General features: G+C 38.1%; 2 protein-coding genes, 1 non-coding gene and 1 pseudogene across 3 annotated transcripts; 2 read left to right on the top strand and 2 right to left on the bottom strand.

The window, feature by feature from the left end:
• Positions 1-12,773: 12,773 nt before the first annotated feature.
• LOC102967852 lies at positions 12,774-13,352 on the top strand (annotated as a pseudogene).
• A 28,945-nt stretch (positions 13,353-42,297) lies between these two features.
• On the bottom strand, positions 42,298-73,438 carry SERPINI2 (serpin family I member 2). The gene is made up of 8 exons (XM_007077056.1): positions 73,192-73,438; positions 67,730-67,960; positions 66,127-66,321; positions 65,856-66,048; positions 54,264-54,361; positions 50,304-50,390; positions 47,008-47,097; positions 42,298-42,374 (listed from the first exon to the last, which is right to left on the bottom strand). The coding sequence occupies exons 1-8, from the start codon at positions 73,436-73,438 to the stop codon at positions 42,298-42,300; spliced, it is 1,218 nt and encodes a 405-aa protein (XP_007077118.1).
• An 8,272-nt stretch (positions 73,439-81,710) lies between these two features.
• On the bottom strand, positions 81,711-220,719 carry WDR49 (WD repeat domain 49). The gene is made up of 20 exons (XM_042956900.1): positions 220,591-220,719; positions 220,028-220,261; positions 199,102-199,542; positions 193,431-193,607; positions 192,425-192,599; positions 181,019-181,186; positions 177,918-178,066; positions 160,979-161,212; positions 140,237-140,401; positions 136,471-136,592; positions 129,864-129,890; positions 125,103-125,233; positions 122,642-122,740; positions 120,854-121,018; positions 118,663-118,850; positions 117,666-117,863; positions 112,870-113,051; positions 103,801-103,910; positions 101,611-101,757; positions 81,711-81,931 (listed from the first exon to the last, which is right to left on the bottom strand). Exons 2-20 carry the CDS (start codon positions 220,187-220,189, stop codon positions 81,801-81,803), a joined length of 3,171 nt encoding a protein of 1,056 aa, XP_042812834.1. The 5' UTR covers positions 220,190-220,261; positions 220,591-220,719; the 3' UTR covers positions 81,711-81,800.
• On the top strand, positions 89,843-89,950 carry LOC122230792. Its single transcript, XR_006207877.1, has one exon. It is a non-coding gene; the product is annotated as a U6 spliceosomal RNA (small nuclear RNA).
• Positions 220,720-241,698: the final 20,979 nt, after the last annotated feature.

Genomic DNA, 241,698 nt, shown 5'->3' with positions numbered 1-241,698 from the left:
TCCATTACATGTATCTTGCACCTCCATAGCACTTGGAAATTCTGTTCTTTTTTTTTTTTTTCAGATTTTACCCCTTTGTTTTTCAATTTTAGGTTTCTTTTGAGATATCCCCATGCTCAGAGATTCTTTCCACAGCCATATGCAGTCCAGTAATAATCCCATCAAAGGCATCCTTCATTTCTGCTACAGTATATCTGATTCCTAGCATTTCCTTTTGGTTCTTTCTTAGAATATGTATCTCTCTGCTTACATTGCCCATCTGTTCTTGCATGATGTCTACTTTATCCATTAAAGCCTTTAGTGTATTAACCATAGTTATTTCAAATTCTCAAGCTGATCATGCCAAAACATGCCTGCCATATCTGAGTCTGGTTCTGATACTTGCTTTGTCTCTTAGAACTATGTTTCATTTCGTTTTGTTTTTGCCTTTTAGTATCTTTTTTCTTACAGCTGGACACAGTGTACTAGGTAAAAGGAATTGCTGTAATGCCTTTAGTAATGTGGTAGAAAGTGTGGAAGGAGAGGAAACAATCAAGTCCTATAATTGTTTCAGTCCTTTGTTGAGCCTGTGCCTCTGGACTTTGACTTCTCATATGTTTCTCAGTTGTTTTGCTTCCCATTTAAGGGGGACAGGATGGCTAAAGCCAGCTAAAGTTGGGCATTTCCCTTCACCCCCATCAGTTAGGTTTTAATAAAATGCCATCAGGTTAGACTTTGGTTAAACAATTTCTCCTGCAGGTAGGCTTTCTTTAAAAAAACCACACATTTATTTATTGATTTTGAGAGAGAGAGAGAGAGAGAGAGAGAAAATATGTGCATACAAGCAGGGGAGGGGCAGAGAAAGAGAGGGAGAGAAAGAATCCCAAGCAGGCTCCACACTGTCAGCACAGAGCGTGATGCTGGGCTCAATCTTACAAGCCATGAGATCATGACCTGAGCTGAAATCAAGACCTGAGCTGAGTGGAAATCAAGAGTCAGATGCTTAACTAACTGAGACACCCTGGTGCAACCCCTGTGGGTAGACCTTCTTTAGAACAGAATGTTTTGATGTATTTGAAGAAAAAAATTCCCCTCCCCCTACTGGAAGCATGAGGGCATGTTCATCCAATATTCTCTGTGAGAACCTGGTAGAATTTCAGAAGGCAAAGCTCACAAAAGTGTGGCATCCTTCCAATAAGTGCATCTCTCTGGAGTTTTTAACTCTGAGTTAAACTGCACCTCCAGGAATTCCTCAATCACAGTTCAAGTTCCTCTACCCTGGCACTGGTTCCCAAGTTTCTGTTCCAGCAAGCTGTGGTTCTCTGTATTTGCCTATAGGTGTCTACAATTTAGAGGCAGTGGTTTTCCCGGTGAGCATACTTTTCTTACAGATCTAAGGAGCATTGCTGAGTTTTCAGTCTGTTCAACTTTTCACTTGTTAGGAATGAATGGTGATTCCAAAGCTTCTTAGAGGCCCGATCAGAAACTGGAATCCTCTTTGTCTTTTCGATAATTGATATGTCTAAATCATATCTTCAATTTACATGTACTCCTAGTGAGTTTAAGCATTTCTAATGGCCATTTGTATTTCTATTTCTGAGAACTGTTTCTTTTCAACATGATTAATTTTTAATTGTTACCATTTGGTTTCTACTGCAAATAAGGCTATCTTTTCTTTTACCCAACTTTATTGGGGCATATATAATATACCTACAATAAATTATACACATTTTAAGTTTACAGGTCAATGAATTTTGACAAATGTATCTGCCTGTATAACTACCAATAAACTCAAGATATGGAAAATATATATCATTTCAAAACAGTTCCTATTTGCCTCTTTGCAGTGAATACTCCCAGAAAACCATTAACCTTTTTGCTACTATGCAAGTAGGATGGAATAATTTTTCCTGTTCTAGGATTCAGTATAAATGTAAACATGCAGTTTGTACTTTTTTGTGTAAAGCTTCTGTCACTCGGCCTAATGTTTCTGAAATTTTTTCATGTTGTGGTGTGTATCAGCAGTTTATTCCCTTTTGTTGCTGAGAACTATTCTATTGAATAGATATACCACAATTTGTTTATATATTCATCTTTTAATGGACATTTCATTCTGTCTAATTTTTGTCTCTTATGGATAAAGCTGCTATAAATGTTTGTGTACAAGTATGAGATTTCCATCTGCCATCACTTCTTTTATGAGCATGATCTGGAAATTACATGGGTGGCTTCGGTCTTTATCCCATAAAACAGGGCTTAGTCATGTGACCATATGTGACTGCAAAGGAAGCTGGAAAACTAGTCTGTAGCTGGGATGCCAGGTGCCTATCTAAAACTCGGAGTTTCTATTAGCAGTTGAAGAAAGAAAAAATGGAAATGTCAGGGATTGACTTCACGTGACAGGGAGAAATGAAATCCAACTTCTGGATTTTGGGTGAATGTTGGTCCATTAACTGACTTAACATGTTAAATTTGAGATGTTAGGTGTCCAAGTGGATGTTCACTATACCATTCTGGTATATTTCCATCAAGGATCAAAGCTGGAAATATAAATTACATTTGGTATCATTTAAAGCAATCAGATGGGATGAGATCATGAGGGAGTAAATGTAGGATATAGTTTCCTTACAATGATGCAATGATTTCGCAAAGTGTTACCAGAAACGAAACTAAGTGTAATTATAATGAACCGAATGCTAGTTAGCCTAAAACAAAACAACAAAACATAAAAAAAATTTTAACCCCTTTCCCTAATAATATAGTAAACACTTAGGGATTACATTTCTAAGCCTCTCTAAAAGTTGGATGTGTCTTTATGACTAAATTCTTATCGCTCAAGGGAATGTTAGTGATAGTGCCCCTACCAGTCTGGATGCCCATTTCCAGACTCTTACAATGAAAATTAACTTCTGGGGTGCCTCGGTGGCTCAGTCGGTTAAGCATCTGACTCTTAGTTTTGGCTCTGCTCATGATCTCATGGTTTTGTGGGTTTGAGCCCCATGTCAGGCTGTGCACTGGCAGCACAGAACCTACTTGGGACTCTCATTCTCTCTCTCTCTCTCTCCCCCCTCCCCAACTCCATGACTTGCACTCTCTCTCTCTCTCTCAAAATAAATAAACTTAAAAAAATTAACTTCTATCTTATTTAAGCTACTAATGTGATTTTTTAGCACCCAGGGTTAACTGATTTATGAAGCATATCCAATATTTTTTTATGCTCAGTTGAACAGATCTCCATTTCCACCTATTTTATTCATTTTTATTGATTTCACCAAAATCTTTTTTATTTTTTGTCATTCCTTATTTAGGTTTAGTTGACAAAAAAAGTTTTAGGTTGCTAGTATTACTAAACTGCTCAAGGAAATAACGATATTATCTCGCAGAATATTAATGAACATTTTCTTCATGTACTAGCGATTCTTTCCAGTCATTGCCTCAATTAATTCTTGATGCTAAAGTTTAGAAAAAAGCTAATGTGGTTGTCCTCATTTCACTGAAGAAAACCGAAGCAGAGATATTAAATTATTTGCCCATAATAGCAAACCAAGTTAGTGGAAAAGGTGGAAGTAAAATGCAATTATCTCACTTCTGTTTTTATTGAACTATTGGATTACAAGTCACAACCAATTAAAAACAGGATACAAGAGCTAAGCAGCATAACCTTTTTATCATGGAGACAGCCCCCAAAAACTGCCTGTCGGCACTTTGTAAAATGTTTCTTACTTTTAAAAAATGTATTTTGCTAACCTTTTTCACTGTTAAGTTTACATATATATATATAGATATAGATGAAAATATGGAAAAATTTTAAATACAGAAAATATTTTCACTGCAAGTTTTCTACACATATCAAAAGCTGTTTACATCTGGATGTCTTGTCTTCCAGCCCTTTCTCTATCCATATCACTAACCATTTAACTGTCACATAATTGTGATCAAATATAAATTCAGATGGCATCTCATATATATAGTGTTTCTCAACACAAGTGAAATTCAACAGATATCCATCAGGTGGAGTTGTACTATAACTTAACATTTCAGGGTTTCTCAACTTTTTCATTTTAACTTTTCCCCCAGCTCTGATAGAGCTCATGGCCAAACAACACTTGCTATCTGTAGATTTTTAAAATATTTTATTTCCAATGGAAATTGTTTGGAGATGGCTGACCTGAGAATTATTTTCTTTTCTGATTGTATAAATACAAGCCACATACAAATGGGCACAATTTAGGATTTAATAATACTGTCAAAGAATACAGTTGCTTATTTCCCAAAAAATATTCAGACTAATGAGATCAAATAGAAAATAACAATTAACTTGGTTAAAAAAAAATGCTGCTCTGTCCTTTCATCTCTCAAACTCATGGGTTTTTTTTTGTTGTTGTTTTTTTCTGCTATCAAGAAGAGAGGTAAGGGAAGCCTAGGTGGCTCAGTCCACTGAGCGTCCAACTCTTGATTTCAGTTCAGGTCATGATCTCACGGTTCATGGGATTGAGCCCTGTGTCAGGCTCTGTGTTGACAGCATAGAGCCTGCTTGGTATTCTCTCCCTCCCTCTCTCTATTCCCCTATCCCACTCATGCTCTCTCTCTCTCAAAATAAATAAACATTAAAAAAAATAAGAGAGGTAAAGTATCTGATATTTTAATTCCTCTGAGACAAAATGCTATGTGCCCCAAACACCTTTTTCATTGGTGTTGATCTATTCTTAGAGGTGCCACAGAAAGCTGCTACAAGTTTGACATATACTTAGGGAACTAGCTCCTCAAAAAAAGATTTGCCGCTATACACATAATCAGGTCAAGCTCTTTCCAGCAGTATTTCTGCTGTAACTGTGCATAAATATCCTATAAAGGACCCAATCATAGAAATTCTGATTTTGTCAGTCTGAGGTGGACCTCAAGAATTTGAACATTTTACAAGCACCTGCAATGGATGTTCAATTATCCCTCTAATTTGAGTTTATCCTCTGAAGGGAGACTTAAAAATTTCTTGCTAACTCATTAGGGGTCATTCCCCAACCCTCTCAAAAGTACACCATGTACTCACATCACTTAGAAGAATGAAGGCCAATATTGTGGTGGGAAAATGATGACATATGAGGATGTATAGATTGGACTGGATGGGCATTTTCTTGAGCTCATTAGAAATTACTAAAGTCCTTTTTTTGAGAGGCAATAACATTCTTGAATATTCCACTTTGGCCTCATGCTTTGTATATAATAAGAGTTATCAATTTTGGTACTAGCTGGTTTCACTTCCAATGCTAGTCTTTTTATGCATCAATAAAGTAGTGAATTCTCTTCTGCTGGGTTTACAACAAGAACAGGCAAGATTGCCAGTGTTAGAAGAGTAGGCTGATAGAAAGATCTTAAAGATCATAAAGAACCCTGAGATAAGAATTTGAATCTTAATTCCATATGCAGTAGCTGAGGAAAAAGGGAGGAGGTTCTTAAAATTCAGGACTTTTACATTTGTAAAATATCAGTAATAGCAATTTAACTACTTTATCAGGTTGTAATGAGGTTTGCAAGAGCGCCCATAATAAAAAGACATTGGGAAATGTGAAATGCTTTGAAAATCACAATAACCTTGTTTCTAATGATCCATTTTCACCTGCAAGTCACCATCCAAACGCCACTGGCTATAAAATATGCATATGTAAGAGACTCTTAAAAACTGAGAACAAACTGAGGGTTGATGGGGGGTGGGAGGGAGGGGAGGGTGGGTGATGGGTATTGAGGAGGGCACCTTTTGGGATGAGCACTGGGTGCTGTATAGAAACCAATTTGACAATAAATTTCGTATATTGAAAAAAATATGCATATGAATTGAAGGCTGAGAATCTGTCAAATGTTCACCAATGATCAATTAAGTCAATACTGAACACCCTCTTTGTTCTCAGTGCAATGCTGACTCTGATACAGCCATTAGAGATATGTTCATTGTGGTCCAAGAGATTACAATAGAATTATAGAATATTAGATTTCAGAGACAGACACCTTACAATTGTGTTCCTTGATCATAAAACTCACGTGGGGTACTTGCTAAAAACTCCAATTTCCTGGTGCCCCGCATCAGATCTACTGACTCAGAATCTCCAAGAGTCCTGAGAACCTGTATTCTATAATAAATGCAAAGATATTGTTATGACCAGAAGAAACCTGGGAAACTGTTTTTAAGAAACTTTTTTTCCAAACTCCTACATGATGAAAGTATCGCTCAGAGAACATCCTTTAACACTGGTTAAGTTCACGTTTTATTTTTTTTTCTTTGTCTTTTTGAAAAAAAAAATTTTTTTTGAGAGAGAGAGAGAGAGAGCATGCACATGTGCAGGGGAGGGGTAGAGGGAGAGCAAGAGAGAGAATCTCAAGCAGGCTCCACACTCAGCACAGAGTCTAACACGGGGCTGGATCCTGCGACCCTGGGATCATGACCCGAGCCGAAATCAAGAGTCAGTTTCTCAAGCAACTGAGCCACCCAGGTGCCTCAGGTTCACATTTTCAATTCTATTATTGGTATTTCAATCAATGAAGAGTTGGGAAGACAAAGTCGCATACAAGAAATAGCAGCAAGCACTATAATTGGTGAGTTTTGTAATGATATACATTAACGCTACACGCTGGACGCCTTTGCTCAAAGTCATGCGGCAGAGATGTACTTAAAAGATGAAAGTGTCTAATTCCAGGTTAATATTTGGTCTGGCTAGCATGACACTTCTATGTGCTTCCATATTGGTAAATATCAAAAAGCAGGAAGCTTTTTACTTTCTTATTTTTATGACATCAATCAACCTATGTTAGCATTTTTAAAGCACCTGCCATGCTCATGACAGACACTGGAGAAGGGAAGAGGAATAATTACAGGTTAGCTTCCTCCAATCACATGTGTGAGCCTCCTCAGAGCAGGCACCATGACTCCTTTTTCTCTGTGCCCCCTTTGCTCTGGCACAGAGATAGAACTGCACTTCCTTCCCCGAATCTAGAGGGTAGACGATGGACTTGAGTCACATTGTAAGAGGTTTTGAAAGGGCTGAAAGTCAACACGTTGTTTTGGGTGGTCCCCCTTTTCCATTCTCTTCCACTCAGCATAGGCTGGGCTGTACTCAGCAGGCCAGGGCCTGCTCCCTTACTGCGACCCTACCGTGTCTCATTGTTCCTTTACCACATGATAGCTAAGTCTAGATCTATGGCCTGGCCTGAGCCACACTCAAGAGGCAACATTAGCCAGCTGTCTCATATCAGGGCACACACTCTCTTGATCTTCTTTGTATCTCTCTTTGATTCTGGCCCACTTTGCCCTTTTGCCCATACATATCCTAAGTCACAAATTTGAAGAGCTCGTGCAGAAGTGTAGAATCAAGAGAGAAAGCCATGTGGCCCACTTTGGTTTGAGGGTTTGGCTCACTTGACATAAAAGGAGCCTTCTGCGTGGCTTACCCCCAACTCCTGGAGTTCTACTTGAAGACTGGTGTCCAAACCTCAGTGAAAATAAGGTATTCCTTTGTCTTGCTTTACCTCTTTATAGCTTACTCAGGGATTCCCTCAAGAGGAAGTTAGTTGCCAGGGCATGATTTCAGAACTCCTCCCCCTCCTGGAAAAATTTCTGCTTAATAGATCCCACGCTAACCCACACAAAAATACATTTCCTGAATGGAGGTATACTGGCATGGTGATCCTGGGTCTGTTTGCCCTCAGATCCATCTTTGTTCTCTATTCTGTGCTGTCGTGCAGAACCGACTGCTGATGGATGCATTTCCCTGGCTCTGTGTCAGCCGCTCCCAGCTGTGCTCTATTGCTGAATGTAGAAATAAATGACAATGTAAACAATGTAAAGAAGTCTGGCTGCATGGTTATAAGCCAGGGTGATTGGGAGAATCAGGACTACTATGGTGCACAACTCCAGGGGACGGCATTCACTTTGAAGTACGACTGAATGGCATATAAACACAATTGTGCAGAATGTGGCTTATGTGGCCATTTTCAAGGCATGAGTCAAAAGGCTGTTAGCACTGGCAGAGATAGAAATGAATGGGATCAGAGTTTCATGGATGATAATCTTACAGGCAGAGTGGAATAGTAGAAAAAACACTGGATTAAAATCACCAAAACTGCAAGCACCTGGGTGGTGCAGTTAAGCACCCAAGTCTTGATCTCGGCTCAGGTCATGATCTCACGGTTCATGAGCTGGAGCCCCGCATCAGGCTCTGCTCTGATGGTGTGGAGCCTGCTTGGGATTCTGTCTCACCTTCTCACTACCCATACTCCACTTGTGCTTTTCCTCTCTCTCAAAATAAATAAATAAACATAAAAAAAATTTTAACCACCAAAACTGGAACTGTTAATAATATCTAGATGATAGAAGGAAGTCATCACAACGAGTAAAATCACTGAGGAAGAAAGTATGTATAAAAATATAACCTAAGTGCTCTGTCGGTTAAGCGTCAGACTCTTGATTTCAGCTCAGATCCTGCTCTCATGGTTCCTGTGTTCAAGCCCCAGGTCCAGCTCTGCACTGACAGCTGCGGAGCTTCCTTGGGATTCTCTGTCTCCCTCTCTCTCTGCCCCTCCCCTGCTTGCTCTCTACCTCTCTGTCTCTCAAAATAAATAAATAAACATTTAAAAAATAAATAAATAAACATTTAAAATAAAAAACATTTAAATAACAGGGGCACCTGGGTGGCTCAGTCGGTTAAGCGTCCGACTTCAGCTCAGGTCACGATCTCGCGGTCCATGAGTTCGAGCCCCACGTCAGGCTCTGGGTTGATGGCTCAGAGCCTGGAGCCTGCTTCCGATTCTGTGTCTCCCTCTCTCTCTGCCCCTCCCCCGTTCATGCTCTCTCTCTGTCTCAAAAATAAATAAAACGTTAAAAAACTTTTTTTAAATATATATAACAAAAATAACACTGGACTTGGAGCAAGGCAAATGGGCAGAATAAGCAGGAAAAAAAAGTAAAAGAAATGCAGAAGTAGGAGAGATGAATTATCTGGTGCAGTCCTTTGAAAGTCAAGGCAGGAAAAAAGACCAAACGTGTGTACGGGACAGGGTAGGGGTCTTCAGATGATGAAAAATGAATGCAGTCCCTGGGCATTTACCGGTAAAGACACCTTAGGGAGACCATGTGCTTGGATGTGGAGTAAATTCCCTGTTACAGACGGATTTGCCCCATAAAGTACCATAATTAACACTAGGTTGCATGGGCTTGTGATTGACAGCAATGTTGATATTTGTATTTACCTGAAAGCAAAAGGTCTTAGACTTTAGGCTACATAAATATCACCTAGGGACTTGTTAGATATGCTGATCCCTAAGATCAACCTCACAAGGGTCTGATTCAGATTTTCACGAGCCTGCTAACTCAGTGCTACTCGATGACGAGCTTTGAAGATGAGCACAAGTTTCCAAACTATCTGTTATCCTCCTGGAAGAAAGAAGTACTGATAATGAGAATAAGAGACTAGAAACTTCATGAACAATCTGACATTGTTGCAACATCCAAGCCCCCATAATTAGTGGACTCGTCTCGTTGCACAGAGCATAGGACAAGAATTTCAGTCCTCTACAGGTTAAGAAAAATAAAAAATAAAAAAGACCTTTCTCCCAAATAGTTTAAGAAGCCCTGACCTAGATAATTCTGATTCATATATTCCATAAACCAAATTTCAAAGAAATATGCTACTAAGTTCCAAGAAAATCTTAATTTGATCACATTTCAAGCATATTTTATGTGTATAACAAAGGAATATTACTTATATATGCTTATTCATATATTTTATGTTTTTATTTGTTAATATTTACTTATTTTTGAGAGAGAGAGAGAGAGACAGAGCTCGAGCAGGAGAGGGGCAAACAGAAAAGGAGACACAGAATCCTAAGCAGGCTTCAGGCTCCAAGCTGTCAGCACAGAGCCAATGCGGGGCTCGAACTCTCCGAACCATGAGAACGCGACCTGAGCTGAAGTCAGACATGTAACTGACTGGGCCACCCAGATGGCACCCCTATATTTATTTTTATATTAAAATGATATCCAAATGAACTGTTATTTTTTTAACGTTTATTTATTTTTGAGAAAGAGACAGAGACAGAGTGTGAGCTGCAGAGGGGCAGAGAGAGAGGGAGACACAGAATCCGAAGCAGGCTCCAGGCTCTGAGCTGTCAGCACAAAGCCTGACGCGCCCTCCAACTCACAGACTGCGAGATCTTGACAGACCGCAAGCCAAAGTCAGATGATTAACCGACTGAGCCACCCAGGCGCCCCCAAATGGACTCTTATACAGTTTGAAATAAGTGGGTAAAATTGGGATCACGACCCTAGAGATTTTTGTTATTTTTTATACTCCAATTTGACTTATTATTAAGAAGTAACAGCTCATTTTATTCTGCTCTGCTTTGTTGAAACTAGTCATGAATGCCTGGGCATGTTATAAATATTTATGCTTTATGAATAAGAGTGTGCAAATGACAAAGTTCTTTCAAAATAAACACAATGACGCTGATACACTAAAGTCTTCAAATTTTTGTCAATGAACATTTTAATCGGAAAAAATTACATGAACAATTTTTCTTGCCCTTTTCTTGATAAGAGCAAAGGATGATGAAAAACAGATATCACAAATATCTCCAGGAAATTTAAGCCAGCATCACTTATCTCTGCTTTTCACAGGACTTAAATAAAATATCACAATAATGTCAGATCTGGTTGTTGTTATTGTAGAAGAAAGACCAGGGAGAAAGGCACTGTCCCCCAGTCTCACATGGTAAGCACAACACTGTTTACCGTTTTTTCCCCTTTCCTAATCATTAAATCCTTGAGTATCTCATTTATAAACATGAAAAATTCAGCGACTTGCTTGCAGAACTGATGAGATATTAGTTAAGCACAAAGATTCTCAGTGGTAGAAATTTGGCTCCTTTCCATCACCGCCTTCTACTTCTCACTTGTGTTCCCTGGTTCCAATTCCTTTGCATTTTCCAGGGTTTTTTTTTTTTTTTTCCAGCTACCAACTGAATTGCTAAATTCTATTTGGATAAGCAAGAGAATTACCTTAGGTTTGCAAAGATACAAAGTCACGTCATAAAAACGATATGGATGGCCCATAATGCTCTTTGTTTTTGTTTTTTTTTTTAATTTTAGGGAGAAAGAGAGAGAGCACAAGCAGGGGAAAAGGACAGAGGGGAGAGAAAGAGAGGGAGAGGGAGAGCGAGAGAGAGAATATTCTAAGTAGGCTCCATGCTCAGAGCAGAGTCTAGCACAGGGCCTGGTGCCATGACCCTGAGATCATGATCTGAGCCAAAATCAAGAGTCGGAGGCTCAACCCACTGAGCCACCCAGGCACCCCCATAATGCTGTTTTAAAAATAAATAAATTACTCCCTATCCCATTACAAGATCTGTGTGCACGTGCACGCGCACTCACACACATTTTCCATGTCAATAAATTATCAAATATATGTTATATCCTTATTTTATCTTCCTTGAAACACTGCCCAGTCTCATATATTAATATTTCATTCCCAAATGTAACATGTCAAAGTGAAGAGTTGTGTTGACCAGCAAGAAGTCAGAAGGAAAGAAATGCCCCTGCTTCCAGGAAAACTATTGTTAGTACAGCAGCCAATAAATAAAAGGGAAAGGCAGGAGGGAGCCTTTTATGAGGAGAGAAATGCAGACGATGACAAAACTTATAAGGCTAAGAAAAAACAAATCATCTTTAGGAGAACTTTCCCTAGAAATGTCTTTGCCTTTCAAGAGGAGAAATGCCCTGCTGAGTCAGCAGAGTTTGGTGGTGGGTGTATTGGGGTGGGGAGGGGGGTTGGATCTTATGTGGTTTTCAAAACAGTGAACTCAAACGCCCTGGCAAAAAAAGAAAAAAGGCTGTGTTGCACGTAAGATGAGAATGACTTTAGGCTCAGGAAATTGCAAATTGAGGATGAGGAAAATCAAGCACAAGGGTTGCAGAGAAAAGAAACGAAGCACATTTGGGCTGGTAGCATCCTGATGTAGAGGAGAAACAAATCCACAAAGTTGGTTGTGTGCCCATTTCATCCTGGCACTTTGCTTCATGAATGTGCTAGAAAAAGTGGCAAAAAAACTGAATGAGCTCTAATTCTCGTTCAGTCGTAGAGCTGTTCAGTCAAGCAAGAGAGCAGATAACAAATACCTACACTGAAAAATTGATTTGTAGATTCTCAAATTCTTCATTTTGTTTATGTTTCAGAAATGTATGGATGTGTCAGGATGTCCTAGTGGGTTTTTTTACCCCTTTCAATATTTTATCACAGCGAGAAGAAGTGACTTGACTATAACTGAGAAATGCAAATTAATTTTATCTTGCCATGTAAAATATACTATTGTCAGTCTACAACAAACGTAAAAAAATAAGATTCTCTGAAGTGGATAACATAGTCAATAAGATGTTTTTACTGTGGGAAATAAAAAGTCCCCAATCCTTCAGAAAAATATTCAGTCTGGATTTTTATGAACTTTAAAATTATAGGGCATAACAAGGATGCATAGAAAGGGCACTCCTCTTACACTACTGGTGGGAATGCAAACCGGTGCAGCCACTGTGGAAAACAGTATGGAGGTTCCTCAAAGTTAAAAATAGAATACCCTGTGACCCAGCAATTGCACTACTAGGATGCAAAAATACGATTTGAAGGGGCACATGCACCCCGATGTTTGTAGCAGCATTATCAACAATAGCCAAATTATGGAAAGAGCCCAAATGTCCATCAATTGATGAATGGATAAAGAAGATGTGGTTTAGCTTTCCTTTTGTCACTGCAGCTGCACCCATGAGTATGCTCAGGCTTCAGAAGAGGCTTGCCTCCAGTGTCCTCCACTGTGGGCAAAAAGCAGGACTGGTTGGAGCCCAATGATACCAATGCAATTGTCAATGCCAAGTCCCATCATCAGATCCAGAAACTGATCAAAGATGGGCTGGTCATCCAGAAGCCTGCAGCCGTCCATTCCTGGGCTCAGTGCTGGAAAAACACTTCGGCCTGCCGGAAGGGCAGGCATACGGGCATTTCTAAAAGAAAAGGCACTGCCGATGCTCAGAAGCCTCAGAAGGTAACCTGATGAAGAGGATGAGAATCTAGGCCAGCCTGCTCAGAAGATACCATGAATCTAAGGTTGACCGCCACATGTATCAGAGTCCATACCTGAAAGTGAAGGGTAACATGTTCAAAAACAAGCAGATTCTCATGGAACACATCCACAAGCTGAAGGCAGACAAGGCTTGCAAGAAGCTTCTGGATGACCAGGCTGAGGCCCACAGATCTAAGACCATGAAAGCACACGAGGGCTGTGAAGAATGGCTCCAGGCCAAGAAGGAGGAAATCATCCACACTCTGTCCAAGGAGGAAGAGGAAAACATAGGAGAAGTGGGAAAAACAGGAGAGAGGGAAGCAAACCCCAAGAAAGTCTTAACTATGGAGAATAAACTGAGGGTTGATGGAGGGAGGTTGGGGGAATTGGGCTAGATGGGGGATGGGTATTAAGGAGGGCATTTGTTGTAATGAGTCCTGGGTGTTGTATGTAAGTGATGAATCACTAAATTCTACTGCTGAAACCAATATTACCTTATATGTTAACTAACTAGGATTTATATTATTTTTTTTTAACATTTATGCATTTCTGAGAGAGAGAGAGAGAGAGAGACAGAGAATGAGTGGGGAAGGGGCAGAGAGAGAGGGAGACACAGAATCCGAGGCAGCCTCCAGTCTCTGAGCTGTCAGCACAGCGCCCGGCGTGGGGCTCAAACTCAGGAACTGCGAGATCATGACCTGAGCCGAAGTCGAGCGCTCAACCGACTGAGCCACCCAGGCACCCCATTAACTAACTAGAATTTAAATAAAAACTTGAAACAGAGGGGAAAAAACAGAAAGAAAGCAAAATTATAAGTCATAAATTGTAATATATGTTGTATTAACTAGAAAATATTTTCTACACTTAGTGAATTTATTATGAAATATGTACATATCAATTGTATAAAGATTTAATGAGCATTTATTATCATGACTGGCTGGTATTTACTACAAACCCTTCTTTTTTGGTCTAAGGAACTATGATAGCACATGAAAGAAGGTTTAATTTTAGATATCTGATAATTGCAAACTTTCAGCAAAATTTGATAATGTGAGACATCATAAATAAATTTTTCTTAAATAGGCAGGGATTATTACAGGCCAACTTGACTTCATTCAAAACCTATAAAGAAATAGTTAATGGAGAGCCATTGTTAAACTGACGAAAATGAGCAAATCTCAGACATAAGAAAAAGTAGTTTACAGAGATAATCCAAGTGAAAGCAAAAGCTGCTGAAAGTTTAATTAAATCACTACAGCTATTATTCACTCAGTCACTCAATAAATATTTTGTGAATACTTTGTAACAACAAATATTTTGTTAATATCACACAGTGATAACTGCCATTTATAGAGTGCCATTATGTGTCAGGCATAGTACATAGGCAGTTTCAGAAAACTTAAGAAATTAGGTAAAGAGGGGTTTGGGGAAGATGGCGGCGTAGGAGGACGCTGGGCTCACCGCGCGTCCTGCTGATCACTTAGATTCCACCTACACCTGCCTAAAGAACCCAGAAAACCGCCAGAGGATTAGCAGAACCGAGTCTCCGGAGCCAAGTGCCGACGAGAGGCCCACGGAAGAGGGTAGGAAGGGCTGCGAGGCGGTGCGCGCTCCACGGACTGGCGGGAGGGAGCCGGGGCGGAGGGGCGGCTCGCCGGCCAAGCGGAGCCCCCGAGTCGGGCTGGCAAAAGCGGAGGGGCCGGACGGACTGTGTTCCCACAGCAAGCGCGACTTAGCGTCTGGGAGGTCATAAGTTAACAGCTCTGCTCGGAAAGCGGGAAGGCTGGAGGACAAAGGGAGGGAGAGCTGCTGAGCCCCCGGACGGCAGAGCTCAGCTTGGCGGGGAACAAAGGCGCCAGCGCCATCTCCCCCGCCCATCCCCCAGCCAAAATCCCAAAGGGAACCAGTTCCTGCCAGGGAACTTGCTTGCTCTGCGCAAACACCCAACTCTGTGCTTCTGCGGAGCCAAACCTCCAGCAGCGGATCTGACTCCCTCCTGCTGCCACAGGGCCCCTCCTGAAGTGGATCACCTAAGGAGAAGCGAGCTAAGCCTGCCCCTCCAGCCCCCGTGCACCTTGCCTACCCACCCCAGCTAATACGCCAGATCCCCAGCACCACAAGCCTGGCAGTGTGCAAGTAGCCCAGACGGGCCAAGCCACCCCACAGTGAATCCCGCCCCTAGGAGAGGGGAAGAGAAGGCACACACCAGTCTGACTGTGGCCCCAGCGGTGGGCTGGGGGCAGACATCAGGTCGGACTGTGGCCCCGCCCACCAACTCCAGTTATACACCACAGCACGGGGGAAGTGCCCTGCAGGTCCTCACGACTCCAGGGACTATCCAAAATGACCAAACGGAAGAATTCCCCTCAGAAGAATCTCCAGGAAATAACAACAGCGAATGAACTGATCAAAAAGGATTTAAATAATATAACAGAAAGTGAATTTAGAATAATAGTCATAAAATTAATCGCTGGGCTTGAAAACAGTATACAGGACAGCAGAGAATCTCTTGCTACAGAGATCAAGGGACTAAGGACCAGTCACGAGGAGCTGAAAAACGCTTTAAACGAAATGCAAAACAAAATGGAAACCACGACAGCTCGGCTTGAAGAGGCAGAGGAGAGAATAGGCGAACTAGAAGATAAAGTTATGGAGAAAGAGGAAGCTGAAAGAAAGAGAGATAAAAAAATCCAGGAGTATGAGGGGAAAATTAGAGAACTAAGTGATACACTAAAAAGAAATAATATACGCATAATTGGTATCCCAGAGGAGGAAGAGAGAGGAAAAGGTGCTGAAGGGGTACTTGAAGAAATTATAGCTGAGGACTTCCCTGAACTGGGGAAGGAAAAAGGCATTGAAATCCAAGAGGCACAGAGAACTCCCTTCAGACGTAACTTGAATCGATCTGCACGACATATCATAGTGAAACTGGCAAAATACAAGGATAAAGAGAAAATTCTGAAAGCAGCAAGGGATAAACGTGCCCTCACATATAAAGGGAGACCTATAAGACTCGTGACTGATCTCTCCTTTGAAACTTGGCAGGCCAGAAAGGCTTGGCACAATATCTACAGTGTGCTAAACAGAAAAAATATGCAGCCGAGAATCCTTTATCCAGCAAGTCTGTCATTTAGAATAGAAGGAGAGATAAAGGTCTTCCCAAACAAACAAAAACTGAAGGAATTTGTCACCACGAAACCAGCCCTACAAGAGATCCTAAGGGGGATCCTGTGAGACAAAGTACCAGAGACATCACTACAAGCATAAAACATACAGACATCACAATGACTCTAAACCCGTATCTTTCTATAATAACACTGAATGTAAATGGATTAAATGCACCAACTAAAAGACATAGGGTATCAGAATGGATACAAAAACAAGACCCATCTATTTGCTGTCTACAAGAGACTCATTTTAGATCTGAGGACACCTTTAGATTGAGAGTGAGGGGATGGAGAACTATTTATCATGCTACTGGAAGCCAAAAGAAAGCTGGAGTAGCCATACTTATATCAGACAAACTAGACTTTAAATTAAAGGCTGTAACAAGAGATGAAGAAGGGCATTATATAATAATCACAGGGTCTATCCATCAGGAAGAGCTAACTATTATAAATGTCTATGCGCCGAATACTGGAGCCCCCAGATATATAAAACAATTACTCATAAACATAAGCAACCTTATTGATAAGAATGTGGTCATTGCAGGGGACTTTAACACCCCACTTACAGAAATGGATAGATCATCTAGACACACGGTCAATAAAGAAACAAGGGCCCTGAATGATACATTGGATCAGATGGATTTGACAGATATATTTAGAACTCTGCATCCCAAAGCAACAGAATATACTTTCTTCTCGAGTGCACATGGAACATTCTCCAAGATAGATCATATACTGGGTCACAAAACAGCCCTTCATAAGTTTACAAGAATTGAAATTATACCATGCATACTTTCAGACCACAATGCTATGAAGCTTGAAATCAACCACAGGAAAAAGTCTGGAAAACCTCCAAAAGCATGGAGGTTAAAGAACACCCTACTAACGAATGAGTGGGTCAACCAGGCAATTAGAGAAGAAATTAAAAAATATATGGAAACAAACGAAAATGAAAATACAACAATCCAAACGCTTTGGGACGCAGCGAAGGCAGTCCTGAGAGGAAAATACATTGCAATCCAGGCCTATCTCAAGAAACAAGAAAAATCCCAAATACAAAATCTAACAGCACACCTAAAGGAAATAGAAGCAGAACAGCAAAGGCAGCCTAAACCCAGCAGAAGAAGAGAAATAATAAAGATCAGAGCAGAAATAAACAATATAGAATCTAAAAAAACTGTAGAGCAGATCAACGAAACCAAGAGTTGGTTTTTTGAAAAAATAAACAAAATTGACAAACCTCTAGCCAGGCTTCTCAAAAAGAAAAGGGAGATACCCAAATAGATAAAATCATGAATGAAAATGGAATTATTACAACCAATCCCTCAGAGATACAAACAATTATCAGGGAATACTATGAAAAATTATATGCCAACAAACTGGACAACCTGGAAGAAATGGACAAATTCCTAAACACCCACACTCTTCCAAAACTCAATCAGGAGGAAATAGAAAGCTTGAACAGACCCATAACCAGCAAAGAAATTGAATCGGTTATCAAAAATCTCCCAACAAATAAGAGTCCAGGACCAGATGGCTTCCCAGGGGAGTTCTACCAGACGTTTAAAGCAGAGATAATACCTATCCTTCTCAAGCTATTCCAAGAAATAGAAAGGGAAGGAAAACTTCCAGACTCATTCTATGAAGCCAGTATTACTTTGATTCCTAAACCAGGCAGAGACCCAGTAAAAAAAGAGAACTACAGGCCAATATCTCTGATGAATATGGATGCAAAAATTCTCAATAAGATACTAGCAAATCGAATTCAACAGCATATAAAAAGAATTATTCACCATGATCAAGTGGGATTCATTCCTGGGATGCAGGGCTGGTTCAACATTCGCAAATCGATCAACGTGATACATCACATTAACAAAAAAAAAGAGAAGAACCATATGATCCTGTCAATCGATGCAGAAAAGGCCTTTGACAAAATCCAGCACCCTTTCTTAATAAAAACCCTTGAGAAAGTCGGGATAGAAGGAACATACTTAAAGATCATAAAGGCCATTTATGAAAAGCCCACAGCTAACATCATCCTCAACGGGGAAAAACTGAGAGCTTTTTCCCTGAGATCAGGAACACGACAGGGATGCCCACTGTCACCGCTGTTGTTCAATATAGTGCTGGAAGTTCTAGCCTCAGCAATCAGACAACAAAAGGAAATCAAAGGCATCCAAATTGGCAAAGATGAAGTCAAGCTTTCGCTTTTTGCAGATGACATGATATTATACATGGAAAATCCAATAGACTCCACCAAAAGTCTGCTAGAACTGATACATGAATTCAGCAAAGTTGCAGGATACAAAATCAATGTGCAGAAATCAGTTGCATTCTTATACACTAACAATGAAGCAACAGAAAGACAAATGAAGAAACTGATCCCATTCACAATTGCACCAAGAAGCATAAAATACCTAGGAATAAATCTAACCAAAGATGTAAAAGATCTGTATGCTGAAAACTATAGAAAGCTTATGCAGGTAATTGAAGAAGATATAAAGAAATGGAAAGACATTCCCTGCTCACGGATTGGAAGAATAAATATTGTCAAAATGTCAATACTACCCAAAGCTATCTACACATTCAATGCAATCCCAATCAAAATTGCACCAGCATTCTTCTCGAAACTAGAACAAGCAATCCTAAAATTCATATGGAACCACAAAAGGCCCCGAATAGCCAGAGTAATTTTGAAGAAGAAGACCAAAGCAGGAGGCATCACAATCCCAGACTTTAGCCTCTACTACAAAGCTGTCATCATCAAGACAGCATGGTATTGGCATAAAAACAGACACATAGACCAATGGAATAGAATAGAAACCCCAGAACTAGACCCACAAACGTATGGCCAACTCATCTTTGACAAAGCAGGAAAGAACATCCAATGGAAAAAAGACAGTCTCTTTAACAAATGGTGCTGGGAGAACTGGACAGCAACATGCAGAAGGTTGAAACTAGACCACTTTCTCACACCATTCACAAAAATAAACTCAAAATGGATAAAGGACCTGAATGTGAGACAGGAAACCATCAAAACCTCAGAGGAGAAAGCAGGAAAAGACCTCTCTGACCTCAGCCGTAGCAATCTCTTACTCGGCACATCCCCAAAGGCAAGGGAATTAAAAGCAAAAGTGAATTCCTGGGACCTTATGAAGATAAAAAGCTTCTGCACAGCAAAGGAAACAACCAACAAAACTAAAAGGCAACCAACGGAATGGGAAAAGATATTTGCAAATGACACATCGGACAAAGGGCTAGTATCCAAAATCTATAAAGAGCTCATCAAACTCCACACCCGAAAAACAAATAACCCAGTGAAGAAATGGGCAGAAAACATGAATAGACACTTCTCTAAAGAAGACATCCGGATGGCCAACAGGCACATGAAAAGATGTTCAATGTCGCTCCTTATCAGGGAAATACAAATCAAAACCACACTCAGATACCACCTCACGCCAGTCAGAGTGGCCAAAATGAAGAAATCAGGGGACTATAGATGCTGGAGAGGATGTGGAGAAACAGGAACCCTCTTGCACTGTTGGTGGGAATGCAAATTGGTGTAGCCGCTCTGGAAAGCGGTGTGGAGGTTCCTCAGAAAATTAAAAATAGACCTACCCTATGACCCAGCAATAGCACTGCTAGGAATTTATCCAAGGGATACAGGAGTACTGATGCACAGGGGCACTTGTACCCCAATGTTTATAGCGGCACTCTCAACAATAGCCAAATTATGGAAAGAGCCTAAATGTCCATCAACTGATGAATGGATAAAGAAATTGTGGTTTATATACACAATGGAATACTATGTGGCAATGAGAAAAAATGAAATATGGCCTTTTGTAGCAACATGGATGGAACTGGAGAGTGTTATGCTAAGTGAAATAAGCCATACAGAGAAAGACAGATACCATATGGTTTCACTCTTATGTGGATCCTGAGAAACGTAACAGAAACCCATGGGGGAGGGGAAGGAAAAAAAAAAAAAAGAGGTTAGAGTGGGAGAAAGCCAAAGCATAAGAGACTGTTAAAAACTGAGAACAAACTCAGGGTTGATGGGGGGTGGGAGGGAGGGCAGGGTGGGTGATGGGTATTGAGGAGGGCACCTTTTGGGATGAGCACTGGGTGTTGTATGGAAACCAATTTGACAGTAAATTTCATATATTAAAAAATAAAAAAAATAAAAATAAAAATAAAAATAAAAAAAACAAAAACAAAAAAAAAAAAAGAAAGAAATTGTGCAAAGAATGCAAAAAAAAAAAAAAAAAAGAAATTAGGTAAAGATTTCAAAAATTTTAAGGACAAACCTGGTCCATATTAACCCCAGTCCATCTGCAACTGAAGCCAATGTTCTTTCAACCATTGTAAGTTACTTCCTTTTAGTACCTTCTATAGCTTGTACTGTAGGGCTGGAGATGGGGACATAATTAAAATTCCCATACAATGTGGCAAGTGCTCTCAAAGATCAGGAAAGTCTGACTAAAATGAGATTGACTGAGCTGGATGTTGAAGCATAAACTGGAGTTTCCTAGGTAAAGGAAAGGAAGAGAATTTCCTATGATGGGAAAAACAACAACAAAACAAACAACAACGAGAACAACTACAAGAAAACTCCAGCATATTCACGATCAGGGAGGCTATCGAAAATATGGTATAGTCTCACCAAACTCCACACCCGAAAAACAAATAATCCAGTGAAGAAATGGGCAGAAGACATGAATAGACACTTTTCTAAAGAAGACATCCAGATTGCCAACAGGCACATGAAAAGATGCTCAACGTCACTCCTCATCAGGGAAATACAAATCAAACCCACACTGAGATACCACCTCACACCAGTCAGAGTGGCTAAAATGGACAAATCAGGAGACTATAGATGCTGGAGAGGATGTGGAGAAATGGAAACCCTCTTGCACTGTTGGTGGGAATGCAAACTGGTGCAGCCGCTCTGGAAAACACTGTGGAGGTTCCTCAAAAAATTAAAAATAGACCTACCCTATGACCCAGCAATAGCACTGCTAGGAATTTACCCAAGGGATACAGGAGTGCTGATGCATAGGGGCACTTGTACCCCAATGTTTATAGGAGCACTTTCAACAATAGCCAAGTTATGGAAAGAGCCTAAATGTCCATCAACTGATGAATGGATAAAGAAATTGTGGTTTATATACACAATGGAATAGTACGTGGCAATGAGAAAGAATAAAATCTGGCCGTCTGTAGCAATGTGAATGGAACGGAGAGTATTATGCTAAGTGAAATGTTAGGCAGAGAAACACAGATATCATATGTTTTCACTCTTATGTGGATCCTGAGAAACTTAATAGAAGACCGGGGGGGAGGGGAAGGGGAAAAATAAAAAAAAGTTACAGAGAGGGAAGGAGGGAAACCATAAGAGACTCTTAAAGACTGAGAACAAAATGAGGGTTGATGAGGGGTGGGGGAGAGGGGAAAGTGGGTGATAGGCATTGAGGAGGACACCTGTTGGGATGAGCATTGGGTGTTGTATGGAAACCAATTTGATAATAAGTTATATATATATACATATATACATATATACATATATATATGTGTATATATATATATGTGTGAAAATATGGTATAGTCAACAAACATGCATTATGTGTCTATTGTGAGGCAGAATCTACACTATTTATTGGCATTAAATGGATAAACAAAATGAGGCCTTGGACTCAAATATTTTACTATCGTATAGAAGGATAGATCCTATAAACAACTAGGTATTCTAAAGAATCACAGCTGACAATATAAGATGATATACAGGGGCCACAACAGAAAAATTAGTTTCAAAAGAGAAGTTCAGTAAAGACCTCTAAGAAGTAACACTTGAGTAGAGTCTCAAAAAAATACCTAAAACTTCTCTAGGCACTTTCTGCTTCCGAGTATGACATAGAAAACCTTAGCTCCCATGGAAACATAAAAAATATATATATATGGATAATTCAAAAACCATACTTCTGTGGGACTATCAAAGAACAATGGAAACATGAAAGTCTTGATGAACTGATTTCCAGAGAAAGATTCCTTCATAAGAGAATAGTGTGTCCTGGGTAGTCTGGATGAAGGGAGAGAAAACAGCTGCTTGAGATCCAGAACTTAACTGGGTGGACACAAAGCCAGCTGAGCTACTGGCAATGGTGGGAAGTTTGGGAGTCTGAAAAACTATCAAGTACAATGATTTGCTCAACACAGCAAGTTATCTGTACCCCCTCCCACATTTACTAAGAAAGATGCAAGTGAAGGCAGGACTGAAAAACAGAAAGAAAACATACCAATCTGTCCCATCTCCCACATTCTCCCTATGCCTGAAATGGAGGAAACCAAAAGAAGTTACCTGAAATCCCACATCAAATCCTGGTAAGAACGAAGATACTAGCCCTTCCTTAGGAAACTGAATGTTGGGGCTTGGGCTGACCAGAAGTGAGCTGCAACTCAGTTCCAGTCAAATGAATCCTTGCTGACATGTGAATAATCTCCTCACTATAGCCAACAGTTGAGAGAAGAAATGAAAGTTTCTGGATCAAAAACAAACAAACAAGCAAAAAACAGTATTATTTTTCAAAAAAAAAGGTATTATTTTTCAATTCTCACTTTTCTGAGAAGTAAAGCATAAAAAGAAAAGCAAAGCAAAAAAATACACCAAACAAAAGCATTAGTTGACCTATGGAACAATATCAAGCAGTCAAATATATGTGTAATTGGAGTCCCAGAAGGATAGGAAAGAATTAATGGGGCAGGAAAAAAAAAACTTACAAAATAATGACTGAAATGTCTTTTCTTATGATTAAAGGCACATAAACTAGAAACCTATGAAGTTCAGTGAATCGCAAGTAGAAAAAATTCACAGAAAGTTCACCTAGGCATATCACTGTCACACTACTGAAAGCCAAATGTAAAGAGAAAAATTCTAAAAGGAGCCAGAGTAAAATGTGTAACACACACGGAGAAATAACAATCTCATTAGAAGGACTGCAAGGCAGACACAATGGATTGATATCTTCAAGGCACTAAAAGAAAACAACCAAAATATAGTGTCAGCCTAGACTCCTATGTCTAGCAGAAATAGCCTTTAAAAATGAAGGTAAATTGCATATATTTTTAGACAAATAAATAAATAATAAATGAAAGCTGAGAGAATTTGTTGCCATAAAACATGCACTACAAGACATGCTAAAAGAAGTTCTTCGGATTGAAAAAAATGATACCATTTGGAAATTCAGATCTGCAGGAAGACTTGAAGCATGCTAAAAATGATAAATCAGGAGATAAATATGACTCTAATTATTTTTCCTCCTCTGATTTCTTTGAAAGACATCTGCCTACTTAAAGCAAAACAACGTTCATATTGTGGGGTGTGAGATGTAAGAGTAATATACATAAGAATTATAAAAATGATCAAATGGGGATACTGGAATTATAATTTGGTGGGCTTCCAAATAACATTAATTTAAGATAGAATATGATATGTTAAAGATGTATACCAAGAGCAACTACTTAAAAAAAATACAAGATAAAATAAAAATCCAACAGGTTAGATAAAATAGAATACTAAAATATGCTAGATCAATTTAGCAGGAAAGTAAGATCAAAGGAAAAATAGGAAAAACAAATAGAAAATAAAAGTAAGATGTTAAACTTTAAGCAACCATACCAATAGTGGGGCACCTGGGAGGTTCAGTCCATTGAGCGTCTGACTTCAGCTCAGGTCATGATCTCAGGTTTCATGACTTAGATTAGTGAGTTCGAGCCCCACATTGGACTTGCTGTTGTCAGCACAGAGCATGTTTCAGATCCTCTGTCTCTCTCTCTCTCTCTGCCCCTCCTCCACCCGTGCTTTCTCTCTTAAAAATAAACATTTAAGGGGCGCCTGGGTGGCTCAGTCGGTTAAGCGTCCGACTTCGGCTCAGGTCATGATCTCGCGGTCCGTGAGTTCGAGCCCCGCATTGGGCTCTGTGCTGACCGCTCAGAGCCTTGAACCTGTTTCAGATTCTGAGTCTCCCTCTCTCTCTGACCCTCTCCCGTTCATGCTCTGTCTCTCTCTGTCTCAAAAATAAATAAACGTTAAAAAAAAAATAAAAAAAAAAATAAACATTTAAAAAAGTAAAGAAATGTGTTAAAAAATAAAAACCATACCAATAGTTACATTAAATGTAAATGGAACACACCTGCCAAATAAAAAGTGATATTGTCAGAGGGATTAAAAATGATTACTAATAGTAATTAGTAATAGTTAAGAAAGCAATTACTAATACTAATAATGGTCTCTCTACAAGAATTGCATTTTAAATGCAACATGGATCGTTTGAAAGTAAAAGGATAGAAAAAGACATACCATGTAAACCCCAGTCAGAGCAGAGTTAGTATGGTTATATTAATATCTGATAATGTAGGCTCCAAAACAAAGAGTATTACCAAAGATAGAGATTTTCATAATGATAAGTAAGTCAACTAACCAAAGAGATCTAATTTGTCTAAATGTGCATGCTCCCAACAATGGAGCTTAAAAGTAAGTGAAGCACAACTTTACAGAAATATACACAAATTCACAGGAGGCTTTAACATTTTTGCAAAAAGAAATGGATGAATTTATAATTTTAGTAGGATATTTCTCAACATCCTTTGGCCAATAATTAATAGAACAACTTTATAATAAGGAAATAATAAGATCAGATTTGCAGTTTCCACTCTGATGGAATTGTCAAAGAAGTTTTGAAGGAGGCAGAGAGAGAGAGAGAGAGAGAGAGAGATTGACTGTTCATTAGTAATTATTACAGTTACCTAGTAAGAGATGATAATGGGCTGAATTCATGAAGAAAGAAGTGGGGTAGAGAAAAGATAATAAACTGGAGATGTATTTAGTTTCTAACATTCATAGAAACTAGTTAGTTCTTGGATGGTTGGTACAGGTAGGAAGTGGCGATAGGAAGACTCCTAGAATCTTCAAGGACTCTTGCTGGGAGACTGGATGGATGCTTTTCATCAAAATAGTGTAAGGAAGAGAATCACAACTGACAAGAAAGGCAATGAATTCGCTTTGGATACTTTTGCTATCGGTGAGACACTGTGGGAAATGTCCGTAGGCAACTGAATAGTTAAAGTCAGAGATAGTCACAGTGACTGATGTCAGTGGAATGGTTGAAAGATACCAAGACACAAGTATAAGGCCAAATACAGACCCTTGAACTCTGTGTCAGAAACAGTAGGTAGAGGAAGAGGAAACTGTGATGGAGACAAAGAAGGAAAGGACGGGATAATAATCAGAAAAAAGTATGTCAAGAAAACCAAGGAGAGACATGAATTCAAAAAGAGGATAGTACTCAGGGGAGCTAAATGTTACAAGACAGTGGAGACTGAAGCACATTCCTTGTATTTAGAGAAAGGAACATTTCTCCCGACTCTTTAACAGAATGACTTTCATGAAGAAAAGGGATGGAAACCTGATCGTACTGAATTGAAGACTGAATGAAAAGTGCAGGTGAAGAAAAAGTTAATAGAAGTTAATCTTTCGGGGACCTTGACTTTTAAGCTGAATAGGAACGTCTGACTTGAAATCAATAACTGGTGTCACCAATAATTAAAAAGTCTACTACAAGCTATAAGAAAGATGAGCAGGCCCTTTGTTCAATTTAAGTGGCCAATAAACTCTTCCCAACTGGAGAGATTATCATAGTTTCCTTTGTATTATGTTGATTTTTGACCTAAGTGACATCTTCAGAGATAATTAGCCCTTGATACTATGTTGTGATCAACAGCACTGTGTGAAGGGTCTAGAAAAGCGATACATTTATAAAGAAGAATGCAATGATACTTAAGGCAATTTGGGCAAAAGCCTACTTATATTTTTCACAACAAAGAGTAGAAAGTTTTAATACACTTTTCTTTATAATTTATACAATGGAGGTACCCTCCAGGGAACTCAGGAAATTGAAAGGGTGTGTGGAAAAGAGGCAAATATTAGGGAAATCTAAACTACAGTGCCATAAAGAAGATGTTTCTCCTTAAGACTTTAAGGAGGACTTAAAGAAGGACTTTAAGTTGTGGCAATAAAGAGCCAAATCCCAACTTTATTCTTGAAAAGAAGGGGGGAAATGGAAATTGTAAAAGGTGGGAAAATTCTAATTTGGGGTGTAGAATTTGGCATTTAAAAAATAAGAATCTGGGGCACCTGGGTGGCTCAGTCAGTTAAGCATCTGCCTTCAGCTCAGGTCACGATCTCACGGTTCGTGGGTTTGAGCCCCACATCAGGCTCTCTGCTGTCGGCACAGAGCCTGCTTCAGATCCAATGTCCCCCTCTCTCTCTCTGCCCCTGCCGACTCAGTGTCTCTCTCTTAAAAATAAATACACTTAAAAAATAGTAAAAAAAAAAAAATAATCTAATTCAAAAGATCAGTTTTCTCCTAGTAGTTTCCGAATGGCCTGACTGCCTAGTGGAACAGGCAAGACAGGCTGTTTTGGTGGAAGCTGCTTCAGTTCACCACCAGGAATGCTTTCCTGTCTGCTAGCTCCGCTCTCAGCCTTGTGTTGTAAGAGGGAACAAAGTCAATGTTTGCTTGGTCTGCTGGGTGGCGCCAGATCATCACATAACTACCGAATCCCAGAAACAACAAGCATTTCAAAAACCTTTAATGAATAAGTATAAATATATGCCTATAATCTTCATTGTGTTTAAATTTTTCTTAAAAAAATCCAAATAAGGATATCAAAAAGGGGGAAAAAAGTATGAAATCTCTCAAGTGTAAATACATTAATTTAAAATGATTTTTCTGATAACACTGAAACAATTTTACATAAAGAAACACCCAAAAGTAATGTCCGTACCTATATTACTTTTCCAATCGGAAAGGCAAGTAGAGGTATAACATGGTTTGCAAAAAGTGAATGTGTGCGTATTATCATTACTGATGTGCTGGCAGACAGCTCTGGGAAAATATTGACCTTGTCCTACTACCTGCTCTGCTTTGTTCCACGGGGATCCCTCATAGTGTCTCCAAGTTGAACTTAGGCAACTGTAGTCTTGTCTGCACACTCAACTCACAATCAGGCTCAAGTAGTCTGCAGAGTGCTTATTCACCCTCTCCCTGTTAAAAATATTCCTGCTCGGGGCTCCTGGGTGGCTCAGTCGGTTAAGTGGCTGACTTTGGCTCAGGTCATGATCTCACGGTCCGTGAGTTCGAGCCCCGCATCGGGCTCTGTGCTGACAGCTCAGAGCCTGGAGGCTGTTTCAGATTCTGTGTCTCCCTCTCACTGACCCTCCCCTGTTCATGCTCTGTCTCTCTCTGTCTCAAAAATAAATAAACGTTAAAAAAAAAATTAAAAAAAAAATATTCCTGCTCTATATCCCATAACTTCAAGATTTTACTAACGCAATAGCTACTGCATTGAATGGACTATGCAGAAAATGCTGACATTTTTGAATGATTCTGTGGTAGAGACTGCTAGTTGTCTATCAAAATCCATACTCATATTCTTCTATAGTAATCGAGTGCAAACTGGGTATGTGGCTACACAGCTAAGACTACATTTTCCAGCCTCCTTTGCAACGGACTCTGGGATGTGACTTAGTTGTCACCAAGAGAATGTGAGTGGAAGTGGTAAGTGCAATGTCTACTTCATTGGTTTTAAAAAAAAATTGCTTGTCCCCAACACGTGTTCTTTTCCCTTGCCTCGAGCCAGAACATGGACTTATCTGCCATTTAGTTTTGCTCATACAGATAATGACATGTCCTAAGAACTGACGGATCTTGTAAAGCCACTATGTTTGGGACCTACATTTTTAATAGCAGCTTAGCCTTTACCTAACTAATATAGATATTAATAGACCAGTGAGTTTTATCTTCCATGTTTGCATTTTTAACACAGGCAGCATAGAGACCTAGTTACTTAATGACAAAGAGCACCTTTCCTACAAGAGTTCCGCAACCTTGGCAAGTCAACCACGTCTGCTACTTTCACAGCACTAATGAGTTGGAAAGGAAAGTCTATGTCTTCCTAGCTCTAGCATTCAGCAAACGTTTTAGTACAATAGTGGGTGCAGAGTAGATGTTTAAAAATATTGGAAATAGGGAGGGTTTGCAGCCTCCAAAATCATGTGTCCAAGGCAGCCACCTAACCTGCTTACACACAGGGTGAGTCCTGTAAAGGTTAGGCGTTATGAGGACTTACGTTGCCACATAGCTGGATATAAGATCAAGCTTGAAAACAGACCATATGGCTAATGTTCCCACATTTTGACCTGCCAGAAAACATGGCAGTTGATCAGAAGATCAGTGGTGAATAATATTGCCATTACAAACTTTATTAACATCTGAACTGTACTCTCATATTAGGTTCCATAAAATTCCATGAATGGTGAGATACCTAGATGCTTAATAATAATAAAGAAATACTGCAGGATTAATTTACCAGTTGAAGGACAGTAAGAAATTTGAATTTTTAGCATTCATGCTGCTACTTGAATGTTGGGAAACAGCAATCCTGGCTCTGGCTGATGCATCACTGAAGGCTGTGTTTATAAGTTAGGGCACACCTGGGCACACACTGATCTCACCGAAGCATGGTTCTCTAAAGGGCACTGCTGGAGAACATTTCTCAATCTACTCTTGTGCAATAATCTTAGCCTCAGGTCTTCCAATTTTAGGTGCCAATCTATGACAACTCTTGAAAGTGATTTTTGTTCTGGACTTAATTATAACAGCAATATGAATCATGGAAGAAAATATTCAACCTATAGTTTTTTAACCTAATAAATGCCCAAGAAATACAAATAATATCTCGATGGTAATTTTCCGTGTCTCTTCACTAAGAAACCATAGCCAGGTGTAGATAGAGAAAATGTCTTTCAGGGCCCACGGTCAGTCTCAGATACAAGAATCCTAGAGATGGTTTTAGTCTGATGTTCTCTGAGTCTTAAAGTGAACCCTTTATCTTCCACTTCCCTTCTTTAGGAATTTCCTTAGATTCACCTCCCTTGTGTTTGAAGATTGACTATAAAGAGAAGAAATGTAGCTCTGGGCTTGGAAGAGACATAAACAGGCTGTGCTGCCTAATCTGATTCCAGTTTAAGTTGTCAGAGGAATTCGTTTTTGTCTCTTCCTGTCCAGCTTAGCCTCTCAAACAAATACTTTAGAGTTAGGGCAAAAAGTCATATCTTAAAAAAGCATTTGCATTTTTTCTGGAAACTCCTAAGAATCTAGGCATGCTGACCCCTAACATTTGTTAGTCCCTGGAAAGAATATAAATGGAGGCCCACATACCATATGCCCAAGTAATAAAGCTATAAATCAAGCCAATAATTTAAAGAAAATATGTCTATTCTCCTACTGCAATAAATAAACCTTCATAATAACCTGAAAGGTCAGGTTTGAGTTTACAATCCTTGAATTCACTGGGTTTCTGTAACAGTAGATGACAGCATAAGGAGAGCCAGTCCCTTGTGCCCTAAAGGAGGTAACCCATTCCTTTTTCCTCTATTCCTGCCTCTACCGCACCCTAGGAAGGATCTGGTTACATGCTTATCTCAATCTATAAATCTAAGCTCCATCTATGTTCCTGCAAAAACCAGTCCTTTGGCCCTTCCTTGGGTTTTGGAGTGGGCCCTATAGCTGCGCATTATTTCCCAGAGAAAACAGACTCTAGGAATGCCCTACATATATGTTGGAAGTAGGCTTGGGCTGTTTAGAAAATGAATTGTGGGCTTTAAGGTATCCAGAACTTGGCTTAGAAGATAGAGTCCCAAGCTTTGGATGGGCATAACCCTTGGTTTTGCAGACTTTGACTCCTTGGAGAGATAGCAAAGACAGAAGAGGTTTATAACAGGGGACCCAAACTCTCTTGCCTGGTTCTAAGGGCGATATTGAATCTAGGGCAGCAATAGGCAACCAGCCAGGAGAAGGTCTGGGAGTTGGGTCCTGTTTCCTAATACCACCACCCAATTTCAACATTTGGGTAAGTATTCTTTTGAGTACATCAGTTGTTGGCTATGTTAGATGATGGCAGGGAATTTGAGATCATCAAATTAGGACCTTAGGATCTGTTAAAGACTAGAAGAAATCATTTCTGGTTATAACCATGATAAGCATTGAGAGTGGAGCTTTCAAATGAATTGTTTATAAAAAGAACTATAACTGCAGCACACATCATATTGCCCTACTTACTAAATTAGTCTAATTAAGATCTAACTTTCTAATCCCAAGAGTGGACCTACAGAAATTACTTTTTCCCCTTTAATTAAGTGGGAACTTACATAGAGACACACGTGAGACAGTACTCATCAGACACAGTCAACCTTGAATTCTAGTTCTAATTTCTCCCATTAGCTAGAGGAATAAAAGGCAGAGTACATGGCCAAAGAAGAGCTGGGTATCACATTTTCTCAGCACCCTCTAGGTAGGACTCATAGGGAGTGGGTCGTATTACTACGAAAACAGATCCGTGTTTTGACTGTTCTAGGAGAGGTCCATCATTGCATGTCAGACCAGATGGTCCATGTCCCACTGACTCAGTCTGCAGGGAAGGGGTGGCCTTGAGGCTTTCCATTTTATGAGTGTGATTGAATGTAGTTCTAACATCACCAACAGTGATGGGATGATCCAACAGAGATACTACTTTAGCAATTGATCCTAGGGCTAAAAGCCAACTCTATGCTTCCAGTGCAGACCTACGGATATCCACGGTTATTTTCTCAGGTTGCACCCATTTTTATATATATATATATGTTTTGATTAACTTAGGTTAGAGTCTGGGGCCCAAGGAAATAAATTTCATTACAATGTAGTAATTGCTTAGAGAGCTTCAAGCTTCATAAGGAAAACTGTCCAGGAGATTTCTATCAAAACAGTCAACTTACAACGTTATTTGTAAAAAGAGTCTTTACACCAATTACTGAAACTGTGGTGATCATGTACTGAAATCATGAGGCACTGTGATTGCCTGAGTGATTGGCTGAAATACTGAGTAGGGTAACTAAGTTTCCTATAGATAAGTAGAAATCTGCTAGATATATTTACATATCTCATTTCCACTGAAAGGCAGTGTTTGTCCAGTTTACAAGGCATTTCTCTGAGAGCTAACATATTCTCTCATGAGCAGCAGCTCGTAACTAACTCTAGACAATAACTATCCTGAGCAGAGCTCAGCATATGACCTAAACTGGGCCAATCAGATTATTCTAAGCATTTGGAATTGGACTAAAATGATGATGGCTTGGCTTGTAAACATGAAAACTTATGTGAGACCTATTTAACCACATGCATGATACAGCACAAACACCAATCTACAGACACATAAATTTATTAGGATCCCAGAGAGAAGCAAAGATGTGGAACTATAATATTTTAAAAGGAAGGAGAATAATTTAATAACGTCCTGAAGATTTGATGTTGGTCACTTCTGTGTTCTGGTCCCTCCAGAAACTTGGGTGCAGTTTCTCCCTGGGTAACCAAAATATCCCTGCATTATCAAATAAATCCCCTTTCCTGTTTCAGCATGGTAGATTTCTATAGCCAAAGAGCCTTGACTAAACATTACTTGAATTTCATGAATTTCTCATTTACCTTGCAAAGATCTCTGCAAACACTGGGAAAATAGAAATGAGTTTTGCTTTTCTCTTAATGCATGTTCTGTTAAAAAAACATTTCCTATTTTCTAATTTCTCAGGAGGGGGGGATATATAGATAGATAGATCAATCTACACACACACACACACACACACACACACACACATATCCACACACATATGTATGGTTTTGTTTTGTTTTGTTTTTTAATTTATGTTGATTCCCCATAGCCCTCCCTATGGCTATATTCTGCTCTATAGTACATCTGTTCTGTCATGTAAAAGACTTTAGAGCTATTCTGTTTCCTTTTCTGATGTGAGAAAAATATTGAGGAGGGACTGTAATACTTGAAATAGTTATCCACATTGTGACCATATCTCTGACTGTGATGTGTCTTTTTCACAGTGTCATATGTCATATATTCCTGTTTTTCCAGACTCATGTTTCCCCATCTCCCTCCCATTAGTCACCTAGATTTTTGTTGTTGTTGTTTAATGTTTAACTGTCTTATGCCATTATGGCCTATATAAATATATACTAGGGGTTCTCAAACTTTTTGGTCTGAAGAAATCTTTCCATACTTAATCGTTTAGCATACCAAAGAGCTAGATATTTGTCATCTTAGGAAATAAAACTGAGCACTTAAAAATAAATTCATTTAAAAATGGCAGTAATAAAATTATTACACATTTACATAAATAATATATTTTTATTTTAAAAACTGTGTTTTCCAATTTGAAATAAAGTTTCAGAGAAGAGTAGTATGTCTTTATATTTTTCATATTTCTTTTATGCCTTTATTAATTGATGACATCAATAGCCTTATACCTGCCTCTGTTCAATCTGTTGCAATGGCATACATATTATAGCGCATGGAAGCTTTGCTGTATACTCATAAGAGACTTAGAGTGAAATGGGCAAATAGCTTCATGATATTATTATGAAAATAGTTTGACTTCATAGAGTCTCAGCCACTTGGAGAAGTATTGCTACGAATTATACAATTGCAACATTAACCTAACAATCAAGAAGTAAACAACTAAATATTTTAACAAAAAATACCTTTTTGTTGTGGCTTTTAGCTGAACCAACCAAATTCACATATTTGGGGCATCCTATACCAATAACTTCTGAAGGGAAAATCTCATTCTTATTTTAATTTTGCTGACACATAAAATACTTTGGGGAAATTCAAATTGAATCTGAAAAAGCTTAAATTCCTATGGTAACCTGCTCTGTTAACTTTTCATCATCACGTAGGTAGAATGAATAAATTAGTAAGTGACTTACTTAAATGCCTTAGATGACTAACATTACTTTTTCCTTTGAACACCTACATATAGAAATGGATGTTTTCAGCATTTTTTTAGTTTTGATATATTTTTATCCTAACCTACTGGTATAATAAGTATGTAAGTAAATATACTAGTCAAATTCAAATCACAGAATTCTACAAATCTCTAAAAGGAGGAGAATGTATGCTGAGAATATATGCTGTGATTTGGTATATCTGAGAAAGCTCAAACACATCAACTTTTAAATTCTTTCTTCCATAATCTCTAGATAATTTGATCAAATAAAAGGTTCTTCTTATAATCTTTTGAAAAGGCACCAGAGCAGAACTCACTTAATCATATTCCATCTATTCTTAAATGATTATCTCCATGCTAAATTCAATATTTACAAAGATATCTAAAGTTATCTCCTTGTTCTCCAGGATGCACGTGTATAACCCTTCAAGGTGATATAAAAGTAAGGAAATCAAGTTAAGGATGAGGCTGCTCAACTGCAGCAAATCATTGCACAAGGCAATGGGAGAGAATATGTATCTATACTTTCACTGCCAAGTTCCATATTTTTGCTTCTTTCTTCCAAGAAGTGATGGCATGGTAGAGACAAGGAAAGAAAATGAGGATATAGAATTAAATATGTAAATATTTATAATGACTTTAACAACCAGCAGAAAAAGCAATTGGTCAGCAGTTTCCGGAAGTTCTTTCAAGACTGAACCCTTCTTTATACAAATCATATTCTCCGCTTTCATGTTATTATCATCTGTATATAGTTGAATTTTCTGTCTTCGATCTCAAAAAGATCAATCTGACCTACAAGTAATTTTATGACTATTAAAATTCAATTCTCTTTAAAGTCAGACAACAAAATCCAGAATCACAGCAACATACTAACAACAATTACAGTGCCCAGCATCCAATCACAGTGCTACAAATGCAAAAAAAAAAAAAAAAAAAAAAAGCAGAAAATGTGATCCATAAGTAAAAGGAAAATCAATCAATAAAAAAACAGACCCCCAAACAACAGTGATTATAGATTTAGATGACAAGGACTTAAAACAGCTATGAAAATACATTCAAGATTTTAAATAAATATATTAAATATTAAACCTAAATAAAATTAGGAGGAAAATGGAAGATATTTTTTAAATGAAACTTCTAGAGTTAAAAAATATATCTAAAATGAAAAATCTTACTGGATGGAACTCAGTGAAGATTAGACTCTATGGAAGAAAAGATTAATGAACTCAAAGACATTACAATGGAAACTATGCAAACCAGTGCATGCAGAAAAACGTGAACATTGCAGTGTCCTGTGGAGGGATGTGATACAGTCTACCATGCCTGTAATTCCAGTACAGAAGTGGAGAGAGGAAAGAAAATGGTTTTTGAAGAATAAAGGCCAAAAATGTTCAAATCTGATATTAACTCTCAGCTGATGGGTCCAATAAGGACAACAACCGCAAGCAGGATAAACACAGCGAAAATACAACCACAGCATGTTCTAATAAAATTGCTGAAAAGCCGGTAGAGAACAGAATCACATTACCAAAGAAGACACCTTGATGGTGGATTTCTCAGCCTCCAGAACTGTCAGAATTAAATGTGTTTAACCACCGCCCTGCCCAGTGTATGACATTTTGTTGTAGCAGCCTCAGCTAAGACACAATACCATAGAGATAAAGCCATGGAACCCCTATCTCAACCATGAATTGGCAACCTCCAAACTTCTTTTACTTGAAAGAGAAATAAGCTTTTGTCATCTTAGGCCACTTTTTCTTGTCACTATTACAGTTAAAACACATCTTACTGTATACAATTATCTACAACTTTGGGGACCTCATATAGACTGATAAGGCAAACATACCTGAATTGTTGGCTCTAACAAAGTTCTTTATTTATTTCAGTTCGAGGTCTCCTCATTGAGCAACTGCCAGAATACAACAGAGTTCTAGGTCCTATGGGAAACATAAAGATGAATAAGACTCCATTATGGTACAATTAAAACTATGCAAGTCTTCCTGGGCCCGCTGTTCCATGATGGTGGACTATTATGATATAAGGGGAGAGTTAGTGGAAAGAAGTAGCAATTGAGAGAAACTTGGAAGACACTTTTAGAAAAGGAAATATTTGAACTAGGTCTTGAAGCAAAATTAGACCTTTGACAGACATTTTGCAGGAGGGGATAGAAAACAATTCCAGGTAGAGGAGGCAGATTTAATAGTCACCCACCCAAAGTGAGAGATTGGAGATGTGCTGCATAACCAAGCACCAGGTGAGTAAAGATTAGTCTAGAAATGTGGGATTAAATTATGGAAGACCTTGAATATTGGCTGCAGAGTCTTGCTTTTATTCTTAATGCAATAAGGAGACATCATCTTTATAATTCACTTACTTTTTTTAAGTTTATTTTTTTAAATTTGAGAGTGACAGAGAGAGAGAGAGAGCAAGCAGGGGAGGGGCAGAGAGAAAAGGAGACAGAATCCGAAGCAGGCCCCACGATGTCAATACAGAGCCTGATGGGGGGCTTGAACTCACGAATCATGAGACCACGACCTGAGCTGAAATCAAGAGTTGGATGCTTAACCAACTGAGCCACCCAGGCACCCCTCACTTACCTTTTTTATTTGAATTTTTAACATAATCTTTTCTCATTGGCCTCTTTCTTCATTGAATCTTGTATTTTTGTAGCTTCTATACTGTTTTATTGAATATCAGATTATTCTGAACATTAGCAAAGAAACCTTCACAGAAGAGAAGCAGTCTACCTTATTTCAGGGTTCGCAGGGTAGCTTTCCTGACTGGAAGCATCAGAATCACCTGGAAACTTGTTAGAAATGCAAATCCTTAGGACCCAACCAAGACCTACCAAATCAGAAGCTTCAGAGGTGGAGCCCAGTCTGTTTTAACAAGCACTCCAGGTGAATCTGATGCACGTTAAAGTATGAGAATTGCTGGCTTAGCGACTAAGAGGTGGGATCTGGAGTCAGAGAATCAGAGTTCAGGTACTAATTCTACCATTTATACTCCATGAGTATCCTAGAGCAAAGTTTCTTCACCTTTTGATTCCAAATTTCTCATTTTATAAAGGGTGGGACAGAGATAGGAGGATTACATAAAATACCGTATATGCACTTCTCAGTGACAGTAAGATCTCTATAAATGTAAGCTGTAGTTAATTACTAAATAGGAACTTAACTGGCCCCAATTTTTCTTTGTACACTTTCATGGACATAAGGATATGAATAATGGTACACAAATACTTCAAATTTAATATGCATATATAATCCAAAAGAAAAATCTGTTTTGGTCTCCACAAATGTCTACGGAGAATTCCTCAGAGCAGCTTTTCTTCTGTCATTTTCTGTGAAGCATTGAGAACATGCTTTTAAAGATCATTAGCAAGCCTGTACCCTCATCGCTTACAAGTAGGTATAATTTTTATATCAGTCAGAAGTCTGTTTAGGACAAAGCTTTAAAGAAGATACCCTCAACCTTTAGCTCCCCACCTCTGCCACACACACACACACACACACACACACACACATGCACACACACAGTAACTAGAAGTTAAAGGCTGCTTTTTTGCTTTTTTATTATGGAAAGGGTCTCATTCAAGACAGCTGTGTAGCAGTCAGCAAAGCACCCCATTCTGAATTTTACATCCTTTCCTCTCTTTTGATGAAGATATATTTTTACTATGACACTGAGCAATTTGCATGGCAAAATTCACTGGAACATCAATCCTAAAGTTCTTTCACAGAACTAAGAAAATTGAAATAGCATTCCAGAACTTTACCAGGTGTCAGGCACCAGGATGAGAAAACATACACCACAGGCTAATCCATGGAAAACATGTGTTAAGAACAAAGTTGTATTATTTCACGGAATGAAATACCTAGTTACCTAGTTCCTATGGCTTAACACTATATGGTGTATCTCTTGCTCCCAGTAGAGTCCAGTGTGGCAATCCATGGTCAGTGCTGGCAGCAGAGGATAAGACAGATGTGATCCATGCAATCATTCAGAAACCCAGGCTGATGGAGCCTCTGCCATCTTCCAGATGTCTTATAAGACTTTCATGGTCATATACAGTGTTGATATACAGCCAGCAGAGTGGATGGAAGAGAAAGAAAAGGAGAGAAACTTGCTTTGTAACTACCGCAACCAGAAGTAACACATGGCATTTCTGCCCATATTCTATATGCTGAGAATAGACCAAGCAGTCTACCAAGTTTAAGAGAGATGTGAATGTAGTCTCTGGCTGGCTGTTGGGTCAGGATACACATGGTCTACTTTTGAAGTTATTACAAGCAACCATTGTACTAAATATTTCCACAGGTTAACAAACTTTCCCGCCTTCCAGCCTGCTGTGTTTGTGTTGCTGCTGCTGCTGCTATCAACTTCAAATTGTTCCACATACTTTGGGTCTTGTTATGGAAACACCCCATTAAAAATACCAAATTAACTTACTATTGTCACTAACAACCCCTTCAATGTCAGTGAGACTGTAACTCTTGTTCACGTCACGTTGCAATGCCAGTGGGTGTTCCTGGTTGCTTGGGCAGCAGAGAGGATCTGCAACACATAGTAACAGAGGCACCCAGGCTAACAAAGGCTCTGTCATCTAAGTAAAGCCCCCAGGGTCAGCGCTTGACATCTTCAGCATTGAGGTCTAGATGGTACAAAAGAGAGCAGTGAAAGAGGGACACTTGTTTCTTAATCATTTGGGCTCACAAGTGACACACTCACCTCCACTCAAATTCCATGGGTAGGAACCAATGGCAAGGACCCACTCAGATAAATACAATGATGGATGAAATGTGGTCCCCAGCTCGTCCACCACTGTCCAGCAGTAGCTCTACACTGAGGAAGTCATGGTCAAAAATCTTCACTAGGGCACCTCAGTCGGTTAAATGTTCGACTCTTGATTTTGGCCCAGGTCATGATCTCATGTTTTGTGAGTTCAAAGTCTGCATTGGGCTTCAAACTGACAATGGGGAGCCTGCTTGGGATTCTCTCTTTCTCTCTCTCTCACTCTCCCTGCCCCTCCTCTCCCCCTCAAAACTAAATAAATAAACTTTAAAAAATCACCAGATACAGGTCTCTGCCACAAGAGTAAAATGTTTTATATGTATTCTGTTTTTAAAAATTGAATCTCGGGGCACCTGGGTGGCTCAGTCGGTTGAGCATCCGACTTCGGCTCAGGTCATGCATGATCTCACGGTCTGTGAGTTCAAGCCCTGCATCGAGCTCTGTGCTGATGGCTCAGAGCCTGGAGCCTGCTTCCGATTCTGTGTCTCCCTCTCTCTCTGCCCCTTCCCTGCTCATGCTCTGTCTCTCTCTGTCTCAAAAATAAATAAAAACATTAAGAAAAAAAAATTGAATCTCAAACCTATAAATAGACAATTGTAAATACATTAAGGACAAGGTAACAGAGTAAGATCCTAGTGAGAGGCACATCCTGGAATTTTTGTTTTATGAAAACTCTAACCGCTTGTGGACAATGGTGATCAAAAGACATTATTCCAGAAATGTGTCTTCACTGAGAAGTCTAAGATTTACAAACATAGGACTTTGGAATAAAGACTTAAAATAAGATTTGTCCAACCCTTCACTGTACTGGTGAGGACATCGAAGCCCCAGAGAATTGAGGTAGGTGACAAGCTAAAAATACAATTTTAGAAAGTGAAAAATGTCTCATCATTCATTTCCTTTATATTATACCATCAGCATCAAAAAGAGAAAGAAAAAAAAAACCAGATTTTGACCTCTAGAATTTCAGACTTTATTTAGAGTTGATCACACATGAAGCCAGAAAAAGAGAAATGCAGGGGGGAAAACAACAACAACAACAACAGAAACAACAACAAAAAAAAACCTGCTTTACAAACAAACAGATTATAGTAGGCCCACTTTTCCATCCTATGCATGGAGTCAGTCTCAGGATCCCCAGCTCAGGGGTCAGCCACACACTCACTGGGTGTATCTCAATGGTCTGAGGCTATCCAGTGAGAAAATACCTTATTTCCAGAAGTCCAAATCACTGACTTCTAATGAAATCTGCCTAATTTTTCTCTGTGTATTTCAAGTTTTCCAGATCATTATTATGCAATTTATGAAATTCTATAAATCTCACCCCAAAACAGAAATCTCAGGTCTTTGACCCCTAGGTCCCACTGCCCGATATAGCATACTCTTCACCCTAAAATATACCATGAATTATAACTATGTGAAGTCAAGAAACCCAATTCCAAAGCTCTCCCAAATACTACTATGGCCATTTTGCCTCAAGGAGGAAAAAAAATGTATATGTGATATGTACATGATGCATTAGACTTTTTCAAGGGGTATTTATTTGACAATATTTATATCCCACATAGATTATGGACTGTTGTGAATCATAAAGATTGTATATAGCTTGGCAAAGAAAATGATTTCATACTTATGTTATTTAATATATATATATTTATATTTTATAAATATGTTCCAGAAACTTCTAACCTTTGTGATATGGACCTATAATAACTCCTGAGTTAGTTTCCCTGAAGGTAAAGATTACAGGTTTTAATCTTGAAAGTGCTATGGCAACTGTTTCTTGAACCTGGAAGTGAGGAAAGAGGGGATTTTCAGCTTGAATCCACACCAGAAAGCTACTCCCTCTTCTATAAGGAGCTTAAATGCTCTCCTTTTGAAACCCAAGTACCACCTACCAGATGCAGAGCATGAAATCAGGGAAGAAAAACATTTGACAGTGCAAAATCAGGCTCTATAGGAGGGAACCTGAGGCAGATATTTGGCAGATCTTATTCAAGAAAAGCAAATACATTAGAAACATATTATGAAAATATCTACTTAAAACTTGGGCAGTCAACTTATTACATAGTCTCATTTATAAAACCCTTCTTATTTCCTTACCCTGTTTTATTTGTTCACTGGTTATTGTTTTCTGCCATCAGTAAAATGTCAGCTCCATGAAGGCAGAGACCCCGTTAGATTTGTTCACTGGTATATTCCTGGTACCCAGAGCAGTGCCTGGAACAGGGTGGAAGCTCAGTTAATAGTTCTGGAAAGAACAGATCAATCTCCAGAGCAACCTGACATGTTACACATGGAAGAGTATCCTAAGGCTCACACAATCCAAAGGAAACAGGAATGTGGACAGACCTGAAGACAACCACTGTCCTCTAACAGCTTATTACTCTCTTCTTCCTTAATCGAGGAAGCGTATTTTTAAACCAGCTCCGTGATGAGCAAGAAATTTGTGGCATATCAGTAACATATAGATTAGCAACTACTGTGCTATAGGTTAAGTAAGCTCAAGTTGACAGTCTAGAAAAAGGAACATTGCTTGCAATTATGTTATAGTTTTACGCAATCATAATTAATTATAAAGTTGGCTTCATAATGTCTTGAGTATTGTTCTAGATTCTTCTGTAGATAGAAACCTAGACTTCAGAGACTAGTCAGCACAATGTTTTAGGGGGAAGATCTATACTACTTGGAAGGACTTATGTAGAAGGGAATATGACTCAGTGATTATGGTCACAAGCTTCTAGTTCAGATATTCTTGTCTTTAAACTTGGAAATACTTTAAAGGCCACCATATTTATTTGCTTTATTTCTGTGACTAATTTATATGCTGGCTTGGAGCCTCAGTTTTCTCATCTGGAAGATGGGTAACATTATTACACAGGGTTTTTAGTATGTTTAACATAATGTAGATAAAATACCTATTTCAGTGCCTAACAGGTGATTAGGCTCAACAATGGGTTGCCATTATCATTAAATTCTCTACCAAGAGCTGCCTAGACAAACAAACAAAAGGACACTTTACAGTATTAACGTCAAAATGGAAAAACAATGAAACGTGTTCTAGTAAATCATTGGAATGTAGCATTCTTTTGAATATTTGGATCTGACATTTGAGAGTAGGCAGAGAAAGGGTTCTGCATTTAATCTTTATAGATTACAGTCTTGGCCCTAATACATCTGTCATTCAGTGTTACAAAATCTTGGAAGATCAGCTTCCCTAAATCACACTAATTTAGCTGCCACTTTCATGCATAGGAAAATTTTATAAAAGTTCTCATTATTTTACTTTCTTATACATGTTTAAAGCATAAATCAGAAGAAAAAAAAATGATATACCCCAAAAGGTATTGAAACAATGTCAAATAGTAAATGTAATACATGGACTTACAATTAAGATTTTTCTCTTTGCTCATTTGTTTCTTAAATTCCACATGTGAGTGAAATCATATGGTATTTGTCTTTCTCTGACTGACGCGTTTCACCTGACATTATACTCTCTAGATCCATCCATGTCATTGCAAATGGCAAGATTTCATTCTTTTTATGGCTGAATAATATTCCTCCACTATCTATATCTATATCTATCTATCTATCTATCTATGTATAGATATATCTCACATCTTTATCCATTCATTAAAAGAGAGGAAGAGAGAGACAGATAAAGAGAGAGAGAGAGACAAACCAAGAAATAGACCTTAACTACAGAGAACAAACTGATAGTGACCAGAAGGGAGGTGAGTGAGGTGATGAGTAAAATAGGTAATGGGGATTAAGGGGTGGATTTGTCATGACCAGCACTGGGTGATGTATGGAGTTGTTGAATCACTATTTGAACACCTGAAACTAATATAACTCTGTATGTTAACTGGAATTAAAATAAAAACTGAAAAAAAAACAAGATTAAGATTAGCAAAATACTTAAAGTGCATCTACAGTCATAGATACTAGATCTCTGTACCTTAAATGGCACCTGGAGAGACACACACCAGGCCCACTCTCTCTCTTGACCTTAACTTCTACATGGTCTGGATAACGCTGCTGTGCCTGGAGGTCATATGGTCAGTTTTTGAGGAATACAGAGACTTTGATATCTAAGATAGAAATTTGATGAGATTGTTCTAACACACTAACATTTTATGTAAGTTCTCCGCTTTTGATTCATATAGACTTTATAAAACATAAAGACCAGAAACATTAAATGCACAATTTCATTTATTAATAATTTCCCTTATTCATTAGTACATGTCTGTATTAGTACAGATTAATATAGATACAGTTAAAACAGAAAAAGATGTGTAGGAAGTATTTGCAAGATGATGCTATTTTGCTGATCAACTATTTTTCAGGAATCATCTTATATTCTGAGGCTGTGTTTTTCATTCACAGTGAATCCAAATCTCTTGCCTTCATCTTTTGGGTGTCAGGATTTGTCACCTTTCCCATAAATAAAATTGAGTCTAGGAAAAGAAAAAAAAAACCTAGGAACTACTGGAGAAAAAAGTTGATAATAATTAGTCTTTCTGAATATTTTAACAAATCATTTAATATTTTATTTATCTATAAGATAAATAGACCATGTCGAACAGCAAAACCCTCTCCTTTTTCTAAAATATGTAATTATATAAGTATTAATCTTTTTCTGATAATTTATGAAGTAAATTAACACTGAAAACAGCTTGTCATGGAAAATGCATTAGTCCTGTTTTTCATACAGGAAGGCAAAAATAAAGTGGCAGAGAGGTATTCTTCTAAATATAGAGACTCAGGCAAACATAATATAATGAAATGGTGATGAGCATGGTGGAGTTTTTAATTTAAGGCATTTGCAGTCATCTTTTTATACATGTAACATAAGTCTTTAAGGTTAAGAGTGCAGCTTCTCAGATGTCTTCCTTCAGCTCAGAATCAAAGCTTACTGCAAAAGACAATATTTTCTATTGTCTAGTGCTTTCAAATCCTCACTGGGGTGATATTGTACACAGCACACACGTAAACACCTGAATCCAGCTGTTCTGTGTTTGCAGGTGAAAGGGAACTAAGAACTAGAGGACAAAGTAGAAATACAGGATGTATCAAAAACCCATTCACCTTTCTTTTAAACTAGGGTAAGATAAGTGGCTTGAATGGATCAGTGCCAAGCGTTGCCTTGACTTTTACGTTCCTTACAGACAAATATAATAGAACTACCCTATGATCCAGCAGTAGCACTACTAGGAATTTATCCAAACAGGTGTGCTGATTCATAGGGGCACATGTACCCCAATGTTTATAGCAGTACTTTCAACAATAGCCAAATTATGGAAAGAGCCCAAATGCCCATCAACTGATGAATGGATAAAGAAGATGTGGTTTATATATACAATGGACTACTACTTGGCAATGAGAAAGAATGAAATCCTGACATTTGCAAGAACGTGGATGGAACTGGAGGGTATTATGCTAAGTGAAGTAAGTCAGAGAAAGACAAAGATCATGTTTTCACTCATATGTGGAACTTGAGAAATTTGAAAGAAGACCATGGGGGAAGGGAAGGGGAAAAATAGTTTCAAACAGAGAGGGAGGCAAACCATAAGAGACTCTTGGATACTGAGAACAAACTGAGGGTTGATGGGGGGAGGAGGGGGGAATGGGTGATGGGCATTGAGGAGGGCACTTGTTGGGATGAGCACTGGGTGTTATATGTAAGTGATGAATCACGAGACTCTACCACCAAAACCGAGAGCACACTCTATATATACTGTATGTTAGCTGACTTGAAAATAGATTACATATATATATATATATATATACACACACACATAGAGAGAGAGAGAGAAGAAAACAAATAAATGTGAATTTCAAAAGTGATAAAATAAATTTTACATAAGTTTAAAGCTAATGAAAATTATACTGAAATGTATTTGAAATAACAGAGAGTTTTCATTAACTCTAGTGTTCAGTCCAAAGACAGTCACTCTTAGAAGAGCCAGTAACATGGAAATAGACATAATCTCCAGCAGATTTTTTCTTTTTATGATTATAATCAATAATACTTTGCCTCAAAAATCTCAAAATAACTCCAATAAAAAGAAAACAAATACTCCTGTTTTTCAAATAGATGGAGATACATAAATAAATTTCCCAGGATTTTGTGACAATAGGAATCAACCTCAATGATTTCCTCAGTTCATCTGTGAGAGGAAAATAAATAAATCACTGAAAGTATCTTTATAACTCTACAGCATTAAAATGCTTATTGGAATTGTTTAGATATTTTTAAAGTCACTTTTATGGAAACTAACCTCATAATTGAAGACAATTGTTTAAAATTTTAAATGCTCAGAAGCAGAAGACATTACATAAAAGCCATTTGTCCTAGCCTTTTCGATCTGTTTCTTTGACCACGGAGAACCACAGTTTGAATGGAGTCCATATGCAGTCACCTATCTACTCTCCACTAAACTGGATGGATTAGCAAACTCTTCCTGGACATAACAGGAATGGATCTAGAGGTAGGCTGAAACAGAAATTATTGTTTCCATTTTTCTCTACAGTCCCCCTTCTCAAAGAGGTGTCCCCCATATTGAATCAATATATTCATACATCTCCATCAGATAGAAACAACTTTTACCACCTAATACAATACTAGGTATGATAGCATAACCAAAGCCAGAAGAAGGATTTCTTAATAGATATCCTTCAGTCTGCTTCTTCAAACACAAAACCTGAAAGAATTTTAAACACACTATATATATATATATATATATATATATATATAGTGTGTGGAGTACTGTCAGTTTCAGAATCATCATTCACTCTCTAAGAAATGGCACATTCGTGTAGCATCTTTCACAATTTTCTTCTGAAAGTCTCTAACACTGGCCTACACCCTCAGCCTAAAAGAAGAAAAAGTGTTCTTCGTTTCCCTGCAAGTTTGGCTTAATAGGAGCTTTGGGTGAATATATTGAAATATAAGACGAACATGATAGAAAAATACAAATAATGTTTGTATTTTGCACAAGAGGACTGTTTGAATGAAAGAAAATATTAAATCTAGATAAAAATTGATTTGCACTAAGTCTAAAATCATCCATCCCTCATACTTCAGAAATCATCAAATGAATATATTTTATATAAAGTGTTAAGCCACTTAGTAGTTTACTATGCTATGCTAAGGCACCATTTTTATCAACCTCAATGATTTCCTCAGTTCATTTGTGAGAGGAAAATAAATAAATCACTGAATGTATATTGTCTTAACATAATAGCCCAATCTACATTTTATATGGCAACAATTTACAGCCTCCGATGAATGAGTTGCTATTCATTTTAAACAATACTTTAAGGGAGTAACCCTAGTTTAGAAAGTCTCATTACAATAAAGATCACGAAACAGTAGAAATTGTCATTAAGGTCTGATGGTTAAGCATTATCACAAATAAATAAATAAATGGATTATTTGGGGTTTTGAATTTTCATTGCTGCTTAACAGATAGCAATTACATGGCCTTTGTTCTTCAACTTAGAAAACTGAGAGTCAAACATCATTATTCTAAATTATTTCCTTATGCACTGATGTCCAATGCAGCTCCATTTCTTTCTGTTCTCCATTCTTAACAATTACATACTAATTGTAAGAAATTAGAGTTATCCAAAGGTTAAAGATGTATAGATCAAATGACATTCTCAGAATATCTTTTAACACTGACCCATCCACTGGAATTGAAGTTGTGTTAATGCAATCTCAGCAAATCTAAAACTGCCTCACTGTTTCCAAGATACAACTTTCGAAAGGGTCACTCAGCATTGGTTTCATGGAGCCTAAAAAAAGACACTAGTATATCCTTTAGGGGGTCGATAGTATGAGCACCATCATGAGCTAATCTAACAGATTCAGATCTGAAATTAACTACGTCTCTTTTCCATATAACAATTTATAAAAAGCAACTTTTCCATTTTCCTTCCTTCTTTCATGTATTCAGTCATTCACTCATTTATATTTGTTGGTTTATTCATAATGAACACTATGTGTCAGGCATAGTGTTACACGCTTCATATATTCTTTTACTTAACTCTAGATGAGTACTAATATTCTGTTCAAATTGGAGGTGAAGAAAATATGGCTTAGGAGGTTTAATTGACTTGTCTTACAACTATTAGTTAACAGAGCTGGGACTTGAGGCCACTCTGACACCCACGTTCACACTGTCAGTCTCTAGGGATACTGACATTGTGTGCAGAGCCCTTGGCCAAACACTCCACCTGCTGCCATTGTGTCAAATGCAATCCAATCCACTACCACCTCTACCTTTTGTAACTATAACTGCATCATCTTTCACCAACAGCCCACATTGGAGATTTGTATATATTTGCATATATTTGCATATATGTGACCTCTCCCTCCCACTCAGAGCCCGTAGCTAGTCACTTCTTTGGGAATCTACCTCTGAAACCTTCGCAACTGTGCAACTCCCAATTTCTACTCCTATTGTAACATCACAGAGAGTTACCTTCTGAGACAAACAGGTGCTATTTCCCCTCTGCTGTGTTCCAACTATATGACCTTAGACAAATTATATAACCTCTCTCTGAGCTTCTGTGTTGTTATTTGTCAAATATCTAAGCTACTGGAATGGTGTTAGCTTTAGAGATGGGGATTTAAAATGGCTACCATATTTAATAGCTGTGTTGGCGGCTATTACTACCACTTTTAGGCCCCTGTCACCTTTAAAATACAATACCTGGTATAAAAGAGGCACTCCACAAATAGCCACTGAAGGAATAAATTTGAAAATTGCAATAAACTTAATAAATTGAAGGAATAAATGATTTCAGATATATAGATTACAAATAACAGCTAGGGGCGCCTGGGTGGCTCAGTCAGTTAAGCACTTTACTCGACTTAATTTTGGCCCAAGTCATGCATGATCTCACAGTTCAGGCTCTGTGCTGATTGTCTCTCTCCCTCTCTCTCTGCCCTTCCCTGTCTCGGGCACATTCTCTCTCCCTCTCTCAAAATAAATAAATAAACTTAAAATAAAAACTAAACAGCAGCTAGAACTGGGTCTGTTTAACATAAGCAGTTGCCCCAGAGAATTCTCAAAAAGATACCTGTTGGGCTATTCTTCACAATAAACAGAAATGGACGATTTGCTGTAAATTGGTTTTGAGCCAGACTCATGATCACAGGGATGTTCATGCCTATGAAACAGAGACAACAGTTATTTAGATGTTCACATTAAAAGATGAGTAAAGAAAATATATCCATAATACTTTTTTGTAAACAGGAAAAGTCATTTTGTTTCAGGAGTTAACGTGTAGAAAAATAACCATTTTCAAAATACAGGGAAATTTAGAATAAATTTAAAAATCAAAGAGCAGAAGAACAAATATTGGATTATTCATGGAATTATTCTCACTTCACATTTATGTTCAATGAAGAAGAAAGCCAGATTCTTGATTCAATTTATTGAAAGCAGCTGAAAATTTTCTTCTTTTAAACAGTAATTTTCCACTCACTTTTTATTTACATTATATGATTTATTCTTATAATGTTTTAACTCTTAATTCCTATCCAGATATGTCTGCACTTTATTTTTGTTGTTCAGGCTTGTGGTAATTACATCTGCATTCAAATTTATTCTTTTTTTAACTTTTCCAAAATCATTCTGTGGGCTCAGAGCTTTTAGGCTTTGTACTGTGAATGAGAATGGGATTTTTATTATATGATTAGAAACAGAGATTTGCTGCCTTTAATTATTATTTACTATAATAATGTATATCAGGCGGCTCCATTATAGCATTTGCCAACATTTAGAGTGGGTAAATTTAAATGGTTGGATTTTTTTCCCTGTGTCTACACTCAATTCAGATGTGTTCTTTACCAATACCGCAATGATTTCACACAATTTTCTGAGTCATGAAAAAGTCATTAAAAAAATACCACATGAGTGATCAGAATTGGAAAATAGTGGTAGAGAAGGAAAAAAATGTATCCTCTACACTGTGACTGGGGTATGCAAATTAAACTGACAAAAGACATTAACAGAAAAAATGGTTCATTTCATATCCCCAGAGAAGCTTCACGGAAAAGAAGTAAATATTCCCAAAAATGTTAGGTTTGAGAGCTAATCTACCTGTTTAACAAACTGTGGAGAAGTGACTAGACAAAAAAGAAAAAAAAGGAGGGGGGCATGTGTCTGGGGCAATAACTTGTGGGAAGGTAAATACATAGGGGAAATCAATGGTATGAGAGGGTTATTCAGTAAGGTTTGTTATGCAGACTCATTTCAGTGCCAGTTTTCATGTCCTGTGGTAAAGGTTGTTCTCCTTCTCCCATTATGGGAGAGAAGAGAGACACCTTCACAAGGAAATGCATGTCCTGCTTTTAGGCAGATCTGGGGAGAGTAGAGAGCTCTTTTTTATGTGCTGTTTCTCAATTTTCTTCAGCTCAAAACAACTCTTCTGACAAAGTGGCTGATTCTGATGCCCTTCAGAATTAAGTGCAAAATATAAAATGCAAGGCACTCTCCTACCTGAAATATCAGGGCTATGATGCCCAAATTACCAGCAAATACAGGTAATTAAGTATTCAGGCAAATTATGTCTGAATTGATGATAGAATACAAAAAAAGCATAGTCAGTGTCACTCTCGTTCTCATTTGGGTGAGTGCTTGAGCTTTTTTTGTTCTTGAGCATCCACTGAGCAGATGCCTGAAAGTCAAAATGCTCACACTTAAACCTATTCTGATGTGTAATACATCAGGGGGCCTGCTGATCCCCGAGTGATCGTTATGGCCTCTTCGAGAACTCTAAACATTAGAAGCTGTGGGTGATAGTAGAAAGAGTGCTGAACTTGAAGTCAGGGAACGTGATTAGAGTTCATACTCTGCTGTCAATTAATAGTATGACCGTTGGCAAACCAGTTCACGTGGGCCTGTTTCTTCACCAATACAGTGAGAGGATCAGGCGATGATCTGTAAAGACTCTTACGTCAAAACTGCTGGAAAATTTGTCTACATAGGCCAACAACTTCATCCAATGCAACTTATTTATTTCTCCTATATTGAAATAACCCATCTCTTCCAATCTACGTTCCTTGAGCACAGTAATGCAAAGTCCTTCAGGAGATGACAGAATGGTAGTGGGAGTCTGGTGTGACCCACCCAGATATCAGAATCCATTGGCACTACCTAGCATTACAAATTAACCAAGAAATGAATGACATGGATGTAAATTTACAGAAATTTATCAATAACACAGTGTAAAGGGTGCATGTCTTTGACATATTGACTACAATCAGAGTAGTCTAAGGAATTAAAACAGGAATTATGAGACATTCATGAAAGTGGCTTTTGCTTTTCTAATGAAATTCCCTCCAATGATTTTTGAGTATTACTTGTGTGCAGCCTAGATATTATTCAAAATACCATTAATTTGGGGCGCCTGGGTGGCTCAGTCGGTTGAGCAGCCGACTTCGGCTCAGGTCACGATCTCGCGGTCCGTGAGTTCGAGCCCCACGTCAGGCTCTGTGCTGACAGCTCAGAGCCTGGAGCCTGTTTCAGATTCTGTGTCTCCCTCTCTCTGACCCTCCCCCGTTCATGCTCTGTCTCTCTCTGTCTCAAAAATAAATAAACGTTAAAAAAAAGTTAAAAAACAAAAACAAAAACAAAAAACAAAATACCATTAATTCAAGGAAATCCGTCAAAAGGAGTGGTTCTCAAATTGTTATGTGTACACACGTCACCTAGGGACCTTGGAAAACAAAGATTTTGATTAAGTAGGTCTGGGGTTGGGCCTCAGTGTCTGCATCTCTAATAAGTTCCAAGTGATGCTGATGTTGCTGGTCCATGCACTACACTTGGAGTAACAGGTGGCTGGAAGCCACTGTTAAGCAATGGTTCTCAACCTTGGATGCACATTTAAACCACTTAGGGAAACATAAGAAAATGTCAGAGTCTGGACTGCATCTCCAGAGATGCTACTTTAATTATTTTGGGAGGTATGACAAACACCATATTAGAAAAGTAGGCACTTGCCTGGTGTAATAGAAGGATGAAATTAATTCAGTCCCTTAAAAGTAATCATTCCTGGACAATAAGAATTTCTTGTTTGAGCCAGCCTACAGTTTCCTCCACAGGTCCTATCTCCTAATTGGCAGGTAAAATCCCATTTACAAATAAGCAAATATCAGTAGATGGGCCTCATCTCCTAACCAAATCCCTTCCCTTCCCTTTTTTATTAAGCTGTGGCTGCAGAGATGCAAAAATAGCCAATTTCTGTTCTCTTCCTATAATATACTAGACAGCAGGAGGGAAACAGGAGATCTGGGTATGCAGAAACACCAGTGCTCTAATGTCGCGAATTCTCCCCCGAGTCTTTTCTCGCGACAAAACCATTTGTCCTACCGGTTGATGCCGCAGCTTCGCTCCCATCTTCATTTATCTCAAAAAAAACGTGTTGCATGACTTGGGAAACAAATACCTCAGCTGAATCTGTTGGAAAATAGAAAAGTGTATTTAAGGATTAAAATGTCAGAGCCATTACTTATTGGGTCCCATGTTAATTAACATTTTCAAGTGAACAAAGAATAGGAAAAAAAAAACTTACTCCAAGTTACTTAATTTGCTAGAGATGACGGTGGCTTAGGTTCGGCTCTTGCAAAAATGATACAGAGACCCATAGAGAGAGATCAAATTTAGCCCAGATACAAAAGAAAAGACAGAAGGGGATAAGCCTCAAATCAGGTATCCCACTAAGTGAAATATTTGTATGGACAGAAGGTTTTGCCCCCTTAGCTATGGTCTACAGACAAGATGAAAAAGGCTTTTCAGATTTAAATTAATCCCACCCTATGTATTCAACCTCAAAGCCAACTTGCCTTTCAAATTCTGTATTCAGTTTTGATCTGACTTTAAAACAAAATTTACTTTCTTTCAAGACTGGTGAGGCTATGAAAGTCTAAAGAGCTTTTGTGTCATCTGTTACAAAATCACTTCAGAGCTATGCTTTAAAACCTGTCAAATTTCTCAGTGTAAGATAGTGTCTTACAACATTCTGTTCCAGTGTGGATACAAGCTGAGAGAACATGCCCCTCATCTCCCCTTGGTGGAACTGATGTGTGTGTGAAGCGTTTCTGATCTTGTGACCTGCGGGGATAGTCTCCTTGAGAATGGGGAAGTGAAGCCACGAGTTCAGAAGCCATCAGCCATTCCTGCTGTGTCAGGACCACTTAGATCCGACAGTGTCCCCCAGAGAGACAGCGGAAACATGGTCATGGGTTCAGTTGTGGCCAGAAGGTAAAGGAAGAACCATGGGCCTGGAATCTTGAAGAGAAAGGAGAAAAGAGAGCTTTATCTCTCTTGGGAGAGAAAGCTGATGTGATCACGCAGACTCCACCCAAACCACCAGATTTAGAAGGATTCAGGAAGAAATACCTTACTAACGGTAACCAGCTCTGACAGCTTACGGAAAGGCAGAGCCCCACAGGTAAGATATAGAAGTCATCAAAGGGAAATTTGCATAAAAAATGGCTTCCTAAAAATAAACTCCAAATCGCTTGCGATGTTTCATCTGGGGCCCTGATTACCTCTGCTACCCTCCTCTCCTCAGCCAGTAGCTCCAGCTCAAGGTCAGGTATCAAGGCGTTGGCCCTAACTCTCCTGCCTAATACCCCCTTCTCCAGAATTTTCCTTGACTGGCCCTTGATCTTCAGGTCCCCCCAAAGTGTTACTTCCCAATCCAGTATTCCCTTCCCACCCTAAGTCTGCTTTTATCTGACCTAATCACCTTTTCTTCCATGATGGTATTTTAGTTAATTCACAGCATCCATCACCTCACTATTTAATTAACTAATTACTTGTTAATTATTCATCAGTAGATGTAGACTTCACTAGAAGAGGAACTCTGTCCATTTCATGCATCCCTAGAAAACTGCCTGGCATGTCATTGGTAGACAATAAATACTTATCAAACAAATAAATCAAAGGATATGAACATGTCCAGTGACAGAGACACATAAGATGGAAAAGAGGGGGCATGCATATCTTGAAATGCAAGAGAATGGTCTATTAAAAGGTCAGGCAAATAAGCGTGTTCTTTCCTAAGGACTACTTAAAATAAGGTAAGATTCACATATGGCACCCAGAGTAGAGGACCTAAGGCGCCATACCAAGGCAAGAGTGAAGAACAAAAAGCATGTTGGGATGGAGTGGAGAATTTCACCCACTTTAGCACTGGTACCAGATCAAGTGACTCCATGGCTATTAGACTGGGCCTCTGGACTCATGTATCCTGTCTTACCACAAAGTAGGCCTGATCTTGTGAAAAGAACGGGACCTGACAGATAATAGACAAATAAGGAATCTGGACTCTATAAACTCACTGATTTCTCAGGTTTGTAATATTTTTTTTTCCTTTTCTATGATAATTCCAACTATGTCTTTGTCAAATTAAGAGGATGAGAACCCTTTTACAGCTTTGCTAGAAAATATCCAAATAAATATTAATGTGCCATTACCCCACTTTTTTTTTTTTTGTATTTAACATTTATTGAGCATCTACTCTGTGTCAGATGTTGAACGAGGAGATTTACATCCATTCTTTCTTTTTTTTTTCCTCCACCGGGATTTATTATCTCATTTAACAAATTAGAAAGCTGAGGCTCAGAAAGGTTAAATATTTTACTAAAGGTAACACAAGAAGTAATAACAGTGTGAAGTCAAACATTCATCTCAAGGTTTCCAAAGTAACTGTCTGAAAACATTTCATCCAAAGCTTGTGAATTATATGAGTATAGGATAGTAGCTCTTGTGTAAATATCCCAAGGCACTGGTGTTGGACTGATTCACAGTAGCTTTTAGTGAATGTTTATTGTGCAAATGATATGTAGGGATAGCAGGGAATGTAGTGTTCTCTTAATGTCCAGATGTAGGGCCAGTGGCTATTTTATTTCAGGCAGTAAGACAGAACCAAAGCAGTTAAAGCAACTCAAATAGGCAACTCAGGAGAGAAAGAGCAGAAAGTGTTGGATATTTGTTTTTCTCTATTTAAGGTTATCCTCTTGCACAAATTCTTTTATATAGCATTTCGGAGGTATTTTTGTGATAAATCTGCCTATGAAAGGAAATTTTATAGAAGTCACAAATTGCTGGGGATTTGCAGGGTGAGTGGCTGTTTTAAATGTCTGAGGTATAGCAAGTGAGCTTCTGAAGGCCAGAAAGAAGTTTAACAGGAAGAGGTGCTTGACAAATGGCTTGGTTTATTTTAGGTTGGCAAGGTGGCTGTGTTCCAGGGCACACTTAGATAGCATCGTGTGGCAGTATTTAACGTTCACTGCCTCATTCCTGATGCTGATGAAATTGTCAGAGAAGTCAGATCTATCTGTCAGTGTGAGAACAAGTAGCTAAATCATGTGTGAAGGTAATAATGAACATCTGTCACCAGAGTACCCCACCCACCTCCTCCACCAGGAAAGCTCACTCATTCTGTTCATTTACCCACATAATTGATGAGTGAATAGATTAATGAATACTTCTCCAAAGCCCAGAAATTTACATAGGAATACACAATATTTCCATGTGATGATCCAAAACTCCATCAGACAGACAAGCTTGTAAGGTTAGGCCCCTTTTTATAAAACAGAAGACTGAATTTAAAAACAGAAGACTGAATTTAAAAGCAGGTAAGAAAATGGGGACACATCAGCCCTCTTTGTCCATTTTTTTTTCTTTTTAGCTGGTAATTTTTGAACTAGCAGGTACTGCCGGGACAAGAAAAAATAAGAGTGTCTTGGGCTTTGTTGTGTGAGTGAGCATCTTAGCCATGTGCAGTTTCCCAGGTGTGAGTTAGCACAAAAGCTCCATCTCCGGGGATGTGTGGTTAGTCTTAAGCTGAAACTGCAAGCTTCAGATTCATTACAATTTCTAGGTTACGCTCATCACCCAGCAGCTTGTGGATGCCTATTTCATGGGCTCCAATATTACCAAATTAACATTTGCAAATCGGTTTATAAGAGTTTTATTAGCTCTGCTTAGATGAGAGACTCAACGTTGTAATTTCCATTATTCTGATCAGGAAATCCAAACAGGGCTGAAATAAAAGCCCCTGTAATACTTTACCTACATAGTTTTATTACAAGCATGGTTAGAAGGCTTAGCTAACATTCCAAAATGCTTTCTGACTTTCATTAAGGAAAATGACTTAAATGCAAAATAAAGTGCTTGTTTACAGACGGCTCAACATGACTATGACATTTAGTTATCATGCATGTATTTTCTGAGGCCGAATGCTCTTTCAGATCAGTCAGTTAACAGATTTACTAGGAAAACATATTAACCTAATAACATAAGACATACTTATCATACTACCTGTTATTCCAGAAAGGTCACAGCCACCACTAAATATCTCAGTTATATTCAAAGAATACAAAGCTTCTTTGAAGTCTAATTTTTGTTCGACTTTAAATCTGTTAAAAAAAAAAATGAAGAGGAAAAGTCTTGAAAAACCGTGCACCGTTATGCTACCAAAATGTTTTCTATAAAATGGATGACTTGGAAGAGAATATAATGTGAAATCTTTTGTTTTCATTATCCCAATTGCATTTTCTCATATATAATACCATTTTCCCCGAGCTCCCCGAGTTCTGAGGTTGCTAATAACTTGCTTCCCAGATAAATGGTTGGTGAGAAGGGGGAAGAAAATAGTATATTTTTTGAAGTTGTAATTATCTAATGAAACAGGGCGAGAGTTCTAAGTTGTCAATTACTTGGCTCCTTCCCTAGAAATGTAAAGTTTCCCTCCAGCAACCACATACACTGTTTTTCACACCGTCAAAGATGGCTCCTGGCATACATCCAAAATCCTGTGGAAAGGGAGCAGGAACCAACAGCCCTTGGAGAAGACTGTTGGCTACTGAAGTACAGAGAGGCATTAATAATCTATTGTTCTTCCCATCTATTGTCACAGCTGATGTGACTTCCTTCACTTTATGGACACACCTAATGTCTTCCCAACAGGTCCTGTGAAAGGGGTAAAACAGAGAAAGGAAACTAAAGATAAAAATTATAGGAGGAAACAAATTGCTGGCCACTTCTTCCAATGCAGGGCCCGAAGTTAGGACCCGAGCTTCCACTCAAGTCTTCCAACCTCACTTTGCCTGACGTGAAGACCTTAACCAGAGACTCTCAAAGAGTCTCTCAGGCTGATCTGTGATTCCAAGCTAACAGAACACTGAGCCTCACTTTACCATTTCACTAAAAAGGAAGCAAAAAGAAAAGCTAGTACTTACCGACTTTACAGATGCCAGAAGCATCGATGTGCCTTTTAAAACCAGGTTGGAAACTTCATGAAAGAAAAAAACAGGAAGTTCTGTATATGTCTTACATCAGTGAGATTCCAGAGCAAGTCCTGCCTGAGGAGCTCAGTCTGTGAACTGATGGGCATTTGCCCCTGTGCTGTCCAGTTTGGATACAGACAAGGCTGGTCAAGGATGGAATCCTTGCTTAACTAATAGGTAGGCCCATACCAGGAGCTAGAAATTAGCTTGAGCAGTCAGTCCAATTAGATCATTGTTTCAGTTGCCAAATATTCAGCAGTCTTTTTAATTATAATTCTTGAAAACAATGAACATGATATGTCAGAAATTTACCGGGCCTGAATTATATCTTGGTAAAATATTATATACTTTTTGGAAAATATTAACTTATTCAGAGCCCTGAGTATGGGGTACAACATGGGCATTAAAATCTACCGATAGTGATTTAAAATCAGCTTCTTTCTTTTCAGTTCCAGCTAAGAAAGATAATAGGCAACATGATGGGTTTGAAGTCTTCATTTTTTTTTTTTCTGTTTTTATTACCACATTCTTTTTGACAACTAAATGGAGGATAGGCATCTAAAAGGTGGAAACTAAATGTTCTGCTTCACCTAAAAAAAGGCTATTTTTAGTATAATAGTTTTAGGATAATGACAAGAATACTGCAAGACTTATTACAACTTTTAATAACGCCTAATTATCAGTGGAGAGTCATTTAAGCTACAGTCCTACCTGTAATATAGCCCAATGAAACCTACAGCAATAGAAACTCATTCAACCATTTAATAAAAGTATAATCTACAGCCAATTTCTAATTAGCCATAATTACTGGAGCCACGAATAGCCAGGTGTGAAGTAGCACTTCCATGTGTTAGACACTTAATATAGATTATAGTTTTTAATCTTCACAAAAACCTGAGAAAGTTAGTATTCCCATTAATTAAGAAAGTGGAGGACAGAGGAGGAGGATTTCCAGGCTCGGGTTCAAGATAGGACACAGAGCTGGGATTCAAATTCAGGTCCATTCCAAATCAAAGTTAATGTGCTAACCCACGTTGCCTTCTCATCAAAATATAATTTGAAGTCATAATCTCAATCAATATAGATACAGCATTCATTATGTACCTCTTCCAAATTTTGTGAGTCTTAATATTTATTTTAGATGTGGTTCATTTCCCCTTTTCCTTGACCCTCATCTAAAATTGTCAAAAGATGCATCTAAAGAAAAAAAAAAAGAAGAAGCAGCAAAAAGACTGGATAGACAATTAACAATTAAGTAATCACGAAATGAATATTTCAGCAGATGTAAACATTATCTATTTGCTTAAAAGCCAACAGTTACTGCCAGGCAGGAGCACTGGGCTTGAAGCGGTTTAACATAGGTAACAGGTGCAGAAAATGAAGGAAAAAAAATTAGCATTTCCGTTTTAAGATGGATCCACTCCTGGTCTGCAGGCCCTAGTGTGCATTGGTGTTGTCCCTTCCTCACCCTTTAGCACTCTTGGTTATTGACACAAAGCCTTGGATGGGTCTCCCTTGGGGTCCCTATCCTCAACATTTGAAATCCCACTCTTGGACAGTAGTGGGCCTAGATTATTGTATAAGTACATGGCAGTTTCTGGTCACTTTCTAACCAATCACCTGAAGTATATTTGTGTGTGTGTGTGTGTGTGTGTGTGTGTGTATCTATGTGTCTGTGTCTGTGTGTGTCTATGTATGAAATACTCCGTTAATCTCAAGGACTGAACTAAAAATGCCTTCTGTCACATACAAGACATATGTGGACACTGTTTAATGTAAAGTCAAGATTCCAATTGGTATCAGTGTCCAAAAGGTTAAAGTAAGTGAACATTTTGTAATCACTACTGCAGTTAATCATGACATTTCTATTCTCATATTCAGCTTCATTTACCCTGAGATCACTTTCACCCATATAGCTCACATTCACCTGTTTGGAGATCCAAAGCTGGCCAAAGCTGGGACCGATTTCTAGCCCAGTAAGAACATACTTCATGTCCTGTGGAAGGTGTTATCTCCTGGGCACTGCCTCTCTACAGCTCATGCTGCTCATTGTATCACGGACACTTGCTCTGTTCTGTGCTCTCCCTCATGCTTGCCTACATTACACCTGTTTTCTGACTTTCACAAGGTTGGCTCTGCCATGTATTAGCTGTGTAACCACGGGCAAGCATTCACCTGTCTGTACCTCATCTGTAATGTGCATATAAAAATTGATATTTATCAAATTTATTTGGGGGATTAAATGAGATGAGGTAAAGCAAGGCAGCATCTAGGACAGTGTTGGCACTCCAAGGGATGTTTGATATGTATTAAAATGAGTGAGAATAATAATAAAAATAATAATAGATAATACTGAATACTAAAAACATTATAAACAGGATTTCATGTAACCTGCAAAGTAACTCTGTGAGGCGTGTATTATCATTGTCCCATTTAACATTTAAAGAAACATCTTAGGAAAGTTCATTAAAGTTACACAGTAAAAAGGTGGCAAAGCTCTTGGTCTTCAGTATTATATTCTATTTGCCATGATCTCGTCTCAACAGTTGCTAAAGATACTGTGAGATGCCACATCAGTCAATATTTTTGAAGAATGATACTTCTCACAAAGAGGTTATTTAGTTATTACTATACTCTTGAAGAGAACTGTAGTATTTAACAAGTTTAAAGACCCAGAACACCGAAAACTCATTGACAACTATGAAGCCTCCCCCAAAGAAAACAGATGTATGATGATCCATGCATACATTTGCTAATAGTGTCAAGGGCTTCAAGGACTCTCAGAAGTCTACCACAGAACTCTCTAGAAGTCCAAGGTGCCCAGCTAAGGACTGCCACAAAACAATAAGAAATCAGTCTTCTCATTTTCCTGGTAAGTCAAACTTAGAACCTCAAATCAATCTATTTCTTCTTAACCCAGATCTCATTAGTCAATACTCCACCAAATGTCTTTCTACGTCACCAGTTCTTTGCTATTCCCAATGAGTCTGCGCCCTTTAAATACTCACTACTTTGTGCCACGTATAATTGCAGTGGTTTCTTAACTAATCTTTTGGGCTTCAGCCTTTCCCTCTCTAACACATCTTGAATGTCACTACTCTTCAGATTAAAGCAATAAAAGTTCATTGAACAACTACTGTTTTCAGATGCACGCTTTGTGCTGAGGTCACAGAAAGGAAATATACATAGCTCTGACCTCAAGAAGTTTATTGTCCAGTGAGGGAGGTGAAATAATAATGTTAATATAACTGCTATGCAGCAATAAACATGAGATACTCGGAGAAGTTTTCCCAGCAGGGAAATGGGAAGATGTGTTATCTTGAATGGAAAGATCAGAAAAGCTTTCTAAAACCCAAACTTGGTTTTAAGGACCAATAGAAGTTATCCAGAAACATGGGGATGACAGTGGGAAATAGGGAAGGGGTTCAGACAAGTTATCCAGCATGAACAAAGGCATTGTGACTACCACATACTTCTCTCTAAAACACTGCCTTCATCATTCCACTATCCTACTTGGAAATTTTCAATAATTCCCCTTTCCATATGGGACTTAACCCTCTTGATTCTTCTTCTTTTTTTTGAAGTTTTTTTGAGGTGGGGGGACAGAGAGAGAGTGTGCGTGCAAGTGAGGGTGGGTCAGAGAGAGAGGGAGAGAATCTGTGCTGACAGCACAGAGCCTGATGCAGGGCTCGAACCCATGAACTGTGACATCATGACCCGAGCCAAAGTCAAGAGTCGGACATTTAGCTGACTGAGCCACCCAGGTGCCCCTCAATTCTTTTTTTTTTTTTTTTAATTTTTTTTTAACGTTTATTTTTGAGACAGAGAGAGAGCATGAACGGGGGAGGGTCAGAGAGAGGGAGACACAGAATCTGAAACAGGCTCCAGGCTCTGAGCTGTCAGCACAGAGCCCGACGCGGGGCTCAAACTCACGGACCGCGAGATCATGACCTGAGCTGAAGTCAGCCGCTTAACCGACTGAGCCACCCAGGCGCCCCCCCTCAATTCTTTTAAAGCCCAGTTCAAGTTCTTCCCTTTCCATAAAGCCTTTTTTTATAACTCCAGTTTCTGGTGCTCCCTTCCCCCCCCCCCCACCCCTCTCTCTCTCTCTCTCTCTCTTTTTCATGAATCCCTTAGTGCTTACTGATTGGACCTTTCTTTTAATATTTACTGTGTACTGCTGTATATTGTAGTAAATTTCTTGTACAAATCTTGCGCACTCCATCTAAGTGGTAACCATCTTATCAGTGGGGAACATGTCCATCACTGTGCATCTTTTCCAGTTCCTTGTCCATAGTGGGGTCCCAATCAATCTGCTTTTGAACAGGAGATAAAATTTCTAGGAAGTAGCGAACCAATAAAACCATAAGGCTGTAAGACAGTAGTCCTAAGAGCTAATTCTGTCTCCCAACACTTAGTTGGATGTTGATCAATTTATTTTTTGAGTGACTCAGTTTCCTTCTCTGTAAAATGCAAGATGTAACCAAGTCAGACTGTAGAACCACAACATTTAGTATTAAAATACTTTAAATTAGGGGCACCTGAGTGGCTTAGTTGTTTGAGCATGCGACACTTGGTTTCAGCTCAGGTCATGATCTCACAATTTCCTGAGTTTGAGCCCTGCATAGGGCTCTGCACTGGCTTTGTGGAATTTGCTAAGAATTCTCATTCATTCGCGCTCTCTCTCTCGCGCGCGCGCGCTCTCGCTCTCTCTCTTTCTCTTTCTCTTCCCCTCCCCTGCTTGCACTGTCTCTGTCTCTGTCTCTCTCAAAATAAATAAATAAATTTAAAAAACTACTTTAAATGTCCTACAAAGTTAAAATGCTATATAAATGAAAGTTACTTCTTCATTTACCTTATTTGCATGTATAAATAATCACTTTTGCCCATACACATAATCATAAGAACATGTTCTCAGAATGTTTCTTATATAGAGAAGATCTGATATATAGAAAGTGTGTGTCAGACTCTTTAATCTGAGGAATTTTGACTGCTATCATGTTTTCAGGATCCCGTATACATTTAGACAAAGTAACATGATTATTTTAGCTGCTATCCAACATGGGGTAATTCTAAAACTAGATATCTGGTATGTTACAAATAATAAACACTAGAAAGCACTCTAGCATTTTTAGTCTATATCTTATTAACCTTGATTCTAAACTAGTCATACATTAAAGGAAAAGAAATGTTTCTTAAATAGTAACTATAATCTAAATAGTCATTCACATGTTCCTTCCTAGTGTTACTAATATACAAGCATTCTTACGATTAATTTTTCTCTTGTTGGCATTTACTAAATTTTGCCACCAAAGAGGCTTTTATTTTGTTTTACATTAACAGAACTTAGCATAGTTGGTGTAATGGATTGAACTGTGCCTTCCCCCATTCATATGTTAAAGTCCTATCTCTCAGTACCTCATAGTGTGACCTTACTTAGAAACAGGGTCATTGCAGATACAATTAGTTAGGTCAAGGTCCTAATGGAATAGAGCGGGCCCTTAATCCAATATGATTAGTGTCCTTATTAGAAAGGAGAATGCCATGTGAAGAGAGATGGCATATGACAATAGAGGCAAAGATTGGAATGGTGCATCTATCAGCAGAGGAACACCAAAGATTCTGGATCACCACCAGAAACTGGGCAGAGAGGCAAGAAAGGATTCCACACAGGGGTGCCTGGGTGGCTCAGTCAGTTAAGAGTCCAACTTCAGCTCAGGTCATGATCTCACAGTTTGTGATTCGAGCCCAGCGTCAGGCTCTGTGCTGACAGCTCACAGCCTAGAGCCTGCTTTGGAATCTGTGTCTCATTCTCTCTCTGCCCCTCCCCCACTTGTTCTCTGTCTCTCAAAAATAAATAAATGTAAAAAAAAAATTTTTCTTAAAGAAAGAAAAAGAAAGGATTCTACACAGTCTCGGGGAGGGTGGCTTTGCTGACACCTTGATTTTGGACGTCTAGTCTCCAGAGCTGTGAGAGAATGAATTTCTGTTGTTTTAAGCCACCTAGTTTGTGGTCATTTGTTACAACAGCCCTAGGAAACTAATACAGCTGATTAAACTATTCAGTTTTACTAAAGTCTTTAGTTACCAATTTGAAAGCATAATGGATTCATCCAGATACAAAAGAACCATGGCACTGAGTAACAAAATCTAAAATTGTCAGTCCACCCTAAAGTATTTACTCAGCCTATATGGTTTTCCCTCTCTGTACTGAACACGGATTTTAAGTGGGTATTTTTTCTGTTGTGAGGAAATTATTCATTTGGGAGAAAATGTATGTCAGAACTTCCAATCCATGATCTTAGTGCTCAGGAAACTTAATTCAATAAATGTGCCCTCATGGACTAAAATTGTTTGTGAACTTAACAAATAATCAAATCATTCCTTTAATCAATCAGAAGTCTCATCCTTTTGTGAAAAGTGAATGCATTTAAGATTTTTTTAAATGTTTTATTTATCTTTAAGACAGAGAGAGAGCATGAGTGGGGATGGGGCAGAGAGAGAGGGAGACACAGAATCAGAAGTAGGCTCCAGGCTCCGAGCTCCGAGCTGTCAGCACAGAGCCCGACGTGGGGCTCGAACTCACAAACTGTGAGATTGTGACCTGAGCTGAAGTCGGACACTCAACCCACTGAGCACCCGGGCGCCCCAAAAGTGAACATATTTTAAATATAATGTTGTATTAATGTGATGGAATAATTAATAACAAAATTTTCAATATTGTGAATTTAAAACACTCATTTTATTTCTCTAGAGAGGTTTCCAAGAAAATGGTTGATGTTCTATCTTTCATTATGCTGCACATATGGGAAAGTTTCAACAGGATCCTCACAGGGAATGAATTAAAGTGTAATTGGAAAGTTGAATTCTGGTTTTGAGGTATTTAAAATTAGATAAAGGGAAATAACATAGAATTGGTTTCTTTGAAATTATTTATATAAATTAATTCAACAATATTCATTTAGCACATACTATATACTATGAAATGCTCCAAGGACTGTGGAAACCAAAATGACGGAGACATAATCTCCTGTTCCAGAGCTCACATTTTAATAGGATACACAAGAATGTGAGCAAGAGATGGAAATGTAATGTAATAAGTGTTATAATGTAAATTTGTATAAAATGTTCTAGAAATAAAGATAAGGGATGGTTGAGTCTAAGTGAGCATGTTGGGGAAATGTACACCGAAGAGTTGATTGTGAGGGGAAGATGAAGGATGAATGAGAATTCCCTGGGTAGATACCATGGAGAAGGGCCTGCCAGACAGAGGGGACAGGCGTAAGAGAGACTGAGAAGTCAGAGAAGACTTTCTACTTTGGTACTGGCTTGGCAGTGATCTTAACAAAGAAAGAAAAATAGTCATCACTTATTTAACATCTTCTATTTGCCAGACTTTGTGTTATGAATATAATTATGTAATGATGTACTATAATTGAAACTTTAAAAAAATGTTTTAAAAATCTTTGGTGCCTGGAATTTATTTGAGAAAAGGGAGGGAGTACAACTGCCATTTAATGTTTCTGCTTTCATATCACCAAAGATCTACATTCACGTTTAAGACGAAGTGTTTATTTGTTTGGGAAAAGCAACACGATGAAATTTCCATTATGCAAATAGAACCAGTGGGATGGAAATAGTGAAGTTTGAAATGATGAGGGTATAATTTATTCTACATGGTATGAAAAGGTATCCACTGAAGGTCAGAATCTGCTGTTGTCTATTCTGATCATGACTGGGAATCTGGCCTCAGAGATGGGAGAAAATCTGTGTTTCTTTCTGCTGGGAAAAGTTGGAAGACTCCAAATGCTGGGTTGGAGGGAGATGAAAAAGACTCTGGGTGAGGGTGGGTTCTGGTACCATGACAGCGGTAGGCTAAGGTCAGCAATGGACAGGAGAAGACTCCCTGGTTACAAGACATGGCTTGGACTCCAGAACACTCTTCCCTGACACCTGGTTTTTAAATTACTTTCCACCTTAGAAGCCTCTTTTGTTAACATAAAGCTGTCAGTAAAATTTGGCTAAACATTGAAGTTGTTCTTGTATTAGTTTGCCAAGGGCTACCTCAACAAATTACCACAAAGTAGGTGGCTTAAACAACAGAAACTTATTGTTTCATGATTGTAGAGGTCTAAAATTAAGGTGTGGGTAGCATTGGTTCTTTCTGAGGACTATGAGGGAGAAGTCTGTTCTAGGCCTCTCTCCTCAGCCTGTAGATGGCCATCTTCTCCTTCTGTCTCTTCATGTAGCCTTCCTGCCTTGTGTATCTCTCTATCCAAATTTCTCCTTTTTATAAGGAATCCAGCCGTGCTGGATTAGGGTCCACACTAATAACTTCACTTTAACTTGATTACCTCTGTGAAGACTGTCACCAAACAAGGTCACACATTTTGGGGGGAATGGAAGTTAAGACTTCAACGTATGAATCAGGAAGGACATAACTCAAACCCATAACTGTTTTTCTTGGAGGAATCAAAAGAGAAGTCTGTGTCACACTATGAGAGAAGTTGTATGAGAAGTGTGGCCAGTTTGGAGAAGCTGATAATGAAACCAAAGAGTCTGCTGTCCAGAATGTAGTAGCCTGGATGGAATTGTCGTCTGGGCAACATTCTTACGAAGATTCCTAAAATGTTGGAGAAGGGAATTCTGAAAAAAGCCTGTATTTGCTGTTGCCAACTGAGTTTGAAACTTATGCATTATTACCTAGGCATTTGTTAACTAGGCTGATGATGCTGGGGCCACCTTGGCTACAAGTGTCATTATTCCAATTTCATACTAATAAAACCACAACTCAGGACAGCTGATGACTCTCCTAAGACACCACTGTAGTACAAGCCATGAACAATTTTCAAACTCAGTGTTTTTGGCCCCAAACAGTGATCTTTCCAAAGGAAAAAGAGAGAGAGAAAAATAAATTTGAAAATAAATAAGTTAATCCCCCAAACTGTTATTAGAAGATAAACTGTCACATCACTTTATCTCCAATGTTTCACACATAATAGGAGCAAAAACAAAACAAAACAAGCAAACAAACAAAAACAAAACACCCAAAACTCTTTGAAAGACTAAATCACATCCAGGTAGAGATATACAGGGATGCTAGGGAATTAGAAGAGAGATTGGTGGAGAAATTCAGATATTAGAGACATGAAGAAAAAGGGACAAATAAAAGAGAGTAAGAAGAAGAAAATTCTGAAGAAACAATTCTAGTAAATATTAGCTGGGAATAGAGAGAAAAACAAATGTAGGTCAGGGAACAGCACAATTTTACAATGGAGAGAAAAATAAACAGAAGTGAGGAGTGCCCCAGGGGTTAAAGAAAGAAAGATTTTTCAAGAAAAAGGAAATAGTAAATAATATTAGGATCAAGAACCTAGAGTAAGGGTGAGAAAAGCATAGGGTACCTCTTTCTCCAGGATGACAAGGAAGGTAGAGGAAGAGAAGATTATCAAAGATGTATACGAATTTTGAGGTGAAGGGTAGGGATGCAGATTTGCCTAATGATATGTTTTATTTAAGGAACAGGAAGTTGAGACATATGTTGAGAGTAAGAGAAATCAACATAAAGCAGCGCCTGCAGAACAGAAGTTAAATTTTGGTGTGGTGTGTGTGAGTATTAAAAAAGGAAGTTCTTTGAAGAGAAATAAGGAATCCCCAGCTCCAGCCTCAATGATGCCAGAAGGGACTGCTTCCTGGGTTTTTGCTTAACAAAATTAATAGTTGGGGAGCAGGAATGGCTTTTGGGGTAGATTTGGGGTTGAGGATGATTAGGGAGAAATCAGAGCAGAATAAAGACAAAATAACAAAAAGCATTAAAAAATATTATCTGCGAATATGATTACAATGACTGACTGGAACCCGGCTTAGTGGAAAATGCAGGAAAAGCCAAGACATTTAAGTGGCAAAAGGCCTGGAAGAGGGGTGCACAGACCATCCAGGCTTTGATGAGTTTGCAGAAAATTTTAGAAACGAAAGAACAGAATATCATCTATTAGACATCTGCCTCTTTTAAAAAGTGGAGATAGAATGTGAATTGAGTTATTTGGGCATAACTTACTCTGAAGTTTCTCCTGTTGGCTAGAAGCATGATATTTCGAAATCAGTGTTTATATTCTTGTTTCCTGAGATAAGCCTTTGCAATTTCCATTTTGTATTAACTACCTAAAACTCTCCATAGGACTCTATTTAAATTCAATGACTGTTGGAGCACCGGTGGTCAAAGCTGGTGTAACACATCTTTTAATTGTGGTACATTGAGTGGTTGGGGGATTTCATCGTCCTTAAATGTAACAGAAGACAGATATTTAACATTCCAATTAAGAGATTAGAGAAAGGTACGTCTATATACTAAAAAGAATAAAAATTCCTTTTTATCCTGATGTTCTAGCTTGAACACTTACACCTCTTCATCTATTGCAGAGAATACTGGGTGCTTAAATTCAGTCCCCCACGTGGCAGAACAGTGCTTATGGAACAGTAGTTCCATAAAGTGGAGCTACACTTCCAAATGCATTTTTCTTTTCGACAATAGCCTTTTCAAATATTTGTTATCTTTTAGCCAGCTATTCAAATTCCTCCATGAGTGAAAACCTAAGAGCTGGAATAATAAAATAACGTTACCAACCTAGGGAGGCTGATTTCCACTTCCTCTTCTTGCATCTCAGAGAACCATTTCAGGATTCGATGCGCAGTCATGCGCTTTTCCATTTCTTCTATGTTCACATCTTCTGCAGGGAGTATGATGATTAAACTAAACTCGTCACCTTTATAAGGTAATTCCAAAACCTGGTAGTTCACGGAGGAGTCAGAAAAATAGCCTGGAACGGAGAAATAAAATATTAAATATTCTTGGCAATTCCCCAAATCATGCTTCAAAGCATGATTTCTCATCTCACCATATTTTGTTCGCAAAAGAGCCTTCATCATTGGAACTTTGACTGCTGCACCATCTTTCTTAGTAAAATTCATCAACTGTGTGTTCTCTTTTGTGAACTTCTGCTTCCAATCGCCCTTGAAATAAACAGCATTCACCAGGATGAGCCGAGTCAGAGGGCCAAATTCTTCCCCGGAAAACATGTCTTTAATTTTCCCTGTGAAGTGGGTGCAGGAGGAGGCAGAAAGAGATGTGCAAGAGCGACTCAGTGGAATGCTTTAAACAGAATTAAAGCACAAATTTCTTTTGCAGGTCATTATAAACGGGGTGCTTTATCATCTAGCCTTGGCAATTTTGAGAGTAAAGAGGAGCACTGTTACTTATTTCACTTAGAAACAGGTACAAATGAGATCTCACTAGGAACCCGGAGATACGAGATTGTCTTAGGCAAACCTGGACAGACCTGCTATTGGACTCTCTTCGGCGAGCTTGTTTGTGTAAATCGTTTTTCAGCCAGAAAGAATGAAAACTGAATGTCCCTTCCTGCATATTTATTGATGATTTACAAACTTTATTTCAAGTTTCTCCAGCAGGTCAATCAGAATTAATAAGTCAATGGTACACTCAAACCTTCTATTCCTGTGGCTACAGCCACTGACCATTGGGAAGGGACAAGAATGGAGTTGTTAGTATGATTTTCTTCCTCTAAACAACCAGTTTGCTATTTCTATGTCCAGTGACTATTTCAGTTAAGAGATAAAAGCACGAATGAGTGCCATGGAGCTGTCTAGGGATATTCATTTTGTGTCCCATCAATGGGACTTTCCTGTGAACGCTGCTCAAAACACCCATCTCACATTTTGAACCATGCCTCCCTGAATGACGCTTCCTATCAAGAATACGGTAGCATCATATATCATCATAATTTTTGGTAGCAGAATGAATGAACAAACAAACTACTGTTAATCAAGGCCTGATATATGCTTGTTATTTCTCATACATCATTATCAAACCTGCTAATAATCCTGAAATATTTTAATAGTATCCTCATCTTAGATAGGGCATAGCTTAGAACCGGTTAGGATTTGAACTCAGATCTGAAGGACTTTAAGCTTGTGTTCTTTCTACTATGTCACTCCATAATCCCTGAGGAATTTTTGCTAGCTTATATTGAGATTAAAGTTTAGATTACCATGTTTATGATAGGGTTATCCACATTTATTATTAAACATTAACCCATCCAACGGAGATGTGTTAATTATTTACAGTATATGTGGGAAAGAAGGCAGTTGAGGCCGACAGATCTAATTTTTACCTGGCCCAAGATATTACTTGGCCGTAGATTAAAAACCTATGCTTAAACAAAACTTATTATTAAAAGTTTTCCATTAAAAATTCTCTAAATAGGTGTCGCTGAAAAAATCTGTATGCTTTTCAAAGCAGCTGACAATTTCTCTCAGTTTTACAATTTAGTATTAATTTGAATAACAGGGAAGCAAAATGGGAGGTTTGATTCCTCTGAGCCACAGTTTAACAGGGAAATATTCAACCATTCTTTACTTTAGGATATTAAAAACCATGAATACAATGGCAAATAATGATTTTATGAAAATGGGAAACTTTACCATCTGTTTTGCTTTCCACCCAGGTACTTATTGTCTCTGCAGAAGCCTTTGCATCTTGAAAATCCACCAGTTTTATGGCACTCTGAAAAAACTCCTTGTTGCTATGGAGATACTGTTCTTTCACTGTGAATCCTTCTTGAAGGTAGAGGGCATTGGCAAGATTAAATGTAAATTCTTGCCTTTTCTCTGAGATGGCAGAGAAAAATGACTCCAGCACAGAAAATTCTTCTCCTAAAAAATAATTATAATGTATACTGACATATTGAACAACATAAAAACAACAGCTTTTCAGCTTTACTTCTAAGTGTTGATTCATATCACCATTTTTTGCACCCTTAGGTAAAACTAACGATCCTTTCTAAGTTAGTATAAATATTTTAAGCATTTATCTTCATACAATATGCATTTTATAAAGAACTCAGTTCTTATATAGAAAAAAAAAGAATGTCCATGTAAATTTGAAATGTGTCAAAAACAAGAATGTGCATTTAAACAGGCTGAAGGAAATTCCCTTTTTATAGTCAAATTTAGCTCATTCTTACTTGTTGGAAATTTATCTTTAGAACCTCATTCTTTGCATAACATGCGATATATTTATGGAAGGAGAATACTAATGAATACTGATGGTGGTAGGACAGTGATGAGCAATCCTTTTCATTATTGCTTTTATTTCAGCTTAAGAAAGTTCTCATAAGAGATGAGCAATGGCACCTGTCCAAGTTTTGAGATTTATGAGGTAATCCCTGTAATCATCTCTAGAGATGTGCAAGAATCAGAATTGCCTATTTCTTCAGGTTCATGAATGTATATCCTGTGACTGTCTACATGAACAGTACCAGTCTTAACCATTCCAACTATCACCACTAGTCAACTGAGTCCAGTAGAGTCAGTTAAGAATCACTGTTGGCCTATTATTTATTTACCGTTGGATTATTCTGACCACCATGGATTGTCGGGAAGATACATGTGCCTATGAGAGAATTCAGGTTTGATCTTTGTTCAGAGGCTTCCTATCCATTACCAAAAATATAATGTTTTTCATTCCTATCTGGCTTACTCCTGGAATTCAATCATTAAGTCTAGGAACTCTATTTCAAATCAAAGTTTCTTTCAGGGCCATTGTTATATTTTGAGTTACATACTAAAAATACCACTTTCATAACTTAAAAGTTGAGTATGCCTAATTAATCTTTATTGAAGAAAATATAAATCGTTCATCACTAGAAGATACCCACTGAATAAAGAGAGAAAAGTTTTACTGAGAACTTGTCTTGAGTTGTCCACTGGAAATGTGATGGCGGCCGGGGGAGATGCGTCTGCGCACTTTAGCAGAGAGCTAGCAGTCAATGGGCATCTTTGTATAAATAAGAACAGCTTCCCTCACAGGTGGGGGAGGAGGAGGGTTTCAGCCCAGTGGCCTCATATCTTGTCTAGCTGAGTGGAGCTTACATTTCCATTCCCACTTGTCTCCTTGTCCTCCCCTGCTCTTGCGCAGGTACAACCCACATAACCATATCGCAGGCCCTGGGAGGTATATTTCATTATGTTTCAAACTCCATGATGCTGCATTCTGGAGATATAGATACAGATATAAACAATCTTAGCCCTAAAAACTTACTTCCCTTAGGTTGGATTAGAAGAATTTCAGTAAGTCTTTACAATCCTAGAATTCTTACATAAGGAAGGAATGAAAGTTAATCTATTTAACTGGTTTCTGCAATGGTTTTAGATGCAATCATTTGCTATTTGAAGCTGAGGAAATATCTCAATAAAGGCAAGCTACAGAGACTTTCTGAGTTAAGGCATGTGAGTTTTTTCAAAAGAATTAATTAAGGTCAGAAATGAAGTGGCAGAATTTGAAACCAATCTTCAGAAGTTTGTAATTTATGGACATCTTTAAAGGAATGGGGGGGGGAGGGGAAGGGGAGAAAAAATAGTTCCAACTCATTTGTCAGAGCAAATAGATTTATGTCATGTACTTAAGGTCCAAGACTGTGTGACAAACAGTCAGTTTCCCTTTGATAAATCACTGGACTCAGAAGTCAATGAAAAATGTCATCAAGTAGCACAAGTTTGGAGGAGAATATAAAGTTATCTGTCTTATAAATTTGATTTAATTTCAGATTAATAACCTCTTCTAGCACAGATCAAAACGAATATGTATACATGGCTCCCAATAAGCAGTGAGAATAAATTTATTTCATTTCCTAAAACAGAGTCATAGAACACCTATAGGCCATGGGGTGAATATAACTTTTGGTTTGATTGTACTAGTCCTCCAGAAAATGTTCTAAAATTCAGTACATGTTTACTTCTCCTGCTATTAAGAGCCCAAAGGCCAACTGTGCGTGAAATATGAGAGATCTAAAGATGAAAACAAAGGCAGTCATAGGATTATAGATTATTTTAGCCAAAAGGTCCATATGAATCATTTATTAAAACTCTTCTTTTTATAGTGAGGAATCTAAAATCCAGAGACGTACAGTCACTGGAGAGGTGCCAAATCACAAGATTATTTGGTTTTGGAACTGGGATCAGAATGCAAAGCTGACCCCCTTTCCATAACACTGTTAGAATAGCAAGCACCAGTTAGTCTTTGATTAGTAAGCAGCATGTTAGAGGCAAAGCAAAATGGAGCATTATCAGATGCTCAGTAGACTAGAGAAGGTAAATTCTGAGCAGAAGTTTTGACAATTGGGGGAAAGAAGGAAAACTGAGGACACTGAGAGCCCTGTGGGGATAGGATGCCAGGAATTGTATGACCATCTGTAGAATAAGCCAGGTGTTAACATAAAACAGCCAAGTATGACAGGTAGTAACTTTTGATAACCACTGGGAATGGAAGGCAGGGCCAGGACCAAGATGAGTCAAGGAGGCATTTATATTGAGCATGAAATTTAATGAGATGCCAGCAGACTCAATAATCAAGATAATATTTTACTGTAACAGTAAAAATCAGTATTAATCAAAGAAATCCATGAGGTACATTTGTAAAAATGCTCAATGAAGACAGGATCATTACTAGTGATTTTCCTGTTCCTCTTGGGTTCCAATGTGGCCCTACCAGGCACCACCTTGTGATCTTATATCTTGTTCCACCCTTCACACAACTTTGCTCTTCTTTCTTTAGACCATCTGGGCCTCTTCTCCATTTCCTTGCTCTCTTCCACTCTGTTCCCTTCCTTAACTCTGTCTCCTTTTTCTTTGTTCCTTAATTCTCTCCTCCTTTTTTTCTCCAGAGTTTATTTTTTCATATTTTCTCTCTCTCTGGCTCATCTTCCTTTTCCTTTTGCAATAACCTTCCAACTGTATCCCTGTGTCTCTCTCCTTCACAAAGCATAATAGCAATTTTGAGGGGCGCCTGGGTGGCTCAGTCAGTTGAGTATCCGACTTCGGCTCAGGTCATGATCTCACGATTCATGAGTTTGAGCCCCGCGTCGGGCTCTGTGCTGATATCTCGGAGGCTGGAGCCTGCTTCAGATTCTGTGTCTCCCTCTCTGCTCCTCCCCTGCTCACACTCTGTCTCTCTCTCAAAAATAAATAAAGATTTAAAAAAGTTAAAGAAAAAAAAGAAAGCAATTTTGATAGATTTTGTTACATGTGTTATAATGTTAATGTTTAATTGCCCGTCTATATTTTCCCAAGGAAAATATAATATATTGCTCTTCTGATCTAGAACTCTTACTGAATCATTTTTGGAATTTATTCTGGACAAGCTACTTTAACCTTTCTTTGCTTCCATGTCCTCATCTAAACAGCAGGGTTATGTCTGCCTCACAGAGTAACTGTAAATATTAAGTAGGAGAGCAGATATCAAGCACAGAAAAAAGTGTCTGCTACACTATATACATGTTTGATAGTGTCATCATCATTATTGCTATGATTAGCATTACATTCACAATCCAGAGTTGTTAACATTTCTGTTTCTCTACAAGATATACCCATTTAGAGTAATTTAGATTTCAGAGGCACTAATTTTGCTAATTTATCTTAGAGTCAACTTTACATATCTTTATAAATGTATTTTTACTTTTCAAAGCAGTATCAAGTGACGAAATGCTTCTGCGACTCTCTTATGGGATTTGCTGAAATTAATCTAGACAGTCAAGACTAAATCTGGAACACAGTGGCTTCATTTTACATTATTCACAAAGGAAAATTCTTGCAATTAACTTCACTATCACCAACTTCTTTTCTACATAAAATTGCCTTTATTTAAAATGAAGCAAATGAGACTTTGTAAAAACAGAAAGGCAAATTCCTAAATTTAAGTGCTCTGTTCTAAGGCAAACATACTGAAATTGGTTATAGTTATAGTGATTACATTTCCAAATCGAAAAATCTGGAAATTTGCTCTGATGTTTAGGACATATTATCTGACAGTGATGAGGAAGTTTAAAATTAAAATTATTATGGAAATCGAGAACACAGGATAGCCCGAGAAAGGGACAACTGCCCTTTCAAACAGGACACCAGCACCAAAGCTCTACAGTAGCTCAGATAGGCCTTTGGGAGACTCTAAGACAGCAACCCCTCAAACGCCAAAAGGCCTTGGATGGTTTATGTAATTTTTTTTTCAGATTTTCTTTAAAAACTATTAACCAAACAAGCTTTTTAAATGTATAAATTAATACTTTTTCTTGGTCTCAGTTAAGTGAAAAAGTTAAATTTTATTTAGAAAACTAACTTTAGAAAGCTAACAAAGTAATGAGAGATGCACACAAAGATTTCTGGGTAAGGATGCTCGTTGAAGCATTTTTATAACAGAAATACTGGAAACAACCTAAAGAAGAAGGGTTAAGTAAGTAATGATAGTTCCATAAGAGGCCATGATATGCAACAATTAAGAACCATATTCTGAAACTGATGCGAAAAATGATCATAGCATCATGATAGTGGAAATATAAACAAACAAACAGAAGACCATACATATACACACATTCACGCACACAACACGATCTCAATTAATTAAATCTGGCTAAACCAGACCAGAAGAAAATATACTGTCACACTCACAGCTTTATATCTGTATTAAAAATAATAAATTCTTTTGGTAACATTTTCATTGGGAAACAATTAAAATTATTATTGTATACAATTCTCCATTTTATTATAATTTTACACTTTTGATAACATTTTCCATTGATTTAAGTTGTGTCACCCTGAACTTCTAATTTAAAAAAAAAATTTGGCCAGATCTTATCCAGCATAAATAATCATATGTAATGGGGCACCTGGGTGGCTCAGTTGGTTAAGCATCCAACTTCAGCTCAGGTCATGATCTCCTGGTCTGTGAGTTTGAGCCCCGCATTGGGCTCTGCACTGATAGCTCCGAGCCTGGAGCCTGCCTTGGATTCTGTGTCTCCCTCGTTCTCTGCCCCTCCCCCACTCATGCTCTGTCTCTGTCTCAAAAATAAATAAACATTAAAAAAAATTTTAATAATTATATGTAAGAATCTCACCAGTTGAGTTTTCCTGAAGTTTTAACGTTTGTCTTATCTGCTTCTGTGCATTTCCTTTTGCTCCCAGTTGTACCATCCCAAGAACCAACGTTGTTCCAAGGGGGGAAAATATAATGTTGTCCTTATGAGATAAACAAATAGCTTGATAAAGATCCACTGCAAATTCGATATTTCTTTGAGCCAAGGGTCTTGAGGCTTGACTTCCAGAACAAATCAACAGTAGACTCCACAACAAGATCTTATCCATTTTGACTTCTGTGCATTAATTTAAAATTCATTACTTTTCAAAATAACCAGAGGTGACCATAGTGAGCTCAACTGACAACCTTCTTCCTATTAGAATTCTTTGTCTTAAGTCAAACATTATTACAAGGAGATTCTCATGCCAGTTTGCAGAATAAGCCTCATCTATTAGGAGAAATAAGCATGTGCAAATGGCATTTTTATATTCCTTCAAGAACTAGTCCAAAACATAAGGCAGTCTTCTAAAATCAAAGAAGAAATTATAATTCTGGAACGTCAATAGCAATATGATCTCTAAATAGCTAAATGATACTTTTTCCTATCTTTGCCATGGTTTTAAGTGAGATACCTGTAACTCTTTATCAAGGGAATCCTCTGTCCACACTACTCGAAAATGGTTTATAGATGAAAAGAGAAATGGAATAAAATATGAAGACACTCCAGTGTGGTTTTGAGCCTATAATAGTGCAAAGTTAATGTATTCTAAATCAGTTTGAGTAATCTGGCAAAGTTTTTATGGTATGAATTTTCATACTTTGTGGACTCCTACTTCTACAGGGTGAAATACCCTAAAATTCACATTGTACTTTTTCAAAGGAAGGAAAAACTCCGAAAACCTGTAAGGAAATGCAATTAAATGTAACACTACAACAATAACAAAAGAAAAAAGCACTTTTTAAGAAACCAAGAATAATTTGACAAGTTAACACGTAAGAAAGCTGCAGCTGAAAACTTTAGCCAAGTCACAACACTAATGACACCTTATTCAAGTGCCCTCCACTAAAAGTACAGGAAATTCAACCATCTGATTACGTCTTGAGAATGAGTTTTGCAATATTAGACTTCATGGAATACTGACCCCAAAACCTCATAAATTTTAGTAACGCTAATTTTACCTTGCAAAAACTATATTTCAGGAACTCTTAATAACTCCTAGTTTCATAGGTTACTGGGAAGTAACTGTTCATTGGGGGTAAAGATGAAAGCCTCCAGAACAATGTATTGTTACCCTTAAAAATGAAGAACTATATTTCTAAAGGGCTTTTGCAGACCATTGGAAGGGTCACCATGACCCATAAGTGGGTTAAGAGTCACTATTACATATAAAGATTACTAATAGTCAAATACTCTCTAAAGCTAATCTGTGGAGTCATTATGTAGCTACTTCAAATTGCCTTCTAATATTTGTAGCTAAACTCTATTTGTTTAGATATACAATTTGCAAAGAAAAAAGACTTCAAAATGCAATTTAAAACAAATGTTAAAAAAATAGCATGTTGGTAAATTGCAAATATAAATATATATTATCAAATGTTTTATTGAGGATTAAGTTAGTACATAAGGTTGTGATTGGAAGGGCAACAAAAGTAAAAGCCAGTGTGTAAGAAAAGTTTTATACACAAAAATAAATTTGTTTACCATTTTCTTTCTTTTTAATGTTTATTCATTTTGAGAGAGAGAGAGAGAGAGCACATGTAAGAGGGAGGAGGGGAGAGAGAGAGAGAGGAGAGAGAGAATCCTAAGCAGGATTTGAGCTGTCAGCCTAAGCCCAAATGGGGCTTGAACTCATGAACCATGAGATTATAACCTGAACAGACATCAAGAGTCAGACTGCTTAACCAACTGAGCCACCCAGGTGCCCCTATGTATCATTTTCGAATACATTCACTATCTCAGAAGATTTCTGATTAAAAACAGAAGTTTGTAGATATATAAGTAGTCACAATGTTATTAGTACTTTTAAGTCATCAAGTGGCAGTTCTTTAGGCACATCTTTATGTAATTGGTTTGTAATACAAAAGTAAACAATACTATGAAGGATACAAATTTTTCCTTATGGTAGAATCTGAGGGGTATCCTCTCATTATACTAATAATCTTAATAATTAAAATTTATATTATTTGAGCATCGGGGTGCTTGGGTGGCTCAGTCAGTTAAGCGTCCCACTTCAGCTCAGGTCATGATCTCCCGGTTCGTGAGTTCAAGCCCCACGTTGACAGCTCGGAGCCTGGATCCAGGTTCAGATTCTGTGTCTCCCTCTCTCTCTGCCCCTCCCTCCCCCAGGCTCTGTCTCTCCCTCTCTCCTTCAAAAATAAATAAACATCAAACAAACTTTATATTATTTGAGCGTCTAATTCTCCCAGAAAATTTCTAGGCATTGAACAAATTATAATCTCACACACACACACGAAATGTTTTCAAAAGTTCACTTAACCTCATTGTGTTTTGGATCCTATCTCATTAGATCTCATTAGAAAGCATGAAGTACTGGTGAACTAAACAACATAATGAAAGTCCTATAAGAATTTGACCTTCAAATTTATAATGACATTATTTAAGGAGAATAAAAGTAATGTGTTAATTTGATAAATTTAAATAATATCTGTTATCAAAGTGAATTGAAATGCCAGTCCCCTGCTCTATTAAATACTCATGATCAGTATTATCGCATATGTACTGCATTCAAAAGCTATTTAATTTTAAGGTACTTACCCCAAATTGGCTTCTAATTATTCACTGTGATGTTATAACTGAAATGTGCCTGCTGGGAAACACTAGTACATAAAACACCTGATCAGTCAAGGCCAAATTTACTTATCTTGAACACTGTATGATTAATTCCTCTAAACCCAAAGCAGGTGTTCCCTACATTTGCACAAAAGGACTAATATGATCGGTTAATGATCAATGACACAATAGGCAAGAAGTGAGAGAGAAAACCATAACAGAAATTTTTAAAAGCATTAAGCTTATATTATTTAATCCATTATTCCACTTCTTTTATAGTAAGTAGAAACAGAATTTGGAAGAATGTGCCAAGGCTTGTAAATTGGTTAGTAATTAGTTCTTTTTGTTTCTCACAGGACTTCTGCATCAGATTACCACTGTATACCATCATAAATATTTCAGAAAGCCTGTGAGAAAAAGGATAAAGCTAAATCAAGTCCAGAATGCAGAGACAAATTGCTGCTGCATTTACAAAGTTCTCAACAATTCATCAAATCATACAATAGTCACAGGAATTTCCTGTGGTTACAAGGCTCATTTTAATCCTTAGGAAAAAGGGTGGATATTGAAGAAATATACTCTCTATGATGAACAAAAAGACCAGATTAAGATTATTGATTTACCAAATCATAGGAGGACAATACGATTAAACATAGGTGATTTGGTAATACACATCAGTGTTACTTTCACATGCCTTTAAACTTTTACGTAATTTTCTCTACCAGTAGTTCATTAATAAAAAAAATGGATTCATAATTGAATGGATTGTGATCTCATTCTAGTTCAAATCAATCACCTCAATGGCAATCAGGTATTAAACACACTGATTCATCCGTGGTCTCCGAGAAGAGAAATGGAAAATTTGTTCCGGATGCAATTAAACAAAAAGTCACCATTGATAACTAAATGTAATGTCACTTCTGATAACTTTATAAAAACAAGATAAAATGGATGTAAATACCTGAGAAGTAACTTCTTTCAATGTCCTGACAGGGCTAGAGCTTACGGAAAGCCATGGGAAGCCTGATAATTGCTATAGGCCATAATGTCCTAATTCACTAAAATTCTTAATTGTCCATCTAGGCATCTCTTAATGTTTTCTAAGTCTTGGGTTATATTCTAACATCACTTGCTCTAACATAAGCGAACTCCTCTCCAGCTTTAGCTTAACACTGTTAGAGATAATTTTCCAAAAACAGAGTTAGGCAGCACAAGAGCTCTATCCTTCTTGTTTTACTGTGTAATTCATAAACAATAGTCTGAATGTCCAAGGACTCTCATTCAATCAATGTTTTTCTACCCCTGTAGTGACACTAGCAAACATCCATCACAAGTACCCTGAGTTACCAAGTTATTATTTCTCCATATTACTCAGATCATAATGTGATTTACCCAGGAACAGGTCATTGTTTTCCTTGCAATGACAGAGACAGACACTCTGTCTTAGTAAGATCACTTAATGAAACTTTCTGTAAGGATCTTATGTTAGAGCAGTTCAAGCACACTGTACATTTTCCTGTCTCTTGAGGAGTAAAAAAGAATGGCCAAGAATTTCTCCTCCCTGGTTTAAGCTCTTTTAATTGACAATGATACCACAATTGTCCGTAAAATATTACTGCAGGCCTTTTAAATATTTTCATAAATCTGTTCCTTCTACAACTCTATTTTGCCCCTAGAGCATGAGCGAATATTTATATATATATTTGAAATATATATATTATATAATATATATATATATTATATATAATATACATAATATTTCATTAGTGAGAGCCAAAATGTCTTGGTATAAATTTGAGTGCCATCACTCCTCCACTGTAAAAAATAAATCTGGGGATATGTATAATAAAAACAATAGCAAGAAGTTATAGGTTCAGTCTCATTAACTTTCTTAGCATTTTGTAGCTTTTTAAAAGTAAAATTGTATTTAATTCCCAACTTTAAAAACATACAAGCAAATGTTCTCGTTAATATAGGACTTAAAAGCTAATTATTCTATCTGAGCATGGGTTAATTTCAGGCATTTTGTTCCTCTCTCAGTTTGCTCCATATATCATGTGATAAGAGGAAAATGTTCTGAAAAGATAACAGGTTAAATTATATTTAGTGTAAACCTACATATTACAAACAAAGTAGCCTATTGAAAGTTCTGGCACATTCTATTTTAATGTGACAAGTTCCTTTCACTGTAGAAAAAAATGGATCTTAAATCATTGAACCTAAGTGTTAATTTCAGAAATAGCTTATAAAGTCTTCAGTTCTATTAACATTTTATAGGTGAGACCCTGCTACCTGCCTAGCACAATTAGATGCTGTAAGATAGAAGAGACATAATAACTAAATGTCTTTTTCCTTTCCTGGAAGAGCCCCCGAAGTTAAAGATGGGATTAGGGTTTTAACACAGCACAATTGCCTTACACATGTGGTAGGCTACAGAGAGAAGGTATGTCCATATGAAACAGACTATTTCACTAATCGTTTCAAACAAAGTCATCTACAAGGGTAAAAAAAAAAAAAAAAGAAAAAGAAAAAGATGTCTAGCAAAAGAATTTCCAATTTATACCAGAAAAACTAGTGGGCTCATTCAATCTTTGCTTAATAAATCACTGCATTTTATGTACTTTCACTCCAGGAACCTGATGGTAAGAGAAGTGTATTCTATTTATAGGTATATACCTGGTGTCTAAAACACTCCCTTGTATGTATCTTAGATAATTGGTTGGATAGGTGGATGAATGGATGAACAGATGGATGGGTGGGCGCATGAATGGAAAATAGAGCCTTCACAAAGTACGTGGTACCCATATTTCCTCTCTTTAACATCTTAATATTCCTCTAAATTTCTAGAAATGTGGCTCAAATTTCACTCCACTGTACTGTCATCAATCTATGATTCATAAATCATATGCTCTAAGTTTGAAATGATGGATTATCTAATCAAACCTCCCGACCAGTGCAAGAATTTTCTGCAATATCCCTGTGAGAGAGTTACTCAGCCTCTGCTGGAACATCTCAAAAAATCTTTTTTTCCCAAGGCAACCTTTCTCATCTAAAAAAAAAAAAATCTTTGAAATACTTCCAAATTTACAGAAAATTTGCTGGTATAATAAAAAGAACTACCATCTCCCTCTCTCCTTCTCTCTGTTTTCCCAATTGTTAGCCTTCTACCACATATGTATGCTCAATCTATATAGCTAATCTTTCCCTCCTTCTCTCTCTCCTATATATATATAATATATTATAATATATATAATATATATATAATACATATTATATATATTATATATAACATTATATATTATATATGTATGTATTATATATATGTATGTATGTATATATGTATGTATGTATGTACATATGTATGTATATATGTATGTATGTATATTATATATGTATGTATGTATATATATACATAAAGTCATATATTATATACATGTATTATATATATAAGGTGTATGTATGTGTAGACACAATTATAATTAGCATTTTCTGAATCATTTGCGAGCAAGCTGCAAACATAGCTTCTTAATCACTCTTAAACATTTCTTCCTTCCTTCCTCCTTCTTTTTCTTTTTTTCTTTTCCTTTCCTTCCTTCCTCCCTCCCTCCCTCCCTCCCTCCCTCCCTCTAAAACCATGAATTCACACTGGAATCTCAGACCCAATCTGTGATCTCAGGGTTCTTTCTAGCTTCCCCCCTTTGAAATTTTATAAATACCTCTATAAAAGTGAGACACCTGCCTCTCATTCTTAATATATTCACGAATTTATTCATTTACTTAATGTTTATTTTCTCAGTGTAAGCAACCTCTCAACTGTGCCGGCCATTTCCTCTACTCACCCTCTCTGCCTTTCCACCACCTAAACACTCCTCCCACTCTCCAGTCCCATACTCTTCCATCCAGTGAGCATATGACTTCTCTCAGCTCCTCCTTCTTCCTTTCACAGCCCTGCAGCCAGCCTGCTGCCAACTCCTCTCCACCAAGATGGGAAGGGAAGGGAAGACGAGAAATCCCTTCCTGTTTTAGCAGGTATCAGGAAAGAATTCTAGAATCTGCCTCCTTATAACTGTGTCCATTGGTTCTACTTCTACTCTTTTTCCTCATTGCAGCTTTGAAATATTTGAGAATAGGTTATATGTCCCATGAATTTTCTTTCTTATGCCAGACTTCCCCATTTCTTTACCTGTTTCTCTGGAACATGGTTTCCAGAGTCTTTATCACTCTGATAACATTCACCAACATTTGTTGGTTGATACATTCAAATATATGTTTCTTTTAAGTCTTTCCCACATGTGGTTGCCATTCAAGGAAAGGGAAAAGCAGTATACATAGACGTCACAGGGCCTGATCAGGATGCACTTAAATGTAAATGGAATAGGCAGTGTCTTCTGAAAACCTTTCCTCTGCCTCCCTCCTCACCAGCTAAAACGTTTGCTCCACTGATTCTGGAAACTCCATTGTTAAAGTTCAGTCCACTGACTTTATACTAACAAGAAGAGAGTGAACAGAAAGTTGAAGTGCAAAACCACACTCTTTGGAGTAAAACACACCCAGGCTCCAACCTCAACTCTGCCATAGATAATTGGGCATTCTTCTCACAAATCCAAATCTCAGATTTTAACCTTATAATAGGTATACGATTACTGTGAGGCTTACACGCAATGAAATTTTGCAGTTACTGAACAGAATAGACCCCTAATATATTGTTAATTATTTCCTTTACTTGTGTGTGTTAGTACAAAATTCTTCTAAAAGATACAGATGGTTTTGAAAGAAGTCTTTAAAATGCAAATGTGTAGTAACTAAAGTTATATGAATGAATTTATTAATTACTCCTACAGAACACAATAAATAAAGCAGCATAAGAATATTGGTTACCTGGTAGATGATGACATTTATAAAGAAAAATGGATCCAAAAAGTGAGGCATTGTTTTTCAGAACCAAACATTTCCCACTTGAGCTTCTACATAGAGTGAGTCCTATACCTAGCCCCAGTCTCTTCAAAAAAAAATTTTTTTCTGAGACTATTACTTCTTTGGTAGTGCTATGCTTTTCAATAATATGGTAAGATAAAATACAGAAGCAGAACATATGCAGTAATTTCTCAATAGGTACACAGAAGAATGGATATAAGTCTGTAAGAATTAATAGGAATAGCTGCTACTGACATGGTCTGACTGCATTATCAGAATCATTTTCAAAAAACTAGAAAGTATGTAAATACGTGGAAATGGTTTTCTTAGTTAAGTTTGTAGATATTCGCTGTGTTAGTACTTTCCATATTTAACTTCAAGGCAGGTTTTTATAATAATAATTGATCAAAAATATTTGCCTATAGAAGCAACCAGAAGGGCAACTGGTTAGAATGCATTGCTCTGAAAATGCACATTTTTATATAAAACCACTTGGGAATAGATGATACCAGTTAATATTGGCCCCTCTGTAGTCCAATCTATCTTTTATTAAGAATGCACAGAAAGTGAAAGGTGATGGATAAAAGCAGCACTAAGACATTGAAGGTGAAACTTCCTGAAGTTTAAATACAAAGTCAAGGAGGGGCAGCTGGATGGCTCAGTTGGTTGAGCGTTTGACTCATGGTCTCACAGTTTGAGTTCAAGCCCTGCACCAGGCTCTGCGGTGACAGCTCTGAGCCTGGAGTCTGCTTCAGATTCTGTGTCTCTGTCTCTCTCTGCCCCTTCCCTGCTCACACTTTGTTAATCTCTCTCTCAAAAATAAATAAACATTTAAAAACTCTTTTTTTAAACATAAAGTCAAAGAATGGCACAGAATTCTTGATTCCTCTCCACATTTTATATCCATATTTTATGTGACAATGAAATATTTATTTTTGTTTCAATTATAATTGCTTCTTATTTCTTTTAATCTTCACTTCACTACTTGTTTCTTGATATAATTGCTTGGCTCTTCGTTCACGATCCAGAATTTCTTTGGGGAACAGGTTTTTCTCATCAAATACAGCATTCAAAGCTACAAAATGATGAAGAAAATAACATGTAAATTATACTTGGTAAGAGGCCCAATTAAATGAAATAGTGGGGAGAAAATTCCCATTTGAATTCATCTGAAAATTTGTATGTTTCTAACACCAAGAGTGTATCTGGGGGGATTTTCTCTTAAGTTCCTGCTATTTCTTTGACTTCGGTTTAAATTAAAAAGCTAAATTTTAACAAAGTTTGTTCTATTAATGTATTTATACCATGATGATTTCTACCACTTCTCAGTAAAAGACTAAAGAAGCTTGTGTTTTCCATTTTTGCTTTTTCATCTACTTAGCAGCTATCAAAGACTCATAATAAGCCAAGAACAGATTATTCTGTATTGAAATAAGACAATGAAAACAATCAAAACAGTTTGACTGCACCACTAAACAAGCTCTTCTGCAATCACGTCCTTATAAGACACTTTGATCTACAGGGATCTGTGGCTTCAGAAAAAAAGAGCCAAATTATCCCCCATGAGTGGCTGTCTTATGCATCAGTGAGATGTAGGAGGAAATTGTGCCATGCATTCAAGAAAATAATTCTGGCCTTTTGCTTAATTCTATCATTTCAACAAATGTTTACTGGATGTATATTATGCACAATGTCCTATGCTTGGGCATAAATGAGGCACAAATATGACTCAGTCGCAGGCCTTCTTCCAACTGGTAGAAAGCAGGCGCAGTGCCCAAATGACCAAAATATCAAGTACAATACAGTTACAGTTCTCAGAAAATAGGAGCAACAGAAATTTTGGTTAAGCATATAAAGAGATTGTAACACTATGCAGAGATCAGAGGAAAAGCTTGAAGAATTAGACACTATTTGAGGCAGATTTTGAAGTCCAGATAGGATTCTAATTGATAAGAAGGGCCACGGAGGTGAAGATGGGTTAGCAAGAGGGAAAGGAAATGTCAACGAGAGAGAACAAAGTAAACCAAAGTGTGGAGAAACGAGAGCTACCGTGCAGGTAATTCTGAATAATTCAGTACAATGTGACCAAGGTTCAAAACAGAGAGAGAATGAGGTTGGAGCGGGACAAAGGAATACTTTAAATGGCAACCCCGAGGAATATGAAATAAACTACATAAACATTGAACAACTTCACCGTATACTGCCATCTTTACATATATGAACTAGGGGGAAAAAGACAACAAAAAACAAAAAACAAAAAAAACCCTCTCCACTTCCCATATAAACATGATTGTATAAGTCAATATCCTTCCCCATTTTCTCTTGAATATTATACTAGAACAACCAGGAAAAATGAAAACAAATAATAATTTGGCAAACAAACTCCACATGAGTGAAGCCCAAAGATAGAGGTAACCTGCAGCCTGCAAAATAGGAAGAAGGGCAGCCAAAGAGCTGTTACATGAGATAAGGTGATGAGTCTGAAAGTGTAAGAAGGCCAGCAGCCACAGCATCTCAGAAAGTTCTAGCAAAAAAAAGACACTGACTAAAGGTGAGGGGCTCACCCTGCAGTACAAATGCTTTATCTTTCATTTATATCTATGGATGCAAACAGAGGTGAACAAGGCCGGAAGCAAAAGCCCTCCACGACACCTTGTTTGGTTCAGAGAAACAGATGAGGCAGGGCTACGTGAAGAATCACGCACATGAGCCATTTTTTCCTAAAAGCAGTTTGCCTGTCAGTTGTAAAAACTGAAGGCCGCTCCAATCCCACACCACAAACTCTCACCTAGGGACCTACTACAAACTTCAGGTCTAAAAAAATCCAACTCATTAAAACTAAGAAAGGAAATTTAAAAAAATGGCATAGAGTGGACACAAAGGACTATAAGCAAAATTAGAAATGAAACAAAACAAACTTTAAAAAGGGCAGAAGAGGGGCACCTGGGTGGCTCAGTTGGTTGAGCGTCTGGCTTTGGCTCAGGTCATGATCTCACAGTTCACCAGTTTCAGCTCCAGGTCGGTCTCTATGCTGACAGTTCGGAGCCTGGACCCTGCTTCAGATTCTGTGTCTCCCTCTCTCTCTGCCCCTCCCCTGCTTGTTCTCTCTCTCTCAAAAATAAATAAAAACATTAAAAAATTTTTAAAAGAGAAGAATGAATCAATACATGAACTACCTCCAGAAATACGTTGCCACTGGCCAGATAAATATTGTTACTAAGTGCTTTGTCACAAACTATATTTTAAAACTCGAGAAAGCACTTATTTCTGTAAAGGAAGATCACAGAGCAGAAGTGAAAGAGCTCCGGAAATGTCACAACAGGAAGTGAGGAAAGTGAGCTGGCAGAGCTCAGGAAAAATCTCACAAGTGAGATTTTCACTCACAAGTGTGTGGTAACATAATGGGAAATGGAGTTTACAAATGAGACAAACAAATATAATAAGGTGAAAATGAAAAGAAGAGAAATGAGAGAGGAAAGTGACACTGAAAAAGAAATAGATTCAACCAACACAACAATCAGAGGAGTCCTTCAGAACGAACACCAAAATGGAACAAATATTTGAAGGTATTATGTGTAAAGTTTTCCTTAAATTAGAGACAATCTGACATACACAGGAAGGACATACTGTGGCACCAGGAATAACAGAATCAGAAGTCAAACCGAAGCACATCTTCGTCAAATTATTAGACTTTAAAGAGAATCATTTGGCAGCCAGACAAAATGATCCAGTCGCTTAAAAGGAGAGAAATGTGTATCTTGCATTAGATATCTTCACAGCAATGATCAACACCAGAAGACAGAGCAACACCAACAAGAAAATCAAGGAAAGAACGAACGTGTGGAGTGTGGATATTATACACACTCAATCTGCGCCTCAAATCTAAAAATACAAAAGTTTCAACAAATCTAAAAATGCAAATTTTCAACATTCAGGAAATTCGGGGACTATTGTTTCTAAGAGACCTTTTTGAGAAAACTACTACAAAGTAAACTGATGGATGACTGAGGAAAATTTAGAAAAAGACTTAGTGGAGAGTGCTGTATATTTTTAAATGTAGAAGTGAGATTAAAATAATATGAAGCGTAGGATAACAAAACAGACGGTAAATGCCACATGCCTGACAATGTCAAAATGATACAATTTAACAAAAACTGGAACGATTAGGGAGAAGCTTCATTCATGATAAATCAGCAACAGCTAAGAGACAAAGGACTTAAACCAACAAGTCAAGGAATAGTAGTATAAATAAATTTAACAAAATAAAAGAAGCACAAAAAAAGATCACATTGTTGAATAAAATTAGGTGGTAGAGGGGCACCTGGGTGGCTCAGTCGTCAAGGGTCCGACTTCAGCTCAGGTCATGATCTCACAGTTTGTGAGTTTGAGCCCCGTGTCAGGCTCTATGCTGACAGCTCAGACCCTGGAGCCTGCTTCAGATTCTATGTCTCCCTCTCTCTCTGCTCCTCCCCAGCTCACACTCTGTCTCTCACTCTCAAAAATACATAAATATTAAATTAAAAAAAAAAAAAGAAGAGAAAGAGGGGAGTGAAGAAACATGCTCATTTTATCATTAGTCGACATGGATGTAATGGTTACTGTCCTAGAAAACTGAAGGGCTAGAAGAGTTATACCAACCTATGAGTATAAAGTTACCACTAGAATGTATAATACCCTCCCCAAGTAAAAACAAAGAAAAAATTACAGATCCAGTGAAAACTTTAAAACCCATATAACCAATGAATGACATAAAAGAGTGTGAGAAATATAAAACCAAACAATATATAATATATACTTTTATATATAATATATTGACAAATTTAAATGTGCTCAATTTCATGATCATAAAAATTATTTTTTAGCTGGATCAAAAGCAAAACCCAGCACACATCTAAAATGAAGTGACTCCAAAAATTTGAAATAGAAGGATTTGAAAAGTATACCAGGCAAATCAAAACCCACAGAAAGCAGAGGTCAAAATCTAAAATCATCAGTGCATACAGAAACCCTCAAAGGATACACTGAAACTCATATTGCTTCTGCACAGAAAAGGAAACAATCAGCAAAACTAAAAGGCAACCGACAGAATGGGAGAAGATATTTGCAAATGACATATCAGATAAAGGGTTAGCATCCAAAATCTATAAAGAACTTACCAAACTCAACACCCAAAAAACAAATAATCCGGTGAAAAAATGGGCAAAAGACATGAATAGACACTTCTCCAAAGAAGACATCCAGATGGCCAACCGACACATGAAAAAATGCTCAACATCACTCATCATCAGGGCAATACAAATCAAAACCACAATGAGATACCACTTTACACCTGTCAGAATGGTTAACATGAACAACTCAGGCAACAACAGATGTTGGCGAGGATGCAGACAAAGAGGATCTCTTTTGCACTGTTGGTGGGAATGCAAGCTGGTGCAGCCACTCTGGAAAACAGTATGGAGGTTCCTCAAAAAACTAAACATAGAACTACCCTACGACCCAGCAATTGCACTACTAGGCATTTATCCATGGGATACAGGTGTGCTGTTTCGAAGGGACACATGCACCCCCATGTTTATAGCAGCACTATCAACAATAGCCAAAGTATGGAAAGAGCCCAAATGTCCATTGATGGATGAATGGATAAAGAAGATGTGGTATATATATACAATGGAGTATTACTTGGCAATCAAAAAGAATGAAATCTTGCCTTTGGCAACTATGTGGGTGGAGCTGGAAGGTATAATGCTAAGTGAAATTAGTCAGTCAGAGAAAGACAAAAATCATATGACTTCACTCATATGAGGACTTTAAGAGACAAAACAGATGAACCTAAGGGAAGGGAAACAAAAATAATATACAAACAGGGAGGGGGACAAAACAGACTCATAAATATGGAGAACAAACTGAGGGTTACTGGAGGGGTTGTGTGGGGGGGCGGCTAAATGGGTAAGGGGCAGTAGGAGTCTACTCCTGAAATCATTGTTGCACTATATGCTAACTAATTTGGATGTAAATTTTAAAAAATAAAATTAAAGTAAATTTAAAAAAAAAGAAACTCATATTAGTGGATTCCAGAAATAAGTGATACCGGGAACTGAACAAACCAGTGTGATAGAGGAGAGGGAGATTTCTCACTGAATAATTTTTCTTATGTTCTAATATTTGACCGTGTATATTTTGGTTTTTAGCAATAGCACAAAAATGAATAAACCTGGACTATCTCTTAAGCAAAGCTACAAATGAAAATACTTTCCATTTGTCTAATGCCAGCAGTGTAAGATATATGGATTTCTGTATATTAGCCATTGATTCTGCCCTGTATGCCTGCGGATTAGCATTTGAGAATCATGAGACATTCTGAATGCCTTAGAGCTCTCTTGAAATCCATTATGAAAGCCAGAAATTTCCTTTTGAAATAAACTCTCGCTGTTTTATTGAGATTTGTCTCTCAACTAGATGAGGAATTTCTACATAATTGACTGGGTTTCAGGACAGTTATACCAATAACTAACTGATAGGGCCTTGAGAGAAAATCTTGCCCAAATAAGTCATTTTTTGTTTAGTTAAAAAAAAGGTGATAAAAAATTCATATGCAAGGGTGGATCCTCGTTTCCTGGGCCCAAAGCTTACAAGGTGGGGAGGCTTTCTTAAAGAAAAAATATAAAGCTACAAATATATAATTATTCATAAAACTAGCTATTTATTTGGGATGAGAAAATAAATCTCAACAAACTATTAAAGTTTTGTAGAGTTGGGTCCTTTTATTCTGAGATTTCTTTTAGGAAACACACCAGAAATGCTTACCCGGAAATGATTCCTGCTTGCAAATGGGGCTTCCTGGAACCGGGAACAATAAAACTTCCAGCAACTATTAATACTCACAAGGGTCTTTGTATATGAGGCCTATTAAAACTTCTTGGCTTCACTGGCAAACTCTTTTATTTGGCAAAAATGATGTCATTAACCTAACACCTTCTAAATGGATAATGGTAATCAATTCATCTTAGTATTCAAAGTAACAACATCTGCTAGGTTTATGGCACAATGTTTTCATATGATGATGTGAGGGAGTCTGCAATGGAATGTGTGATGTATCTAAGAGACCATTAACCATTTATTGAACTTATTTAAGATTATAAAAGAATGCCCTTAACCTTGCTGTGATAACTTGTTTTCATGAAGTATTAACTGGCAAGGCTAAAGCTCCCAGTTATTCAATCAAACATTAATCTAGGTGTTTCTCTGAAGGGATTTTGCAGATATAATTAAAGTCCCTAATCAATGGACTTTAAGTAAAAGAGATTATCCAGGATAATCTGGGTGAGCCAGATTTAATCAGCTGGAAGGCCTTAAAAGCAAGGCTGGGGCTCCCGGAAGACAGGGAAAAAATTCCACCAATGGACAAGAGTTTCTTCCTGTATCCATGGAGTTTCAAACTCACCTTTCCTGGCTGCCTGTGGACAACAGCTTTAACCTGTGCCCAGTCTGCCCATGATCTTCCCTTTCTGACTCAGTCCTACTCATTTTGGATTTGCTCAAACCAAATCAGCCCCCACAATCCCATAGGCCAATTCCTTGTCATACATTTCAGTATATGGTCCTGCTGGTTCTGCTTCCCTGAAACCTGACTGGTACACTTGCCATAAAGGACATTGTGTACTATAGGACAATTGTGAAGGGTCAAGTGTTCCTATTGAGACAAACAGACTGGTTTGTCAAGATTCTGATGGTTTGTGACTAGAGTCTGTTGGGATATTCCATGTGAAGAAAATTTGTGTTTATTCAAATATATAGCTGATCTTAAAGCACTCTCAATATCTCAATAATACAATAGGTATTATATGGGACCTCAAGTCTCCCACTTCTTGCCCTCAACAAATTACTTTGAATCTTGAAGAGTAGTTGGTTTAGAAGGGCTAGTAACGGTTAATGTACATTAGCCTCTAAAGGCTTCCCTTCACACCTAAATCCAAATTCTTTGTGCAGGCTACATGGCCCCACATGACCGGATCCCTAGCCTCTTCAATCTCATTTTGTACCAGTCTCCATCTCTCTCACACTACCCCAGCAACAGCGACTTTCTTTCTGCCCCCAGAACATGTCAACCTTGTTCCCAACTCAACAGTTTTACACTTCTGGATAATTTCCTTGGAAAATTCTACCCCTAATATACGGTGGGAGTGCTTTCTTTCAGGATTCAGCTAAAAAATCAGAGGAACCTTTGCTGATGCCCCCTAGTCATGTCTTATCACATTATTGTGCTTTCTTCATAACTCTTACCTCTTACAATATCGTTATCCAATCTTATCTTCTTATATTTACTTATTTATTGTCTGTCTTTCCCCTAGGTGGTAAAGTCAACAAAAGCAAAGATCTTGTCTGCCTTTATACCTCATATATTCATAGTACCCAGCATTGTGTCTGGTACATGGAAAATATTAAATGTATATACATACATTTATATATATATATATATACACACATATACACACACAATACACATATATATACAATATATATATTGTGTATATATATATATACACACAAATATATATATACATACAAATGTATATATATATAATAAATGAACAAATTTAAATGAATAAATGAATAAATAATAAATGAATATATATATATATATATATATATATATATATATATATATATATAAAATAAATGAACAAATGAATGAAGATACCTCCAGCAATGCAAAGGGTGGGGCTCACTTCTCAAACTTTGGAATTCTTGCATTCTACAGACCTGAGAAAGGTGGTGCTCCATGTCATGTATCCATGTACCCATCCACTTACCACAGCCCCTGCTCTTAAAAATCAGTATCTAATGTTATGGGTAACCATTTACATTTACCATTTCCTACCTGGGAAAATATGACATTTATACATTCACCCCTTCATTTTATAGGTGGCTGTCCAACAAGGTTTGTTATAATGATACCCAAAAGGTGTTTTAAAAGTCATGAAAATGAGTGCTCGCTTCGGCAGCACATATACTAAAATCGGAACGATACAGAGAAGATTAGCATGCGCCCCCGCGCAAGGATGACACGCAAATTCGTGAAGCGTTCCATATTTAAAAAAAAAAAAAAAAAAAGGTCATGAAAATGAAAGATGTGGTGGTCATGAAGCTATTAAAACATTTCCAATAAAATGAAAGGATTCAGTGAACCTAATAAAGCAAAGTTAATCTTTTATCGTCTGATCCTTCCCTTGTCCCCTGATTGGCAACCAACCATATTAGACAAGCAATAATGGCAAAGCTCACAAAGGCATCCTGGCAAGAAAGGACTTGATGGCGATCTAAACATAGCACTGCAATTACCAGCTGTTGTTTGTTGATGAATATACAGTATTCTGAAAACCTTCTAATTCACATCCTCCATCCTATTCTAAGTCCTCTAGATAACTACTTCTCAAACTTTGATGTGCATGAGAATCACCTAAAAATCTTGTTGAAATGCAGATTCTGATTCAATAGAGCTGAGCCTGGGGCCTGTGCTGCTACATTTCTAGCATGATCCCAGGTTGTGCCCATGCTATTATCTGCTGACCAAGTTTCTAATTCCTGAATATAGACTCTAGATCAGCATAGCCATGCTGTCATTCAACTTCAGCCATCATTGAATAACAATATGGTACCAAAGCAAAAGGTTGTTGGCAAGGTGGTGAGGACTAGTCTAAATGCTTTAACAGTCTTCATATAATGCTTAAATGACTGTGGTTCAGGACCTGTTGAACTTTTTTTTTAAGACTCAATTTTTTTTTTTAGTTCAGATTTTAATGTATTTGAACTTTAGTTTACATAGGGATAAAGTCTCAATTTTCCAAGAGCAGTTTTAGGTTTAAAACAAAATTGAAAAGAAGGTACAAAGATTTCCCATATATCCCCTGCCTCCATACATGAATAGCCTCCCCCTTTATCAACATCACTCGCCAGAATGGTACATATTTCCCCGAGAATGAATCTACATTGGCTCATCATAATCACCCAAAGTACATAGTTTACCTAAGGGTTCACTACTTGTGGTGTACATTATATAGGTTTGGAAAAAAGAGTAATGACCTATATCCCTCACTATAATGTCATACGGAGTATTTTCACTGCCCTAGAAAACCCTCTGCTCCCATTCGTCTTCTCTCCCCTTCTCTGGAAACCACTCATCTTTTTACCATAGTGTTGCCTTTCCCAGAATGTCATGTAGTTGGAATCATCGTATGTACCTTTTCAGATTGGCTTCTTTCACTTAGTAACACTCATTTAAGATTCCTCCGTGTCTTTTCATGGCTTAATAGCTCATTTCTTTTTAGTGCTCAATAATATTTGATTATCTGGGTGTACCTCAATTTATTTATACATTTACTTAGTGAAAAACATCTTAGTTGCCTCCAAGTTTGGGCAATTATGAATAAAGTTGCTTTAAACACCCATGTGCAGGCTTTTGTGTATATGTAAGTTTTCACCTCCTTTGGCTAAATACCAAGGAGCATGATTATTGGATTAAATGGTAAGAGTATGCTTCCTTTGGTAAGAAACTGCCAGCTGTCTTCCAAAGTGGCTGTACCATTTTGCATTCCCACCAGCAATGAATAAAGTTTCCTGTTGCTCCATGCCCTCATCAGCATCTGGCAGTGTCAGTGTTCTAGATTTGGGCCATTCTCACAGGTGAGGAGTGGTATCTCACTGTTGTTTCACTTTGTATTTCCCTGATGATATATGTGGGGCATCTGTTGAACCTTTTAACAGATGCTTTTCACATATTAACAATGTCTGTCTTGTAGGACCCAAATTTTGGTGTGTGTGTGTGTGAGTGTGTGTGTGTGTGTGTGTGTGTGTGTTTGACTTTCAAGATAATTTAGTGCTATCATATAAAGATATAAAATGATAAGAAGGAATTCCACTTCTAAGATGTCTGTTTTATGCCCATTCTTTAGTTATTTAAAATTTCCTGAGGTGCATCACACATAATGGTCTCTCATTTCTTACTTAAAGTGAATATATCTATATATGCTTTCATGCTTCCTTTTTGTATTTTAATTATTTGTTCCAGTGAGAAATTTCTCACAATATCAGTGATTTTTTTCTTTATTGGTACTAGATTTACGATTATATTCTAAAGCAAAAACATAGTAAATTAGATTTTACTAAAAGCCTGTGTATATATTTTCACCCTATAGTTTAAGAACGATGCAGAGAATTTTGTGTTGCAATGGAAAACCACACATTGCCTCTACTACACCCTTCCGAGCTGTCAGAGTCTGGCTGCTGAGCTCACCACTGTTGAGCTATTTTGTCCCTCTTTGTAAATTGCAGGTTATCCTGCCAATGGATACACAAATTCTGTCTCATCTGGTAGAATTTTTTTTTTCATGTTTATTTATTTATTTTGAGAGAGGGAGAGAGAGAGATCATGAAATAGCATGCATGCACACAAGCAGGAGAGAGGCAAGAGAGAGAAGGAGAGAGAGAATCCCAAGCAGACTCTGTACTGTCAGCACAGATCCTGATGCAGGTTTTAATCTCACAATCATGAGATCATGACCTGAGCCAGAATCAAGAGAGCCGGACACTTAACTGACCCACCCAGGCGCCCCCTCTGGTAGAGTTCTAACTGACTTCCTCTCCTGCTTTGGAAACACGTTTTGGAATCTACCTGCAGATTGGACTGGAGACTGTTAACATGCACAAATTGTCGGTTCTTACAGATTTTCAAATTTTCCAGTTCCCTTCAGTATCTGACTACAATACTCCAAATGGACTTTCCCAGTTCTTCTCACACCCGACTAAAACTGAGAACTAAAACCCGACAGCCCAAATCCCTATCTAGACTCTACTCTGCCTGCCACTGTGCTTTTCTCTCAGGATCTCTTCAGGATCCAGAACAACTGACCTTTGTCACCAACTCGCAACATATGGTTCAACTGGTTTTGCAGGAGCAACACCAATGAGAATCCCTGAGGGACCACTTCTGAGACCATGCTTTGTGCCTCTAGGAGCAACCTCTGGATTGCTCCATGATGAGAGATATTCCTTACTCTTTTTTTTTTTAATTTTTTTTAATGTTTATTTATTTCTGAGAGAGAGACAGAGCATGAGTGGGGGAGGAGCAGAGAGAGAGGGAGACACAGAATCTGAAGCAGGCTCCAGGCTCTGAGCTGTCAGCACAGAGCCCGACGCAGGGCTCGAACTCACAGACCGTGAGATCATGACCTGAGCCGAAGTCAGACGCTCAGCCGACTGAGCCACCCAGGCGCCCCTATTCCTTCCTCTTAAACAAAAGAGAGGGACTGACAGTATTGAACTTTACCTGAGCCCTGTACTCCCTCCCGGAAAGCAGAGACAGTTAAGAAACTCCTCTACTATTTTGTGTTTGGGAGACAAATAACAGTAAGGGAGGACTCTGCTCTCCTACTGCGAAATAAGACCCTCTGTGCCTGTCCCCAGAAGTCTAGTAAGACTCATGGATTCACTAACCTGTCTCTGTAACAGGTCAGGCCCCTTTCCTTTCCTTTGAGACATTCCTTTTAACAAATATTCTCCCTATGCAATAGCTTGCAATAAAATCATCTCTTTAATTGTCCTGTTCATTTTGTCTTTGCCAAAACAACAAGAACAAAACAATTCACCTGAGGTATCGCCAATGGAGTATCCTCTCTACATTGAAAAGTTTAAAGATTTTACAGATTCAGTATAAATGGGTTCTAGGGAATTTATTGGTGAAACCTGACCCAGAGACATTTCCAAGTCACTTCTAGGTTTTTGAATAAGGCATATCAAAGAGGGGTTTCAAGCTGTTTGAGAACCCACAGGGAAGAGCTTGGAAGCTAAAGAGAGAGTATGAAAGATGTTTCAACTTGAAAGGGAAAGAAAGAGAATACAACAGGACATTAAAAACCCAGTAGGCAAGACTAAAAAAGTCACCAGGAGATTATGAAGTGTTTGAAAACTGTCCCGAGTTCCAAAGTGGTAGTTTAGAATATTGATAGTAAGTCTGGCAAAATGCCCCTCATCATACAATTGCCAAATAACCTTCCACACACTGTAATTACGGGGATGGCAGGCGTGTGTGGAAAATGCAGCACAAAGATTTAAGGCAGACCATTGTAATGAAATTGTGGAGGGGGGATACGTCGGTAATTGAGATTCTTTTTAAGTGCTCTTTTATTGTAACTTTTTTTTTAATTCAGCAGCATCCTCCTGAAAAGAAGAACAATTTTAAATGAAAGTGATAAAAATAGGAACTATTATAGTAAAGTGGTTGATTTTAGAAATCAGCATAAGAATAAGCTGCCCTGGGAATATGATTTGAACACCATTTGAACAAGGGAGATGACACCTAGAAATATTAACAACACGAACAACTAAATAACATGGCCACTGCTCACGTAGGGTCCAGAGAGTCCGTGCCACAGATTCCGCATAAAGAAAATAGGGACTTAGAGATGTCTAGTGCAATAACAATGGGACAATGACAACCCAGTATTATCAATAAAGAACATGTATCAAATTCTCAGTAGGTGTCAGGCCCTATGCTAAAGGCTTCGCCTGAATTATTTCACTTACTGTTCACAGCAACATGATGAGGATGGTAACTAACATGATGCCATTTTCATTTGAAGAAACTAAGGCAGAGAGTTTAATTGACCTGTTCCAAGTCATAAAGCTAGCAAGTGATAGAGTCTTGGTTTGAAGCCAAATGCATGCTCAAAATTTTGCCTTTAGACCATTATTGCTTCGAGTCTCCCAAGTTTGATTCCCTTTATAAATGGAAATTCTCCCAAAAGACAACCATAGCCACCAACGCCTTATAACTTCATAGGAGTGATGACTGCAATTTCAAAAGATAGAAAATAACGTAAAGGGCCAGGCGTGGGGGAGAAAGCACAGAAACAGAGGTAAAATATAATAGGCCAGTTACCAATGGATTGCCCTCAGCTCCAAATCCACTCTTCACTGCTTGCTTTGCGATAATGGACTGGAGCCCTACAAGTATTTCTTTTGCCAGCTGGTGTGATGTTGCTCCCTATCATGAGGGGATGCCAGCAGGACACTGGAGGAGAAGTGGATTTCTCTTACAAGTGGGTGCTCCTGTCACCATACTCCTGCAGGGCACTTTCTGCAGCACTAGACTCCTATAGTATGGACTCCCCCAGTACCAAGCCCCACAGTGGCTTTTCCAGCTCCAGACTCCTATGATGCAGGCATGGCTGACTTCTCCAGAGCCCAGAACCAGCGGCTTTCCTTGTCACCCTTCAGGTAGTTGCAGCAGAGTGCCACCCATCTGGCACCACCCGGTGAATGGCTTTCCGTAACACCCCAAGAGGTGAGCAGAGGTCCACCACTGTGACTCTTCCCTGTGAACAGCCTCCCCTGCACTCCTTTGGTGGCTTTGCAGTGAGTTCTGAGGTGCAGCACCTCCCCGTGGATGGTTTCCCATGGCCACCCTGGGAGATTTTTGCCATGTCCTACCTGCGACAGCTCTGCCACCTTGCTATCCAGTGACACGAAGAAGCCTTCTCGAACAAGGTCTAGGTATCAGCCCTAGCTTGGATGGGCATCTTCCTTGGTCTATCTCAGGCTTGAAGGGGGGAGTGGCTGTTCTTTAGATCTGCTATTCCCAAGTTCTTTAGAGTTCTCTTTACTTCCTACTAGCCAATTTTCTATAATACCCATGATTATATCTACAACCAGAAAAAGAAAATGAACTTAAATATAAAAGGAATGCTGAAACTTGCCTGTACTTGCTTTTCAGCTACCTCTCTGTATTTCTTTCCTACTATAGTCAGTTTCTTGGAAACATATTAGCTTTTTTTGGTTCATGTCCCAGCCACCTCCATCACAACATATTTTGAAAACTGACTCTAAACCATCTTCTCCTCCTGTATTTCCTCTCTCAATAATAGTCTCTCTCTCTCTCTCTCTCGCTCTCGCTCTCTCTCGGACATAGTTATCCAAGCTAGAAATCTGAAAGTCATTCATGTGCTTACCTATCGTCATTGAACCTTTAAGTTCAATCTCCTTAGCATGTCTCAAGTTAGTTACTTCCTTTGTAGGATCTCCATGGCTTCAAAATAATAACAGATACCATTTAATGAATGCAGCATATATGCTAGCCATTGTGCTGAAGTTAGCCCACACCACTTCAAAATCAGGTATGATTAGCCCCATTTTATACACGTGAAAACTGAGACTTGGTAGATTGTGTAATTTATCCAGATATAAACAACTAGTGAAAGGCAAACTAAAGATTCAAAAGCAGATAGCTGGCTACAAACAATAAGCTCCTACTGCTCTAATATGCTGCCTTCAGTCTAACTCCATTATAATGCATCTACTACAGTTTCCAGAAAGCGTTGTAAAATGCGTACCCGGTCGTGTCACTTTCCTGTTTTAAACATTTCAGCAGAAATCTTTTTTTCTGAAGAGGTTTAATAGCTAGTGGTAGGTCATCCTTTTCATTTCACCAGACAGAACAACAAAAACAGGTAAATTACAGAAATAATATTTTCAAAGCTATCAGAGGGCGACGGAAGCAGAGATTATCAAATTAAAATTCCAGAGGCAGTAGAATCCCTCTTAGATGGGCTAAAATTGCCAAATATTTTCTTCTCTTTATGGATTTATCACATCTGGGCATCGCTAAGAAACAGGATTGTCAATAGACAAAGAGACGAGTTTTGATGACAATGTGGGTTAAGGTTTGACATATTGGAATCTAGAGAAATTCCACAATAGTCAGTTCCCTATAAGCTATTTTTTAAGTGCAAGGGTGATGGAGACTGTGGATGGGACTGGAGAGGAATGTGTCCTGTAATCTTGCAGTACTTAGGAGACAATATATCAATAAAAGGAGAGGCTTAAAAACAGACAGACATTTGAAATCAGAAGTAGACTAAGTCAACTGTAACCAAGCACTGACCAAGCTCAATTTGTAACTGAATCAACATGATGTACCCTTCATGTTCTCTGCCCAATTAAGGAAAGGGTCAACTACTTCTGGGAGAAAATAACATTAATTTCAGCAACTATAGATATTTTACACATAATTCCTGTCATACAATTTAAAATTATGCAAAATTACTAGACTTGCAAAGAAGAAGGAAAATGTGACCAATAACAAAGAAGAAAAAATAGACATTAGAAGCAGACCCCAAGATCATCCAGATATTGAGGATAGCAGGCCCAGACTTTAAAATTACTATTATAAATATGTTAAAGAAAAAGAGATAAAGTTTGGACAAAATGGATGAAAATGTGAATAATTTCAATTGAGAAGAACTAAAAAATATACGTATGTAAAATCTGAAATTGGGGCCTGATCACATGAGTTTAACAGCAGACTGGTGAAGGACAGGGTTAGTAATACAAATACAAGTCAATATAAAGTACCGAAAATAAAGCTCAGAGAGGAAAATCAAATGGAAAGAAGAGAAGAATGTAAGAAACATTTATGATGTAAGGAGTGTCTAACATGTACAGAAATGCAATCCCAGAAGGACAGGAGAGTGAGAATTGGAAAGAAATTATAATCAAAAAGATAATGGCCGAGAATTGTCCAAACTTGAAGAAAGATTTATTCAAGATTTCCTATCAACACCAAGCAATATAGTGAGAAAAGCATATTTATATCCATCATGATAAAACTGCTGAAAACTGAGGATAAAGAGAAAAATCTTTAAAGAAGCCAGGTTAAAAAAAAAAAAAAAGATATTACACTCAAAGGAGCCACAATCATAATTAAAAAAAATTTTTTTTAATGTTTATTTATGTTTCAGACAATGCGAGAGACAGAGTGCAAGCAGCAGAGGGGCAGACAGAGGGAGACACAGAATCTGAAGCAGGCTCCAGGCTCTGAGCTGTCAGCCCAGAGCCCGACACGGGGCTCAAACTCACGAACCAGGAGATCATGACCTGAGCCGAAGTCGGACGCTTAACCGACTGAGCCACTCAGTAGCCCCAGGAGCCACAATCATATTAAAAACTGAATTTTAATCAGGAATTATGGGAGCAAGGAAACAATGAGATGCTATCTTTAAAGAGCTGACCAGAATTTTAACAATCACTGGTATTTAGAGTTTTAAACCCAGTGAAAATATCCTTCTGAAGTCAAAATAAAATAAATGCCTTTTTAAGACACATAAAATGACTCCCCAGCAGACTCACATTATAAGAAATACTGCAGGACATTCTTCAGATGGAAGGAATATGATCTCAGGTGGGAGCCTGCTATCATAAGAGGGATAAAGGACACAGAAAAGAGTATTGCAATCTTCTGAGTAATCACTAAAAGAATAATACGAAGAGATATAAAAACAGAAGAATTAATAGTAGAGATAAAATGGAATAATTCAAAATATTTGACTGAAACATTCTAATGGGTCCTCGTTTCTGATAAAATAAATGCCAAGGTCTTTAGCACAGCACACTAGGTACTCCAGAATCTGGCCCTATTTACCTATCTAGCCTTAATTCTTGCCATGCTCCTTCTAGAACCATTTGGGACTATGTGTAGCCCCCAGACATTTGGGACTATGTGTAGCTTCCGCAGCAAACCATGTCACTCCCACCACCTTACATTTGCATGTGCTGCTCCTTTGCCAGAAATATCATCCCCTTTTTTTCCCTACCTGACTAATCTAATAGCAACTTGACTTTTAGTATCCAGCTCAACATAATCAAGTTTCTCAAAAAAAAAAAAAAAAAAAAAGAACCATCTATGAATCTCCATGTGGTCTCACACTGGCCAGTGCGTATTTCTGTCATAGTCCTTGGTATAAAACACAATTATTTGTTTCCTTATCTATTTTGACAACTAGTCTTCAAGATCATTGAAGGCTGGGCCTCTACAGGTTGACTCTGTCTCCAGCCTCTAGCACAGAGGCCAGCACAGAGAAGGCATTCAATATCTACCACAGAAAAGGCTACACACACAAATGAACAAACATTATCTCTATATCTGCTAGTTGAAGACTCTATAATATTATACAAAGCATGTTACAATCCTCCATCATCCTCAACAACTTTCTTTTAAAAAAAATTTAATGTTTTTATTTATTTTTGAGACAGAGAGAGACAGAGCATGAGCAGGGGAGGGGCAGAGAGAGAGGGAGACACAATCTGAAACAGGCTCCAGGCTCTGAGCTGTCAGCACAGAGCCCGACACGGGGCTCGAACTCACGGACTGTGAGATCATGACCTAAGCTGAAGTCAGATGCTTAACCGACTGAGCCACCTAGGTGCCCCAAGAACTTTATTTCTAAATAGCATACCAGTAGCTTAAACTCAACACCTTCTTTTTTTTTTAAATGTTTATTTATTTTTGAGAGACAGAGAAAGAGACAGAGCATGAGTGGGGGACAGGCAGAGAGAGGAAGATACAGAATCTGAAGCAGGCTTCAATCTCTGAGCTGTCAGCACAGAGCCCGATGCAGGACTCGAACCCACAAACCACGAGATCATCACCTGGGCCCAAGTCAGACGCTTAACTGATTAAGCCACCCAGGTACCCCTCAAATTCAACACATTCGAAACTCAACTCTACTCATGTGTGTCAAACTCAACGTATCACTATCTGAAGTCACCCAATGCAGTCAACCTAGGATCATGTGGACTTCTGCCCTACTTCATCCCTGATGAATTTCCTTACATTGTTTCCTTCATCTTGACTTGCCCTTCTCCTCCTTCACCCTTTGGACTCCTGCTTCCCCTAAGTCCCAGCTCAGATGTGACCACCTCTCTGCATTCCTTCCTATGCCCCCACAGTTAACCTGGCTTCACCCTGGATGCTTCCACAGAATATGGTGTCACAAGTCATGCATTCTGTTGTCCTCAAAGTCTGCATCTGCCTCTCCCTTTAGTTGATGGAACTTAAAAAAAAAAAAATTCACTCATAGGGAAGGCAAATAAGTGGAAATACTGAAAAGAGAGCAAAGGATGAAAAGCTGAAGAAGAAAATAAAAAAGAGGGATGAAAAGATCTTTTAGAAAAAAACTGTGTGGAAATTACAGGAAAAAAATTTATGTTGTGAAATCCAGGAGAAAAAATTTTCTTTGAAAACTTATTAGAGTATTTTAGGTATGTCCATCCAGCCATCTATCCCCCCCCCCCCGCCCCCGCTCCCCACACGTACATCCACCTGCCCATAGGAGAATTCTGCCTGCTGCAGAATGTACAAGGTTCCTCACAGGAGCAGGACCTCGCACTGCTGAGGACAGGTGTTTGCTGCCCTCACTGCTGCCCTCTCCCACTTTCTTGTCCCCCAGCATCTGCATACTCTCTGTCTTCTATTTCCCTTGCCTCAATTCTGATCCCTTGCTCCATCTTGGTTTCTTCCCGTGTTCATGTTCTATGTCTCTACTGTCTTTACACTTTGTCCTGGCTCTGGGGATCTTTTCTTACTGTCTGTTCCTCAGATTCTCATCTGTCTGTGACTCAGAAGGACAAGATAAATGCTCCCCATATTTATTTGTAAAAGATGAATCATCCTGGGGGGAAAAAGGCAGGATGATAGATTGAAAGCTCTGTCAGATGCACAAATGGCTATTTAGAGCCCTAAAGTTTATGGATTCATGGTTTTAAAAGAAATGAGCAGAAGCCATTAGATGACTCTCATGAGACCAAATAAATGATTATAAGTTTAGAAAAGAAAAACTCTGAGTAAAGGCAAAGGAAGCTGATAACAATTAGACTGGAAACCATGGCAATGAGGAATGACAGCTGTCCCTTGCTCACAAGTAGAATTAAAAAAAAAAAAAGTGTTGACCAGCTGCTCTCCTTTTCCATAGGGAACCAAGCAGAGACAAGAAGCTTAAACTTCCTCCAGCGTGGACATAAAAAACAAAACAAAACAACAACAACAACAACAACAACCTCCTCCCTCCTAAAGGGTGATTATTTCTCAGGGATGATGTTGAACCCTCATCCCAGAAGATTTGAAAAATTTAGAGACCACAGATCTCAGATTGTTTGAGTATAGTTCTGATCATCTGACTGTGACAAGTTGGAAATGTGCACTTTCATTAATTATTTTAAATGAGTTCCCTGCTGGGTCCATATGCTTTCTGAGTGCCTCACTAAGATTCAGGTTGTGCCGGCTGCACTCCCGGAAGGCCCCTCTATGCGGGGAGGATTTCTGCACCGAAACTCTTCTTCAAATCCTTAGGAACTTGGAAGCCTGTAACAGTCTGAAAATCAGAGCCTTCTTTTGCACATCTTGTTTCTGAATCTCCGGAGATTACTCACTTATATTTTCTAAGCTGAGCTTTCTTGTCCTCTCGTGATATTAGCCCAACACTGCAGCTGGAAGTCTCGAACACAATGCACTTTAAGTAGCCTCTATTTATAGTGTTCCACATGCCAAGAACAAAACCAGATTGTCAAAGACTCGGTTCGAAAGCGGTCTTAGGATATCTCTTTCTCTGGTATCAGTTTTGAAAATGAAGATTATTTGGGGAAGGGGGTTCTCATCCATGGCAGACTCAAAATACATATTCATGGCATACTGACTTCAGAAAACTGACAAAATAAAAATACACTTTTTATGTATTCCAGCCTGTTGGCTGCCCTTTTTGAGAGCACAGATCAACGGCTGAGCTATAAATCTTAGCAGTCAAACCACGCTTCCTTTCACTGCAACCTACAAGGCAAATATGTTACTTCCACGCTTTCCTACTTTGTTTTTTGAAGTGATTGAGTTGAATGGGGACAGATGATGGAGGGGTGTGGTGGCTGAGGACTTACTTTCGGAGAGCAATGGAGGCTCTGGAATTTGGGAACACTCCTCCTTTGGCTCTTCCCTGAAATATTTCTCTGGGTCCCAAAGAAAAGCTGGTTTGGTCACTTCAGGCAGCTCTTTCAGGGTTCCGATACTTAATGACCTGAATGCACCTTGACGACAGTGGGTTTTAGGGGAGGGCAGGAAAAAAGTAGAGTATCATTAATTCCTCAGAAGGAGCTAGCATATTTCCAAGTTAACTTTTTAAAATGTAACCTTCCTGTTACTCAGCTGGTACAGCTGCAGTGATCAGCGATGCCGGCAAACACAGCTGTTCACGATGAATCCATGGTCCTTGTATTCAAAGGGACCAAAAGGAACTTGAGGCCCCCCTTTCATTTATTTTTTTATTTGGACTCTTTTGCTATGTTCCCTTGAAAGTGTGTATTCTGCCATTTTGGAAGAGCTCCAGTTTCTTTTATCTGCCAGAAAACTGCATCTTTTGTGGGACGGAATCTTGTTTTCACCATTTAACAACGTATCTAAAATTTTGAATGTGCAAGTACTTTTTAATTTCGCTAACATGTAAACCAGAGCTGTGCCATTGTATTTAAGATGCACACAATGAGACAACAGAAAGGAAAGGTCTTTTATTCCTGTGCCTTAAAGCAAAGTCTCGGACAATGGGAAAAGTTTTCGTTTTGCTTCACAGGATAAATGGGAAGTGCTTCGCTTGAGATGTGAATTTATGTTTGTTTGATTGTTAGCACTGCAAAGGTAGGAACTGTGCTTTTGTCATCATGGTGGTTCAGCACCTAAGAAAAGTGAGCTAATACATATTTAGCACTTGCTATGGGACAAGTCATGTGCTAGGTCAGCAATTCTCAAATTTTGCCAGGCATCACCATCACCGGGAGAGCTTGTAAAAACATAAGCTGCTAGGGGCTCAGTAGGTTAAGCATCCGACTCTTGATTTCAGCTCAGGTCATGATCTTGCAGTTCGTGGATTCAAGTTCTGCGTCAGTCTCCGTGCTGATCTCTCTATCCCTACCTTGCTCATGTTCTCTCTCTCTCAAAATAAGTAAATAAACTTAAAAAAAATTTAAAAAAACATAAGGTGGTATATATCGCTCCCATTTCTGATTTACTAGGGTAGGGGTGGGGCCCCAGAATGTACATTTGTAAGTTCCAGGTGATGCTCATGCTGCTGCACAGGGAACAGACTTTAAGAATCAATATGTTATATCGAACCAAGGGAGACATCTTTACAACCTGTAAAGTATCAGTTCACCCTTCTGACAGATGAGGAAATCGCAGCCCAAGATATTTTAATAACTTGCCTGGAATTTACATAGCTGGTAAATGGCAGACCTTCAACATAAGCACAAATACGTTTCACTCCAAAGGTCACGCTCCAAGGCATAATAGCAATAATAATAAGAGTAACATTAGTAATAAAATTGTATAAGTTTCTATAATATGCCAGGTACTGTTGTATGTATAATATGCTTTATACATATTATCTCATGTAATCCTGACAAAAAGCCTATGGAGTAGATTTGTTTATAAATGTGCATTTAATATTAAATAACAATGTAGGTTTTGGCAACAAAACTTCAGTAGAAATTCTAAAATCAACGTATTTATTCTATCAAAGTCTATCCCTTGGACATAAGTTGAAATAAGATTTATAGTGAGTGAAATAGTTTCATATAGTGGAGCTTTACGAAATTATTCTCATTACACTTCTAAATAATACCCTTCAGTATGATAACAACTCTTGTTTCAATTACTTTTTAAATAATTCTTTTTCTGGTTAGCCCCAACCAAACTAATATTGTTCTGTATAGCTTTGGGCTTCCTGAGGGCAAAAATATATTTTATTCATTTTCATCTCTTAAATACTTAGGGGACAGAATTAGCGTTCTGTGCCAACTCTATTTTGAATACTATAGTGGGCACTTTGTGTGTGTGTGTTTTCTGGCTTAGACCTTACACTTCAGCCATTTGTATGCTGTGCAGCCTGGGACAAGTCACAGTCTCTCTGATGTGTCTGAGCCTCACTTTTCTCCTTTGTTAAATAGAGATCACAGGACTTTACCTACCTTTATGAAGAAACACCAGCATTCCTGGCACATAGAGTAGCTGTTTGTTGCATGTATACCAATCTATAAAAATAACAACACTATAAAAATATGTCAACAGTGATTACTTACTGGATGATTTTTGTATAAATTCTCCCTTGTAAAGGTTATGTGTTTTTTTCTTCAAGATATTTCTTTCCTTATATTTTATACCTAAATTTATGACTTCTGATGGTCTGACACTGGAAGAAAATAACACATGATGAAATAAAATATCAACCACAAAGGATGAACAGGTACTTTCAGGCTTTAAATACATACCTTACTTAGACAAAAAAAAAAAAAAAAAAGAAAAGAAAAAAATCTTTATACTGTGGACCTAAGGGGCAAAATTTGTTAACACTAATCAAGCCATATCTTTGAATAAAATGTTTGCTAGCCAGGTGATGATGTAAAAGGGTAAGAGCTAAGTTAAGGCCAAGAGGCTAGTTAAGCAAAGATTTCCATAGCAACTGGCAGGTCAGAGAAAAAACTATCCAGAAGAAAATTTCACAGAAAAACACACTATTCTTGCCCTGTATACAAATTATATGGGCTAATCAGTGGTATGTGTCAAAAACTTATTCAATGTGAGGCGTGAATCGTCACTTATGATATCCAAAATGCAAAAAAAGTTCAGTAGTTTTGAGGCTTATCATATGAATCTATAGGAAAAGTTTAGATTAACTTGACTGCATGGAAAATTTTTTCTCAGTAAAACAGCGGGAGTGTAATCATTATTTAGCTGTCCCTAATTCCTGCCAGAAAACAGGAAACGGTCTCAAATATAGTTAGCATCCACTGTGTGGACCTTCACCTTGATAGTGACAAGTTGCGTTGCCAAAAATCATTATTCTTCTCTTGGAGGCATCAGGTCAGAAAACACACCCATTTTTCACACAATTACTGCGAGCCCTGCGGCCTGCCCTCTCCCTGCACCTCCTCTCCTTGTGTCTGTTAGCCCTCATGGTTACTGCCCTCCCAGCCCCTAGCTTTTATTCTCAGTTCTGCTGCCTCCTGAGTAGCTGCAGAACCTCGAGATGTTTCCTATACTCTCAGCCTCAATTTCCTGCTCTACACAATGAGATTCTTACTGTGGTTTTAAAGCAGAGGAGATGGATGGCTGTTCAGCGATGTGCCTAATAAATAACAGTATTCAATAACTGTTCACTTCCTTCCTTATCCTCTGCTCTATTTGGCTGGTATTTCCCAAACTCAAGAGTTTAAAATATCAATACAAGTGAAATTAAGTCTATGTATCTCAAAGTTAATATTGTGTGCTCTTTATACAGCTTTACGTAGCGATTTATTGATTGCTTTTTTATACAGAAATAAACTTTTCATTTTAGAGTAATTTTAGATTTACAGAAAAGTTGTGAAGACGGTACGGAGACCTGGTATATCCTTCACCCAATTTCCCTGTTGTTAACATCTTATATTACCATTTATCACAATTAAGAAGTCAATTTGGTACATTACTATGAACTAAACTCAATATTTTATTAGGATTTTCCTACTTTTTTCCTAATGTCCTTTTTCAGTCCTAAGAAATCACATTATATTTAGCTTTCTGACTCCTTAGCTTCCTCTGGTCTATGGCAGTTTCCCAGACTTTCCTTGTTTTTCATGACCTTGACAGTTTTGAGGAATACTTGTCAGACTTTTTTGTAGAGTGTCCCTCAATTTGTGTTGCTCTGATGTTTTTCCTATGGTTAGATTGGGGTTATGGGTTGTGGGGAGGAAGACACTGGAGATGAAGTGCTATCTATTCTCACTACATCTTATCAAGGGTACATGCTATCAAGCTGACATTATTGCTGATGTCAACCTTATCATTGGCCAAGGTTATGTTTGCTAAGCTTCTGCCCTATAAAGTTACTTTTCTCTACCTTTTCATATACTACTCTCTGGAAGCAAGTTTCCAAGCACAGCCTATGCTTACGGGGGGGATGACAATGGGATTTAAGCTCTGTTTCCTTGATTGGGTGAAGTATCAACATAAATTATTTGAAAATTATAGATTTTTAAAGGAAATCCTTGGCATCGAAAAGACTAAAGGCAGGTGGCATGTTTTCCCCAAAGTACGCTGTAATAGCTCCCTCAAAATGTGCTGTCCCTCTTGAATAAGAGGGATATTTAGCCACTATCTGGGCTTGGAAATATTATTTAGCCACTATCTGGGCTTGGAAACTGTGAGAGTATCCAGAGACAGTCATTTTCAGTAAGAGAACTTGTAACAATAAGAAGTTGGTGGTGGGCACAGGAAGGGTAAAGAGTGGTGCAGTTACACCTTGTAGTTATCACATCCGGAATATTTTTCCCCCCAGAAAAGTATTACTGTTACAAAGTGAGGTACAAAATGTTGAGGGAGGCCTAGAAATAAGGAGGTCTATCTTGGCACTAGATAATACCAGACCTTTATTTTCCCCAAACACTCTGAATTCTTTCCCACTTTTAGGCCATTTGCTTCCTGGCTGTCATCCAGTGATACTAAAATCACTTTGTCTATCTCCACTAAAGAGTTTAATCCACAGAGGGAAAGGGGCCGGCAAAAACTAGGAGAGAATCTCCTGGGACTCACAACAAATTGTACTACTGAATTGACTGCCAAGGAAACATAGCCACAGTGATAAAGCTCTAACCAAAGGGCAGTTCTATGAACCACGAGACAGCAGAATCAACGTCATGTTCAAAGCCCAACATACTGCTTCCTTTCCATAAACATTTGACATTTGGGGGGATGGTTACTATGAAAATGCAAACACAAACTTGGAAAGAGATGAATATTCTCAAAATTCCAATATTCCTACTGGAAGAAGACAAAAATACAGAATAATGCAATAAAAAGCCTGGATAGAGTTAAAACTTTGCAAAAAAGTCTTACATGGTGATGCCAAAAGGGCGCCTACCAGGGGCTCTGGCAGCCTTGCCATCAATTCTATGAGAAAGGCTCTAACTGATCTCCTGTCTCTTGGTTCAGGGTATGGAAGGAAGGAATGACATGTGACAAGTCCCCAAGAGCCTTACTAGGCATTGAAGGAAAGTGAAAGCAACTAGAGTTGTGGCTTAGCATAGCACGTACTTGATAAAATATTTGATCACTCAACTCAGAATCCAATAACTGTTCCTTATTGACACATGATGCTTCTTGGACAGGCAATATGGAAGGGCGGCTAAGTGCAATGTCTCTAGAGGCAGAATGCCTGCTTGGGGATCTCTGGTTCACCTTTTTACTGATGGGTGGACACTGGGCAGATCACTCAATGTCTTCCTGCCTTCTTTCCTAGTCATGAAATGGGCACTGTAACTGTTACCATGCCAAAGATCACAGTGACAATTAAATGAGTGAAACACATAAAGACAGTAGAACTGTGCCTGGAATATGGTAGGAGCTCCATAAGTACCGACTGTTGTCACTTTACACAAGAATAATAAAACATTTTCCACTCAGAGTAGGAGTTCCAGCACCCCTCACGGACAATTCTAATACTCTTGGGAACTATCAAATGATAAGACAAACAATAAGGAGATGTGGCACTTCCAAAAATTATAATTTGGTGTTGTAGTATTTTTATCACTTAAATTTTAAAACTGAGTAGACTTTCATTTGTCATACATGGGCAAAGGATAGTTATTGCCACAGATTGTTGGCAAAAGTAGACTGTCAATCCTCCAAGTGTTTTATGTCATATAAGGCCTAATTTCAAATGAGCTTTAAAAGTTTTGTATATTTTGTCTTATAGCTGTCCATAAATTTTCCAATTTAATTTCTCACATAAGATCAATTGGCAGGATAATTAGGTAATCAACAGCATATAAATAATATTAAATATCAATTCTCTCTTAACCATAGGAAGGAATTTAGAACATCATTATATTTTCTCAAGTCTAAGAAACATCAATTTCAAGTGTGCCTTCTGTCTCATAGAAATTTACGGAGAAATTAACGGAAATTTGTTTCATTTCCCATCTGATTCTTTTATCCTGGTTTCTGATAATTAACCCTTTCCCCATAAGTAACTTTTTTAATGGGAGCCAGTGAAATGTGTCAAATAGTAGAAGGCAGACTTCCTTTTTGTTGCCCTAGAGTAAGAATGAAGATCAAGGAGAGAGAGAGTTTTTTACAAATTAATAGATTTGACTTAACATTAGAATCATTCTATAATAAAGAGTGGTTCAAAAACAGAGAAGGCCAGGGGTGCCTGGATGGCTCAGTCAGTTAAGCATCTGGCTCTTGGATTTGGCTCAGGTCATATCTCAGTTTTGTGGATTCGAGCCCCGCATCGGGCTCTGTGGATTCTGTCTCCCTCTCTCTCTGTGTACCCCTCCCCCATTTACTGTCTCTCTTAAAATAAATAACCTTAAAAAAACTTTATTTTTTTAAATATAATTTATTGTCAAATTGGTTTCCATACAACACTCAGTGCTCATCCCAACAAGTGCCCTCCTCCCTGCCCATTACCCACTTTCCCCTCTCCCCCACCCCCATCTACCCTTGATTTGTTCTCAGTCCTTAAGAGTCTCTTATGATTTGCCTCCCTCCCTCTCTGTAACATTTTCCCCCCCTTTCCTTCCCCCATGGTCTTCTGTAAAGTTTCTCAAGATCCACATATGAGTGAAAACATATGATATCTGTCCTTCTCTGACTGACTTATTTCACTTAGCATAGTACCCTCCAGTTCCATCACGTTGCTGCAAATGGCCAGCTTTCATTCTTTCTCATTGCCAGGTAGTATTCCATTATGTATATAAACCACAACTTCTTTACCCATTCATCAGTTGATGGACATTTGGGCTCTTTCCATAATTTGGCTATTGTTGAAAGTGCTGCTATAAACATTGGGGTACAAGTGCCCCTATACATCAGCACTCCTGTATCCTTTGGGTAGATCCCTAGCAGTGTTATTGCTGGGTCATAGGGTAGTTCTATTTTTAATTTTTTTGAGGAATCTCCATACTGTTTTCCACAGTGGCTGCCCCAGTTTGCATTCCTACCAACAGTGCAAGAGGGTTCCCATTTCTCCATATCCTCGCCAGCATCTATAGTCTCCTGATTTGTTCCTTTTAGCTACTCTGACCAGCATGAGGCAATATCTCAAAAAAAACAAAAACTTTAAAAAAACAGAGAAGGCCATCTTTAAGATGGTGAGTGCATCCCACAGAAATTATTCAGAAAGAGTCTAGGATGTGCTTCTCTTAAGGATGTGTTAGGAATCAGTCTAGTGGATGTCTAATACCTCTTACAAACTCATTATTAAATTATTAAAGGTTAATAGACATGTGGGGAAAAAAGTTCACTCTCACAAATAATCAAAACATTCAATTTAAACCAATGATGAGATCTCATGGCAACAGGTTTAAGACAATGACCACACGCAGTGTTGGTTCACAGGCGGCAGTTACTATACACCATCTACACTGCTCCTGGAGGAACCCACATGGCTCAGAACAGCCATTTAGCAAGAGGACCCAAAGCCCTTTGCAACTTTGGTCTCAGCAATTTCACTTCAAAGAATTTATTCTAATGATGAATTCAGTTGGGTATTCTAACACGTATGCATCAAAGTGTTTGAAGAAATGTTTCCCTGGTTAAAGTTTGTTAACAATCTAAGTGTTCGAAAAAAAAAAAAAAAAAAAAAGAAAATGGTTACAAAACTAGATAATAAGTTCCTAGGGAGTCATTGCAAATGTTGATGTCTGTGGACGCTCCTATTAATTCATACAGAAATGTAATCACTGTGGATTTTTTTTTATTATTTAAAACAACTTTTTTAAAATGTTTATTCCTATTTGAGAGAGAGCATGAGCAGGGGAGGGGCAGAGACAGCAGAGAGACAGAATCCGAAGCAGGCTCCAGGCTCCACACTGTCAGCACAGAGCCTGATGTGGGGCTCGAACTCATGAGTCATGAGCTCATGACCTGAGCCGAAGTTCGATGCTCAACCAACTGACCCACCCCAGGGCCCCTTCACTGTGGATTTTTTGAATGATAAAGCAGGTTATAAGCTAGGTATGCTAGTCTCCAGTTTCATAAAATGTGCCTTTATTTATTTGTTTACATGCCTGGAGCTAGAAATGCCTAAGTGCCAGCAACAGTTTTGTTACAGGTAATTTTTTATCTTTTTCCTTGGTGCTTATTTGTACATCCAAAATTTCTCCTAAAGGACATGCATTATTTTTGTAATAAAGAAATATTCTAAAGTCATATTGTCTGAATTCTTCATTTTGTCTATAACTTTTCTAGGTAAGAATATTCTGTGTGGGTACAGAAACCAAACATGCGTTAATTAAGAAAAAATGCATGTCTGCTGTGGTTTTTGTTCCCTATTTTATCCTTTCATTTCTTTCTTTCTTTCTTTCTTTCTTTCTTTCTTTCTTTCTTTCTTTCTTTCTTTCTTTCTTTCTTTCTTTTCTGAATCTAAGGAAAGAAAAATTCCATTTCTCTGCATTAACTGTTAACATTAGGAATTTCTATTAGTCTCTTAAATTCTATATTCATCTTTATCTCCCCAGGACTTAAATTGAAAATGACATTTTACCACCTACCTACTTCTCACACATAATATTATACAATACCTTAAGTGTTATGGAAATCTGTTATTTATGCATAAACCAGAAGATAATATATGCTAAGATTTTTCTCCTGGAGACAGGATCTTAAGAGTTAAGCTGAGAATGTAGCTTTAAAGCATCTGATGTTTCCCTTTATTTTTCCTGCTTCTCCCATTTTCTATTGGCTTTTCCTTTTCGCATCTCCATTTTTCTTACCGTTTCCCCTCCATCTGAACATACCCCCACCTGCCTACGGACTCACTGGATGTGCTCTTTCTCTCCTTAGTTCTCGTAAATTCTCTCACATATTTTAAAAAAAATAGTTTTGCATATGGATAAGAACTGGCATGATTCCCTCCTTGTATTTACTAATCTTTTGAGGAATGAAGACATTTTCCACTTGCCAATTACATTGCACTTGTATGTTTTCCATGGAGGATCCCTGGTTGTGCTCTTGGGAGAAGTGAAGGACACCTGCCAATTCTGAGGATATGTTTTTAGCCCTTTTCTTTCAATTAGTTCAAGAGCTCCAAAATGACTTTATTCTGTACTATCTCCTTACAATAAAGTCTTAAACTTGTTTGAATCAAGTCATCTGACTTAGAGCAGAAATTTTAAAAATCACGGGTATTTTTTACATACTGTCATTTGAAAAGATGAAGTAGAATAGAGGTAGCTCTGCTTTTTACTGCTGACAACTTCTAAGGAAAACTTGAATTAAGGAAAAAAGAAGAATTGAGTGTGTCAATAGGAATGGAAAATCCGAATATTAGCTGAAATACTCTTAAAAAAGAATGTGTTCTAACAGTTGCCTTCACTCTGCTAGGAGTGTGACAGGAAGAGAAACAATGATCTATCTGTGTTACCCTGGGGTAACTTTATTTCCTTATCTGTAAAATTGTGTTGGGTGGCTGGGTGAGGGCATTTTTATCGTGTCTAAAATCTTTCTATTTCCAGCATTCTATTATTGTACAGGATTGGTCATGCTATATTTCTAAATTGAAAAGATCCTTCTGCCTGAAAGTAAAATGCCACTTGACATTTCAGCAAACCATAATTCAAGGAAATGGAAGAACAAATACCAAAGTGTAATTTAGTGTAACAGGATGTTTAAGGGGATTTTTCCCCCTTCTCTCTCCCTGTCCACCGAGGTCCAAAAAGTCTGAAAGCAAAATAATTAATTAGTTAAGAGGCAAAAAGTATTCTCATCTTCCAGAGTGAGGTGATAGATTCCTGGGGCAGAACCAGGAGATAGCTCTGAAACCAACCTGCTGATACCCAGGCCAGCCACCACTCTAGGATATAAATAGACCAAAGATGCCGTAAAGAGAGGAGCTGCACTGAGTCCAGCTCCCCTGGGGCAGGAGGGAAGCTTCCCCTTCAGTTCCAATTTCACCTCCCATGGACCAGTCAAAAAGTCTAGTGTATGCCCTCTGGGGTAACCATTAGAGAGACGGAATGGATCAGTGGCTCATTAATACCTGCAAAGTCTACAGGCAAAAAGCTGCGGCTGAAGCAACCCATGTGAACAAGGAAAGAAGGGGCAGCCGGGGAGCCGTGGGTGTGGCAACAAGGTGTGAGCTTCCTATGGGCCAAGCTCAAGTTGACTCGGGAGAAGTGGGGCAAGTGGGGAGGCCTGCCATTGTGAGAGACTGTAACAGAAAAACACTGGATATGTATTACCGAAAGTAACCCTGGTTAGTGGGGCTAGGCCATAAGAGATTGGCCAGAGAACGCGCTGATTTGGAAATAGGCAATGCAGAGGTACCTGAGAATAGTCGTTAAAGAACCTCCCACCCAAACTCTTTAATGCAAACTATGTACTTTACTAATCATAAAGTATCAATATTGGTGCCTAAGTTGTAACAGATAAACCACACTAATGTGGGATGGGAGTAGAGAATGTACTTTCTATACTTTCTGTGCAGTTTTTTTATAAACCCCCCAAAGGTAATATGCACATGGTAAAAATTTTGCTTTCATCTGTATCAAAGAAAATACAATGAATAAAATCAGCCTTTCGAAAACAATAGTTTTTGAGTCTGAAAGATGGAATTATGAAGGCATGGGTTAGCAACAGTGTAGGAGACAAAAGAAATCAGTAAAACTCCCTGGCATTAGAGAGTAAGAGGAATGTGTAAGAATGGGATCTAGCAGAGCGGGGTGAAGAGAAGAAAAGGCTGAACAAATGAAGAAAAGGCAAGAGTTAAAAGGAGAGTCATATCTAAGACTCAAAGGTAAGCTCTTCGAACCTCTGTCATATAAACCCCTGTACATGTTACCAAAACCAGAAGCAAATCTGACATACATTTTGAGATAGATACGTACATACATACACACATACAGTGTATCATTTTTGGGGAAAAGGGCTAATTTCCACAATTAGATTGATGATGGAGCAGAAACAGAAGACTAGAAGATCCTGAATAGAAATGGAGACAAGAAATCAAACCAGCTATAATCCTGAAAATATAAATTCTCCCCCCACCACACACATCCTTGAAGCAGTCATTGGATATTCCATGTAGAACAGAAGGAAGTTTGGGTCAATCTTACTTAGGTCTTATCTAGACTCCAGTTGGCATCCAGGTGACACTTAAAATTACTTACTTGTATGTGGAGTCATCTTTGTTTTTCTTGTCAAGTAGAGAACGTTCTGGTAGGTCTAAACATGATTCTTCCTTAGAAAGTAAAGGAATTTCTCTTATGCTTTCTTCTTGACTCTCACTTTTCATTACATTAGTATCCCTTTTAGGAAGGGAAAAACTGTTTTCAATTTGCCAGTGCTTTTCCTGAAAAAACAGACCATTATTTTATTTTTATGACATTTATTTTTCTTGAACATTTATGTGCTACACTTATTAACTGAAGTCCTGGGTACACACACAAAAAAATAATGAAGCGTGGTTTTTCAAAGTCATTACAGTTTTATAAGGGAGATGAGGCATATATATGTAACTTTATTTTTTAAATTTATTTATTTAAATTCAAGCTAGTTAACATACAATGTAGTATTGGTTTCAGGAGTAGAACCCAGTGATTCATCTCCTGCATATAATACCCAGTGCTCATCCCAACAAGTGCCCTCCTTAATGCCCGTCACCCAGTTAGCCCATCCCCCAACCCAATACCTCTCCAACAACCCTCAGTTTGTTCTCTGTTTTAAGTCTCTTATGGTTTGCCTTCCTCTCTGTTTTTATCTTATTTTTCCTTCCCTTCTCCTATGTTCATGTTTTATTTCTTAAATTCCACATATGAGTGAAATCATATGATATTTGTTACACGTAACCTTAATAAATGTAGACAGGACTAAGTTGTAAGAAACAAACATTCTCTGAAAAGATAATGAACTACAAAAAAACTGAAATTCCCACTTTACATTCTTGAATAGCAAGATGTATGCTTACCAAAAAGAAAAACAAAACTTCTACCAAAAAATTACCAGTTAATTTTTCATACAACTGTTTTCTTTGCATCTTCCTAAAAATATCTCAAAAACCAAATTATTGAGCATTTCCTTCCAGAAAATATGTTACATGCTAGTTTTCACGAAATTTGGCTATAAGTCTTAATACGTTTCCACCTAGCAGAAGCTCTCATTGACATTCTATTTTATATTTGAAAAACAGAATCAATTTCCTTGTCTTGTGTCAATTCCTATTATATACACGGGAATGCATGATATGTGTGATATGAGGGAATTAGGCATCCCCAGGATATCTGTGTGGCCTATAAACTGATAACTTGTCAGCAGATATTGCATAGTAAAATGGCTACAGGGGCCGGGAAGATAATGCCAATGAATGAATCAAACCTCATATAAGGTGATAAGTAGCAAATGAAGTTCAGCCCCAGTGCTCATCATCAATGGGAAAAGTGGGACGACAGTGAATTAGAGAGAACCCATTTTAGAGTTACTCTCAGGGACTGACATGTTCTTTTTCAAGAGAAGCAAGAAATCTGGATCTGGTATGAAATTTTTAATTGTTTAAATACGAGCAACCAAGTTGGGCATCCGGGGGCCTCAGTTGGTTAAGCATCCGACTCTTAATTGCAGCTCAGGTCATGATCTCACAAGTTTATGAAATCGAGCCCCATGCCTGGGATTCTGTCCTTCACTCTCTCTCTCTGCCCCTCCCCCATTCATGTACATTCCCTCTCTCTCTCAAAATAAATAAACTTAAAAAAATGAGCAATGGGGCGCCTGGGTGGCTCAGTCGGTTGAGCGTCCGACTTTAGCTCAGGTCACGATCTCGCGCGGTCCGTGGGTTCGAGCCCCACGTCGGGCTCTGGGCTGATGGCTCGGAGCCTGGAGCCTGCTTCCGATTCTGTGTCTCCCTCTCTCTCTGCCCCTCCCCTGTTCATGCTCTGTCTCTCTCTGTCTCAAAAATAAATAAACATTAAAAAAAAAAAATGAGCAATGAAGTCAAATTTTAAACACTGGGTGAATAGGCACAACCGAAATCACTGGCCCCCACAGGACCAGGAGGAGAGGTGCCAATGAGCACATTCTGCCCAATACCACGGTTGTTAGTGTGCAAAGAGGGGCACCAAAGGCATGCATGTGATACCTAATTTCTTTCGATAATACAATCATCTGACAGTCACCTGGGACGAGTGTATCTCCACAAAAATGTCATCCCCACCCCGTTTTCCAGTGCTAGAAATAGACATACCACACCTTTACTTTCCAAAATCGAACTTGAAAACCAACCACGGATCCATAGGTACGTTATAAAAGTTATTTACACTTCTGAAAATAATAACTTCATCCATGATATATATTCAATCACCCGGCACTAAATTTTAAATATTTTAATCAGACTGCATGTGACTGGAAAATTAAGTCTTAATGCGGGAAATTAAAGTACATTGTTGTTTTTGTTCCTATTTTTAGAACTGCTAGGCCAGAATTAATTAAACTGAAACACAAATGTAACATTCAAATGTAAGGCAAAAGTCATGACACTGTACACATCAAGTTTGTTTAGCAAAAACTGTTCTAATCATAGTATGTTGACTAATTGGGTCTCTTCTCCTTCTTATCTATGCATTACCATCTGTCTTCCATATCCTTCTGTTCTTTCTCCAAAAGAGTGCCTCTTCTTACACACCATGAGAAAGACATTCAAAACTGCTATTTTCCAGTGTCAACTAATTTATTGTCTTCCCTCCCCCACTCCTCTCTTTTCTTCTCACCCTACCCTTTCCCCTTGGGACTAGCGGCACCTATATTCAAGACAGCTTGATCAAAGTGAGCTCCCAAGGGAAAACAAAACAAAATAAAACACAAAAACAACAATGACAAAAAAAAAAAAAAAAAAAACCTTCAAGCAGAAGAGACCAGGAAATCCAGCTGTCCCCAAGTCTGCCAGCCTTTACTTTCTAGGACTATCCCAGCTCTGGTGGCTCTTTTTCCTGTCTTGAACATAAGGAAAATACCGAACTATTTTTACACGGGCTTTTTGAGGCTAAAATCCTTCAAAATACAAAGACTTTATAAAACAGCTAAGGACAAAAATCAAAGGCATAAAAGTGAACAATTTTACTAGCACATGCTTCTTCACCAAAATAAAATTTAGCCACAGATTCTGTTTGGTGGGCACAATATGGCACCCACACCTAGAATGGGGCTATTTCTTGCTTCAGCCCCATCTAAAGAAATCACACTCCAGGTACCAGCCACTTGATGAGGCTTTGTTTCTTTACCTGTTGTTCTAACCTCTACCTCATCTCTCCGGAGCCCATGAGGCATGGCATACAGCAATTCAGCACTGCATTAACTTCCTCACTTACAGAAGCATCTTTCCAACTCATTTTGTGCTCAGAATGCCAGCTGTGCTCCTCTGTCTCACTTACCACACACCTACACACATACCCATTTGAGTTCCCACTCAGATGCTCTTTTTCCTGACTGGGGAAAGTCTAGCACTTGCCTTGGGTACAGGGCAGAAGACACTATACAGCTCTTGAGTGTTACCTTGGGGCTCCCATATTACCCAGCCAAATATGGGCCCACCATCCCAGATTATTTTCTGATTTACCATCACCCTTTGTGTCCCATAGGGTTGGATAAAATTCTTTTGGGACAGGTTGACATCATCAAACTGATTCAAAAACAGAGCAACAACATATTTTGTCTTCCAGCATGAAGATAGTTGCTGTGTTCTCATGGCATGAGTGGCAATGGGGGCTACAGGATAGAACCCAGCCAGTGAGCCAGACAGAAATAAAGGTTTCAGCCTGACCTCACGTCACCATGCTTCAATAGTACTGGTTGAACAGGTCTGGGGCGCCTGGGCAGCTCAGTTGGTTGAGCGTCTGACTTCAGCTCAGGTCATGATCTCACGGTCTGTGAGTTTGAGCCCTGCATTGGGCTCTGTGCTGACAGCTCAGAGCCTGGAGCCTGCTTTGGAGTCTGTGTGTGTGTCTCTCTCTCTCTGCCCCTCCCCCACTCATGCTCTGTCTCTCTCTGTCTCTCTCTCTCTCTGTCAAAAATAAATAAACATTTAAAAAAATTAAAAAAAAAAAAACAGGTCTGTAATTTTGTACCCCAAATCACAAAGAAAACAGGAACAGAGTTCCCATGAAAATAAATGGAAAAGATAAAAGAAATGTGAGACAATTAATATTTCCTTTCTACCATCCCCCCAACTTCCATTTCTCTTAATAGGCAGGTATACATGAGAACTTAGTTTCATAGGAGGAAGAGGTTAAAACCATGAGCTCTGAAATGAGCCAGCTTGAGTTAAAAGCCAAACTCTACTACTTATTAGCCTCTGTGAGCTCAGGAGATTTATTGAAACTCTGTACCTGTTTTCCCATTTGTAAAATGGGAATCATGAGAGCTCCTCCCTCACTGGATGAGCAATTATAATTACATGAGATAATTCATGGGAGACCTAGAACAAGACCTCACTCACATAGGAAAAACTCAGCAAATGTTAGCTATTGTTATTTTGACAGGAGTAAATCAGACATAGAATAGGAAGGTTTGTTTTTTTCTAAAATTTTCCATATTTCATTATTATCTTGATTATTAACTGACATTGTCCTCTATCTGTTTAAGAACAACATGGTAATTTTTTCTACATTGTATTTTTACTAAGCATTGAAATGGAAGAACTTCATTTATTTTAGAGGAGAAACTTCTCAGCAATCCTGGAACATTCTGAGCTGTATACAGCCACCATCTTTCCATGTCTCCAGAGTCTTCCACTTGATGGAACTGTCATGGTTACTGGTAAACAGGACAAGAGACGCCTGGAGCTACAGCTCTAGAAATGGAAGTCAGTTCTTTCATGGCTAATGAATATTAACAGCCGATGAGATTCAAATAGAAATCAGCCCAACTTCATACTACATGTCACGTAAATACTAGAATAACAAAGAAGCAATATTTCTACCTGACCAAAGATCCAGACAGGAGCACCGAAGACGTCAGTCACACAAATGCTGCAGTCTGCAGAGGAGGAGATAATCAGTAGGCGGCCGCCCGGCTTACACATCTCTAAGGAACTTATCCGGGCTTCATGAGGTCGGAATGATCTTATCAGAGTTGGGGCCTGTGTGACTTTGCTCTTACTGGAATTAAGACAGTACTCCTGAATAAAAAGAAATGCCAGCATTCTAAAAAGTCCAAATATTAAATTCTTCCAGTGACATAACACTTTTTTTCTTAAAACATCTGATACGGAAATGAAAAAAAAGGACATTTGGGAATAATAATCTATTCTCCAAATGCAAAAGAATAGTTCATGATAACAGAGTTCAGAAAAATGGTATTAAGTTTCAAAAAAAAAGTTTCTAACCGATTTGCGTAACTCGAGACGTTGAAAGAAAGGAAGAGGGGGAGGGGAAGAATGACAAGAAGAAAAAGTGAACAGGGAAGTCAGTTATTTGATAGAGATGAACTTTATCATGTGTATATAGATGTGTATTGTACAATTGTACAATTTTATGCGATTGTACGATTTTATAATGTTATTAGAAAATTGAGCAGTTTATCAGTGACAGAAAACTCCCAAACCAATTCAAGAGGACAATAATGTTGGATGAAGGGCCAGTACTCTTTCTAAATGAGGTTTACAATCTCATTTCAAATAAGGTACATCCTAATTATTTACGCTCAAACAATGCTGCAGTACCTGACAATACCGCGTTTCTGAATTCGGTGACTGACTTGACTACATATTAGCAGAAGATTTTCAATATTGAGAAAAATCTAGTTTTCTCCAAACATCATGGAAGAAATTTCTCTGCTTAAAGCATGTAAATGTTTCCATTAAAATACTCAGGCTGATCATGTCTTCCCTTACCCAGGACACAGACAAAACCGAACTCGTAGTTGTCTGCTGTCAAAGGCAATCGAAAATAATAAGCATGAGAATTCTTTCAATTTACTTCTATATTCCAGATTTTCAACTGTCCATCCAGATCTCCTGTGGCAAGGTATTGGTTTGACTTGTCAGTAGACATTATAATGGATCCAACTCCACCATGAGCCAAAAATTCAGCCAGAAGTTGCTTCTTAAATGTGTCCCAGAACCTGACATAGCCAGAACCTCCACATGAGACCAGGTTAGCTCCTCCTAACATATAAGAGAACACCTAATTAGGAAAATGTGACAACAAACACCAGAGAAAAAATATCTTCAGTGGCTCACCCTGTGGGAAGCATAAGGATGTTGGAGAGGTAGGCAGTCCTGATACCAATTTCCAGCACTTTCACTCTCTCAAATATAAAATGGACATAATCCTATGGTACCCTTACTGGTTTGGGTGGAGTATTAAATGAGATAGGAAAGGCAAGATGATCCATTACATTTAGTTCCTTTTCCTCCATTCATTATTTCGATAAAACTGGGTTTTTAAAGCTAGATAGACTTAATTTGTTACTCCAAATAAATTTACAAAGACGTTATAATACTCCAGTTACATAAACTTATCTTTCTTAATAACCCAGTGGACACATACACCAAACAAGGAAAATTCCTCCTGCACAGAGCTGGATGCATATATTTAGTTAGAGCAGCATAGTTATTAATTACTCTATGTGGCATCATGCTTAGGATTCTATCTATGAGCTTGTTTTTAATTTTTCATCAAGAATTCATTAGAACCCCTTATGGAATACTGTTTTGGTTCATAGGCCTAGAACTAACCTTTTCATTTTCTATTTTCATATGCCTTGTAGAAGCACTCTACCTAAATTATTCTTCTGTGGCAAAGTTCCTATTATTATTTGATAAATCTGTAGATGACTTTCAATTTACTTCGCAAATGTACTGCCGATTAACAATCATATCTGTTTAAGGTAGAAATAATGGCATGTAGCCGCTTCAGTGGAAACAATTTGGGAATACTGATAACATTAAGAAGAATTAGTGTTGAGGAAATGAGAGCAATTTCAGGATAATAGTTCATTTTGTGACTATAAGTGAGTTCTAGAAAATAGAGAGTGTTAGAATCTAACCATTTCAAAGTCTATCCTGAATACTCCGCTAGGTTTCTAAAATTCTATAAGGATATACCTTTATTGATTTTTTTAATGGTGCAAATTTTTATATGAAAATTGTGCAGATTTTCTAGTTGCAAACTGAATATGGGAAAATAAATATGGAAAACACAGCTCAGATATGTTCAGTTTTTCAAACATATAATATCTATATGTCTAGATACCTAACATTATTAAATGTATTTGCCTAATATTAAGAAAAAAGATAAATTTTAGATAAAAGGTAAAAAGGATGCATTATTCTCAAAAGCAGATTTTTATTTGGGGAAGATGCAGGCTGTGTCAACACTATGCTAACATAGCCACTGAAAACAAGGTGGAAATTAAGCAAATGGTTATTTCATTTACATAATATCAAACAATTACAGTAAGTGATATGATGGCAACCGTCTTAGCATACAGCTCAGCAACAGCTCTATCCTAAGCACTCCTGGAATCTATCCTAAAAATCAGGACTCTGACTTATTCTGGAAAGTAGGCCTAACTGGTAATGATACCCAAAGCATTACCAAAAAAACAAACAAACAAACAAAATTAAGAAAAAAGCAAGCAGCTCTCTTGACCTAGGATCAGCAGTTATTTCAAATTCTGCTATTGCCCTAATCTCCAAGATTCCTACTATTTTCTCCTAGCCCATTTTGATACTAGGTGCCAGCAAAGTCTCAGACTCTATCCTTCTGGCACATGTAGACCTGAGCCTTGGCTCATATATTTGAAGCATATTTCTTGCTGTACCCTCTACCCTACCAGACTTCTTTAAGCCATGGCTAGAACAGTGATTCTGATTGTCACCCGCATCTAATTGTTTGCCAGAGTTTTCCCACTCTGCTCCTGACCTATACAGCACTGTATAAATCACACGTCGGGTGTAGTCTGGTTCCTGCCCCTGGATCCTTCCTCCTGAACCCTGACCTTGTTTGCTGTGGCCTGTGACCTCCCATGACCCAGCACTGATTCTTAGCTACCCAAAGTCAAGCTCTATGGGACCTAGATAGGAATAAACTGTCTTCATTGCTCCCTTTTCCAATGGTTTACAAATATATCCATGTACGATCAAACTCGAAATATATATTTTACCTGTCTCTGCAGTGTTTTTTCTTGCTTCAAGGATGCAAAGCCTCACAACAGCATTATTGTATTTGGTGTTTGTCTCAAAGGAGCAGGGTCCCAGGGTAGCCTGGTTTGCACTGGGGCAGGCAGAGTGGCTCCTCCCAGCACTGAGAAGCTTCTGAGGCTCTGTATCTGTGATGGATACAAAGCTAGGTGTCTTCATGAGGAGAATCTGCTCTTCAAACAGATGCTTATGCAAAACAAGAGGCCCGCCTCCCTCACGGTCTCTGGTGAGTCTATCAAGTCTCACAAAAGGCTTCCAGTCAACATCCATTGAACCTTCCGCTATTCACTTCTTCAACACCAACTTGAAAGGCTCATTTGATTCCATTCTGTTTTGCATATTACATACACACTTAATGTGTTTTCCCTTGGTATGAATTAACAGGGACTTCATTTCGTTGTCACTGTTAACATCTTAGAAATCCTGATGGGTTCCAGACAAATGTGATTCTAATATGGTAGCATTTTCAGCTTATCAATCATTAATATTAATCTTGCGAATAATGTAATGAACATGAGCTATAATGACTATTTAAATATATTTAAATGATCATTCTTAGCAGTATTGTTTGCTAGGGAATTAACCTGGAGAGGGCATTCCCAGTGGTCCTTTAATTATCACGTGACATCATCTCCAGGCCACATTAAGAACTGGGAATATTCAGAATCTATGAACAGTGTGTGCATAGTTATGAAAAATCTATACAGGAATATCTTCAAAATTTCAAAGCAAGACATCTATCGCAATGCCTCTTCTGTCTTTTAGAAGTCTGATATTACCCATTTTTCTTATCTATCTCTCTGTGGTTTTCATTGTAGCCACAATTAGGTTTGCCGTAACAGCAAGACGTCATTCTCCTGCAGGCAGAGGAAAAAGCAGAACTGCACCCTCTCCATGGAGGATTCAAATGAACCCTAGTGCTTAGGTCTTGGCACATAAAACAGGCCAGAGCCTTGTGGCTGCAGGTAAGTAAGCCCTAAATCTCCTAAGGGCTTATTCTTAACAAATTACTCCCTCAGTTTTCACACACAAAAAGCTTTATCTGATGACCTGTCCTTTCCTACGGTCCAATTCAGCTCTGTGAGTTTATCCAATTGAGACAATAGAACCTCACCGGGCTGTGAGGAATGACATATTCATTACCTAAATAAATAAGTCTAAGGAAAAATCTTCAGTATCTAAGGAAACTGAAATAAAATGTGAAAGGCAATTGTCAAGACATTTTGCTTAAGTATAAAATATTCATGTGCTCTGCTAAACTCCCATAAAATACAATATACTTCCGTCTCATGCTCCTCACAGGTTTCTAAAGCAAGAAATAATTTAAGATTTCCAGGTGGCATAATATTTAATACAAGCTCTAGACTGAGCCTGAGCAGCCTATCAAGTGAACACGAGCTCCTATTTTCCTACTGAGGGGTACCAAGTTTCACTCAAAGGCAATTTGGTGAGGTTTATTGGCAAAAACTAAACTAGATGGAAATGAGAGGCCTGCTCCCTGCTGTCAGTAATTCAGAAAAGCTGATGTGGCATAAAGGCAAGAAACAGCACGCCATGGAGAATTTGCTAAGCCAAGGAAATCTCAAGGTTCTTTTTAGTCACTTTGACAAGACAACGGTATCACTAATCCCTTGTGCTTATAGCCAATCATCTATAATTTAGGAGCAAGCTGTATCAGGTACATGCATAAACAGCCAAGCCTACTGTGGTTTGATTCAGCCACCTTATTTTAGTTTCAAACTTGCACTCACCCCATTTTGATTTTAGCAGCCTCTGGTAATCAGGGTGAAGGACGTAGTGAGCGTTTTCTGTGTTGTTGTTCCACAGAATAATTTCTCCATCATAGCTTCCTGTATGAGCCAGGATGGCGAATGTAAATTGTCAGAAAGTTGGAAAATATGAGCAACCGCAATGAGAAGTCATTATCATACTACCTTATGCAAAGTCTGGCACATAGTAGGTACTCTGTATTTTTGGAAACACGAGTGAATAACTAGTACTTTGATTAAACTTTAGAACTTACCATCCTCATAGCACACCTGTGTATTCACTGTGATAGAAATTACCGTCATATCTTTTTATTTTATAGTAATCAGTCATTCAGAATAAGGGCTTTGTAATTAAACAACTTGCGTTTGATTCCCCATTCTACCACCTACTGGCTGTGCACATGTGGGCAAGTTATTTAACTCTACCTAATGCCACAATTTCTTCACCTATAAAACTAGATTAAAAATTATATTTATTTCGGGGCGCCTGGGTGGCTCAGTCGGTTAAGCATCCGACTTCGGCTCAGGTCATGATCTCACGGTCTGTGAGTTCGAGCCCCGCGTCGGGCTCTGTGCTGACTGCTAGGAGCCTGGAGCCTGTTTCGGATTCTGTGTCTCCCTCTCTCTGCCCCTCCCCTGTTCATGCTCCGTCTCTCTCTGTCTCAAAAATAAATAAACGTTAAAATTAAAAAAAAAATTATATTTATTTCATAGGGTTGTTGTGAAAAACAGAAAGTACTTAGAATAGTGCCTAGCATATTATAAGTACAATTCCTAATAATCATTATGCTTTTTTTATTGAGTGAAGGAAGCAAATCAAATCATTCTAAGTTTCTGTTTCCTGCATCTATTCACCTTTTCTTGTGTGTGTGTGTGTGTGTGTGTGTGTGTGTACACGCTCACATGTTTTCTTTTCCTTCCCTCCCTCCTATATTCTTTACTTAATAATGCTTTCTCCAATTCTAAAATTTTCCCTATAGAAAATCCTTCCCTACTGCTCATCGCAGACAATATAGAAAAGCCCAAATGGTGAGACTCAGTCTGACCAAACTTGTCCTGGGGAGAAGCAATACATGACCAGACTGCTGCTCTTAGTGGCTCAGTGAGGAGCACTCCCTACTGAGCAGAGAGTCGATGTCAAGTGAAGAGGAGAACAGAAGAGCCAAGTTTGAGTGCAATGTACAAATGGTGTCTTTCTTGGGATTTGGAGAAAGAGAGTGATACATACTAAACTCTGTATTGTTCTGGAAGGAGTAACCTGTGTAACTCAAATATTGGCCAAGGATGATGGATTTGCATGGATTAGCTGTATGGGGGACTATCCACCTTCTCCTATGATTTTGAAAGGCTTATGTTGTAAGGTGCTTGACCAAACATTTTCACATAGGACTGAAGGGATGATAACGAATGGAGAAATCATCTACCCACCAATTACAAGGGCCTCTTATGACACTTTTGCAATACAAAGACGCAGCCTTATAGCTTATTTGTCTCCATCACATTTCAGTATGTCATTCTGCCTGCAGAGATGGACTTTCAGCAGCTATCAAGCAAATTCAACTGCAGAGTTGGCCCTACTGGAAAGTAATCAGGTAAGTCCTGAAGACAGTGGAAATTTAAGTGTACACAGAGCTGTAAGCCTCATATTGTAACACGTCATAGACATCCTGGCTTTTTTATTATAAGTTTTCATTCCTCTTAATTGATGACATTTTGGGTTCTATTAAAAAAAATTAGGTTGTCAAAATATGGACTCTATAATTTCATGGTGCAATCTATTTTTATAACTTGTTTTCTTTGGCCAGAAACGATACAATGATTTCTGATCCTCTTTCATTTGTCACATCAAAGCATGCCCATGGAACCTTTTAAGGGCTTGCTTGGATTTGTAGACATTTTGTGAGGTCGGTATTTAACCAACATTACTTAGGCCAAATTGTGTCAAAGGGTTAGTATGTTCCCATTATGAAATATCTGAGTGCCAGAGAAGTGTGATTCGTTCCCATCATCCCTAATGCTGTTTCTGGGAAAAGGATAATAAAAATAAAAGCTAACCATTTACTGATAAGCTTACTGTGTGTCACGCACTGTATTAAGCCCTTACCCAGATTATCTTACTCAGTCTTCACTTTAAACCAAGATATTGATAGATTATTGTTAGCCAGAGAAGGCTATGATTACAGTTTAAATAACGTGTTCGATAGGATGCATTGGTAAGTGGTAGCACCAGGATCGAAAGCCAGGTAGCGATGTTCAAGAGCTGACAGGCGTAGCCACTAATATATTGCCCTAGAGATAAGGACCAAGGGTAGCTGTAAGGGCAAAGGCCAATTCTTCAAGAAATTTGTCCATTTTGGAGTTCTGAAAAGACTTTTTTAAAAGTGACTGAGCCAAAAGAAACCAAACTTTCAACCACCGATTGTCAAGTGAAGGTTCAATTAACCTGTAACAAGAGTTTGTGGAGGTAAAAATGCAGCGCACAAGATATCATCACAGTGCTGTATTCCACCTTTCCATTTCTCAGGCTGGATGAAATATTGATTGAAGTTTTGTAGACGGAACACAGTAATACCCCTAGTAAAAAGGAAGTAAAATTTAGCTATGAAACCAAATGTGATATAGACATTGAGTAGCCAACATCCATTCGTCATCCATAATCCTGAACTTCCTACACTAAACTTTTTTTTTATTTCTCTTTGAATTCTCTGGCATATTATGAATATTTAATACTAGAAAGTTAATTACCTTTTCACAGTCATTAACATTAAACATGTATGCATTTATCAGATCAATTATCCACCACCAAGACTCTAAACAACATCTCCCCATATGGGTACCATGGAACCACAAAGACTTATTTGACAGTAACAATAAAAAATGACATGAGTCTGCGAAGAAATAATATTTGGTAGTTTGAACAAAATCAGTAAGCTTTCTTTTCATTAGAGATTCCAGAAGAGCTAACATGTTAACATTCCCTGAGGCATTTTCCAGACTTACCTGACCACAGAGTCCTTTTTCATATAGCATTTCGAAGAGCTATCATTTGTGAAACCCACTTAGAAAATGCCACTCCAAGGGAATAGGACTCTGGACAGGTACATTTTGAACAGAAATAATAGTTTTAAAAAAGCCAATATCTTGGGGCACTGCTGTGAATTTGACAGGCCAGGATGGGCAGAAAATGAAATGCCTGGTGCCTAGTAAAGAAGGGAGGAGCATGAAAATTAAATTGTGGAGGCATCAATGCCACCTTGTTTCCACTTGATGATTTAAGTTCTGGCTACCAGATTGTACTAAGTCTCTCTCCTTCTAGAGGCAAACACATCTCAAATGAGCGTTTACAAACACAGGCTTGGGGTCTCCACCCGCACTCTCTCTTCACCTACCCGAAATCCCGCTTCTATTCCTACCGCTCCAAAGGTCTCCCAATTGCTCTATCACAGCAGCTCCTCACTCTGAAGGATGTGGCTTTCTCCTCCTGAGAATTCTTTTCTTTCTAGTACATCCCACTTCTCTTCCTGACTTCCGGATCTTTCATTCCCTATTCTCTATCCCCCCTTCCATTCTTTCTCCCTTTCTTTTTTAATGTTTATTTATTTTTGAGACAGACAGAGACAGAGCATGAATGGGGGAGGGGCAGAGAGAGAGGGAGACACAGAATCGGAAGCAGGCTCCAGGCTCTGAGCCATCAGCACAGAGCCTGACTCGGGGCTCGAACTCACGGACCGCGAGATCGTGACCTGAGCCGAAGTCGGACGCTCAACCGACTGAGCCACCCAGGCGCCCCTCTCCCCTTCTTTTACTATGGATGCTCCTTACTGTCACTTCTCTGTTACTCTCTCTCTACCCAAGTGGGTTTGTGCAGGGAATCCACATACTGCTGTAAGTTGCAATCTTGCTTCTCTACAAATGGCTCTAAAATTTATCTACATTCATAACTTTTCCCAGTGCTGAGAAGCTCCATTTGCCAGCTGACAATTTCATATAATTTCCCATCAGCAAGATATCAAGAAATCCAAATTTTTCATCTTCCCTCCACACCAGGTGTGGATCCTAAATTCCCTACTTTGGTTAACAGTTACCAGCACTCCAGCTTCCTGTGTGTTTCTCTTCCTTAGGCACATCAAATGCTTAGATTCCACCTCTGTGAGATGTCACCATATTCATTCCTTTTTATTTAAAAAAATTTTTTTTAATGTTTATTTATTTTTGAGAGAGACAGAGACAGAATGCAAGGGGGTTAGGGGCACAGAGAGAGGGAGACACAGAATCCGAAGCAGTCTCCAAGCTCCGAGCTGTCAGCACAGAGTCCGACACGGGGCTCGAACTCACGAGCTGTGAGATAATGACCTGAGCCAAAGTGGGTCACTCAACCCACTGAGCCACCCAGGCGCCCCTCATTCCTTTTTATTTTAAACAACCAATGACAGCTTCCTAGTTCAGTGGTCACAACCTCATCGTTGAATAATTGTAACACGCACTTGACCAATTTCATTGCCTTTAGTCTACCCTTTCTGGATTAATCATTCCATTTGGGGACTTTTGATATATATTCATTTTACAGGCATTTCTGGTTTCCACCTGGAAGTCCATAGTCAGGTGCTGCAGGGGATAGAGCCATGAGCATAAAAATGACTAAAATGAAAAGTGAAATGTGGCAAATGCCAAGGAAGTACTGATCAATTGCTGTGGAAGTCCAGATATAGAAAGCACAGAAAGCTGAGTGAGGGGTCATATTTGAGCTGGACCATAACAGATGGCTGGTATTTGGAAGAGGAGGGCACTATACGCAGAGGGAACAGTCTGGTCAAATATAAGTCTAATGCCTCTTTAAAAAAAATTTACTAGTTTTCCATTCTCTACATGGCAAATTTTAAATGTGTGGGCCTACATTCAAAGCCCAATACTTTTTGGGTCTAATCTACAATTTTAGAATTAGTTCTCTCCATTCCTGTATCCTTGATATTCAAAGTCAAATGTGAATGTCCAGCTAAATATTTGACAGAGCTACTGGGAGCCATAGGATAAATATGGTTCACCTTCCTAAGTGTTAATTTTATGTAAAAGAGTTTGGGGAAAATATTTTTTTATTTTAAAATAAGGATAAATGAATTTATGTAATAGAATGCAAAATTAATCTGGATTTAAAAAGTAGAGGGGTGTCTGGGAGGCTCCAGGGCGCCCGGGTGGCTCAGTCCATTAAGCATCTGACTTCAGGTCAGGTCATGATCTCATCGTTCCTGGATTCGAGCCCCGCATTGGGCTCTGTGCTGACAGCTCAGAGCCTGGAGCCTGTCTTCGGATTCTGTGTCTCCCTCTCTCTGTCCCTCCCCTGCTCATGCTGTCTCTCTCTCTCTCTCTCTCTCTCTCTCTCTCTCCCTCTTTCTCTCTCTCTCTCAAAAATAAATAAAACATTGAAAAAAAATTTTTAAGTAGAATACAAGGCTTCAAATAAATGTCATGATTACAGGAACTGTTTGAACTACTAGAGGTATTCAAAGGCTAAGCTTCTGAAGCACACTTTCTTATTTAAGAAAAAAAAATGTTTATTTATTTTTGAGAGACAGAGAAAGAGCATGAGTCAGGGAGGGGCAGAGAGAGTAGGAGACACAGAATCCGAAGCAGGCTCTAGGCTCTGAGCTGTCAGCATAGGGTCCGGCGTGAGGCTCAAACCCACGAACCGTGAGATCATGACCTGACCTGAAGTCAGACGCTTAACTGACTGAGCCACCCAGGTGCCCCTGAAGCACACTTTCTTGTTCAACACAAATGATATCTTTACTGTTCTCTAAGCACCCTTCACATTTCTAGCTGCTTCGTTTTCATTCATGGTGTGCTCATCCATCCCTCTATGGATTTCCTTTCACATACAGTCCCACATCTATCCATCCATATACTCATTATCTAAGACTCATCTTGTTCTGGTAGACTTCCTTAATAACTAGAGTTGAAAGAAATATTTCCTTCTTCTCATCTCATCTTACACATCTTACACTGTTCACATTTTACTTATAACATGTAATGAATATTATATAGCTATACTCCCCTGCTAGATTACAAATTCTCAGAAACAAGGAATCTTGTCTTATTCTACAGTACCACAATAGCAGGCATTGTGACCTACTCATATTGAGTGTTCAATAGATATTTGTCAAATAAATGAATGAAAAATTCTCTGTCCCAAATGTCACTTCCTTAAGTAAGTCTTTTGTGACTACCCTCTCTAAACACTCTTCCTTGAGGGTTAATATCCAAAATACATTAAAAAAAACTTATACAACTCAACACCAAAAAGGCAAATAATTCCAAGTTAAAATGGGCAGAGGATATGAATACACTTTTGTCCCAAGAAGACATAAGGATGGCCAACAGACATCTGAAAAGGTCACTAATCATCAAGAAAATGCACATCAAAACCACAATGATATATCACCTCACACTTGTCAGAATGGCTAAAACCATGTAAAAGAACAGTGTTGCTGAGGATGTAGAGAAAAAGGACCCCCCCCCTCCCCGCCGCCATGCACTGTTGGTAAGAATGTAAAATGGTACAGCCACTGTGGAGACAGTTCCTCAAAGACTTAAAAATGGAATTACCATATGATCCAATAATTCCACTCCTGGGTATTTACTCAATAAAATGAACACTAATTCAAAAAGATATATGCACCCCGATCTTTATTGCAGCATTATTTATAATAGCCAAAATATGGAAGCAATCCAAGTGTCCATCCATGAATAAATGGATAAAGAAGATCTGTATAAAAAATGTATATATATAAACATATAAAATGAAATATTGCTCAGCCATAAAAAAGAACGAAATCTTGTCATTTGCAACAACATGGATGGATCTGGAGGGTATAATTTTAGGTGAAATAAGCCAGTCAGAGAAAGACAAATACCCTATGATTTCATTCCTACGTAGAAGTTAAGAAACAAAATAAATGAACAAGGAAAAAAAGACACAAACCCAAAAAAGCTATTAAATATAGAGAGCAAACTAGTGGTTTCCAAAGGAGAAATTGGTGGGGCAGATGGGTAAAATATGTACAGGGGATCAAGAGTATACTTACCATGATGAGTACAGAGTAATGCATAGAATTGTCGAACCACTGTATTGTGCACCTGAAACTAATCTAATACTGCATGCTACACATACTTGAATAAATAAAAGAAAATTTGAAGTGGGTAGCACTACTTACTTGGAGTTTTCCAGTCAGAATAAAACTTGATTTAAATTAAAAGATAAAATAAAGAAGACTCTCCGTTGAGTCTTTCATCCCTCACCCTACGTCATTTCTCTTTATCGTCATGTGATATCGTGGTCTATATTTATTTGTCTGTTTACTTACTGTCTCTGCTACCAGAAATAAGCTCTAGGGGAGCGGGGACTTTGTTTTTTTTCTTTCCTGTATCACCAGTGCTTAGACTAGTACCTAGTACGTAATCGGCATTTAATAAATATTTGCAGAATTGATGTATGAATTATTCTTTCTTTAAAAAAATCAATAATTTTAATACTAATATTCTTTTAATAATATTACTATGAGGCTTAGCAAGGTAAGATATTATAAATAAGGTACTCTGCAGTTCTGAAATTGCCGTGGATCTCATAAGAGCTTTACATGCATATATTTTTAATTTTTTCTTTACCTATTGATAAGTTTGGTTGAAGAGATTACTTTTTGGGAATGTAGAGAGCAGAATGGGAGTGAGAGGGAAGAAGTCGATCCTATATCTCTTCTATTATCTCTCAGTCAAAAGTCAATGTCAAATGTCTTTTTGCCAAGATACCCATATTAACTACATATATTTAGGTTGTATGACCCAAAGGCACAAAATGCTTTTCCCAAGATGGTGTAAAAACCATCCCTTCTGGTATTTGACCTTGTGTGTCAAAATGTTGAGAAACTAATTAGCTGCCACCTTTCCCTTAAAACCTAACCTGAATCTTTCCATTGAAGTGACAGTTATCCTTAAAATACCTTAAGAATCCACACTGCATTTCTTACTTTGTCCATTTCAAAGATAGCTTTTTTTTTAAGTTTGTACTTTTGCCAGGAGTTAAATTGAAGTGCAGAATGAGCCAATTTTAAGGCATTTGAGGAGTCTGAGAGATTTGTTCTTTTGACATTGAAGGAGTTTACTAGTTTCCTCCCATACCCATCTGAGATCCTGAGTCACTGTGTCATCTGTGAAGACGATCAGACCTCTCATTCAGAATGTAGATATAATGACCAATTCTGTGAGAACAAAATTAGTTTACCTGGCAAGTACAAAAAAATACAAAAAAGAAAAAAAAATATTTGGAGGAAAAAAAAACACCAAAAACCTCTTTTAGGATGAATGAGCTGGGAAAATAACTTCTACCAAAACTAATCCTGTAGAAGTTGTCATGGACAGAACAAAAGAACACAACCAACTATCTGTTCCCTTAGAGGCTAATTGCTCATGTGTTGTTAGTCCCATTATAAGACTCTATCCGTGTTCAGTCCATCCGTGTTCTTTTAAGCCTTTTAGGCTTAAAAGAAGTATCTCAGAATGTGTTCGATATAAATCCGTTCATTTTTATTCTTTTTCCTAAAATTTGTGGTGTCAAATTTTGGACACCAAAACCATCGCAAAATATGATTTGAGGGCTATTTGTGATTTTCCAACATACCTGCCCCCTCCTGACTTCCAACATGGTTATTCAGAGTAAGTTAAACTTTGGAAATTTTCATTCTGGTTCTCATCCTAATAATAGAAACCAATTGAGTCACATAGAAGTATAGTACCAAAGTAAAGCAATTATTAAGAATTTAATATCTCCTGATAGATAAGTTTTATTGTTGAGGAACTTCAAATCCCTAATCTAATTTTGCTTAAAAATACTTTTCTAAATCAAATGATATCAACAGCTATTTATTGAGCACCTACTTTTACAGAGCTTTGTGAAAGATGCTATCAATAATATTTTCAGAACTACTTGAAATTGTACAAAAGATTATTTTTATATTTGTATGAGTCTAGATATTTTACAGAGATAAAACCTTCTTAAACAGAGGTTTTTCCTTTAACAGGAAGGAAAGAAATAAAGTGAGAGAAACTAAAAGCCTTAGTCTATTTTTAAAAAGTATAGAATCATAGAACTTTAGGGCAAGATAAAATCTTGAACTATTATGATTATTTGATTTTGCCAGAACTATAAATATTACATGCAAATGCAAAGTTAATCGATCATCTATTCATATAATTTCACCAATGTAAATATGACCGGATATTTAACCGGGCATTATTTAATTGGCCCTATGTCAACTCACAACTTTGTCTCTAAAGATATTTTGCCTAAAATGGTAAGAAACACGTTTCTAGAAGTTCTGAATTTGGGGCTTCTTTTTAAAAGATTTAACATACTCTCTTGATATGAACAAATGTATTTCTAAATTTTTTTAATATGTATTTATTTTTGAGAGAGAGAGAGAGACAAACAGAGCATGAGCATGAGCAGGGAAGGGGCAGAGAGAGAATCTCAAGTAGGCTTCAAGCTCTGACCTGTCAGCACAGAGGCCGACACGGGGCTCAAACTCACAAGCCATGAGATCATGAGCTGAGCAGAAGTCAGATGCTTAACCAACTGAGCCATGCAGGGCAGGCACCCCTAACAAATGGTATTTCTAGATAGCCAACATAGGCTCTCCAATTCAGGTTTTGCTTAGGACCATTTCACAATGGCATTTATCATATCCTGCCTTGTGTGAGTTGACTCCCCAGTGAGAATGTGATGCCCCTGAGAGCAAGAATCATGCTTCTTCACATTCAGTCCACCATAGTTACTAACTCAGCACTTTCGACCAAGCTGCCATTTAAAAATATTTGTGGGAAGGAAAAAGGAAAAATAAGAGTAAGCTAAAACTTTGAAGTATTAATTTGATAATACATGTTTTTTATGTGTTTCTTCAAACACACAAAACTGATTCATTAGCTTTGATTGACATAACCAACCTATTCAATCAGATTATTTAAGAGAATATAGTTGTTCTAGGATTTAATGACTCCATTTGTAACTCAGGAATGGTGGAAAGAGCATGGACTTTGACATGGAGTTCCAATTCAGCTGTCTACTACTTTGTAACATTGACCAGGCTACCCAACCTCTTCAAGCCTCATTCTCTCCCTTGTACAAAAGGACTGGTAATACTTAGATTCCTGGTTTATCATGAAGAGAGAATAGATTTGAATAACTATCCTGCTTGCTTCTTATTCAGAGTGTGACCACGAATAATTGATCTCCCTAGTTCTCAGATTCCCTGTCTACTTAATAAATATTAATTAAGTCATTCAACACATATCATTGAGCATCTACTAAGAACCAGACACTAAACGCGCATGCGCGGGCGCACACACACACACACACACACACACACACACACACACACATTATATGTTATAATCCAGTCCGATGTTAAATAAAGTTTAGGAAGCTAAACAGCACAGACAAATAGGGGGCGTATTTCCACCCTGGGAGTAAAAAGAGATGTCCTGATGGAGAAGATAAATGAACAAAGACCTGAAGCAGGAATAAACGTCAGCCCTATGAACAATGTTTGGGGAAGGATTTCTAGAGAAGGGGAGAGAATAAAGGCAAGGAGGTGTGGAAAAGTATGGTTTACCTGGAGTGCCCTGATAGCACATTTCTATTTGAGGTGAGAATGGGTAAGAATGAAACTAAGAATAGGCCCAGGCTAGAGGGGGCTTCAAATTATTTTGTAGACACTCTGAAAGGTGTTAAACAAGGAAGTGACATCGATGGAATGCATTGTAGAAAGAAATAATTATAGCTAAAATGTGCAGAACCTAAGAACAAGGCGGTATCACTAGAGAAAAGGGCTGTGACATTCATCAGGTAGAAATGACGCTCTGAATTATACAGTTGTAGTTGAAATAGGGACAGGTTTGAGAAATGTTTAGAATATAAAACAGGTAAGACTATTTGGTTGTGAAGCTGTGTGAGAAGGAAGAACCAAGGTGGATGTTCAGGTCTCTGGCTGGTAACCAAAGCTCTGAAGCCAAGAGAGCAAAGCAGGTTGTGAGGAGGGGAACAAATAATAAATTCAGTTTACAATATGTTGAATTTGAGATTGCAGTCAGACGTGTCCAGAAAGCAAATGGGTAAGTGAGCTTAGAGAGCTAAAACCTGAAGATAGAGATGGAGACATCTACAAAATATTGCCTACCTTTCAAATGAAGCTCAGGACTAAGGCAGATAATACATGTAAAGGGCCTAATGCTAGAAAGCACTATAAATAAAATAAATCAGATGAATATTTAGGTACCTCAGTCAATAAATGTAATATCTATCCTATCCTGAGCAAGATTATAAACCAATCTCTTTAGTTAGATAGAGCCTAAATTAAAGCTACAGCTTAATTCGAGCCGCCTCTCTCTAGGTTTAAAGAAAGCTTAATGGGGCGCCTGGGTGGCTCAGTCGGTTGAGCATCTGAGTCTTGATTTTGGCTCAGGCCATGATCCCTGGGTCATGGGATTGAGCCCTGTGTTGGGATCTGTGCTGAGTGTGGAGTCTGCTTGAGATTCTCTCTCTCCCTCTGCCCCTCTCTACCACTTGCTTGCTCTCTCTCTCTCTCAAAATAAATAAATAAGCGTTAAAAAAAGAGAAAGCTTAATAAGCTGTCAATCACCCAGTTGTTTCTTCTCTAATCACTAAACTGTCAAGGAGTTGGCTCAGTGGACCATCCTCCCCCAACTATACCCCAACAGTTGACCTGTCCACTTGCCTCCTTTGTTAAATGCCTCCTGATATAAAGGAACCTGTCAAAGTCTGGTAAAATGTATCCTAACCTAAGGCCTTTGACTTAGGAAATAAACTTTTAAATCTACCAATATAAAAGTGAAATAACACAATTGAGAATGCAGTCCTTCAACTTTCAGTTCCAACTAAGGGATCCAAGTCTTGACAACTTTGCCGAAAATGAAAAAGCTGGGGAAAGATGGAGGGAGTGGCAACTGTTCCTCCTACCTCAGTCTTTCCACATCTCCCTCTCTGAGATTAAAAAAAAGTAACCCGCCGAGAGAGATCAGAACATCAAGTGTTCCTTTTTCTTTCTTTCTGTCTTTCTTTTTTTTTTAAGTTTATTCATTTATTTTTGAGAGAGAGTAAGAGAGAGCACACACGCACAAGCATGCAAGCAGGGTGGGGGGGGGGGATAGTGTGGAGGGGAGGGGAGGGGGGAGAGAGAGAGACAGAGAGAGAGAGAGAGAGAGAGAGAGAGAGAGAATCCCAAGCAGTCTCCACACTGTCAGCATAGAGCCTGACATAGGGCTCAATCTCAGGAACTGTCAGATCATGACCTGAGCCAAAATCAAGTGTTAGACACTTAACCGACTGAGCCACCCAGGTGCCTACTTTTTTTTTTTTTTTTAAGTAAGTTCAATGCCCAGTGTGGGGCTTGAACTCACAACTCAGATATCAAGACTCATATGCTCTATGGACTGAGCCAGCCAGGCACCGCAGGTGTTCTTTTAGGCCACTTTTAGAGGACTCTACTCATTTAATCTTTTAAAACTAACCTGCGCAAGCAATCAAAGAAACCTTACTTTTGATACAAATTTCTAACTATGGATATCTAAAAATTATAATTAAGAAAACAGTACCTCCAAAGTTTTGACTTACACTTAATAAATTTTAAATTTTTTTTGTTATGTTCAAAATTTAAGTTGGATCAGCTATATACTTTACATCTACCATACCATAATATTTGAGAATTAAACTTATTTACTGCACAGCCCAAAAGGAATAATCAGGCAAAAGTCTGTTAAGAGAAAAGTCATTAATGGATCGTGACTGTTCCAAGATGTGAAGAAGCCTTGTCTTTCAAAGGTGAAGATTATTGAATTAATTCTTAATATCAAGTGGAGTAACGTGGATTATACTTTCTTTCCTTAGAGTCAGACTACCCCTGAAAACTAAGCTGTAAGTGGCATTATGTTTTTTCATCTGCACATGCACATTTGCATTAGAAGAAAAAGCCTTTCATGTGATTGATAAAAATCCCCAACTATATACCGTTAGTTTTCTAGGTATAAAATCTGATTTTAATCCTGGCTTCAAATCATGAAGATCAAAATTCCATACTGAAAATGTGGGGCAAATTACCTATTAGAGCCATATTTTGTGAACTGTTGAATTTATGGACAATATTTTTTCAGAAAATATCACACTTTAATTTTCCTAGTGCTTATACAATGCCACAGAAAAGGTCCTGTTTATGATCCCTTAGTTCTCTCAGGAGAAAAGGAAAGAAAAGTAATTTTCCTTCTAATGAAATGGGAGAATTGCTCTTTGAGAACAGTAAGCAGGCTGTGAAAGCCCTCTCTGCCCTGATATGAAGCAAGTGCTAACACAATTCAGCAGCCTATCTCCCTCCTTGCTGCAATTTAAAATAAGTAACGAGAGAAGAAGAAATGTTTCCTTGATAGTTGAAAGAATATAATTTATACTTTAGGAATTTATGGACTATAAAATTTAGGAAACTTTTGGAGTTAATACTCAGGAAGGGGTATTAGAGCCTTGTCTGGAATGGTTAAAGAAAAAGATTCCAAAAGCCAGAAGAAAGCCTTCTAATGCCACGATCTTATGATGTTTCAGCCCTAAGCACTCAGTCAATCCAAACAGTTTCATTCACCAAGGTCACCAGCAAGTTAATGACTCAGAATCAGTCAAGGTTTCTATGTTGTCTTATCTTTTAGATTTTGATCCAAATAAAAACACTCTCCTTCTGCCTTCCCACGGTTTTGCATGAAGCGTCTCATACCTCTCCCAGCCTGTAACCAGTATTGTCTTCTTAAGAACCAGAATCTGTGAAATATCCACAGCTCCCTCTTGCCCAACATTTAGGGTGTGGTGACAGTGTCCATTGAAGTCCCATACCTTTAAGAGAAAATTTTAAATCACCTTTGAGACAAGAAAAGAAAATGTCTTCTTCAGTGAGTAAAACGACACAGGGTAATCAGATTTGTTTAAGCTTTTGTGTTTATATTCTGGACTACGGTTGATTCACTTAAGGTATGCAATAATTAAAGAAAATCCTCTCACCATTTAAATTTACCCATTATATTGATAATTCTACTTGTAACCCTACCCGTCTATTCTAATAATGGTCGACTCAAAAGCTATTAGTTAGTATGTATTTTTAAGGGGGACACTACAAAATCACTTAGAGCTACATTTTGGAGCGTTGAGATCATGGTTCTCCAAGTAAATCTCTCTAAATTTCAGTTTCCTCATTTATGACACAGGAAGCTTACTCCTCTGGGACATTTGGAGGATTAAGCATCTAATACAGAGCCTGAAATACAGTCCTTATGTATAGGTTTCCCATCTGCTCCCAGTAAAATGTCCTATTGTTAGTGGATGCCAGACCCAGTCCTACAGAGGAGAAGAACTCTTGAGTTTACTTCCTCAGGCAGTGGGTCAGGACCCAGGCCCAATGGGGACACTTTACAACAGAACATCACCAGCAGTTAAAACTAAGCCTTGCTATGAAACATTGCTGGTGCCTCATACACAAAGACCAAGCTGGCAGTATGACAATTAAATTGCATATACCCTTTGAATTAAAAATTCAACTTCTAGGAAACTGTCTCACAGAGACACTTAGATGTGGGAAATGACATGTTTTAAAGGCTATTCTTTTTTTTTTTTTTAAGATTCTTTTTTTCAAGTTCATTTATTTATTTTTAGACAGAGAGAATGAGCAGAGGAGGGGCAGAGAGAGAGAGGGACAGAGGATCCAAAGCAGGCTCCATGCTGACAGCAGAGAGCCCGATGTGGGGCTTAAACTCATGGACCGTGAGATCATGACCTGAACTGAAGTCTGATGCTTAACTGACTGAGCCACCCAGGCAGCCTTGAAGGCTCTTCTTGAGGCACTGTTTATAAAAGCTAAAGACCTGAATCAACCCAGTTGCTCATTAACAAGGGACTAAGCAGAGGGCCTGGGTGGCTCAGTTGGTTGAGGGTCCGACTTCAGCTTAGGTCAGGATCTCGCAGTTTGTGAGCTCCAGCCCTGCGTCGGGATCTGTGCTGACAGCTCAGAGCCTGGAGCCTGTTTCAGATTCTGTGTCTCCCTCTCTCTGCCCCTTCCCCGCTCATGCTCTGTCTCTCTCTGTCTCTCAAAAATGAATAAACATTAAAAAAAATTTAAAAACAAAAAACAAAAAATAAGGGGCTAAACAATCAGAATATAGAATATCTATACAGTAGCATATAATGCAGCCATTAAGACGAATATGTCATTTCCATATTTCTAAGCTCTGCCCAAACTGGACCAGCTATGAAACGTTAAGCAATTTGCTTTATCTCCTTGGGCTTTAGTGTCCTCCTGTGTAAAAGTGGCATAATAATAATACCAACTATATAGATATATAGATGTGGGGAGTGTAGGGGTGTGCGTGTGTAAAGGGGTGTGTATGTATAAAGTGCTTACAACAGTGCCTGGCTGTTAGTAAGTATGCAATAAAAGTTAACTACATTGTTAATAACAATGTCAAGGTCCAAGACAATATGCAAAATGCAGAACTTTGTATATACTGGGCTGCCACTGAGAAACAAGTGGTGCTCCTGGGCTAGAAGGATGCGTGAGAAACCATTAACAGTGGTAGCTACAAGGGAGGTGAGAAAGAGACTTTCTTTTCACTGTATAACTCTTTGATATTTCAAGTTTTACTGTATGCATACATTAATTATTCAAAACACTAATTAATTAAAAATCAGACACTTCAAAACCATGATAAATAGGGCAATACTTTTAAATCTTTGATGACATAGGTACTGGTTTTGGATTCTAAATTATAAATGAGATTGGAAAATGTCATTGATTCCTATCTCTTCATAGAATATGTCCACAGCAGCTCATCTCTGATTTATGCATCCTACATAGAGGTTGCCAAATTTCAGAATGCCAAAATTCAGAAAGATAAATGTACTTTCAAAAGCTGTGATTATACTACTAAATTCACATTAAGCCTTCTAAGATGCACGGCTTGAGCTGAAATGTTGAAGGGTGCTCTTCACCCATGTCACTTCATTGTCCTCTCAACATGGCTCCTACCAAGCCCACCTAAAATAACACCCACACGTAGGTATTGTGAAGATCTGACTGTCCCCAAGTCCTATTAAGTCCTTTAGCTGGGACTGTCTGCAAGCTCTTAGCACCCCTGTAGGTTTGTAAGTTTGCCCTACTCTGGACTGTGTAGTTGGTTACTTTCCAAGACAGGGGTGAAAGAAACCTCATCTATTCATTTCAGTTCTCAGTTCAGTCTCATACCCTGGGACTAGTAAGTGGGCTAATCACTTGTTCCTTTTACCTAAGCCTGTCTGACACTCCAGTTTCACTTGTTCTTGTTTATTCCACCTTGACTATTGGGGTTGGAATTGTCCCATTACCTTCCCAACGCCTTTCCAGTAGTCCCGTAAACTAGATTACTTAAACCCAAGCTCTCAGTCCCTAACCTCATGCTGTTAACCTTCCCAGAGGCCCAGCTCTGTTGATTTTCAGAAATTCTCATTGCAGCCTGCCATAGCACCTCCCTCACATTGACAGGTGCCACCCTAGAATCCCCTGAACGCCAACTTCCATCATGTTCCACGTACATATCCAGATAACCTTCCGTTAACCCGTTGGCAGGCTACCGGCATGCAACATACACCCCACCATGGAAGATACACCTAATTAATACCCTTCTCATTCCAGTTATGACAGAAGTTGAGAACTATTCAAAGCTTATTCTGGGAAACTGCCTTCTGTTGCCTCAAAGTGTCACAAGCCATCTCCAATCAAAGATTGTCATTAGTCTCAGAGCTGAGGGGGGCAGAGAAGATTCACTGGTAGGCACGATTGCAGATAGCAAATATCTAAGCTTTGCATGAAAATTTGATCATTTTTCAAAGTATAATAGCTCTCATCTCCCAACAGAAATTAGTAATAGCTATAAAATAATAAAAGTGGAAGTATTAAATACTGTAGGTTTAGGATGATAATAAATAAGATAGTGATTGTTCTTTCTACTATCCGTCTTCACTGTCTCACTTGCCTTCACATAAACGTGCAAATTATAACATGGGTTGATTTTGAAATATTCATTTGCCCCCAAATTTGCATCTGTGCCATTTTAACAAGTTTTCTTGGTTGCACTGATTTCTCATTTTACAAACTAAGAAGAAAACTAGGGACATTAGCTGAAGCATAGGAAAATTATTCAGACTTCTTATTCCCCAAAGTAGTCCTCTATCCAGAACTCTGAGAAAGGCTTTCTGAAATAAGTATGCCAAGTTGTGTTTTTATTCTAAATAATTTATTCAGAGAAATCATTTATTCATTTTTCCACTGAGGCTTTTTTTTCCCCTAACAGCTTTGTTATTAGATGGTATGGGTTATTTAACTCTTCTAATCTTGTCTTGTCTTTCCTCTTGCATGGCCAAAAAGGCAGAAACAAATATAGCTATAGCTGTGTCTCTTCACATAGTATTTTAGCCTCCTCATATGTGGATAGAAAGCATCACTGTGTTCTCACCTTTACGGTCCCATCTGTGCTGCCAGTCAAAAGCCGTGTCTCATTTGCATCAAGGGCCATAGTGCTGATTTCTGCATTGCCATGGCAACCAGTAAACTGTTTGATTTTCTGCCCAGTGTCTATCATCCAGAAGGCAACAGTAGACCCCTCATCACAGCTGATTACCTAAGAGAAAATAACATTGTAAAGAAATTAAATATAGTCCCAGAAGCCACCATTTTTATTTCAATAAAAATATCTAATCTGTGAATTTCCACTACTGAGATCCATCCACCTCCATAGTTAGAGGCGCATTTGTAACATACTTACTTTCTCTTTGTTAAGCTGGTAACATTTCAATTCTTCAGCTAGAACTGAGGTAATGCAGCCATGAGTCTCTTTACCAGAAAAGATAGAATTCTGCTTCTTTTACCCACCCTTCAGCTTACTGTCTAGAGGCCGTACTGAAATCGAGTCCTATTGAAAATAAACTTTAAAATCTTCTGCATTTAAATGACAAAGCTGATTTTAAGTCACGGTGCTCCCACACTATTTACTATATGAAAAGAAGCATTTTACTACGCACCAGCTTCCGTTTAGCATTCAGAAAAGAAAGTGCTACCCAACATTATCGGGGGGTGGGGGGGGAGGGGAGTTAATTTTAACAAAATGCTAGAGCTATCACTTTCAACGCCATTAGTCCCTTTCTTCCTCCTTTCTCAAGGTGCTGCATATATGTCTACAGCGAAACACAATTATTCATGACTTGCTAAAAACAAAGAACACAGGAGGATTAAATCTAAGTCTGCAATATACACCCCAAGAGGAAGGCAACAAAGCAAATGCTAGAAGGGATGGGACCACATATAGTAGCCTGACAATGGGAAATTTTATAGTGGCAAGCCACCTGCTAATTTCAGCGCTAGGTATTTAGGCACCCTTTAAGAGGTTAGAGTCACCTCACCCAGGGGCGCCTGGGTGGCTCAATAGGTTACGTGTCCAACTTTGGCTCAGGTCGTAATCTCACAGGTCGTGGGTTTGAGCCCTGTGGAGGGCTCTGCACTGACAGTGTGGAGTCTGCTTGGGATTCTCTCTCTTTCTCTGCCCCTCCCCCACTTGTGTTCATGCTCTCTCTCTCTCTAAAATAAATAAATACACATTTCAAAAAATCATCTCACCCATATGATTTTGAGACCCAAAAGAATGAAAACCAAATGGACAACACTGAACACACAAATAGGTAGATAGGAAGGGGCCTGAAGTAACAGGTAGACTTTGAGAGAACTTCTGGCATGTTTTTGTCTTCATAGGTATCGATTACCATGGTATAAATGGTAAGTGTGACAATAATATGTCAATTTGAGTATCCCATTTTTATAATTACACAGGTTATTAAAATGTATCAAATGTATATTCAGAAGCCTCGAGAGCTGGCCATCACACATGCATGCTTTCATTCGTTTTGTTGGCAAGCACTGAATATCCACTCTGTGCCCAGCTCTGTAAGAGCAGCAGGGATCACTAATGAATCCCTGCTCTGAAGGAATCTACAACCTAGGCTTGAACACTAAAATCACCCGAGAAACTTTACAAACCATGCCTGTGTACCAGATCAGAGACTCTGCTGTAACTGAACTAAGGAAGGAGCATTTTTTAAAGAGCTTCTCGGGTTCCTGAAGTGTGCACCCTGGGTTGAGCACTATTGGCATAGACAGAACAGACAAGACACAGACAAATGCCAAACAATACTACAGGTTTAGAGGTCTCTCCCCTGGTTGTTGCAGAGGCACAGAGAGGAAAACCCAAAATCCACTTGCTGGGATGGGGAATGGGGAAAAGGTGAGGATGGTCAATGTGGGATTGAAGATAGGAACATGCATTTATTGGATGCCAAGCCCTTTACACTGCGTATCTCACTTAATCTTTCTAAAAACGCTGTAAATAATGTTAGTGCCCTCATTCTACTAGGGACGAAATTGAGATTCTAATCAGCTAAGCACCATTCCCAAGCCTACATAATGAGGTTTGAATCATGGGCTATCTATGACAGACACATCATCAGGCCTTCTCTATTGTAGCATAGTATTCCAGATAATTAAGAGTGTGGTTAGAAGAGAGAACTTAGGCAGTATTCTACGCATGAGAAGCAATACGAAGTGTCATGGAGCCAGAGTGCGCAGAGGAGGAGATAGAGGGTGGGATACGAGGTGAAGAAGCAAGCTGGTGACTGGTACTGAAATTCCTACTGAGCTGTGCTGGAGATCTTAACCAGGGAGACTAGTCCAATGGTGAGCACAGGGGAAGGGGGTGGAAGGGTGGGTGAGACAGGTGATGGAGATTAAGGAGTGCACTTGCCGTGACGAGCACCAGGTGATGTGTGGAAACGTTGAAACCCTATACTGTACACCTGAAACTAACATGACACTGTATGTCCTCTAAACTGCAATTAAAATGTTTGAAAAGAGCAGTGTTAGAGAATAATGAGTCATGTGTATAAATGACTAGGTAGGGGCCTTAGCTTGCAAGAGACTGTCAAGTGGAATGTATGCCTCAAAATCAGCAGCAATCACTGTTCTTGGTGAGGGCGAGAGTGATATAGCATTTTTTGTTGGTCGGTTTGTGAAGGTACTCCTGGCAACGATGTGGAGAACAAGCTGGGGGTGTAGGAAGACCATCTGGGGACTTCTGTCATAGTCCAGGCAAGAGATGTTCACCTGAAACAGCAGTTCAGAGGTAAAAAGGAGAAAAGAGGAAAAAAAAGGGCCACCATTTAGCAACATTTGTGCTCAGCAGAGAACTGATCGTGAGCACATGATCTCTTACAGCCTTTTTCCCCTGAAATTACAAACTGCGACTCTGAATCAAACAACTTCTTAAATGATGTAAAACTATATGTATGTTACACATTTTCTCTCATGAAATCAAAAGTAGCTTAAATATTTCATCACCGTTGTGAAACAACAGCATGGTTTCTAGGACAAATGGCCTGAATCTTGAAACAATGTGACCTACCTCTTCAATTACCATTCGAGATTAACTGACTGTGTTTCTGTCCGCTTTGCTGTGTGCAATACACATGGGGGTGGAGAGCACCAGGTCTGAAGCTAGGATGCCTGAGTTTGGAGGTCAATTGTTTGACCTTGGGCTCATTAACCTCTCTAAGCTTCAGTTCCTTCACTTATAAACCAGGGAGAATCATAGTAACTGCCTCAAACCATTTTTAAAAGGTTTAACTAAACTAATATTTATAAAGCATTTAGCATAGTGCATGGCATACAATAAATAAGCCGTAAAAGTTAACTAGTGTTACTATTCCAGTTAAGCTTTATTTGTCTGACTCTCTATTTTAGGTGATATCACTTTTCATATCCAAACTAGTTCAAAAATATTTAATGTCTTTCTTTCTTTCAACCATGACAGCGAATATAGACAATTACAATTTTAGAAGCCAGATTGTAGATGTACATTGAAATTTCAAATTAGGTCAGATTTGTGAATTTTTCACGTAATTACCTACGAATTTCAATTGCATTCATCAAAAACAAAACCATGAAAACATACAATTTTCCAAGCATGAGTGAAAATTTTGATGGCGTTTTAAGAAAAGGTTAAAGGTTGTGAAGGGTTTTATTATTTCTATTCAAAAAGTATTTATTGACCACTTACATGTTAGGCATTTCCACACTAAATGATGGGCATTCCCTGATAAGAACAAAACAACACAAAACAAAAAAAGCAAAGTAAAATGTGACCATGTTCAAGGAGAAGGCTTGCCCACTTGTCCGAGACTGGCATCGTCCGCGTCACAAAGCATCTAATCAGCAACCACACCACTTTTATCTGCTGTAGACATTCAATGAGGAATTAGTAACTTTCACACTTTGCTACTTGCAGCAAAACTCTCCCTCCGCTGCCCACCTGGCTGAACCCCAACGCTATTCATCAGTTTTCAGCACCTTTCTCTGCTCATTGAATGATTTTTCATGAAATCAGGATCAATAATGGCAAGAGTATATAGCCAGTCGGATTTCATTTTATGGCAGTCTGCAACCTCCAGGAAAACAATGTGCTGAAAAACAAGGACTGACTGTGTCACAAACATCCTACCAGGATTAACCAGACTCTGCTGTCACTATGACAATCTCAGAATACAAGAATAGCAAGACAGGCGAAAAGACTTTCAAAGTTTGGTGAGAGAGGAGTGCACTTAACATCACTTGGCAGGTGAAGGAAGTGTTTGACTACGGGACGGTGAGGACTTTATTTTTAGCAAGCTGATTTTCTCAGTAATAAAGCCCAGGAATAAGTATTGGCATCGTATTTACAGGCCGGATTTTGATGATACCAAATCTCATGAAGTTTTTGGTTCATTCCTGGCTGCTTCTTATCAGATGAGACCTCAAGCGACGAGGACGCAGCAGGGCCCCGGCAGTATGCAGGGCAGAAATGACACTACCCTAAGAACTTCACTCCAGTGCGAGTGGGTTTCAGAGCAAATCGTTGTTCTCCACCTTATGTACCCAAGCTAATAACCATTTAGGAATATATGGGTCTTTTTGTCTCTCTCATCTGAAGCTGTCACAGCCAATGAGGCAATTCTAGGAGATACGAGGTTGTATCCATGTCCCTTAATTGTCTTCTTATATTCCAACAGCAGTAGGCATTTTAGTTGTCTCTCCATGCATTCCAAGTCCTAGGTCTAAGCGGGAAGGGAAATCAAAAATTACAGCAGCAGATATCGCTGGCTACCAAGGGGTGAGGACATTTGATTTAATTGCTGTTTATAGTTCTATTTTCAGTCAGTCCTGTTTGAGGCCCCATAATATAAAGCAGGGTACCTCCTTTATTTCTATTGTGCATCAAATCTCTTAGAAGTTACATCTTTGTAAGTAGTGAGGCGAGGGGAATGATAATATCTAAGTCCTGGTACGGAAGAGGATTCAAATATTTTAAGGCAGCCATTCTCCATTTATAAATCTTATTTATTACCTCTTGTAGAGTAACTTGTAATTTGCTCTTTCAAATTCATTCCTCGAGTTTACTGAACCCCTACAATATGGAAGACCCGGGATTTAGGTGTTGGGGATTCAGCAGTAAACAATCCCTGCCCTTACATTTAGTGGAGGAAAAGACGCAACCAGATGAGAAAACAAAATAAAATAAAAATATATGGCTAGTGGTGATAAGCATTATGGAGAAAAATAAAACTGAGAAGGAGGAAGAAATCACTGGGAGTGAATGCAAAGCTGGGGGCTCAGAGAAAGCCTCCCTGAAGAATCATTTGAAGAAAGACGTGACTGAGGTAAAGGAGGAAGCCACACAGATACCTAAGTGAAGAAAGTTCCAGGCAAAGGAAACAGCAGTGCAAAGGCCCTGAGGTAAAGTGCCCTCGGCACATTCGAGGACTAGCAAGGAGGTAGGCTTAGTGTGAGTGAGGGGAGAGGCAGCAGGCTGTGACCACCTTACATAGGCATTCAAAACACTTTCCAAATCACCAGGCATCCCCAGGAACTAGGTGACAGAAAAATACCACTTTCTATTTTTTGGCTAATATTTACTTAGCTTTTACTCCTGCTTTGTTCCATGTGTGTTTATATGGAATATCCTTTGTCCTTTGTCAGAACATCTACAAGGGAGGTATTATAATCCCTATTTTATAGATAAGAAAACTCTTGTTTAAAGAAGTTAAAAATCACTTGCTCAATACAAAGTATTGGGAACTCTGACTAAAACCTCACCACTTCCCTCATTCTAAACAAATAGCTGAGAAAACACTACTTCAAAAAGCAGTTGAGACTTCCAAGGTTCCAGTTCTGCCTGCTCAGAAGTCATCCACCCTAACAATAAGTAAAAAGCCAAACAAATTCAAAAATCAACAACCCTTCCCGGATCAATAATAGAAATGAGGGCAAATTGCTATCCCCCAGAACTGGAGATATCAACAGGCAAATAGACAAAATAACAATTTACCAGAGCAGGAACTCGTGAACCGAAACTCCACGGGAAACAGTGCTGAGATAGGAAAACAAGAACCGTAATTGACGAATTGCTGGAGGCTCTAAGTGGACGAGTCTGAGAGCTAAAAATTCCAGGGGGAGCCAGTCATAGGGGGGCCCCACAATTTTATGAGCTTTATTTTGAGGATATCGACCAGGTTTTTACTGTAATTTTGGAGAAAAACCCCCTCCTGCTTCCGGCAGGGGCAGAAGCAAAGAAAAGATTTCAAAATACATTAGAGTAATTCTGTTCCTCTTAACAAGGTCTGCGCTGGAGGGAAACTACTTAACCAGGGCCTCACCTGCTGGGGGTTTATCAGCACTCAACTGACCTGAGGAAGGAAAATACCAAATTCTAGCTGGCTCTAGCCTTCCTGTGGGATATAAGGGTGGGGAACAACTGGGAAGCCTATGTGAAGCTCACATATGTCCAGAAGCACAGGCTCACAAAAGACTGACACCTAATCCTAGGAATATAGAATCCTTCCCCGCCCCCCACCTCACCACCACACTTCTAAAGGCCTATTTACAGCAGTTCCTTTCACCATATGTCCCACTATCAAGAAGATATTACTATGAGAGGAGAAGATGGGATTCAGTAGGCAGAGAGGGAAAGATTAGGGCCTGAGGTCCCTGGGTAGGGAAAAACACATATTTTGGAACAATGCTGGGAGTGTCTGACCATAGCAAATCCCCTCAGGTGCAATGTTCCTCTTAAGAACTAACAGACCCCCACCTACTGTCCCTCGGGTTTCCCTCAGGAATTTGAGGAAAGACCTAGGTATGGCTATAGGCCACCCGGCATACAATGGAAATTAACCAATCAGGAATGGACAACTCAACACCTCGAGTTATCCAGCCAATAAGGGTAGAACCTGAGAAGGAACAAGGAGGAAGTGAAGGGGAGAGTAGGGGAGGGCTAACCAAAACCTTGTAAAACAAGACCCTTGCGTCTTGTCGGGGGGCATTCACTTTTGAATATCCCCTATCTGTAAAGAGCTTTCCTACTAGTCTAACTTTGTAATCTTATACTCTAATAAACTTTTTCCTGCTGCTCATTTTGTGTCCACCTCTTAATTCTTCAACGCGGAGAGACAACGAATTCTGGGTATTGTGGTGAAAGATCCTGCAACACTACAAAACATTCTAAAAGGCAAAAAAAACATAGTTTGAAGAAAGAGAGCAAGCATTACACCCAGACATGGCAGCAGGGATGTTGGAATTATCAGATCGGAAATTTAAAACAACTATGATTAACGTGCTAAAGGCTCTAATGGGTAAAGATAGCATGTGAGAACAGATGGGTAATGTGAGCAGAGAGATGGAAATTCTTAGAAAGAACCAGAAAGAGGTGCTACAGATCAGGAGGGAAGTATGCCTTTCATGTGCTTACTAACAGACTAAATGTGGCTGAGGAAAGACTCTCTGAGCTTCCGGATATATCAGTAGAAACCTTGAAAACTGAAAAGGCAGAGGACAAAGACTGAAAACAAAAACAAAATACAGTGTTCAAGAACTGTGGGGCAACGACCCAAGGTATAATATTCACACAGTGTGAATACAAGTAGGAGAAGAAAAAAAAAAGGAACAAAAGAAATACCTGAAACAGTAATGACTGAAAATTTTGGCAAATTAATGACAGGTACCAAGCCACAGATTCAGGAAGCTCATGTGACCCCAAGCAGAATAAATGCTAGAAAAAGAAAAATAAATAAATAAATAAATAAATAGCAACACCTAGGCCTAGTGAAGTCAAAGGTAACATCTTAAGAGAAGCCAGATAAGAAAGACAACTTATCTTCAAAGGAACAATAAAGATAAGAATTACATTTGACTTCTCCTTAGAAAACACAATCCAGAAGGGAGTCAAGTGAAATATTTAAAGTGTTGAGAGAATAAACCTCCCAACCTAGAATTCTATATCTCGTGAAAATAACCTTGAAAATAAAGAAGTAGACTTTCTCAAACAAACAAAAATTAAAGGAATTTGTTGCCAGTAGGCCTACCTTCAAACTATGTTAAAAGAAGATCTTTAAAGATAAAGAAAATAAAGTCAGAAAATTGGATCTACACCAAAAGGGAAAAACATTAAAGAAAGAATAAGTAAAGGTAGAATAAAAACTTTTATTTTTCTTGTTCTTAATTGATCTTAATTTTATCTAACAGATCAAAACAATAATACCAACAATGCACTAAATTATGTATGCTTATGTATACACACATGATTATATAGAGATATATGCTAATATATAAGGGAAATGAATGACAACAGTGATACAGGGGGAAAGAGGGAGGAATTAGATTATTTTGTTACTATAAGGCATGAAAACTACTTGTAAAGTAATATAGTGTTATGTGAATATGGACTTGGATCTGTTATAAACGTGTATTGAAAACTCTAGAGCAACCATTTTTCAAAAGCTAAAAGCAAAATGTAACTGATATGCTAAAAAAAGAGAGGAAATAGAATCAATTAAAACCACAGAAAAGGAACAGAAGATTAAAACAGGAACAAAGAACAAGGGCAACCAATAGAAAACAGTGACAAAGTGAAAGCTATTTATCCAACTATATCAATAATCACTTTGAATCTAAATGCACTAAATGAACAAATCAAGCCAGATTGTCAGATTGGATCGAAAATCAAGACCCAACTATATGTCGTATAAAAGAAACTCAATTTAAATATAAAAATACATTCAGATTTAAAGTAAAATGGACAAAGAATGATATGCCATGCTAACACAAATGAAAAGGACGTGAGAGTAGCTATAGTAATTTCAGACAAAGCAGACTTTAGAGCAAGAAGGTTATTAGGGATGAAGACGGGAATAATAATAAAGGGTCAAGTCTCCAAGAACACATAACATTCCTTAATGTGTGTGACTCTAACAAACTGCATCAAACCACAGGAGGTGAAACTGGTAGAACTGTAAGGAGAAATACATTAATCCACTTTTATAGAAGATTTCAACACTCCTCTTTCAGAAAAGGACAGAACCAGCAGGCAGAAAATCAGTAATGATATAGTTGAACTCAACAATATCATCAATCAAGTGGATACAAATATAAAATAAACTACCTCATACAACAATGACAAAATACATATTCTTCTCAAGCTTGTATGGAACTGTCACCAAAATAATATGCCCCATATTTTGGGACATAAAACACACCTTAAACAAATTTAAAAGAATAAAAATCATACAATGTCTGGTCTTCGACCACAGTGACATTAAACTAGAAATCAACAACAGAAAGGTAACTAGAAAAATCCCTTAAAACTTGGAGATTAAATGGCACATTTCTAAATAACACATAGGTCAAAGAAACTCTCAAGAGAATTTTTAAAATATTAACTAAATTAAAATGAAAACACAAATAAAAATTTTAGGATGCAGAGAAAGCAATGCTTAGAGGAAAATTTATGCATATATTGGAAAAGTTAATGCAATTAAAAGTAAGCAGAAGAAAAGAAAAAATTAGAGCAGAAATCAATGAAACTGAAAACCAAAAATTAATAAAGTCAGTGAAACCAAAACCTTTATTGAAAAGATCAGTAAAACTGATAAGACTTTAGCTAGTCTAAGTAAGAAAAAAAAGAAGAGAGAAGACATAAATCACTAATATCAGAAATGAAAGAGGGGACATCACTAAAGATCCCATATACATTAAAAGGATAATAGAGGAATACATACTATAAAAACTCTATGCCTACAAATTTGACAACCTAGACAAAATAGGCCAACTTATTTAAATACACAATCTTCCCAAATTCTCACAAGAAATAGACATATTAGGAAAAAATAGACATAAGAGAAGTCCAAATAGGCTTATATCAGTGAAAAAAATTAAATCAATAGTTAATAATGTGCCTTTTTAAAAAAATTATTTAAATTCTAGTTAGTCGACACTCAGTACAATATTGGTGTCAGTAGAATTCAGTGATTCATCACTTAACATACAACACTCAGTGCTCATCATCATATGTGCCCTCATTAATGCCCATCCCCCATCTAGCCCATCCCCCACCTACCTCCCTTCATCAATCCTCAGTTTGTTCTCTATCGTTAAGAGTCTCTTATGATTTGTTTCCCTCTCTTTTTCCCTCTTCCCAAATGTTCATCTATTTTGTTAAATTCCACATGACTGAAATTGCATGGTATTTAATCGTCTCTCTCTGATTTCGTTAGTGTAATAGACTCTAGCTCCATCCATGTCATTGCAAATGGCAAGATTTCATTATTTTTGATGGCCAAGTAATATGCCATTGTATATATGTACCACATCTTCTTTATTCACTTATCAGTCGATGGACAATTTGGCTATAGTTTGGCTATAGTTTCTATAGTTTGGCTATTGTTGACAAGGTTGCTATGAACACTGGGGTGCATGTACCTCTATGAACCTGTATAATTAATAATATTCTAAAACAGGAGCACCTGGGTGGCTCAGTTGGTTAAGCGTGACCTTTGGTTTCAGCTCAGGTCATGATCTCATGGTTCATGAAGTTCTACCCCTGCATCAGGCTCCGCTCTGTTAGTGCAGAGCCTGCTTGGGATTCTCTCTCTGCCCCTCCCTGCCTCTCTCTCTCAAAATAAATAAATAAACTTAAAAAAAGTTAAAAACACATAATGTTCCAAAACAGAAAGCACAGGCTGAATAGGTTCATTGATGAATTCTATGAAAATTTAAGGAAGAAATGATACCAATTTACTATAGTCTTGTTCAGAGGATAGAAGCAGAGGGAATACTTCCTGACTCATTCTATGAGGCCATCATCACCCTAACCAAACAAAATACCAAAACCAAAGACATTACAGAAAAGAAAACCACAGACCAATATGTCTCATAAACATAGATGCACCAATACTTAACAAAATAATAGCAAATCAAATCCAACAATGCATAAAAAAAGTCACATAGCGTAACCAAGTGATACTTATCCCAGGTATGCAAGGCTGCTTCAACATTTAAAAATCAATTAATGCAAACCATCACATTGATAGGAAGAAACATCATGTGATCATATTAATAGATGCAGAAAAAGCATCTGACAAAATCCAATACCTATTCATGATAAAAATTGTCAGTAAACTTGGGGTACTCGGGTGTCTCAGGTGGTTAAGTGACTGACTCTTGATTTCAGCTCAGATCGAGGTCTCACAGTTGTCAGGCTCTGTGATGGGGGAGTCTGCTTAGGATTCTCTCTCACCCTCTCCCTCTGCCCCTCCCCTGCTCCCCCTCGTTCTCTCTCTCTGTCTCTATCAAAAAAAAAAAAAAAAAAAAAAAAAATATATATATATATATATATATATATATATATATATCTCAGTAAACTACTAGTAGAGGGAAACTTCCTCCACTTGATAGAGTACTTGCAAAAAACATAGAGCTAATATCATACTTAATGGTGAGAAACACGAAGCTTCCATACTAAGGTACAAGGCAAGCATATCCCCTCTTATCACTCCTTTTCAGCATCATCTAGAAACTTTACCTAACTCACTAAGACAAGTAAAGGAAATAAAAGGTATAAAGATTAGAAAAGAAGGAATAAATTGCCTTGGTTAACAGATGACATGATCCTCTATGTAGAAAATACGAAAGCATAAATAAAAAACTCCTAGAACCAAAATGATTACAGCAAGATAGCAGGATACAAGGTTAATATATAAAAGTCAATCGTTTTCCTATAAAGCAGCAATGAAAAGTAGAATTTGAAAATAAAACTGCAATGCCATTTACATTCATAGTTACTGAAATTAAATACTTAGGTATAATTTAAAAAATGAACAAGATCTATATGACATAAACTACAGACCTCTGATAAATGAAATCAAAGAACTAACTAAATGGAGATATTCCATATTTTATGGATAGGAAAACTCAATATTGTGAAGATCTCAGTTCTCCCCAATTTAACCAATATATTCCATGCAATGCAAATAAAAATCCCAGCAAGTCATTTTGTGGATATTGACAAACCGATTCTAAACTTTGTATAAAGAGACCAAAGACCCAAATGTACTAACACAATATTATAGGAAAAGAACAAAATTGGAAGACTGACACTGCCAACTTCATGATTTACCATGAAGCTTCAGTAATCAACACAGTATAATACTGGCATAAAAATGGACAACTAGATCAATGGAACAGAAAAAAGAGCCCCAAAATAGATGCACATAAATGCGGTCAACTGATCTTTGCCAAAGAAACCAAGGCGGTATAACGGAGACAGGATAGTCTTGCCAACAAATGGTGCAGGAATAACTGGACATCCATATGTAAGAAGATGAATCTAGACGCAGACCTCACGCCCTTCACAAAAACCAACACAATGGATCACAGACCTAAGAACATAAAACACAAAACTGTAAAACGCCAAGAAGACACCTTGGAGAAAATTTAAATGACCTTGGGTTTGGCAATGACTTCTTAGATAAAACGTTGAAGGTATGGTCCATGAAAGACAAAGACGGATAAGCTGGACTTCATTAAATTTAAAAATTTCTGCTCTGCAAAAGACACTGTCAAGAGAATGAAAAGGTAAGGCACAGATTTGGAGAAATCATTTTCAAAAGACATTTATGTTGAAGTACTGTTACCCAGAATATACAAAAACTCTTAAAATTCAACAAGAAAACAATCCAATTAAAAAATGGGCCGGGGCGCCTGGGTGGCTCGGTCGGTTAGGCGTCCAACTTCAACTCAGGTCACGATCTCACGGTCCGTGAGTTCGAGCCCCGCGTCGGGCTCTGGGCTGATGGCTCGGAGCCTGGAACCTGCTTCCGATTCTGTGTCTCCCTCTCTCTCAGCCCCTCCCCTGTTCATGCTCTGCCTCTCTCTGTCTCAAAAAAAATAAATAAACGTTAAAAAAAAAAAAATTAAAAAATGGGCCAAAGATCTTAACAGACACCTAACCAAACAATATAAACAAATGGCAAATAAGCATATGAAAAGATGTTCCACATTATATGGCATTGGGGAAATACAAGGTAAAATAATAATGCGATACTATACATCTATTGTACACACTATACGTTCCAATAGAACGGCTTAAATCTGGAACACTGACAACCTCAAATGCTGATGAGGCTGTAAAGCAGTAAGATCATTCATTCTTATTGCCTGTGTGAAAGCAAACTGGTACAGCCACGTTGGGAGGCACAAAACTAAGCATATTCTTACCATACAAGCTCCCAATCATGTTTCTTGATATTTACCCAAAGGAGTTGAAAACTTATGACCACACAAAAGCCTATGCATGGAAGTTTACAGAAGCTTTATTCATAATAGCCAATACAGGGACGCAGCCAAGATGTCCTTCAGTAAGGGGCACCAGGGTGGCTCAGTCGGTTAAGCATCCAACTTGGGCTCAGGTCATGATCTCATGGTTCGTGAGTTTGAGCCCTGCATTGGGCTCTGTGCTGACAACTCAGAGCCTGGAGCCTATTTCAGATTCTCTCTCTCTCTCTGCCCCTCCCCTACTTGCATTCTATCTCTCTCTCCTCTCTCTCTCTCAAAAATAAACATTAAAAAAAATTTTAAAAAAAAGATGTCCTTCAGTAAGTGAATGGATAAATAAACGGTGGAACATCTATACAATGGAATACCATTCAACATTAAAAAAAAAAATCGCTCAAGCCATTAAAATACATAGAGAAAACATAAATGCATATTACTGAGTGATAGAAGCCAATCTGAAAAGGCTGTATGCTATAATGGTGGATACATGAGATTATACATTTGTCTAAACTCTCAGAATGTACTACACCAAGATTGGCCCTAATGTAAACTGTGGTTACACTTGGTGATAATGATGTGTCAGTATAGGTTCATCATTTGCAATAAATGTACCACTCTAGTGGTGGGTGTGGATGGTGGGGCAGGGTATGAGCGTGGGAAGACAGGGGGCATATGGGGGTATCTTTGTACTTTCTACTCACTTTTGCTGTGAACCTAAAAGTGTTGTTCAAAAAAACAAATTCTTTTTTAAAAAAGGCTGAGACTGTGATGTTGAGAGAGGCTGAGGAAAGGGTGGCTTTTATGGAGACTATTTGACGATATCCATCAAGGTTACTGACATAAATACTCTCTGACTCCATAATTTCACCTCTAGGAATTTATTCCACAGATATTTCCTCACTAGTGCTAAAACCTGTGTGTTCAAGGTTGAAAACTACTACATTATTTGTAATATAAAAATACTGAAATCAAAAAATGTCCGTAAAAGCTGAGGAAAAAACTTTGTTACAACCATGTAATGGAAGACTGTGCAACTGTAACAAAGTAAGAGGCTATACTCTAGGTAATGAGGTAAGATGATCTTTAGGCTGTATTGTTAGGTGAAAAATCAATGTACAGAACAGTGTTTCTGTGCATACAATATGCTATCGTTTGTGTAAACAGCATTTAAAATAACATCAATTCTTAAATATTAAGAATTAAATCTATCCATATTTAAAAGTGAGTGTATATGTTTCCTTGTGTATGAATAGAATAGCGGTTAAAGGTAGTTCCTGAAAGTCAAAACTGGTTGCCTCGAGGGAAGGAAACTGAGTGGGTAGAGATGGAGAAGAGGAAATTTTCACTGAAATTTTCACTCAACATCCTTTTGAGTTTTGTAACATTGAAATGTGTTCTTCTTTCCAGGTTAATGACATTTAAATATGCATATGTGCATATGTGTGTATATATATGATTTGGTGTAACCTTAAGACGAGGGTGCTCCCCATGTCTCCAACAGGTGACCAGAGCCCATGGCCTCAGGATTGACATGTAACCAAGTACAGCCTCAAGTTGACCACTTAAGAAGAGCCATGCCAATAAAAGGAAGGTCACTTGGAGTCCAGCAAATAAGGCAGGCAAGGAGAAAGTTTTCATCAGTGTTCATCCAGCTATGTTCAAAAGAGAAACTCATTGGCTTTGACCTGAATACAAGCACTAAAGAGGTATAATGTCTTGTAAGGCGAAGATAAATTTCCCTCAAGCTTGTCCACTTCCCTTTGCTCAGATTTACAATTACCAAGGGAACTACCAATTGAATTGGTTAGATTCTCAAATATCTCAATTTCCAAAAAATGGTGTGCAGAAGAGAGGACAAGAGACACACTGTCACTAAAAAATTACAGTCCAGCCCCATTTAAAAAAAGAAAAAACTTTTAATGTTTATTCATTTTTGAGACACAGAGAGAGACAGAACACGAGTGGAGGAGGGGCAGAGAGACAGGGAGACACAGAATACGAAGCAGGCTCCAGGCTCTGAGCTGTCAGCACAGAGTCTGATGTGGGGCTCAAACCCACGAACCACGAGATCATGACCTGAGCTGAAGTCAGATGCTTAACCAACTGAGCCACCCAGGCTCCAGCCCCATTTTTAATGAATGATTTGGCATTATGCCTTGCTGTGATGGTACAAGAGGTGGTCCTCGATAAAGAGCACCACTCTGGCTAATATGCAGAGGGTCTAGTCTTCAAATTTTCCAAGTCAACATCCCATGCTGAGACGTGGAAACCCCACCAATGATCTCAAGGGTCCTGCTGGAGGCAGCCAGGCAGCCGCGGACATGTCTCTTTACATAACCATGCATGTGATTAATATGCTTACTCTTGGAGATTGGGTAAAATGGTAAGATTCTGGGAGGCAATTTGTGTATCAAATTATCTAATATGCATATATTTTAACCTAGAATTCATTCCTAAGATTTTACCCTAGAGAAATAAAGTCATGAGTGTGAATATATTTATGCATAAAAAAGTTCATAATAGCAAAATTCTCATCAAGGCAAATGGATCAGTAAATTATGATACACACACAGGGATACTGTGCTGCTTTTTAAAAATGATTTAGTAGATCTACATACACTTAGGTACAAGGAAATATATTCCAATATATTATAGAATAAAGAAGAAGCTTACGGAACCATATTTATATAAAATATTCTATGCACACAGAGATATTTAGAACATATTGATGGTATTTCAGCAATACTTAGTTCCTTATTTGAGCTTACTGCATTGTTTTAATTTCTTATAATAAGCATGTAGTGCTTTACAAAGCTAAGTTATTTAAATAATAAAAAATAGTTAATATGGTTCCCTGCCTAAATGCAATGATGCCTAAATATCTAGTCTGACTATAAATATGTCCTAGACGCAAGACAAACTGAAACATCACCATATTTTACAAAAACAACATAAACCCACATCATTAGGATGAGAGCCAGAGTGATTACTCAGAAATTTTATCTATTCCAGTTTATAGGAGTCCTACAAATACATTTTTTTTAAGTTTCCTAACCTCATGAGTTTTTAATAAAAGCTCCATTTAAGAACTCGGTGCAAAGACAGTTCATTAGAACTGCCTCGGGGATATTGAGTTCCTTTGATTCTTTCAAAATTCAGCATTCCAGGGACTCCTTCATCCTGTCCCAACTTGTTCTGCTGTGAGCTGTGAGGGCAAGCTTTGCCGGGTGAGGTAAAGCATGTGGTTTCTTTTAAAAGATTTTGCAGGGTATAACATCACTTTCTTAGATTAGGGTACAAGGATACCAAAAGGCAGGTGGATAAAGAAAAGTCGCAGAGCTGCGCCCAGTTGCTTTAATACAGGGATTATGTCAGGTCTCTGCCGAAGTCCAAAGAGAATGAAATAATAATAAAGCTTCTGCAACATATTTTTTTTTAATTTTTTTTTTCAACGTTTTTTATTTATTTTTGGGACAGAGAGAGACAGAGCATGAACGGGGGAGGGGCAGAGAGAGAGGGAGACACAGAATCGGAAACAGGCTCCAGGCTCCGAGCCATCAGCCCAGAGCCTGACGCGGGGCTTGAACTCACTGACTGCGAGATCGTGACCTGGCTGAAGTCGGACGCTTAACCGACTGCGCCACCCAGGCGCCCCTTGGCTTCTGCAACATATTAAAATGACAACAGAAAGGGAGGTTTTCATTAAACTCAGACAAAGAGAAAGTCTACCAAAACAAAACAAAACAAAACAAAAAACAAAAAACCCCACCAAACCAGATAACCAAAGAACAAGTTCCTGTGGACTGAAAAAGCCTGGATTCCTTTTGAACCTGGAATGAGAAAGGGTGATATTTGACCAAATCTAGCAATTGAGATGTATGTGATGCTTGGGAGAGTCTAAGGAGTTGTAGGAAGATACAGAAGTGGAATGGAAGGATCTTTCCCCTTACATCAAAATCAAAGGAGCAGAGAAAAATGGGAGTTTAGTTAAGTGTTTGACTGGAAACAACTAGAAATGTGAGCAACACTCAGAGAGGGGAGAGGTAAGTGTGGGGTGTCCCTGCAGATTCTGGGAGCGGAGAGGACCAAGAGGAGCTCTGGGGATGAATGTTTATGAGCAGGAAGTGAGGAGAGAAGGGGCAGGATCAACAACTACCTCACCTAAAGTGGTGTTCCTGGATAAACCCAATTCAGGATCCCCTCCTCCATTCTAATCCTCCTAACATCTTGCTTTCACATGCACATGGTTAAAACAAAGATTAAGGAATAGCAAGAAGTTTAAGAATAGTAGTGTCATAAATCACCAGCATTTAGCCTGAGAGGTATAGGGGGCTGGGGGAGCCTTGATAAAGCTGGCTGTTTCTAAGAGGCAGGCTATAGCAAAGCAATGCTGCAGAGATATGTGCTGTTGCCAATTTCACATCTATGCTCCCCACCTCCGTCACCCAACACCCTCCCCACAAGACACATACATTTTTAAGAGTCAATCAACTGAAGCTTAGACATGTTAAGCTATCTGCTGGACCCTGAACTCTGATTTAACTCAGCGGATCTAAAAACTTTAGATCTTGGGGGCACCTGGATGGCTCAGTTGGTTAAGTGTCCAATGCTTGATTTCGGTTCACGTCATGATCTTACAGTTCATGGGTCCAAGCACCTTGTCTAACTCTTCTCTGACATTGTGGAGCCTGCTTGGGATTCTCTCTCTCCTCTCTCTCTCTCTGCCCCTCCCATGCGTGCGCTCTCTCTCTCTCTCTCTCTCTCTCCCAAAGGGATCTTGGGATCCCTTAACGCTCTTAAAAATTACTGAAGAATCCAAACAGGTTTAGTTTATGTGGGAGATAGAGACAAAGATAAATATACTATGTATTTACCATATTAGAAATTTAAACTGAGAAACTGTGAAAACACAAGAATACAAAAGCTTATATTCTTTTAGCCATTAGAGCAATGATGTCATCACCCCTCACGCAGCCTCTAGAAAACCCCAGTATACACTCAGGAGACAATAATGAAAAACGCGAATGACTACTACTATGATAAAAAGAGTTGTGATCTTGCAGATTCTCTGAAAGAATCCGAGCTCCCTCAGGGGTCTGAGGTCACACTGTGAACTGCTGGTTTTTTTCTTTTTAATTTTTTAGTTTTTAGTTTAGTGGAGGGAGGGAGGGGCAGAGAGAGGGGGAGAGAAAGAATCCCAAGCAGGCTCCATACTCAGCACGGAGCTCGACGCAGAGCCCGATGCAGGGCTCAATTCCTTCATCCTGGGATCATGACCTGAGCTGAAACCAAGAGCTGAACATGTGACCAACTGAGCCCCCCAGGCACCCCGAAAATTGCTGTTTTAAACTCAAGTCCATGCTTTATTTTTCCAAGACCAGGCTGTAGTACATTCAGTGAATGACATTCACAATCTGGCTGTAAACTCCCTTTACTGCCTCAACTCCCACAACATTTGCTAAGTACCTCCAAACACCAGAATAAATCCTCTCCCTGTTGAAAAAAAAAAAAAAATGTCCTGTGAGTACGGGAGGCTCTCTGAAAGCTCATGCTGTGTCTTCTGTCTGGAACTGTTTCCTTCCCCTTTTAGAGAGTCCCACTCTAAGACTTCAGGGCTCTATTCTGTCACCAAGCCCAGCCCCAGGCAGAACTGACCACCCGCCGGGGACACAGCACTTTGCTCTCATCTCTACTGCGTTTTACTGTATTCCACTTTGAAGGTGTGAATTAGTAATGTGTCTGCCTCCCTTCTTCCATCCCTCAATCCTGAATTGAGCCCCTGCTTAGCAGTGAACACCAAGATGGTCTGGACCTGAATCTCCCCGAGCTACTGGAAGAAAGAGATGGGAGTGTAGGAATCTGACTCCTCATTCCTGGCACCTGGACTTGTTCAAAACTGTTTTATTTGCTTGGTCTAATTACTCTGAAATGATACATTGTCACTGGGGGATGGGACCGTGGGTGACTTTGTTTTCTTTGCTCCTAACTGCAATACATTTTTATAATTATAAATGTAATGCCACATTAAAGTGTTTCTCTGTAGCCTAGCCGCTCTAGTTACGAAACACATATGCTAGGGACGGTTCTATGTGCTTTATATACATATTAATGCTTTTAATTATTTACACTGCTAACAGCAAAAATAAGTAGAGGTGTGAACACCCAACTCAACCGTACGGTGATTCTTCCCACTTCGTACCCCATATGTGCGCGTTCTATTGTTCCCTGCCATTTGCCTGTATTTCCGCTATCTTGGCTTTATCTTCACATCCCAAATGGGAGATTCCTCATCTTCGTGTCCCGTTTCCTGAATTCCGCCTGGGATATTGCTCATCTAATGGCGAGACAACATAAGATCTTCACATCCACATACAGACCTAGCTTTTTAATTTTGCAGATCTCAATTAGCAAAATGTTCTCCTGGAAATAAATAACATCTCTCAGTGGCCACCAGGGAGCCGAATTAACTGGCTGCCTTCATAAACTTCAGTAAAACATTTACGGGAGAATGTTCCCCGCAGATGGAATTCAAAATGGATTGTTTTGTAAAGGATTTTTATCTCCTACAATAACCAGAAAACAGAGTGTTTAAAGTACTGACACGGCACGCTACTCATTACCAACAAAGGGCTTTCCACCCCTTGCACAAAAAACGAACCACTCGTTTCTGCACGAGCGCAGAAGCTTCTGCGGAAGGGAAGGGAGGACGGGTTGGAGTTATTGTTTAATTGGCCGCAAGCTGGATACCAGCTCTCTGCTCCGCTCCTGCTGTGCAGTTACCATCAGGCCTGAGGTGATCACTGCAGCAGGCTAAACTTCCCCGGTGCCTCTCCCTCCACGACGCCGCACGCTGGTCCTCTCGGAAGGCCTGGGGTCTGCGCGGCATCTTTGCTCCAGAGGAGCAAGGGCGTCCTCATTGACATGCAGGTGGCGATCCCGTAAGCAAAGGCTGCAAAGTGTCATTAAAGTAGCGGGGAGACAGACGCCGCTGGCGCTGCATACCAAGTGGCGCCACATTTAACTGAATCATTTTATTATGAATACATTCCGGGCTGCCACTGTGAGCCGCTGGTGTAAAATATGCCTGGCAAAATGGATCTCTGCTAATTACATTTCATGCATATTTCAGAACTTTCCGCGGAGATCCAGGAGGATGGTGCTCATAAAAGAGAACTTTACAGCCAGGTTCACTGGCATTTGGCACCAAGACCCAAACTAGCGAGCGACAAACAGAAGCTCAATTATATTACACGTTGTGTTTGTTTTAGTCGGACTATCCTAATTCCTTACAACTCTATCTGTGCTGCTGTGGTCACGGGCTGGACACGAAATCACCCTTCAATTCCACCTGAACACACATTATTGCAGAAAAGCACATGGCTGTTAAATCATTTCTTCCCCACGTTTTTTGTTTTTTGTTTTTTTCTATCTGTCCTCAGTTGCCTTACACTGAATTAAGGAAATGAGCCTCTGGACATGGGGACGTGTCAGAAGAGTGACAGAGAAGCATCATTACCTGCTTCAAGACTGAATTGTAAAGAGCACAAGTGACTGGTTTCTTGTGACTCTTCACCCTCTTGCCGGCCTCGCTTTTCATTGCCAACAGTCCAAGCTGGTTATTAAATGAGATGAAAAGTCGTCCGTGGGCTTCATCAAAGTGGAAGAGACATCTGAAGTCCTGACTTTTGGAGAAAGAACAAGCTATCCTCTGGATGGACAGCTGGTGCTGAATATCCCAGAGTCTCAAAACCTGGTTAAAAAGTGACAAAGTCATATGAACATGTCAAGAATAATTGTAGTCTTTTAGCCCAAATTTTTTCTAGTTCACTCTCAACCCAGGGCAGATAGTTGTTTCCTCCACAGTGTTACAGTTATTTATACTGTAACATATGGCACATATGACATGAGAGAGAGAGGGGGGAGGAAGAGAGGAAGACAGGAAGAGAGAGAGAGAGAGACAGAGACAGAGAGAGAATCTTAAGCAGACTCCACGCCCAGAGCAAAGCCCAATGTGGGGCTCAATCTCACAACCGTGTGGTCATGACCTGAGCCAAAATCAAGAGTTAGATACTTAACCGACTGAGCCACCCAAGCGCCCCAAATGTCTCCTCACTTGTAATCTTCTGCATGGAAGAACTGTGTTTTGTCTCAATCCCCGGAAGGATGATGTATTTAGCAAGTGCTTGTAGTAGGCAAAAATAATAGTCCCCCCAAATGCCCATGTCCTAATCCCTGGAGTGTGTGAATATGTTGTTTTGCATGACAAAAGGGATTTTCCAGGTGTAATAAATTAAGGACTTTGAGATGGAGAGATTACCCTGGATGCTATGGGTGAGTCCAGTGTAATCAGACGGGAGATCAGAGTGATGGGGTATGAGAAGGACTCCATCCAGTATTGCTGGTTTTGAAGATGGAGGAAGGGGGCCATGAGCCAAAGAAGCCGGAAAAGGCAAGGAAACTAATTCCCCCCAGAGCTTCCAAAAAGGAAGAGTCCTGCCAACACCTTGATTTTAGCCCAGTGAGACCTATGCTGGGATTCTAACCTACAGAACACAAATGCATCTGTGTTGTTTTAAGCCACTGAGTTTGTGGTTATTTGTTACAATAGCAAATGAAAAGTAACACAGAGTCTCTCTCTCTCTCTCTCCTATATGTAATATTATATATAACACTTTTTATATAGTTGTTACGCATTATATGTACATATTAACCTCTTTTATAGCTATAGAGTATAGCATATTACCTACATAGTATATACATACATATATATTGCGTATGCGTGTGAAATAAAAGACTCGGTATTAAGTGAACTCAAGTTCACATAAACCACAGACATCAGATTCTTATTCAAACACAGACAAACAAGGCACAAAAATGACATGCAGACAGAATGAGACAAACACGGGAGGAAACAGGAAGAGCAGCTTTGCAGGTATACACGCTGCTGTTCTCACTCATGGAACAGCATTAACGCAGGCCAGTGAGGGAGAGTCACAGTGAAGACAGTGAAAAGTCCCTCCAAAAGATGCGAGCAGGCCAGCTCTAGAGTTAGACTTTTTGAGTTCTCGTCTTGGTTCTGCCTCTTATTCTACGGTGACCTCTAACAAGTTTATTTGTCTGAGGTTTTGATGTAGTACCTAACTCATCCAATGCTCTGAAGATTGAACCAGAGCCCGTGTCAAGCATTTAGTATGATAACCAGCATGTAAAAAGTGTTCAATAAATGCTTTTATTATTAAGTGTATTTCATTATTTTTTTCATCGTGTAAATATTAGAACCTAAGAGCAGAAAGCGTTCTTTCAAATAAACTAGTCTGTGTTATCCGATGTAACATTTCTAAATTATTGATAAAAAACGGTCTCTGTTTAAATGAGTGTTTACAGGCAACCCTGTAGTTCTTAACTTATTTTTATTTTTTTAAGTTTATTTATTTTGAGAGAGAGAGAGAGAGAGAGAGAGAGAGCGAGCACAAGTGGGGGAAGAACAGAGAAAGAGGGAGAGAGCGAGAATCCCAAGCAGGCTCTACACTGTCAGTGCAGAGCCCAGTGCAGGGCTTGAACTCACAAATCATGAGATCATGACCTGAGCTGAAATCAAGAGTTGGACACTTAACTAACTGACTGAGCCACCCAGACACCCCAGCTCTTAATCTATTTTATTTTATTTATTTATTTTTAAAGTACATTATTTTATCTTTAGAGAGAGAGAGAGAGAGCACAAATAGGTGAGGGGCAGAGAGGAAAGACAGAACCCCAAGCAGGCTCTGAGCCGTCTGCACAGAGCCTGATGTGGGGCTCAAACTCACGAACTGTAGATCATGACCTGAGCTGAGATTGAGAGTCAGAGGCTTGAGTGACTGAGCCACCCAGGTGTCCCTTAACCTATTTTAAATCATATAATCTTTCGAGAAAATAAAATCTGTTCAAAATGATGGTCTATCCCCTCCTCCTAAATGCATATGCCCATATATATATACAGAATCTTGCATATAATTTCTTTGAGCATATAGACACGCGCATCTCCCAAACATATGTATATACTCAGAATCTGCAGGTTAAAAGTCCCTGTGGTATCTACTATGTACATTCACCCAGAGATATCCTCTTCTACCTTCTGGTTCTACCCTCTTTTCCTACATCTACATAAGCCTCTTCTTTTTATTTTATTTTATTTTATTTTATTTTATTTTTTAATATATGAAATTTATTGTCAAATTGGTTTCCATACCACACCCAGTGCTCATCCCAAAAGATGCCCTCTTCAATGCCCATCACCTACCCTTCCCTCCCTCCCACTGCCCATCAACCCTCAGTTTGCTCTCAGTTTTTAAGAGTCTCTTAACATAAGCCTCTTCTTAACACTTCTTGTCCATGGTAAATGATCCCAGTTCCTTCAACCATCTTAACATCAGAACTCACTGATCCATAGCAACCTCTTGATTCTCTCAGTCTTTGCACTTTCTCTCCAGGGGAGGATCATCATTCAGATTTTTTCAACTTTTGAAACCATAGTTGGATATGTTGACGGTGTGAAATCCAATAGCACTTGAGGGCTTTATTCACAGCCCATCCCACATCCCTCTAAACCTCAAGCCCTACTCCTCAGAGACAGCCTTTTTTAAATTATCTTTTAAATTTTTATTACTTGGAGACAGCCTTCTTTAACTCTTCCTGAGTCATGGATTTCTCCATGACACCAAATAATAGCAGTGTGTGTGTGTGTGTGTGTGTGTGTGTGTGTGTGTGCGCAAATATCACATATTGATCAAATGACTCTCCTTTGAATGAAAAGGCGTTGCTTACATGCTCTTTCTCCCTTCTCACTCCTCCCAATCTAAACTTTTTTTTCTGGCCCTACTGGTTGTGATACTTTAAAATAATACACTTACACATTAATTATCACATTATCAGTTTAAGACAGTATCTCTCTACTCATCAAAATGTAAGATAAATCCTCAGAACGGATCCAGTATTTCAGGTGTGTTCTACACTGTTATAGGCGCTGTGACCGCTTTCAAGTCACTTATTTTCGCATCGTGATTAAGTCACTCCATCAGGAATTTTGCTAACCTTGAGGCTCTGTGCAAAACTCTTAAATCTTACTCCCACGAACAAATAATCAAGCCAGACGTTTACCATCCTACCTTCAAAAATCTGATGCTTTAAGCTAAGACTAGGATTTTCCTACTTTTTGTTCAAAGTTTCCAAGTATGACAATATAGTTTTGAATCCTAATTCAGCTATATTGACAATTCCTCCCTAATTTGTCCACATATCCCATGAGACATAATAGATGTTCAATAATTTTTTTTTAAATTTGTTGAACATTGTGGCTCAGCTAATAACTATTTATCCAGCTCATTGGTGGAGTTCATCAGCTAGGATAAAATCCAAGAATATAGAACCCCATAAAAACTTGCCTCACTTCTGCATCGTTATTCACCCAATTGCAAATCTCATAAAATCCACAATGACATTTTATGAAACTTTTCAAACATCTTATAGAAATAATTATGCTTAATGTATAGGGTAATCTCTCCATCTACCAACAATTATAACAAACTTAAAATGACCTAGTCAACCCCTGCCAGATAAACAGCATTACCAATCCTTCTAACCCCAAGAATATATATTTATGAAGTAAGTTGGTTCTGTGGCAAGAATTTTTCATTAAACAACCATTCTGGTTCTTAAACATTACTAAATTATTTCTATTTAAACTATTCTGGCAATACTCCAGAATATATTTATCCTCAAAAATATAAATACTATAATAACAAAGACTTGCAAATATTTTTCAATGTGCTCTAAATATAAATAGAATTGATAAACTTATTTTGAATGTTAAAGCCACAAGATTAGACTTATCTCCATCATTCTCAAACACTCGTACTGCTTATAATCGTTATACCCTCATTGTTCAGAATCCTGTCTTGTTTAGTATAGACTCCCTTCTAAAAAATAGAAACTAACTTCATGTCAGGATAATAATCTGGGGCATAGTTGAATACAGATTAATAATAACTCAACAGTATTAATGGACTATAATTTTCACAGAATCATTTTCCACTGTGTTGTTCAAGTAATTTATATTGCCTTTCATATTTTATTGACACTTAGTTGCATAAATTAAATGAAAAGTTAAAAATAGATGAGCGATAACCTCTTGTCTATGATAGGTCAGTTCTTGCTATTAGCAATCAAAACTAGAAATATGTTTTTATCAAAATGTGTATATTCATTACTTGTTCTTAAAATTAATTTTATTGTTCTGATTTCTCTTCTTCCTCTGAAGATCCCTTAACTCTCTTAGTGATCCTCGATCCCTTTAAGTCCCCTCCCATCTTTAATTCTCTAATTTTTCTCTCTGTTGAGAATCAAAGCAACAATATTGATGTATTACCATCATTGCACAGAACAGTGTTCTAGTATTCTCTTAGAAATCATGTCACATACCATGTTTTCCAGTTTTTCTACGCTACCACATTCTATACAAATGGTTCTTAATCTTGACGTTAGAAACACCAATGGTACCTTAGAAATGACCTATTTGGGCCCTTCTGCCAGGTCTATTAATCAGAATCTCTGAGGATGGGGCTCAGGTATTAGTGTTTTGTTTCCTTGTTTTTGTTGGTTCGTTTTTAATTTCCCAAGCATTTCTTTTGCATTCTACCTTGACTGCTTCTCTACATGGTTTTAAGGTCAGTGCTAATATCCTTGAACAAGAAATCTTTCTCTCAGCTTAGTCAGTAATATTATGTGGCTTGGCTTTAAACCAGATAACTATATTCCCCTTCTTTCCTCATCAGTCTTTACGCTTTTAATCACAAAAATATCTCACGTTAATTCAGTTTTATTAATCACATTCTTTGACAAAATGTAACTTAAATATCTAGTTAGTATTTGAGAAGCCCGGGTTCTTCTCTGTTACGTTGAAATTGACTTCAGGGATAGAATTAGGCTACAGTGTAGAAAGACATATATTTAATACCAATTTTCATTCCAGATTTCCTAGAGAGGTTTTCGTCATTCTCAGTAGGAAAAATAGATAGACTGACAAACATCTAAGCTTAAAACTTACAATTGAACAATTGATGCTTTTTTATTTTATATTTTCCACAAATTTTCATTTAAACTGCACATCCAGCTTTCATCATGATAGCTGAGAACTTGTGATGTCCGTCCACACTCAGCCTTCCTAAGTCTAGTCCTTGAAATGGCATGTTTGGGAGCTTTCTATTTCATCTCCATTTTTATATTAAAAGGAATGAGTACCCGAGCTTATGATTTAATAGCATGACAACAGTTAGCTTTTTACGTAACGACGTGGACATATTTTTCTGCCTAAACTTCCCCTTGTTTCAACTGTTGGCCATTTAATAATGCAGGATTATCAAAGCAAATATTTTGTTATTTGTATACATTAGAACAAGAAGTCACTGGGCTGAGACCAGACACCCAGACCCTCATTTTAATACTACTCCAAGTTGGCAGTTCAGGTATGCAATGTTACTTTTTCATTTCCTCACCTTTCTCCTAAAGGGACCCCTGCCAGCTCTGAAATTCTCTCAATTCTGTCTAGAATGTACCGAGGTTGCTCAACCTATTATCTGTGCATTCCAAAACAACAACAATTCAAACAGATTTAAGAACGTGCACTCTGAAGACTGGACCAAAGAAATGTAGGACCTCACCATGTTGTCAGTCTAATTTTGCTGAAGAATTTTTTTCCCTGCTTCCTGCAAGAGACAGCATCATTTCACATAAACATAGTAAAACTGTACTAAACAGATACAAAAATAAATAAATAAAACTGTTATTTTGTCCTCTACTAGATTTGTAAATGGGTAACTTCATGGATAGGTGGATGCATGAATAGATACGGATAGATAAAGAATCTGTTTTCAGTGCACTTTCTAAAACCAAATCAGCATTATTTATATACTGGCAACATCTCCAAGTTTTTCTTTTAATTTTTTTTTAACATTTATTCATTTTTGAGAGACAGAGAGAGAAAAAGCGTGAGTGTGGGAGGGGCAGAGAGAGGGAGACAACAGAATCAAAAGCAGGCTCCGGGCTGAGCTGTCAGCACAGAGCCCAACACAGAGCTTGAACTCAGGAGAGATCATGACCTGAGCTGAAGTCGGACGCTTAACCGACTGAGCCACCCAGGCGCCCCTCCAAGTTTAATTCAAAGTAGGAGACAAAAGAGGCTTATAGTTTCCCAATAATGATATAAAAGTGAGGGAAAGAAAAGTAGAAAACAGACTCAGGTGACTATCAAAGTGAGACCTGTTTGGCTTCATCAAACATTTGCTACTAACTCCTGTAGTCCTGTAGGGGATAGATATAAAATGAAACAAGAAAAAGGGAAAGAGAGTATGTATCACGAGGGGATTTTGAGGACAGCAGTACAGCCGCTCAGCTCTCCAGGGTAATCCACAAAAATGGATAACCTACTTGCAGACGATAGCATAACAGGACCTGATGGAATTGGGTCTCCTGAATAGTCCTTTATGTTTTAACAAGCTTATTTATTTAGAATTTAAGCCTCTGGATAATCCACGAAAGCATCACCAGTGAACCCTTAAAGGCTATTTTGTTTGACATGATATATGCAAGCAAAAGTATTCTACTGAATACCTCAGATAATGTTTTATCATAAAGTCATAGAACAGAGTTTCCTTTAAGAAATATTTTTACCAGTTTTTTCCCCCCAGGATTGAAGTCAAACCCAAAATATTGGCTGGAAATTAAAATCTTCTCTTGAGCTAATCATCTTTAAATTGTTACCAGAACCATTATCTTCTCTGTTTTTTTTTTGTTTTGTTTTGTTTTTTTGTTTTCATTCTTTTCAATGAAAATGAGAGAAGATCTAAAGCTCTAAGACTTAAATTTCTGTTAGGTGTTGGTTTGTATATTCTATTGCTGAACTAGAAAAAGTCAAAACCTTTCTAACTAACACTGTGAATTATTCTGCAAAAATCTCATTGATGTCCTAGTTCAGCCTTAATAAATTTAAATTTAATAAACTCAAGTTTAATACACTTAACTAATACCAACATTTTATTTCAGGTGATACCCTTTTTCAGAACAAAAGTTTACTTGGGATATTGAAAAAAATCTCAATTAAACTGATTTTTTTGCCCTTATCATTACTCACATAACAGAATTTTTCTTAGTCTTCAAAACACTTTTTTTTCTAATTTTGCTTTTCAAAGATCACCATTCCTATCTTATTTTACAAAGTAAACTTAAACACTTCAAATTTCTTTCTTCCTCTCTCTCTCTCTCTTTCTTTCTTCTCTCTTGAGATCTATACTAATCACAGCTTTGAAGCAAACAAATGAAAACCAGCTGGAACAAGAGAACTCTGGTTCAAGTGTCATTACAGTCTAGGTTTTTGTAGGGGGCCTTTCTGCTTCAAAGGAACACAGTTCTGAACAGAACATCATTTCTGCTGCCTTGCTGAGTTTTCAAGGAGTGGGAACAATCTCCACAGATCCAAAAGAAAAAAGAAGAAAAAAGTAACAAACTTAACACGGAAAAGCTCCTACAACCGGGAGCTTGAGCCGTGGACCATCCGCTAGGTGCAGGCACCGACCATCCGCTAGGCGCAGACACCGAGGCAAGACTGTTCGATTAAACTGGACAAGAGAAAGGGAGCACGTGGTAGCCGTAGGCGGCATCCTTGCTCGCTTCCACCTTCAGAAACAAATAGAAATTTCTGGAGGAGAGCATCTACAGTTTAGTTCCTCAGAATGCCTAGAGTTTAGCAACAGTGACAAATGAGGTGACAATAAAAGATAACAAAACATAAAAAGGAAACAAGTCACCAAGAGAAAGAATCACCAGAATAGCCAATATCGGATTTAGATCTTTCAAAGTCCAGATACTGGAATTATTACATAAGGACAGATGATAATTACGTGGAAATGAAAGAGCTAGAAGTCAAAATCCCCAAAATGAGCAAGCACCAAAAGACTATCCCAAATTACCAGTTAACAAAAATGTTTTAGAAGAAAAATACTACATTAAAATAAAAAACTCAATGAATGGGTTATATAGACAGGGGCCACACCTCCTAAAGGTGGTCACACTTGCTAAGATACGTACAAAAAACCTCAACAAGGAATGGGAAAGAGATTCGTGGCATGAAATTTTTCTGAAAGATGGCTAAAAGAATGAATACATGGTGAGATAGAGGCTGTGGTTTCTCAGTACTTTACAGATGTCGAATATCATCATATTCAATCAAATTTCAACCCAAATACTAGTGTATTTTTTTTTCATGGAACATGAATATTGATCCTAAAATGTACTTGGAGGGATAAAATGCAGAAGACTGTTAAAACTGAAAAAGGGAAAGAAGAAGTAGAAAACGACCTACCAGGTATCAATAGTTATGCTGGTTGGATAGTGTATTATGTAGGAAAAGACAAGTAGACTGATAGAAAGAATAAAGCATCCAGAAACAAATTCATATACATACAGTAATTCAAATGATGATAACAATAGCATTTCAAACCAGTGAGAGACAAATTATTCAAAAAATAATTTGGATATCCGTTTGTAGGAAAAAAAAACTTTAGATAAACTGCAAAGGTAAATGCAAAATATATTCAACAACAGAAAAAACTATTGGTAGAAAATAAAGGAGATATTTCATATTTTATAAATAGGAAGTATGGAAGACATTCCTAAGCTAGATATAAAATCTAGAGCCATAAAGAAAATCATTTCTTATATGCTTGAAACAAGTGAAATATTGCATTATCTATAGTAAAGGAAAATTAAAATATTTTTCAAACTACTACAAATCAATAAGAAAAAGACAAGAGCTAATAAGATGAAGGGCATGATCAGGTAATACATCCCCCAAAAATAAATAAGGAAAAAGAAATCTGAAAAAGAAACTCATCATAGGTTTTTGTCCATCAGATTCACACACAAAAAAGTGACCACATTAATAGCATCCATTATTGACACGATTGGAGAAACAGGCATATTTACACACGTCTGATAAGTATATCGACAAGTACAATGTTTCTAGATCTAAATCAGGATTATTTAAAAAAATTTACTGTTTATTTTTGAGAGAGAGAGAGAGAGAGAGAAATAGAATGAGTGGGGGAAGGGCAGAGAGAGAGGGAGACACAGAATCTGAAGCAGGCTCCAGGCTCTGAGCCATCAGCACAGAGCCCAATGCGGGGCTCAAATTCTGACTGGTGAGATCATGATGTGAGCCGAAGTCAGATGCTTAACCAACAGCCACCCAGGCGCCCCGAAATCAGCAATATTTAAAAAAAATATTTAAGGAATGCATCTCTGTTGACCCAAGAGCATTCAATCTAGGGACTTATATTAGTAACTTATCACAAAGAAATTAACATACAGTGTTTTAAAGTGTGTGTGTGTGTGTGTGTGTGTGTGTGTGTGTGTAAGACGGTTTATAAAGGTTGGGGCACCTGGGTGGTTCAGTCGGTTAAGCTTATCACTTTGGCTCAGGTCATGATCTCAGGGCTCAGGTCATAATCTCCCGGTTTGTGAGTTTGAGCCCCCCATCAGGCTGTCAGCACAGAGCCCAGTTTGGATCCTCTGTCCCCTTCTCTCTCTGCCCCTCCCTCACTCATGCTTGTACATGCTCTCTCTCTCTCTTTCTATCTCAAAAATAAACAGAAAAAAATTTTAAAAAGATTGTTTATAACAGTAAAAACTTAGAAATATCTTTTACAATCAACAGGTGCTTGATAATAAAGTTATGACTATCTATTACTATGGATTACTATGCATCAAGTAAAAATTCAGGTCTCTGTGTAGTCACACAGAAAGATCTCCAGGAGCTATTCTTTAAGGAAAACCAAGCTGCAGAAAAAATGTCTTGTATGATACCATTTACATAAAAACTAATAATAAATACTACCTTGTATTTGTACTCATACACAGGATAGTATATATAATACTATAATACAATACAATATAACATAATAAAATAAAATATATTATATTATTATATATACATAATATATAATACAGTTAACCCTTGAACAACATGGGCTTGAACTCTGCAGGCCCACTTATATGTGATATTTTTTTTTTAATTTTTTTTTTTTAACATTTATTTATTTTTGAGACAGAGAGAGACAGAGCATGAACGGGGGAGGGGCAGAGAGAGAGGGAGACACAGAATCGGAAGCAGGCTCCAGGCTCTGAGCCATCAGACCAGAGCCTGACGCGGGGCTCGAACTCACGGACCTCGAGATCGTGACCTGAGCTGAAGTCAGACGCTCAACCGACTGAGCCACCCAGGCGCCCCTGTGATATTTTTTTTAATATAAATTCAGTATAGTGCTGCAAATGTATTTGCAAATGTATTTACTCTTCCTTATGTTTCCTTAGCATTGCCTTTTCTCCACCTTACTTTGTGGTAAGAATACCGTCTATAATACATAAAATATACAAAATATGTGTTACTCAACTACTTATGATTAACTTACTTATCAGTAAGACTTCTAGTCAACAGTAGTAGGCTACTGGTAGTTAAGTATTTGAGGAGTGAAAAGTTATACATGAAGTTTTGGCTATGTGTGGGGTAAGTGCCTCTAACTCCCACACTATTTAAGGGCCAACTGTATAACAAAAATTATGAGAAGATATACATCAAGGGTTAATAATGGCTGTTTCTTGGGAGAGAAATGGATTTGAAGGGGAAATAAACAAAAGGAGTATCCATTTTTTGTACTACATTTTTCCTCATTTATAATTTTTATGGAAGGGCATTAACCTATTTACCTGTGTAGTTTTTTTTTAAATTTTTTTTAATGTTTATTTATTTTTGAGACAGAGAGAGACAGAGCATGAACGGGGGAGGGTCAGAGAGAGAGGGAGACACAGAATCTGAAACAGGCTCCAGGCTCTGAGCTGTCAGCACAGAGCCCGACGCGGGGCTCGAACTTACGGACCGTGAGATCATGACCTGAGCCAAAGTCGGATGCTTAACCGACTGAACCACCCAGGTGCCCCTTTACCTGTGTAGTTTAAACAAAATGAAAATGGCTTTGTTTCTGGATGAACAGAGGGAAGTTGAGGAGGAAGAGTACACAGAAGGAAAAGGAAGACAAGCAGGTAAGATATAATCATAACACAAAGTCTCACTTTGTATTTTTCTTATCAACTTTGGGTCTACAATGTAGAAATCAGGGTCTGAAAAAAATCAGAACCTCAAACAAACATTCCTAAAATTTTTATGGAATCACAAAAGACCCTGAATAATTACAGCAGTCTTGAAAAAGAAAAAGAAAGCTGGAGGCATCACAATTCCAAACGTCAAGCTATGTTATGAAGTTGCAATCATGAAAACGGTATGGTACTAACACAAAAACAGACACATAGATCAATGGAACAGAAAACCCAGAAGTGGACCCAACTTCTGGCCAACTATATGGCCAACTAATCTTTGACAAAGCAGAAAAGAATACCCATTAACAAAGACACTCTCTTCAACAAATGGTATTGGAAAAACTGGACAGCAACATGCAGAAAAATGAAATTTTCTTATACCATACACAAAAATAAATTCAAAATGGATGAAAGACCAACATGTGACACAGGAAACCATCAACAGCCTACAGAACACAGGCAGCAACCTCTTTGACATTGGCCTGAGCAACCTCTTACCAGACACATCTCTGGAGGCAAGGGAAACAAAAGCACAACTTGAGCTATTGGGACTTCATCCAGATAAGGAACAAAGGAAATAGTAAAGGAAACAATCAACAAAACTAAAAGGCAGCCTGTGGGATGGGAGAAGATATTTGCAAATTACATCTCTGATAAAGGGTTGGAATCAAAGATCTGTAAAGAACTTATCAAACTCAACACCCCTCCAAAAAAATCCAGTGAAGAAATGGGCAGAAGACACGAGCAGACATTTTTTCCAAAGAAGACATCCAGATAGCTAACAAACACATGAAAAGATACTCAACATCACTCACCATCAGGGAATGACAATTCAAAACTACAATAAGCTACCACCTCACACCTGTCAGAATGGCTAAAGTTTACAACACAAGGAACAACCAGTGTTGATGAGGATGTGGAGAGAGGGGAACCGTCTTATATTATTGGGAATGCAATGCAAACTGTTGTAGCCGCTGTGAAAAACAGTATGAGTTTCCTCAACAAGTTAAAAATAGAACTATACTACGAACCAGCAATTGCATTAGTATACTAGGTATTTACCCAAAGTATACAAAAATACTGATTTGAAGGGGCACATGCACCCTAATGTTTACAGCAGCATTATCAGGAATAGCCAAATTATGGAAAGAGCCAATGTGCCCATCAACTGATGAACGGATAAAGAAGATGTGGTATATAGATACAATGGACTATTACTCGACCATCAAAAAAATGAAATCTTGCCATTTGCAGTGATGTGGATGGAGCTAGAGGGTATTATGATAAGCAAAGTAAGTCAGTCAGAGCAAGACAAATACCATATGATTTCACTCATATGTTGAATTTAGAAAAACAAAACAGATGAACATAGGGGAAGTGGGGGAAGGGGGGAAGAGAGGAAAGCAAGCCATAAGAGAGTCTTAGCTATTGAGAACAAACTGAGGGTTGATAGAGGGGAGGTGGGTGAAGGATGGGCTAAATGGGTGATGGGTATTAAGGAGGGCACTTGTTCTGTTATGCACTGGCTGTTTTAAGTGATGAATCACTAAATTCTACTCCTGAAGCCAATATTACACTATATGTAACTAGAATTTAAGTAAAAATTTGAAGAAAAAAAAAGAAGAAAAATCACAACCTTAAATGAAGGATTAAGTTCCAAAGGATATGATTCTGATGGGCAAATCAGGTGAAGAGCCTAGAAGAGTTAGGAGCAATAGAAGAGGCTAATCAGGCTCACGGGTTGCAATGTTGGCCTCCAGCAGAGAGATCTCTGCTAGGCTTTGAAAATCCTTTTACTCCCCATGGTAATTCCTCCTCCAAATCCCCAAGTTACTAACCCCCAGCAGGGTGCTGTCATTAGTGAAGTTTAGGAGTCTAAAGCAAAATGCAAATGGACTATTATTTAGTGTGGTACCAAATTTACCAAATTCTATAGGGATAAATTTATTTAATCATCACTGGAAAATGGTACTACAGCAGTCTTCCAAAAACAAAACAAAACAAAACAAAACAAAACAAAACAAAAACCCACCACCTGAAGTCTCAGATCATTTTTGGAAGAAATTATTTAGATCTAAATTGCTTTGGTCTGAAAGTCTCTAACTCATTGACAAAAATATGATTCATTCAAAGGCTCTTTGAAAAAAAAAAGATGTTGTCTTTCATTTGCCCTGTTCCTTTACCCTAGTCCCATAAAACATCCAAAAGAATTGTATAGCAATAAAGCAAAGGCTTAACCTGGTAGTAGAAAGCCCTGTTTGTTATAAAGACGTAAAGACAAGATTACTATACCTTTATCAAAGTGAAATGGATTTAGACTAATGTAAAAGACAGCATGACAAGCTTTATTACAACGTAATGGTTTAGAAGTCAAAGCAAAAATAGAATGATAAAACAGCTTTGGGAGAGGCTAGGTAGTCTTAACATTGATGATACCTATACACAATCAATTGTGACTCCGATGACTTTTTTTTTTTTTTCACTCGCTTTTAAAGTTATAAAACCCTTTGTGCATTAAAACCGCAGTGGGTAACTGATGTCAGCCTTCTCTGGCTCTCAAATGATTTCAAGGAGAAACCAAAAACAAGAAGCAGAAAACCAGTTAAGCAGAAGCATGCAGGCAGTATTTTTGAACAATCATATATGATAGAAACACAATGTATTAAGATGACCTAAGGGGTCTTTCACACATCTGTGTGGAAATCAGTAAACCTTAATTTTTACAACCAAAGTCTGCCTTGTGACACGCAATTATACCTTGGAGAACTGCTTGCGAGCAGGTATACCCTTCCCTTCGTTTTGTATACAATCCCCTATAAATTGACAAACTTTGGGGGCACCTGGGTGGCTCAGTCAGTTAAGCGTCCGACTTCGGCTCAGGTCATGACCTCGCGGTCCGGGGGTTAGAGCCCCGCATCGGGCTCTGTGCTGACAGCTCAGAGCCTGGATGGAGCCTGTTTCAGATTCTGTGTCTCTCTCTCTCTCTGACCCTCCCCCGCTCATGCTCTGTCTCTCTGTGTCTCAAAAATAAATAAACGTTAAGAAAAAATTTAAAAAATAATAATAAATAAATAAATAAATAAATAGACAAACTTTGGAGCAGTTCTTCAGAACAACCTGAAATCCTGTCTCCCAGGGTAGAGTCTTCAATAAGACAAATAAAGTGTTTACTAACCCACTCTAAGATGGGTTTTTTTTTTTCTTTCACTCAACACTTTCATGGAATTCTGTAATGATAAAATACTTGTTATTTGTTTCGTATTTGTTTGATAAAGACTCATTCATTTAAGATGTATGGACGAGTTACTATGTGTTTGGCACAATTCAAAAAAGATATAATAGTCCTTAACCTCATCGATCCCATCGGCTAATTGATAGTTACACTATTTTATATGTCCCATTTAACATGTGTTTAAGTACATTAATATGTGCTATGTCCTGGGAAACAGAAAAAAACGAACTCAACAAATAACCTTTGTTCTTAAGGACTCAAAATCTAGGAAAAGATACATGTATAACCTTTGAGTACCCAAAGCACATTACTGTTCAATTCAGTAGTGGAAGTTATATCCACGTGCTCAAAGATCTCAAAAAATAAAACAACTAAATGTGATGAGGACATCAATAACGTTTTCAGTCTGAGTTTTTTGGTACTTTGGATTCATAGTTACATGTCTTCCCTTCAAGGTGTCAACAAATAACCACAGAACAAACACTACAAGGTGCCAGACACAGGGATACCAAGGATACAAGCCAAAAAGACACCACCCCCTGGTTAAGGAAGCAAACTAACAGTTAATTTTGAAACAACAGGATACATGTTCCAATAAGAGACACACAGGTGCAACTGGAGTGTGGAGTGTGCAACAGAAGTCTGTGTGAAAGACTCCAGAAAGTTTGAGACTGAGGGTGAAAAGAGGTTTGTCAATTGATCATCAAGGAGAGGGAACTAAAGGCAGAAGAAAGAGCACACTGCAGAGCCCTGAGGCAGCAGGGTGGGAACAGCCAACTGGGATATGGCTGAAGCCTTAAATGAATGAAAAAGAAAAGCAGGAAATAAAGTGGGGCTGACACACTGGGAGAGGGCTTTGTATGAAAGCTTAAGAATTCTGGAGTTGATACTTAGACGGAGGATTAGATGAAGTGCTAAAAAAGCTTTTTTTTTACAAACCGCTTCATTAGCAGGACAAAGGGCAGACTGGAGTCAGATCATCTGGATGTTGGGAGAAATGTTAGGAAATCTTTGTTATATTTTGGGTAAAAGAAAATGAGATTTTGAACTAAGAGCAGTGGCAGCAGAGAGGGAGAGGTGAGGCTGATAAACATATTTTGATGGTAGAATCAACCAGAATTGGGAGAAGATTGACACAATCGGTATTACAGCAAAATATACAAGTTTGGCAGGACCTGTGAGTGGGATGAGGCTAAGGAGTTGAAGATGAGTTTCTGTTTAGATTTTACATATACACGTATCACTTTAGAATAAAATAAAAAGTCAGATTCATTGAAAGCCTCAGGTGGGGCCTGTTCCCATAAGCCTATAGCCCTGCGCCCCTTCTCTTCACAACCAAGTGTCTTGAAATCTGTCACATGTTAACTGGATCTATAAATTAGGCATTATGCAAAATGAAAGTTTGACAGAGAAACAAATGACAAGATTATTAGAGATTAAGAAATTTTCCTAAGGGGAATATGGGTAGTAAATAATGTGGTCAGGATTCAACCTGGATGCCTGGTTCTGGTACCATGTTTTTGTCTGACATTTAACAAATATCCCATCAACATCACCAAATGGAAATGGACTGATTTACACAATCGAAATGTACTTAATGAACTTGATAGTCTTCAGGTTAACTTAAATTTCTAATTTACCGAATTTCTTCAATATAAAAAAAAATAACTAATTAGCTGTGCCTATTCCACATCTTACAATTACCAAGCAACATTTCCCCATCGCTATTTTTTTTTTCTATTGCATTAGTGAGAACTTTGGAAACTCTCCAGATGTGAGCTTCTGAGAGTGCAGCTATAAAGATTAAATCCACGAGTATATCATTTAGAAAAGTTTTTTAAGGAAATACTTTGTCTAGTTGCCCAGGACTATGCTTAAGTTACCATAAATATCTTTTCCTAATTTAGATTTCCAAAGACATAGTATTTAGCCAGTATATTTTAAAAATCTACACCATCCCCCAGAGGAATTCAGGACCAAGGATAGATTTAGGGAGGAACCCAGGAGGCAGAAGTAAATACTTTCAATGTAGGATATCACTTACTTTATCTTTGGAGAAGCTGAAAAGTTGTTTTCTTGCAGCAAAGAATTGGACAGCTATTACGCTGGCTGAGTGACCCCAGAGGACACCAACCGGTTTAGAGACAACATAGGGGTTCCAAAGGCAAACTTTATTGTTGATGCCAGCAGTTGCTAACCAGAATTAGAAAGAAAAAAAAAGTGCTTTTAGTACATGAATAACCCATACCATTTTCTTTTTGAAATGAGTGCATATCGCACATCTGTAGGTTCTTAAATGCTTTCTGAGCACTAATGCACCCCGCCTGGAAGAAAGGAAGATCATGGCAAACTAACAGGCCTGAGTTCTATTACCGGAAAAGGTTGAAATGGAAGGAGACGTGGGGAACGAGTATTCATGGGGCCACAGGACAAGAGAGTCCCGTTTAGGAGGCAGCCAATGGCCCAGCCAGGAGGCCACAAAATCCTGCTTCTCAGTCCTCATGCTTTCCTTCTACTGCTAGCACAGCCTAGGAATATACACCAAGTTACAGTTAGTTATCCCAGGAGTAAGAAAGAACTAAACCAATATTTAAAGTTTCCAAATTAATGAAAAAGATACAGAAAAAATTATTTCCACTGCCATATAAACAATTGAATATTTACAAGCACACAAACAGCAGAATTATATTTTTGACCTGCTCTATTGAGAGAACAAGATATTTTTGAACATGAATTGGTTTTATTCAGGGAGCACATCAAGAGCATGTGGAACAGTGGTGTTTCTGGTCTGTGGAAACTCAGTAGAGCACTCTTTGTTTTTCTCTTCTTTGGGGCCGACTGTAGAGCTGAACTTATTCACTGTTCTCTTTCCAGCACTATGCCAGGTACAAAGTAGTGACAGTGTGTAGGGTTGAAATACTCAATCGATGAATCAATGAAATAGTTGATATTTGCATCCTTCCAAACTCAATTCGCTAACCCAACCTTATCAGATAGATCTACAATTCTCTTTGAAAGGTGAATATTGGCATATTCCTGAGTTTCTATTCAAGGTATCTTTTTTTTTTTTTTTTTTTTTTTTTTTTTTTTTATTCAAGGTATCTTTTACTGTGATTGTCAGCCATGATTGTTAGGGATTTTAGAGACTCAGCCTCCTAGCTGATACCAATACTCTTCATGTGAGTGATAATTGTTACATGAGCGTTATCAGTATGACCCATTCCAAAGGCTATGTATCGCCATTCTCTACAACTACCCTATTAAGTTTTAGTGCCTCACTTTTTCATAGTGTTTGAACTAATGTATATACCATATCAAATTATCAGCTTTCAAAACGTCACATATTTTAAATAGTTAGTGCCCGAAACTTTATAGCTTATTTCCTCAGCTAAAATATACTCTTTCATATCAAAAAAAGAACTCTCATTTTAAACTAAAACTAGGGTAATCTGAAAATGTTCAAAAAGCAGTGGGGGTTGCATTCTGAACAGTGAAAACTTTCTATATTTCATAGTTCTGGTGTAGGTGTGTTGTGGCTATAGAAGCAGCAGCAGCAGCCATAGTGGTAGTAGTAGTCGTAGTCGTAGTAGTGGTAGTAGTAGTAATTGCAGTAGTGGCAGTAGTAGTGGTGGTGGTGGTAGTGGTGGTAGTAGTGGTAGTAGTAGTGGTGATAGTAGTGGTAGTGGTGGTGGTGGTTGTAGTGGTAGCGGTAGTAGTAGCAGTGGTGGTGGTTGTAGTACTAGTAGTGTGGTGGTGGTGGTGGTGGTGGTAGTAGTTATAGTAGTGGTGGTGGTTGTAGTAGTAGTAGTAGTGGTAGTAGTGTGGTAGTAGTAGTAGTGGTGGTGGTGGTGGTAGTAGTAGTGGTGATAGCAGTAGTAGTGGTGGTGGTAGTTGTGGTAGTAGTAGTAGCAGCAGTGGTGGTGGTAGTAGTAATAGTAGTAGTGGTAGTGGTAATAGTAGTGGCCGAGGTAGTTGTAGTGGTGGTGGTTGTAGTAGTAGTAGTGGTGATAGTAGTAGTAGTAGCAGTGGTGGTGACTGTAGTAGTAGTAGTGTCGTAGTGGTTGTAGTAATTGTAGTAGTGGCAGTAGTAGTGGTGGTGGTAGTAGTAGTAGTGGTGGTGGTGGTTGTAGTAGTGGTAGTGGTAGTAGTAGTAGTGGTGGTGGTAGTAGTGGTAGTAGTAGTAGTAGCAGTGGTGGTTGTAGTAGTAGTGGCCGTAGTTGTAGTGGTGGTGGTTGTAGTAGTAGTAGTAGTAGTAGTAGTAGTGGTGGTGATAGTAGTAGTAGTGTGGTGTTGGTAGTGGTAGTAGTTGTAGTGGTGGTGGTGGTAGTAGTTGTGGTGGTAGTAGTAATAGTAGTAGTAGTAGTGGTGGTAGTAGTAGTAGGGGTTGTAGTAGTGGTGATAGTAGTAGTAGTAGCAGTGGTGGTGGTAGTAATTGTAGTAGTAGTGGTGGTGGTAGTAGTAATAGTAGTAGTGGTAGTGGTGGTAGTAGTAGTAGGGGTTGTAGTAGTGGTGATAGTAGTAGTAGTAGCAGTGGTGGTGGTAGTAGTAATTGTAGTAGTGGTAGTAGTAGTGGTGGTGGTAGTAGTAATAGTAGTAGTGGTAGTGGTGGTAGTAGTAGTAAGGGTTGTAGTGGTGATAGTAGTAGTAGTAGCAGTGGTGGTGGTAGTAGTAATTGTAGTAGTGGTAGTAGTAGTGGTGGTGGTAGTAGTCGTGGTGGTAGTAGTAATAGTAGTAGTGGTAGCCGTAGTAGCAGCAGTGGTGGTGGTGGTGGTGGTGGTAGTAGCAGCAGCCGCAACAGCAGCAGCAGGAGGTTGAGCATTCGGTGGTGTTAGAAAGATGGCAGAATAGCAGACACAGCACCAAAACCGTCGTCTTTCTCTGTATCATCTCACATCCCCCACAAATTCTGATAAAAACGCTAATTCAAGCATTGGGGCCCTTTCTCATATTTCCACCCCAATGTAGTTCACACATGCCGCACATCATAATGCATCATTATCAGACATTCTCAGGCAATAAAATGTGAGCTGTTCAACTTGGTCTCTCTGGCAATAAAGCAAGAAGGTGGAGAGGCCCCGTGCATACAAATACACATCCCAGACTATTTATGAGGCCCTCAGAGTTACCATGATTTATTTTACATACCAATTAAATTGAGCCGAGAGTGGTAATCAAAAGCATGAATGCCCTCGGCAACATTGAAGGATGTCATTTTAAGAGGCTTTTTTGATTTCTCTCTCCAAGCCAGCACCACAGTGTTTGTATTGTTGGTTGTACTGGAAATGATAGCATCTAAAGATGCACTGTAAGTAACTGATTAAAAAAAAAAAAAGGATCTTTAGTTGGCTTCTCACAAAACATGAGCAAAATTCAACGGTTTTAATACCTAAAGTCAAAAATTAAACCCAGGTTATGAGGACACAACCCAATACATAGAAAATACCTCATTAATGCCTCCCCACTCCACTAAAGAATTTACAGTGGGAAGTTACAGCAAAGTCTGCATTCTGACCTTTTACCCAATCTAAGGATACCTTGACATTTTTTTTTTTTTTAGTTGGCACACATGGCAGGAAACAACATAATCACAATAATCATATGGGATTCTGGAGTCTTAAGATGAGTGATTGGCCAGATTCCTGGGTTCTTCCTCCTGGATCTGAAGCAGGCAAACAGAAGCTTAGACACCCTCTGCTGCTCTCCCAGGTCCAAACCGTGCCCAAACCATGGTTCGTTTAAGTCATGACTGGACCTAGACAGGGCTCAACGTCTGGCACAAACACAGCCAGGGACTTGGGTAAAATGGCTGTTCCTATGTCCTCAGGGACACAGCACCAGATACCGTGGAAAAAAATCCCATTCCCCAAGCAAGGATCTTGCTGCCTCTTGCCAGGAGGACCTGTCAGACTCCCAGGCTCCAAAAAGCAAATAGCCTGTTCCTCCAGGAACAGTATTCTTATCGCCTCCTTGCTTCCTCTCCATCATTTTCTCTCACCTGTCTTTCCTTCAAAACAGAGAAAAGAGAGAGAAAGAAAAGAGAGAAGAAGGAAGGGAGAACAAACGTAAGAAGTGATCAGTTCCTGGGGCGCCTGGGTGGCTCTGTCGGTTAAGCATGTGACTCTGGATTTCAGCTCAGGTCATGATCTCATGGTTCCTGAGATCAAGTGCCATTGAGGCTCTATGCTGACAGCATGGAGACTGCTTGGGATTCTCTCTCTCCCTCTCTCTGCCCCTCACCCACTCGTGTGTGTGTGTGTGTGTGTGTGTGTGTGTGTGTGCGCGCGTGTGTGTGCGCGCACGCACGCGTGTATGTGCGCACGTGTGCATGCATGGGCTTTCTCTCTTCAAATAAATAAGCATTACAAATTAAAAAAAAAGAAGTGATCAGCTTCTACAAAGGTGAACCTCACTAGGGAGCAATTAATGTCAGGACAATAAAGGTCCCTGAGCACCCGCTATACCACTGCTGCTTCTTTACAGGAAGTACCAACAGACTAAGTCTGATGACATCTGTTCTCATTAGGAAGCAACCTCACTGAAAATATTCCTTTTGTTTACAGAAAATGCTAAGGGTTACTGTAACTTGACTCAGTTGAAGCAATACTATCTGATCTAGAGTATATAACAAACGCTGTATCTTCAAATCCATGGAAATTTCAAGACGTCATTACAGTACAATCAAAATAAAGTATTTCTGTGCAGAAGATTACTTTGTCTTGTGTTCCCACATTACATTGAACTATCATCTTCAGTTTTGAGGCTATAAAGAAAAACACATAAAAAAGTACGTTCTGCTCTGGTATTCGAAGGACTGCTTTTAGATTTGAATCTGCAGGCTCCCAAGTGACATTTATGGGCGTGTAGTGTTACATATCGGAGGCTCAACAATTCACACTTTATTTCCAGACCAAGATATAACTTGTATCTGATTAGACTGTGGAATGCCAGAGCTCCTGAGAATGCCCGAGTAAAAGGTGAGGGTAAAGCCATTTCCTTAAAATCAAATTATCTGATAAATAAAAATGTTTTCCTCCCTTCTTGAAGACAGCAAAGGAAATGATAGGTTATGATGGAAAAGTTTTTAAAATATCAAGCTAGGGAATGGGGTGAGCTGATAAAATAAATGATTTGTTTTTAATATCCTCAGTGAGTTTCAAGATTGGTGGAGGAAAAATACTTTTTAAATTACTTTTAGATACTGTTTTCAGGGGGAAAAAAGTCTTCAGGGAACAACTTGATCATGTCTGTCCATTAAGATGTTCACTTTCCATGCTTCCGCTCTTTGCCACTTAGTCATGAAAAAGGCGTTAAGCGAACTGCCATTGATCCCTGTTCTGTTCTCGTGCGTGTGCGGTCAGGATGACCCTGTGTAATGGCAATTAGTTAAGGTGAGGAAAGTGATCTGAAAATGGAATGTGATCCCTAAAAACCAAGTAAGTAATGCCATTAGGTGAAGTTGAAATAAGCTAGAATGAGGCCACCTGATATCCTCTGCCAACAGGTACAAGCTGTAGCAGAGTAGAAAATGGGGCCATTTCTAAGAACTCTTATTATCATTTTCCAAGCTTTTTTACTTTAGGAGTCATACGGCTTTAGGAAAACACCCTACCTTGAACTTTCTTTGATGATCTCTTGCTTGAGAGAGTTGGTTTTCAGTTACATTTCTTATTTTGAAGTTTGAGTCCCTTTCTCTGAGACCACCACATGGCCGCCTATATTGTGACCAGCTACCATTGTAAGAAGGACAGAAAGAATCACCCTATTTCGTTTTTAAAAATCAAAATGCATCTAACTCAGTACTGCTGGGCACATTAAAAAATAATAATGCAATTAATTTAATGACTGTTCAAAATGCTGATTGGACGCCCATGCCCATGATACAAATGGATCTTAACGCCCATCATGCTGTTAAACAGGCTGCAGGAAGAGACCTCTTCAAACCTAGGCTACCAGCTCAAAGCTCATTTCGACAGCTTTAAACACAGTGAGAGAACTGATAGGAAGGACACGGTGTTCTAGCTAACTCAGGAAGGCACCCTCTTTTTGTCTGGACTGATTTAGATGCAGAGCAGTGGAACAAAGCACAACAAGAGACTAAATGTAGCCCTTATTCCAAACTTCATCTCTATCAATTATAAAGGCTTCCTAAGGAAATGTAGCCTGGTAGCTGTATTCTCAATTCTCTGGCACACCTCTATTAATTAGTGCAGCAATTACTGATTTTGTTGTCAGTCCAAACTGTTTTGTACCTTCTCCCATCCATGGCCAAACAAAGGAGACAAAACACCTTTCAGAGTAATAAAAAAAAAAAAAAAATCAATGCTTTTTTTATTATTGGCAATTTAGTGCTCACTTTTTCAAAAGCTATACTGCCAGTCTATGGTTTCCAAGGTTTCCAATGATATTGTCTATAAGAGGAGACAATTACTTGGGAAAAAAGGAAAACTTCTCTCAGATTTAAGACATTTATGTCTTGCCCCTATTGCATAAAATCTTTGTACTTTACAAGCATTTTTAGAATGTAATTATTTTTCTATTAAAATGTGACACAGAACCACTCAGACAAGATGAAAATATTTCTCCTTCAAAGTTTTAAAATAGAAATCTGAACTTTATCTTAAAGCAGTAAGTTAATATTCTTATGTCTGACTCTAAGTTTTTCCTTTGACATTTCAGTTTTATAAATATTTTATCCTTGGCTTCAACGAAACATTATTACCATACTTGCTCATTTATTTCTTTCTTTCCCCAATTGTATATTCTCTTCTCACACTAAGAATAAAATCAACAAAAAATATTTCTTGAGGAGTTCTAAGAGTATCGATTCATGTCGCTGGGGTAAAAAAAAAAAAAAAAATTATATATCAAATGAAAGCAACTGTTGGTTGCTTGCTCCTGGCAGGTTAAGTCTTGTGGACCAGGGATCACTATTAGGCCCATTGTTCTATTTTTTATTCCTTCCTGCCCTCCTCTCCCTGCTGCATTATTTTAGTATTTCTTTCCTTCTCCTCCTACTGAAATAACTGAGCTGCAAATAAACAAAAAAAGTTGTATTTAAGCTTCTAATAGCTACTGCTAAATCTGGGAACAGGCATTCATTCATTGGTTAGGACTGAATTAGGTCCTTCTTTCACAGGTACTTTGGGCTTCAAATCTAAAATTTGAGATAAGAGGGGCTCCTGGGTGGCTCTGTCGGTTAAGCGTCCAACTTTGGCTCAGGTCATGATCTCGCAGTTTGTGAGTTCGAGCCCCGTGTCGGACTCTGTGCTGACAGCTCAGGGCCTGGAACCTGCTTCAGATTCTGTGTCTCCCTCTGCCCCTCCCCTGCTCATGCTCTGTCTCTCTCTGTCTCTCAATAATAAATAAACGCTAAAAAAAATTATTTTTAAGAAAAATTAAATTTGAAATAAGAGAAAATGTTATAAACTCTTCACCTTTCTAGACTCTATATACTTTTTAAATTGCCTTCTCCCCTATCCATTTTCCTCAATATTGATTCACATAGTATTAAACTATATACTATTTGCAATCTTTTTTACCCCAATCACTTTTTTAACCATAAAAAACCCCCTATTTTTTTTTAAATCTACTAATAATGAGCAAGATTTCTTTTGGTATCTCTCTTTCCTTTTGAAATATTTTTCAGTAGTATTTATCCAGTGTCTTAATCTATTCAGGCTGCTATAATGAAATATACAGACCAGGTAGCTTAAACAACAAAAATTTATTTTTCACAGTTTTGGAGACTGGGAAGTCCAAGATCAAGGCACTAACAGATTCAGTGTCTGGTAAGGGCCCATTTCCTGGTTCATAGGTGGCCAAATTCTTGCTGCATCCTCACATGGGAAAGAAGTGAGAGACTCTCTGAGGTGTCTTATAAGAGCATGAATTCTATTCATGAGAGCTATACTAGCCACCTCCGAAAGGCACTACCTTCTTTTTTTTTAAATTTTTTTTAATGTTTATTTATTTCTGACAGAGAGAGATAGAGCATGAGTGGGGGAGGGGCAGAGAGAGAGGAAGTCCCAGTATCTGAAGCAGGCTCCAGGCTCTGAGCTGTCAGCACAGAGCCCGACGTGGGGCTTGAATTCACGAATGGTGAGATCGTGACCTGAGCTGAAGTCGATCGCTCAACCAACTGAGTCGCCCAGGCGCCCCAAAAGGCACTACCTTCTAATACCATCATATGGGGCTTAGGATTTCAACATATGAATTTGGAAATGGACACAAACATTTAGTCCCTAACATTCTGCCCCTCCCCTATCCATGTCCTTCTTGAAAGCAAATTACATCCCAATAGTCTCAAAAGTCTTAACTCATTCCAGCATCAACTCTAAAGTCTAAGTTCAAAGTCTCATCTAAATCAGATACAAAGACTTGGGATACAATTCATCCTGGGGAAAATTTCTTTCCAAGCTGTGAACTCAAGAAATCAAACAAGTTGTGTGCTTCCAAAAAAGTGGTGGAACAGGCATATGGTAAGCATTCCCATTCCAAAGGGGAGAAATAGGAAAGAAGAAAGGGGTACTAGATACCAAGTAAATACAAAGTCTAACCAAGAAAACTCTGTGAAACCTTAACACTCAAGAATAATTCTCTTTGGCTTGATGCTCTCCCTTACAAATCCACTGGAATGGCCATGCTACTCCCGAGGCTTGGTGCTGCTGTCCACCTATGCTGCAGCTCTCTGAGGGGCTCCCACTGCTGTGCTGGCTCCTCTGGGTGTGGCTACACCATGACTCTCTGCAGAGCCATCATCCCTTCAGAGCTAGGTTGGGACGACCTGGCCCACGTGAACCAGAGAGGCAGCCCCATCCTCTGAAACCATTCTGCAATATCTCAGAAGAAAAGAAACAGAAACTCAAAGGCATAGAAAGAAAATCTAACTAAACTAAAACATAGTGATTTAAAATAAATTTTATTTATTTATTTTTAATTTTTTTTTAATGTTTATTTATTTTTGAGACAGAGAGAGACAGAGCATGAATGGGGGAGGGGCAGAGAGAGAGGGAGACACAGAATCGGAAGCAGGCTCCAGGCTCTGAGCCATCAGCTCAGAGCCTGACGCGGGGCTCGAACTCACGAACCATGAGATCGTGACCTGAGCTGAAGTCGGACACTCAACCGACTGAGCCACCCAGGCGCCCCTAAAATAAATTTTAAAAAGACCGAATAAACATGTATAAAGCTTATTGCAGGATAATATGAAACATCTAAGATATTTCACACATATAATAGGAGCCCCAGAAAAAAGAAAAGGAAGGGGTCAGACAATTTTGGGAAAAATAACAATAGAAAAATTTCCAAATTTAATAAAAACTACAGACCCATATATCCAAGAATTTCAGTGAATTCTAAGCAGTGTAAAAACACACACACTCTCTCTCTCTCTCTCTCTCTCTCACACACACACACACACACACACACATACACACACCAATAAACTGAAGCACATCACAAGTAAGCTACTTAAAAACAGTGAGAAAGGGAAAATAGGGCAAAACATGGTACCATGTGTTACAGTAGACACTATGGAGAATAAAAAACCTATCATACGCCCTAAGAAGATCGTTTAGCTTTCAGTTTATGTATACATGTGATTTGCATGTGATACATCCAAATTTCCTCTGGGTTTGAAAGAGTTATGACAGGCAGGACAAAAGTTGTGATGTAGGTACAGACATTTTTAGGATTCCTTCACAGATTGAGCTGCATCTGAAAGCAAGATTTTTACGAAGCCAGGAGCATAGCTCAAATTGAGAACCCTGAAAATCATGTAAGGCAAAGTCCATATGAATGACAAGAAACAGCAAAATAAGGAGTTTGGTAAAGGTAAGGGATGTTTCGGGGTCAAAACTGGCAAGTAAGACTCTGCTTTGGTGGCAGGATCTGGAATATCCCAGAATAAGGGAATCCTTCAGAGGTAGTCCACATTGAGAAGGTGAATGGAGAAGAATATGAGCACTGGGTAGGACCAGGGCATCTGCAATCTGCAAATTGAACATTCCCCACCTGGAAACTGATGTCTTTGTGGGACATTCTAAAATGGCTCATCATTTCAAATGTTCAGACCTCAAGTCCTGAAGATTCCTGTTTGGAAGGTTGCTTATTTCCCTCCTTCCTTGCTTGCTTTATCATTTCCACTTTCTCATCATCAAAAGCCTTATAATTAGCCAGTCTGATTGCAGTGTCTTTCTTTGTCCTCCAACCTATGCCAAACAGAACTATCAAAGAAACCATTCCTAAATGTTGTGTGCATTAGGTCTTCCAAGTATCCTCAAAAACCTTCAATGCTTCACTGTTTCATTTTCTATCAAGTGTAAATAGGGCTAGTTGCCAAGATTTCCAACATATGTCCCTATTAGACCTACTCACTTGTATTTGCTCAATACTCAGCCTCTCATCTATTCATGTCCATTTCTCTTCCCTTCATTGTGTCTGCTTGTCTCCCTTTACTCATGTTCTCTGTGTTCTTTTTCCCTCCACCTATCCATCCTTTGAGTAGCACCAGCTACTCTTGAAGCTTTCCTTATAATGTTTGCTGCTTAAGAATTACTATGGGAGAGGGGCGCCTGGGTGGCTCAGTCGGTTGAGCCTCCGACTTCAGCTCAGGTCACGATCTCACGATCCATGAATTCGAGCCCCGCGTCAGGCTCTGGGCTGATGGCTCAGAGCCTGGAACCTGCTTCCGATTCTGTGTCTCCCTCTCTCTCTCTGACCCTCCCCTGTTCATGCTCTGTCTCTGTCTGTCTCAAAAATAAGTAAACTTTAAAAAAAAAATAATTAAAAAAAAAACTGCTTTAAAAAAAGAATTACTATGGGAGTTAATATCTCATTTATGTGGTTTAGTAGCTAATTTTCAGTACCATTGTACAATGTTCTAATAAGTTATTTTACATGAGTCTTTAATTCTTATTCCTATACTAAGTTTCTTGAGGGTTATAATTAATCTTTCTTCTACAGTCTCCAAGGCCTAAAACAGTTTAGAGCACATAAAAGACAAATAAATAATTGTTGATTGATTGACACATTGAGTCCACAATTTAAATAAACTGACTAATGTAAATATATTTTTTCGGCTATTTTTCCAAAAATGAATCACTTAATTACAATGAGTTTTGATTCACAGAGCTAAGAAATATGTAATCCTAATAAGATAGTAAACATCCTTGATATTTCTTTCATATGTAAAATGTTTTTGTAGCCAGTTCCTAACTACAGTGATTCAGAGGCCAGACTCCAAAGTTGGATTGCTTAGTTCATAAACATGAATTACAGTGTTGATACTAAACTAAGTTTCCACGTTCTTTTGTCACTAGATGAAGGAAACAAAGATTAGAATGATATTTTGGAAACACGATGAGCAATGATTTCACTTGAACCTACAGAAAACTCCTTGTCCTGCAACTTAACAGACAAATGCTTATAAGCAGTTACCAGCAGAGTTGAATTTAGGTTTAAATGAAACTATGACAGGGTCTAGAGTGGAAACTTTTCATTCTCTCACTGAAAGTGAAGAGAGTATTTAGATACTACTCATATTCAGAAAATATAATATCAAATTGAAAACTTTACTTGTTATATCCCCAATCTTTTCTTTTTTTTTTAAATTTTTTTTTCAACGTTTTTTTAATTTATTTTTGGGACAGAGAGAGACAGAGCATGAACAGGGGAGGGTCAGAGAGAGGGAGACACAGAATCGGAAACAGGCTCCAGGCTCCGAGCCATCAGCCCAGAGCCTGATGCGGGGCTCAAACCCACGGACCGCAAGATCGTGACCTGGCTGAAGTCGGACGCTTAACCGACTGCGCCACCCAGGCGCCCCTATCCCCAATCTTTTCAATAACAAAATTCTTTTAGCTACTTCTCTGTATTTATTTATAGTAATTTAAGGTCATGGAACTCAAATAATACACTAATCTTGAGGAAGCCTACTACAAGCAGATTTTAAGAATTAGTACTTTATTACTATAGTCTATCTAGTGTTTGTTTTATGTATTAAAATAACATGCTTGTAAAAATAAACTATTGGACCTACACAAAAATAAAAACCTTTTTCACAGCAAAGGAAACCATCAACAAAATGAAAAGGCAACCTACTGATTGGAAAAAGGTATTTTCAAATGATATATCCAACAAGGGATTAGCATCCAAAATATATAAAGAACTAATACAACTCAATACAGGAAAAAAAAAAAACAACCAAAATAATCCAGTTAAAAAATGGGCAGAAGACATGAATAGACATTTTTTTTTCCAAAGAAGACATACAGATGGCAAACAGACACATGAAACGATGCTTGACATTACTAATCATCAGGGAAATACAAATCAAAACCACAATGAGATATCACCTTACACGTATCAAATGGCTAGAATTAAAAAGACCAGAAACAAAAGTATTGGTGAGGACGTGGAGAAAAAGGAACCCTCATGCACTGTTAGTGGGAATATAAATTGGTAAACAGGATGGAGTTTCCTCAAAAAATTAAAATAGAAATACCATGATCAGGTAATTCTACTACTAGGTATTTACCCCCCAAACCCAAAAACACTAATTCAAAAAAATAGATGCACTTCTATGTTTATGATAGCATTATTTAGAATAGCCCAGATACGCAAAATAAAGAAGAGGTGACATATATACATATATATACGTGTATACATATATACATACACATATACACACGCACTCGTACACACACACAATGGAATACTACTCAGCCATAAAAAACAATGAGAGCTTCCAATTTGCAACAACATGGATGGACCTAGAGGGTATTATAATAAGTGGAATAAATCAGATAGGGAAAGACAAATACCCTATAATTTCACTTTTATGTGGAATCTAAAAAACAAAATGAATGAATAAACAAAAAGCAGAAACATCCATAAAGACAGAAAGCAAACTGATGGTTGCTGGGGATGAGGTATGGGCAACACTGATGAAGAGGAGTGGGATACACAGGATTCCAGTTATGGAATGAATAAATCACAGGAATAAAAGGTACAGTGTGGGGAATATAGTCAGTGATATTGTAATAGGTTGTATGGTGACAGATAATAGCTACGCTTGTGGTGAACACAGTGTAACGTACAGAGTTGTGGAATCACTATGTTGTACACTGGAACCTAATATAACATTGCATGGCTAGTATATTTCAATTACCATGCTTGTTTGGAAGCAGCTGCAATAGCTCCCTGCATTTTTTTAGTACTGTGATTCTTATATCCATGTTATACAAACATAACACACAATTTTGTGCCTGCAACACAGAGGAGATAACCAAAAAAATTATCTTCTGTCTTTCCCACATTCAATATCATGCCAGCATTAAAGGATGGGCAGAAGGTATCAAAGATGTGATACGATTTATAGTGAAGAAAAAAATATAGAACCTATAGTTCCCATCTTGTGGGATATTACTATTGTGGGCCATGAATTAAAGAATTAGTTGCAACCTTCTAAACTCCAAAGAGGGTAAAAATACTAAAAGGGCCAATAGCTGGGTCCATTTTGACTATCTCTCCTTCAAAGTATATTAGGAATAGACCTATAAGATAATAGTCAAAGAGACTGTTAGTTTCCATTCCTTTCAATGGGCATAATTTAATGTTGCAATTTAAAAGTGAGAAAGTTATCATAGACTAGTAGATACTAGGACCCAAGAGATATCAGAACAGATATTGCACATGTAGATCCTGGACCAGAGGCAAACTTTGTATAAGTTATATATATTGTGAAACTAATAAACTCATTGATGACAAGGTATTAGGAATTTTCTGGCTTCATAGATGCTATTTTATGACATAATCTGTCACACAGAGAAATACTACTCAAGTACTGTAGATCAGACGAACCCAGTCACTATATCAACAAACAGGAAAAAAAGAAGATCCTTTTTGAAGACAATCAAAAGAATATACTTTCATGAAAACATGAAGAAAACAAAGGAGTGGTTTTGAGGGCACTTGTTGCATTCTTTCACTAAGCAGCCATGGATGTGGCTAGATGAGACTTAGAAAAAAATTTTTTTATCGTTTTATTTATTTTTGAGAGAGACAGAGACAGAGTGCGAGCAGGGGAGGGGCAGTGAGAGAGAGAGAGGGAGTCACAGAATCTGAAGCAGGCTCCAGGCTCTGAGCTGGCAGCACAGAGCCGGATGAGGAGCTCAAACCCACGAACCGTGAGATCATGACCTGAGCCGAAGTTGGATGCTTAACCGACAGAGCCACCCAGGTGCCCGTAGATGAGACTTTTAGGATCAGAGTTGGGTTGAAGTTAAATGGATTCTATGACAATTTTTTCCCTTCTCTTGAGATGTCTTCAATGCACAGTTCACCTGAACTAATTGCATGAAATTTTAGAAGGAAAGAAAAGAAAGAAAGAACTGTTAGTGTGCAGGAGATAGCTGACAATCCAGGCCCAAACTTCCGGAGAACCAATTATTGGTTGTGAGACTAACATTTTATGGGAAACATTTTCAACAAAAAATGTAAATGTAGACGTCAAAGGTGACCGTTTCTTTCATTACTGTTCAAATTGAGTACCTTGCCTGACCCAATCTCCATGATGAAGATTATGCTCTAATGTATAGCAACATTTGTGATATCCAGAGAGCAGCTCTGCCCAGTTAATAGTCACAGTGGCTTCTTCGTCTTCGTGTGCATTAGCAGGACGCTCAAACAGGGAAATCAAGGCCGTCGTGAAAACAATCGCTTGAACCTTGAGACAGATATTGAAAGGAAAACAAAAATGGGCAGGATCATTGTTGGAAAAAAAAAATCTATGTTCTTTAAGATTAATAAGGAATAGGTATTGAATTAATGGGAATTTCCTCAATATTATTTAAAGGATGCAGGCAGTCATACTAAAAGACAGAACAACTATAATGTTGGTAAAGCAATTACCAAGGGCAGTTCATTATTTGCTTTTATGATACACTTGTGATTAAAAACACAAAGAGTGAAAAGCTTTCACAATTAGGAGAGGAAATTGTTCACATTAGACCACTTCAGAGCTCATGGGCATTCAACAAATAATAATTTTTTAGCGGTTAGGTGGAATGTGATAGAGGAGTCATTGCATCCAATGTCCGGGTTTTTGTGCTGCCCTCTCTAATGCATCTATCCCTTTGTTAAGTGATGCAGGAAACAAGCACTGCCCAGGGAGCGGGTACAGAGGAGGCTTTTAAATGAAAATCAGGGTAATTAATTTGAAAGAGTTATAAGAGATAATTTTGGGCATTTAAAATTTGATGTTTATTAAAACTGGGACCTAAGAGATCAAGCATCGTTTGGTGAAAAAAAATTACAATTTCTTTCTAAATAAGGAAAATGAGACTATATATAGACAAGAAAACCACATGAAGACTGTTTTTCATAAGCAAGAAAGGGAACTGTGACCTAATCCTTCTTTTCCACGCCCAGCAGGTGTGGCTTTATAATTTGTAGTGTAGCTCAATTAGGAGGTCACACTTGTTGTATTCTATTTCTATGTTGAGCTACAGTTTGCTGATTAAATCCATAGTGTTCAACTTTTCCTTCCCACACTTACCTTTCCAGTTATGTCCCCAAAAGAAAGAATCGATTCATTGGCATCAAGGACGTCATACCAATATTCCATACAAATCGGTGTTCCCTTCAGACCTTGGAGTTTATACTGACAAGGAAATTCTCCTTTGGACAGCAGATCATAGAAACAAATCTCTTTACTCGTAAAAGCCACTGCTATCTAAAGTAACAAATAGAAAATATTTGTTCAAGAAATACAGAAATACAGAAAGTATTTTTTCTGATGAATTTAGTGAAATCAGTATACAAAGGAGACATGCGACTCTTAGCCCCAAATCAGACACTGTTCCCTTCAGGTCACTAACAGTATTATAGAGGCACAGCATGGCAGCACAAGTGGACTTTATTCTAACTTTGGACTCTAGCCAAGAAAAAGTTCTTCCCGTTAAAGGCATTTGAACATATTTTCCTCTGTATCTCCACTTCACACACCTGCCAACCTCATCCATCCACGGGAGACGAGATGATTAATCACAAAGGAAAGACAAAAACAGAGGTCTAGAGCATCACACAGTCATACCAGAAGCTTTACAAATTATGCTTTATAAAGCAAGCAGAGTCTTTCACAAAAATCAGTTGATAAAAACTCTGTAAGTAGCCTTCACAAGTTAGATAAAATCCCAAAACTATTTTTAAAAGTGTAAATACATTTGTCGATAAAATTGACCAAACTTCAGCTAAACTAACCCAAGATAAAAAAGAGTGAAAATACACATCACTGAAATCAGAAATAAAAGTGTATTCTGCTATCGACCTGATAAAAATAAAAGGAGATTATAAGAGAATATCATAAACAATGGCATGCCAACAAAGTAGACGACCTAGATGAAATTCCAAATTTCTGAAAACAAAAATAGTACCTAAACTAACTCAAGACCAAATAGAAAATCTCAGCAAACATATCAGTAAAACAACAAAATTGAATTGTAATCAAAAACGTTGTCACAAAGAAAATCCCAGGCCCAGATGGCTTCACTAATAAATGCGACCAAACATTTAAAGAATTAGCAACAATGTTTCTCAATCTCTCCAAAAAACAAAAAAATTAATAAATAAATAAAGTGGAGGCAACTTTTCCAAAATCATTTTATGAAGCCAATACCATCTTAACACCAAACTACACAAAAACATACAAGAAAACTACATATCAAGAACCCTAATGAATACAGATGTAAAATTTGTCAACTAAACAATAGCAAAGAGAATCCAACAACATATAAAAAAGATGACATACCATGACCAACTGATATTTATATCAGAAAGCAAGGCTACTTTAACATACAAACATCAATCAATGTAACACACTCTATTAATAAAATAAAGGACAAAATCTATATGATTCTCTCAATATATCCAAAAAAAGCATTTGACCAATTCTAACACATTTTCATGATAAAAATGCTCAACAAACCAGGAATAGAAGAAAATGTCTTCAACTTGATACAAAGAACCCACAACTGATATCATACTTAATGGTGGAAAACTGAATGTATTCTCCCTAAGATCAGGAACATGATGAGGATGTTCACTCTCACCACTACTATTCAATACCACACTGCAATTTCCAGAAAGGGAAATTAGTCAAGAAAAAGAAATAAAAGCATCCAGTTTGGAAAGGAAGAAGTTAGACTATCTTTGTTAGTAGATGACATAATCGTAAACACAGAAAATCCTAAAGAATAACAGCAACAAAAAATGATCAAAACCAGTAAATGAGTTCAGTGTAGTTGCAGGATATAAGGTCATTTTTAAAAATCAATTTTTTTCTATACACTAGTAATGAACAATCTGAAAATGAAACTACCAAAAGCAGTGTTAGGAAAATACAAAGACAAAACATGTGCTGTAAGACAGTATTTGTAAATCATCCATCTGATAAATGTATATATCCAGAACATATAAAGAACTCTCAAAACTCAGTGAAATAAAACCAACAACAAAATGGGCAAAAGATTTGAACAGACATTTCACCAGAGGATATACAGATAGCAAATCAGTATATGAAAATAAGCTCAATATTATTAGTCATTAGGGAAATGTGAATTAAAACCACAATAAGATCCAATACAAACCTATTAAAATGGCCAAAATTAAGTGGGTAAGAAAACCCTGATCATACCAAATGTTGGTAAGGATATGTTATATCCACATGGTGGAATATTACACAACAATAAAAAGATAAACTGATATATCCAATGACATGCCAAGTTAAAGAAGTCAGACCAAAACGAGTATACACTATATGATGTAAATTATATACAAATCTAGAAAATGCTAACTATTGTATGGTGACAGCCTATCAGTGGCTACCTGACAAGGAGAGATGGGAGAGGTTGGACAGGAGATTACAAAAGGGCACAAGGACATTTTTGAGCGTGACGATTATGTTCATTATCTTCATTGTACTGTTGATTTTTCACAGTAGACAAATGTATTAAAATCTGTCAACTTGGGTATTTTTAGTATGTGCGGTGCATTTTGTATAATTACATCTCAATAAAGCTCTTTGAGGAAAGAAGAAAAAAGCAACCCTCTTTAAACTTCTATGTTGCAAAAGTGCAAAGGAAAGGCTAAGATTTAGTTATCAGTCCTGGAAAGAAGAAACAATGCGACATAATCATTACACAACATAACAACATAAACATTGCATGATAATAACAGAATGCTGCACACAGATATAAAAGAAAATCTGGGCTTGAACCATCTTGTAATCCATATAGTTAACATTAACACCAGATCCTTAGCAAGAAGAGACTGGATGTGATGATGTCCAGCTACCACTCTAGAGGCAGCAAAGACTCTGAAACACAGGTTCTGAAATCAAGCTGCCTCTGTATACAAATCTTACAACATGCATTCTGTGTGACCTGGGGCAAATTCCACAATCTCTCCTTGCCTAGTCTCTCATTCTTAAAGTAGGAACAATGTCCACTTCATGGTGATCTTGAGAAGATTAATAGAGCAGAGTGCATCACGTTGGAAGTTAATGATGATGATGATTCTTTATGTTCAAGGCAGTAGAGCCTACCATTTCCCACTTAAAAAAACCCTGGGTTTTTGGAAACATGGAGGTCTCTGGCTCTGGCATAATAAATACGCAAGATGATCCTGGAACAGCTTGTCACACCAGAAAACAAAGAAGCTTTCAAAGACTAACACAGTTATAGCAGAAAAGACTCAGAAGCTGACTTGTATTCATTCCAGTGTATAAAGATGGTACAATTTTAAGGATGAGTTAGCAACTCAGTGGACTGAAGCAAATAAAATTGCTTAAACTCATGAGTTTGTGATGATATTGATAACAATAATGATAGTTTTGCTCATTTTTCGTCTTTAGAGGATTCTGAATACTGGCAAATAGAAGTAAAGAATTAGCCATTCATCCTCCTTTGTTCTATGATTTGTACTACATTATAACTAAATAATTGACAGGTGGAATTTCTTTTTATAGAGGTATTCCAGCTTATAAAGAAAGTAGAAATGATGGAATTAGAATGTCATCATCTTGCAACCCCTAATAAATTGACAGATCAAGGAATAATCAGCAATAACTGTCCACATCCCAGGAAGAGAGAGAACAGGCATTTTGTGCCTCCTGATTGAGGAACACCTATTCCAGAACGAACCATCTTGAAACCGATCAAGGCTTTAGATTTGACTACCAATTTACTGGAAATATGGGGAACAAGGAGACATGTAAAACAACCCCCTCTAAACACAGTCTGCAAAATCCAGACTGAGACACTTTAAAGAACAAACACCAGTTTCTCTTACAAAAACAGAATAGCAATAACAAAACAATGCAATAATAAAGAAGAGGTGGGGAAAAACACATAGATCAAAAGAGACATATCAACAATTCACAATGGTTTGGATCTTATTCAGATCGTGATTCAAATAAACTATCAAATGAGGAATTAACAAACTATTAAAAAATTACAAGAAAAGAAAATGTGTATTTGACTGGATATTTGAGAATAAGGAATTATTGTAATTGCTATTAAATGTGATCGTGGTATCATGGTTATGCTAAAAAAAAAGGAGATTTTTTATGAAATATTTACAGATTAAACAATTGTATGCTTTGGATTTCAAAGAGGGGAGATATAGATCTAACTAGACTGCCTGTGAATTGGAAATGGCCAAGGGTAGATATTGGTTCTTAATACTGTTATCTCTGGGAATGCAAGGTGGTGCAGCCACTCTGGTAAACAGTATGGAGGTTCCTCAAAAAACTAAAAATAGAACTACCTACGACCCAGCAATTCACTACTAGGCATTTATCCAAGGGATACAGGTACACTGTTTCAAAGGGACACATGTACCCCCATGTTTATAGCAGCACTATCAACAATAGCCAAACTATGGAAAAGAGCCCAAATGTCCATTGATGGATGACTGGATAAAGATGTGGTATATATATACAATCGAGTATTACTAGGCAATCAAAAAGAATGAAATCTTGCCATTTGCAACTACGTGGATGGAACTGGAGGGTATTATGCTAAGTGAAATTAGTCAGAGAAAGACAAAAATCATATGACTTCACTCATATGAGGACTTTAAGAGACAATACAGATGAACTTAAGGGAAGGGAAACAAAAATAACAAAAACAGGGAGGGGGGACAAAACAGAAGAGACTCGTAAATATGGAGAACAAACTGAGGGTTATGGGAGGGGTTGTGGGAGGAGGAATGGGATAAATGAGTAAGGGGCACTAAGGAATCTACTCTTGAAATCATTGTTGCACTATATGCTAACTAAATTGGAGGTAAATTTAAAAAAATAAAAAATAAAACAAATTAAAAAAAATACTGTTATCTCTGCTTGTATGTGCATTTAAAAGTTTTCATAGTAGAGGCACCTGAGTAGCTCAGTTGGTTAAGCATCCGACTTCGGCTCAGGTCATGATTTCACAGTCCATGGGTTCATGCCTTGCGTCGGGCTCTGTGCTGACAGCTCAGAGCCTGGAGCCTGCTTCAGATACTGTGTCTTCCTCTCTCTCTGCCCCTCCCCTGCTCATGCTCTGTCTCTCTCTCTCAAAACTGAATAAATGTTAAAAGATTTTTTTTTTAATTTTCATAGTGAAGTTTATCATCTGCTTAATATAAAATACTAAGAATATGGATTCTTTAAGTTATCTTCATCCTTCCCTCACACACTGATTTTCCTTTCAATACATTATCTTGCTCACAGGCTGTTACATAAGGATATTTGTACTGAGTGGGCCCTACCCATCAGAATTAAGAAATTGAACCGTGGTTAAAATCAGATAAGCAGTTCCCTGTGATTGCACTGAGTTGTGCCATGCATTGTAATAACCTCTCAGCGCCTCATATAGACCCATGATTCTACCATAAACTGTGGAGTCAGAAACGTCTTACCAGCCAGTAATGCAGCATGGCCACATTTGGGACAGAGCCAAGAATCTGAGTCACTGTCAGCTGTGTCCTTTAAAGGAGCTGAAGAAAACAGTCTGGGAAATTGAGAAGCTCACTGGCTCTACTCGCATTCCCTCCAGATCAGATGAGAGGCACAAAGTGGGACTGAAGCTCTCAGTCCCTGCTGGTGTTATACTTGATATTGATCAGGAGCCCCATCCTATCATTTTTCCCCTTTTACAGGCAATAATTTATTTCTAAAGACGTGGTACCTTGTTTATATTTTCCAGAGAAACCATACTTGTCACCCACAGGTGTTTAAGCTTGGTGGCATCTGAAGTGATGGGAAATGTTTCTTGGAGCTTTAAATTCTCTCCCCAGATTCCTAATAAACCTTCTTTACTGATGGTCAGATAACGACTTGAACTTTTTAAGAAAATTACTTTTTGAATGATGTCCTTGTGTTTCGTTGGAAGGAGTTCAAGTTCTTTCCACTGGGGAACCACAGTTGCCTTTGCTCGTTCATCGTTCTCATGAAGTGCTAACAGCATAAATGAAGTCAACTTGTCCCAGTTAATGAAGCCATCTTGGGCCACATCCACTTTGTCAAAGAACTCCCCATATTCTTCCTTTGTGCCCCAACCAACAATCTCTGTCATTCTTTGCATGAACTCTTCTCTGGACATGCAAATAGTCTGACATGGTTCTGAGGGCTAGAAATAGGAATGAAAACAAGATGATAGTGAAAGCATCATAAGTACTAGGGCATTGTACCATACCACACCCAAATGTGGACCCAATCAGCAAGTCTTCCCAGCTTAAAAAAAAAAGTTGTCTTTTACTTTATAACTATACTTAAGTTAATTTGGGCTGGGGAGCAAATAACTGACAGGGCTACAAGCTGACATTCTCAATAACCAATGTCCTTATAACTGGAAAAGGGAGGCAGGAGAGTCAATGATTTGATATCATGATGGAAGCAGCAGTCAGAGTAACGTGGGGCTATGTTCCAAGGAAGGCAAGCACCTCCAGTAGCAGGAAAAGGTGAAACAGAGTTTCCATTAGAGACTCCAGAAGGAAGACAATTCTGACACATCCTGATTTTAGCCCTGTCCAACCCACTTTGGACTTCTGACCTCCAAAGTAAGATAATAAACTTGTGGCTTAAGCCACTATGTTTGTGCTAATTTGTTATAACATCAGTAGGAAACTAGTATAGTGGTTGACAGAAGATAGATGAACAGAGTTTAGCACAGCCAGTGAAATTATACCACAGTGAAACTTTAATCCATAAGCAAGCAGTCCACTTTGGTAAATACACCATTACAGTGAAATTACAAGTACACCATTACAGTAAAAGCATATATGTTTGAATTTTGTGATGAGTGGCACTTATGCTCTATAAAGTCTTTGCAAATACTAAATTAGCAGCTACTGAACCATAGTTCAGAGACGAAATACAGAGTTATGTTTCTATGACCCTTTGGTCACAATATTTTCATCACTTGATCAATTCATAATTTGTTTTGTGTGTTTCTGTTGAAAGACACTTAACTTAGCATATTAAGTTAACTTATTAATATTTAATTCATGACCAATAGAACAAAGTTTATCTAACACCTGTATTTTCTCCATAAGGCACATCACTGCCTTCTTAATGTTTATTTTTGAGAGAGAGAACATGAGCTGAGAGGGGTAGAGAGAGAGAAAGAGAGGGAGACATAGAATCCAAAGCAGGCTCCAGGCTCAGCTGTCTGCACAGAGCCCGACACGGGGCTCAAACCCACAAACTGCAAGATTATGACCTGAGCCAAAGTCAGATGCTTAACAGACTGAGCCACCCAGGTGACCCCACATCATAGCCTTCTTGTACTTAGGAACACTAATCAGAACCTTACCACCACACTTGGGGACCATTTTAAACAGTGAAATAACCAACAAAAACAAAAAATGCAAAATGAACTTGGTATTAGTAGACCTCAAGTTAGATGCTTGTTTGCAGTGTGAGTGCTAGAATAAAAAGGTAGAGTGTTATGTTGTTTGACCTCATCCTAGAATATGAACATTGGGGGCAGAAACCTTTTGCCACTCTGTACATGTCTGTGAATGACCATGAAAGTGTTTTTAGGATTCATTTTTGGGGTTACAAATAAATTTTAGTAAGCAGGCAAACTCACAAATACAAAATCTGTGAATAAAGAGAATAATACTATATTATTATTATTATTATTATTATTATTTGAAGTAATAATATTTCAAATAAGTATACATTTTACTATTTAATAGGTTGTTGAGTTTGGTGAGATTCATGATAAGAAATCTACTTTTCCTACTACCTTGGAGCCAAAGAGTCAGGATTGATAGTAAGCTCTGGGAGGAAGCATATTGTAGAGCAAGTCAAGTAATTGCAGATTTAACCCTAATTCCACCAGTAATTGTAGGAACTTTACTTCAGTGCTGAGGCTTACGCTCCCCATCTGTAAAGTGTATATGGCAATATCAGTTACAATAAAATTGTTTTTAAAATTAATTGATATATCAATACATGTAGAAAAAGCATTTGACAAAATTCAATGGCCATTCATGATAAAAACTCTTGGTAAACAAAGAATAGAGGGTAACTTCCTCAACTTACTAAAGAATATCTGCAAAAAAAAAAAAAAAAAAAAAATGGACATCTGACATCACACTCAATGGTGAAAAACTGGAAGCTTTCCTACTAATATCTGGTACAAGATATCTCACAATTGCTTTTTAACATCATAATGAAAGTTCTAGCTAAGGCAATAAGACAAGAAAAGGAAATAAAAGGTTTAAAGATTAGAAAAGAATCAATAAAATTATCTTTGTTCACAGATGACATAATCATCTATGTAGAAAACCTGAAAGAACCAACAAATAAACTCCTGGAACTAATAAGCCATTACAGCAAGACTGCAGGATACAAGGAAAATATATAAAATCAATTGCTTTGCTATATACCAACAACAAATAAGTGGAATTTGAAATTAAAAACACAATACCATTTATATCAGTAACCAGAAAAATGAAATGAATATAAATCTAACAAAATATTTATAAGACCTAAACAAGGTAAACTACAAATCTCCAATCAATGAAATCAAGAAGAAATAAATAAATGGAGATATTCCAAGATCCAAGATAGGAAGATTCAATATTGTTATGATCTCAATTATTCCAAAAATAATCTATAGATTCTTTGCAATTCCAATCAAAATCCCAGAAAATTATTTTGTGGATATCAACCACCTGATTCTAAAGTTTATATGGAGAAGCCAAATACCCAGATGAGCTAACACAATATTAAAGGACAAGAACAAAGTTGGAGGACTAACTCTACCTGACTTCAAGACTTACTATAAAGCTACAGTAAGTACCAAAATAGTGCGTTATTGGCATAAGAACAGATAAAAAGATCAATGGAACAGAGAGCTCAGAAATAGACCCATATAAATATAGTCAATAGATCTTTGAAAAAGGTCCAAGGCAATACAATAGAGAAAAGATAATACTTATAACAAGTGGTGCTGGAATAACCAGACATCCACATGATTAAAAACGAATCTAGACACAGACCTTACACCCTTCAGAAAAATTAACTCAAAATGGATTGCAGACCTAAATGTAAGACACAAAACTATAAAACTCTAGAAGATAACATAGAAATAAAGTTATATGACCTTCAGTTTGGAGATGACTTTTTAGATGCAACACCAAAGGCATAATCCATGAAAGAAAGAATTCATAGACTTCATTAAAATTAAAAACTTCTGCTCTGTGAAATACAATGTGAAAAGAATGAGAAGAAAAGCCATAGACTTGGAGAAGATATTTTCAGAAGATATATCTGATAGAGAACTCATCCAAAATATGTCTTAAAAATTCTTAAAATTTAACAATAAGAAAACAACCCAACTTAAAAATGGGCCAAAAACCTTACTGAATTCTTCACAAAAGAAGATATACAGATACAGATGGCAAATAAGCATATGAAAAGAACATCATATGTCATCAGGGAAATGAAAATTAAAACAGCAAGGTATCACTACACACCTCATTCGAATGGCCAAAATCTGGAACACTGAAGCAGCAAATGCCGGCAAGGATCTAGAACAGGAACTCTCATACATTTCTGATGGGAATGTAACATCAGACAGACACTTTGGAAGGTAGTTTGGCGGTTTCTTACCAAGCTGAACACATTCTTATTATATGATCCAGCAATCACACTCCTTGGTCTTGACCCAAATGAACTGAAAATTATGTCCACACAAAAAAACTGCACAGATGTTTATAGTAGCTTTATTCATAATTGCCAATATTTGGAAGCAACCCAGTTGATGTCCTTCAATGGGTGAATGGATAAATAAACTGAGGCATGTCTGGAGAATAGAATATTATTCAGCGCTAAAAAGAGATGAGCTATCACATCATGAAAAGACCTGGAAATGCATAGTACTAAATGAGAAAAGCCACTCTGAAAAAGGTTACATATTGTATGATTCCAAATACATCAAATTCTGGAAAAAACCAAACTACAGAGACCGTAAAAAAAATCAGCGGTTGCCAGGGGTTGGAGGAGTGGGGGAGGGAAGAATAGGCAGAACATAGAGGATTTTCAGGGCAGTGAAACTACTCTGAATGATACCATAATGGTGGATATACATCATTATGCATTTGTCCAAACCCCACAGAATATACAACACCGAGAGTGAATCCTAATGTAAACTGTGGACTTTGGATGATTATGATAGGTCAATGTAGGTTCATCAACTGTAACAAATGTGCCACTCTGGTTGGGGATGTTGATAATGGGGGAGGCTATGCATGTTTCAGGGTAGGGAGTATATAGGTAATCTCTGTACCCTCCCCTTAATTTTGTTGTTAGCTTAAAACTACTCTAAAAATATGACATCTTAATTAAAAAAAATCAAGTGAGGTATCATGTGAGCAAAAACTAAGTAGTCAAGTGTTTAATAGAATTTGGTCTAGGCTTTTAACTTAATTAAATTAACGTTCTGAGAAATAATTGGTATACATCCCTTTGAACTACTCAGAAGTCCATCATTCTTTTGTTTGTTAAATTATTTTTAGCCCCAAACATTTAGAGAGATGGAAAATTTTCAGTGACACAGATTTTAAGTGTGGAGAAAGAAATCTGATCCTAAAACCACTCCATTTGAGCCAAGACTGCAAACTGTTTCTGAAAGCTAAGTCAATGTTGATCAAAAGTTTTATTTTAAACTGTTCTATAATGACATCAATCAGCTGCATATTTATGTTATTATATTATGTTATGTTCAAAACATTTTAAAGCTGAATCTCAGAGTATTTTCTTCGTATGAGTTAGTGATTTATTTTTATTTCTAAGAACAGGAAACTGTTTTGATTGATAAATACCAAAATGAGTCTTTTTTATATTCTAAAATACGGAATTACAACTAGACCAAAACAAGACGACAAACTTTCTTCCCCAAAGTAACATACACAATAACCTTTATAATTTTCTACACATTGATAATGTCACTCTGCACTGGGAGATTTGAGGAATACTCCCAATTTAGGAAGTTTGACAGAAAAGAGCAACTATATAATATACCTGAAGCTCTATTATTGACTGTTTAGTGATTTAAGTTTGAAAATAAAACCAGTTTTTGCCATACCTTTGGTTAAAATTTAGGAATTTGCTTTTATTGGGGCACCTGGGTGTCTCAGTCTGTTAAGTGTCTGACTTTGGTTCAGGTCATAATCTCACAGTTCATGGGTTCAAGCCCCACGTTGGGCTCTGTGCTGACAGTTCAGAGCCTGGAGCCTGCTTTGGATTCTGTGTCTCCTCTCTCTCTGTCCCTCTCCCACTTGTGCTCTGTCTCTGTCTCTCTCTCTCAAAAATAAAAAAATAAACATTAAAGTTTTTTAAATTAAAAAAAAACAAAAAAAACGAATTTACTATTAAAAATTCCCAACTTGTTTCAAGAAGCATTATGCCTTGATCAGTATGTGGCTTATGTTTATTAATTCTATTATATGCCAGCTTTAATAAATTAAATGTACAAGAAAGTATGTGATCTTTTATATAAACTTAAAGGCACATATGCATTAACTTCAACCTCACAGTTAATTCTCATTTTATCAGTGGCTCCCACTTATCTTCTGGTACTAGAATTAATTCACTCATTCCATTATATTATACTCATCGCACACTGTGGTAGGGAGAGTGTAGGTGTGCAATTGGAGGTCTAAGCCTTAGCTTCAGTTACTGTACCTCTAAATAGGGACAATAAGGGGTGCCTGGGTGGCTCAGTCGTTTGAGTGACTGACTCTTGATTTCAGCTCAGGTCATGATCTTATGGGTGTGTGGGAATGAGGCCTGTGTCTGGCTCTGTGCTGACAGAGTGGAGCCTGCTTGAGATTCTCTCTCTCTCTCTCTCTCTCTCTCTCTCTGCCCCTCCCCCCCACTCATACACATGCACACACGTGTGCTCTCAAATAGATAAACATTTAAAAGTAAATAAATAGAGATAATAATAACTAACTGTTAGGGCTGTTACCAGGCTTAGCTGATATTTTATGTGGACCACATGGGATAATTTAATGTGAGTACAACACATTTATACCCAAGAAATGTTAATTCCCTGCTAAATAGTTTAAAGAACAGAAGGACTTCACACCAGCAATGAGTCTTCTCTAAGGATTTAGCTAAATTCATTTGTTGGTGTGTGTGTGTGTGTGTGTGTGTGTGTGTGTGTGTGTGTAAGGATTTGGAGGTGTACATAATTACTAATTTTAGTAAACTGATCGCTATCTATCAGGAGGGGCTAGTTGCTAACTAGCTTCTAAGAGACTTCTCAGCGGGCCCGAAGATTATGTGAAGGAGACTCGACTAACAGGATTATGCGAAGTTCTCAGTTTCTGTGACCATTGCCATCGGGGTAGCAGATGCTAGTTTGGGGCTTAATAGGAAATAGCAACTGTATACACCGTGTCAGTTGGTCTTCCTCAAATACAAAACTGTTCCAAGTGAGCCCAGTGAAAGTAAAGTTTACCTACCCGTTTCCAGAGCCCAAGACCATTTCATGCATACAAGACCAACATCTTGTCATTGTGACTCACTGTAGCCTGTACCTCGTCATAAGCCATTTGAACTGCTACTTTATGAACTTTAGGTGAGCCAGAGGTTCCTATCCTGGACTTCTTGGCAGAAGGTAACTCCACAGGAAGAAAGAGAAAATAATCCTTCAATCTAAAAATGAGCTTCCATATACCATGATTTGGTTGCTATAAACTCTCAATCTGTATTAGATTCAGTACTCAGTGGCAAAATAACATACCTTTGAGTCATTTTGGGGAAAAAAATACATGTATATGTGTTTAAGTATACGTATATATCTAAATTAATACTAATTTAGTTAACATCTGAATATCATGCTTGAATTCACTACCTAAAATTTGTGGGCCCACAAGTCAGTCATAACATCTCTCAGGGTTTGTATGAAGGTCCAATAAGATAATCTGCACATAGGCCTTCTTTACATTAAATAATTTTATTACAACTTTAAGTTATTATTGTTGAAGACACATCCACATCAACCTAAATTCACAAGCATATATTTAGTATAGCTAGGGAAACATAAAGAATTTAGGAAATTTGATTTCATTTAAAACATACAGCCTAAAATAATTAACTGTCAGTCCCTTCAGTTGAAAATTTAATTTGGCTATAGTAAAAAGTATGGCTTTAATAAAACCTTCTTCCGGTAGACATTTGTTCCAATTTGAATATAGACTTTCCAAACAAAAAATCCTAACAGATTTTGAAAGTATACCCTTTCATTTCTATTTTTTTCTGGGGTGGGGGAGAGGAGAGAGAAGTTGAGAGAGGGAGAGAAGAGAATCCCAAGCAGGCCTCGTACTGTCAGTGCACAGAGGCCAACGAGGGGCTCGATCTCACCAACTGCGAGATCATAACCTGAGCCAAAAGCAAGAGTTGGATGTTTAACCAACTGAGCCACCCAGGCACCCCATCTGTCTGGTTCTTTTTGAGGTAAAAAATTAATACCCCCGTATTTTTGAAACTTCTCTTATAATAAACGTGAAAAATGTCTGCTCTATTAGAAAACATATTCTCATTCAGCTCTTCTAAGATAATGCTTGTAAATTTATTTCGCTATGTCTATGTAACTATTGAGCAATTAAAAAGAAAAACAACAACCCAGTATTGCTTCCAACTTTTCTTGCAAAAAAGCTAACATACTCAGGATGTCTGCTTGATTATCTCAGTGGGCACAACTTTAGACATTTAGAAAATCTTCCTGTCTGCCTGAAAACCTTTCAAAGAATATTCGAAAAATCCTTTCCTTTTGCCTAGAAAGCATTTTCTGCAGATACGCTCAGTTCTCATAAGCTATTCTTATAAAAAAAAGGACAAAAAAAAAAAGAAGCACGAACTCTGTAAAACTTCCTCCAGCCTTTGAGATTTGTAAGATTTGGATTTCACTATAACTTATGTCAAAACTAAGCACTAAAACCTAAGTGCAAACCTCCAAAAATATACCCTTTGTAAGAAACTTGACAGCCTTTCTTTAAATTAAGAAGCGATCATGTGCTTTCAATTAGTAATGTGTAAGTGTGCCAATACATTTGTAAAATTATTTTTTTGCACAAAGTAGTTCATGTTTACTATAGAAAATAGAAAATATAGGGGCGCCTGGGTGGCGCAGTCGGTTAAGCGTCCGACTTCAGCCAGGTCACGATCTCGCGGTCCGTGAGTTCGAGCCCCGCGTCAGGCTCTGGGCTGATGGCTCGGAGCCTGGAGCATGTTTCCGATTCTGTGTCTCCCTCTCTCTCTGCCCCTCCCCCTGTTCATGCTCTGTCTCTCTCTGTCCCAAAAATAAATTAAAAAAAAAAAAAACGTTGAAAAAAAAAAAAGAAAATAGAAAATATAAATAACCCCCAAATTAAAATCCTCCATAATGCCATCAACGTCTCAGATTTTCTTCTGGGCAGAAATAGAAATACCTGTGTATTATTTCTGAAATGGTGTCATGATATATGTATCTTTGTGTGCTGCTTTTCCACGTTACAGCATATCATGAAGGTTGCCTTGTGCAATATAGGTTGGTCTTTACCTTCATTTTTAACAGCTGCACAATATTCTATGGAGAAGATATACAATTTATGGCCCCACAGTAGTAAAAATTTCAATTGTTCCCAATGCTTTGTTGTTTTGTATAAACAGTCCTGCAATAAACATCCCAACACATATGTCTTTGCTTATTTGTCCAATTATTTCCTGAGGGAAATTTCCTGGAAACATAATTGCTGGGTCAGAATTTAAATATTCTTAAAGCATTTGATATATCTTGCCAAATCCTCCTCCAAAAAGTTGAACAAATTTACATTTCCATCAGTAAAGTATGAGATTGTCTATACCCAAAACCCCCACTGAGCTCATTCCTCTTAAGACTCACCAATTGGCTGCTGAAAAAAAAGTTCTAATAAGCCTAAACGTTCACATACTTGCTGGCAAAACAAAGCAATACATTTTTAAAGCAGACGCTTCCTTCTTTTAAATTCTGCCAACTTTTAGAAATGCTATTTATATTTATTTTTTCCTTAACTTTTTCCTGTAGCAATATTTTTTAATGAAATAGGGAAAGAAATTTTTTCCTCTTTTTTCCCTGCTCTGTAAATAAGGATTTGCCCAAGGTAAGAATATAAGTGCCAGTTAAAAACTATGGAGAGACTGACAATCCAATTTCCTCAGAAATCTAGGTATTTTCTCCCATGTCAAAGTTAGCAGTGGGTTAACATGTCACTGACCCAAAGTTCACTGCCACCATTCACTGGTGAGTAATGAATCCTGCGAATTAATGCCAAAATGTGAGTTGGCATGGGGTGCCTGGGTGCCTCGTTCGGTTGTGTCCGACTTCGGCTCAGGTCATGATCTCACGGTCCGTGAGTTCGAGCCCCGCTGTCGGACTCTGTGCTGACAGCTCAGAGCCTGGAGCCTGCTTCAGATTCTGTGTCTCCCTCCTCTCTCTGCCCCTCCCCTGTTCATGCTCTGTCTCTCTCTGTCTCAAAAATAAATAAACGTTAAAAAAAATCAAAAACAAAAACAAAATGTGACTTGGCTTAGGCGGATATTTCCACCCACCCATCCATCCATCCATCCATCCACTGATCTAGTCATTAATAAATATATATTGAACTTGTACATCAGACAAAGTAGCATGGGGTAGGTTTATGTATTCATTCATATTCATATTCAACAGATAATTATCAAGCAACTGCTCCACGCCAAAGACTATTTGAAGCATTTGGTATCAGCTTTGAACAAGACAACAAGATGCATGCTCTTCAAACTGAATTTAGCATTTATGCATGTTGAAAATATTCTATAGACCAGAAACCTTTCCTTAGTTTGAAAGCTTTTTATTTTATTTTTTTTACTTCCTATCATTAAAATTCTGCAATGCTTTTTTTTTCTCTACATGAAAAATAGTTTCTAATACTGTTTCAGAGTCTCATTTTCTCCAGAACCTGCTAGTTTTATCAAGCATTTCACCCAAAATACTATTTCTTCTTGTCAAATATTTGGCATGATTTGGGGGTAATGTTCCATGACAGCTGAATGAGTGTGCACTATCAAAATGCATTCTTTCCTCCATCTCTATAATTAAATTTAAAATTAACATGCTGCTGTCTCATGCTGCATTCTGTTGCACTTGCCTCAATTTCCCTTGGTTACGAAGCCTATTGGTTATGAATATGTATTAGCGTTTGCTGTCAACCCTTGTGAACATCTTCTGGAGCAGAAGATTAGATATGCTATTTCAAAACAGATGCATCAGTTTAAATCATCGTCTGCTATGTTCACCTACCAACTTTCATGAGAGACTGAACAGCACAACAGGAGACACTAGTCTGCCAGCCAAGGTTCATATTGCCTTTTTTTTTTTTTTTGGCTTGCTTCAGTGAATTTTAGTTTTAATTTTCATTTACAGGATGATATCAATGATTCGAGGGCTCATGAGTCTGGACAGAATTAAAATTTTGTGACTAACAAAGACACAGGTAAACGGATGCCTGAAAGTACCAACTACTTCTGCCCAACCAAACTCTGCACTTCATATCCTCTTTCCAGAAAACTAATCTCCCAACCTGCATTTACCTGCCTGCGTGATGCCCTTCCCTCAGATGGCGGCTTTGACTTTACTTCCTCCAAGAAGCCTTCCAGGAGGCCCTTCCCCAATGTGAGCCGTATGCTCTCCCAGTTCTGTTCTTTCCTCAGAGCACGGAGTGATTACAGAGCAACTGCAAGTTTACTTGTTGGCATATACCCTTCTGTGAAGGAAGGTCAGGGTCTAAGTGCTTTTCAAATCCCACAGGGTAGACATTCAATAAATACCTGTTGCAAGAATGAGATAATGGATGAAAATATTTTTACCGTCCTCTTCCATATTGCAGAAGAGATGCTCATCTGTTTTACCAGTAACAGCAAATCTCAGAAGGAGATCATAGTAATAAACAATGGTCAAGTTATAGGAAAATACTGTGTAAAATAATGTTGGAAAATTCGAAACAATTCTAAACGAAGTTTAGGGTTGTCCACCATGAGAAAAGGGACGGAAATGGATATCAGAAGACACTGAGCAATGTTCTGGCTTTGCCCACAAGTCAAATGGAGCTGGACAAAAACAAATCCCTTTGTTTTAGATTTTTGTTTCCTCTCATGTAAAATGAAGGCAATAAAATAGGTCTCCACAGTCTGTCTCTTAATGTTAAAACTCAGCGAAAGGAAGCTGGTGGAGAAACATTACTTAGTAGAAGCTCGAAGTATTTATAAAAGGTGTCACTTTTAAATTCAGCATTGCTTAAATTCAGCGTTGTTAGATACACATTTAGGAGAGTACCATGGAATTTTTAGGTTATTAGATATGCTGACATTTTAATGACATTTATCTTTGCTCTGAATTACAATATAGATAAGGTGCCCACAAGTCATCTGCTATGCTTGTCCTGCTACAAGTAAGATTCTATTTTTCTGTGATTGAGACCTCAATACATATTGAAACACAGACATTTTTCATTTTAGAATATGATTTGCATGGTTCTGCAATTTTCCTTTTTCCATTGAACAGTAAATCCTGACAATTTCATATGCTTGCCTTATTCTTTTTAATAGCTGAGTAGTAGGAGTATACTGTCATTTCCTTATCTATTCATTTATTGACAAATATTTGGGCCATTTTAAATAGTCCATCTTACTGACAATATTAAAATGAATTACAATGAATATTCTTGTACATAGATTTTTTTTAATGCACATCATAATTCATTTAGGATAGCTTATAGAATTGGAATTGCTCATTCAAAAAGTACGCATTGGATACATTTTACATTTGATATGTTCTGGAAAACGGCCTACCAAAAAAGCTTTGACAATTCAGTCTTAATAACAGTACCCATTTCCCTGATTCTTTGCCAACAATATATATTGGTAATCTTTGCCAAGCTGATGAATGAAAAAAGATGTCTTCTTTTCTTATTTGCATTTCAAATCAAATTCCTAATGAATTTGAATATCTTTTCACATGATTAGGAGCTATTTGTGTGGCATTTTGTCCTTGAATGCATAAAATATGTAGACATAGTTATGAAGAATAGAACTATATGTGATATGGGGATGTGCATTTATGGGCAGAAATGAATAAAAAATACACTGGAAAGATGCAACGCAAGAGTAGTTAACTTGGGGCAGAGCAGTGGCTGAGGGTGGGCCGTGGTAAGAGGGCAATTTCATGTGTGACTCAACTTTTTACAATGAGAATAATGTTTTCCTCCTACCTTTGTTTTAATAATAAAGGGACTGTTAAATAGGAATCATAAAAATGAATGAAATTGTATTTCACTGGCTATACTCTCGTTTTCTGTTTGCTTCTCTCCTTTCAACTTCCAGGAGATAACCTTGCTTCTTTGTTTATTGTATCCACTCCAGTTTCTCTACCTCCTTGAAAAACTTCCCTAAGATCTGTCTTAGACACTCTGCTCTCTTCTCCAGATATCTCATCTGCATCCATATTGTCCACCCTCTGGGATCTATTGATGTCGCACTGACTTCTCTCTGCCTGCCTGATCCTTCGACTTGGTTTTAAATAACAGCATTGTACTTAGGGCATATGCAATTAAAACAACAAAAAGAACATACAGAAAGCTACAAAAAGAGGTGAACAGAAACCTGGGAAGGTGATAACCCAGCCTTGATGGTGAGAGAAGACTTTCTTGAGAGAGAAGTACGTAAATATGAAGTATGAGTATGAGTTTGCTGGGAAATTGTGGGGGAGGGGGCAGGAATATTCCAAGCTGACACCAGCATTTGATAGGCCCTAAAATAGCAATACTGTTAAATCATTCAAATAACTAAAATATGACCAGCATGACTTAAATAATTTGGGTAATGTTACAGTGCTGGATAATTTTGTGACTGATATGTTGGAACCATAAATCTAGACTAACTACCTATGGGGAGGTGGAAAGGGATCGGATGAGGAGATAAGGATTCCCCTGAAAGGAATAGATGTTACGTATTCTTTACCATCCCAGGGAAGGAATGTAGAAAAATAGGTCTGAGACTAGAGTGAAGGAAAATATTTTCTGGCCTCCAGGCTCTATTTTCTGAAGAAAAATATTTTCTTCAACCTCCAGGTAGGTTTACAGAAAGAGTAACCTCTTTGCCATATAAATGTAACCAGAAACGAGGAAATGGAACAAATTAGTAGGATACCATGAGAAGGGTAGCAAAACAGCATTGCCCAATAGGACTGTCTGCAATGATAAAAACATTCTATAAACTTAATTATCCAATATGATAGCTATTAACCACTTGTGGCTACTGAGTACTTTAAATATGGCTGGTGCTTGTGAAGAACTGAACCTTTCATTTTATTAAATTCTTCTTTTTAAAATTTTCACCTTAATTTAAATAACCACCTGGGGCTCATGGCCACCATATTGGACAACGCAGGTCTGGAGCAATGTGGCAACCTTGCCTCAGAAGTGTTGAGAGAATTAGAGAAGAACATGTGCACACGTGGAAGGGGAAGGAGTAGAGGAAAACAGTGTCCCTGATAGTCCTCAGCAGAGAATGTCAGTGCCCAGAGAGTCCAGATTTAATGGGGGTCATATATCCATGAAATGGTGGTAAGACACGATGAGGGGGGAAAAGACCCTGAGGTGCTTGTGGAAGTGTGAAGCAGAGGCTTGGGAAAAAGTTGGAAATCACCAAGGGACAATCCAGAGACTTCCTGGGGTGGTAGGTTGTGTTATCACTGAGTGTAATATACTTGGTAATGAATGACAAATGTGCAGTAATGGCACACATTATAGTTCTTCGGTTGCCTATTTTGTTTTTCTTTTTTAATTCTCAAGAAAATTGAAAAAGTAGGCCGTGCCCTTGGTCTACAGGTCTGGCTAAGTTGATGCACCACAAATGAATAGCAACAGGCACTGTACTGTCTCTCTCTCACCTTTATAACAAGTTTCTTGGTTGCCTTCTCTGCTCCAATCCTGGCCAAAGCTCAAGGTTAAAATATTTGTTCACCTAAAGCATTCTTCACCACCCTCTCTGACCCGGATCAATTTTTATAAGCACCTGCTCCAAAAGCACACAGAGAAATGGGAAAGGGTATGAAGCTGTTAGAACTCATCACAAAATTCGGCACAAAGTCAGCAGTGTTTAAGAAGGCCGATTTTTCATGTGTGTTGACAAACAACTTTACTTGCTTTTGTTTTGGTGATGACATTGTTTGCTAGCCTCAACCACGAATTCTAGCAAGTCAAACAAAACCTCCAAAGAATGTCAGTCATTTCCAATTGTACCAGCTGCAGTGGTGTTGGATTTGCTTTGTGTTATTATTACCTTAATGTTGGGTGAGCGGTAGGGGAGACCCCCCTGAGCTTCACTGATTTCCTGCTGCCACCAAAAATGGGTTTTTTGATTCCACGAAGAGAGTTGAGGTAAGAAATGCTCTGATCTACCGCCTTTGTTTAGCAGGTCATGAATTGACTGAGGCTGCTGAATGTACAACGTACTATATAACAGAGTTCTAGATTAAGCTTTACCTGTTTACCTTCTCATAAGCCTCCATTGAGATGCCTTTATTTTATTTATTTTTTTTTAATTTTATTTTATGTTTATTTATTTTTGAGAGAGAGAGAGAGAGAGAGAGAGAGACAGAGTGTGAGCAGGCGAGGGGCAGAGAGAGAGACACACACACACAGAATCCAAAACAGGCTCCAGGCTCTGAGCTGTCAGCACAGAGCCCAACGTGGGGCTCAAACCTATGAACCATGGGATCATGACCTGGGCTCAAGTCAGATGCTTAGCTGACTGAGCCACCTAGGCGCCCCATAAGATGTCTTTAGAAAGGAAAAAAATAATAATAAAGTACTAAATTATTCTTATTTTTCCTTTTTTTCTTCCACCTTTTCTCTGCATTGATTTGATTATTGATTATTTGCTGATTGTACGTTAATCCCAAGTTACGAGGGCTGAGCGCCTATGTGTTATTAACTTAACGTGGTTGGTTTGTTAACCAAGTCCTTATCCTATCGGATTCCTGTTCCTTACAACAACATCCCACAAGGTTGCCTTGTGGCCAGTGGGAGCCGTGCCATACAATGGGCTGGAAAGTTGACAATCTGTCCCTGGGTCCTGGCTCTGCCCCATGAGGTAATTCAATTAAATATTATTGCGCTTCATTCTTCTTGTGTGTAAATGGGAAATAAAAATGTCTACCCTGCCTACATTCCAGGCTGGTGAGAGGATCAAATAACATGATGCCTATAGAAGTGCTTTATAAAATCTTATCATACTTGAAAGATATTAAATTTTTATTCATCATTTTCACCTCCACTGATTTCCAGGAAGAGTTTTAGTTCAGTTACAATGAAGGTACATAGGTGGTTAGACCATTAAAGCAAAGATAAAAGAACAGGGGTCATATAATGAAAATAGCAGATAGCTGTTCCAGAAAAATCTACATTAAGAAGAGCGGTATTAATTGAACACTAAATTCAAGCCTGACAATTAAGGCAAACCACAAAACATTGTTAGGCACATGAACTCTCCTTAATCTATGAAAGGAAGCATGTTGGTTTATTAGGAGAGACAGAACTTTTTCTACCATCAAACTCTAAGGATTGGGGATGAGACTGTTTTCTGGGCACAGCCTGTGTACATAACCTGTGTTCCAGCTGCCCTTGCAGTTGGGATGTGTCCGGGATCCATGAAAACCTTCCACATGTGACCCTTCTTGCTCTCACTCCTGCTACTAGCTTGATGCGTGGCAATCACAAATGGTGAGAGATGAAAGGAGCCCGGGCACCTGAATCCTTACCTGGAGCTGCCCACCAATTAGAAATATCTACTTTCTAATTTATATGAGCAAGAAATAAACCTCTAATGTGTATGAGCTATGAAAATATAAATTGTCTAATGTGGAACTTTACTGGATAACATAATATAGAGTTTTTAACTATCAGTTTTACCTAAATTTTTTTTTAATGATCTTCCTGAACTGTCTCCTATTTTGTCAGAGATAAGCAAAATCTAATAGTTGTAAGGAAAGGGAATGAAACAAAGATGGGGGATTTTATTTGTGTTTAGGATAGTAATGCCTGGAGTGGAAAAGAAAGAAGCAAGAGACAAGAATTCTTCTGGAACATGAGATATGTCCAAAAAGGCCTGTCCATTTGGGGACCTTAATAGTGAAGATACAATGAGCAATGAAAAGGCTGAGAGAAGACTGGGGCCTTATGGAACAGGGAGAAATCTTGACGGATTAGAAAGAAGGACAAATAGGGGTGCCTGGGTGGCTCAGTCAGTTAAGTGTTTGACTTCAGCTCAGGTCATGATCTCATGGTTCGTGAGTTCGAGCCCCACGTTGGGCTCTGTGCTGACGGCTCAGAGCCTGGAGCCTGCTTCAGATTCTGTGTCTCCCTCTCTCTCTGCTCCACCCCTGCTTGTGCTCTGTCTCCCAAAAATGAATAAATGTTAAAAAAAAAAAAGACAAAGAAAAAAATAATTAAAAAAAAAAAAAGGACAAATAAAGCGAAGGTAGGAAAGACCTAATCCGTCTTTCCATATTCCCTTAGAGTCTACACCGCCTGGTAGGATCTCAGAGCCTTCAGCTTTGTCCTGTCGGAACAAGGAAGCATCATTCATAGGCTCAGCTGTAGAATCTGTCTATAGGCAGACTCTTGCGAATTTTATAAAGACCACCAAGAATAAGGATAACATAAATTCTGTGGATTTAATCGTTTTATTACATCTCAAGCACAATTTTCAGGAACTGTGGAATTGCCTTCTGAACTTCTCTGATGTTTTGAGACTAAGTTAGCACAAGTGTACTGTGCACATTCCATTTACCCCCAAGATAGGTTTGTTCTGAGAACCTCCCTGAACATCTCTGGGGATGTTAAAAATTCTACTAGGATTTTTGCTATGCTTTTCTCAATGTTTTATGCTTTGAGCATAAATAGCTCATCTTTTGCATGTGGTTTAGATTTCATTTCTAGCTATTTAAGCGAAAAATTTAGCAGGGCTGGGGCAAATAGCGGCATGGAATAGACAGGACAGGGCCAGTCCCTCATTCTGGGCCCACAACCTTGGCCAGAACAGAAGTTCCAGGAGATGATATACAGACACAGCTGCTGTCAGAGGTAGGTGGGGACCCAACCCAATGAGTCCAGCAGGGTGGGCAAACCATAGTCCAAGGCCAAACAGGCAGCAGGGCATCCAGGACCGAAGAACAGAAAGTCCTGGCGTGTAGAGGTCAACAATGTAGAATTCAAGGGAAGAAATACTCAGAAATTTACATAGCCAGACTCTGAAGAAACTCAATATATAACAGGTCTCAATGGGGCTTTTCCAAAATTCCATTTCCCTTGGACCATAATTTTCACTTATCTACATTCCTCTAAAATCATCAAACCACAGCCATCTTTTTCTACATAATAGCTATAGCTTTTGAAGTATCTAAGAAAATGTAAAATATGGTGGACATCAAAATAATATGAATATCCAGAGACCATGCCATTTCTCTAAGCATTGCAAGTGCTACAGGGAAGTTTGAGTAACAACCATTTTACAATTCTTTGAAGAATACAAGTTTCATTCCATTCAGGTTGATATATGGCTTTTTGGACACCATCACTTGAAAGAAAATGAAATTTCTAGTACTTCTATCCAGGTAATTTCTTTGCTCTAAAGATGGGGATCGATTTAAAATAAAATACAATAAAATTAAAAAAAAATAAAGATGAGGATCAAGACATCAGTTAAAATCTTTTGAATGCTAATAAAATGTGAAATAAGAGGTGAAGAATGATGCCTTTGTGCACTTCTATGTGAATTTGTCTTTGCAACTCACTGCTTCCACTTCCTACAGCAACTAAAAGGAATGTAAAAGCATAGTTGTGTTATTCAAAGTTTAAATCCCTTTAGGAAATGTAGGAGTTAGAATCAGGAGAATGTTAGAGGCCACGTGATTCAGTGTCTACTCCCTGAATAATACCCATGTTAATTGAGCACTTACTCTGTGTCAAGCACTCTTCCAAGTATTTTTCAGATAACAGCTTATCTAATCTTCACCACAAATCTGTTGTCCCCCACATTAGAAATAAAGGAAACCAAGGCCCAAAGGGTTAAGTAATTTGCACAAAGACATACTGTTAGAGGAAAAACTGGGATTTAAATCCAAGAAATCTGATAAAAGAGCTTACGGTTAGTGACTCTGAGTCATTTATACCACTTTACAATACATGTAAGCATTACTTGCTTCATTCCTAAATGTTACTACTAAGATGTATACGGTGTGTATATTTCATTTGGAAATACACGTGAAACATTCAATATGCAATTCAAAGGCGCAACTCCCCATTTTTCAATTAAGGATATGGACTTTATCTAATATCTGACAAATCTTCAGCCCCAAATAAGCAATCTGTGTACAAAAAAAAGAGGAGATAAAGAGATCTAGTGACAGAATCTTCACATTTCCAAGAGCATGTCTTTAATGGTTGGACTACAAATCACCACCTTTAGAGTTCCATGTTGCAGGACACTTAGGGCAATTTGTCCTTTTACAGCAATCTACACCTGTGGCCTGTGGGCCTAACGTTCATGACAGATGGACCGAACTCCAGTGAAATTATCAAGTGTATCATCCTTCTCTCAGTATCCATGCTGTGTTTAGAAATCAGACTGTCTCAAGGGCCTAACTTTTAGTCCTGTTGCACATTTGCCATTGGATTATTCCATTCTGTGTCTGTTGAGTCTGTGAAAAATGGACAGACTTCGTTTTCTCTGAAAAGTGTATATGCAAAGCTCAATTTCTTTTTTTTTTAAACTGTCATTAGATTTTCTATGTTCATGCAAGCTCCAATTGCAATCTCTTCTCTCTCAGTAATACCTGCTTTTCCAACTGGTAATTTCAAGATAAGTGATCCAATCTTTGAAACATTTAAAGTTAAAAAAAAAAATCTTGAGACTGATTATCCTGTTCCATTGGCTTCACTCCAGGCTGATCAGTGGTTGAAGAGAACACCCACTCCCACCCTTCGGCAGCAGTTTCATGCTTGAACACATCAACTTCAGGATGTCGACTCTCCTAACAGACCCTAGAATTCAGATTCTTTGTGTCCTAGCAGAACAAACCACCATATTTCTGTTCATGGCGGAGTCAAAGCTGTCATGATCTGGAGTTACGTTTTTCTGAATGTTCTCAAGCTGTCAAAATGTTTGCTATGTCTATCAAAATATGCCAGATCCATTTGGGGCATTGGACATGAACAACACTGAAATTTTTCAGGCAAATGGGGTTGGATGAATAGCAAATATATGACAATTAAAATGAGGAAAGTGTAGGGCAGAGCATGTCTTTCCTACTAAATATGATGGATTATATTATAAAGAAATGATTGATATAATTGGGACATTAATTTATCATTATAGGTAGAATCTAACTGGTTATGCAAAACAGGGTACAGCAGACTTTTCCAGTAGTTAGCAACTCTTTTGGGGGGAGAAAGCTGAAGATTAAAATTTATGCCAATTACAGGCTGATATAATTGTTACATTTCATCATGCTTTATTAATTTCAAGGTGGTATTCCAAAATATTGCATGTCTGTCTCAAATTAATGTGGATACTCCCAAGCACCCTCAGAGGATCTTCTGAAGTCCTGAGAACATATTTTAGCAAACATAATGAAGTAGAAAGGAGGAGGGCTCATGTCTACCTAAATTCCACAGCACGAAAGAGCACTTCTTCGCACTCACATGAGAAACTAAAAATCATTTTGACGTATGTGGGTTACAATGCACAGCTGCAGAATTCCAAATTAATTAGCTAAGATAGAGAGAAGGAACTTATTTATTTATAGTTAAAATTCCTAAGGTCTATTTCATATGTAGAATTAAAATGAAAACTTTACATTTTGTGTCGATTGGCATTGTTCCAATAATTACCAAAAAAGTGGGAGACTGTTGCTCACATAGATCCTGGGACAATTAAGTGCCCCCCCCCCCAAAATGGAGTCACTTGGAGTGAAGCAGGGGAGAATGTTTACAAACTGCTTATTTGCATTTCCAGACTTCCTAAGGACAGATGTGCTGGGAGTCACCTTGTTCCCCACTCACAACCATAACCTTTAGGTTTCCAAAACTATGGTGATCTCTAAGAAAAATTTTGTCCAAGAATTAATCCTTCCTTGATGGCAAGGATATTCAACAGCGGCAATTTTGAACTAAATCATATTTTTTGGCCCACAGAACTGAGGACTAACGTTACTCTGGCGTGAAATCCAAGCCTGATCAGTTCTTTTCAATTCCCTGTTTGTTTTTAATGTTTATTTACTTTTGAGAGAGAGAGACAGTGTGAGCAGGGGAGGGGCAGAGAGAAAGGGAGACACAGAATCCAAAGCAGGCTCCAGGCTGTCAGCACAGAGCCCGATGAGGGGCTCCAACTCATGAACCACTAGATCTGAGCCCAAGTCAGACACTTAACCATCGAAGGTCTTAACCATTAAATACATAAACAATTTTAAGGGAAAAATCTGTTTTATCCTAGTCTTCATGAACAATTTAAACCCTCCAGTAATTAAGATTAAGGCTTACCTCAAAAGCACTCTGTATTTTGAGAAAGTCGCCCACACAGAGCTGGTTTTCAAGCAGGGCAGGGTGGTGGTCTTCATCTGTGGCCACACTTCCTGTTCCCCTGGGGCTCTTTGACCCCAGCTGTGGCCCTTTGTTCAACTCAAGTGCATTCGGGTAACTCATAATGGCTTCACCTCTTTTCAGCTGCCTTCAACTCTTTCTATACTTTTTTTTTTTTTTTAATTCAACAGGTGCCTTTGAAAACAAACCCAATTTAGCAACAGAATTCCAAAATGAAAGCACATTTCAAGACAGACGATTAGGAGAAAAATGTTCAAGCCAAAATGTTCAAGGTAGGGAGTAAAAGCCCTCAACCCCCACATGTCTTTAATTCCACAGTTTACTTTCAAAATCTACAATCGAATCCTTTTAAAACACCCCTCCTTATATTCTGTTTAATCTGGCTTGATTAAAAATGGATAAAGCTTCCCCCCATGTTTATACCAACCAATACAGAACGCAGCTTGTAAATCTCCTTTGAAACGCATTAAAAAAAGCAATTTCTCAGAACTTCTTTGGCTAACCTTGCTTCCGTTAGCATGTCAGGGGTTTAAACTCCATTTTCTTGTGTGACTTGCCCCTGCAAGACTTCTGTCCCAACGGAGGCCTTGCCTCCGAAGGCCACTTTATTAGCAATGTGCAATTCTTTGTTTCATCTGCTCCTGCTTGCCTTTGTGTGTTTCCTGGCAACCAAAGTGAAGCCAACTACAACTTTACCTAACCCTCCCCGCTCCCCACCCCCGCCCACACAACTAATTACTGACCTCAAGGTTTCAATGCGTGATGTAAATGTTTGTTTTTTTTAAAGGACAATTCAGCTACCTCCTTTTCTATTTTATTTTTTTTTAATTTTTTTTTTAACGTTTTATTTATTTTTGAGACAGGGAGAGACAGAGCATGAACAGGGGAGGGTCAGAGAGAGGGAGACGCAGAATCCCGAAACAGGCTCCAGGCTCCCAGCTGCCAGCACAGAGTCCGACGCGGGGCTGGAACTCACGGACCGCGAGATCGTGACTTGAGCCGAAGTCGGCTGCTTAACCGACTGAGCCACCCAGGCGGCCCTTATTTTATTTTTTTAATGTTTATTCATTTTTGAGAAAGAGAGACAGAGCATGAGTGGGGGAGGGGCAGAGAGAGAGAGGGAACCAAGGAATCCAAAGCAGGCTCCAGGCTCTGAGCTGTCAGTACAGAGCCCAGCATGGGGCTCAAACCTGCAGACTTTGAGATCATGACCTGAGCTGAAGTCAGAAGCTTAACCGACTGAGCCACCCAGGCACTGCTCATCTCCCTCCTTTGTAATTAAACTTCATTGGTCTATTATTTACAAGCAAGTTTTATAAATATATATTTCTATGACGCATGTTATATATTATGAAATAATAAGATTAGCCAAAGAAAAGAGAATGACATTCTGGAATTTTATGTTTTCCATATAGGAAACCTTTTATTCTTAATTAATAAGAATCCATTCCTATCTTCTCTTTGTCTTAGTTTTATGTATCTAAAATGGGGATGTTCATCAATTCATTGAACAGAAGGGGGGAAACCACAGCATCACATGATAAGCTTTGTAATAAAACCACTTACAGTATCATCACTGGTTCAGCTACCATTAAAGAAAGGGGAAAAAAAGAAGTATTTTTGAGTATTTTGAGTATTTACCATATGCTAGGCACTACACCAAGCATTTTGCATTCTTTTGCTAGCTTAGCTTTACAACAACCCTGCAAAGCAGACAAGATAGACAAAATCACTCTCCCCACTTTACAGGTGAAGAGAAAAAGAAAATGCCAAAAGCCACAAGAGATGATAAGGTATGAAATACGGGGGATGGCTCCCAGGCTTCAGAGACTGCGCCGTAGATGGATGTCCTCTCTGCACCTTTCGTTCACCTTTGCAAAACTGAAAAGTTGTCACTCGGTATTTTCTCAGATCTCTTCCAGCTCTATCATTTCTATGAGCTGGTGTTCACAAGGCTATGGTGATACACAGTACATTCCAAAGAACACAGAGAAGGAAGCGTCCTAAAGGCATTCCTACACCAGTTTTAGAGGGGAAAAATATTATTCATGCATCCATTTAATTCATCTAGCTCTCTGTCCACTGTTCATTCCAAAGACCATTTATTAAGAACCTACTGTATGTCGTGTCCTGAATTGGATCTGGTCCCTGCACCTGAGGGAGTTTTATAGGCTTGTAGGAGCAATTACCTGGCTAGTTCATCTTTCATGCCAATCCCAACCTCTTGCTGTTTCTGGTGCTGTGTTGAGAAAGATTCTGAAGTCATATCTAGGCTCAGAGGAAAGGAGTGGCATTATAGATTACAGATGTGTATCAAGGGCACAGAAGGGCAAAGGGGGGGCGTGTTTACCCCAGGTTGGCCTTTCCTGATTTAGACCTTCACGTAAGCTAGGAAAATGTTTTTAAGCCCTAATATTATAAATTCCCCTAAGCTGTCTCAATAGGAACAAAATAGTTCTTTTTGCTATCCTAATTAGAAAACTAATAATAGTTTGGATCAGCTGGATCAGTCTCATAAATGTTTGTAAAATATTTTATAGTGATGTTCTGGAGAGTTGGGCTTTATCCAGGAAGAGTCACTAATGAGGGAAGGCTGAGGAAACAGAAAAACCATTCTCTGAAGCTGCACCGGGAGAGGTAGGTACCCCACTGGCTAACAATGCAAAATTCTCTAATTATTCTTAGACAAACTGCCTGGCCTACTTAGCTGCCATCAAGATGCAGCTCTAAACGTTTTCATTAGTCAAAACAGGAAAGTATAACGAGCAGCTAATAAATTACCGCAGAAGTTAATCAATCGACACCGTTTGGTTAGGTAAAATTACGGTGTGGGAAATAATTCTTGATCGTCAAGGCTTAAATGGCTTTAACCTTCTTTGTAACTGTGTGGTTAATTTTCAGGCTAAACTTCCACAGCACTGTAAAATCCATAACTAGCCTCTTGACTCCGCTGAAATTTACCTTCTTGCTTGCCGGGAATCAATTATGATTGTGTGAAAACCTGCCCCAGGCCCCCTCCAATACCGGGCTCTGTGGGCGAATGCGCAGTGATGAAGACAGTCTGTGCTCTCAAGGAGTGGACGTTTGAGTCAGGAGAGAAGGCTGGTGAGCTAGGGGACACCTGCTCCCCTTCCCTGTAGGGACCCGCCAACACTCGCCAGCCCCGTGGAGCGCTCACACGTGCAAGGGTAGAGCAAACGGAAGCGTCCACTGGCCTGTGCTTCCTTTGGAACCTTGGGACTGAATCATTCTCTCCACTGAACACGCTCTGCTAAGTGTGCTTACATGACTCCCCCGGTCCAGCCCGTAATTTATACCCACCAGTGTACATGTGGGCCTCACCTTTCCTCCAATCCCCCTTCCTTAGTTTGCCCTCCCCTCACACTGAAGCCTATCCTTACCGACATTCTTCATCTTTGCCTAGAATTCTCCCTGCACCTCCTCATTTTGACAGAAACCAGCTTTCCCTTACCAACCCAGTTTTCCACCAGACTATCTCCCACGTGAAGGCTGTCCCAGTCCCCGTTGCACGGGAACAGCAGAAGGGTGTCTTCTCCTGGTATCCTTGTTTCTTGAACCCATGCCTTCCCAACATGGCCCAGCGGCCAAACACCCCACAGCTCAGTTTAAATACAACCTCCTGCCAGAGCCTGAGGGAAAGCACTAAGCTTGCCTTCTGCAACTTTTAAGTCCTCAATAAATATTAGCTTCTTTCCTTCCTTGTTCCCGATCCTCCCCGTTTGAATTAATTACTCCTTCCACTCTGCAACCACAGCATTTTGTTTATACTTTAAGCACAGCACTTTTTCTTTCTGCCTTGCAGTATAATTAGTTGCCTGTGTATCTCTGTCTCCTACTACATTAACTCTCTAAGAACAAGGATGATACCTCGCTAATGCTCGAGACTTACATTGCCAACACAGAGCTTCGCATAAGCCACACAGCAGTACAGCAATGTGTGCTCATTTGTAAAATGGGATGGGCAGAAAGTGAACTTCACCCATAGCTCTGAGATGTCAGGGAAGGATCCTGGGACTGGGTGACACTGAATCAGAAACAGAAGCAAAATTCCATGAAAAATAAAATGAGTGAGGGAAACAAAAGATTGAATCTTCAAAGCACTTAGAATAAACCAGGTAAGTGCTTTTGCAACAAAGCATTTTTTATACATACAGTTTCTGTGTAAGATGGAAATGTGTCGCAACCCTATTCCATCCCAGACACTGCTCTAGGTGCCAGAAAAGCAACGATGAATGAGACACACGCACCGTTGCTCAGAGACACAAATAATAGTAAAAGGTTGGTTTTAAATTAATCCTATCTTTGGAGAAAGCAGGTCTTCAGTGAACTCTTAGGCAATATAATGTTTGCCTCTTGATCTGCTGAACAATGTCCATAGTAACAAAACCGTATTTTCATAATAGCATTTCTCAGACTGTTCAAGTATTTAAACACTGAGAAGTCACACAATAATGATATCCTAAAAGAACTAAATATATAATTTTGCAATAAATTGCATGTTATAAATTTATAATTTGGCAGTGGCAGCCAAATTAAAAAATATGTGGAAGTGAAAGGTAAAATTAAGAACATTCTAATTATTGACAAGTATTTCTACCACTTGAAAAGGTGCGTTCTACCACTGTGCTTTTCTTGTGTCAGTAGACACATAGGATCCACTGAAAGGGATATTGAAAATCACTGCTTAAAAATATTCTCAGGTTCAATGTTTTTATGCAAATTTGAATGGGTGTTTCCAACAGCTAATCACTTTTGAGCACCTCTTTGGTTTAACAAACCCTTCTCCTTGAAATGCGTCCATGCCCAAAGTACATGTGGGCTGGCTGTCTGCACAGCTTTCACTGGGGAGCCACTTTCTCGGCAATTACTCTGAACTAGGTTACCAAATTCCTTTATGTTACCTCTCTCAAAGGACACTGCATTTTATTCTACAAGGAGCTTTAGAACAGTTTATCAAAGTCACCTTGATATCGAACACTTGCATCCATGTATAGAACCACTAACACATAGTCATAAAATCATTGCCATGAAAGGAGTGACTGGAAATCCAGTAAACATTTATTGATTTTCTCTTTGAAGAAAGACAGAAAGCAAGTAGGTTGAAAATGAAAAATTATTGAGTTCCAACGACTGTTAGGCACTTTCACAAATGTTATTTTATTTAAGCCTCATTATACGCCTGCAAGATACTTAATATTTTCCTTTTTTTTTTCTTAATGATGGAACTGAACAAGATTAAGTATCTTGCCCAACCTTACACAACTTATAAATTGCATAATGTAATAATACCATGATATGGTCTCTGCTAACACTTCACATCGATTATTTCATTTAATTTACTTTGATATCCTTTGATATGGGCACTATTATGGTCATCATCTTATAGATGGATAAGATGAGACTTAGATGGATTAGATAACTTACCTAAGATCACCCAGCAAAGAAGTAGAGAAGTTGGAATTGAAAACCCAGATCCTTTTATGTGTTCCATAGTATAAAGCCATGTGCAGAGAAATCTGTTAAACACCAGGGTGATTTCAAATCCAGTTTGAAAGCTGAGAGGTATAAGAAGGGAGGAGATGGAAAGCATATACTAGGTAATGAAGTCAAAGGAGTTTAGAATTTGGAGTCAGAATACCAGGGTCACGTCTTGGTTCTCTCACTTTCGGACCCTATGATCTTGAGCAAACTGAGTAATAACTCAAAATAAAGATAGCAATATTGTTTATCTCAGAATTGTTTTAAGGTTAAAAAGAGATAATATGGTCACAGCTATATATAAATCATAAATTCTGCACATGAATTTGCATTAATATCGGTACATAGTCAGAGGAAGGCAAAGTCCCTGCAAATTCAGGGAGACCAGGTAGGAGGGATTGGAATATTGTAACTGGAAGACAGAATGAAGGAAAATTATCCACAGTATGGTATTTTGTATTGAAGCTGACATTCTATAATCATTTTCATTGCTTCTAGGAAGTTCTTACATCTAAATTAATCCCAGAGAGAACAATGGCATACCAATTTTTTCAAGATTAGTTATTAAATGTAATTATTGTGTGTGTGTGTGTGTGTGGGGTTGGTTATCACTTTGAAAAACATTTTCTGCCTTAGGATTGCTAATGGCAACTATCAAAGTTTTCTCTAAGAAGACTTCGTCTATCTGGCACTGTCTGAATCTATTTTTAATAATAACAGAAATAACTTTTTCCCATAACCAAAGCAGTATAACAACTGTCTGTCATAACGTGACCTTCTTAGACTATTTGAATGCCTGAATCCCCAGCATTAGATGTTTTATTTATAAAGCATTAAAAACTTTATTCTAGAAGCAAAGTGCATTTTAATTCAATCTGAATGCCCTGAGTGGTTCAGCGTCAGGCAAGATACTATATATACATATACATGTACATGTACGTGTACGTGTACATATACATATACATACACATATACAACAGAGACAGAAACAGAGATTGAGAGAGGAGACATGTAAGAGTGTAAGACTGCGAGCTTCTCCTATAAGTTACCTCAAGGGAGGACCATGGTCAGCCACAGTGCTTTGGGTGGGCACTGATCACTAACTGGGGTGGCAGAGGCAAAATGTGGAGATAAAAGTACCTCCAAAAGGGATAAAATACTATGGGACAAGAGATCCAAGGTCAGAGTCAGGAAAGCTGGATTTTCATGCAGTCCTCACCATATCCATGTAACTCTGGACATATATTTTCTTTGGGCTTCAGTTTCTACAGTCATAAGTGGAGAGAATAATTCCTACATGACCACTTCAAACACCTGCTTTGACATTCAAATGAGGTCTGAAAATACAAGACAGCTTATGTTACCATGCTTATTATGTTTATTATGTATAAACTAATGTAAAATGTAAATATAATCATTATAATAATATATTTATTAGGTACCTAGCACAGCTAGCTAGCTTGGCACATAGTAAGCATCAAATAAATATTTATTGAACGAATGTGTTCTTTAAATGTTTATTTAATTTTGAGAGAGAGAGAGAGAGCACGCAAGCAGGGGAAGGGCAGAGGAGGGGTGGGCAGAGAGGATCCAAAGTGGGCTCCACGCTGTCAGCAGAGAGCCCAATGTGGGGCTTGAACTCATGAACCATGAGATCGTGACCTGAGCCAAAGTCAGATGCTTAACTGAATGAGCCACCCCAGTGCCCCAAATGAATGTTTAATAAATAAAAAGGAGCTCAAAGAAAAAGGAATGGTCATATAATATATATATTATTTTATGTATATCATAATATATATCATATATTTCATATTATGAATCATATATTCATAATGTATATTATATATTTCATATATTCTTTTTTCCTGTGCCAATCTTCCACTGATCACACACACAAAGAAACAAAAAAAATCCAAACTACTATGAAAAATGCTGCCATTTTACCTTTGTTTACTCTAAGAAATTCTGTCTAGGAAAGCAAAGGAGAAAAAGGCAATAAAAAGGAATTCAAAACTTATAGCAAAGTTCTGAGACAAACTGTACTTTAAAAGATTGAAAGCTGTGAGCCTGAGAGAGAACGCTGCCTCAATAAATATTTCCCACAGAACACAATGCTCCCAAACATGGTGCTCTGATGAAGAGCCCTAAGGACCAAGGGGCTCTATTTCTCTGCGGCAGGAGCAGCGATAGTCAAATTAATACCGGAAGGACACTCCTAAATCAAGCTGTTCCAAGTGTGCTCACAGAGAAGTCATCTTACAAAATGCAGATGGAGTTTTGCAATCATTGCCTAGACCAAATACTGTCAGAGAAAATGGATCTTAATTTACTCAACATATTTTGATGTTGTAATTTTCAAGATTCATTTTTGCCAATGTCTGAAAAACATGAGGTCCTTTAAAGACAAGCTTTACAAATATACTCTTGAATGAGGCAGGGAGTTACACATGTGTTGAGCAGATGATGGGAGTGCTGATTATGTGTGTTCATGGTCACCTCAGGTGTGAGTGTCTGTGTGTGTGTGTGTGTGTGTGTGTGTGTGCGTGTGGTGTGGTGGAGGCCACTTAGCTCAGGGAAGAGTTCATGCCCCCTTTTGGGAAAGTACAAAGATGGTAATGGTCTGGCAGATAAATGTACCAAGCAGGATGCTACATTTAGAGAAGTGAGTCAGGTCTCAACTAAGAGAAAAAAAAAATGATGTAAATTTATGACAATAACCAGCTGCATGAACTTGGGGAAGTTACTCAACTTCTCTGGTTTCAGAATCTTCATGAGTAGAATTAGAAGACTAAATCACATGATCTGTAAAACTCCCCTCCAGTACTTAGTTTTAAAAAGGGGGAGAGGGTGAAGTATAAGAATGCTCTATAGGGGCTTCCCCCCCCCCACCAAAAAAAAAAAAAAAAAGATGCTATGTTCTAGGTGGTATTACTGCATTCATACTGGCAGTCAGTACTTTTTTTTTTTTTTTTTTTTTTTTCCCGATGCTGAACCCTGAACTACCAGGAACTCTTGTTACATTGCCAGTGGAGATTTTAACACTTAATGGCAAGTGGATTCTTTGAAAAGAATACAATTGAAATGTAGTTCTTTTTTCGCTTAGTCGTTCCTTTTCATACATTGATACTATGTGACAAGCATAGCGTTCAGCACTGGTGATATAAAGTGACAAAGCCAAACTGGTCCTGTCTCTAGTAGGGTGAGATAAATAAGTACAGGATTATCCTACAGTGCTATACTCAATAATAATGATCTTCTATAACAGCTATCAACACACACATACATAGATATTATTGCACTATTCTTACAGTTAATGTAGTTTTGAAATGTTTTCAAGCTAAAAGTTAACAGTGAAAATTTCAGAATTTGAGCTCAAGCAGGTGAAGCACCACTGATGTCCTGCTGAGTTTATGAGGACAAGCCTCCCTCATGGAAGCCACTGGCTCTGGGGTCAGTTCAGCTTTTATATCCAGGAGTCACACAGCACCCCTCCTCGCCACCCAGGTACCCATGACAGTGTCCATTCTCCAGTGGAGTCTGCATCTCATAATATTGCTTGTTTCTCATAGTATTGGCTATTGAGTATAAACATTTGCAACAGTGAAGCATTGGTGATTGAACAGTTTCCTTAGTTGGATTCTCCTTATAATTCCTGGCATTAATGTGGAGAGAGCAAGTTTACAAAAGGTCAGATACCAAGGCATCTCTGAGGCTCAGAAAGGTTACTAAAGGACCCATTAACATTTTCCTCCTAGCTATCTTGCCAGCAATTTGGGTTTCCTATCCAACATCCCCTTCTGGCGTCTGCCTTGCTAGTAGAACCCCGTTCCATACACAACATTGTGGCCAACACCAGGAAAGACAGCTTGCCTTCCCAGATTCCCTTCCAGGCAGAAATGGCCATGTGACATAATGACACAGTCTGGACAATGAAACCATACGTGGAAGCCTGTTGGGACCTTGGAAAGTCTTTTGCTTTAAATAAAACAGGAAAGGTACTCCCTCTTCTCTTCATCCTGCCCTGTATGCTGACAGGATGACTGGAATAGCAGAGGGAAAAAACAACAAAAATGTCAGAAAATTAATACTTAAGCCCCTTAACCAACATCAGCAACTGTTTTTTTTTTCAAGGTTTCCTATGTTAAAAAAACCCAACTATTTATTTAAACATTACTTAGAGTTTTGTTACCTATAACCTAATAACCTATAACAGATATAAACAACGAGGAAGGTAACATTTGTCTTGTTGGAAATACTAGTGCATGTGCAAGGTTTTGGAATTGTTGGACGTAGGTTTTTGAGAACCAGCTAAGTGACATGTCTGATCAAGAACAGGCCATAAATGCTGGAGTGTGTTTCCTTAGGTGTGAAATCATTTCCCCGGATTTCTCTGCCTTTTTGTATTTTGAACACAAAGACAGCAAAGGAATAGGTAAAGGTTATTTCTTTTTTTTTTTTTTTTTCCTTTTACCTGGGAACAGAGAATTATCTGTTGTTTTTTTTTTTTTTCTTCTGCTTCTTCTTTTTCCTCTTAGGAAAGAAAAAGTGGAAAACAAATCTAGCTATTTTCAATTAACTAGTTATAGATAGAATTTTAGGGATCGTTCTTTTCTAAATTACAAAAAAAATCTGATTAGCCAGGGGAGCTTTCTAGCTGGTAGCTGTGCAGACCAACAGAAAGAAGAGGAATGCCTAATTACACTACTTCCTTTTTCTCCCCTTTCCTTCATTTTAGTGGTAAATTATCAGCAAAGAAAGTGGGGGGGGGGATATATTGGGGGAAATAGGGAAAATAAGAGAATAAATCTAGTGTTTTAGCATTAGGAAAATAAATATGAGTGCTTAGTAATCAGTACTCCACGAATACAGCTACCCACGAGGCAATGTAGATCAGGCTATTTTGGTTATAAAAAACAAGCTCACTTAGGTAGCCAAGTGATGGGGATTTGTTATATAGAGGAAGGATGGGGAGAGAGAGAGAGAGCCAGAGAAAGAGAGACATATTAGGCACTCAGAAGTAAGGAATTACAGCACTGCCAAGTTTGATGAAGATCATTCAGGAACCAAACAAGGGCTGGGAATTGGATTATTTTATCTCAATAGCAAGCAATTGAATGTTCACCTAAATGTCACTTGAGCAACTCGACGGCTGTTTCTTTTTGTATTTCTACATTCTTTCACTACAAACTGACAACTTACCCTCTGGTCAACTTGCTTCACCTCACCTTTACCCATGGTTTCTGCTTCCTCCTGATGTTGGCTCATGTGTGTTCCTTTTGCTTTATCGCCTCACTGTATACCTTTGGCTTAATCTCCCACTGTTCCAATCAGTACAGCTAGGAAGAGTGACAGAAATAGCCAAGATCCTTTCCCTTCAGCAATGACCATGGTGGGGCAGTTTCCTTCAGAAGAGGCATCTGGAGGAAACCAAGGTCCCTCATCTAGCACCTGTGAGTACCACCGGAAAAAGAGGATAAAAAAGATGTTAGCGAGTAGACTGGTATGCAGAGAATAACTTCCTATTCATACTTGCAAAACCAGACACCGTAGGATAATTACAGAGTACAATGAGGTATTAAATAAGTTTGTGAATAGCCGATTTGATTTAGAAAGATGACTGCTATTTCCCTGCAGTGGTAGCAAATGACTGGGTTTATTTTCTCAAAGACCTTAGTATACATGCTTGAAAAAGCTTAGCACTTTTGCTTGGAATATAAATGTCAAACTGTCAAAATCATAACAACTCTCAAACAATTTTTGGAAAAAGCTTAATAGGAAAGGGAAATGCATAAACATCATAAAAGGGTCAGATACAAATGCCGATCAAGAAAGTCGGAGAAGCAGAGCGGTATTCAGCTGTTTTCACCACCACAGAAATCTTAATTCCGTTTAGAATTCAATCTGTGTAATTTCTTCTTTTTCAAATTTCCTTTGGAATTATGTCCTACTGCTAATTTGTAGCTTTCCAGGCAATGTGCCCAGGTGAAGGGACACCTTTTCTGAAGCGCTGTTTGCTTTCTTATTTTTGCATCTTTACAAAACAATAACAAGTCTCTTAATTCATGCTGAGTAAAAGATTTTGGAACATTTATAAGGTAATGTTTGGATTCCTCCTATAGGATATTTTCCCTGTAGTCCTAATTTATTTTCCCCTATGGACTTCCTCCCTCCTTGCAGAGTGACCTTGAGTAGATCAGGGATTGCCTAGCTAATTGATCAAACATTATTTTGGGTGCTTTTGTGTGAGTATTTTTGATGAGATTAACATTTAAATCATAGATTGCCTAGAACTTATCGCTTCTGTCGTGTGGGTGGGCCTCATTCAATCAGTTGAAGGCCTGACCAGAAGAAAAAGTCTGACCGTCCCCTAAGTAAGAGAGAATTCTGTCCTACCTGATGACTTTCAAACTCAGTTATCAGTTTTTTGTGTTTTTTTTTTTTTCCCTGTCCTCAGACTGGCACTGCACCAAAGTTCTCCCACTTCTCAGGCCTTCAGACTTGACCTGGAACTAAATCATGGACTCTCCTGGGTCTCTAGCCTGCCAACTCACCCTGTAGATCTTGGGATTTGCCAGCCACCATAATGACATAAGGCAATTCCCTATAATAAATCTAACTAATATAAAGTCCTATTGCCCATCTTCCATCCCATCATCTTCTAGAGGAGAGAAAGCAGAGAGGGAGCCAAGGGCAAAATACAACGGAGGTAAACTTAAAAGAGAGTAAAAGAAATGGCGGGGGGGGGGGTTATATTTTGGGGTATCTCTTATGTGTCCCAAATTTTATAGATGAGGAAAGTTAAATTCAGGAAGTTATAATTTATGTAAGGTTACACAGCCAGTAAGAAGCAGAAGTTATTCCACCCATAAGTTTTATGAAAATAAAACTTACAATGTAATTTCCCTTTACCAATAGTCTTCTAGTAAAGTGTAACAACCTGGAAGTAAGGACTTTCTATATCCTTATGTCTGAGTCAGTTGTTTTTTGTTTTTTAGTTTTTTTTCCTCATGGGACCTTTTCCAGAATAACTAGTATACTAGTATTACATCTTCAACTTTTACTGTTTTCCTCTGTGGTGTTGCCCTGTTTTATGGCAATTCATTAATGAGCATTCACTATTTCTTTTGACTGGTATTTCCTGTGCTTTCTTTCTCAATTCTTTGTGGGACTTGTGTCCATCTTATCACATAATATCAACGGTAGAACTTAGTTTTGCTGTTTCCAAGAATGCTGTTCTATTCAGCCGTAGGTACCAGACTTTGCTTGCCACATAAATCTTGAGTTCCATACTCCAAGCAGGCAGTATCTTGAATGAAGCTATACACTGAATTGTGCCATCCACAATTCCTATGTTGCAGCCCTAATATGATGGTATTTGGAGATGGGACCTTTAGGACATAATTAGGTTTAGATGAAGTCATGAGGGTAGGGCCTTCATGATGAGATCAGTGCCCTTATAAAAGATACGAGATGGTGCTTCCTCTTCCTCTCCCCATTCCCCTCTTTCTCTCTCTCTGCCATGTGAGAACACAGTAAGAAGGCAGCCAGGAAGAAACAAGCCAGAAAAAATGTTCTCACCAGAACCTAACCATGCCAGCACCCTGATCTCAGATTTCCAGCCTCCAGACTGGAATGTGTGAGAACAACACATTTTTGTTGTTTAAACCATGCAGTTTATGGTACTGTATTATGGCAGCGGCAGCCAGTGGGCTTAGACATCATTAAAAACACTAGGTATTACTCCAAAGGCATACTATTATATCTTTTATCACAATTGGTATGCATAGTTCACTGGATGACTCGAAAATCATTGAATTTAGTCACATTATTTAATAATTCAAAGTCCACAAGGATTCCATTTTGGCAACATGAGTATGCCACTTAGAACTTTCTCAGAACAGAAATTTGTATCCCAAGTTAACCTGCAAGTTAACAGCAAGAATACCGAGACTAGGGAAAAGAGAAAAACAGAGCTTATTTTCTATTAGTGCTACTTATGGGCAAAGGGGACAGGGAAAACTGAGAAGAAAGAACCAACCGCTTTCTGCTGAATTTGCCCCAGTGAAAAACAGAGTGAATGATTTATCTCTAAGACCCAATCTTTTAATCCATAGGTCTCAGGGATTTTGGATTTCACAAACTGGCAAAATTATTTTTAAAACTGGAAAGGAAACTTCAGGTTTGGAGAATAATGGTGCCTGTCTGATTCTGTATATCCCCACAACCTCCTAAATAAAATGATAAATTCAACAAGGAGAGTAAGTTAGACCTTAGGTGACTTATACCTTCAGTATTACTAGCAGACAGAGAACGCTGCAACCGTCAAATGACGTGTAAGTAGAGAAGAACAATTCCAACAGACTCTCACTTCTCTTTTGCTGATGGCATGCCTATGAATGAATAGGGCAAGTAAGGGGAAGTTTAAAAGATTCTGTGGAAAGGACTAGAAAGAAATAGAGGAGTTAGGAACAGCAAAAGTAAAATCATCCCTAGAAAGAGAAAGTACAACATAAATGACAAAATTCTGAACACAGAATTTTGGTATATGGTGGGTATACCCAGGTGGGCATATGATGGATGATTCCCAACATTAGCTGCACAGAAGACACAGGAATGGAAATGGAAGCTTTGGTAAAGCATTGCACCCAGAGAAGAATGAGACAGGAGAAGGAAACAAAATACAAAGAGAACATTAAGTATCTCGTATAATAAAAAAAGAAACAAGGTGCACTAGTTTTCTCTTTCCCCAACATCAACACAATTCATTTCTGCTACTGAAAATCCCCACTCCCTCCAAAGAGGAAACCAAGAAGCTAAAGAAAACTGTACCAATACACCCCAACTAAATAAAATATCATCAGATAAGTGTATGGTATATGAAAAAAGGAGACTGAATCATAAGTACAAGTACTAAGAACAGAAATGCACAAAAATAAGGAGAAAGAAATGAGAGTTGATTGAATGCAGAAACAGAAAAAATATATATGTATATATACCAAAAGATTATATTACAAGGTGCCCAAGAGAAAGCAGACTTGGATAAAAATTTAATAAAGGATCTTAAAGAAAATCAAGGGGAAAAATGCAAATAAAAATTAAAGAAAGAAAGTTTAAAAAAAAACACAGAGAAAGTAGTTGAAATGGAAGACAGGCAAAGAGGGTCCACCATATGTTTAATTGATGTCCCAAAGGACAAAAACAATGCAATAAGGTTAATGTTTAAAATTATAATCCAAGAAAACTTTCCAGAAATAAAAGAAGACCTCAATCTACACAGAAAGGGCACATCAGGTACCAGGAAAATCGACCTGGAATGGTCAACTCTGATACATATCCTAATAAAACTAATAGACTCTGAAAATTCTCAGAGCTTCCAGGCTAAAAACAAAAACAAAAGTGAAATAATATTAAGACAAGAGAATTAGACCGATATCAGACTTTTCAACATAAACAACAACAAAAAAAAATGTGTAACAGCAACATATAAAGCAAGACAACAGTGAAGCTACATTTTCAAGAAACTGAAGAAAAGAAAATGTTGACCAAGAATATTTTACACAACCAAGATATCCTTTAAGTATCAACACTACAAGGAAAATAATGTTGAACATACAAAAAAATCAGAGAATACTAGATAAATGTGTAATATAACACTACTATACTACTATAATGGTAGTATATGGTGTAATACTATCTAATTGTGTAATAAAAAACAAAACAAAACACCTAGAGGATGAGCTTCATGCAACCAATAGGTGGTTGAGCATACTTAGGACTCATCAGAAGGACTCATCAGAAGCATTTCATCTATTTAATTGTAGAATTTAGACCATCTATGTTTTGATAAAGTAGAAAAATGCAATTAAAAAGGAGAGAAAAAGGGGAATGTACAAAAAGAACAATGACTCCCATTTACTAATAGGTGAGAATTAAAGGATAGGATCCAAAATTGATGCCCACATAGTAAGAGTTTAAAAAAAACCAGGGGATTACAAATCCTACAAAATATTAATACAAAGACATGACTAGAATCAAAATAGAAACCTTCCTAAATGCCAAAAGGAAGTTTTTTTTTTTTCCCAAAGCAAAGAGAGTACACCAAGTAGAAAAGATATGAATTATACCATAATGCACATACAAATTGTAACAAGTTATATGACAGAGTAAGTCCAAACATAACAATCATACCGATAAATGTGAATGGGTTTAACTCAAGGCCAAAAGACAATTTCAAAAGGCATTACACTAAACAAAATGAACACTTTATAAGGTTAAAATCCACATTTCACATTTAAGATGCAACAGGTATGAATATCTATGTGTGAAACAACACAGCAATCACCTATATAAAACAAATACTACAAGGGATGTAAGGAGAAACAGAGAAACCACTACTAATCGAGACTTTAACACACAGTACAAGACAGGCCAAATGAATAAAAAAAAGTAGGGATATACAAGAACTAAACGACATAAGGTGAATTTTTGTATATATATTGAATAGTACATCCTAATAGAGAACATACAATCTTCTCAAGTATACATGAAACATTCACATGGATAGGCAAAAATCTGATCATATATTAGGGCACAAAGAAAACATCAGCAGGTACTATAAAGTTATTACAAACAATACTTGCCGATCACAGTGCAATAAAAATAGAAATTAAAAATGCAACCAAAAAGGCTCTTCCATTTAGAAATTAAGATATTGCAGTAAACAACTTAGGCAAGATAGGGAATAGAAATAAAAATTACAGAATTTCTGAAAAATGATAATAAATAAATCTGTGGGATACATTCTAAGCAGTGATCAGAGAAAATTTCATAGCACTAAATACCTACATCAGTAAAAAATAAAAATTGATTACATTCCCAACTGAAAGGGCTAGGGAAATAACAACAAAGTAAAACAAACCTGGGGGTGGGGGTGGGGGGGAAAAAATACACGAGCAGAAATTAAAAATTTTTTTAAATCAAAATTAAAGAGGTAGTGCACAGAAAATTAATGCATAGAGTTCTGGAAAAATAAAAACAACATAGACAAAATATTTCCTAGTTTAATAAAGAAAATAAAGGAGAGAAAGTGCAAATATACAGAATAAGAAATAACAACAAATAGCTATTGATACAGAGAAAAAAAATTAAACATAAAAGATGTCACTTACTTCAAATGAAATACATCTGAAAACCTAGAGAATACTTTCTTAGAAAAATATGGTTTAACAAACGGACTCCTGTAAAGAAAGCTTACAAAAACAATTTGCATATGAGAAATAAAATTGCCAAAGAATTACTCCACAAAAAAAGCACCAAGCCCAGATGGTTTCATGAAGGAATTGTGAAATTTGTCTACATAATAATAATAAAAAAAAATGTATGATAAAAAAATGCATGAGCAAATTCAAAATCACAAAGATATAAAAATGGTGCTTAAACATGAAAGATATTTAAGTTCACTCATAGTGAGAGAAATGCAAATTAAAGCTACAATGAGATACCATTTTTCACCCATCAGATTGGCAAAAATGCAAAAGCTTGACAATATATTGTTAGTGAAGTTTTGGGGGAACAAAGTCTCAAACATTCCTGGTAGAATGTGAATTACCACAACCTTTATGAAAAGAATTTGGCAATACGTAATAAAAGTACATATGCGTATGTCCTTTGACTCAGTAATCCCACTTTCAGGAATCTACCCTGAAGGTATATTTCAAACAAAACAGAAATATGTAAGATCATTCACTGTAACATTATCTGTAATTTTGCAAAATATTGACAACTCCCTGAATGCCCAAGCATTGCAGATTGATTGGATAAAACTATGTACCTCTCACACAATGGAATGCAAGGCCACAATAAAGAGAAAGATAGAGATAAAGAGAGAGAGAGAGAAAGATAAAGACAATCTTTATGAATTTACATAGAGTGACTTCAGGCCATGCTAAGTGAAAAAGCAAAGTCTGTAAGAGCATATATGTGAAATAACTAATAAGCAAATGAAAAGATGCTCAACTTTGTCATTAGCGAAATGCAAATTTAAAGATGAAATAACACTTTGTATCTACAAGAACATCTGTGATAAAAATTAGTCATTAACAAATGTTGGTAAGGATGTGGAGAAACAGGAACCCTCATACATTGCTGGTGGGAATGTAAAACACTATAGCCACTTAGAAAACAGTATGATGGTTTCTTAAAAAGTTAAATATAAATTAATCGCACACCCAACAATTCCAGTCTCAGGTATTTACCCCAAAGAAATGAAAACCAAAGACAAACAGACTTGCACATGAACGATCTTGGCAGCACTTGTGCATCAGGGCCAAAAAGGAAGTAACTCAAATGTCCACTAACTATTAAAAGAAGAAACAAAATAGGAGTCCATAGGATGGAATGCTATTTAGCATTAAGAATACTGATAGAAATGCTGACATATGCAATGACATGGTTGAACGTAAAAATATTATACTAATTAAAAGAAAGCCGGACTCAAAAGAGAATAGTGTAGGATTCTATTTATATGAAATGTAAGTCTAGACAAAGAAAGTAGCTAGTGGTAGCCTGGAACAGGAGAGAAGGCAGGGTGTGGTGGGAACATAGAGTAACCGTACCCAGGCATGATAAAGTTTACTGGACTGATGAAAATGTCCCTAAAACTGAAGTTTGGTCAGGTTGCACAACTCTTTAAAATGAGTTAATTTTGTGACATTATACCTCAACAAAGTTATTCTTTCAAGATATATATGTGAATTTTATAATACGTACAGTATGCATCAATACAGTTTTTGTTTTGTTTTGTTTTGTTTTTTAAAGAGCAAGTAAACTGGGGCGCCTGGGTGGCTCAGTTGGTTGAGCAGCCAACTTCGGCTAAGGTCATGATCTCACAGCTCGTGAGTTTGAGTCCCGCGTCGGGCTCTGTGCTGACGGCTCGGAGCTTGGAGCCTGCTTCAGATTCTGTGTCTCCCTCACTCTGCCCCTAACCCACTCGCATTCTGTCTCTGTCAAAAATAAACACTAAACAAAAAAAAAAATTTAAAGAGCAAGTAAACAGAGTTGTCAGCCCTCCCAGTTTTAGCACTGCAAGTCCTGTGTGCCAGGAAAGTTCATCATGGGCCAAAGGGCTTGTCTCTCTATATGCAGGCTACCTTTAATGTAAGAAAAAAGGTGGGGGGGGGGGGGGAGGTAAGAAAACATACTTTTCTTCATAAAAAGAATCATGGGGGGACACAGTGAAGTTGGATACCTATGAAGGGGCTGGAGAATGGGGCAGAAGGGGTATGAGACCGTAATACTTCTCAGTATACCTTTGGTATAGTTCTAACTTTTAGAAGCATGCTAATATCCCGTATATTTTAAAAACTAAATCAACAAGGATATGAAGTATGTGTGCGTGTGTTTGGGGGAACCTTAAACCTGGAAAAAAACTGAAACAAATGAATCCGATTTATTTCAAATAAATAACATAATCACAGTAAAAGAGGGGAAAAAGAATTAATCCAAGTAATTTATGAACACAGAATGTATTTATATATCCTTATTATCGGGCAGAGTACAAGTGGGGAGAGAACTGCAAACAAGCTTTTAAGTGTTTTTTACAGTGACATGGGCAAAACAATTCTCAGTACTATTTTAGATGTACTACAGGATTGACTGAGTGAATAAATGAACTTTTTGGAGTGCCCAAATTCTGAAGAAAAAGAGACAGAGAAATATGGAATGGAGAAAGCAAGAAAGAACCCTGAGGATGGCCTGGAACTGAAATTATCAGTGTGAACTCATGATTTCTGAAATCAAACACGATGTGTATAGAAGTACCTGTGAAATGTACATGGTGCATTCATATTACGTTTATGTATGTATAGGCCCATTTCCTAAATCTGTCTGAACAGGCCTAGAAACAGATGACACCTAGCAACCAGACCTACGTGTCTAATATCACTCCCCAGGAGTTTCTTGAAGAAACTGCTAATTCTAGATCCTAGAACATCTTTTATTTAAGAAAATGTGCTAAAAAAAAAAAAAAAAAAAAAAAAAAAATTAAAACGGATGCCACAAGGGCATAGGAGCCAGACTGAAGGATCTCCCATTGAGCAAATTTAAGACAATGTAAGCACCAAAGTAAGTAATGAATTATAAGCCACTGAAAAAATAGACAACCAGGAGTCCAAAACAATAGTAAAGATAAAACTGCACATAGATAAGCATAGATGAATGACTGGATGGGGACAGAGGAGGGCTCCTGCTTACAGTAGAGGACAGGATGCTGGAGTTGGAAAAATCACCAAAGGCTGCTAAATCCTGGTGGAATATGGTGATGTTAACATAGACTTAAAAAAGAGTCTTCCTCAGATTGTTTAGTAGACACCAGGTAAAAAATACTAACTATATATTGGAGAAACTGAAAAACACCTTGACCAGGTGACCAAAACTGACATCACCAATAGCAGACAGACACTCTGTATGTGATACTCTGATGACACAGTTTCAACGATGGAGTATTCTGAGAATGAATAATCTGAATCTAATGAGGAAACTCCAAATGAGGAACATTCTACGTGGGGGGGGGGGGGGGGTGCCAAAAGACTGCATTCTTCAAAAACATGTCATATCAATGCCATAAAGACAAAGGCAGACATGGAAATGATCTAGAGTAAAGGGGAGATGAGGGCAAATGAACAGCCAAATGATTAAAAAATGGTAAGCTCTAAACAATAGGTGTATCTGGATAAAAGATGTATTGATGTTCTTCGTACCATTCTAAGTCTTGCCAATTTTTGGTAAATTTTAAATCATTTCCATATAGAAAAATAATGTTAAAAAAACAATTAGGAGGAATTGTGATACTGGGTTGTGAACTTCATGTTTGGCTAATAAAGTTATTTAAACTGCAATCACTTAAAAAAAACAAAAACAAAACCCTAACATCTATTCTATTTAAAAAAGTGTGAAGAGGGAACATTTTAAACATCCAAAACATAGGAATAATACCAGAGAGAGAGAGAGAGAGAGAGAGAGAGAGAGAGAGAGAGAGAGAGAATGGGCCTCTAAAATGCAGAAATTTAGATTTAAGAGAAAAACTTCTCAAAACTTCTCACACTGTTCTGATTTTTCCCATTTCCCTGTGGACAGGAGTGTTTTGTCAGGTGGTGTTAGGGAATTAGTATTCTAAGCCAGATGGATTTTCAGCAATGAATGAAGTACAGATCAGTGGAAAGATCATGGAGGCAAACACTGAATTCAAATCCCTGCACCAGCAGTTACTAGCTTTGTAATTTTAAGTGCCGGTAGCCAGTTTCCTTAACTGCAAGGCAGACAGCTAAATCATGGGACTGTTAAGAGAATTAAATTCAATGAATGTATTTAGAATACTTGGCAAAGTATTCTTGGCAAAGAGAAGGGTGCTCAACAAATGTTTTCTCCTCCTCCTTTTTTTCCTGTTCTCTGGAGATGAATCTGACTAGGACCATATTGGCCCTTTCCTCACTGACCCAAACGTGGCCCCATTAGGATCATGTAGGAAACTGCATTATCCTGAGAACAAACCCCCCCTTCTGAGTAAACTTTGTGGTAAACTTCATGTAAATGGAAGCCAGGGATACTGGACAGTGAAATGGAAAGACAGATGGCTTATAAAAACAGATGATTTGGGGAATGGCTGGTAACTGGTGAGTTCCGTTAAAGAGGTCAGGACAACTGGAGGGAATATAGTATTAGTTTATGTTATAAAAGTCTGCTGCTCAGAAAAAGATAAAACAGTATATTTTTTCTTCATATATTCACAAGTCTATTTTGCAAACAACCATCTGTCTACTTCCAAGAGTGAATAATTTATATCAAAAATAAATAGTATTAAAATCACCAATTCCACTTGTTTTACTATGAACTTTTGAAAAAAAAAAAACAATTCAGTAAAATGTCCATAAATGATGAGATTTCATCCAATTGTCTATTTTTTTTTGCTTCTTTCCATATACTTCCTGTTCATATCTAATAGGACGATATCCTCTTATGTTGCCCAAGATAGTAATTCTTTATATTTTTAGAAAAGAAAAAAGTTAAAAAAAACCTAAATTGCATTATAGCAAAGAAATTTGTATTGCCAAAGAGAA

Source organism: Panthera tigris, chromosome C2 (genome assembly GCF_018350195.1).
Source record: "Panthera tigris isolate Pti1 chromosome C2, P.tigris_Pti1_mat1.1, whole genome shotgun sequence".
NCBI classification, from domain to species: Eukaryota; Metazoa; Chordata; class Mammalia; order Carnivora; family Felidae; genus Panthera; species Panthera tigris.
This window is presented reverse-complemented; position numbering and strand designations above follow the sequence as displayed.

Excerpts from the sequence above, each read along its gene's own strand:
- SERPINI2 (XM_007077056.1), bottom strand. The coding sequence starts at position 73,438 with ATGGATAAGATCTTGTTGTGGAGTCTACTGTTGATTTGTTCTGGAAGT. Across the intron at positions 67,961-73,191 it reads ACTTCAGGAAAACTCAACTG|GAGAAGAATTTTCTGTGCTG; the intron begins GTGAGATTCTTA and ends ATTATTTTTTAG. Across the intron at positions 50,391-54,263 it reads TGACCTTTCTGGAATAACAG|ATTCAGCTGAGGTATTTGTT; the intron begins GTAGTATGATAA and ends ATTTTCCAACAG.
- WDR49 (XM_042956900.1), bottom strand. The coding sequence starts at position 220,189 with ATGAGTTACCCGAATGCACTTGAGTTGAACAAAGGGCCACAGCTGGGG. Across the intron at positions 192,600-193,430 it reads TTGGGGACATAACTGGAAAG|GTTCAAGCGATTGTTTTCAC; the intron begins GTAAGTGTGGGA and ends ATCTGTCTCAAG. Across the intron at positions 161,213-177,917 it reads TCAGCTTCTCCAAAGATAAA|GTTTTGAGACTCTGGGATAT; the intron begins GTAAGTGATATC and ends CTTTTTAACCAG.